At 39.2% G+C, this 250,217-nt stretch overlaps 2 protein-coding genes and 2 pseudogenes across 8 annotated transcripts; 2 read left to right on the forward strand and 2 right to left on the reverse strand.

Annotated features, from left to right (window-relative positions):
• Positions 1 to 5,224: 5,224 nt before the first annotated feature.
• MEF2A (myocyte enhancer factor 2A) lies at positions 5,225 to 177,589 on the forward strand. Of its 6 annotated transcripts, XM_088024963.1 has the most exons (13): positions 5,227 to 5,707; positions 37,147 to 37,232; positions 80,945 to 81,135; positions 111,150 to 111,353; positions 140,411 to 140,542; positions 140,608 to 140,745; positions 142,886 to 143,105; positions 143,863 to 143,922; positions 155,126 to 155,313; positions 168,215 to 168,341; positions 172,032 to 172,158; positions 173,484 to 173,901; positions 176,561 to 177,589. In XM_088024963.1, exons 3-12 carry the CDS (start codon positions 81,082 to 81,084, stop codon positions 173,836 to 173,838), a joined length of 1,605 nt encoding a protein of 534 aa, XP_087881089.1. In that variant the 5' UTR covers positions 5,227 to 5,707; positions 37,147 to 37,232; positions 80,945 to 81,081; the 3' UTR covers positions 173,839 to 173,901; positions 176,561 to 177,589. The 6 variants fall into 6 exon arrangements, with proteins under 6 accessions (XP_087881088.1, XP_087881089.1, XP_027978585.1 ...); XM_088024962.1 differs by lacking the exon at positions 140,411 to 140,542 and having other exon boundaries at positions 5,225 to 5,707; positions 140,608 to 140,757; positions 155,228 to 155,313; XM_028122784.2 differs by lacking the exon at positions 140,608 to 140,745 and having other exon boundaries at positions 155,228 to 155,313.
• On the reverse strand, positions 67,508 to 68,096 carry LOC114223789 (large ribosomal subunit protein uL22 pseudogene; annotated as a pseudogene).
• Positions 124,473 to 125,792, forward strand: LOC114223790 (small ribosomal subunit protein eS19-like; annotated as a pseudogene).
• A 15,814-nt stretch (positions 177,590 to 193,403) lies between the features above and the next one.
• Positions 193,404 to 199,924, reverse strand: LYSMD4 (LysM domain containing 4). 2 transcript variants are annotated; one of them, XM_028122838.2, is made up of 3 exons: positions 199,875 to 199,924; positions 198,357 to 198,646; positions 193,404 to 195,868 (listed from the first exon to the last, which is right to left on the reverse strand). In XM_028122838.2, exons 2-3 carry the CDS (start codon positions 198,636 to 198,638, stop codon positions 195,257 to 195,259), a joined length of 894 nt encoding a protein of 297 aa, XP_027978639.2. In that variant the 5' UTR covers positions 198,639 to 198,646; positions 199,875 to 199,924; the 3' UTR covers positions 193,404 to 195,256. The 2 variants fall into 2 exon arrangements, with proteins under 2 accessions (XP_027978639.2, XP_087881090.1); XM_088024964.1 differs by lacking the exon at positions 199,875 to 199,924 and adding an exon at positions 199,154 to 199,330 and having other exon boundaries at positions 198,357 to 198,654.
• Positions 199,925 to 250,217: the final 50,293 nt, after the last annotated feature.

The following is a 250,217-nucleotide window of genomic DNA, read 5'->3' on the forward strand; positions in this document are numbered from 1 at the left end:
GGGAGAAGCAGACTTCCCGCTGAGCAGGGAGCCTGACACGGCACGCGATCCCAGGACCCCGAGATCATGACTTGAGCCGAAGGCAGACGCTTAACCAACTGAGCCACCCAGGCGCCCCTGGAAAATGGCATTTAGATCTGAATGTTTATCATGGAACTTGCAATAGAAAAAGAATGCGCGAGAGGCCTCTCTCTTTGCACATATACATTAATGGCTTTAACTCTAAAGAAGCTGTGATGTACAGTACAAAGTAGATTATATCTTTTTCTTTAGGTTTAATTTAAACGGTGGAATTTGGATTTTCTCAAATATTTACAAGCCATTAAATCCTATGTCAGATTTATAAGTAAAATATACAAGTAAAGCAAGTCACTTTACAAGTAAGATGTAGTTTTTATATGTGATATTTCTAAAAAAAGACATAAAGTTGAATTTGGAGAATTCACTAATTTGGGGTAACACATTTAAAACCTTCAACTTTGTTTTACATCTCTTTAAAAATTCAAGTATAGTTGACACAGAATATTACATTTCTTTCAGGTATACCCATAGTGATTCAATATCTCTATACATCTGTCACCATACAACACTATTACAATATCATTGACTATATTCCCAATGCTGTACCTTTCATCTTCAGGACTTACTCATTCCATAACTGGAAGCCTGTACCTCCTACTCCTCCTCACCCATTTTGCCCATCCCCTCACTTGCCTCCCCCCCTGGCAACCATCAGTTTGTTCTCTATGTTCCCTGCTTCTTAGTTTATTCATTTGTTTTGTTTTTTGGGTTCTGCACATAAGTGAAATCATATGGTATATGTCTTTCTCTGACTTATTTCCCTTGGCATATTACCCTCTAGGTCCATCCCTGTTGTTGCAAATGACAAGATGTCATTCTTTTTATGGCTGAGTAATATTCCATTGTATATAGATCCCACATCTTCTTTATCTATTCATCTATCTACAGACACTTGGGTTGCTTCCATATACTGGCTATCGTAAATAATGCTGCAATAAATACAGGGGTACATATATATCTTTTCACACTAGTGTTTTCATTTTCTTTGGGTAAATACCCAGCAGTGGAATTACTGTTATATGGTATTTTAATTTTTAATTAATTTCCAGCTAATTCTATTTTTTGGTTTTAATTTTTAATTTTTAATTTTAGAGGGAATTCCATACTCTTTCTCATAGTGGGTGTGCCAATCTGCATTCCCACCAGCAGTGCACAAGGATTCCTTTTTCTCCATGTCTTCACCAACACTTGTTAGTTCTTGTCTTTTTGATTCTAGCCATCCAAACAGATGTAAGGTGATATCTCTTTGGGGTTTTGATTTGCATTTCCACGATGATGAGTGATGTTGCGCATCTTTTCATGTGTCTTTGCCATCTGAAAACCTTCCATTTTTAATTTTGCTCATGTGAGACTGAGACTTCATGAAAAATATTTGAGACACTTTGCCTGGTTCACACCATATTTAATAAATATTAACTTTGTGTAAGTGTCAGGGACACAAGATTGAACATGGCATGGTTCCTATCTTTTAGCAGCTCACAAATTAAAAACTCTTTGAGGTTTCCCTCGTTGAGATAAACTTACTTTTTTCTATTAATCCATTCTTTTTACTGTCCATCCGTCTCATCATTCTTCCACTCCATAAGCTATTTCTCTTTTCCTCCAGCTCATATACTTCAACTTCAAAATTCTGCTTAAATTTCTCCTCCTCCAGAAAGCCCTCCCTACATTGTCCAGTCTCATCTAATTGTATCTTTCTCCAACCCCACAAGGCTAAGGACACTTTTGTCCCACAGGCATCTCAATTTCAACATGAACGGAATGGAACTCATCATCCCCATCTTGTCCAGCCCCCTCCAGTAGTGTTCCCCGCTTAAATGATGCTGCTATTATCCACCGGGGAACCCAAACCAGAAACCTTGGGGCAAACAGAGACTCCTCTACTTTCCCTAACCCCACATTCAGTGAAAGCAAGCAGGTCAATTCTACCTTCCAGCTATCCCTTGGTTTTGCTCCTGCTTTCTCCTTACTGTCAGGCAACTATCTTCATTTAGGTCCTCTTTCTTTGTTACTTCAGTTACCATCTGTCTTAAGGGAGTCTCCTGAAAAGCAGACCCAAAACAAGGATTTGGGTATGGGTTGTTTATTTGGAAGGTGATCCTGGCAAGGGCTCTGAGGGAAGGGGGATGTGAGATGCGGAAGATGAAGAGAGACAAGAAAAAGTGGTTGAGTGGGTCACCACAGAGGACAACTGGGGCCCAATCCACTGTGACCTCCCCCCAACCCTTGAGAGACTTGGGGGAACATGCTTCGGAATTGTCTTCCCGAGGCATGAGGAAGCTAGGGTATTTGTCTACTGACCCAAGCCCTCTCCTAGGGCCAAAGTGTGTGCCCTCAAGAGAGACACAGGAAAGCATCAGCATGTGTGGGGACAGGCTGTGGAGATCTCAGAGGATGGGAAGTGTGTGTGTGGGGGGGGATGCTCTAACAGGAGTGGCCGTGCCTGCTAACTGGTCATCCTGCTTCCTGTCTTGCTCTCCTTCACCTGCTCCCAACTACTGCCCTAAGTGATCCTTCAGAAATGTCAAATAGGTCAAAGTATCCCACCTTTTGAAATTTGTCAGTATTTCCCATTGCTTTCAGAAAGAAATCCAAATGGCCTAGCTGGATTTGCTAAGGCTCTGCACCATCTCAGTCTTCCGGCCTTATCTCCTACCACTCCTGAGCACTTAATCCAGACTCCAGGCTTCAGGCACAATATACTAGCCATGGTTTCTCTCTTGAGCCACACTCATTGCATGCAGTAGTCCTTCTGCCTAAAGGCCTGCTCATAAATATTTAAGGAACTTTTACTTCCTTGTCTATTATAGGCCAGGCACTGTGCTAGGCATTTTGGATCAACAAAGAATGAATCACAGTTCTTGTCTTCAAGGAGCTCATTCTCCAAAAGGGAGAAGGCAGACATACGTAAAGAAGCACTTCAACTAGGCACTATATTACGGAAACGCTCTTAGAGAAAATGATGCCTAAGTGGAGACTTAATGGTTATAAAGGGGGTTTACCGTGCTCACAGGAAGAAACAGCCTGGTGTGTGGAGAGAAATTTCTTAGATTTCTGAACGGCAGGAAGACATGAGGGTGACGCTGGCCAGGGGGTCAGGGATTACTGCCTCCAAGAGAGCTTGGGCTTTATTCTTCCGATCAAGACATAATGAGGGGGCCCCTTTTTCATCCTTCCAGACACTTTGTACTTTCACTATGGGACTGCCTCCTCCAAGGAGCCCTCTGTAACTGTCTTCCCTTCTTAGATACTCATCTTCTGTGCTTTTCTGGTGTCCTCAAAAACCTCTCTCTTGGTGATTAGCAGACTGGCTTGTGTTTTAAGGTGTATCTCACCCGTGGCCTGCTTGCCCCTTTGAAGGAAAGGTGGCTCTTGGTCACTTCCATATCACAGTGCCTACTACAATGCTGAGTCCTTTCAATTCAGACATAACCTGCATACCTGAATGTGTTAAGGAGGCCAGAAAGAGTTGGAGGACTGAAAGATGATGCTTCTCAGAAGTCCCCTCCAAGCCAGTGACACACACAAGTGTTCTGCACATGGTCTATGCCAAGCTGAGTGCTGGAAGTTGCTGAAGACATTGAACTTCAGACACATGCTTTTGAGACCTGAATAGAAGCTGCAATGATTTCCTAAAATTGGTTATTTTGATTGCAAATAATAGTGATTATGCTTTGCTAATGTATTTCCACGTGACTCGCTGATTTACACCAAGTTTTAATGTGTTTTCAAAACTTGCCTATAGTTCTTGCTGCTGGCTCTTCTGAAAACTGATACTATGGGGCTCTGAGCAGAACTCCAGGTTTATTTTCCAGTGTCTGTGTGCTGCTTTTGTGTTGGGTTCTCCTCGGTACCTTGCCCCGTCCTTAAGAGAGGAAACCCGCGAGCCTCCAGCTTCCTTTGTAACTTCCCAGTTCGTCTGCCCAGCGTCTGAGCATCGGCTCACCCACCCCAATCACTGTTTCAAAGTGCTGTGGTACTGAGTTTCTCGTCTTCCAACGAAAATAACCATTTGGCTTTCTGTTCTTTGCATAGGCAACTCTGGGTGCAGATGTAGGCAGTGTGGCTGTAGAAACTCTTCAGAGATCAGGCTTCGGGATGCAAGGACCAACAATGGCTCACCTCCTGATGACCTTCGTCACCAAAACCAATAACCCCACAAAACAGAAGGGCAGTCCCAAGCACGTCTCCTTTGCACCTCTCTCAGAAAACAGTATGCAGAGTGGTTGGGAGTTCAAATCCTCAGTGCTCTCTTCTCTTAAACTGTGACCTCAAAGGGTCGCTTTAGCGCTCGGCTTCCCTTTCCTTTTCTGTAAAATGGGAACAGAAATTGAATCTACTTCATGGGGGTTGTTGTAAGGAATACATGAGCTAACACGTGCAAAATGTTCCGTACATAGTTTGGCGCTCAAAGCACACTATAGCTATGCCTATTAGTAATTCGCTATTATGAATACTGGAGAGGAGGTTGTGTCTCCCCCGGGACGTAGGGCGCTCGGCTCACCAGGCTGAAAAGGGATTGCCCACTCCAGGCCCCTGCACGTCCTGCTCTCTCCGGGCCCGGGTCCGAGCCGCCGGGGCGCGCCAGGGACCGGAATCCCATTGTGCTTGCTCAGTGAGGGTGACCGGGCTGCGGCCCAGACGCGAGCACAGGTGCGGCCCTGACCACAATGAGGGCGTGGGCGCGTGTGTGGCGAGCAGAGGTCTGCGGGGGAGGGGGGGTGCCTGGCGTTGTCTGAGGGCGGGGGTGGGGGGAGGAGGCTGGCCGCGGCCCCAGGAGCTCGGTAGGAGGTGTCTGGGCCGGGCCGAAGGACTCCGCCTGGCACCGGACTCGGGGCGTCTGTCGAACTCGCGCCCCGGAGCCCCGACCCCGCCCCCGGGGCTCCGCCCCTCCGTGCCCCCGGTTGGCTGGAGCCGGCGGCCACGCGCGGCGATTTGCCACGCGCCGCGTCACTAAAGCCGCTCCCGGTCCCGGCCCCAGTGGGCTGGTCAGGGAGGCGGCGGCAGGGGGAGGCTGGGGCTGCAGGGCGCGACGCCGCCGGGCCGCCCCGCCCCGCCCTGTGAGGCGCCTAGGCCCTCATCAAGTGACCAGTATCCCTTCCAGGAGAACACGGTCCTTCAGAGGGAAGCGAGCTCCAGCCTGTAGCCCCGGCGCCAAACCGCCGTCATCTCCTTCCTGTGCCGGGTGATCCGTCTCCTCACCCACCCGGAAAAACATAGTCCGCCCCTCGCGTCCTTGTGGAGTAGCGTTTGTTTCCACTGTGACTCTCTTTGCCCGCACCTTCGTCTTTCCCATCCCAAGTACTCTAGGACCCACCGAGAGGATAAGTCAGCTCTGAACAGAAACCTCAAACGAAAAGAGAGAGAAGGAACCGAGTGCAAGGGAGGGAAAGGCGAGGCTGGCGGAGGGACACCGAGGACCGGACCGTAGTGCGCACGCGCGGCGGCAGGAACGAGTTCCGGTCTGGCCGGGGCCTGTCTCCTAAAAATAGCCCCGGTGTGGGGATCCGTGCGCGGATGTCCCGGCGAGTCCCGGGCTGAAGGAGGCGGCTCCGGGCGGCGCGGAGCGCTGGTGGCTGGCCCGGGCTGCAGCGTGTGTGCGCTCGCCAGCTGCGCCGGAGACACGGTGAGGGCCGCGTCGGCGGGGCTCGGTCCGCGGGGTCGGCGGTGCCAGAAGGGGCGGTGTCTCGGCGAGGGGGCCGGGTAGAAGCTGGGGGGTGCTGGGGCGGGGGGCGGCGCGGCCGAGGGGCGCTCGCGGGGCTCCGGGGACGGCAGGGCAGGGCGGCGTCCGGGTGGCAGGGGGCGGGGGTCCCGGGCGCGCGGCGACGGGGCGGGTGGGGTGCGGGGAGGCGGCGCGGGGTGGTCGCACGGGGTTGGCGCTGAGGGGTGAGGCGCCCGCGGTGGTGGGGGCGGGGTGCCCCGAGGGCGGGCCCGGGGTCTGACCGGTGTCGCGGGCTGGCGGAGGGAGGCTCGCCGTGCGGGCTCCGCGCGAGGAGCCTCCCTGGGCGCGCGCCGCGTTTGGGGCTGGGGGGCGGTGGTGGACGACGCCTCCTTGAAAGTTGAGGGAGTTCCCTGGGGGCCCGGAGCCTCTCCGGGGCGGAGCGCCCGAAGGCCCTTTCCTGCCTCCTGCTCTCCGCGCCCGGGTCTCCCTAAAGGATTGACCCCTCGTGCCGGGGGCGCTCTGCGCGGTGGTTGGACTTGAAGAAGTTCCCCCACTTCTGCTTTGGGAGAAGGTTGGTCGAAGCGGGCGGAACATTCAGGGCCGAACTCTCGGCGCGTGTGTGGAAATGTCAGTGGCCGGGTCGGTATTTGGGGCGGGCGGGGAGATGGCCCGGCTGGGGGCACCTGCGGGGTGCGGACGCCCTCCGGTGCAGGGAGACGTCGCGGGGAAGGAGGGGCTGCAGAGGGAACAGCTAGCTGCCCTGACATCCCGGTGGATCCCGGCTCTCAGGGAAGGTTTTATGTGGTACAAACTTTGCCATTTAGTTCGATAGCCTCTGTCTTCGAACCGCGAGGATTAAATTGGTAGGTGAGAGAGTGCAAACAAGTTTCGAGGAGGTGAGCATCCCTGAATTAGAAAAACAATCCCCCCCCCGCCCCCGCCGTGAAAGTGTAACTATAAAAATGTTCTTCAGACCTGAAGTATGATTTCTGGGCTACGAAGCCAGCCCCCTGTCATGGTCCAGTAGGGAACCCGTGTGTAGATTAAAGAAGTGCAGCATAGTGTTGACCTGCATTTTAGTTTACAAGATTGGTATTGCAATTAGTGTGCTATTAGGCCTGCTGTGATGTGTTAACAATGGTATAAGTATTTTTAAACAAATGTCTAAAATTTTTCAAGTTTTTTTTTTTTTTTAGTACAGCATGCTTCCCCTGTGTCTTGTATCATCTTTTACTATATGAAGAGAAGGTTCTCCAAAGCCGTAATGAGGTGTACATTACACAAGAGTACTTTCCCTTTAAGAATCCAGCTGTGTTGTTTTGGCAACTGCCAAGTACTCCAGTTGTCAGTTTTAAAATCTGTTACCTTGGCAGTACTTGAACAGTCTGTGGAAAAGGTAAACAAAATAGCTTAAAAAAAATTTAAACACAAAAATGGCACTTACTTTAATATGAATTTATAAGATGAGGATAAAATACATATGTTGTGCTATCATGGGTTTTGTATGTACATTTTTTTTTTCTGGTATATTTTTGGAGGGTTCAATCTTTACTCTTATTTTTCCTGCGAATGGCAACTTTTGTTTTAGGAGAAAAGTTAAAAGTGTTTTCATTAAAGTGGATGCCAGTTTTAGTTAGACTTTATAACAAACATAAGGAACACATGTGTCCTCCAGAATAGTAAGATTACTTCTATATGATGATGCACTAATTGATTCTGGAATCACTTTTAATTCTCAGTGAGCATTGTAAAAAGTTGTGGTAATAGTGTTATAATGAAACACTGTGAAGAGCTAAAGCTAGTGATTTACTTTGCAGACCCAGTCTTTAACAATTCTGTTGGAAGAGTGCTTCCAATAGAAACTTTCTTGTTAAAACAGTCAGCCATGGTGAAGTAATAATGACTTCTCTAAACATAATTATTTGCATATCTGTTTCATTTAATTCACATTATTGTTATATATAAAACCATGGTTATTCATATTGGAACAAAGGTGATAAAATTATGTTTAACTCCTTAAATTACTTCCCAGCAAAAGTTTAAAATGTTGAGGGAATGAGATGTAGGGGGTGTTCAGTGGAAGGAAAGTAGCTCCTAGGGGCACAGAAATAATAATTGTAATGTTACTGTGTTGAATTATGGTTTGAGAATAATTTCCTTCTAAATTCTTAGAGTTTCTATGTTTCTTTAATCAGTATGTGTGTCAGAGATTGTTTTTGGTAAATGCAACCAGAAATAATTTTGAAATATATATCGAGTTGTTTCAAGTGGTGATGTTTTGTTTTTCAAAGCAGTTGCATTATAGCTTTTTATTTTTCTTTTAGAATGCAATACAGGTTAATATTAATTTTATTAATATTCAAGCAATAGCAATGTCACTCATTAACTGGTTATCAAGAGAGAAACATCAGTGTATTTTGAGGGTGGTTAAGTAATTATGGAAGTGTTTTTTTTATTAGAACATGATTTTGAAGTTTGAAATATTTCAGTTAAATCTTTCAGGAGATTTGTGCTCTGATTTAGGAGGAGGAAACTGTAAGCCAATTTGTTTTCTTCTGGAAGTAACATGCTTGTCAATCAAGTTTTGGAAAACTACCTTTTTTTTTTTTCCTTTGCTGCTTATAAGTATGGCAGAGGAAATTTAGCCTAACATACAATGATGGTCTTGAATTTTCTGTGCATATTTCCAATTTCATATATTTTGCCTTTGAATCACACCATATTCCTATTTTTTTTTTATGGAGACATGCTTGTGGTACATATGAATGCTGCAAAGTCTAGCTGAAGTTGTTTTTTGTTAGTGATAGAGCAATGAAAATACTGCTTTGTGGGTTGAAGATGATCAGTATTGCTTTTTTCCAGATTAGAAAGAAAATCTGTGAACATTCTTCGTAAATTGAGAAGTGAGTGCCTTCTAATGTTTAATAAGAGAGGTGTAAATATGGAAAATCTAATCAATCTTCCAGTTAGATAACCTCCTGCAAAAGAACACTTTGACAGGTCCTGCTGTGTTTGTAAGACTTTGTCATCACATCTTGGTTCAGATGCCAGCTCTGCCACTTATGATGTTATCAGACATCTTCTACAAAATGGGAAGGAATTATACTACCTGCCCCATGGAATTGTTAGCGTTAAATGAAATAATGGGTGTGAGAGTTCCTAGCACAGGCTAATGTACAACAATGCATATTGCCTGATCTCCCTTTATCCCTTCCTCTGTATATCCATTCCTCTAAACATTCCCTTATTTCCTATGAAGACTATATATGTACTCTGCCAGTACCTGAATGTTTAGTGTCTGTGACCAAAAGGACTTCTTATAATGTATAAATACAGGAGAATGCTCATATATTTTTTTGGGCATAAAAATCCCAGCACTTTAAATTCATTGTCACAATATATATACATAAAATGTTTATTTAGCTGTCCTATATGAGGTTTTTGATTTGCAATCATTGATTGTAGCCTCCAACAGTCTCTCCAAATATTAAAAAAAAAAAAAAATCAGAGTTAAATGTAAGTATTTTCCCTACTCCTCAGTGAAATATGTCTTTTAGGAATTATCTGTGGGAGTTGTCTTCAACATACAGTATTTAAAATTTGAAGTTAGAAAAATATTTTTATTGCCTGGAATAGGTATATTTTAAAAATAGCTTTTCTTTAGTGGGTACTCTTTAAGCTTTTATATGTCATTTTACTGCTGTATGGAACTAAATGATTTTGTCTGTGTATGCTTTATTTGTCTAATCTATAATGGACCCTGTGTCCAGTTTATTATAATAAAGAGTATAAACCCATTTTTTAGTCTCATGCATAGCGTATATGTTGACACTTGTTTTAATAAAAACTATATTTTTATACAGATATTTGTTATTTACTGATTTTAATAATTGTATTTACTGAACTTAATTGATATTTACTAAACTTAATATTTAATATTGAATTGTCTTAGTAATCGATGAAATCACAAGCTTATGAGTTAAGAAAAAATTAGCTGGTTTGTGAGGTGGATAGAATACCAAATATTTGAACATTGGTGTATGACAGCAGGTAATTTACTTCATCAGTTTAATAAGTGATGATGCTGAAAGCCAGAGGAATTGTTAGCCTGGGTGAAAAACAGACAGTTGATCAGACTTCTAATAAATATCAATGAAGGCACATCTTTTTATGGTTGTCTTGCATCAGTACTAATTTTATTTTCTTCCTTATACAAAAATATAAACTTTATGAATTTAAAAAAGAATTCAACCATCAATAACATTCTATGTTTTGAGAAATGTTTTGGTAGTGGGTGGTAAATTTATGCTGCATAAGCTGGACCTTTTTACTAGGTTATTTTTGTTACAAGCAGCATGCTATACGTGTTGACTTGGATTAGTTTGAGGTATGATTTGTGACTGTTGGAACAAAGGGAAACTCTTCATTTAACCTGGTAAAATAACTTGTAACTGTTGGCTTAGTGAAACAAGGTGCTCTTGCCTTGACTAATACCATGCTTGCTGTCTCACCTCTTATCCCCTAGCAATTCACCTTTTACATGGAGACTGGAATTATATTTCTAAAATTCACATGTAAATGTCATTCTTTTAAGGAAATATTTGAAGACATAAAATCAGTAGAGAGGCAGTAATTTAAGGGATAAGAGATTAGCCTCTAAAATCAAGATTGCCTAAGCTAGAATACCCACTCTGGCAGTTGGTGTTCTTTGGCAATTTCTCAATCTTCATGAGTTTGGTGTATAAAATAGTGATTATAATATTACCTTTTTCATAGAGTTGTTGAGAGGATTAAATGAGATGTGTGTTATAAAGCCTTTAGCACAGTGCTTGGTACCTAAAATACAGTAATTTTTACCCCTACTATTACTATCACTGTTGCTTCTGCTATTGCCGTTATTAGTCATGGTTCACTTTATATGATTCTATCTGATCTTTTCAGGCTCATTGTCAGCCATTACCCTTCAGTTTCTATGACCCAGTTAAGGCCAGCTGTTTGCTCTTCCCTGAAAATGCCATGTATTTTCAGGCTGATGACTCCCACTTTTATTTTTTTAGCCCAGAATTTTTCGTGAGCTTGATATCCACTTGGAAATCTAGTTGGAATCTCAAACATAATATTAGCCACATGACTGAAGTATAGCTATTTATTCCTATCCCACAACCTTCTTCTTCTCTCCTACCCCCAAACTCTGCTGTCCTCACTGGCCCTTCCCCATCTCAATGAATGACAGTACTCATGCCAAAAACTTAAAAGATACCACTGTGGATTCTTTTTCTTTTCTCTCAAATCCATTCCATCCAAACATTCTCTTGTCCTTCAGAATTTATCTTCACCCAACCTACCACTCTTAGTCTTCACTGCCACTTCTTTATTTCAAGGCATTGTCTCTCATATGAATTGCTGCAGTAGCTTCCTAACTCGGCTTGTTCTTTTCTTGCTCCTCAGAAGTTCACAGAGCAGCCCTAGGGATCATTTTAAGATCCTAAATCATGTTATTTCTCTGCCTAAAATCTTCCAGTGACTTCCCATTCCTCTTGAAATAAAGTCTGTACTACTTTCCATGGCCTGAATGGCCCTGAATAATCTTTCTACTTCTCATTGTTCTTCTCATTTATTGTATGCCAGCCACACAGCCCTCTATTGTTCTTTAAACTTTCTGCGTGCTTTCCTATTTTAGGGTCTTTTGCACTTTTTGCACTGCCTGGTTGAGATGCTCTTCATAAGGCTGGTTGACCTAATCTTTTGGAACTTGACCCAAATCTCACTTTGTCACTCAGGCCATCCTTTTTAATGTTAGTCCTCATTAGTTACTCTCTTGTGCATCTTCTCTCCTTCAAGACACTATAATTTGTACACATGTTATTTGTTTAGTTATAGCTTATTTATTGTCTTTTCCCATTACCTGAATGTAAACTCCATGAAGGCAGAGGCCTTGTCTATCTTGTTGATAACTGTCTCCCCAGGTATTAACCCTGACAGTGGGAAGACAGAAATACTTGAATTAGTGTTTCTGTATCTTTGTTCGTGTTTTTGCCAGAGATTGGAATGCTCTTACCTTTAAGTTGTAGCTCAGGTGTCATGTATGATACCAATTTTAGTCTCTAGACAAAATTTGTCTCCCTTGCTCTTGATACAGACACTTTGAAGAGTAATTCCCTTTTAAGAATATTTAAAGGATTGTAGTTGATGTCATTTTCTTCAGCTATTCAGAGTTCCGGTGTCAAAGACTATTGTGTTCTTCTTTTTTTTAAGATTTTATTTATTTATTTGACAGAGACACAGTGAAAGAAGGAACACAAGCAGGGGGAGTGGGAGAGGGACAAACAGGCTTCCCGCGGAGCAGGGAGCCCAATGCGGGGCTCGATCCCAGGACTCTAGGATCATGACCTGAGCCGAAGGCAGGCGCTTAATGACTGAGCCACCCAGGCATCCAGATTATTATATTCTTTGTGTATGCTTAGTACCTACCAATCTATCATGGTGCATAGTGAATGCTCAGTAAATGTTGAATGGAAGATGTCCTAGTCAACTAAAATACCCAAACCAAATCAGACTTTAAAAATTATAAAGGTATTTTCAGACTATAAAATATTGCCTTAGGCATTTTCTATACATATTAACATGTTGTCATCAGCATTCTGGGTCAGGGCAGGAATGTCAGAGCTGTTTAGCCCAAGTGGCATTTCCTGAGATTCCATTTTGCCTTCTTTCTGGGGAGTGAGTGGCCATCTTGTCTGAAGGCTATCTTTCCAGTTTGAAATTCATAGCCTGGTAAAAATACTGTTAGAAATTATATATAGTTAGTTACTGGTTGTTCCTTACTAACCAACATTCCCTCTCTTCAGCTTATCTACTGATTTCATGTTATTTCAGAAAGGCTTGGAGGGTGTGCAATTTAACACAGTATATGTGAAATACAATAGTAATTCAACTGTATTGCTAATGAAGATTTATCAAAGAGCTTTTGTGGCCAACATTAGGAACTTAACCACTATTTGTAATAGTGAAAATCGTTCAACATTCTGCGCAGCTGACTTGCAAATGGGGCTTTTTAAAGATTTGGGGACTACTTCAGCAAAATGCTTATCTTAATGCTGAAAATCTTTTTCGTAATGGTGTTAAACTTAATTTGACATGGATTATGAAGGGAAAAGGAGAAAAGAATCTGGGAGTTAAGATTTTGTTTTTCACAAATGGCTGTGTTCCCCAAAGTAACATTTCAGCATTGACAGGTTTTTTTGTTTTGTTTTTAAACATTTTGTTTTTGTAAAAAACTTACAGAAAAGGTATAAGAAAGTACGATGAACTCTCATATACTGGTCACCTAGATACACTAATTGTTAATGTTTTAGCACAATTGCTTTATCTTTTTTTGTATTTGCAGAGTGGCCCCAAAGTCTGAAAATAGATATTACTATTTTGTTTTATTTATAGTTTGAAGCTCCTTGATTACATCTTCTGGAGTATGCCAAAGATGCAAGTTTATTCAGTTAAAATCAGAGGCAAATCGTTTGAGGCAAAACATTCCAGATGCGTACAAGGGATAGATGGAAATGCTGCATTAATGCACTGTGTACTTTGCTTACAATGAAACCACATATTAAGCATATTATATAATGTTATTGAACTTAATAACATTTCTTGTAATAGCAGAATTCACTCTATTGGTCTCTTTTTCCTTCTTCCTCCTTTTCTCCCCCTCTTTTCCCTTTTCTTCCTCTTCCTGTGATTACTTTTATTATTGAACCATTTGAGAGTATATTGCACACATCATGATCCTTAACCCTTCAATGCTTCAGTTGATATCGCCTAAGAGCAAAGACATGTTCTTACATAACCACAGTATGATGGATTCAAGACAGTGAATATTGATACTGTGATATAGTGTATAGTTTACGTTGAAATTTCTTCAGTTGTGCCAATACTATCCTTTAGTAGCATTTTTTCTAATACAATATTATCTATTACATTTTAGTTTTCCTACCTTCTGTCTCCTTTATCTGAAATAGTCCTTCAACTTTTTCTCTTTTTCCTGACATTAATAGTACAGGCCCTTTGTTTTGTAGGATGTCCATCAGTTTTGGTTTGTCATATTGCTTCATTGTTGTTAGATTCAGGTTATGCATTTCTGGCAGGACAGCCAAATACGTGATGACATATCCCTCAATGCATCACATCAGTTGGCAATATGATGTCAGTTTGACCCTTTGTTGGTGATGTTTACTTGGATCACTTAGTTAAGGTTTGCCTGCCAGTTTTCTCCATATAAAAGTTATCATTGTCCTCATTGTTATTACTGAATAATCTGTGGGGAGGCACTTTCAGACTGTGTAAATACTTTGTCCTCCCAAAAATGTTCACATAATCGTTTTAGCATTCATTGCCGATTCTTGCCTGAGTCCATTATTACACAGTATTTCCAAAATGGTGTTTGTCTGGCTATTCTTTTGCATTTAATATTTGGTAATACATTGTAAAGAAGAGCTTTTACTTCTCATTTGCTTACTTAATATCAATATAAATTCATAGATTATTTTTTATTAAGCAGATTATACTTGATTACTATCAGTATTCATTTTGACGTTCCAAGTTAACTCCAATTTGGTCAGTGAGAAATCCTTCAACTATTGATTGTTTTGACATGTTTCTATCATGTTTGGAGCACTTCCTTACTTTTGGGACAAGATATTCCAGGCTCATCATCTGCTTTTTCTGCTGCTGTCCTAGAATCAGCCATTTCTACAAGGAGTCCTGGTTTCTCTTATTGGGTAAGACTATTTAGAAACCAAGAACTGGGCAGTTTGGTATGCTCCTTGATAGTGGACTCCCATTGTTTTAGAGCCCTGTCAGCTGACCAACCTAAGAAATTTTGAGTTTATGCTGATTTCTCAGGCAATAGATTTCTCTTTACGTTCCTGAAACTCCTTTTCCTTTGAAAGTGTTAATAATTTGTGATTCCTTTTACCTAATTTTTCTATTTAATTCTATAATGCTTGGTTCTTGTTTTCCTAAACATATTATACGCTTCTTGGGAGTTAGGAATCCTGTTTTATATCTCTTTGTATATTCGGTGAATGTGTTCCACAGTGCCTTGAACACAGTTGATACCCATGTGTTGCTTATAATATATAATTATAATAATAACTCAGTATTATCTTTATTACTCTTACACCATAATTAAATATTTTTATGTTTGTTAGAACATTCTAGGTAATTTTGTGGAAACTTAAGTGAATTGGTGATTCATTTGTTCTGTTTTTAATAATATTGCTATCCTAGAAGAAATGAAAAACTTTAAAGTTTTTCAATTTTAAAATTTTAAAAACTTTAATTCCTTGAGATTAAAGTATGTAATTAAAGAACATCAAAATACCTAATGTTGGCATTGCTCTTTAATAGTGTTTTGTTCTTCAGCAGGTAATAACCTTTCTGGGCATCTCTTTAATTATAAAATGAGATGATATCTAGATCCTTTTAAACTCTGTGTTACGTGCCTTATACCTAATTAACATTGAATTGTTTATGAACATAAAATTAAGTGCCACAAAGTATAGTGGAAAGAATATTGCACACCTGGGCCAAGAGTTATCTTTGTAAGTGTTGTGTTACTTTGGCAATTTATTTCACAGTTTGGTCTTTATTACCTTATTAATTCAGACTGTTGGCCTCAGTAGTGAGGAATACAGTGAACAGGCTTGGCTTTCATAGTCAAATGGAAGTATGGACATATATGTGTTTATCATCCACTTAGCTACATGCTTGATGTGTACCATGCGGAGTGCTCTAGGAGCATTTGGAAGGGGTGATTAACCCAGTTTCAGGGAGGCCAGGAAAATTTATCCCAGAGAGGTGATACTTTTAGTTTAGGTTGAAGCCTCAAGAGGACTTAGCCTTGTGAAGAGGGTGGGTAGTTTACCAGACCTGTGTTAAGGACAGGAGATCTACTTAGAGAGTTTGGATTGCTTGGAGAAACTGAGTACAGTATGGATGGATCAGGCAGTGTAAGAGAGGGCAGGTACCATAGGAGTAGTGAAAGGTGAGGCTGAAGACATAAATCAGAGCCAGATTATGAAGAGCCCTTATAAGCTGTGTTAAGGAATTTGAACTTCATCCTAGGGAAAATCGAAGTATCTAAGCTTGGGAGGAAATTAATTAAAAAGATAATACTGATTGCACTGTGGAGAATTCTTTGGAGAGAGTTAAAAGTGGTAGGCAGGAAGAATAATTAGGAGGGTGTTACAACAAATTAGTTAAAAGAGGTATGGTGGCTTGGACTGCGGTGTAGGATGAGGATGGCAGAAATAGGTGGATTTGAGTGATATGTAGGAGGTAGAATGAAAGGATTCAGTGATGGAGGGCATATGGAAGGTGAAAGAGAAAGGTAAGAGTGATGACTAGGTTTATGGCTTGGACAACTGAGGGAGTGAATGGGTAGTTTACTGAAATGAGAAGCACAGGAGGAAGAGCAGGCTTGAGGGGACTAGGGTGAGCGTACTGGTGAGAGAGTGCCTGGAAGGATAAAGAGGTATAGCCAGAAGTGGGAGACTTCCTGGTAATGACAAGGCCTTGGGTTTGGCCTTGGAAATGAAGGTATGAAGGGATCGCGAAACAGAGAGGATTTGTATATATATCTATAAAAAAAAGCCAAAGGATATGTCTGCCCGAAGGCAGAGGACCCTATTTTAAGATGATCTTAAAGTTTTCATTGTTTGGTTTGGAAAATAGAAATGAAAAATTTCAAATACTGTCTTCTTAGTAAGATTGTCTTATTAAACAAAACAAACCCCACAACAATGAAAACATTTTTTTTTTTTTTTTATACAAAGCAGAAGACTGTTGCCCCAGATAGCTAAAAATGTCAGTGCTTCTCAGTAGTGGCTAAAAATTATGAAATATAACTGGCATACAAAAACTAGAGTGAATAATGTAATGAATACTAGCAGGATGAATATAATGGATCTTTCTCAATCCTGTTGCCCTTTTGGGACGCCTAGGTGGCTCAGTCGTTAAGCGTCTGCCTTTAGCTCAGGTCATGATCCCAGAGTCCTGGGATCGAGCCCCCCACGTCCGGTTCCTGGCTCAGCAGGGCTCCTGGCTCAGCAGGGAGCCTGCTTCTCCATCTGCCTCTCCCCCTGCTCGTGCGCGCGCGCTCTCTCTCTCTCTGTCTATCTCTGTGTCTCAAATGAATAAAATCTTAAAAAAAAAAATCCTGTTGCCCTTTTTTCTGCAGAGGTAATCATTATCTTAAATAAGGATTTACCTTTCCCATTCATTCATTTTTTTTAAGGCCATATATCCATATATGTTGTAAACAACATATAGTGTTTTTCAGGTTTTAAAGCTCTATAAAATGATATCAAATTTGCATATTCTTCTGCAGTTTACGTCTCAAGAAATAATCACATTGCAGCATTTATCTGTTCTTTCAGTATAATGAGTTGGTTATTAATGTCGGAACAAAATGACGTGATGTCATTGATGAATTTTGAATTGCCATGGGAATTACCATAACTTAGTAAATTTTTGTAAAAAGTAGATTAATCATTTTGTGGGTTTTTTTTTATACTTCACTAAAAAAAATGGGATTGCGGAATAATGTTAGACAAAAGTTGCAAAAATAGTATAGATTGTTCCCCAGTGTTGGACCACTGTGGTATAATAATCAAAACCAGGAAATTAATATTAACATACTATAAACTGAATATCTTATTTGCGCTTCATCAGTTTTTTTCCTAATGACCTTTTTTTTGGTTCTAGGATCCAGCCCCAGATCCCACATTGCATTTATTATTGTATAGTGTTCTCACATCTGTGATATTAATTCATTCTTTTCTTGTTCTTTTGACCTGGATGCTTTTGAGGAGTACTGGTCATTATTTTGTAGAATATCTTCCAATTTGGATTTCTTTGATGCTTTTTTACGATTAAGTTGTAATTTTACATTTTTGGCAATAACACTTACACTGAAGTAATGGTAGCATATCAAGAGATACATTTTATATCAAGGGTACATGATGTCAGTATCTTATTACTGGTGATGTTAATCTTGAGTATTTAATAAAGGCGGTCTCTGCTGGTTTCTCCATTGTAAAGTCACAGTTTTTCTCTTTCAAAATGATAAATATTTTGGAGGTACTTTGAGAGTATGTTAATTTCCTGTTTCTTCTCAAACTTTCACTTGTTTTTAGCATTCATGGGTGGAACTTAACCTGCAGCAATTCCAGATTTCCCCCAGTAACCGATAGTAGCTGAACTGTTCCTGTAAAACGTTCCAAAAGCTGAACTGGTGGTGTAAAGAAGCCATCACCATTTATATGGAAAATTTTTGAGGTTTTTGACGAAAAAAATAACCTCTTTAGGCTTTTCTGATACCTTAGGACACATCACGTTAATCGATGCACACACTAAATTGAGATAAAGTACAGATGCTCACAAACAAAATTCCAAAGCTGTGTCAGTTTACACTGAGGCGCTGAGTGTAGTTCTCAGGGAAGGAGCTTGGTGGTGCTGCTTAGGGTGTGTGTCACCTCTGTAATGGCTCATTGCAAAATAAAAGCTGAATGTTATTTGTGCCCCTTCCCTTCCCCCTCCCTCTTTTTGCCTTTTTTTCTTAAAAGCAAAAATCCTTTCCATATTTCTTTCAGTTAGAAAACAGGTACTATTGTGGGTCTTTCATAAGATTGAAGTTGCTTAATGTGAACTTTCAAAAAGTGGGGGATACCTGTATTACTGTAATAGTTACCTAATAGCAATTTTGTAGTTTTTTTGTTCCTTTCTCATTTACCAATTGAAATTCCTCTGTTTTGAAGAGATGTCACTTCTCTCTCATTTATTTATTCAGTTATTTATGTCAGTATGGATTCAAAGGTATTTTGTAGGTTATAATTTCATGCTATCGTTATTTATTTTATTGCTCAGATTATCCAGCTTTAGCCATTGAAAGACCCTCTTGTTTGACTCTTGTGTCTTTTTGACATATCTTCGTCCTTTTTTCAAGAACTTCCCTCCCTACTTCTGGTACTACAGGAAACTCTAGGCTCGTTTATATTTTACCTGTCCCAGCTCTGGAATTACCCTCTTTTCCAAAGAGCCCTGACTCCTTTTATTGGAAGATGACATATAGAATCTGAGATCTGGGTGCTAGGTGTGCTCATTGCTATTGGGATGTCATTGTCTGCCTTTTTCAGCAGAGCTAAGAAATATATGCATGAATAGTAATCCACACATGCACTTCTACAGTCAGTTCTGCTGTGACACAGTACACATCTTCCTAAAAATCTAATGCTATGCAAAGTCCTGCAATAAAAAGCATGGGGTTCATGGGAGTTAGGGGAATAATACTCAAAAGCTTTGTCAGTGACACATTAAAAAGAGGGACCTATATTTAAAGTAACAGCATAGTTTTAGACATGTTGAATGTTTAATACATAGTAAATATGGCACTTTACTATGAAAAAGGTAAGAAGTTTCCTTATGTGAGTGTTGGAAGGGTTGTGGTTTGTGAGTGATTATGAAGTGGTGGATAGACAGTTATCTGAAATCAGATGAAAAAAATAACACCAAATGTGGATGGATGTGGCTCATAACTCTTGTGGTAGACTCTGGTAGCTTATTTTCATTTGAGTCAGTTCTCTCTTGGATGCCTTGTAATTTATTCTGCATTTCTGTAATGATTTTTTATTTTTTCCATTTCTTTTTTGGATTCATTCACCTTTTACAATTTCTCTTTGTATTTTGTCCATTTTTGTTTTTAGTTTTTGAATTTCTGATTCAAAGTGGTTTGCATATCCTTAAATGCTTGTCTGAATATCTTTAATTCTATTTGGATTATTGACTTACCTTTTTTTCTGCTTTGTTGTTGAGGTTGTTGGAGGTTGTTTTGGGCAGGGGTTTTTCCTCAGTTGGTATGTGTCAAATTCAGGTTCCTGATTTTCTGGATTTCACTTTTCATCTGTGTGGTATTGGGGTGTCTTATGGTATTCCTGGTTTGCTGGTGCCTCTTCTGTCAGTATAGAACAGTCCTGGTGTGTGGTTTTGGTTTTAGTGGCTGGAGAAGGGTTGTGAGACTTCCAAGTTGATAATTCCTTTTGGTCTTGCAAGACCCTAAATTTTACCCATTTTCTTTTTCCCTTTACTATTCAGTTGTGAAAGTATGCTCTTCCCTTCCTTTTGCCCGTTTTCTCCCCCAGAAGCTCTGGGTTTCAAAGTTGTGCCCCTTTATGTGGCAGCTAGTGCCTTAAATGGCACCTGTTCCTTTAAATCACCAGAACTTTGAACTTTCTTACCTAGCGTCAGTGTTCTGATCTGCTCTGACACTTTTCCAGTATATTCAGGTTTTGGGTGGGTTTCCTAGTTTTCATTGTCCTTGCAAATGACCCTGGTGCTCCTTTGCTAGCCTCCTTGCCACCAAGCCTGTGTTCAAGTAGGGATGGAGTGACAGCCTGAGAGATCAAGTGCTAGGATTTGGTGATTTTTCTGTTTTCACTCACAGTTGTTTTGCAGTATCAGCATTCTTTGTCTTCAAGGCTATGCTGAAAGCATGGGTTTGTGTAGAATTTCCTTTTCCTTTCTTGTTTTTTCGTATGGTTTGGGGGAATATTTTTAGAGTTACTTAAATATACCATCACCATTGTCCTCACTGAAGTCTCTACTTTTGGGGGAAGGGAGCAGGAATCCAGAATTATGCTCTCAGTGCTATAAAGCATTTAGTTAGGAAGAGACCTAGGCAGTCAGCTTTCATGGGTGAGCTTGGAGACTCCAGAAAATACCTTGTAGGAGAAATTAATTTAATTTAAATACTCTTACTTCATTCTTTTAGCATGCAAATGCAGTTTTTGAGTTATTGCAAGAAGTCTTAAGTGCTTTTTTTTGTAAAGCAAAGTTATTAATTCAAAGTTTTTTTTTCTAGAATGTATATTGGAAATGCCTTGGTTTTATTATAACATGAATGAGTTATAGAACTATATTTAGCCAAGGGCTTCTTGGTACTTGTTTATTCCAATGGCAATGTAGTATGTGAACTTTTTGGAAAAGGTAACTTTTAAACTTGGGAATAGATCTGATAGATGTTAATTTCTTTGAAAATTGAACTACATATACCTCTTTTCATTCTTTTTCTACTCTCTTTTGGTTTTCTCCGTTTTATTTTATGATCTTGACAATTCTCTTTTGATTACAATAAATAGTAGGTGTGGCGTTATTCCTTGGCTACACGCTCATTATTATGTTTAGTAAGATGGCACTAAATCTGTTTACTGTAGCTAACGTTAATTGGTTGTCTTTTATGCTTTTTATCTGTCTTGTTAACATGAGAAATTGATTTAACATGAAGTTGGAATTATGTGTGGAAGTTCTTTATGCTTGGTTCTAGAATTTAGTCGTTTAAAATACTTAGTGCCTTAAACGTTTCCTTCCCTAGAATTAACAATTTTTTGGTCAGTGTTTCAGGTTGACTTGTTTAAACTAGTCACTGTACATTTTTAAAAATAAAAATACCGACCAGGATTGAAAGGTACATTGACATTAAACATCAGAAATCTTTCATAATATAAATTAAAATTTTTTGCTATCAATGATATATCTTTGGAATTCTCTACCTCTTTCTAATGGTGTTTAAAAGTTAATCAGTACCTGTGCCTAGCTGTCTTTGGATCCTCATCTGTAAGCTTTCATTTCTGTTTTCATAGTTTCCAATAGTCTTAAATAATAACTTAACAGGCTGTTTATACACTTTCTTTTTATTGCCTTCCCATTTTTCTTTTGACTGGTAAATATGGTGGCCCCAAAGCAATGTCCATGGCTCTGCTCCCTCACTCCCTCTTTTGAGCTATCCCTTACCTATTCTCAGTGCTTTAACTATTGTTTCTATATTATTGGTTCTGAAATAAAAACACCTATGAGATACAACTCTGCTTCTAGGAGGTAATGGCTTAGGGAGGGTAAAATTCTGGTTATTTTTTGTGTTATACTAATTACCAAGTGATGTGTAAATCTTAGACATAATGAATGGATTAGGGGAGCTCGGGGAAGGAGAATTCAGAAGTGATAAGGGAGCTGCTTCATGAAAGAATTGGTATTTGAGTTGAATGTCAAGTTTTATTGTCAGAGATGCAGAAGGTATTTCATATAGAGAATACAGTTGGAGCATAGGAACTAAGACAGGAATGTGAGAGCTTTGTAATCCACACAGTTTGGCTGGATTGGAGGGCTTTTCAGAGTGAAGTGGGAAAGAGAGCTTGAGGCCAGATTGTAGAGCACCTTGAATGTTGAGCAGTTTGGATTTTGTTCCTCAGGTAAGGAAGAGCTGTTGAAAGTTTTTAAGCTTGGACGTGACCAGTGCCTTCCTTAATATGCCCATACAGGATAATGAAGATGGTGTGTATGTCCTTTCTTATTAATAAAACTTAGTTCCTTAAAGGATACTCCTTAGAACCACTTTTTAAAAAGCACAGTGCTAGGCTCATTCTTTAATTTGATTATTTGAAGGGAATTGTGGGGGAGTACATACTTTGTAAGTGGAAGGCATGAGTAGATAGATTCTCCTTTTTTCATTCTCTGTGTCCCACGTCGTAGTCTCCCTTCCCAGGCCAGACCAAATGCTTTGCTCTCCATAAAAAATGGATTCTTTTCAATTAGAAGTTTTTTCTTTTGAAATCCAGTAGTACACTACTAAGTAGTGTCTGTCTTTTCGTAGTTACTCTGTTTGACCTTATACTAAAGGCAGTAGACCCATGCACACTGCATCGAATGCTTGTGTGTTAGTTCTTCTTGGTAAATATAAATGAATCTTTAAATTGCTGTCTCTCAATGACTGTAAAGTGCAAAAATCTAGGATCTGGACTGAGCTAATAAGGTTTTGAAAATGACTTTAAGACATCTCTACCCCTGCTGATCTAGCTCAATATTTCTTAACCTTTTTTCTGCTGTGAGATGAAATTTTGACACATGTGCAACCATGGATCTACTTAGCAAAGAAGTATTATAGTAATTTATAATTGCCACAACTGTCCTAGGATATGTTGTAGATATAACAGATATTAGATAAGTTCTTAGGGCAGTAATTGTAAGTTTTCCCAGTTCTCTTTCACTTAGGAAAGGTATCAGATTCAGGCACTTTGTGAATTTTTTTATTATTATGTTAATCACCATACATTACATCATTAGTTTTTGATGTAGTGTTCCAGGATTCATTGTTTGTGTATAACACCCAGTGCTCATGCAGTATGTGCCCCCTTTAATACCCATCACCAGGCTAACCCATCCCCCCACCCCCTCCCCTCTAGAACCCTCAGTGTCCATCGTCTCTCATGGTTCGTCTCCCCCTCCGATTTCCACCCCTTCATTCTTCCCTTAGATTCAGGCACTTTAGAAATATCAGATAACTTGCAAGGGAAATCATGTTATGGTATCCATCTTTTGAGATAACTTTAAGACCTTTTGGATTCTTTCCTTCCTTCCTCCCTCACTCCCTCCCTCCCTTCCTGCCTCCCTCACTGGAAACTTTATTTGAAGTATAATTCACATACGGTGTTAGTGTCCAATGTACAATATAATGGTTCAGCAATTCCATACATTACTCAGTGTTCACTGTGATAAATGTAGTCCCGATCTGTCACCAAACGGTGTTATTACCATCTTCTTGCTATCTTACTCCCTTGCTGTACTTTTCATCTCTGTGACTTTTTCATTTTGTAACTGGAAGTTTGTATCTCATAATCCACTTTATATATTTCACCCTTTTCTTCTGGATTTCTTCTTTTCCATTTGTTCAGGTGTTTTTGTCATTGTTTTAAATAGGTAGAACCCTATTTTAGTGGATTAGATTGGTAGTCCGGATTTTACTCCTGGATTCCATTTCATTTCTATAAGCTTTAGAATTTGTGTCCCTAAAAAGTCCTTTCTAAGGCTTCTTCCAGTTCAAAACTGTAGGAAGTTGCAGAATATCATGAAGACAGTGCCCAAGCTTTTCTAGATTCTGGCCAACATCCTTATTAATATGGACGTTTGTTTGACACAGTTTGCCAGTTTACCAGACTGTTTAACCAAAGTGATATATGTTTGGCCATTATGTTAGGTGCCTAGTGTCACTTTTTATTTTTTATTTTATTTTTTAGTGTCACATTTAAAGTGTGCCCACTTTAAACTTTTTTTGTTCTTGTTTTGGTGTGTACAAAATGTGCTTCTTGTTATTGGAGTTTGGGTAGTTGAGGCTTTTGGTTCCAGTAACTATATGCCTGAGAAGGAATACTGGGAGTATTAGCCCTTAAGGTCAGGTTGAGGCGGAGAATAAATGGAGCTTCAGCGTTTCAGAGGTCACATCCTCCACTTGAAGAATGACAGCATCATCAGAACTTGTAATAAATATTAAATACTGTGAAAACTGTCAGTAATCTTGCTGATTATAGATTGAGGAGATTGGTAAATTATTTGGGAGAATAAAATAGGTCCTACTAATTTACTTAAAATGCCTAATTTATACCTGTGGCATAACAACGGATATGTGTATCATTGTGGGGACGTGTTGTATACAGTGAAGAAATGAGATTATAGAAAAGAAAATCTGAAGACACGAATTTTTTTTATTGTAAGAGCAGAAGCAGAAATGGACACATACGTCCACTCAGAAACTTGTATACCAGTGTTCATAGTATCATAATAGGTAAAAAGTGGAAATAACCCAAATGTCCACCAACTGATGAATGAATAAATAAAATGTGGTATTTCCATACAATAGAATATTATTTGGCAATAAAAAGGAATGACATATGGATACGTGGGACAAAGGTGGAAGGATATTGAAAATATTATTGTGTGAAATAAGTCAGCCAACAAAAAACCATACATTGTATGGCTTAATATATGTGAAAGGTACAAAATAGGTAAATCTATAGAGACAAAAAGTAGATGCTCCAGGTATGGGTGGAGATAAGGAAGGGGGAGTAACTACTAATGAGTACTGGGTTTCTTTTAGGGTGATGAAAATGTTCTGGAATTAGATAGTGGTAGTGGTTGCAAATTCCTTTGAATATAAAACATTCAACTGTATACTTTAAATGGGTGAATTGTATGGTGTATTATTTCTCAAGCTATTTTCTTTTTTACTTTTTAAAAACAGAAGCTGCATGAAGAGGTATTTTGGTTCTTATGGGTAGTTTGGGGGATCTAAATGAGGGTGGAAGGGCATGGGGGAAAATGGGCATTTCTTGGCATTAGTATGCTATTATGACACAATGCTATCTTCTTAGTCCACTAGCTAAGAATGTAATAGGTTGTGTTTTAGTGGGGATTGCATATGAACCCAGCTTTTTAACGATTCCTAGCACTGTGACTAGAATTGTGCATTATCCAGTTGAGAGGATAAGCTTGCTTTTCTCTTATCTTTGCATTTTTTGTCTTATTAAATTCAAATGCTTGCGTATTTTCAAGGTAGTGCGTAATTGTGTTCTGCCCATCTGTCCATCCAACACTCTGCTTTGCTCTTTTTGTTCACACCTACTCAAGTTTGTGTCATCTTTCTTTCTTAGCTCCTCTAATTGGAACAGTCCCCTAGTTTCATGTGTACTTAAAATCCCTTTCTTCCTTAAATGCTTGCTTCTGTGAAGTTATACTGACTTAAAGATATTGTTTCTTGCGTCTTAGTATCTATTTATGTCTTTAAAAATCTATTTTTTAAGGTCTTAGTATTTTTTTTCAATTCTAGTGTTAGATATTAAGTGATACTGAGTGTCTGGCTTTTTGTTTTTTACCCCCTCACCAAAGTGTTTTCGCAATTCATCCGTGTTTGTATCTATTAAGTGGTTTGTTTTTAGCATTGCCTAATTTTTAGTGTTGCCTGGTGTTCCATTATATGTCTAGACCACTTTCTCCATTCATCTTGCGTGGACATTTTGGTTGTTTTCAGTTTGGAGCTATTATGAATAAAGCTACTCTGTGCATTTGAGTACAAGCCTTTGTGTGGACCTGTATTTCCATTTTTCTTGGGTAAATACCAAGGAATGAGATTTCTTATGTTTTACCTTAAGAGAAACTATGAAATATGATTTCAGAGTAATATGATTTTACAATCCCACCAACAGTGAAAGTTGCAGTTTCTCCATATTTTCAACACTTTGCGTTGTTATTAGCCTTTTCAAGTTTAGCCATTCTAGTGGATATATACTGGCATTTTATTAAAGTTTTATTTTGCATTTCCCTGATGAGTAATGGTTTTAAACATTTTTCATTTGCTTAGTTGGTATTCATTTGTCTTTTTTGGTGAAATGTTTGTTCAAATCTTTTGCCCATTTTTAATTGGGTTGTTTGCCTTACTGCTGAACTGTTAAGAGATTTCTGTTGTTGTTTTTAAAGATTTATCTGTCAGAGAGAGTGAGAGAGAGAGGGAGTGGGTGCACACAAGCAGGGGGAGCGGCAGGCAGAGAGAGAAGCAGGCTCCCCGCTGAGCAGGGAGCTGGATGCGGGACTTGATCCCAGGACCCTGCATCATGACCTGAGCTGAAGGCAGACCCTTAACCGACTGAGCCACCGTCCCCTGAACTGTAAGAGATTTTTCTGTGTTCTAGATAGAAGTCTTTTTTCATTTTCATTATTGTATTTTGAATATATATATTTTTAAAGATCTTGATAGACACAGCAAGAGAGGGAACACAAGCAGGGGGAGTGGGAGAGGGAGAAGCAGGCTTCCCTTGGAGCAGGGAGCCCGATGTGGGGCTCGATCCCAGGACCCTGAAATCATGACCTGAGCGGAAGGCAGACACTTAATGACTGAGCCTCCCAGGCGCCCCATGTACTTTGAATATTTTCTACCAGTATGTGGCTTGATTTTTATCTCCTTAATGTTGTCTTTCATAGAGCAGAAGATTTTAATTTTGATAAAGTACTGCTTGTCAGCCTTCTAAAATTGGCGGTTTTGCCTTCTTTTTGTGGCCTCTCTGATAATCTTTGCCTTACATGGGGCCGTGAAAATTTTTTTGTCCTGTGTTTACTTTTGGGGGTTTTATAGTTTAGCTTTTACCCTTTTTCATAGGGTTGTGATCATTTTGAATTAATTTTAGTGATATGAGGTAATAATCAAGATTCATTTATTCTGGTGCCATTTGTTGATAAGGCTGCTTCCCATTTAATTATCTTAGTGCCTTTGTTGACTATCATGACCATGTGTGTGTGTGGATTTATTTCTGCATTCTCTATTCTGTTCCCTTTATTTAGGGGTGTGTGTGTGTTTTAACGTGCTGTATCTTCCAACTTTTGTTTTTTTTTTCAAAATTGTTTTAGCTATATTATAAATTTTTAAATATTTTTGTGATTTTCTACAAGAACACTTGCTAGGATTTTGATTGGGATTGTATTGGATCTGTAGATCAGTTTGGGGAGAATCAGTATCACAATAATATTGAGTGTACGGATCTGTGAACATGATATATATCTCCCATTTTTTTTAGGTCTTCCTTAATTTCTCTCAGTGTTTTCTAGTATTCAGAATAATAGTCTTGCACATATATTGTTAAATTTGTCTTTAAATATTCCATGTTATGGTGAATGGTATTTTTAAAAAGATTAACTTTGCATTTGTCATTATTGGTATATAGAAATTTGACTTTAAAAAACTGATCTAGGGCTGGCTCAGTCGGTAGAGCATGCAGCTCTTAATCTCAGGGTTGTGGGTTCAAGCCCCATGTTGGGCATGGACTTTACTTGAAAATTAAAAAAATATATTAAGATCTTTATAAAAAATACTGATCTTGTATCCTATACCCTTGCAAAACCCATTTTTTAGTTCCAGACCCTTTATTGTATATTTTTGGTGATTTGCTATGTATATTGTCATGTCATGTGTGAGTAGAAGCTGCTTTATTTTTTCCTTTCCAATCTGGATATCTTTTTTCTCCCCCTTTGCTGCGTTATTGCGATTGTTAGGACTTCTAGTAGAATGGTGAATAGAAATAATGAAAGTGTGCATCCTTGCTTTATTTCCAGTTGTACAGGAAAAAAAATCAGTCCTTTATCATTAGCTGTAGGTTTTTGTAGTTGCCTTAGGTTGAGGAAGTTTCCTTCAAACCTAGTTTGTTGAGAGGTGTCCCCCTCCACTCTCCCACAAATGGGTATTTTATCATGCATAGATGCTTTTTTACATCTATTGAAATTAATCATTTTTTTAGTACGTTAATGTAGTGAGTTATATTGATTTTTAGAATACTAAACCAACCTTGCATTCCTGAGACAAACCCCATTTGTACTGCTGTTTAACTTTTTATATATTGCTGGATTTGGCCTGCTTCTATTTTATAAATGATACTTGCATCTATATAAACAAATGATATTAGTACACATTTTCTTTTTCTTGTGCTCTCCTTGCCTTGCTTTGGTGTTGGGATTATTCTGGCCTTATTAAATATGTTAGAAAGTATTTCGTCTTCCTCTTTTTTCCTAAAAGAGTTTGTGTAAGACTGATACTGTATCTTTTTTAGATGTTTGAAGATTCACCAGGGAAGCCATCTGGGTCTGGAGTTTTCTTTGTGGGAAGCCTTTTGGTTTTGAATTAAAATTTCTGAATTATAGGCGCCTGGGTGGTTCAGTTGGTTAAGCATCCAAACTCTTGATTTTGGCTCAGGTCATCATCTCAGGGTTGCAGGATTGAACCCCGTGTCAGGCACCCTGCTCAGTGGGGAGGGTGCATGAGATTCTCTCTCTCAGTCTCCCTCAGCTCCTTCTCCTGCACATGCTCTCTCACTCAAATAAGTAAAGTCTTGAAAAAGTTTTCTGAATTAGGGGGTTATTCAGCCTTTGTGTTGATGAATTTTCTGTTGATAATCTGCATGTTTCAAGGAATTTTGTCTGTTTCATTTAAGTTGTCAAATTTATCGGCATAGAATTGCACTATTACCTTAATATGCATTTAATGTTTGAAATATCTGTAGTAATGTCCTCTCTTCCAATTCTAATGTTGGCAGTTTGTGTCTTTCTTCTTTTTTTGACCAGTCTAGCTAGGGGTTCTTTTCAAAGAACCAGCTTTTGTTTTCATTGGTTTTATCTTTTTTTTTTTTTTTTGGTCTCTCATCTATTTCACCAATTTCTACTTTTATTATTTCCTTACCTCTACTTTTATTTCTCCCCCCTAGCTTCTTAAGGTGGAAGCTAATTTAGAACACGATCGTTAAATCTTTATTCTTTTCTAACATAAGCACTTAAAAGATATAAATTTCTAAGCATCCTTAGCTCCACCCTACATAATTAGTTAATGTATTTTTATTATCATTCAGTTCCATGTGTTTTTAAATTTTCCTCATGAGTTCTTTAACCTGTGAATAATTTAGAAATCTGTTAATTTACAAATATTTGGAAAATTTTCCAATATATTTTTGTTACTGGTCTTTCATTCTTTTGTGGTCAGAAAACACTTTCCGGGGAGTGCCTCTCTACTTGGTAGATGGGGTGTTGCCTGATTCATGAAGTCAATAAAGTCAATTAGATCTTCAAAAAGAAAACCTTTCTGTATGGTTTCACTCTTTTTAAAAAATATTTTATTTATTTGAGAGAGAGAGCGAGAGAAAGCAGGAGCAGGGGGCGGGGTGGGGGGAGGGAGGGAGAAGCAGGCTCCTCATTGAGTAGGGAGCAGGACAGTGGGGCTCCCTCCCAGGACCCTGGAATCATGACCTGAGCTAAAGGCAGGCGCTTAACAGACTCAGCCACCCAGGTGCCCCTGATTTTACTCATTTAAATTTATATGTGCCTTGTTTTATGGTCCAGCATATGTTCTCTCTTGTTGACTATACCAAGAGACATGAACAACTTTGCTGCTTCATAGTGTTGTTCAGGTTTTATATATCTTTACTGATTTTTTTAAGATTATTTATTTATTTATTCATGAGAGACAGAGAGAGAGAGGCAGAGGGAGAAGGAGACTCCCCAGGGAGCAGGGAGCCTGATGTGGGACTCGATCCCAGGACCCCGGGATCATGACGTGAGCCGAAGGCAGATGCTTAACCATCTGAGCCACCCAGGCGCCCCTATCTTTACTGATTTTATATCTGCTTGTTTTATTGATTATTGTGAGAGACTGTAGAATTCTCTAGCTATAATTGTAAACTTATCTATTTCTCCTTTTAGTTTTGTCATTATTTGTATGTTTTGAAACTCTGTTATTGGCTGCGTGAACATTTAGGATTATTTTGTATTTCTGATAAAGTGACACTAAGCATTATGATTTATGTTCCTTTATACCTTGTAATATTCCTTCTCTTGTGATGTACTTTGACATTAATATAGGCATTCCAGCTTGCTTATGATTAATGCTTGTATGGTATATCCTTTTCTGTTTCATATTTTAATCTATCTATATCACTGTATTTAAAGTGGGGTACATAACTTTATCCAGTCTGACAATATCTGCTTCTAGTCTAGTCTGATAGTCTCTACCTTTAATTGGGACCTTTAGACCATATATATTTAACATAATAATTCATTTAATTGGATTTAAGTCTGCCATTTTTTAGGTATTTTTTTAATTCTACCTGTTTAGTGTTTCCTTTTTCTTTTTTGGAGCCTGCTTATTTTTTTAGCATTCCCTCTTACCTCTTTTCTTGGCTTATTCGTTTTATTGATTTCTTTTTTTAGTAGTTGCTCTAGGGTTTTACAGCATGCAATCTTGAACTTATCACAGTCTACTTTCATCACTTACTAATAATGATCCTTAATAGAGTGTATTTTCAGTTTTTTCCCTTTCCTTCTTTTTGCTATTTTTGTCATTTTATTCTACAGGTTATTATATGTTATTGCCACTTTTGCTTTACACAATCAGATTATCTTTTTAAAAATTAAAGGTAAGAAAATAGGTGGTAAATTCACATATTCACCATTGTTGTTCTTCCTTTGTGTAGAAGTTTCTACCTGCTATTTCTTAATTGATAGACTTATTTCTTAGAACAGCTTTAGGTTTACAGAAAAATTGAGGAGAAAGTACATACTTCCCATGTATTCTCTTCTTTCCCTTCCCCTGTTCTCCCTCTCACTTTGCCACCCCCCGTGTCCCCTACTATTTTAACAATTTTAATTGTTAATTGTGTGATATACATGTTACAATTGGTGAACCAATATTGGTACATTTTTATTAACTAAGTTTATAGTTTACATGAGGGTTCACTCTGTTATACAATCCTACTGTCATTTTTCTTCCTGAAGAACTTCTTTCAGTGTTTTTTGTAGTGCAGACCTGCTGGTGACAGTTTCTCAGCTTTTATTTGTTTGATAATGTCTTTATTTCCCCTTCATCTGTGAAGGATTTTACTGCTTTTTGTAGATTTTGATTTGCAGGTTTTTCTCTTTGTAGCACTTTAAAGGTTTTGCTCCTTTGTTTTAAATTTGTTTGTATTGTTTTTGACAAGGAGCCTGGTAATTCTTATCTTTGTTCTTCTATTGTGTAATGTGTCCGTGTTGTACCCCCCCCCCACCCCGCTGCTTTTAAGACTTTCTCTCTGTGACTTGGTGTGATTTCTTTGTGCTTAACCTGTTTTTTGTTCATTGAGTCTCTTGAATATATGGGTTTACTTTTTGTCAAATCTGGAAATTCTTTGGTCCTTATTTCTTCAGATATTTTTTGTGTCTCCCCATCTTTCCAGGACTCCAGTTATACCATTTTAGACTGCCCTTGATATTCTCACAAGTCCTTGATGCTTTGTTCTTTGTTTTTTGTTTTTTTTCCTTTCTGTTTTTATATTTTCAAGTTAGGGATTTTTTTTCCTGCGCTGCTTTAATCTTTTGCTAAATCTAGCCAGTTGATTCTTTATTTGAGATACTATATTTCTTATATTTAAAAATCCATTGATTATTTTTTTTTTAAAGATTTTTATTTATTTGAAAGGGAGAGTGAGCACATAGGCATGCACAAATGGGGGAGGGGCAGTGGAAGAAGGAGAAGCAGACTCCCTGCTGAGCAGGGAGCCCAACATGGGGCTCCATCCCAGGACCCTGGGATCATGACCTGAGCTGAAGGCAGACACTTAACTGACTGAGCCACCCAGGCACTCCCATTGATTCTTTTCAAAATAATTGTCTTTTGTTTTTGTTTTTCTTTAAATCCTTTAACATATTTGTAATATTTTAAAGTTTATGTCTTTAAATATATCATCTCTCTTGGTTCTAGGATTCTTTCTTTTGTCAGATTTTCCCCCTGTTATGGGTCATACATTTCTCCACTTTCTCATGTTTGGTAAGTTTTGACTGACTCTTGGACGTTCCTCACACTGTTGTCTGGATTTTGTTGATTTACTCTGGAGAGATTTTATTTTTGTTTTGGCAGGGTGTTACATTTCTTGTGGATCTGTTTGAACCTTTTGAGGCTTGTTTTTAAGCTTTGTTTGGCAAGTCAAATGTAGCCTTTACTCTAGAACTAGTTTAGCACAGCTACTAAGTATATAAGTGATGATTCTGATTCAGTTTCTACTGATTTCCCCAGGTTTCAATGAGGTCTTCCTCGTTTTTGGTTGGAACTTGCACATCCCCCGGTCTTGTGTAATCTCGGAACTTTTGAGCCTTGCCTGATCATTATTCCTTGCCTGACCTTGTAGAGTTTCACTTTACTCATACACAGCTTTATATTCAAGAAACTGCATTATCAAGTATATGGTAGCATTTAGCCACGTTGTGGCTATTGAGAGCTTGAATTGTGGTTAGTTTGAATTTAAATATGCTGTAAGTATAAAACACACTGAATGTCAGGAACTTATTTTGGAAAAAAAGAATGTAAATATCTGTTTGTTATATCAATTATATCCTGAAATGGTAATATTTTGAGCATATTGGGTTAAATGAATTATGTTAAAATTAATTTTACCTGCTTCATTTTCCTTTAAAATGTGGTTAGAAAATTTAAAATTACATTTTAGGTTCATGTTGTTTCTTTTGGGCAGATTTGCTCTAGAAACCTCTCTATAGATTTCAGGAATGCTTTCTCTTCTTGAGCTCCATCTTCACTGCTCTACAATTTCCCATTATCTCAGCCTCCCCAAATTTCAGTGTCTGTCTCTTTTACTCACTGAGTCCATCATATTCTGCTTGGCTTCCCATTCCTGCACTACCCTCTGGACTCTGCATACAGAGTATGTAGGGGACACTTTTCGTTTTTCTCAGGTATTACAGTGCTCAGCTGCTTGGTGTCGAGCATTTTAAAATTATAGCTTTATATATCTGATCAGTTTTCTAGTTGAGTTCATTAGGAGAGCGTGTCTGGTACTTAGTTACTACATCATGGTTTGTACCAATAATCTTTTTAAGGCATGAGTAGTTTGACGCCCATGTGTGAGAGCTGACACTCCTTTGAATTAAAAACACCATTGCTGGTAAACTTAAGTTTTGGTTACAAAATGAAATTAATATTTGAGCAAATATGCACCATTAATTGTGTTTATAGACTGTTTTTTTTGGGTTTTGTTTTTTGTTTTTTTGGCTGTTTAATTTTTCCCTTAATCTGGATTGATTTTAAAAGCTGTTTTCATATAGAAACCTCTTTTCTTTGATGCTGCATTATGCTCAGGGCAGAGGTATCCAGTGAAATTTGATAAGTTCAAACATAAAGCAGAAATTTTCTTCATGATTGTATTGTTTTTTTTTTTTTTTATCAAGACTTGAGATGCTTAGGATTTTAGGCCCTTAAGACTTGAAACGAGGAATGTTAGTATCATGTCAGGAGCACTTTGTTTCATTTTGCTTTCTAATTTATTGGCATTCACTGGTTAAGCACATAATTAACAAGCTAACATAGCAAGAGAGGGCATTACGGAGCAAATTATCTTGGGTCATTCAGGTTTTCAGATATCACCAGCAGTTGTATTAGGTGTTATCTATTTGCTTTGTAAAATATAGTTGAGATATTTGAAGAGTTTGAATCATAGTCATTTCATTTAACCCTTCTTGTTAATATGGAAAATTAGAAGTTGATAGTAACTTGTGCCACAACATAAATAGTGATATTTGACATTTAACTGTTATTGAAATGATAGTCTTCAATGTTTTCATTTGTTTCAGAGTACTTCTTTAAAAGTTTTTTTTTTTTTAAATGACCTATCCATGTGATTTTTGTGATATTGCCTTGTGTAATTTTTAGTTCTGGTAATTATCGTATAGAAACTTAAAACATTTTAAAAATTGTTGAGAAATTGTGTTTATCATTTTTGTTCACAGCAGATACTCATCTGTTATTTACCAGGGTATCTGTCAAGCTGCTCAAATGTATCAGTCCTCTGAGACTGAGATTTGCTTTTCTGTCTTTTGAATCCATTGCTTTAGTATGCATTCAGTTTTTCACATATTTAATTCATTTAACAAAATCATGAACTGGGGGCACCTGAGTGGCTTGGTTGGTTGAGCGTCTGCTCAGGACTCAGGTCACGTTCTCAGAGTCCTGGGATTGAGCCCCATATTGGACTCCCTGCTCAGCTGGGAATCTGCTTCTTCCTCTCCTTCTCCCTCTCCCTCTGCCTCTCTCTCTCTCAAATAAATAAATATATAAAATCTTTAAAAAAAGAAAAAACATGAACTGAACTGTGGTTGTGCATAGCTGTTAAAAGCGTGCCTGGGTTTGAATCCTGGCTTCACCACTTTACTAATTTAGCTATGTGACCTTGGCAGGAACCTTCTTAGTATTTCAGTTTCCTTTTGAGGGTAATAGTGAGATTATTGTTGGCTTTACCTTTGTTGATGCATGTAAAGCATTAGGATAGTTAGGATACTGGTTAGCATATGGTAAATACTGCTGTTATAGTTGCTCTTATTATTATCATCTCATTAGATCTTTCTCAAATCTTAATCCCCTATGATAGTACTTACTTCCTTGCTCTATTTTTTGTTTATTAAGGACTTGTATAACTGCTGTATATATTACACATTCCTTATTCATTGTGTGATGTAGATTCCCCCACTAGAATGTAAGCTCCATGAGGTCAGTCATAGATATAGGGACTGATCCCTAGCACCTAGAAAAGTGTCTGGAATATATTGGATACTCAGTAAATATTTTCTGAATGGACTATATTGAATTCTGTTCCAGATCTTAACTAGATATTGGGGATATAAAAATGAAGTTCTTTCTCTAAAAAAAGCATAAAGTATAGAAGAGACTCATACTTACAAAACCAAGTATAATTTTATCCCCCCCCCCACCTCCTGGAAGTGATTGTGATGGTAAGAGTATTCTTGAGGTTGCTGTCACAGAAGGTGCCATTAAACTGGGAAAGCTTGTTTAAGAGATGGGGGAACATTGTTTCCAGCAGAGGTAAAAACTTGAACAGAATTACAGAGCTTGACAGTTTGGGCAATGGCTTGTAGTCCAGGTTAACAATGATGTAGATTGATTAGAAGTAGAGGGACAGGGTGACTCGGTTGGGTGTGTTAACTCTTGATTTTGGCTCAGGTCATGATCTCAGGGTCCTGGAATTGATCCATGTTGGGTTCTATGCTGGGTGTGGAGCCTGCTTAGGATTCTCTGTCTCCCTTACCCTCTGCTACCCCCCCACCCACTTGCTCATATGTGTGCATGCTCTTTCTCTTAAAAAAAAAAAAGCAGAGGGAGCTAGCTAGGTGGTTGGTTGGGATCAGATTTGGGAGTAATAGCAATTGGAGGTACAGGTTGTCTAGCTCTTGCCTGGACAGAAGCAATGAGATTTGGAGCTTTAATATGTGAAATTTAATAATAACTGGATGTAGCACTACAGTTTTATTTTGAAGGTGAGAGTATGGTTCATTATAGATTATTATAAAATAATTTGATTTTTAGAATATTTCTGCTTAGAAATTGAGAACTGTGTACCTGTGTACAAAACACAAGTTGTCAGTAACAGTTCCTTTATAGAACTGAGAATGAAATTTTGATGTAAGAAAATATACCAGGATGTATCACATTTATGTTTATTTATTTTTAAGATTTTATTTGGAGAGAGAGAGAGAGAGTGCTCATGAGCGCAGGAGTGCACAAGCAGGGGAAGTAGCAGGCTGAGGGAGAGGGAGGCTCCCTGCTGAGCAAGGAGCCCATGCTGGACTTGATCCCAAGACCCTGGGATCATGACTCTAGCCCAAGGCAGATGCTTAACCGACTGAGCCACCCAGGCGCTCCTCAAATTTGTGTTTAATTAGTTATTTACTGTGGGTCAAGTTGCTAAACTTTAATTCCTTCTGTGACTCACAAAGTTGTTATTAAAATACATTTTGAGTTTTGTTTAGATCAAGAACCCATGAAAAACAGTTTCACTTTGAATTACTGGATTTTAGAAGTTGGTAGTGAAACTGGAGCTTTTTTTCTTTTCTACATTTCAGTTTAATTAGATTAAAAGCTGAAATTGGCTTTTTAAAAGCAAGCTCTTTTTAACCTTGCAAAAACTTATTTTTGTATGTCTTAAAGTTCAGGCTTTTAATACTTAATTCATTAATACGAAAAGAATATTTGGCAATTTGTGTTTTTCCCCCCTCTAGAGAAGGTGTTGATTTGAAATAGAAATAAAATTACAGTATCACAATAATTAATATTGCTGAATCAGATTCAAAAGACTGTTATTTCCGTGGAGAAATTACCATTTTTATTTGATGTGGCAGATTTACTTGGGAGTTGGTAGAATTATCCAGTCATGCAATTCTAAATTATTGGATTAACATCATAATTGGTCCTGGCCAGTGTGGGTGAGGAAGGTGGGGGGTGAGGGGGGACTTTTACCATCTTTGCTTTTTACCTAAATGCCTTACTACTACTCCAAGCAAACTGGATTTTTCATTATGCACTGATCCATTGGTTAGTATTTACAAATGTTCCTTTTTTTAATATGAATTATTGGCATCAGTTTTATGTTCATTTTGGGGATCTTATGTTCATTGTTTTCATTTCATTGTTACCTTTAAAAGATAGTGAAAGCTACAAGCATACATATTGTATTTGAATACAAACATATTTTATGGCAATGCAAATCACTGACCCTCTGACAATTTTCTTTTCTAAATGTGAACATAATACAGTGAATACTTTAAATTATTTTAGCAAAGTGTACGTTCAGTAGGCTGTGTGTACCAGGTAAATATAAAGCATATCATGTGATATAGAGGGGAAGGAAGATGGGGATCTAGGAAGCCAATTTGTGAATCTAGGAGTATATAGAATGTTACTGAGCATTTAAGTAATACATCCTGAAAAAACAGATTAGTGACATTAGAAATTCTCCGTTGGCTAACATTATGTTTTTATTAGGCAAATACCACAAATGACTTTTAAAAATTTATTTTCCTATTTAGCAAATATTTGTGGACCTATAGTGTTGAGAGTTGGAATTTATAGTGTGTTGAGAGTTGGAATTTATAAAGACAAAATATATATTTAATTCTGTTTTAAAGTTAAGAACACTTGCTAACTCATCTCATATTTTTTGTTTTAGGAATTGCATTTTGTGAAAAAGGAACAAAGAAGAATTTTCTGCAAGGATCATATTAAGTGCACTTTTTTGCTGATACATCATTTCTAGTAAGACATTTTTCATTTTTCTATGTTATAAAGTAAATAAACACAATGGAAATTTTTTCCTTTTTTAAAAATCAGACTCTCTTGTTAGCTTGAATAGTAGTCTTTTTGGAGTTTATTTTGGGGTTTAATGTAGATTAATTGAGAAAATTTGTAAAGTCCACATGAAGTGCATTCTATTGTATACTGACAGTTTCTCATATATTTTGTCTGATATTGCTAAGTTAATTCTTACTTTTTCATCTTTCTCACTTCATCTTCTATATCATTTACCCTTATTTAAAAAAAGGGGGGCGCCTGGGTGGCTCAGTTGGTTAAGCGTCTGCCTTCAGCTCAGGTCATGATCCTAGGGTCTTGGGATCAAGCCCTGCATCAGGCTCCCTGCTCAGTGGGAAGCCTGCCTCTCCCTCTCCCACTGCTTGTGTTCCTTCTCTCCCTGTGTCTCTCTTTGTTAAATAAATAAAATCTTAAAAAAAAAAAATATCTAAAGTAAGTAGTCCATGTTTACTGTGACAATAGATAGGAGAAAGTGCAGATTTGAGGACATGAGTTAGATATAAGCTGAGAAAGATTTTCAAATGAAAGATGAAGTGGACAAATATTTCTTGAAATACCTTAGGAAGGGTCAAAGAAAAAAATTAAGCAGAGTTAGGAGATTTTTTTAAAAATGTAGACTTACGTTTGTAACTTGAATTTGCCACCTTAAATCATAGGTGCATATTTGCAAAGCCCCTGAGTAGGCTATTTGACTTAAAAACTTAAAATGGTCTAGGTTAATGGTTCCAATTTGTAAGATGTATAGTCCTCTTCAAAAGTTGATGTGTTTTAGGTTAACATTAACATTTTAAATATTAGACATTGATTGTGCCTGATGATTGTATCAGTAGAAAACGGGAGTGGTACTTGACATTTATTTTTTTACTTGTTTTAAGAATAGTTCTATTTAACATAAAGTGTACATTTTTTTGAGTATTAAGTAGTATTAAAAAATGAACTTACAAAATGGGTTCTTTGTTAAAGTACTTTGTTCTGATACCAGTTTATTTTTGAAAATTTTTTATTTTTAAATTTTTATTTTATTTTTTTGAGAGGGAGGGGGAGAGAGGGAGTAGGGCAGAGAGAGAGAGGACGGAAGGAAAGGATTGGGGAGGGGCAGAGGGAGAGGGAGAGAGAGGGAGAATCTTTTTTTTAAAATTGTTAGGTTAATCACCATACATTACATCATTAGTTTTTGATGTAGTGTTTGTTCCATGATTCACTGTTTGTGCATAACATCCCATGCTCCACGCGGAACGTGCCCTCCCTAATACCCATCACCGGGCTAACCCATCCCCCCACCCCTTCCCCTCAAGAACCCTCAGTTTGTTCCTCAGAGTCCATAGTCTCTCATGGTTCGTCTCCCCCTCCAATTTACCCCCCTACATTCTTGCCCTCCTGCTATCTTCTTTTTTTTTTTCTTAAGATATATTGTATTATTTGTTTGAGAGGTACAGATCTGTGATTCAACAGTCTTGCAAAATTCACAGCACTCACCATAGCCCATACCCTCCCCAATGTCTGTCACCCAGCCACCCCATCCATCCCACCCCACCCCCACTCCAGCACCCCTCAGTTTGTTTCCTAAGATTAAGAATTCCTCATATCAGTGAGGTCATATGATACATGTCTTTCTCTGATTGACTTATTTCGCTCAGCATAACACCCTCCAGTTCCATCCATGTCGTTGCAAATGGCAAGATCTCATTCCTTTCCATTGTGTATATATACCACATCTTCTTTATCCATTCATCTGTCGATGGACATCTTGGCTCTTTCCACAGTTTGGCTATTGTGGACATTGCTGCTGTAAACATCAGGGTGCACATACCCCTTCGGATCTCTACATTTGTATGTGGGGGGTGAATACCCAGTAGTGCAATTGCTGGATTGTATGGTAGCTCTATTCTCAACTGTTTGAGGAACCTCCATACTGTTTTCCAGAGTGGTTGCACCAGCTTGCATTCCCACCAACAGCGTAGGAGGGTTCGCCTTTCTCCACATCCCTGCCAACATCTGTCGTTTCCTGACTTTTTAATTTTAGGCATTCTGACTGGTGTGAGGTGGTATCTCATTGAGGTTTAGATTTGGATTTCCCTGATGCCGAGCGATGTTGAGCACTTTTTCATGTGTCTGTTGGCCATTTGGATGTCTTCCTTGGAAAAATGTCTGTTCATGTCTTCTGCCCATTTCTTGATTGGATTATTTGTTCTTTGGGTGTTGAGTTGGATAAGTTCTTTATAGATTTTGGATACTAGCCCTTTATCTGATATGTCATTTGCAAATATATTTTCCCATTTTGTCGGTTGTCTTTTGGTTTTATTGACTGTTTCTTTTGCTGTGCAAAAGCTTTTTATCTTGATGAAATCCCAAGAGTTCATTTTTGCCCTTGCTTCCCTTGCCTTTGGCGATGTTTCTAGGAAGAAATTGCTGCAGCTGAGGTCGAAGAGGTCGCTGCCTGTGTTCTCCTTTAGGATTTTGATGGACTCCTGTCTCACATTTAGGTCTTTCAACCATTTGGAGTCTGTTTTTGTGTGTGGTGTAAGGAAATGGTCCAGTTTCATTCTTCTGCATGTGGCTGTCCAATTTCCCCAACACCATTTGTTGAAGAGACTGTCTTTTTTCCACTGGACATTCTTTCCTGCTTTGTCAAAGATGAGTTGACCATAGAGTTGAGGGTCCATTTCTGGGCTCTCGATTCTGTTCCATTGATGTATGTGTCTGTTTTTCTGCCAGTAGCCTTGTAATAGAGCTGGAAGTCCGGAATTGTGATGCCGCCAGCTTTGCTTTTCTTTTTCAACATTCCTCTGGCTATTCAGGGTCTTTCCTGGTTCCATACAAATTTTAGGATGATTTGTTCCATTTCTTTGAGAAAAGTGGATGGTATTTTGATGGGGATTGCGCTGAATGTGTAGATTGCTCTAGGTAGCATTGACATCTTCACAATATTTGTTCTTCCAATCCCTGAGCATGGAACGTTTTTCCATTTCTTTGTGTCTTCCTCAGTTTCTTTCATGAGTATTTTATAGTTTTCTGAGTACAGATCTTTTGCCTCTTTGGTTAGATTTATTCCTGGGTATCTTATGGTTTTGGGTGCAATTGTGAATGGGATTGACTCCTTAATTTCTGTCTCTTCTGTCTTGTGGTTGGTGTATAGGAATGCCACTGATTTCTGGGCATTGATTTTATATCCTGTCACTTTACTGAATTCCTGTATGAGTTCTAGCAGTTTTGGGGTGGAGTCTTTTGGGTTTTCCACACAAAGTATCATATCATCTGCAAACAGTGAGAGTTTGACTTCCTCTTTGCCGATTCGGATGCCTTTGATTTCTTTTTGTTGTCTGATTGCTGTGGCGAGGACTTCTAATACTATGTTGAATAGCAGTGGTGAGAGTGGACATCCCTGCCACGTTCCTGACCTCTCAGTTTTTCCCCATTGAGAATGATGTTCGCTGTAGGTTTTTCGAAGACGGCTTTTATGATATTGAGGTATGTATCCTCTATCCCTATACTTTGAAGAGTTTTGATCAAGAAAGGATGCTGTACTTTGTCAAATGCTTTTTCTGCATCTGTTGAGAGGATCATACGATTCTTTTGTTAATGTATTGTATCACGTTGATTGATTTGCAGATGTTGAACCAACCTTGCAGCCCAGGGATAAATACCACTTGGTCGTGGTAGATAATCGTTTTAATGTACTGTTGGATCCTTCTGGCTGGTATTTTGGTGAGAATTTTTGCATCCATGTTCATCAAGGATATTGGTCTGTAATTCTCCTTTTTGATGGGGTCTTTGGTTTGGGGATCAGGGTAATGGTGGCCTCATAAAACGAGTTTGGAAGTTTTCCTTCCATTTCTATTTCTATTTCTATTCCATTTCTATTTCCTTCAATTTTCTATTTCTGCTTCAATTTCCTTAGTGGTTATAGGTCTGTTCAGATTTTCTGTTTCTTCCTGGTTCAGTTTTGGTAGCTGATACATCTCTAGGAATGCATCCATTTTTTCCAGGCTATCTAATTTGCTGGCATAGAGTTGCTCATAATATGTTCTTATAATTATTTGTACCTCTTTGGTGTTGGTTGTGATCTCTCCTCTTTCATTCATGATTTTGTTGATTTGGGTCATTTCTCTTTTCTTTTTGATAAGTCTGGCCAGGGGTTTATCCATCTTGTTAATTCTTTCAAAGAACCACCTCCTAGTTTCGTTGATCTGTTCTACTGTTCTTTTGGTTTCTATTTCATTGATTTCTGCTCTGATCTTTATTATTTCCCTTCTCCTGCTGGGTTTCGGCTTTATTTGCTGTTCTTTCTCCAGCTCCTTTAGGTGTAGGGTTAGGTTGTGTATTGGAGACCTTTCTTGTTTCTTGAGAAAGACTTGCATTGCTATACACTTTCCTCTTAGGACTGCCTTTGCTGCATCCCAAAGATTTTGAACAGTTGTGTTTTCATTTTCATTTGTTTCCATGAATCTTTTTAATTCTTCTTTAATTTCCTGGTTGACCCATTCATTCTTTAGTAGGATGCTCTTTAGCCTCCATGTATGTGAATTCTTTCTGACTTTCCTCTTGTGATTGAGTTCTAGTTTCAAAGCATTATGATCTGAAAATATGTAGGGAAGAATGCCAATCTTTTGGTACCAGTTGAGACCTGAGAACCTAACCTAGGATGTGTTCAATTCTGGAGAATGTTCTATGGGCACTAGAGAAGAATGTGTATTCCGTTGCTTTGGGATGAAATGTTCTGAATATGTCTGTGAAGTCCATTTGGTCAAGTGTGATTAAAGTCTTTATTTCCTTGTTGATCTTTTGCTTAGATGATCTGTCCATTTCAGTGAGGGGGATGTTAAAGTCCCCCACTATTATTGTATTGTTATCAATGTGTTTCTTTGCTTTTGTTATTAATACCTTATATAATTGGCTGCTCCCATGTTAGGGGCATAGATATTTACAGTTGTTAGGTCTTCTTGTTGGATAGACCCTTTAAGTAGGATACAGTGTCCTTCCTCATCTCTTATTACAGTGTTTGGTTTAAAATCTAATTTGTCTGATATAAGGATTGCCACCCCAGCTTTCTTTTGGTGTCCATTAGCATGGTAAATGGTTTTCCACCCCCTCACTTTCAATGTGGGGGGTGTCTTCGGGTCTAAAATAAGTCTCTTGCAGACAGCATATCGATGGGTCTTGTTTTTTTAATCCAATGTGATAGCCTGTGTCTTTTGATTGGAGCATTTAGCCCATTTACATTCAGGGTAACTATTGAAAGATACGAATTTAGTGCCATTGTATTGCCTGTAAGGTGACTGTTACTATATATTGTCTGTGTTCCTTTCTGGTGTATGCTGCTTTTAGGCTCTCTCTTTGCTTAGAAGACCCCTTTCAAGATTTCTTGTAGGGCAGATTTCATGTTTGCAAATTCCTGTAGTTTTTGTTTGTCCTGGAAGCTTTTTATCTCTCCTATTTTCAATGACAGCCTAGCTGGATATAGTATTCTTGGCTGCATATTTTTCTCGTTTAGTGCTCTGAAGATATCATGCCAGTCCTTTTTTGGTCTGTCAGGTCTCTGTGGATAGGTCTGTTGCCACTCGAATGTTTCTACCATTGTAGGTTACATATCTCTTCTCCCGAGCTGCTTTCTGGATTTTCTCTTTATCTGTGAGAGTCATAAGTTTTACTATTAGATGTCGGGGTGTTGATCTATTTTTAATGATTTTGAGAGGGGTTCTCTGTGCCTCCTGGATTTTGATGCCTGTTTCCTTCCCCACATTACGGAAGTTCTCTGTTATAATTTGCTCCAATACACATTCTGCCCCCTCTCTCGCTTTCTTCTTCTTCTGGGATCCCAATTATTCTAATGTTGTTTCGTCTTACGGTATCGCTCATCTCTCGAATTCTGCCCTGGTGATTCAGTAGTTGTTTATCTCTCTTTTTCTCAGCTTCTTTATTGTCCATCATTTGGGCTTCTATATCTCTGATTCTGTCTTCTGCCCCTCATTTATCCTAGCAGTTAGTGCCCCCATTGTTGATTGCACCTCATTAATAGCCTTTTTGATTTTGACTTGGTTAGATTTTAGTTCTTTTATTTCTCCAGAAAGGGTTTCTCTAATAACTTCCATGCTTCTTTCAAGCCCAGCTAGTATCTTTAAAGTCATGATTCTGAACCCTAAGTCCGACATCGTACTAATGTCCGTATTGAGTAGGTCCCTGGCAGACGGTACGACCTCTTGTTCTTTTTATTGAGGTGATTTTTTCTGTTTTGTCATTTTGTCCAGAGGATAATAGATGAATGAGGGAACAAAATGCTAACAGGTAACAACATCCCCTGAAAATATACTCTAAACAAATCAGAAAATACCTGAAACCAGGGGAAAAGAAAGGGAAAGAAAGAAGAAAGAAAAAAAAAGATAAAAACAGAACAAAACAAAAAAAAAACCAGAATATGATCAGATATGATCAGGCTGGTGCATAGATCAGTGCCACACACTAGATTTTGGGTGTATTTTGGTCTGTTAGAAGAAAGTTCCTCCCAAAATTTTAAGGAAAGAAAGACTTATATATGTACAAAATAAGAGTTGATATGATGAAGGGATGGAATATGTCCGTAATGAAAATTATAAAAAAAATTTATAAAAGGAATTGATAAGTTGTTTGAAAAAAGAAAGAGGATAAAAAAAAAGGGGAGAGAATGTGATCAGGCAGGATAGTAGAACAAAGCCATACACTTGAGATTTAGGGTATATTTTGATCTGTTCGAACAAACTATCTCAAAATTTTAAAGAGAGAACAACGTATATATATATATGTGTATGCCAAAAATAGTGGTAACTACTATGAAGGGATAGAAGATGACTTTAAAAATGAAAAATAAAAATATTTTTTTAAAAAAGGGATTGATAAGATGGTTGAAAAAGGGAAAAAGAAAAGTTAAAGTTAAAAAAATTAACTTTAAAAGACTAAAGAATCATGGTAAAAAAGCCATTAATTCTATATGCAGTATTCCCCTAGCGCTGTAGTTTTGCCATTCTCCTTGATCGGTAAACTTGGTCTTGGCTGGCTGTTCTTGCTGATCTTTTGGGGGAGGGGCCTGTTGCCCTGGTTCCTACATGTCTTTGCGGGAGGCGGAATTGCCCCGCCCTTGTCTGTCCCAGCTAAGTAATCTCGGTTTTGCTCTCCGGAGCCTTTGTTCCCTTGCAAGCTTTCGGTACAGCTTTGGAGGAGGAGAGTGAAAATGGCGGCCTCCCAGTCTCCGCCCGGAGGAGCCAAGAACTCGGGGCCCCGCTCCTCAGTGCTCCCCCAGAGAAAAGCAGCCAATCATTCCCGTCTCCGGTCTCTGGCCGCACTCCGTGCTCACCCGGCCTGCAACCGAGTGTTTCTATCTCTGGCACACAACCCCGTGTGGAGTCTCCAAACCCAGCAGATCCCTGCGGTGCGCTCCTGCGCCGCTCCTCCTGGGGGAGGAAGGTGAGTCTCCCCGGCTCTGCCGCTTGTTGGGTCCCTGCTGGAGGAGCAGTGGCCTGATTGTGCCACAGATCACAGTTTATGGCAACCCCAAGCTGAGAGCCTGTGCCTTCACTCTGTCTCTGCAGCCGGCTTCCCTGCTCTGATACCTGGGAGCTCTGCTGCACTCAGGCACCCCCGGTCTTTCTGTGACCCTGAGGGTCCTGAGACCATGCTGTCCCATGAGGGTTCCACACAGCCCCCCCCCCCTCCCGCCACTGGAGTGATGTCCGTCAGCAGAACTGACTTCTAAAAATTCCGATTTTGTGCTCCGGGGCTCTATCACTTGCCAGAAGCGGCCGACGGAGGCCCCCTCCCCCGCCGTCTATCCTCCCGAATATCGCCTTGGATTCACTTCTCTGCACCTCCTACCTTCCAGAAAGTGGTCGCTTTTCTGTTCAAAGAGTTGTTGCTATTCTTTTCTTCGATTTCCTGTTGAGTTCATAGGTGTTCAGAATGGTTTGATCCCTATCCAGCTGAATTCCTGAGACCAGAGAAATCCAGGTCTCCTACTCCTCTGCCATCTTGCTCCCTCCCAGAGATGTATTTGTTTGACAGAGAGAGAGAGAGCACAAGCAGGGGGAGTGGCAGGCAGAGGCAGAGGGAGAAGCAGGCTTCCGGCGGAGCAGGGAGCCTGATGTGGGACTTGATCCCAGGACCCTGGGACCATGACCATGACCGAAGGCAGACGCTTAACCATCTGAGCCACCCAGGTGCCCCTCTAGTAACATTTTAAAAAAAGATTTATTTATTTTCGAGAGAGAGCGAGACAGAGGCACGAGTGGGAGGTGCAGAGGGAGGGGGGAGAGACCGTACTAAGACGTGGGGCTCCATATCATGACCCTAAGATCATGACCTGAGCCGAAACCAAGAATCAGATGCTTAACTAACTGCACCACCCAGGCCCCCCATTCTAGTGACAGTTTTTAGAGTTCTTCATATGTTCTGTGTAGACCATCATCTTGTCTGTGAATAAAGACTCCCTTAAATTTTTTGTCCTTTAATTTTTTTGCTTGCTTTATTGCACTGTCTAGTAGTCCTAGTGCAATGTTGAATAGAAGTGGTGAGCTAACATTTTTGCCTTACTCCTGATTTTATGTCAAAAACATTCACTTTTTCACTACTAAGTATTATGTTAACTATAGATTTTTAACAGATACCCTTTCTGAGATTAAGTTCAATTCATAGTTTGCTGAGAATTTTTTTCTAATCATGAATGGGTATTGAATTTTTATCAGTTTTTCTGCATCTCTTGAGATGATCACGTTTTTTTTTTCTTTCTCTCTTATCTATTAATGTAGTTAGTTATGTTGATTTTTTTTTTGAATACTAAACTAAGGAATCTTGCATTTCTGAGATAATCTCTGCTTAGTCATGACTTGTTATACTTTATATATTGCTGGATTAATTTGCTAAAATTTAGTTAACTTTTTTTTTCATCCGTGCTCATAGTAGGTATTGGTTTGTAGTTTTTTTACAATGTTTTGTCTGGCTTTTGTATCTGGATGAGAGTGAGTTGGAAAGGTTTCCTCTTCTGGAAAAGTTTCCATGCATGTGGTATTGCTTCTTTAATTGTTTGGTAGAATTCACTAATGAAGACCTCTGGGTTTGGAGTTCCTTTGTGGGAAGGTTTTATTTTTTCTTTTTTTAAGATTTTATTTATTTGACAGAGAGGGAGAAAGAACGAGCAGGGGGAGTGGCAGGCAGAGAGGGAAGCAGGCTTCCGGCTGAGCAAGGAGCCTGATGCAGGACTCAATCCCAGGACCCTGGGATCATGACTGAGCTGAAGGCAGACACTTAACCGACTGAGCCATCCAGGCGTCCCTGTGGGAAGGTTTTAAACTATGAACTCAATTTCTTTGATTTGGGCTATTCAGATTTATAGTAATTCTTCTTAAATAAGCTTCAGTTGTTTGTGTCTTTCAAATAAATTTGTCCATTTCAGGTAAATTGTCTTATTTATTGGCATAAAGGTGCATATTATAATCTCTACTGTTTTTAATGTTTGAAGGATTTATAGTGATGTCCCCTCCTTTGTTCTGGTATTAGAGATTTTCCTTCTTTTTCTAAAGGAGCAATTATTAGTTAAAATTTTTGTTTTTCTGCATTTTATAAAGTTTTGTGTTCATTTACATAGAGTTTAAAGAATTCTTAAATTCCTTTGTGATTTTTTTGATCTATTTAATTGTCAAATATTTGGCTAATTTTTTAGTTATGCTTCTCTATTTTTTTTTTAAGATTTTATTTATTTGACAGAGAGAGAGAGAGAGAGAACTCACACAAGCAGGGGGAGAGGGTGAAGTAGGCTCCCCACTGAGCAGAGAGCCCGACGGAGGTGGGCCTTGATCCCAGGACCCTGGGTTCATGATCTGAGCCAAAGGCAGATGCTTGACCCACTGAACCACCCAGGCGTCCTGTTTCTCTTTGTTTTTAATTTAATTATGTTGTGGTCCAAGAACATATTTTTTATATTTATTATAAAGTGAAGAATGTTATCTGTGTTAGTGAATGTTTTGTGTGCGCTAAAGAAGAACGTGTATTGTGCTGTTGTAGAGTAGAACTTTCTAAAAATGTTAACTAGGTCAAATTGGTTCATAGTGTCTTTCAAAATTTATCCCTCTGATTTTCTGTTTGTTTCAGTAATTGCTGAGAGAGGAGTGTGGAATCTTCAGCTTTAATTGTGGACTTTATCCTTTCACTTCTTGGTTCATGTATTTTGGAAGCTCTAATATTAGTTGCATGCATATTTAATCTTCTTCTATATTCTTGATGAATTGGGTTCTGTATCTTGAGATGTCCCTCTTTGTCTTTGGTAATATGTTGTGACATCCTTTCTGCAATAGCTTACATAGTTTCTGATACAAAGTCTGCTGTTTTTCTTATTCCACACCACCCCACCCTTAACCCTGATGTAATTTTTCTATTTTCTTTGACTGGTCTAAGACTTTTTCAAAGATTGTGTTTTAGTCATTTGATTATGATGTGCCTTAGTATGGTTTTCTTTGACAAAATCCTTCTTAGGTTTCCTTGAGGGTTTTTTTTTTTCCTTAACCAGATTTGGAAAAATACTGGCATTGTTTCTTCAAATATCTGACCCCAGGGTTGGGCTTTTGTTTGTTTTTTTGTTTGTTTTTTGAGGTGGAGGAGAGAATTTTATACATTTGATATTGTCTCTTTCAGCATTTGTACTTTGTTTTTTTTCTCTTTTTTCTTCTTGGATGGTTAATGTTGTCATATTTCTAGGTTCACTGATCTTTTCTTCTGCAACATATTATCTTTTCTTACTCTCATCCAGTGTGTTTTTTATTTCTGATAATTATTTTTTATCTCTAGAAATTTTATTTCTTCCATTTCTCTTATCATCATGTTACTGTTTTCCTTTACCTGTTTTAACATTTAGAGCTTACTTATAATCATTGTTTTAATGCCCTCATCCGTTAATTCCATTAACTGTATCATTCCTGAATTTCTTTATATTGATAGACTTTTCTTCTTAGTATGGGGCACATTTCCTGTTTCTTTTCATTCCTTATAATTTTTGTTTGGATGCTGGACATTGTGGTGTGAGATTGTTGAGTGAAGAAGTTTTTTGTATTATTTTACATAGTGGTGAGCTTTGTGTTTGTATTCATGTAAGTTACTTGGTATTGGCTGAATCCTTCTGAGGTGTTCTTGTTTTTAAAGGTTTGTCAGCATTGGTCTAGAACATTCTTTATGTAGGGTTAATTTAGTTGCCCATTAAGGTTTTATTTTTCTGAATGTTATAATCTGTGCGCATTTGAGGCTTATTCTCTGTGTAATCCTAACCAATATTATAAAATTTTCATTAGTTTTCATTTTGTGTTTTGAAGGAAATTTTTTGCCCAAGAATAGCTTAGGTAGTCTTGCAAAAGCAGAAGGATTTTCTTTACTCAAAACTTATAAATCTACAATAATTACTTTCATGAAATAATGCCAGAAGGATAGACAAAAGAAATAAAGAGCCTGGAAGAGGACCAGTGTGTATGTACATGGATACATGCTTTATGACAAAACTGGCACTGTAGAGTAGTAGGGAAAGAATTATTTAAAAGATGATACTAGAACAATTGGTGATCCATACAGAAAAATAATGACTCATCTTCCATACCACAGGCAAAAATCAAGTTAAGATTGATTTGTATATCTCAGTATGTAAGGCTAAACTATGAAACTTCAGAGGCTAGTATATAAGGAGAATATGTTCATGATCTTCTGACAAGCAAAGATTTCTTTAAAATAAATAAAATCCACTAATATAAATAAAACAATTGATACATTTTATGGCCTTAAAATTAAGAAATTTTATTCTTGTCAAGTTACTAATAGGAGCGCAGTGAGGCAAGCCAGAGTGGAAGAACATATTTGCAATATGTGTAACAGACAAAATGCATGTATCAGAATATTCAAAGCACTTTTACAAATCAGTATGACAGAGACAATAGAAAAATGATGAGACATGAAAAGACACTTCATAAAAGAAATCCAGATATGCACGAAACATAAGAAAAATGTATTTAACCTCATTAGTAACGTGAGAAATATAAATTAAAACTGAAGAGGCTTCATCATAAACCACTGGAGTGGCTAAAATTAAAAAAGAGATGGACAGTACAAGTTTTGGAGAGGATGTTAAGTTATGAGAACTCATTAAACACTGCTGGTGGGAACGTATATTATTACAACCACTTTAGGAAACACTTTAATATTTGCATACCCTCTGACCCAGTAATTTCTTTCCATGGGTATATCCCTGAGAGTAATGCATGAACATGTGCACTAAGAGATGTGTTAATAACATTGGTAGCAGCGGTATTTGTAATAGCTTCAAACTCATTACATTGTTCATCAACAGTTGACTGAATAAATAAAATTGTGATCTAGTCATACAACGCAGTACTTTTCAACCATAAAAGTGGATGAAGTACAGCTCCATGCTGCACAGGTGAAATTTGCAAACACGTTTCTCAAAAGAAGCCGGGAACAAAGAATTCATAATTTGTGATTCCATTTATGTAAAATAAGATCAAAACACGCAAAAATATAGCAGGTAAATGTATACATTTTATGTTTATGAACAATTATATGTTAGCACCCAAAATGCCAATTCCTAAATTCCATTGCATGCATGTCCACATTTCTGAATTCTCTTCCACATTCATTAAGAAATTTTCTGATTCTGAGTATAATGGTATATTCCAAATCATATTCATCTTTATAAATAAAGATACAACAGCATTTATGTACAGGTTTGATTCAGGGGATATAAGGTTAAAAGTTTTCAATACGTGTAGTATTTGAATCATAAAATAGAGAATTGATAATGGTTTCTAGTAATGATAATTCATGTTTATACAGGATATAATTATTGGCAAAGCAGTTTTTCCAGAAATCATTATGACGGACTGAAAAGTTTTTGGAATATCTGCATTTTACAAATGAAGGGAATGTTAATATGGAGAGTAAGTTGGTGGTGACTGAAAGACTAGAACCTCATTTTCATTTCCACACCTTGCTTTAACTGTGTTTTTTATTTCTCTTCCATGTCCCATGTGAAGACAGGACATTGCTCTTATGTAGGTGTAATTAATCTGGGAATGAATGGTTATGTGTGGATGGGCTTTAATTTTAATAAGGGCAGTTTACAAAGTCTCTTTTCTAATAATTTTAATAATATTGTGCCTACCTGTAAGGAGCCAAGGATGCTCTCTGGTTTTATTCTCATAATTTTCTGTAGGAGTTTGAGCTATATTTTTGCTCCACTTTGTAGAATTGAGTGAGGTAGTGAGGAAGTGAGTCACTGAAAATCACGTGACGATTCATTGGTATATCTAGAAATAAAATAAATTTTATAGACTGGTCTTTCTGATAAAATTTTTTGAAGTTATAGTATCTTTTTAGTTAGTATTTGGAGTATTTGACATGATTAATAATTTGTATCATTTTAAAATAATAGTATTTCTTGCTTTAAGGAAGCATAGTTTCATAATTTAGAAAATCTTTTCCAGTTGCCATCAAACTTAATTTCTGTAGTGAATTTAAAATGCTTAAGTGACCAGTATTTGTAATCAATACACTGTTTTTAGCACTTTATTACATATTATGTAAAACAAGGTCTGCTATTTCTCTAATAGGAATAGAGCCTAATAGGAATAGGCTCTGAACATTTTATTCCTAAGCTTCTCAAATTTTTTAGCATTTTGCTTTAAAATGTCTCTCATCCAAAAGTATAGGGTCAAAGCATATAAACATATAACCTGTTATAATCAAAGAAATCCAAATTAAGATAAATGCCATATTTAAATCACTCTTTAGATTTTTACATGACTTCTCTCCTCCCCCAACCTATTTATGATTTATTCTATTGATGATTTTAGCTAAAACATTCTAAATAAACACATAGTTAGAAGTGATATTGTGGTATTACGATTTTAAGTAGGGGCACCAATATTCTGTATTTCAGTTGTCTTAACTTTCTAACAAGTAGTTAGTTATTTGGAGGTGTCATAGCCAGGCCACAGCTAGTTTTTACAAAGCTAGAAAAAGGCTCATCTCCTGGGCGCCTGGGTGGCTCAGTTGGTTAAGCGACTGCCTTCGGCTCAGGTCATGATCCTGGAGTCCTGGGATCTAGTCCCGCATCGGGCTCCCTGCTCAGCAGGGAGTCTGCTTCTCCCTCTGACCCTCCCCCCTCTCATGCTCTCTCTCTCTATCTCAGTCTCTCTCTCAAATAAATAAATAAAATCTTTAAAAAAAAAAAGGGCTTGTCTCCCAGTTTTTGGTGGATGCTGCCCTCTGTGAGCATTCAGTGCTTAGAAAGTAGAGAACAAATTGGATTTCAGCCCCCATTTGCACTCTCTTGGCCACTCACTCATGTGCAAGGTACAACCTCTGCATTGTTCATAGTGGCCTTGAATCATAATGATTTCTTGCCTTTCTTTTGAAAGGTTTATAGCATTAGAATTTTGCAGGTCAGAATATGTCATAATACCCACAGAATTCTTGTAGCAATCCCTTTTCTAGTTGGTCAGGGATTATTTTCTCAATGTGGTCTGTACTTTTGTTGATCTTATTTCTTTAATGAGATGTTAGTATTTTTGAATTTTACCTAAAATTTATAACAATTTAAAATAAGTCAACTTTATAAAATTAGGTGTGAATGTTTGTAGGGTACATTCTGCCTTTATGAACATTACATACAATGATACAGCTGCATTTTCAAGCAGTGACCATGAATGTATAAGCTCTATATTTGAACTAAAGTTTGTTTTCCTTGTTGAATCATTTCTTTAAATAGTGACTAATGGCCGTTATTGTGTTCATACAACATATCATTGTATTTTTAAAATGTGTAATTAGATACAACATGTACAATTCTGGCTGAAATGGAATGCTTTAGTCATTTTCCATAAAACAGTAGTTTAATGATAGTCTTAAATTAATTTAGAATTTGAATTTTTGCCTGGATTTGATTGTTTGTAAGCAGTAATGAAAGCATCCTATTTTAGAGGGAACAAAGGAGAATGTTCTTATATTAAAAGTAACTGAAAGATAATTCCATAAGGTCAAAAATCTCTGATTGCATTAAAAAAACAGTAAGAGAGTTTCCCCCAAGGTTGTCTGGCAAACTTATTGTACAGTATGAGTGATTTTTTTGTTTGTATATTTTGTAAGGGAATATATATAGGGCATTGTGTGTGTGTGTGTGTGTAATGTAGTTGCATTGGCCAATAATGGCATTAGGATTAAAATTATTTGACATTGTTTGATTCTGATTTTTCAAAAAGCTCTTTTAGCAAAGTGGGTAGCCGGTAGGGTTTCTTGATTGTTTAGATCAATTTTTTTTCCTGTTTTAGTAGATAGTAATTAAAAGATCCATGGTATTTATACTTAAATACAGTTAACTTTTTTAATTATTTTTTTAAATATCATTGAAAGTTCTTGATATCAAGAATGATGTAGAATGTTAGCAGTGAAATCTGTAAATGAAATTAAACAGTTCTATTTATAATAGTATCAAAAGAATAAAATACTTAGGAGTAAATTTAACAAAAGAAGTGTAACTCCTGTGCACAAAACTACAAAACATCATTGAAAGAAATTAAAGAAGACCTAAATAAATGTGAAGACAGATTACTGTATTTATGGATTGGAAGACTTAATATTATTAAGATTGCAGTACTCCCCAAACAGATTCAATGACATAGAGTTACCATATGACCCATCAGTTCTGCTCCTAGCTATATATTCAAGAGAACTGAAAACATGTCCACATACACATACATACATGTTCATAGCAGCATTATTCATAATAGAGTGGAAACAACCCAAATTTCCATCAGCTGTTGAATGGATAAATGAAATGTGGTTTTTCATAAAATACAGTATTATTCAGCCAAAAAAGGAGCGAGGTACTGATAATACTTAACACAGATGAATTTTGAAAACATGCTGAGTAAAAGAAGACACAAAAGGCTTCATATTGTAGGATTCCATTTATTTGAAATATCTCAAATAGGCAAATCCATAGAGACAGAAAGTAATTGCCAGGAGTTGTGGAGAGGGAGGAGTGAGGAATGATTGGTTTTTGGTTTTTTTTTTTTTGGTTTCAAATTCTTCTTCTTTTTTTTTTTTTTAATTTCCCCAGTAGATTTTCTTTGTGTGTGTGTTGTGGTTTTTTTTTTTTTATTAATGGACATTGAGTTTCTTTTGGGGATGACAGAAATATTCTAGAATTAGACAGTGGGGATGGTTGTACAACTTTGTGAATGTAGTAAGACAAACTCTGATTTGTATACTTTAAAAAGGTGAGTTTTATGACATGTGAATTATATTCAATTTAAAAAAAATCACATAGAAATGAAAAGAGTGGCCTACTTCTGATCTAATATATTATCAAACCAGGATGTTTTTGAGAGTGAGGGGTATCACTTAGTAATTACTCCTGCACAATACACGTAAAGCTGGCTGTCCCAGTTAAACCAGTATGTATGTTCTCCCTGCTTTTTGGCGTGTGTAAACTATTTTTCCCCCTCATTGAACAAATAAGAATATAAAAATTTTCTAGTATCCTTCTTTATCAAATGTGGGAAGAAAGAAAAAGATTAAGAAAGCCATGTAATTCAAAGAAATGGGAGAGAAGGTATTTCTTAATGAAAATGAGTATTAATATATGTGTTAAGTGCAGTGTGTAAATCTAATATATTTAGGAGTTGACTCATTTATGTAATTTTGGCACTTCACTCTCACACATAGCCAATCATTGTTTGAATAAGGAGTTTTGTGTTGTAATATAATAAAACAGCTTCTCACATCCAAATGGCCAACAGACACATGAAAAAGTGCTCAACATCGCTCGACATCAGGGAAATCCAAATCACAACCTCAGTGAGATACCACCTCACACCAGTCAGAATGGCTAAAATTAACAAGTCAGGAAACGACAGATGTTGGCAGGGATGCGGAGAAAGGGGAACCCTCTTACACTGTTGGTGGGAATGCAAGCTGGTGCAGCCACTCTGGAAAACAGTATGGAAGTTCCTCAAGAAGTTGAAAATAGAGCTACCCTACGACCCAGCAATTGCACTACTGGGTATTTACCCCAAAGATACAAATGTAGGGATCCGAAGGGGTACGTGCACCCCAATGTTTATAGCAGCAATGTCCACAATAGCCAAACTGTGGAAAGAGCCAAGATGTCCATCGACAGATGAATGGATAAAGAAGGGGTGGTATATATACACAATGGAATATTATGCAGCCATCAAAAGGAATGAGATCTTGCCATTTGCAACGACGTGGATGGAACTGGAGGGTATTATGCTGAGTGAAATAAGTCAATCAGAGAAAGACATGTATCATATGACCTCACTGATATGAGGAATTCTTAATCTCAGGAAACAAAGTGAGGGTTGCTGGAGTGGTGGGGGTGTGGGAGGGATGGGGTGGCTGGGTGATAGACATTGGGGAGGGTATATGCTATGGTGAGTGCTGTGAATTGTGCAAGACTGTTGAATCACAGATCTGTACCTCTGAAACAAATAATGCAATATATGTTAAGAAAAAAAAAGCAGGAGGGGAAGAATGAAGGGGGGTAAATCGGAGGGGAAGATGAACCATGAGAGACGATGGACTCTGAAAAACAAACAGGGTTCTAGAGGGGAGGGGTGTGGGGGCATGGGTTAGCCTGGTGATGGGTATTAAAGAGGGCACGTTCTGCGTGGAGCACTGGGTGTTATGCACAAGCCATGAATCATGGAACACTACATCAAAAACTAACGATGTATGGTGATTAACATAACAAAAAATTTAAAGAAAAAAATAAAACAGCTTCTCTGAACTAGAGATGTATATCATCATAATCTGTGGAGCTTTTAAAAATTATTCTTGCTTGGACATTAGTCTCAATTATGATTTTGATAGTTTTATTGTGGGGTTAGGGTAAGTTCATGCATGCAGAATATGTTTTAGCTCTTTCAGTTGTATTTAGTGTTCATTTAAATTGAGAACTGCTACATTAAATCAATGAGTTTTATTGATCCATTTATTGAAATATATAATAATTATTGTTCTGTGCATAAAGAGTAAGCAGCAGTAGCAGCTGAGAGAATCTCATTCTAACTACACTCATCTACCATCTCCTCTCCTCCTGGGCCAGCCCTGTGTGTTGGTAATCCAGAAATTGTGATTCTTTTAATTCTCTCAAGCATTGAGATGGGAGGAATCTTATTATTTATTTAGGTCACCTTGAAGCAGGAGGAGTAGTGGGAAGTAGACAGAAGCTGCAGTTCCTTTGCAAATGTTGAAAATCTGTCTTTGGTAGGCAGGGAAGGGTATCATCATTACTGTATAGAATAGGAGGGCTTGAGAGAGAGAGATTTTAGGGGGTCCCAACTCTCTAAGTTGGCTGAGAACTGCCCATGGCCTTTGTATTTTGACAGCCCATTGTAATGGCAAGTAAATTGCTCTCTGTTGTTGGAACTGGGGGAGGACACAGTGCAACCTGTGATTCTTTCACATCCCTAGTTTCTCTTGTGCAACCATCCACAGTTCAGCAGAAATTCACCTAATGCTGCTACTGAAAAGTAGCATAGACTCGACATTGGAGTTTCATGGCTCCTTGAAAGTTTTGTAATTCAGCTTATTTAATGAGGGATCATGACCATCCAAAGGTGTCCCTATGACATTTTTACTGAGAACCTTTCTTTTTTTTTTTTTTTAAAGATTTTATTTACTTATTTGAGAGAAAGAATGAGAGAGAGAGCACATGAGAGGGGGGAGGGTCAGAGGGAGAAGCAGACTCCCTGCCGAGCAGGGAGCCCGATGCGGGACTTGATCCTGGGACTCCAGGATCATGACCTGAGCCGAAGGCAGTCGCTTAACCAACTGAGCCACCCAGGCGCCCACTGAGAGCCTTTCTTTAGCCACTGCCTAAATAGTTACCATGGTGATGCCATATTGTTATACTATAGATGACATTTCCAGAATTTCAACTCTCTCCTGTGACGTCGGAAGAGTACTTGCCATTTTGGTACCCAGTTGCTTCATCTAGGAAGTGGAGCAAATGATAGCTGCCCCACAGGATTATGGTGGCTACTAAATGAATATAGCATACATTGATGTCTAACATAGCTATGGGTACATGTAGCTATTAGGCAAGTGGGTAAGTTACCTTTCCTTTTGCAATTCAATGAACAGCTGACTAACTTCAAACGATTGGCTCTTAGAGAGTTTTCATAATCTGGGGCCCGGATTTTTGCTATATGTTGATTTATTGCATTCATTCATTACCTGTGCATCTGTTTATTGAGCATCTGTTTTGGGCTAGGCACTTTGATAGCTGCTGGAGTTATTGGGACAAATACAACATACTTGATCTTCTCCCTCATTGAGCTTACAATTTGGAGAAAAAAAATGAAATATTGTAAAGTAATTAACTACAGTTGTAAATGTCATAAAAGAGAAGTATAATGTGCTCTGAAAGTATATTAGAAGGAGTCCTAACACAGTTCAGGTGTTAGGGAACATTTTGGACGAAATAATGCTAATACTGAGACATAATGGATCTGTGGAATTTGTAGTAAGGGGAAGTGCTTGGGATGAGACTTAGCAAGAGATAGCAAGCTGGTAGGTAGTGTGTGTGAAGGCCCTGCAGCAGAAAGGATTTAGGAACTTTTTAAGTACAGAAAAGCCTATGCCTGGAAGCTTACTGGGTAACAGGAAGAGTGGCAAGGAATGAGGATGGTGAGTAGAGGCAGGGGCAAGGTTAGACAGGGTCTCTAGGCCATGTTAATAGGGTTTGGACTTTAAGAACAGTGGTAAGTGACATTTGCATTTTAAAATCCCTCTAGTGAAAATGGGGAAATTGGATTGGAGAGGAGTAAGAGTGCCTGCTGAGACCAGTTAGCAGGCTGTTGCAGAGCCTAGGCTAGAGACGGCAGTAGCTGTTTCTGGAAGTAGAATACTGTGCTATGACTGGAGATGTGAGTTGGAACAAGATCTTGTAATGGCTTTGATCTTGTAGGGCCCTGTAATCAGTGGAGATTTTGTAAATGGGAATGAGTTCAGGACTTTTACCTTGCCAGTACTTGTTAGTGCCTACCTAAAATTCGTGAAAGACAGGCTTAGTATTAACAGTCTAGCTCCTTCAGAATCTGGCTTTGGAATAAGTACTCTTTTTTTCAGGAAGCCCTTTGCAGAAGGACTTAGTGTGAGAGGCACGTTCTAAAAACAAAAACAACCAAAAATCACCTATCAGCTACCTTTATTTTTGTGCTATCAGTTGATGTGGAATGCCTTTTGCGTATTGAATGCCTATAAAGTAATGCTGTATTCAAGTTTCTTTTGGTCACTGGATACACTATTGAGAGCTGTGGCCGTAAGGTTTATTACACTGAAGAAAATAAATTGTCTCACTATGCCAGTAGAACCGTTCTGAAACATAATTGAAGTTTGATTAATTTGGTTGGATGTGAGAGAACTTTGAAGCAGTCTTATAAGGTACTTTTGAATTTTAGGAAGCAGTGAGTAGCTAAATCGTCAAGCTTACTGTTCCACTATCTCCTGCTTCATCTTTGTTACAGTCATTTGTTAATTTGCCTTTTATTTTGCATATGATTATGATCTGTATATTACAAGAATTGATTGCTCATTTTTAATGCTGACTTCTATGATCTAACACTGTTGTTGTTTAGCAGTTTTTAATTGAGGGCTCAGTTCACACATAATCATTTATAAAGTCTATGGTATCCAGGGTGCCTTTAGGATATCAGAAATAGCTTTCATTAGAACTGCATAGGAAGCTTTCATTTTTAAGGTTATATATGTATTTTGTCTATATTTATTTACAAAGCATTTTTGTTTCCTATTTCTAGCCGCCTCTGTATCATCTGATATTTTGACTTAGAAGATTTTGGTCTTACAAACATTTGTCTTTTTTAATGTCTAGAATAAAAATTATAAAATGAAGTGATAAATCAAGGAAAGAATATTTATGATCCGTTATGAAAATAACCTACCTGAAACATTAAAAAATGATCTATAATTTGTTCTTTGGGAACAGATTATAATTAACTCTTAAGCCATGTGCACGTATGTATCAGGTAGGTTGCTTTCTTTGCAAGTATCACAGCGGCTAACCGAAACAGTAAGAGTTTTACCATCCTGTCTAACAAGAAATTCAAAGTTAGGTTGGTTCCATGGTTGCTTAACTTGGGTCGCTCTTCTGTCTTTTCTCTGTCATTTTTGTATTTTACTGTTTTATTCTAAATTTATTTATTTAGTTGTCCTTTCCAGTAGCATAGTCCCTTAGCAATATGTGATTGACCTACACTGTGGGTTGAAAAAGGCAATAATCAGTCATAGACTTCTCCTAGCTCATTTTGTTTCATCTTTTATTTTCATTGTTGAAACTGAAGGAATATGAGTTGTCTCCTAAGTATCTAACAATGTTTATTTTTAAGTTAAACATACACATCAAGGAAAATGAACATTAAGAAAAGCATAGATAGCTTTCATTAAGGCAGTAGCAGTCAGATGTGAGAGTCAGGGGTAAATGCGAGATGTATTTCAAATGAAGAAATGGTATGATCTGATGATACACGGATGACAAACTGGATATTTAATAAAGATAGGAGTTAAGAAAAAAAAAGCATAGAGAGTAATGAGTGTTTCTCTCTGTAGTCAGAAGTAATAAATAATCCTATCAATAAATCCAGTCCCTTGATTGTGATGTCTGTGGTATAAAATGAAAACGTGTTAAAAAGAGTAAATACTCTTGATGAAAATCCAATATATTTAAATAATGAACTTTCAGGGGAAATTAAGAGATGATTCTTCGTTTCATAAAAGAAAACCACAGGTTCCTCCTGAATAGCTAGTTCTTCCTCTCATTATAAATGCAAATTTCTTAGAGGTTTATAATATCTGATGAATTTCTCTAAATATCTTATTAAATTAGCAGAATTTGAAATTGATCTTTTGTGTGCTTCTCAAACCATTTTTGGCTCCTTTGCCTTTTAGATGTTCCATAGCTGGCAGCCAAGCCTGTGTTGCTGTCATTAATTTTATGACAAAATAGGTACTTGGAGTTGGAATCAGTTGAGTAATAAGTATAATTTTTGAAGCACTTGATATGTGCCAAGTGCTGAACAGTTACTTTATTTTGACCAATTCTCATAGAGCCCTATGTAAAGTGTATTATTTACATTTTATAGATTTGAAAACTAAGGGTAAGAGAATTTTACTTGATTGTAGCCCGCAGTCCTGTATCTAGTAAACGACTCTGATGTCTGAAAAGTGGAGAACATTTTGTGTTTGTGTGTCACCAAGAGGGCCTCTCTCATATCTTTTGTATTATTCCTCCAGTCTTTCTTGTGAGCATGTAGAACAGGTACATGGAAAAGAACACATTCCCCTCGGCGTTTTCCAGAGATTCTGAACTAACTCACTCACTCAGCCTTTACAAATACTTTAAAATATGAGCTAGTTTCTTAGCAGCTTTTGTGGTAATACCCTGTTTGTCCCATGTTCTGGCAGAGGTGAATCCGTTCATGGGGACTGTCGGCTGAGACTTTTGTCATCCTTTGGAATTCCATTCATGTGGTTGCCCTGCAACCTCAGGGTTTTGATACCCTTAAGAAAAGTTATGCGGGTGCCTGGGTGGTGGCTCAGCCGTTAAGCGTCTGCCTTCGGCTCAGGTCATGATCCCAGGGTCCTGGAATCGAGCCCCGTGTCGGGCTCCCTGCTCAGTGAGGAGCCTGCTTCTCCTTCTCCCTCTACTGCTCCCCCTGCTTGTGCTCTCTCTCTCTCTCTCTCTGACAAATTAAAAAAAAAAAATTAAAAAAAGAAAAGTTATGCTTGTGTAGGCTACATGAGTCTTTTTGTTAGGATAGGAGCAATATTATCTTTTTCTTAAGAGAGAAGTGCATGTGTGTGCACATGAGTGGGGGGGGGGTTGCAGCAGAGGGAGAGAGAGAGAATCTTAAGCAGGCTCTGTGCTAAGCGTGCTAAGCGTGGAGCTGATGGCAGAGATCATGACCTGAGCCGAAATCAAGAGTCAAATGTTTAACTGACTGAGCCACCCAGGCGCCCCAGGAGCAATGTTATGTTGAGGCATTTTAAGATTCTTAGCTGAAGTTGTATGAAGTGAATTTTTTTTTAGTAGCTAGACTTTAAAATCCTCTCTTGTATAAAATTGAGAATTTCAAAAAAACATATTGATTAGGTGACTTGCTCTCATTGGTAATTAATGTTAAGTGCACATTTTCTTAAGTACATAATACTGTTTTAGGTAGGGTTTGGGTTTAAACTTTAATTTTCTGGAGGTATGCAGTCAAATTAGTTGAAATTCAAAGAATCACATCTTTTAGTGATAGAAATATAATGGAAATATAACAAAATTTCTTGGAATGCATTTGTTCTTAATTATATAAAATAATATTTCTACCCTGTAAAGAATAAATTGTTGTCTTGACTTCATTTAGTAATGAAAGGCTGGACTCAGAGGAGTCTTCCTTCTGTTTATAATGGCCAAAGACTTGTTAATAAAACGATGCAGGGTAAAGTTTTTTGTTCTCTGATTGTTTTGCATTCTGTGTCTATAGAAAACAATGATTCATAACTTGGGATGCTATATAGAGCTAGAATATTCTTTATGGGAATGTATATGTGTCTACTATTGTCTCTGTGCTTTGGTATGTTTACTATATTGTTTTCCAACATATAACTAAATATCGTAACCCTTGAAGTTTTATTCCTTAACCCTTGGCTGTTCTGAAAATACATTTCTCTCTAATGGTAGTCCATATAATTACCTTATCAGATATACAGAGCAGATTTCACTGAATTTGAAGAATTATTTTCTTTATGATCTGTGTTTTTCTGTCTGGAAGTCTAATTGTCTTGAAAATACGCAAAGCTTTTACCTTTTGGGGATTGTCCTTCTGTCTGAGAATATTGTTGAAAATGAGATCCTTGCTTACATAAATGTCATTTAAAATATTTTGCATTATGCCTTTATCGGTCCCACTTCTGTTCCTGACCAGCTTTGGGATTTTGGGTGTGCTTCCTGTTGTCTCTGGCTGCAGTTTACTTATGTGTAACCAAAAGAGATTGGGATCGATGTCTGTTTCTAACTATTGGACATAAAGCATTATAAAGTAAAATGAGGGTTTAGGAAAAAAATGTTTAATGCAGATGAATATTAACATAACTCTTACGGGTGATTTTTCTGTTAATGCAGTCAAAGATGGGAGAATTTCCCCCATATTCCTGGTTAGATGTCACTGGAAAGTAGTAATGCTTGTTTTCTTGGCTCTAAATGTTGACGATTGTCACTTTTTTTTTGTTGCACTTTATACCTGCAATATATATTTATAATTAATTTTTTTTAACCAACATAGACTTTTGGAATGGCAAAGAAATGGCAACTATGAAATTGTTATTGTATTCTTACTATGTGGAGAGAACAGATTCTTCCCTTGAGTTGCAAAACACTTAATACTGTGAGAACGCCATCAGAGAGGTACATTATAGAGCTATCACACTTGATTTGAGAGGATTTGGAAAAGTTGATGTAGGATTTTTTTAACCCTTTGCAGCATTTTGTTGTTTCCCTAAAAGTGTGAAAGAAATTTCGTGCAGAAGAAAATACTATCTTATTTGTCTGTTGAAGTCAAGTTGGTGAAGCATAATATTTTTTTTCCAAATAACTATATCTTTAATAACTCTTTGAATGTCCTTCAACTTTCTTCACTATCATTTTAGTGATGATTTATGTTGTCTACATAGTATTCCCAAAGATACAATCAGTCTTTGTTCAGCAGAGATTATATTCTTCAGATGATACTGTAGATTCCATTTTTAGAAGTGTTTTATAAATATTAATAAGAATTGTGGAATGTTAGAGCTGAAATACTGGCTAGCAGTATTTATATGTGCTTGGTACTCTAATAAGGATTTTATGGATATTACTGCATTTATTCTTATGAACACACTTATGATACATATGTTATTATCCTTGGTTTATTTAGTTTGGCATAGAGAAGTCAAATGACATTTCCAAGGTCACACAATAGCAAAAGCAGAATAAAACTATTGATGTCTTCCCATCACATTTAAAATAAAGTCCATATATCTCCTGCTTGCTTCACCAGTATCATCTTTTCTCATTTTCCTACAAATGCCTTCCTTGTGCCCTAGCCCAGGCATTCTAACTCCTTAGGGTTTTTTATGTTGTTGTTTTTTTAATTCCATATCCTTTTCTTTGATACCATGTGCCCTCTATCCCAGTAAACATATTAACAAACCTGAAATCAAACAAGCCAATAAAACAAACACTTAACTGCTCCCTCCTTTACTGTTTGTAAGTGATGTACGTTTGACCCTTGAACATTACAGGTTTGAAATGTGTGGGTCCACTTAATACATGGATTTTTTTTTTATAAATACAGTGTAGTTCCATAAATGTATTTTCTTTTCCTTATGTTTTCCTTAATAACCTTTTCTTTTCTCTAGCTTACTTTATTGTAAGAATACAGTATATAATACATGTAATGTACAAAATGTGTGTTAACTTTATATTGTCAGTAAGGCTACAGGTCAGCAGTAGGCTATTAGTAAGGTTTTGGGGAAACAAACGTTCTACATGTATATTTTCGACTGTGTGGTGGAGGGAGGGGATAGGCTTCCCTAACCCTTATGTTGTTCAGGGGTCAACTTAAGTCTGGCACTGAATGTAACACTGTATTGATGTTTATTTACATGGCTCTCTTGAAGGTGGAAAGATTTTTTAAAAAATTCATCTTTGTTTCCTTAGTATTTAGCATAGTGTCTAGTACTTATTTGTTAGTTATGTGGTATATTGGGCTGAACTTTGTGGCTTTGAGACTGTTACTTCTAAACCGTAGTTTCTTTTGTCTGTAAAAAAATAATTTGGACTAGAATGTCTGCTCTTCTTTTCCTTTTTAAAATTCAAAACTTGAGGAGCCTGGGTCGTGTGTTTGGTTGAGTGTCTGACTCTTGGTTTCAGCTCAGGTCGTGATCTCAGGGTCATGAGATTGAGCCCTGCGTCCGGCTCCGCTCAGTGTGGGGGCTGCTTGAGTTTCTCTCTCCCTCTCCCTCTGTCCCACCCCACTGCACGTATGCTCTCTCTCTCTCAAATAAATCTTTTTAAAAAGTAAACACTTACGAGCTTTTTATATTGAGTTTATAAAATTAAAAATTTCAAGCTTTTGGTTTTAAGTCTTTCATAGTGTTTAGACTTTATAGTGAAATTCAGTGGAAAAAATGAAGATGATCTCTATGAACTGTTAAATGAAAAACAATATATGTGAGAAAAGCAAAGTTGCAAAAGAGTAAATATAGTATGTTACTTTTGTGTAAGAGAAGACATACATGTATCTTCTTTTTGTAGAAAAGAAACAGGAAAGAAAAGCAAATGTTGAAATTGGTTCTCTGTAAGAGGGAGAACAGGGGAGAGAGGTAGGGAAAAGTGGACATTCTCTGATTCTAGGTTTTAGTATGGTTTGGAATTGTAGAAAACATGTCCATGTTCTATATATTAAAAAAATAAGAACAAAAGGTTTTATTAAAATTAAAAAGGATGAGGAAAATAGTCCTAAAATTGAATGCAAATGGAAATGAACCCAACGGTATAGTAAGTTAAGAGCAACCACCACTCTGAAGAGGGGAAAAAAAGGCAACTGGTCCAGATAACTTTTGAATATAGTACTTGACTTTATCTGCTTATTCTATGGGGAAAAAAACCCTGTAAAACAAATACAGAGCTCTTTTTTAGTGTTTTGTTTTGTTTTCTTATTTTTTTTTGGTAATAGTATAAGGCAATTCTGAAACTATTTTGTGTGTATTGTGCTTCTCTCCCTGGGGGCTTTTGGCCTGTTGGGGACATTTGTAATTTCTGGAGATATTTTTGATTCTCATGACTAGAGGGGGATGCTGCTGGCATCTAGTGGATAGAAGTCAGGTTGTGCTACAAAACGTGCAATAATACACAGGATTCCCATCCTCTCCCCACAACAAAGAATTTTTATTCTAAATTGTCAATAGTGCTGTAGTTGAGAAACTTTGGATTAAGCAAATGAATAAATGTATTGATGTTGCAAGCCAAGGCTCTTTTTTTTTTTTAAGATTTTATTTACTTATTTGACGGAGAGAGACACAGCGAGAGAGAGGAACACAAGCAGGGGGAGTGGGAGAGGGAGAAGCAGGCTTCCCGCGGAGCAGGGAGCCCGATGCGAGGCTCGATCCCAGGATGCTGGGATCATGACATGAGCCGAAGGCAGACGCTTAACCGACTGAGCCACCCAGGCGCCTGCAATTCAAGGTTCTTACCATAGAGGAGGGGAAGAATAAATAGTGACTAGAGAAGGCAGAGAAGAACCTTGTGGGATTTGGAGGTATCAATATGAACATATGTTCATATTATATTTTCCTAGAAATGGCTTAAAACAGTGGCACTACGGTAGCAATGAACACACCTAGCACCACTCAGATCTTGACTTCTAAATACTCTTCCCCTGTGAAAGGAACCAGAATCACTTGGATAAATGGATTATTCTAGGGATGGTTCAGGAAAGTACCAGATGAGTCTAGAACATCTTGTTGGGCCAGAAGTAAGGAAGTGCTTAAGCAGTGATGAGTACATATTAGAAAGACATAGGACCCAGTTTTGGGGGTGAGGGGTCCCACTGGCTAAATCGGGGATAATTTGAGCATCATAATTAGTGAGGAGGTTAATGGATTATAACTCATTGAATAAAAGAGGAATATACTTATCCGTACTGGGAACTAACAGATAAATGTATAAGTAATACAGAGCAGTGGAGAGGGCTTTTCCTCACACTAAGTGTGGAGGGAATAGGAAAGGAATTGGAAGACCATCATTTTATAATTGTTGTGGTATAGATTGGTTTAGGTAAGAATCACGAAGGCATTCTAAGTCCAGGGGGAAAATTTGAGGAGTAGAGTATTTATATTGTTTTAACATGTTTTCCCACAGATAGCTTGTTATTTGCAAGAGGGAAATAGGTATATACAGCAGAGAAACTGGATGACATTTTGCTCAGATGATAAAAATCACACATGCACTCTCACACCATGAGGAATGAGGGAAAGAGTGAATGCTGTCCTTGCAACTTTCAGTAAGTTTGGAATTATTTTAAAATAAAAAGTTTAAAAGTTAAAAGTTAAAAAATAAACATTTTTATAAGTGGTTGTAACATTAATATATGTGCTGAAGACTTTTAAAATATTTTCTTCTGAGGCATATGTGAATTTTAAATTGTGCAAGAATGGTATAGTAGGTGAAGGAAGATCTGTGTCCCAAAGTGTGGGCAAAGTAGGAGGAGGAGGCAGCTGTGGTGCCCCTGCCATGGCCATTAAGGATGGGAGGGAGAAGGAAGGAGGGAAGGAACCAGGCTATGGAATTGGTGGCAGGGTTTCTTTATCCTGCTAGGGTTGGTAGTCTTTGGCTTCTCCCTTCTTCCCCATCATGCTTTTTGCCAACAGTGAAATGAAGGGTTTTTGTGGCCAGACTTTGGATCTGGGGTAGCCCTGGACTCGGGGTCCACTGGTCAAGTCTGGTGTTTGGCACTGGACACTCGCTGCTCTGGGAAAACTGATGAAGGGCTTTTAGATTCTTGATCCTCTTACTAAGGCAGCATAGCCTAATCATGAGCACTCTCCAGGGGTTACATAGACCTGGATTGAGTCTTGGCTCTGCTGTTTAGTAGGTGTAACCTTGGGGAAAAGATACTTATGGCCTTGGTTTCCATTTTCTCAGATTTAAAGTGAGAATAACATCATATCTCATAAAGAAGTTGTAAGAATTTAAGAAGATAAATGTGTGTTAAGGTGCTTTGCTGTTATTATGTACCAGAGCCCTTGACGAACTTCCATTTCTCCATTGAACCAACTAATACATAGAAAACTTACTCATTGTCTGAATCCTATGGTTATGAACTTACCTAATGAACTGACTGTGAACATAATTTGAATATTATGAGAAGATACTGGAAAGGCCTGATAGAAGATTTTTTTAAAAAAAGTATTTTCCCCAAACTGGATGGCAAAAGGAATGGAATAGTACTTATTTCTCATAACTGTTTGAAATTTCACGTTCAGGAAGAAGGCTCTAGAATTTCTTTTGAGTCAAAAATTTGTTGAAAAAAGTGACTCTTTTAATTAATTATCAATATTCAGCCCTTCCAGAGAAGGTTGCCCAAATCTTTTCCTTTTTTTTTTTTTTTTAAAGATTTTTAATTTATTTATTTGACAGAGAGAGAGACACAATGAGAGGGGGAACACAAGAAGGGGGAGTGGGAGAGGGAGAAGCAGGCTCCTGGCTGAGCAGGGAGCCCAGACACGGGGCTCGATCCCAGGACCCTGGGATCATGACCTGAGCCGAAGGCAGACGCTTAACAACTGAGCCACCCAGGCGCCCTCTTTTCCTTTTTTGATGAAGTACACATGTGAGATGGGATTCTTTGATCCGATTTACATTAAAGCTAAAAATTGGAGTTGTCTTCCTAAATGAAATGGAGCTGAATCCTTCCTTAATACTAATTTTTTTACAGTCTCATTTTTCTTACTGAAGACACTGTTTTCAGGTGTGCGTTTTTACAAATTAGGTAATTTGTTGTTATTTATACTTACCATGATTTTGTACATATTATGTATTACATATTATATATTACATGTTTGTATATAGTTACCATATAATGGTGCTTAAAGTTACCACTATTATATATATTATGTATCATTTATATATACATTTACCATATAATCATGGAAACTATAATACCATGATACACACATACACATATATACATACCAACATTATATGTAATTGCTTCCATTTTACTTGATTTTTAATTATGTTTTCATTATTTTTAAGGCTATCTTCCATTTGTGGCAAGGTCTAATATTTTCTGTTATATCAATAATAAAGTTTTATATTCAAATACATTTATTAAAGTGAAAATGGGAATTGATGTAAAGAAAAAAGAGGTAAATAGTAGTGTTGAGAGTGTCTGGGAGAAAGATTGAGAAGTTAGTGTATGAATGACTATAGTTACGGAACGACTGCCGTGTTATATAGTAGAAAAAGTCCTGGCTGTTTGAACTGAGACTTTGGATGTTTCACTTTTCTTCTTGGGTTTCAGCTTCTCTGCAGAAGGGGTAGGGATTATGATATCAGATGATTTCTTTAAATGTTTTTATTTGTATTTGCATTTATTTATTTTGTGCAGAATCCCCCCCCCCCCCCCCAGGGCCGTAAGTTTTTGTTTCTTCAGTTTCTTCTGGGATACCTTGTTCTTCTGTGCAGCCTCCTCTTCTGATTTAGGAACAATCTGCTCTTTTTCAGTCAGGGTCATCTCAATGTGCCAGGGAGAGCTCATATCTGGGTTAATCTGACCATGAACCCTGTAAGTTCTGTGCCACATCTTGGGGACTTTGTTCACCTGGATGTGTTCAGCAACTGGAGAATTTACATCTAAACCCTTAAGTTGAGCATTACTCTGCATTTTTAAGCATGTGCAGTAAAATTCACACTTTCGGCCACTGGCCCTATGTGCAACTCCACTGTTAGGGCACACCTACCGACCCCACTGTTGTAGTGACAGGTGGCACACATTGGGTCTGCAAAGTGCCATCTTTCAGATACTTGGTGGCTTTTCGGGGATATGCATACTCTTGGATGGGCTGGGCAGTTTCACGTGTGTTCTTAAAGTGAACATGAAGATTTGAACCTCTTGATTAACATGATTTTGTAGGGTTTTCTGGGTCAGGTGAAAAGTGAACCATTTTCAGAGATCACCTCAGGCCTCTTAGGGGAAGAGGAAGAGCAATACAAGATGGTTTCTAAGATAATTTGAAAATTACAGGATTCTATTCTTTTTCAAGCACCTCGTTTGAAGTTTGGTAAAGAAAAAGGTGTAAAGTGGGTCCTGCAACAGTATTGACTCCACACTTCCCCTTCTTTTCATTGATAAACTATTTATAGAAAAAGGAAGAAATCAGAGTATCTACTAAGCTTAAGGAAAAGAATGTTAACTATATAGAAACTATATATATATGTATAATATACTTATCTGTTTCATGTTTTAGTTTGCTTTTTTTATATGGTATAACCCTAGATACCAATTTGACTAATTTTTTTCTCTTGATTTCTATTGTATGTACAAATAAAGGTATTATCTTTCAAGGGAAGTAAATATGTGAAATAGCATGAACATAGTAAATACTAATTTTTTCTGATCGTAAATATTAATATCAAGCTTGGAAATATATTTGTTAGTAGTAATAATGATTTACTTTCCCTCAAATATTTACAATTGTGTAGTATTTTGTTCTAGCCCCATGTGGTACATATAATATGTATAATTTCAATTTTCCTCTTATAAAAAGTTAGTTTTAGAAATTGTCAGGTACCAAAGGTTATGCAGCTAATTTAGTGAAATGTTTGTGGCTAGGATCCAGGCTTCTCGCTCAAATACTAATGGACCTTCTCAGTCAGATAGTGCTTTGAAATTCCAAGCAAGTTGTGAAGAAAGAGTAATTGGAAATGGCACAAAATGCTAAAGCAGAAGGAAGATTTCAGTGATGTTTAAAGTTCCTGGTTTCTGGTTTTCAGGATTTTTTTTCTTCTTAAATTTAAAAGCAGCCATTGTGGTGTTTTTAGGAACTTTTTTCCTTATCACAACAATATTTATTTTAGAGAAAAGGAAAATGAATAAATTCTTGAGTAGAATGCATTTTTCAAGGGAAGCTGAAAGATTTCTTTTTGAGAAAAATTAAAAAAAATTTTCTTTAGGGGTTCCTGGGTGGCTCAGTTGGTTAAGTGTCTGCCTTCAACTCAGATCATGATCCCAGAGTCCCTGAATCGAGCCCCGCATCGGGCTCCCTGCTCAGTGGGGAGTCTGCTTCTCCCTCTCTCCCTCACCCTGCTTGCTCTTTCGCTCTCTCTCAAATAAGTAAATAAAATCTTTAACAAATTTTTTTTTCTTTAATGTCGACCACATTGTTTAAAAACCTTATGTCTAGAGGATAGTTTTGGGGTATTCATTTGCAACAATAATAAATATTTTGTTCCTCGGGACTTTGGTACTGTTTTCAGTTTATATTTTGTCCCTAGGTGAGCACATTGTTTCCCACAACAATATCTATATGCCCAAGATTCCCAAAGGCATATTTTTAGCTCTAATGTCTGAGTCTTATATCTAGCTTCCTGTTTGACATTTTCAATTGTATGATCCATGACCATCTTGTTTAATATGTCCCAAATTAAATTAAGTCCCCCCCTTTTTTTTAAATTTATTTGAGAGAGAAAGCACATGCATGCACAAGCTGGGAGAGGGACAGGGGGAGAGGGAGAAAGAATCCTCAAGTGGACTCCCTCCTGAGCACAGAGCTCAACAGAGGGCTTGATCTTGGGACCCTGAGATCATGAGCTAAGCTGAAATCAAGAGCCAGTGCTTAACTGACTGAGCCACCCAGGTGTCCCTTAAGTTCCCTTCTTTTAAAGCAGTAATGAATCATTAAAGATTTTCTCTTGTTAAATACTTGTTTATTTGTTTAAAAAGCTCAGTTGTTGATTGTACATAGTTACTTTTATTACAAAGGGTTTTTTTAGTATTTTTTGAAAAAAAAATAATTTACCAGAATCATCAAAATTAGATGTTCTGATGAACTCAGAGATTGGTGTTTATTTAATAAGAGCAAACCTTAAAAAGTAAAGTTCACCTTCTGTTTAAAGTCCATGCTCTTACAATATTTAGTTAACTTAAGCAACAAGTTTCTTTAAAACAGTAAACAAAATTGATTTGAAAAGACTGAACATCTGTGATCAGTATTAGTATGAATTTGAGTGTTAGATTCTATGATATTTCTTTCTTTCTTTTTTTTTTTAAATTAAGTAAACCTATACCCCCAACATTGGGTTTGAACTCATAACCTGAGATCAAGAGTCACATCCTCTACTGACTGAACCACAGTTGCCCCTGGTATTTCTTAAATTAAGACAGTGGAACCCATATTGGGAGTCTTTTTTTAAATCTAGTTTCTGATTTTATAAAAATGACCTACTTAAAAAGAATTTCAGTTAACTGAGAGTTCAGTGTAAACTAATTTTTTACTTTAATGTTGCCTGAACACAGATCTAGACCTTGGGATTTAGTGAGATTCCTTCCCTCCCCCACCAAGGATAAGATACATTACTTTGTAGGAAAAAATGTCCATCTGTGTTTGCTAAAGATAAGTGTTAGTTCCAAAGGTTGGTTTTAAATGTTTCCATTTCTTTATAGAAAAATTAGTACTCAGTTGACCTAATGGGTTAGTGGTTAGCTTAAATTAATAAAATCATAATCCTGCGATTGTTTTAAAAGTGTGTACATACTTTTTTTAGTTTTTGTGTTTTTTGAAATTGTGGTAAAATGTACATAACATAGTATTTATTTTAACTATTTCTCAATGTATAGTACCGTGGTATTAAGTAAACTCATACTGCTGTGCAGCAATCACCAACATCTATCTCCAGAACTTTTTCATCATCCCATATTAAAACTCTGTACCCATTAAGCAGTAACTCCCGATTTGTCCCTCCCTCTCATCCCTGGCAATTATCGTTTTACTTTCTCTGAATTTTGACTACTCTGTGTACCTCCTATAAATGGAATTGTCTAATATTTGTCTTTTTGTGACCTATTTTTCTTACCATATATTTTTAAGGTTTATTCATGTTGTAACAAGTGGTAGGATTTTTTTTTTATAACAGTTTCACCAGTGAAGATCTTTTTTTTTTTAAGGTTTTATTTATTTATTGAGAGAGAACGTGTATGTGTGTACACACCCATGAGTGGGGGGAAAGGGGCAGAGGGAGAGGGAGAAGCAGGGTCTCCATTGAGCAGGAAGCCTGATGTGGGGCTTGATCCCAGGACACTGGGATCATGACCTGAACTGAAGGCAGACACTTAACTGACTGAGTCACCTAGGCACCCCAAGTTGATAGGATTTTTGGTAAAGCTGAAAAATACTCCATTGTATATAGATATCACATTTTGTTTTTCTGTTCATCTGCCAGTGACATTGGGATTGTTTCCACCTTCTAAGTGTGAATAATGCTCCTATGAACATAGATGTACAAATATAATACTCAAGTCCCTGCTTGCAGTTCTCTTGTGTATAGACCTATAAGTGGAATTATTGGCTCAAGTGATTATTCTCTATTTAACTTTTTGAGTAACCACCATACTGTTTTTCACAGCAACTGTGCCATTTTACATTCCCAAAAACAAAGCACAAGGTTTCACATTTATCCACATTCACATTAAGACTTGTTTGTTGTTTTTTGTTTGTCTTGATGATAGTTATCCGAATGGTGTAAAGTGGTATGTCATTATGGCTTTGATTTGCATTTGCCTAATGATTAGTGATGTTGAGTATCATTTCATGTGCTTATTAGCCATTTGTGTATCTTCTTTGGAGAAATGTCTGTCCAAGTCCTTTGCCTGTTTTTGTTGAGTTTTAGGGGTTCTTTATATATTCTGGATATTAACCTCAGAAAATGTGATACAGAATTATTTTCTTCCATTTGGGGGGTTGCTGTTTTACTCTGTTGATAGTATCCATGGACACTTTTTGACATTTGGCCATGTATTCATGGATTTGTCTGGGTTCTTTATTCTCTTCCATTGATCTATATGTCTTTTTAATGCCAGTGCCATACTGTATTGATTACTATAGTTTTATAGAAAATTTCAACATTAGGGAGTGTGCATCCTCCAACTTTGTTCTTTTTCAAGATTGTTTTGGCTATTTGGAGACCCTTTAGATTCCATATGAATTTAGGGTGGCTTTTCATATTTTTGCAAAAAACATCATTGGGATTTTCATAGGGATTGCGTTGAATTTGTAGTTCACTTTGGGCAATATTACATGTTAACAACGTTAAGTCTTTTGGTCTGAACATAGGGTGTCTTTTTATTGTGTCTTCTTTAATTTCTTTTATCAGTGTTGTTTAGTTTTCAGTGTACAAGTTTTTCACGTTGACTATAAGTTCCTGAGTATTTAAAAAATTTTGATGCTTTCGTAGGGGTGCCTGGGTGGCTTGAGTCACTTAAGCATCTGTCTCTTGATTTTGGCTCAGGTTATGATTTCAGGGTCCTGAGATCGAGCCCCACATTGGGCTCTGCGCTCTGTAGGGAGCATGCTTGAGGATTCTCTTCCTCTCCCTCTGCCCCTTCCCCTCTTACATGTGCATGCTCTCTCTAAAACATTAAAAAAATTTTTTTGATGCTATTTTAAATGGAATTCTTTCAGATTGTTCATTGTTAGTGTAGAAATGCAACTGATTTTTTAATGTGTTCATTTGTATCCTACTACTTTGATGAATTTGTTTAGTTCAACAGGTTTTTGTGGAATCTTTAGGGGATTTACATATAAGATCATATCATCTGCAAACAGATACTTACACTTTTTCCTTTCCAGTTTGGATACCTTTTATTCCTTTTTCTTGCTTAATTGCTTTGGCTAGATCTTCCACTGTTGAATCTGTAAGGGGTGAAATCAGTCCTTCTTGTCTTATTCCTGATCTTAGAGGAAAAGCTTTCAGTCTTTTACCATTTGAACATGCTGTAAGCTGTGGGATTTTCCTATGTGATTTTTATTATGTTGAGGTAGTTTCCTTCTATTTCTGGTTGATTGTTTTTATCATAAAAGAGTATTATTGTATTTTGTCAAATGCTTCTTTTGTACCAATTTAGAGGGTCATATGGTTTTTTCCTTCATTCTCTTAATATGGGGTATCATAGTGATTAATTTTAGTATGTTGAATCATCCTTGCATTCCAGGAATAAATCCCACTTTGTCATGGTGTATAATCCTTTTAACATGCTGTTGGATTTTGTTTGCTAGTATTTTGTTCAGTATTTTTGCATCAGTTTTCATAAGGGCTATTAATCTATAGTTTTCTTTTAGTGTCATTGTCTGACTTTGATACAAAGTGTAATGCTGACCTTGTAGAATAAGTTAGGATGTGTTCCTTTCCCTTCAGTTTTTGGGAAGAGTTTGAGAAAGACTGGTGGTAGCTCTTTAAATGTTTGATAGAACTCCCAGTGAAGCCATCAGTTTGAGGATTTTTCTTTGTCAAGAGGTTTTTGATAACTAATTCAGTCTCCTTACTAGGATCTATTTAGCTTTTCTGTTCCTTTTTGATTCAGTGTTGGTAGGTTTTGTGTTTCTAGGAATTTGTCCATTTTATCTAAATTATCCATTTTGTTGGTATTACTATTATTTCATCATACTCTTACAATCATGTTTATTTCTGGAATTGGTAGTAATAATCCCACTTTCATTTTTGATTTTAATTATTTGAGTCTTGCTTTCTCTTTGTCTAGCTAAAAGTCATTTTTTTTTAACGTTTTGGAAAATCTGTTTTTGGTTTTGTTATTTTTTTTTTCTTGTTTTTCTATTCTCTATTTATCTTTGTTCTAATCTTTATTATTTCCTTCCTTCTGTTAGATTTGAGTTTGCCCTTGGGGCAAAATCACACCATCTCAATAGTATCGCTTTATAATAAGTCTCTTAAATGACTGTGAGTCTTTTAGCTTTATCCTTCAAGGTAGTTTTGACTGTTCTTTATATTTGCAAATGAATTTTAAAAATAATCTTGTTAGGTTTTGCATATAATAAAAGGAAACCTGCTGGCATTTTGATTAGGATTGCATTGAATCTTTAGATTAATTTGGGGAGAATGGACACCTTTATGAAATTGAAACTTCTCAGAATCTGCAAAGATGGATTTTTCTATTAGTATATTTTAAATTTCTGGATCAAGACATTTTTTGTTTTCTGTGTTTTGTTTTAGGTAACTGAAATAATAGCGTCTTTTATTTTATTTAATTTTTTGCCAGTGGGAGTGCTTCAGTATAGAAGAAAATTTTGACTTTGAAGGAAAGAAAGGAAGAATTGCTGTAGCCAAGACCTAAATAGGAAAGAAGGCATGTGTAATGGGACAGATGCTGATGGGTTGATAGTTGTGATGGCAGGAAATTAAGGAGCAAAGTCATCAGCTGAAAGTGAGGATGAGTGATGAGTGTTGGAGATGTGAAGAGAGAGAATATGGCATAAAATAATCAAGCAGATAGCTGAGAGATGGAAAATTGCTAAACTTAAAGACAGATTAATTAGCCTGGTTGGCATGGTTGTTTATTCTCAGCCATATTCAGCTACATGGGAGCAAGCAGGTAGTCAAGAGTGGGTTTTTTTCCCAGGAAATGAGTAGAGGGCAGAGGGAGAGCAAGAGGCAAGGGAGTGAGGGCATATGAAAATTTCACTGGATAAAGAGAGACATAAACTGGGTGAGGGACAGTGAAAAGGTGGTAGGTGTAATTAAATTGTAGGACCTAATGGGATCTAAAGAGTGTTATAATTATGTTATTAGAGCATTTGAGCTGGAAATATGGAGGTAGTAGTTAAAGAGTTATACCTGCCAGTTTAGTTTGATACAATTTACTTTCAGATTTTTGTTGGTTATTTGTATTAATCTTCATGTGATAAATACAGGACATGTTATAAAAAACAAGTTCATATTTTTAAATCTAAGATTTTTGGGGCCAGATTATGTTTTTGATTTCTTTTTTCCCCCTCTATTACTTTTTCCAGGGACTTGCCAGTTTTATTATTCCCTCCAAAAAACTAACTTTTAGTTTTGTTGATCTCTGTTGTATGTTTTCTATTTCATTACTTTATGCTCTTTTATTTCTTCATTTGTACTGTCTTGGGTTTAATTTGTTCTCTTTAAAACCCTTTCAGATGGTTGCTTAGAACATTGGTTTTTGGCTTTTCCTCCATATATGTATCTTAAAGCTATAAATTTTCCTCTTGAGCATGGTGTTAGCTGCATCCCATAACTGTTGATATGTAATTTTCATAGCGTTCCATTCAAAGTCTTTTCTGATTTTGACTGTGGTTTCTTCTTTGACCCATGGGTTAATTAGAAGTTTATTGCTTAATTTCACAATATAAGCATTTTCTAATTATATTGTTATTCATAGCTTAGTTCATTGGAGGTCAGAGAAACATGTTTGTCCTTTGAAATTTGTTAGTTTATTTTATATCCAGCATGTGGTCATTTTTGGCAAACATTTTTATGCACTTACGAAGAATGTATTTTCTGCTCTTGTTAGGTGTAGTGTTCTATATGTCAGACTGTTAATTGTAAAGTTCAAATCTGTTTCTGTTTCTTCTGGTCTATTCCTTGTTTTGGTGTGCTTGTTTCATTACTTACTGAGAAAACTGTGTTAAAATCAACTTGCTAGAATTGTGGTCTTCACTCAGTTCCTTTGGTATTGGCTGAAGTTTATTTGGAAAAAGTATGTGTTTGGGGTGCCTAGGTGGCTCAGTTGGTTAAGTGTCCATCTCTTGATTTCTGCTCAGGTCATGATCTCAGGGTTGTGAGATTGAGCCTCACATTGGGCTCTATGCTCAGCAGGGTCTTCCTGAGATTCTCTCTGCCTCTGCCTTCTCCCCACCCTGCTCTCTCTCTCAAATAAATAAATAAATGTTTGGGGGAAACGTATGTTTTTACATCTGCAGAATTCACTACAGTATTTTAAACTGATGTGTGGGAAAAGTCACAAATTAAATTTCAAACCAATTTGTGGAACATTAGAGTCACATGTAGACATTTTTGAAGCATGTGCTGTCAGCAGAGGGAATGTGTGTCTCTGTTGCTTCTGGCAGTAAGAAAGAGGTTACCATATTATAAGGCTTTGAGCTGTTATCTGCCATATGTGTTTGTCTTGAGTAAGTTTCTAATTGCCTTTTGTATTTGGCCCTTAATTTTGCTTAGATTTGTAGAAAGCACAAAAAGTTATTTTTAACATGGAAAGTGTTAAATCATGGAGAAGGAAACAAAGCCAGTGAGAACGCTATTGCGTATGAAGTCATGTACTATTTTACATCCTAACCATGATAATTTCCTATTATAAGTGGACATTTTCTGTATTTCAGTTCAGTTTTAAAAGAGAAATGATTGGGGATTATGAGTTTATATGTAACATAATTTTTCCTATTTAAAATAATGGAAAATAAAGTCCTAGTTAGGATTTTGCACAGAATATCTGATTTTAAGGAACAGATTCCTGACTTTAAGTGTTATTAGGTATATTCCGATTTAGAATTGCTAGTTCTTTCTGGTGAATTGAATTTTTACTGTAATGAAGTGTCCTGCTGTATCTCTATCCATATATTTATTTCATGCATTAAAATGTACTGTAATAAAGTATACTTACACAACTTCATTTTGATTTGTGTTCTACACGGTATGTTCTCCAGGCTTTTACTTTCATTCTTTCTATATACTCACATTTAAGACGTACTTCTGTAATCATCAAATTGGTTTTTTTAAAATACAATTTGGGTTATTAATTCATTTTCCCCCCTCCATTAGCTTGTTAGCTGTACGTACTTTTACTGTTCTTACATGCATTTTTGAATTGAAGTGCAAAAAGTAAAAATGTACCTTTTCTATTTCCCATTAAATGAACGGGTTTTAGAACACTTTAACTTCATTTACTACAGTATTGTACTGTTGTGCATTGTAATATTTTAAACTCCGCAACGTATTATTATATTTAGTCAGTATTCACTTGGAGTTACATATTTACCCTGTTCCTTATTCTTACTTATTTATTTGCTTACTTACTTTTTGGTGCAATATCCAAGCTGTGTCTGGGATCCTTTTTTCTTTCTACTTGAAGAAATCCCTTCAGTGTTTTTGTTGTTAAATTCTTTGTTTCTATTTGACTACAAATGTTTGTATTTTGCCTTTTTTTTTTTTTCCCTGAAGAGTATTATTTGCCAGATATAGAATTCTAGTTTGGTATTTCTCCCACTCTTGGCACTTTGAGGGTATCATTTCATTGTCTTCTGACTTCCATTATTTATGTGAAAAAGTCAACTATAAATCTTACTATTTTTAAGGTTAATGTTTCTTTTTTTGGCTACTTTTAAGATCTCTCTGTGGCTGTCTCTGTCACTTTGTCTCTCTCTCTCTTTCCCTCCATTCACCCCCTTTACTCTGATATGCTTTAGGTTGTGGTTTTCTTTGTATTTGTTTTGCTTGGGAGTTTGTAGATCTTGGTTCTGTGGCTTGATGTCTTTTTTTTTTTTTTTTTCCTCCTCATCCCCCCCCCCCACTGGTAAGTTTTTAAAAAGTTTTTAACTATATCTCTTTAAATATTTCTCTTCTTTTTGGGGACTCCAGTTACATGTATTTTGGATCCATGTGTCATAATTTTTTCACACTCTTTTCTGTATTTCCCAATTTGTGTCTTTTTGGGCGTCAGTGTAAGTATTTTCCTCTTTCCTGTCTTCTGGATCTTCTTTAGCTGTATTCTAACCTATTAAACTCATCATCAATTTTTTATTTTCTGTTTTCAAAATTGTATTTTTCAATTCTTTGTTTTCGATACTTTTAACATTGTCTGCTAATAGTCTTTTTTATTAATTCTTTAAACACATTGACTTATTTGAAAATTCTTTTCTGATAACACCATTACCTGGATCTACTATGGGTCTGATTGTATTGCCATTTTAAAATCTTAGTTTTCAGTCAGGTCTTGACTGGTTATTTTTTATTTTTAGGCATTTTGTATAAAAAATGATAAGATCATTTGAATTTCTAGATGATGTTATCTTTTGCTGGTAAGATTTACTTTTGCTAAAATCTTTTCAGAAGTTTTTACTGGCATGCAGCTAGGCTAATGACACTAGGTAGCCCAGATTACTTTAACCTAATCAGGGATTGAGATGATCTGAAGCTACACTTTCCTCCTTGTTGGCCTGGTCTATTTCTAGTTTACCTTTATACCTAGGGTATAGTCCTTTGGATTCCCTCCAGATTCCTGGTGTGTTTACTGGGGCTATTCTTTGGCAGGCCCGAATCTATTTTTGTGTCCCACCCATAGATCTGTTGAAAGCTCTGTTTAGCTTCTCAGCCTCTCAGCCAATGCTTTTTGAGTTTGTTTTTTTTTTAATATATATATATTTTTTAAAATCTTATTTATTTGAGAGACAGAATGAGAGAGAAAGCACAGTGGGTAGAAGGGCAGATGGAGAGGAAGAGGGAGAAGTGGACTCCCCGCTGAGCAGGGAACCTGACGTGGGGCTCAACCAATATTTTCAGAATCTACTAATAACTAGGGGGAAAATTAGTCTGAAGTGTGATCTCACTTCTTTCTTCCAGATCTCAGCCCTTCAATTCTGTGTTGAAAGTTCTCCAGTGGTTTTGAACAGATTACTTTTCTTGTTGTTTTGTCATTATTAGAAGAAGGTTGGTTTGGGGCTCCTGGGTGACTCAGTCAGTTAAGCATTTGACTCTTGTTTTTGGCTCAGGTTGTGATCTCATTTGTTGTGGGATTGTGCGCCCTGTCAGGCTCTTTGCTCAATTTGGAGTCTGCTTGAAGATTCTCTCCCTCTGTCCCTACCCCCACTTGTGCTCTCTCACCCTCTCACCCTCTGTCTAAAATAAATAAATAAATCTTAAAAAAAAAAAGAGAGAGAGAAGGTTGAAGTAACCTGCTCAATCGTTGTCAAAAGCAAAATGCTCAGATATAATCTAACATTCAGAATTTTCAGATTATAAAAGAAAATATGGTACATACACCTTATAGGCATTAGTGTTGAAAGGTATGACTATCTTGCCTACTACAGTGCAAGTTTTATAATGTGAATTGAATGCAATATGATCTATTAGGGAACATGATTTGAATAAGCTGACTTCTATTGGTTTATATTGCAGTCTTGTGAGAAAACAAAAACATTATACAGCACAGCTGTTTGATTGGTTCCCACCAGTTGACTAGCCGTCCTTCAGTTTTTCTAATGTTTCCTGCTTCCATGCACATGCTATTCTCTCTGCCTAGCATGTACACCCTCATACTCAGGTTTCGGTATGAGGCACATTCCTAAGGGCTTTGAAGCCTTCCCTAACTTATGAATTTAGGTCAGATACATGAAGTTCCTAATTTTAATTTGTACAGACTCATTTATGTGATAGTTTGATTAATGTCTGTTTTCCCCTACTCAACTATGAACTCTGTGAGATCAGAAATCATGCTTTTTTTTTTTTTTTAACATTTTACCCTGTGTGCCTAGTTCAGTGTTTGGAAGTACATTTTTTGCAAGTAGGTGATCAATTAATAGGTTATCAGTTAATAGATGTTCAGTTAATGTTTGTATGAATGAAGAAATAAAAGAATACAAGGGAAGATATGTAAGAAATGCATGCTTATAGTAATGATGGTAGTGATAAGAATTTAAAAACTCACTGCTTTTGAGCAAAAGTCAGATTTAATCAAACATGGATTTGCACAGTACTTTTTTTATTTTTTTAAAGATTTTATTTATTTATTTGATGAGAGAGAGACAGTGAGAGAGGTAACACAAGCAGGGGGAGTGGGAGAGGGAGAAGCAGGCTTCCTGCTGAGCAGGGAGCTGGACATGGGGCTTGATCCCAGGACGTTGGATCATGACCCGAGCCGAAGGCAGATGCTTAACAACTGAGCCACCCAGGCGCCCCTGCATAGTACTTTTAAAGTTTACGGCTATATATGCACAATATTAAAAATACTTGAGTAAAATTCCCCTGAGAATTTATTATTGTGAGTGTTTTAGTATTTGTCTTCCATTCCCTTGTAAATATTTATTATGTAGGTTTTAAAAAACACTAGGTCTTTCACACAACTGTTATTCAGAACATGACAAATTGTATCATTGCCAGTCATTGAATTACAGAGATAAATGGAATAAAAATATCCTGTTCTTGAAGAACTCACAGTCTCAGAGGAAAACGGACTTAGAATTTATTATACACATAGCCACAAAGTGTAAGGTGCTATGGTTTACTCTGTCAGGGGAAACTGAATCTTGATTGATTAGGAGGATTTTATTAAATGGCTAAAAGGAACAGTATTTCATTTAAGTGGACGTTATTATGAAATCATATGGTGCCTTTGGATTGACAGTAATTTTGGTGGTGGCTAGGGCAGTTTGCAAGAATAGTTTGTAAAGGCAGTTTGGGCTACCTAGATTATTAGTTCATTCTTTGACATGAAGGGCATCAGAAGCTTTCAAGGATATTCTATAATATTAAAGAGGAGAAATTCTGGAACCAGAGTCCCTGAGTTCATATTCCAAGCTCTGCCCTTTACTGTGTGTGTTACCTTGGACAGAGTTAGGATCTCTCTGCCTCATTGTCCTTATTTATAAAATGGGGATGATAATTATACCCAAAATGATTGCAGTTTGGATTGAATGAGTTAATATATATCAGGTACGTAGAGAAGTGCTTGGCACATAGAAAAATCCCAGTGAGCATTGGCTCTTGTTGCTATTATTATATGCATTGAGAAAAACTCAAAGGTTATAATTGCACTCTTTCAGCCAGAACTAGAGGCCACAAAAAGATTCAAGAGATATTGTAGGGGTAAAGTTAACAAAGCTTCACCTTAACTACCAATTTTATATAACCAGGAATTTCAACTAATAAGGCTGCCGATGTGCAGCATAGAAGCAGGTTTGAAATTTGTATAACATTTTCATGATTTGCAAACTTATAGAACTTAAATTTTCTAATTTGTGTTTTCTTTTAGATCTTATAGAAAATTTCAGCTGTAGCCCTTGGACTAGAAGCTGAAATAATAGAAGCTGTGTACGATGCATTAGGGTATTGAAGAAAATTAATTTTGAATTAAATATTTGGAATATAAGGAAGGAAAGGTGACTGAAAATGGGGCGGAAGAAAATTCAAATCACACGCATAATGGATGAAAGGAACCGACAGGTAAATGAAAATTTTAACTTATTTATTTTTGATGTAAATATATTTTTTTAAAGAGGAGCATAGGATAGAATGAATTTTTCTTTAATTTCAAGTCTAAATATTTTTATTCTCAAACTAAATAAAAATTTTAACACTTTTAGCTTGTCATTGTGTGCTTTAAAGAAACTTTTTTTATTACAGAAATCATAGATGTTAATTATAGAAACCATAGGGAAAAAGAAGAAAAGATCACTGTAGTCCCACCACTGTCCATTGTGTAGATTTATCATAGTATACTTAGTCTTCTGTTCATTTGTTAGTTTTTAATATATTATTATTGTAAATTATCACCTCTATTTTCATAATTAGGTAATACCTAAGTTAACTACAGTTATCAGTAAATGTGTTTTAGCCACTTAAATTTTCTGGTTAACCAACAAATAATGAGAATTTTTTTTTATAACTCATATTATCACAAATATTCCTAGAACAATTATATATTGATCTCAGTTTTAATTGATAAAATATATTGAACTTAATTTTCAGCACCAATGTCAGTAAACCCTTACAAATTCAAGGTAATTATAATACTGATATATGAAGACCAGAAGTTGTAAGAGTAGAGCAGGGATTGGCAAACTTTGGTCCATGGGCAGGCTGGCTATTTTTATAAATAAATCATTGTTAGAACATTGCTGTGTGCATTTGTTTACATGTTGTCTGTGGCTGATTTCACATTATAACAGCATAATTGAGTAGTTGCCCCAGACATTGTATGGCCCATAAGCCTAAAATCTTTACTCTCTGGCCCTGTAAGAGAAAGTTTGCCAAGCCCTTGGTTTAAAGGAAAGAAGGAAAAATAGTTCCATAGAATATCGTAAATAAACTAGTAGTCACAGCATATGCAGGAAGGGGAGATGCTGTCTCTGGAAAGTTTGTCTCTCAGGAGAAATTTCCAGAAAAGCTGGTTTCTGGAAGCTTACCAGGAACAGAACAGTACTAAAGATATATTCTCCAGAGTCTGAGTAGTAATTCACCTGGTAACATGGATATAATCGGAGACAAAACTCAGCTGAGTAGCTGGTAGAGAAGTTAGTGGAAGTGATTAGAGTTGTCATTGGACCTAAATGAAGAGAGCTCTTGTTTCATCTCATGAAAATTCTTTATAGCTAAAGTGTAAGGCTTACACAGTGTGATTCTTTATGAAGGTTGATAAAATAGGGGGGAAGAGTGATAAAATAACCATTCCATCATTCCAAAGGAATGATTCTAAGCAAGGTTGCAAGTAAATGTCCCTTTATAAATCTGAGGACTGTGACAGGTAGAGGAGGCATGGGAGAACTGCTTCATGAACACTTGCAATATAAATGTAAAATAGGGCTTATTAAGGGAATAACATAAAAGCAGAGAACTGGGAAAGCACATAACATTCCCTGAACTCTCATTATCCCATAGAGAGTCATGTTTAAATTCACCATAGATACACTGGATCTACCAGTGGAAAAGGCCCCACATGTTCAGAGAGAAAAAGGAGCTGGGAATATGTAAGTGACTGTGTAATGGAACTTTTTAAGTTAAGGAAATGATCTTATTAAAAGATGGGGCCTACCACTATAACTCAGCAAGTAGAATTAGCCTGTTAATAAGTTGAATTTACCTAGTCATCTTCTTACCAAGCTGCCAGTTGGGGCAAGGGTGTCTGAATTTCTTCTCAGATGATTTTGGCAAAGAATACAGAAAAGATACAGAAGAGGTAGTTGGGCAATTTATTTTTCAGGTTTGATTAGGCACAGACTTAATTTGTCATTTTGGGTTTGTGGATTCTTAGTTAAAATTTTGTTATTCTTGCATTAAAATGGGAAAAAAAGTTTCTGTGCAAAAGAGAATTTATGTCATTTATTCATCCAAATTTGAATATTTACTGTATCACAGAGAGACTGTGTTAAGCACTGGAAACTCATTAAAAATATATAGCCTACAGAAGAGATTTAACTATATGGCAGGTAGAGGGTAAGCTTAGGTGATGGGAGAGTTTATGGAAGGAACTATCAACCTCTGGTTGGGGTAGTTTAGGGAGCAATACTGAAGGAGGTAATAGCAAATAGAGTTTTTAATGATTGGATTTTTTGAGCTACTACGATAAAATCACACTTCAAGTCATTAGAACAGTGAATGAAAAATCTTGGGGGTGACACTATCATGCACTTAAGAGCTGCTTCACCTCACTTCACTTCTACTTGGAAGCTTTCACTTGACTTCCATTTAGGAGTTTCTGGTGAAACCTTGTGTTTGTCCTGGCATTATGCATTTCTATTTAAAAAGTAAATTTTGCATTAAAGTATAACATAAAGAAAAGTGCACAAATCCTAAGTGTGGCCAAGTGAGTTATTGGAAAAAGTACATGGCCATGTAGCCAGCATATCCCAGTGCACCACCCCGGAAACTCTCTGTCCTGTCTCCCAGGCATTATCTCCCTGCCCCAGGGAAGGAAGGTCATTAACTGAACTTCTAACACATGGATTAATTACCCCTGTTGTTGAATTTATGTGAACAGCATGTGTTCCTTTGGGCAGCATTATGTTTATGAAATTAATGTTACTGTTGCATGTGGGTATATATGTAGATGGATTTTGTACATGTTCATTGATGTATAATATTCCACTGTGTGGATAGAACACAATGCATATACTTATTATTTCTATTGTACATAGACTTTTGGATTGTTTTCTACTTTGAGACTAATATAAAGAGTGCTCTTTTGAATACTCTCGTGTGTGTCTTTGGTACATATGAACCCTTGGGTATATACCGAAGTATACAGTTGCTAAGTCAAAGAGTATATCTGTGATCAGTTTTAATAGCAGTAGAGTTTTCTAAAGTGGTTGTACTGAGTTATAATTTACACTCTGCTAACTGTGTGAAAGTTCCAGCTGCTCTAAATACTCACCGATACTAGTTCTTATCCCTTTTATTTTAGCTGTTCTGGTGGGTGAGCAAAAGTAACATTTTAATTTTAAGTTTCTGTGATGTTTGATGAAGTTGATTACCTTTTCATATTTTTATTGGCCATTTAGATACCTTCTTTTATGACTTACCTGTCTACTTCTTTTTCGGTTTATGTTTTCCTAGTGGGCTGCCTGACTGCCTTTTTCTTATTAATTATTAGTATATATTCTATATATAATAAATTGTGAGTGTTTTGTTCATTATGTACATTTCAAATAACTTCTCTCATATCATGGCTTGCCTTTTCACTTTTTCAATCTTTTTTTTTTTTAATATTGTCCAGTTTACCTTTTTTTTTTTCCTTTATGGCTCATGCTCTTTGTGTTGTGTTGAAGAAATATTTACCTATCATAAATCCATGAAGATTATTTTTATGCTTTCTTCTGTTTTTTACCTTTCAGGTTTTAGATCTGTTATCCATTTGGAATTTATTTTTGTGTATGGTTTGAGGTGATGGGGTCAAGATTTGTTTTCCTGATAAATATTCAGTTCACCCAGTACAATTTGTTTTAAGAACCATCTTTCCTCCATTGCTTGGCAAGGGTTGCCTTTGCTGTGAATCAAGTAATCATACACACGTGGGGCTGTTTCTGAACTCTGTTTTGTTCTTTTCTATCTTTGCTCAGTTCTGCACTACTTTATTTACTGTAGTTTAATATTAGGTAGTAGAAATTCTCTACCATGTATTTTCTATCTTTGCTCAGTTCTGCACTACTTTATTTACTATAGTTTAATATTAGGTAGTAGAAATTCTCTACCATGATATTCTGCATGACTGAGTAGTTGTTCTTGCCGTTTTTCTTTCCTGTGTCAATATTCACCAAGAAAACAAAAAAAACTTACTGGAATTTAGGTTTGTTTTTTTTTTTTTTCCCCATTAGATGTATGGATTGATTTAGGGAGAACTGAAATCTTTACAGTATTAAATCTTGTAATTAATAAATAAATATGGTTATCTTACACTTGGTTTTCATTAATTCTTTCCATAATATTTGATGGTTTTCAATGTACAGATCTTACACATTTCTTATTTTATTTTTCGGTATTGGATTTTTTTTAGTGTCATTATGTTTTTTCCCAGATTTTGTTTTCTGTACGGTTGTTGCTAAGTATATAAAAATATAGTTTACTTTTTTAATGTTGACTTTGTGTCTAGCAGTCTTGCAAAATTCACTTTCAGAATTCACTTATTTGTAATTTATATGTGCATTATTTTGGATTTCCTATGTTGTCTGTGAACAGTGACTTTTCTTTTTGAAATCCTTTAACTTTTATTATATCATCTTGTTTCATTGTATTAGTTAGGACCTCCAGTATAATGTTGGATAAAAGTGGAGGTAGAGGGCATCCTTTGTCTCATTCTCAACTTTAGGAAAAAACATTTGATATTTGATCATTAATTATATTTACTGAGTTTTTTTTTTAATTTTATTTGTTTATTGACAGAGAGAGACATAGTGAGAGAGGGAACACAAGCAGAGGGAGTGGGAGAGGGAGAAGCAGGCTTCCCGCTGATCAGGGAGCCGGAATGGGGCTTGATCCCAGGACGTGGGATCATGACCCGAGCGGAAGGCAGAAAGGCAGACACTTAATGACTGAGCCACCCAGGCACCCCTACCGAGAGTTTTTTTAAAAAGATCCTCTTTTATCAGAATAGAAAAGTTTTCTGCTATTTCTACTGCCATTATTTCTTATCCTGAATCAGTACTGAGTTTTATCAAATGCTTTTTCTGAGTTTATGTAGATGATTCTATGGTATTTTTCTCCCCTTTTTTCTTTAATGTAGTATCCTATGTTGGTTTTCAAATGTTAAAGCACCATTCTTGAAATACACCTTATTTGTGATTTGTTAACCTTTTTATATACATCATTTGATTTGATTTGCTCATATTCCATTTTTGATTTTTGCAAGTATGTGTATGTGAGAGTAGTCTGTAATTTTTTTTTTCTTGTAATATCATTGTTAGGTTATGACAAGTTATGCTGGCCTTTTGAAATGAGTTGGGAAGTATTGTTTCTTGTTCTCTGGAGAAGTTTGTGTAATAGTAGTATATTTCTTCTTTAGATACTTGGAAAATTTACTAGTAAATCTGTACTTGGAGTTTACTGTGTGAGAGTTTGTTTTTTTTTTTAAAGGTTTTTTATTTATTTATTTGACAGAGAAAGAGAGAGTGCACAAGTAGGCAGAGAGGCAGGCAGGGAGGCAGGCAGAGGGAGAGGGAGAAGCAGGCTCTCTACTGAGCAGGGAACCTGACATGGGGCTCGATCTCAGGACTCTGGGATCATGACCCGAGCCGAAGGCAGCCGCTTAACTGACTGAGCCACCCAGGCTCCCCCTGTGTGAGAGTAAAGTAAATATTTAATTTCTATAATAGAGAAAGAGTGATTCATATTTTTCTACTTTTTCTGTCAATTGGGTAAATTGGGTTTTTCAAGGAATTGTCTTTTATTTAAATTGTTAATATTATTGAAGTTCAGTGTTCATATGCTCTTTTCTTCCTATTCCTCATGCTCTTTTTTATATTCTCTCTTCCATTCCTTATATTGTTACTTTGTGTCTTTTTTTCTTGAGCAGTCTTGCTGAGAGTATGTCAGTTTTATCAACCCTTTCTAAGAATGAACTTTTTAGCTTGCTAAAGTATTTTTATCATACAATTATTTTATCATACATCATTTCTATCTTTTCCTCTCTTGGACAGTGGTTTTTTTTTTACATTCGTCATTGACTTTTCAGCCTTTCTCTTTTTCCTAACAAATCCTAGAGAATTATGTTTTCCCCTGAAAGCACTGATTGAACTGTGTCTCACAAATTGTAATAATGAAGATTTTTCATCTTCATTATTCTGCCAAAAATATTTTCAAATTTATACTGGGATTTCTTTCTTAATACATGAATTATTTGGAAATATGTTGCAAAATCTCTAAGAAATTAAGAGTTTTTTTTTAAGATTTTATTTATTTGAGAGAGAAAGAATCAGAGACAGCAAGAGAGGGAGGAGGAGGGTCAGAGGGAGAAGCAGACTCCCTGCTGAGCAGGGAGCCCCTTGTGGGACTCGATCCCGGGGCTCCAGGATCATGACCTGAGCCGAAGGCAGCTGCTTAACCAACTGAGCCACCCAGGTACTCCAGAAATTAGAGATTTTTAAGCTATCTTTTTGTTGCTGATATTTAGCTTGATTCCAGTATGTTCAGAGAATGTGTTCCAGATGATTGAGGTTGTTTGAAATGTGTTAAGGCTTGCTTTAGAACTCAGACTTTTTTGGTCACTTTTGGTAAGTGTTTTATTTGCACTTGAAAGACTATGTTATTTTTGGTTACTGTGATATGCATATGTGAGGAGCAGGGAAGAGAAAATTAGATTAGATATCTTAATTGTGTTTTTCAGGCCTACAGAAGGACTGTACCTTTCTGATTATTTGGCTGCTTGTTCTGTCAACTACTGATAGATATTCTTGGGCTGTGTTACAGTCTTTGGCTAAGATTGTGGACATGTCTATTTCTCTTTTAGTTTCAGGTTTTACTTTATGCATTTTGGAGCTATGAGTTGAATATAGATTTAAGCTCGTGATATCTTGATGGATTGACACCTTTAGCATTAGGAAATGTCCTTTTTTTATTATAACTACTACTGTTTGCCTTCAAGCTGTTTGTTCTAGCTTAGTATTCTTTATATTAGCTTTCTTTTGCCTAGTATTTGCTTGTTATATCTTGTATCCTCTTCAGTCTTTCATTATCCTTATATTTTGGGCAAATCTCTTCTAAGACTTTAACTCTTTATCCCATCATATAATCATAGTCTTTTTAAGAAGAGTATCTTGGGGCACCCGGGTGGCTCAGTCAGTTAAGCGACTGACTCTTGGTTTTGGTTCAGGTCATTATCTCAGGGTCCTGGGATTCCTGGGATTGAGCCCCCATGTCTGGCTTCTCGCTTAGCAGGGAGTCTGCTAAAGGATTCTCTCCCCTCCCCCCCCCCCGCTCTGTCTCTCTCAAGTATATAAATAAATCTTTTAAAAAAAGAGTATCTTAAAAAAGGTATCTTAAATATAATTGCAGATATATATATATATGTGTGTGTATATATATATATATATATTAGGTTCCTTTTTCTTTCTCATTTGTCATCTTTTTGATTTTCATTTTTAAAATTATCTTTTTCTCTTCTAGTAATTTCTTCATTGCATATTGTTTTGCCTCTCTTTTAATGGCTTGCCCTGGAAATTATAGCATATATTCTTGACTTATTACGAAATAACTGGTATAACACACATTACTTCTTTTACCTCTTCCCTGATTTTAGAACCATACAGCATACTTGACTCTATTTATGTTTCCTGCTTACTGCATTTTTGTTACTATGGATTTTAATGTGATAAATTAAAACTCAAAGTTTTATACAGTCAGTATTCATATACATACACACACAAACACAAACATAAATATAAATACACACTGATCTTTTGCTCTTTCTACCTTTATGTTTCTATATGGGATTAGTTTCTTTCTTCCTAAAGAACTCCCTTTGTTATTTCTTTTAGTGCAAGTCTTCTATTATTTTTATCTGAATGTGTCTTCATTTCATCCCAGTTTTAAAAACTGCTTTATTGAGATTAAAATTCATATATCCTAAAATTCACCCATTTGAAATGAAAATGTACAGTTCAGTGGGTTTTTTTTTTGTGTGTGTGTGTATTCACAGAGTTGTGCAACCATCACCATTAATTTCTTCCAGAACATTTTTTTGAAGATTTTATTTATTTATTTGAGAGAGAGAAAGAGAATGAGAGAGCATAAGGGAGGAGCAGAGAAGGAGGGAGAGGGAGAAAGAATTTGAAGCAGATTCCACGCTGAGTGCAAGGCTCAATCCCAGGACCTGTGAGATCATGACCTGAGCAGAAATCAAGAGCCAGATGCTTAACCAACTGAGCCAACCAGGCGCCCCCTTCCGGAACATTTTTATCACCCCTAAAACCCCATACTCATTAGCAGTCACTCTCCATTCTCCCCCCACCGCCCCATATACACCTAGCTGTAGGAAACCACTAACCTATTTTCTGTTTCTGTAAATTTGCTTATTCTGGATATTTCATTTAAGTCAAATCGTATACTATGTGATCTTTTGTGACTGTCTTTTTTTGCTTAACATAGTGTTTTTGTGGTTCATTCATGTTTAGAGTGTGCTAGTACTTCATTCTTAATTGTGACTGAGTAATATTCCATTGTATGAATATACTACATTTTGTTTATTCATCAGTTGATGAACATTTGGTTGTTTCCACTTGCTGGCTATTATGAATAATGCTATGTGCATTCATGTACACATTTTTGTGTAAACATGTATTTTCATTTTTCTTGGATATACCTAGGTGTGGAATTGCTGGGTCATGTGGTAACTCGGAAGTTTTAACATTTTGAGGAACTGCCAGACTGTCAAAGTTGTCTGTATCACTTTGCTTTCCATCAGTAGTATATGAGGGTTCCAGTTTTCCCACATTTTTGCCAACATTTGTTATTGTTTGCCTTTTTGATTATAGTCATCCCAGTGGGTGTGAACTGGTATCTCATGGTTTTGATTTGCAGGTCTCTGATGACTATGCTGAATACATTTTCATGTGTTTATTAGACATTTGTATTCTTCTTTGGAGAAATGTCTGTTCAAATCCTTTGCCCAATTTTGTTTTTCATGAGGTTGTATCATCTTCATTGTAGAGGCTGTTTTTTTTTTTTTTTTTTTTTTTTTTTGAGAGAGAGCATGCATGAGTGGAGGTAGGGAGAGGGCGAGAAGCAGACTCCCTGCTGAGCACAGAGCCTGACTTGGGGCGCCATCCCAGGACCCCGAGATCATGACCTGAGCTGAAGTCAGATGCTTAACTGACTGAGCCACCCAGGCACCCCTGAAAGCTATTTCCTTCCTCCCTCCTGCCCTCCCTCCCTCCCCTTCTCTCTCTCTCCCTTTCTTTCTAAGATTCTATTTATTTATTTGATTTCTTGGGGCGCCTGTGTGACTCAGTCAGTTAAATGTCTGCCTTCGGCTCAGGTCATCATCATGGGGTCCTGTGATCGAGTCCTGCATTGGGCTCCCTGCTCAGCAGGGAGCCTGCTTCTCCCTCTCCCTCTGCCTTTCCCCTCTGCTTGTGCTCACTCACTCTCTCAAATAAGTGAATAAAATCTTAAAAAAAAGAAAGATTTATTTATTTGAGTGAGCAAGCGAGCATGGAAGGGGTAGGGACAGAGGGAGAGGGAGAAGAAGACTTCTCGCTGAGCAGGAAGCCCGAGATGGGGCTCAATCCCAGGACTCTGGGATCATGACCTGAGCTGAAGGCAGATGCTTAACCAACTGAGCCATCCAGGGGCCCTGAAAACTATTTTTATTGGTTGTAGAATTCTAGGTTGACAGTTAATAGTCTCTTAATACTTTGGAACCATTGTCTTCCAACATCTATCACTTTAATCATTTCTTTGGAGAGACCAGCTTTCAGTATTTCTATTCCTTTTTTTTGAAGATAATGTGTGTGTCCCCCTCCCCAGTTACTTTTAAGATTTTTAGTTTTTCATTTGTAGTTAATTTTTTGATTATGATGTTTTCAAATATTGCTTATATTCATGCTTTTCTCCTCTGGGATTCCAATTACATGTAACTTAGTGCTCTTGAGTATGTCTCATATATTTCTTATGCAATTTAGATTTTTTTTCTCTGTCTTTCCATTTGAATGTTTTATAGTGAGTGACCTGTTTTTTAGTAATGTTTTCTGTGTTCTAGTAATCCTCTTCTTGGTTTTTAAAAATAAGCTGTTAAAACACCTAGTAACTTATTATTAATTTCTGGTAGTGTATTTTCAACTATAGAATTTCTTTTTAATTTTTCCTTTTATAGATTTCAATTCTCTGGTGAAATTACCCATCTTTTCATGTATTCTTTCCACTGTTTTTTGGAAAATATTAATGATAGAATTTTGTCTGCTAACTCCTATATTGGCTTACCTGTAGATTTCGTATCTGATCCCTTTTTTCTCTTTGTTTTCAATTATATGCTCATTTTTTTAATTATGTTAATCACCATACATTACATCATTAGTTTTTGATGTAGTGCTCCATGATTTATTGTTTGCGTATAACACCCAGTGCTCCATGTAGTGCGTGCCCTCTTCAATGAACATGGATGCAAAAAGTCTCACCAAAATACTAGCCAGTAGGATCCAGCAGTACATTAAAAGGATTATTCACCACGACCAAGTGGGATTTATCCCTGGGCTGCAAGGTTGGTTCAACGTCCGCAAATCAATCAATGTGATACAATACATTAATAAAAGAAAGAACAAGAACTATATGATCCTCTCAGTAGATGCAGAAAGAGCATTTGACAAAGTAAAGCATCCTTTCTTGATCAAAACTCTTCAGAGTATAGGGATAGAGGGTACATACCTCAATATCATAAAAGCCATCTATGAAAAACCTACAGCAAATATCATTCTCAATGGGGAAAAACGGAGAGCTTTCCCCCTAAGGTCAGGAACACGGCAGGGATGTCAACTATCACCACTGCTAGTCAACATAGTATTAGAAGTCCTAAGCCACAGCAATCAGACAACAAAAAAATCAAAGGCATCCGAATCGGCAAAGAAGACGTCAAACTCTCACTCTTTGCAGATGATATGATACTTTATGTGGAAAACTCAAAAGACTCCACCCCAAAACTGCTAGAACTCATATACAGGAATTTTCTTTTCTTTTTAGCCTCCTACCTCATTCAGCTCAGAGTGACCACCTCAGTTTCTACTCCTCCCTTCTCACTAGTTTATTGACCCCTGGAGTTTCAGTTTTCTGTTTCCAACTCCCAGGACAAAAGCTCTTTATCAGCAGCAACCCACTGTCCAAACAAAGGCTAGATTCTTAATCTCCCTGTACCCAGAATCTGTAAAGGGCTGCAGGGGAAGAACAGCTGCAGAACACCATTTCACATCTATCAGGTTCTCACCCCTCTAGAGTCTTGGCAACTTAAGTCTTTCTTCCTTCAGGAGCTTTCCAGTGTCTTTTGTTGTATTTTATCCTGTTTTTCTAGTTGATCTCAGTGGGTTGTTTGGTCTTCCAGTTACTTCATCTTACCTAGAAGCAGCTTTGTCAATTTCTTTCTACATTTTATTAGTTTAATACGTGCTGTTTTATATATTTTGGGACTACATTCCATTAGGAATATTTAGAATTATTTTACCTTCTTGGTGATTTTTCAGTATATATTGATCTCTATTCTCAGTGAGACATGCTTATTTTAAATCTACTTCATCTTGCATTAACATAGCTATACCTTTCTTACAGCTAGTGTTTTCTCAGTAGGACTAGTTCTTTACATTTACTTTCAACCTCACTGTGTCCTTATGCTTTAAGTATATGTTTTGTAAATAGTATGTGGCTGGATTTCTTTTTTTTATTTAGTCTGATAATATCTCTTGATTTGCCCCTTTACTTGGATTTTATTCTTTGTTATTGTTTGTATATTTGCACTATTTTATACCATCTTATTGATTTCAATTTGTTTGAGGGCCTCAGGCATCAAAAATGTCATAGTCATATCACTCCTTCTATCCTTAAAGAACTCCTTGGATTGCAGCTTTACACAGAGTCCCCCAAGGAAAAGAGCATTGGAAGAAGATACTTTAGATGGAAATCTACCAACCTTGGAGGTGTGTGTGTGTGTGTGTGTGTGTGTGTTTTCTTTAGTTAGAAAAGCATGAGTTGGGGGAGGGGCAGAGGGAGAGAATCTTTCAAGCCAACTCCCCTCTGAGTGAGGAGCTCAATGCAGGGCTCGATCCCACAACCCCTGAGATCAGGACCTGAGCCAAAACCAAGAGTCAGATGCTCAACCAACTGAGCTACCCAGGTGCCCCACCACTGGTTTAATTCTAAGGGAGGTAGATCCTGTGTCAACATCTTGTCAGAAATCTCAATTTGCTGTTTTTTAATACTGTTAAAATTAGTAGTTGTATTCTATTCTGTAATCCTAATTTTCAGTTATTTAATCATAGTTCTAAACTGAAAGGGTTCATTGATTATCAGTGGTTCTTTACTGTGGCTTTTACATCCTTTTGTTGTTTTAATCTGTTTCCTGGTTTATGGATTAATTTAGAGAATTTTTTAGTACCACTCAGTTCCATGTGGCATTTTAGAAGCTGAGTATGCAGTATTGAACAAAACTGAAAAAAATCTGTCTTTCTCAATTTATATTTCACTTAGATGACTAGATTTTTTTCAGCAAGTTTTATTTTGTTTTGTTTTTCTTCCAAGAAGGGATCGTGGGTGCTGTATTTCCTTAGTATTTTTATGTTTGAAAATGTTTGTTGCTTTGTACTTGAAGTATAACTTGGCTAGGTATAACATTCTAGGACCCCATTCCTTTTCCCTAGAACATTGCAGAGATTATTTTAAGGCATTCTGGCTTTCAGTTTTGCCAGCATCATACTGAGTATATTTTTCTTTTCTCGTAACAAGTGACTTGACATTCAGTAACTTAACCAGAATATGCTGTGCGTTTGATTACTTAACATTTGTGTGTGTGTGTTTGTGTGTGTGTGTAAAGTATGTGGCTTTTTAATATTGTTTTGTCTTTTTAATTTTCTTTCATTTGGTATGGCTATACTTTTTTTTTTTTAATTTTAATTCCAGTGCAGTTAACATGTTATGCTAGTTTCAGGTGTACAATACAGTGATTCAAAGTCCCATATATTACTCAGTGCTCATCAAAATGAGTGTGCTCTTAATCCCCTTCACCTATTTCACCCATCCCCCTACCCCACCTCCCCTCTAGTAACTATCTGTTCTCTAAGTTGAGAATCTGTTTTTTGGTTTGTCTCTCTTTTTTTCTGTATTCGTTTAGTTTCTTAAATTCCACATATGAGTGAAATCATATAGTATTTGTCTTTGCCTGACTGGCTTACATTGTTTAGCAGTATACTCTCTAGATCCATCCATGTTGTTGCAAATGACAAGATTTCTTTCTTTTTTATGGCTGAATAATGTTCTATTGTTTATATATACCACATCTTCTTTACCTATTCTTCAATCTATAGACACTTGGACTGCTTCCATATTTTGTAAATAATGCTACAGGGGTAAACATAGGGGTGCATATATCCCTTTGAATTATAGTTTTTGTATTCTTTGGGTAAATACCCAGTACTGTGATTACTGGATCATAGGGTAGTTCTACTTTTAGTTTTTTGAGGACCTTCCTTACTGTCTTCCACAGTGGCTGCACCAGTTTGATTCCCACCAAGAGTGCACAAGGGTTCTTTTTTTCTCCACATCTTTGCCAATGCTTGTTGTTTCTTGAGTTTTTTATTTTAGCCATTCTGATAGGTGTGAGGTGATTATCTTATTGCAGTTTTGATTTGCATTTCCGTGATGATGAGTGTTTTCATGTGTCTTTTGGCCGTCTGAAAGTGTTCTTTGGAGAAATGTCTGTTCATTATCTTCTGCCTATTTTTTAATTGGGTTTTTTTTTGGGGGGGTGTTGAGTTGTATAAGTTCTTTATATATTTTGGATATTAACCCTCGATTGGGTATGTCATTTGCAAATATCTTCTCCCATTCCCTAGGTTGGTTTTAGTTTTGTCAGTTGTTTCCTTTGCTGTGCAGAAGCTTTTTATTTCAATGTAGTCACAAGAGTTTAGTTTTGCTTTTATTTCTCTTGCCTGCAGAAGGGATATCTACAAGGATATTGCTATGACCAATGTCAGAAAAGGCTACGTGCGAAAGAATGAAACTGGACCACTTTCTTAGACCATACACAAAAATAAACTCAAAATGGTTTAAGGACCTAAATGTGAGACCTGAAACCATAAAATCCCAGAAAAGAGCACAGGCAGAAATTCTCTGACATTGTTTTATTTTTAAACAAATATTTTTTCTTTTCCAATTGTTCTGTGCTTTTTTAGTATACTTCCCGTTGACCATACCCAATGTCTTTATTCATATTAATTTTTTATTTTTGTTTTGATTCTTTGAATTTCCTTATTGTGGCTTTAATCTCTATTACAATTTCCTTTTTCCCTGGTTCTTTTCTGAGTGATAATAGCTCACTTTTTAGGTCATTATGTTATATCTTTGGCAATATTAGGTACAAGTTAACAAAAGAGACTTTTTTTTTTTCTAAAGACTTTATTTATTTGAGAGAGACAGAGCAAGAGCCAGAGGGAGGGGCAGAGGGACAAGGAGACTCTCCACTGAGCATGGAGCCTGACAGACAATCCCAGGACCCTGAGATCATGACCTGAGCTGAAGTCAGACGCTTAACTGACTGAGCCACCTAAGTGCCCCAAGAGGCTTTTCTTCAAAATTCCTTTTTTTTTTTTTTTTTTTTGGTTTTACATCCCTTAATATTCTCCATTTAAAACAGGGCCTCTATGGGTTTTTCTCCACCACTTTTTTCATGGCCTTCCCACACTTTTGAATCCTACAGCACTAATTAAAGGATCTTTGTCTAGATCTTCACAGGGCTGTGACATTGCCACTTTTGTAAAGAATCTCATTTGTATTTTAATTTCTCCAGTTTGACAAATGAAAATTTATGTTTTAGAGGCCTTATTTTTCTGAGAAGAAAACCCATGGTCATTCATTCATTCATTCATTCACGTTTTTAGTGACTTTCAAAAGGAGTAAACATGGTTTCATTCTTCCATTTTGAATTGAAAATAAATGTGATTTCTTTGAACCTAAAATAACAAAGCTATGTCATTTTAATATAATTTAGAACTTCAACTTAAAAGTAGTAATTGTCTTGAAATAGTAAACTGAATACTGAATTGTAATTAATGTAGTCAGTATTCTCTAGGCTAATTTTAGGTTATTTATCTGCTTCACGTGAAATTTATGAGCTGAAATATAAAGCTCTATTGCAACATTACTAATTAACAGTATACCAGTTAGGAGACTGATACCCACTTTTAGATGTCTTAGAAAACTGATGTCTAAAAGGAAAATCTCTGTATGACAACCAAAAAGTTCTAATTGCAACCTCTAAAGTAGAGGCAAATAGAGACTCGAAAGGCTTATTTTCTTCCTTTGTATCTTGTTATTTTGTTACAATGTAATATCCTGGGCAGAATGGTTTTACCTTCTTTTTTTTTTATGGTTTTACCTTAAACTGTAATCAGTATCTTTTCATTCTTTCTTTTGTTGTCCCCCCCCGAATTCCATTTCCTTTTTGTTTGCTTCCAAAATCTATTTGTAAAAACAAATATTTCAACAAATGTTGAGATTTTTTTTATGTAACTTGTAATTTGTGTTTCATATTGAGAATTAGAATATCAAACATAGGGCAGTGTTCAAAAATACTTCATAAAAAGTATTTTGGATGTGTGGCCAACTTTCTTATAAATAAGTACCATAAGTAGGCTGGATTGCTTTGGCTAATTAAATTTTCTAGTCAAATGAAAGTTTAAATAAAAGAAACTCTCTCAACCATATTTTCAGTCAGTTCACTAGCATAACAGGATATTTGTGTGGTCCTATAATATGTGGCACTTTGTACTTTGTGTACTGAGAAATATAAAGGAAATATAAGGCTTTAAGAATATAAAATCTCTATAAAATTAGGAGAATAAAGTCCTAAGACACCTAGATATTAAATGCATCTGATGTTACCAAAAGGAAGAAAACAGACATCTTGCCTAAACTTAGTGAAAACTATTAAATTATGCTACATTTTAATTTTATCATGCTACATAGGAAATGAAATTTATTGAAAAATAAGGAACATCTTTCATTTGTATAGTGAAATGCATTTTCATTATTGCTTCTCTTTTACATGTATAGATTATCTCTGTAATGTAATAGTATAGTCAATTTTATGGCTGTGGAAAAAAACCTTTGTAGTGGAAACAATTATTTTTAATCATATTAGAGATCCTCAGCTTTTTCAATAACTACTGTAATGATTGATTTAAGTCTAGATCAGTGATGAGACAAAGTTCATGAAAGGAAAAGCATATCATAGCTGTTGGTGAGGAGAGAAAAATGCCACAATTAACATTGTTTCACAGTTCCAAAGACTATTTAAAGGTACACTTATGGACTTTTTTTTTATTTACCCATTTTAAAAAGTAGACTTTATTTTTAGAGCAGTTTTAAATTCATAGCAAAATCAAGTAGAAAGTTTGCATATACTCTGTGCTCCCACAGATGCACAGTTCCCCCACTACCCGTATCCCACATGAGTGTGGTACAGTTTTTTAAACTGTTAAAGCTACATTGACACATCATCATTGCCCAAGGTCCATGGTTTATTTTAGGGTTCACCCTTGGTGTTGTACAGTCTGTGAAGTTTTGACGAATGTATAATGACATGTATTCACCATTATAATACCATGCAGAATAGTTTCACTGCCCTAAAAATCCTCCCTCCTGCTAACCCCTGAAAACCACTCATCTCTTTATTGACCATAGTTTTGCCTTTTCCAGAATTTCATATAGTTTAAATCATATGGTATGTAGCCTTTTCAAATTATCTTCTTCCATTAGTAATAATAAATTTAAGGTTCCCGCATGTCATTTCACGGCCTGATAGCTTATTTCTTCTTAGAGTTGAATAATATTCCATTGTCTGGATATACCACAGTTTGTTTATCCATTCACCTACTGAAGGAAATCTTCGTTGCTTCTACCTTTTGGCATTTATGAATATAGTTGCTGTAAACATCCGTGTGCAGGTTTTCATATGGGCAAAAGTTTTCAACTCATTTGGGTAAATACCAGAGTGGGATTGCTGGGTATATGGTAAGAGTATGTTTAGTTTTGTAAGAAACTGACAATATGTTTTCCAAAGTGGCTGTACCATTTTGTAGTCACACCATCAGTGAATGAATGTTCTTGGTTTTCCACATCTTTGCCAGAATTTAGTGTTGTTGGTGTTTTTGATTTTTGCCATTTTAGTAAGGCATGTTGTACTTATCTCATTGTCAAATTTGCAATTCCTTAATGCCATGTATGTTGGGCATCTTTTCATATGCTTTTATACCATCTGTATAATCCTTTTCATTGAGGGATCTATTCACATCTTTTGCCTATTTTATTTTATTTTTAGAGAACGAGGGGGGATGGGGGAGGGTAGAGGGAGAGAGAGAATCTTAAGCGGCCCCATGCCCAGCCTGCAGCCAGACATGGGGCTTGATCTCACAACCCTGAGATTATGACCTGAGCTGAAATCAAGAGTCGGATGCTTAACCGACTGAGCTGCCCAGGTGCCCCCCTTTTGCCCATTTTTAAATTGGATTGTTTTTAAATGTTGAACCAGCCATGGATACCTTGGTTGTGGTGTGTATGTGTGTGTGTATATGCACACACACATATATATATTTTGTTGGCTTCTGTTAATATTATTAATATTATGTTGAGTATTTTTACGTCTATGTTCATAAGAAATACTGGCCTATAGTTTTATTTTCTTGTAATGTCTGTCTGGTTTTGGTATTTAAGGTAGTCTTGGACTCATTGAATAAGTTAGGAGGTATTTCCTCTGCTTCTGTCTTCTAGAAGAGATTGTAAAGTGTTGATATAATTCCTTATATGTTTAATAGAATTCACCAGTGAATCCACCTGGGCCTGGTGCTTTCTATTTTCAAAGGTTGTTTACTGTTGATTCAGTAAAGATCTGAATAGGCTTGTATTGATTTCTCCTTGTGTGAGTTTTGGCAGATTGTGTCTTTCGAGGAATTGGTCTATTTCATCTAGCTCATCAAATTTGTAGGCATAGAGTTGTTCATATTATTCCTCTATTACCTTTTTAAGGTCAGTGGGATCTACAGTTGAGTTGTGATGTCACTTAACTTTCATTTCTAATATTAGTAATTTGTGTCTTTTCTCTTTTTCTTAGTTAACCTGGCTAGAGGTTTATTAATTCTTTTTATTTTTTCCCCAGAGAATCAGTATTTGGTCTTGTTGATTTTTCCCTATTGATTTCTTATTTTCAATTTAATTGATTTCTGCTCTAATTCTTATTTCTTCTTCCTTTGGATTTAATTTGCTCTTCTTTTTCTAATTTCCTAAGGGTAGCTTAGATTATTGATTTTAGATCTTTCTTCTTTCACAATTTATGCATCTAATACTAATTTCTCTCTAAGCATTGCTTGCACTGCATCTCGAAACATGAGTTGTATTTTTATTTTCATTTAGTTTAAAATAGTTTTTAATTTCTCTTGAGATTTCTTCTTTGACCTATGTGTCATTAGAAGTATGCTGCTGGGTGTTATACACAACTAATGAGCCATTGAACACTACATCAAAAACTAATGATGTACTATATGTTGGCTAATTGAATTTAAATTAAAAATAAGTAAAAAAATAAAACCACACAAAAAACCAGAAGTATGCTGTTTAAATATTTTGGGATTTTCCAGCCAATTTTCTGTTATGATTTATTTAATGTCATTGTCATCTGGGAACCTATACTATGTGATTTCTATTCTTATAACTTTGTTAAGGTTTTTATGGCCCAGAATGTGGTCTTAGTGAATATTCCATGTGAACCTGACAGTAATGTGTATTCTTCTGTTGTTGGATGAAGTTGATGTCAATTACATTCAATTGCTTGATGATGCTGTTGAGTTCAGTTACGCCCTTACTGATTTTCTGCCTGTTGGAACCAGTATCCAGCATTTCTGATAGAAATGTAGTAAATAAAATGTAGTATAATTTAATAGTTTTCACTAAATTTAGGCAAGATGTCTGTTTTCTTCCTTTTGGTAACATCAAATGCATTTAATAGCTACACATCTTAATGTTGAAGTCTCCTCCTATAATAGTAAATTTCTCTGTATTTCCTTGGAGTTTTAACAGTTTGCCTCATATATTATGATGCTTTGTTGTTAGGTTCATATGCTTTAAGGATTGTTATGTCTTCTTGAGGACTGACTCCTTTATCATTGTGTAGTGCCCTTCTTTATTTGTGATAATTTTCCTTACTCTGAAGTTTGCTCTGCTGGAAATTAATGTAGCTATATTAGTTTTGATTGGTGCTAGCAAAGTATATCTTTCTCTGCTTTTAATCTTTTATGTGTCTTTTATTGAAAGTGGGTTTTTTTGTAGACAGCGTATAATTGAGTATTGTTTTTGATACATTGACAATCTGTTTTATAATTGGTGTATTTAGACCATTGACTTTTACAGTGATTGGTGATATAGTTAGATTGATAACTACCATATTTGTATTCTGTTAGTTGCCCTAATTCTTTATTCCTCTTTTTGTTTATAGTCTTTTTCTGCTTCCTGTGGTTTCAGTTGAGCATTTTATATGCTTCCATTTTCTCTTCTTTCTTAGCAAATCAGTTGTCAGCATTTTAAAAAAAGTGTTTTAGAATTTCCATCTTTCTAGTTACGTTACCCACATATTCTTGCATGTTGTCTGCTTTTTCCATTAGACCCCCTTAGCTTGTTAATTAGAGTTATTTTGTATTGCTGGTAGAAGGAAGGAAAGGAAGGAAGGAAATAATCTAGTGCAGGAAGAAATGAAATAGAGACTAAAAAAAGACAATAGGAAAGATTAATGAAACCAGGAGCTGGTTCTTTGAAAAGATCAACAAAATTGATAACCATTTAGCCAGACTCCTCAAGAAAAAAAGACTCAGATAAATGAAATCAGAAATGAAGGAAGAGAAATAACAACTGACACCTCAAAAATACAAAAGATTTATGAAAGATGATATGCCAACAAGTTCAACAACCTAGAAGAAATGATTAAATTTCTAGAAACATATAAACATATAACCTACCAAGCTGGAACAGGAAAAAAAAAAAAATTGAACAGAACGATTACTAGCAATAAAATTAAATCAAAAACTGCCAACAAATAAAAATACAGGATCAGATGGCTTCACAGGTGAATTCTACGAAACATTTAAAGAAGAGTTAATACTTAACTGTTTTCAGAGTATTTTAAAAAATAGAAGAGGAAGGAAGGCTTCCAAATTCATGCTATGAAGCCGACATTACCCTGATAACCAAAACCAAATAAAGACACTACAAAAAAAGAAAAATAACGGGCTAATATCTCTGAATAAACACAGATGCAGAAATCCTCAACAGGATACTAGCAGACGGAATCCAGCAATACATTAAAAAATAAAATCTTTTACCATGATCAAGTGGGATTTATTCCAGGGATGCAAGAGTGGTTTGGATGGGTCATTATTCAGAAATCAATTAATGTGATATATCACGTTAACAAGAGAAGGGTAAAAACTATATGATTATTTCAATAGATGCAGAAAAAGCATTTGACAAAGTACAACATCCATTCATGATAAAAACTCTCATCAGACTAGGTTTAGGGGGATCATACCTCAACATAATAAAAGCAGTATGTGAAAAACTCATACCTAACCTCATACTCAATGGTGAAAAACTGACAATTTTTTTCTTCTAAGACCAGAAATAAGATAGGGATGTCCATTCTCACTTTTATTCAAAAAGGTATCTAAATTGGTAAGGAAGAAGTAAAGTTGTCACTATTTGCAGATGACATGGTATATTATATGTAGAAAACCCTAAAGACTCCACTAAAAAACTACCAGAACTGATAAAAAAATTCAGTCAAGTCATAGGGTACAAGATTAATATACAGAAATCTGTTGTATTTGTATACACAAAAATGAAGTAGCAGAAAGATAAATTAAGAATACAGCCCCACTTAAAATTACACCAAAAATAATAAAATACCTAGAAATAAACTCAACCAAGGAGGTGAAAGACTTACACTTTGAAAACCATAAAACACTGATGAAAGAAATTAAAAATGACCCAAACAAATGTAAAGATATTTCATGTTCATGGATTGGAAGAACAAAAATTGTTCAAATGTCCATACTACCAAAAGCAGTCTGGAGATTTAATGCAATCCCCTTCAAAATACCAACAACATTTTTCACAGACCAGAACAAATAATCTTGTAATTTCTATGGACCCACAGAAGACTCCAGATAGCCAAAGCAATCTTGAGAAAGAACAACAAAGCTGGAGATATCCCAGTCCCAGATTTCAAGATACACTGCAAAGCTGTAGTAATAAAAAACAGTGTGCTGTTGGCACTAAAATAGACATATAGATCAATGGAATAGAATAGAGTGCCCAGAAAGAAACCCATGCCTATATGATCAATCTGTAATAAAAGAGGCAAGAATATACAATGGAGAGAAGACAGTCTCTTAACAGATGGTGCTGGGAAAACTGGAGAGCTACATGCAAAAGGATGAAACTGGGCCATTGTCTGAAAGCATACACAAAATTAAACTCAAAATGGATTAAAGATCTAAATGTGAGACTCAAAACCATAAAATTCGTAAAAGAAAACATAGGCAATAATTTCTTTGAAATCAATTATAGAAACAATTTTCTAGATGTCTCCTAAGGCAAGGGAAACAAAAGTAAAAATAAGCTATTGGGACTGCGTCAAAATAAAAAGCTTTTGCATAGCAAAGGAAACTCCCATCAACAAAACAACAAGGCAATCCACTGAATGGGAGAAGATATTTGCAAATGATATATCCAACAGGGGGTTCATATCCAAAATATATAAAGAACTTACACAAATCAGTACTAAAAAAACAAGCAATCTGATTAAAAAATGAGTCAGAGGACCTGAATAGACATTTTTCCAAAGAAGACTTACAGATGGCCAATGGACACATGAACAACATCACTAGTCATCAGGATAATGCAAATCAAAACCAGAATGAGAGATCACCACCTTAATAACCTGTCAGAATGGTTAGAATCAAAAAGACAAGAAATAAAAAGTGTTAGGATGTGGAGAAAAAGGAACCTCGTGCACTGTTGGTGGGAATGCAGATTGATGCAGCCACTATGGAAAACAGTGTGGAGGCTTCTCAAAAAATTAAAAATGAACTACCTTATGATCCAGGAATCACACTACTGGGTATTTACCCAAGGAAAACAAAATCACTAATTCACAAAAGTTTATATATCCCTATGTTTATTGCAGCATTATTTTATAATAATCAAGATAAGGGAACAACTCAAGTGTCCATTGACTGATGAGTGGATAAAGAAGATATTGTGTATATATATGCAATAGGATATTACTCAGCCAAAAAAAGAATGTGATCGTTCCATTTTACAACAGCATGGATGGACCTAGAGGGTAAAATGCTAAGTGAAATAAGGCAGACAGAGAAACAAAAACCATACGATTTCACTCATATGCGGAATTTAAGAAACAAAATAAATGAAAAAAGAGGCAGACAAAAAAAGGCTTAAATACAGAGAACAAACTGATGGTTGCCAGAAGGAAGGTGGAGGTGGGTGGGAGGATATGTGAAATAGATAAAGGGGATTAAGAGTATACTTATGTTGATGAACATTGAGTGATGTTTAGAATTGTTGAATTCAAGAAAATTCAACAATAAAGATATGCCCAAATATATATCATACGAAAATCTTTGCAGGCACTTGGGATCTTAAATATAGATGGTCTTTTAGAGATGGTACAATCCAACCTTGTTAAATTCAGAGAATTATATGAGTCCCAGATATGATAACAAAATCCAAAAAACTATTAGGATAAAACAGATATTTCTCAATTTATAGAGGTAATGAGTTTTTTTAGGTTAGGCTTTTAGTCCTGTTTTTTTTTTTTTTTTTCATAGTGATTGTAGAACGGGGGTAAAATGACAATTTAAAATTTGCCTAAATTATTTTTCCTAAAACTGAAATAGTTGTACTTTAAGGATTATTTAAATTTGACAAGTTAAAATTAAATATCTAATGTGTTTCATGTAATTTATAAACCCATTTCATGATATATTCAAAGTGCTGAATGGAAAGAGTCTACAGCCAAGAATACTCTATCCAGCAAGACTATCATTCAGGATATCATTTTAACTTTAGGTGGGAAGAGTTTCCCAGACAAAAACAAAAGGAGTTCATGACCACAAAACCAGCCCTGCAGGAAATATTAAAGGGGTTTCTAAGGCAAAAGAGAGACCAAAAGGGACAAAGACAAGAAAGGATCAGAGAAAATCTCCAGAAATGACATAACATGTATTCAAAACAAAGATTCAAATTTATGGGAAGAGTTCTTAGTAATCAAGGTAATGGGAGCTGCATAAATCCTGATTCCCTCAACATAATTTCCAAAAAATCAATACAGAAAAGCATGAAGAACAAATAAAATTATATGAAACCTACAAGCTTGGCACAACTAGAAGGCAAACATGTCCAAATTCATTTTAACTTTAGGAAAATATTACCAAGTTACAGTGTGCTATTTTCTTAAACTTCTGCAAGTCTTTGACATGAGCAAGCATACTTCAGGAAAAACTATGTGGAAGGGAGAAAAGACTTTGTGACTGTCTAAAGTTGATTTGAAATCATTACTAAAAAAGGGAAGTCTACCCTAATAAGTACAAAAATTCTGAAAAATACTACTTGTAGATCAAACAGACCAAAGGTAAAGGACTTAAAATTTATGTGATATTCAGGGAAGTAGTCTTGGGAAGGTAACTGTTTGGAGGAAAGGAGGATATAAAGGAAGGCAGAGGTAATCTTTGGAAAGTGCTTATTGAATGGAAAAGAAAGGAAGAGATACAGAAATCCTTCAAGATAAAAAAAAATACAAAAAAATATATTCAGTGATACAAAACTCCTCTCCCTACTGCTGATACCTTAAAAAAAGACTTCCATTAAAGAGACCATACTGAACTCCACCCTCCCACTGCCAGTTCTTCCCATTGTAATTCAGTGAGGCCAGTAATCTTCACCTATGCAAAGTACTATAAAGAAGAAAACAAAATGATAATTAATAGCTGTTCAGGAGATGAAGTTGTTGCCCCCAAACAATGAAAAAATGGAAAAAACCTGATAAATGATAACTCCAAGCTGAAACAGTTCTCCATAAATAAGTGTTTAGAAATGTGACAGATTAAAAAAAATCATCATTCAGAATTTGGAAGTACTAAGAATAGAATTGGCTTTTTTCAAAGGTATAACGATGAAACAAAGTGATTAAACTCCAGAAAGAAAAAAAAAAGATAACATATCAAAACAAAGACTAAATTACACAGTGACCACAGAAGACTAGATTCAAATGAAACCTTAAGATTACTGAAGGAAAGCAGGAAAACAACTAAGTGGAAATGAGATGTTTGTTCAGGGGGTTATAGAGAAGGTGTTTGAAAAGGGAGGTAGGTTAGAGAGGTCCAGCTTACATATAATTGCAGTTCCCTGGAACATCTCACTGTGCCTGAAGTTCAGAGAATGTTGGGAACATGTCAGATGGACACAGGAGCCAACATAGTGGGTCTCTCACTGGTAAAATCAAAGACAATTTAAACATCAAAAGAAATAGAGATATTAATTGATTATAATGATAGAATAAGATAACCTATGAGTTGATACTGACATGAATGAGTAAATGCATACATGGAGGAAAAGCAAACTGTCTTACAATAAAATGCAAATAAGAGTAAATGTAGATATTATGTATTATGAAATTAGAAAACCCCCATTTGACAACCACCTAGTAATTTTTTAGTCAAGAATCAAGAATGGATGTTACAATCAGTTTGTTAAAGTTTGAAATAGGATATTTACATAGAAATTTTCACAAGATACTTATTAATTACAAGAGGGAAAATAGTAACTTTGCAGGGGAAAAAAATTTGACAGACACTACCTTAACCAAGTTAACAATACCAGTTACAGGACAAATAGATGTCATGTGGATTTTCATGTGATATATTGTGGACAGAACATCACTTCTAAGTTGTTCCTGCCAAAAATGTAGTCAAAACCTAATCAGAAAGAAACATTAGACAAAGTCAAATTGAGAGACATATGACAATATAAATGGCCTGTATTCTGCACAAGTACCAAGGTCCTGAAAAACAAAAACTGAGGAAATGGTTCAGATTAAAGAGGATGCCTTTGGCGATGTTTCTAGGAAGAAGTTGCTGTGGCTGAAGTCGAAGAGTTTGCTGCCTGTGTTCTCCTCTAGGATTTTGATGGACTCCTGTCTCACCTTTAGGTCTTTCAACCATTTTGAGTCTATTTTTGTGTGTGGTGTAAGGAAATGGTCCAGTTTCATTCTTCTGCATGTGGCTGTCCAATTTTCCCAACACCATTTGTTGAAGAGAGTGTCTTTTTTCCATTGGACATTCTTTCCTGCTTTGTCAAAGATTAGTTGACTGTAGAATTGAGGGTCCATTTCTGGGTTCTCTATTCTGTTCCATTGAACTATTTGTTTTTGTGCCAGTACCATACTGTCTTGATGATGACAGCTTTGTAATAGAGCTTGAAGTCCGGAATTGGGATGCCACCAGCTTTGCTTTTCTTTTTCAACATTCCTCTGGCTATTCAGGGTCTTATCTGGTTCCATACAAATTTTAGGATTATTTGTTCCATTTCTTTGAAAAAAGTTGATGGTATTTTGATAGGTATTGCATTAAATGTGTAGCATTGACATCTTCACAATATTTGTTCTTCCAATCCATGAGCATGGAACATTTTTCCATTTCTTTGTGTCTTCCTCAATTTCGTTCATGAGTATTTTATAGTTTTCTGAGTACAGATTCTTTGCCTCTTTGGTTAGATTTATTCCTAGGTATCTTATGGTTTTGGGTGCGATTGTAAATGGGACCGACTCCTTAATTTCTCTTCACCACTCCAGCAACCCTCAGTTTGTTTCCTGAGATTAAGAATTCCTCATATCCGTGAGATCATATATATGTCTTTCTCTGATTGACTTATTTCGCTTAGCATAATACCCTCTAGTTCCATCCACATCGTTGCAAATGGCAAGATTTCGGGGTTTTTTTTTATGGCTGCGTAATATTCCATTGTATATATACACCACATCTTCTTTATCCATTCATCTGTTGATGGACGTCTTGGCTCTTTCCATAGTTTGCCTATTGTGGACATTGCTGCTATAAACATTGGGGTGCATGTGCCCCTTCGGATCACTACATTTGTATCTTTGGGGTAAATACCCAGTAGTGCAATTGCTGGGTTTGTAGGGTAGCTCTATTTTCAAGTTTTTGAGGAACCTGCATACTGTTTTCCAGAGTGGCTGCACCAGCTTGCATTCCCACCAACAGTGTAGGAGGGTTCCCCTTTCTCCGCATCCCCACCAACATCTGTCGTTTCCTGACTTGTTAATTTTAGCCATTCTGACTGGTGTGAGGTGGTATCTCATTGAGGTTTTGATTTGGATTTCCCTGATGCCGAGTGATGTTGAGCACTTTTTCATGTGTCTGTTGGCCATTTGGATGTCTTCTTTGGAAAAATGTCTGTTCATGTCTTCTGCCCATTTCTTGATTGGATTATTTGTTCTTTGGGTGTTGAGTTTGGTAAGTTTTTTGTAGAGTTTGGATACTAGCCCTTTATCTGATATGTCATTTGCAAATATCTTCTCCCATTCTTTCGGTTTTCTTTTGGTTTTGTTGACTGTTTCCTTTGCTATGCAAAAGCTTTTTATCCTAATGAAGTCCCAATAGTTCATTTTTGCCCTTGCTTCCCTCGCCATATGCAAACAATGAATCATGGAACACTACATCAAAAACTAATGATGTATGGTGATTAACATAACATAATAAAATAAAATTAAAAGAGGATGCAGTTTTCAGAAAGTAACATCTAATTCTGGATTGGATCCTGTACTAGGGGGAAAAAAAGGAAATTAGTGGGATAATTGAGAAATTTGAATAATGTTTGTAGATTAGATGATAGTACTGTATACTTGTGTTCTGATTTTGATAATTTTGTTTGTTCTTGTTTTTAAGAAAATATTTAGGGGCAAAGGGACCTTGTAACCTCTTCCTTAGTCCAAAGGATTCAGAAAAAAAAATTGTGTGTGTGTTTTATTTAGGGAAGACAAACATGGTAAAATGTTAACAGGTGGGGAGTTTGGTTGAAGATATATCAAAAATGTGTTTTTTGAAAATTTTCTGTAAATTTGAAGTTATTGCAAAATACGGGGATGACAAAACAGTTTATAAGAATATAAAGTTAATTTTATATTATTAATCTCCTATAAGTTGCTAGCAGTAAACCAGAGTGTTTAAAAATAGACTAAGTGCTATAGATAAAATGAGAAAGATTTCATTTATGAAAGTTGAAAGTGAAATATTAATATTCTAGTTTTCAATGTAATCTCTTTGGTGTCATCATTGAAATATAAGTGTGTTCTTGTACACATTTTTCTAGTTACTGAAAAAGCTCTTTTAGACCTATGGTAAATTGGAGGAATAGAGAGGGTGTTTTTATAAATTGAGTCCCTTCCTCCAATAACTCCTTCCTTCATCTTGAATGCCTTCTTATTGATAACTTAGAAGAAATATTTTTGAATAAGTATTTTTGGAAAGGACAGCAGGGACTGGCATACTCTTTTTACTGATAGTGAACTATCTTTTTTTTTTAAGATTTTATTTATTTGAGGGGGGGGAGAGAGAGAGAGCATGAGCAGGGGGAAGGGGGAAAGGGAGAGGCAGACTCCTGGCTGAGCAGGGAGCCTGATGTGGGGCTCAATCCCGTGACCCTGGGATCATGACCTAAGCCAAAGGCTGATGCTTAACTGAGTGAGACATCCAGGCATCCCTAGTTTTTGTTTTAAAGAATTTTCTCCAGTCATGCTTAATGGATATTCTGAAGCAGCATTACTTGTCTCAATTTTAATACTGTCTTGTTCATAGCTCACTTAATTTAAAAGCCTTTGAGTAGAGTAAGAATTATTCTCAGAAGAAATGCTTTGTTGATTGTCATTTTCTTCCTCTTCTTAGTACTAGAAGTAATGGAAAAACATTTCTGACTTAACCTTTGCTAAATTCAGAATTTTAAGTGCAGAAAGTACATCTAAGTGCATCTCAAGACATAAATGATTTCAAAAATTTCATACATTTATCAATAGTAATAATAAAACTATTATTAAATAGTTTTAATAATGGCATTCTTATATTCATTATATTCTTAAAATGGCATGATACAATGCCAGGATTCTGAGAAACAGTATTGTAATCAGTAATAGAAGTTTAAAACTTTTTAATGACAAATATTATGTAAACAAAGTTAACATGTAAGTGGGGAATTTGAGAAAGTATTTGTAAAACATAGTTAACATATCTGTCTAAGGAGCTTTTACTTAGATAAGTAAAAAAATCACAGAACATGAAAATGGTCAAAAGATGGGAAGTTATAGAGAAACCAAATCCCAAATGACAACAAATATAAGAAAAAGATATCTAACCACTACTAGTTAGGAGGTATATATTTAAGAAATGAGATTTTTATTTTACATCTATCATACTAGCAAAACAGTTGTAACATTTGTATGAAAAAGTACCTTAGTATACCATTTGACTTAGAGGCATATCCACAAGGTGTGGGTGAATGAGTAAAATAAAATAAAGAGTATTGATAGAGTCCCTATTTTGTCAAATGCTGCCAAATCCATTATGTATGTATACATGTATATGTGAATATGGTTATATGATCTTGCGCAAAAGTGTGGGAATGAAAAATACTAAGTTGAAAACACTGGTAAAGGGGTTTATGTTGGTGCAGGTAGGGAGGCATCCATAAAACACTATTTCCATATATATGCATTTATATAAAATTATCTATTTGTGTATTTATATTGTGAGGATATTTTAAAAGATTAAATAATGATAAGAGATTTATTTTCACAAGGTGAGGAAAGGAACCAGTAGGCACATGTAGTGTGAAGAGTGTTCCACAAGGAGGGAAAATAGCAAAGTTCCTAAAGAAGAAAGTAGCTGGTGGTTAAGGAAGACACACACATGCACATATAAGTACACACACAAACACAGCAGTGAGGCTTAATGGATGTAAAGGAGAGTGAAGGGAAATAACTTCAGACAGAGAGTTTGAGGCCATATAATTTATTTTGTTTACTTAATGAGTTAGTTGGGATATTACTTTCAGTGCAGTAAAAAGCTCTAAACTTCTACTTAAACAATTTGATTTATGTTTCAAAAATATCACTTGGTTATCCAAAGGATACAAGCATAGTCATTTGAAGGGGCACATGCACTTCAATGAGTGAAGAAAGGACATGAGAATAGACAGTAACGAAGTGGTGAGGTAAATGGATTGGAGGACTGGATAAAGGTTAAAAAATTTCTGGAGAGATAATACAAAATAGGAGAGCTGGATAGGCAAAATGGAATACATGAAATTGAGATTTTGGAGGTGATGTGATTATTGGTGATGGCAGAGTTAAAGGTGTGACAGTAGGAGTAGGTGTTTGACATGTGGTGGAAGTGGATCATTTGGAGGTTGGGGGAGGTTTTTGCAATGATTTTTTTTTTTTTAACTCAGATACTGAAGTCACCAGAGATAAGAGTAAGGATAGAAAGAGAAGTACCAGCTGAGAGTTATCAGTACATGAGGGGGTCACTTGGTGCCCATCACAAGGAGAATTATTGGGTGGTATAAATTTCATGGTGTGACCTTCAAAATACCTGGGGCTTTTGAAGGGGAAGGAAGGAAAAATAACTTGTAAGACAGAAGAGAGAGCAAAAAGGACTTACTTATCTTCCAGGTTCTTGACCATAGTGGATGTAATATTTTAAAACAAACCAACAAAAATTGGTCTCTATTTGAAAGGACTTCAGGTGACAGGTTTCAGTTGGAAGCGAAGAAATATTCAAAGAAGAATTTGAGGACATTGGGGAATTTGTTGACCCTACACTGAATTTTAAACTGGATGATAAGGGGCCAGTGGTCAACTGTGTCCTCTGGTTCTTTGCCTTCTGCAGCAGATTGGCAGCCAGGGATAAAGGAAAACCTCCTCAGGGGAGTGCTTTATCAGGAGTTATAAGTTAAATGTAGGACTGTAGTCTTGTGGCAGATGGGGGGAGTAAGAGGCTCATGTGGAACATGAGGCTAGGAACCTTTTTCAACTTTGGAATCTGACACAGAATTAAAAGAGGACTCATCTTTAGATAGCTTATATTCAAGTACTACTAGTGCTTTTACTAAAAATACACCCTTTTTTTTCTTTGATTGTCTAGGTTACTTTTACAAAGAGAAAGTTTGGATTAATGAAGAAAGCCTATGAACTTAGTGTGCTCTGTGACTGTGAAATAGCACTCATCATTTTCAACAGCTCTAACAAACTGTTTCAGTATGCCAGCACTGACATGGACAAAGTTCTTCTCAAGTATACAGAGTATAATGAACCTCATGAAAGCAGAACCAACTCGGATATTGTTGAGGTAACACATATATTCTAGTAATGTCTGAATTGAAGATATAATTAAATTTTCCATTTAATAACTTTTAAAAGTGTCAGATTGCTTCACATCCAAATTATAAATCAGTTATATATAGTTATAAAATACACAAAAATATATTTTTATATACATATGTAAAATTTATTTTTTTTTCTCCGAATCATTTCTTGGGATGATCTGATTATTGCTATAATAATATATACATATATATTTTTTTCTCTGAATCATTTGTTAGAAGGATCTGATTATTGCTATGTAATGACCCACTTATGCTATAAACATACCCTGTTTGAGACAAAAACAACTAGACTGTTGTACTGTGTACAGCAGTATAATACATTTTACCTATGATTATTTTGTATGAGTTTTAAAGTTAACATAAGAAGCTATATCACTTGGAATAGTATGAAGTTACAGTTTTAATATGTCTTAATCATTTCATTATGTCAGTGACTACCCACAATTTTAAACACTAGTGGAAGAAAATGACATAAATAATATTTCTGTTTTGTGACTAGTACTTTAGTTGTTGGCGGGGGGAGAGATTCTCCATTTTTTTTTTTCCCTTATCTGCTGTCCTACAGTATTTCTAATAATTCTGCCAACCTAATTAAAGTGAAAATAAAAAGAATTTTTTGGAATTATTTCCATGTTACTCAGAAATAGTGTTTTAAAACAAAACCTTCAAAAAGGAGAATCTGTATGCTTTCCCCTTTCTCTTCTGTAAAATATTTTTATAAAAGATAATTTTCCATTCATATTTCTAAAGGCATTTTAAATTAGTTTAATACTTTTGTCTTTTTGTTTACATTTAGAGATTTTGTATCATTTTTATTCAAAAGAGGGAACTTTTCCCCCACTACTTCAAAAGTTATATACTTTGGTTTAGTTTTTGTAATATTAGAAAACTATTTCAGTAAATTAGGGATTTCCTTGGTGAAAATACTAAAACCATGTGGAACGATGCAGAACTAACTACAAAGGAAGAAATGAAGTCCTAATGTATTTGAGTAATTCGAGTAATTAAAATTAAGATAAAGATTCTTTAACTATTTTATTGTGTAGGAATCTAATTTACCTGCCTCCACTGATTAAATGCATTTAAAATTTCCCCTATACCTATTACTCTACTGCAACCATTCCTTTTTGGACAGTAATTGATTTAGTTTGTTACTGCAAAAAAAAAAAAAATCTACATATAATTAAAAAAACACTTGTTACTTTTTAGCAGTTAATCAGTTGTTTGCAGTGAGAAGTAAAAGCATCTTATAATTACAGCTATAACTCATCTCTGTTGCTTGTTCCCCACAGTTTTATTTAAATGGTTCATTGCTATGAATAGCCCCTGAAATGTGTATGAAGCTTTTGATTTTGCTTTTGTTGATCACTTCAGTTAAACAACATGGTTACATCTTAGCCAAACCCCTTAATGCAGTTATGATTATATCAGTTTTAAGTTACTTTATATTATTTAGCATTTGTGGCATATCTTATCACTTATGTGCAATACAAATTAGACTCTTTCCTTATTTTACCATAATGCATTTTGAATCGTGATTTTATAAATTATGGGATCATTATTTGGGTAGTCTTTATCAGAGCCTTCATAACTGGATTCCCTTGTAATGGAGAAGGATCCCTGGTGGGTTTAATTCAAAATGACATCTTATTTTAAAAATCTCTGTATCTTATCAAACGCTCCACTGCCTAAGTCAAAGAAATAGAGTTGACTTTAATAATGCCAACAAATAGATATTCAAGCTAGTTTCGTTGTAGAAGGCAGCCACCTCCTTAACCCTAACTACTCTGCTCTTTCATTGCAGCAGTTGTTGTTCTTGGCCCCTGGAAGTTGAGGGTGCTTCGCACAGCCTAAAGCTTACTTCCTTAGAGAATATGAAGAATATAGTCTGATTTAATCCTCACAGAATTTCCAAACTACCTCAGTCTTCATCTCTGTTGTGGTCAGCAATCAAAGTGTAAGAGAGTAAATCCCAAACATGTTTTAGCAGTCTCCTATATTACAGTTTACTTCAGTGTGAAGGAAAACTTTTGCAGGTCAATTATCAATTGGGATTTTGATGTTTTCTTTTTAATTGAATTTCTTAGATACAAGTGAACATGAATATTATCAATAGTTCTTTATGGAGTTCTGAATTATATAAATACAATTTATAGAAGACACATTGGCTTGTAAGGGATCAGTTTGTTGGTAGGATAAATTATAAGGCTGAATTTACCTTGTATGTTAAGCTTCCTGAATTAATCTTCATTATAAAACAATAGTGGTTATCCTAGATATTCTTTCTTCCACATATGAAAGTAATGCAATTGCAGCCTCACTAGTGGTGTGCACATATCCGAGTTCCTTTTATCAGTGGTGGTCATGGCTTATATGGTGCAGCTACAAAGATTGTTGTGAACCAAAGTAAGATTCTAGGACAAGAGTAATGACAAATACATATAGACCTTCCTATGGGCCAGGCGCTTCCAAGTGTTTTTACAAATACCTCATTTAAAGAATGAGAATACCATTATAAGTATTTTTTCATATAGTTTCCTTTCAAATAGTTGTAGTAATCGGAAGCATACTTTTTGTCCATTTGTTTATTTAACAGAAATATTTGAGGGGCTCCTGTGTACTATGGACTCTGCAAAGTGATGTTATTTAGCGATTTTCTAATTCAGGCCCCAAGACTCTTCTTTCTACTCATAGTTTCGTAAACCAGTGAGATACACTTGTATTAACTGAAGATTTTATATCTGTGAACTTTTAATAAGTTGGCATAACATTCTGGATGGGCTGAAAAAGCCATCTCCTGGGACTGAGTTCATCAGCAGTAAATGGAAGCATAAACAACTATAAGTGACCCATGTTAGAGTGTTTCCTAATATAATATGGTCCACAGTGAGACTAACTGAAAACTTTGAGAACAACCTTCATAAGGCCTCTAACCCGAATTCACCTATTTCCTATTGCAAGTTAGTCTTTAAGATCAGTAGGATTTTACTTTCCCCCATGTTACTGAAAAGCCACACCTGCAAGGATGTGCATGTGTTAGGCCTATGGAATTAGATCTAGTATGTTTTCTGGGAACACAGTGGAATAAGTATATTAAAAGTAGTTGGTATTTGAATTTTATGATGATAAGCTCACATTTTATCTGTCTTTTGATTTTAACCTCGAGTATTAGAAACCCATCTACAGAATGGTGTTCTGTCTTTGCTGTCCCTTGTTTCACATTACTTATATTTTAAAACTAGTTTCTTAAAATTTTAATTTTAACAATTATAGTTGATAAAAAATTACTTCTATATGGCTTTTTAAAAAATCAACAGCATTCACATATTTTAAATTGCATTTAGATATTTTGAAGTCTGTAGTGTCCTGTGGGACATGTATATCTCCTATATTGAGAAAGCTAAATAAATGAAAATGGAAACTTACACATTAGTAAATTAGGAGAGTGTCATTAAGATAAACTTTATAAGAGACTTCATAACTGGATTTCTTTATAATGGAGAGTATTGCTGCTGTGTTAATGGCATCTTATTTGAAAATGCTTATACACTGCTTTTTAGGAGTTTATTCCTTACAAAAGATGAATTTTACTACTTTATTTCCTATATTTCATTAGGAGACATTCTATAAAGAATGTCATCAGAGATATACATTATATCTTTCCATGTTATTAAGCATTAATGCAAAAATATGTGGCTAACTTTTTGTGTGGTAATTTAATTGAAATGTACAAAGACAATGTTATAACCCCCATATCTCTTTTCAGTAAATTAAGATTGAAAAGCTTGTGAACTGTAGTATGCAATTTTATAAGAACACTGGATTTATCTTAGAGTATTAGAAACTAGTAATGAAACTCACCAGTTGGTCACCATTATTCATATACGTGTGTGTATATATACTTTGTGTTTATGATAAACAAAAGCCTAGGACCAATAGAAGGGTTCTGCATCAAAATAAAAATTATGCTAAAGCCATGAAGTGAGGATTTTAGCAGCTGTTACTCAACAAATCCCCGAGATTACTTTTGTATCCACTTTTCTCTTTCTTTCACTTTGCAGGAATATTTGAAATATTATATATTCCTGTGTATAATATTTTAAAAATAGTTATGACTTGGTGATATTGGAGAATATTCAGCAAATAGCTTATGTGGTGATTCATATCACTGTGCTGTTATTTAAGAATGTAAGAGACCGTGGCCATTTATTTCTTTAGTTGATATCTTATAAACTGTTCCCAGATAGAAGTATCTTCCTCATGACAGGAATACTATAGTACTTAAAAAAAAAATTCGTCTTGCATTATCTCGTTTGAGCTTCATATCCAAGGTAAGCTTTTTCAGAAGTGGAGATTGAGACTCCATTAAATTACTTGCCCAGAGTCATGTAGCAATTTAGTGGCAGAAGTAGGATTAGAACCTGGCTCTTTGACATTATAACTTCCCATTGCTCCCCAGTTTATTGAATCCATTGGAGCTCCAGAACATTTCACTAGAAATGGATAAGGATTTTGTATATAAGTCAGTGATATATAACATGTAGCAAACTTGAATGAGTTTTCCTCAATAATTAACGGAAAATGAGTGGGGATAATTGCAATAAGAATAATAGATGACATTTATCTAGTTGCTAACATAACCTGGTACTGTTCCAAGGGCTTTTATTTATTTTATCTGATTGAACCCTCTTATTGTCCCCATTTCACAGATGAGGAATTTGAGACACAGTGATAAATGAAGTAAGATGACAATCATTTGGATTCTAAAGGAAGAGAAAATCTGCTTTTTTTGAGTCTTAATTATTCCTGCCTACTTTCAGATTACAAAGGAATTTAGAAATGATCAATATCTTAAAAGAGAGGAAGATGGGATCAGTATATGATGCATCTACCAATTAATAAATAAAAACAGCTCACAGTGAAAGTTGACCCTGGCAGGAGTACATTATTTTAAAATCCATGGCTCTCAGAGTGTGGTACCCTGACCCTGGACCAGCAGCAGCAGTGTCACCAGAGAACTTGTTAGAAATCTAAGCTCGTGGGCCCCACATCAGACCTACTGAAGCAAAAACTCCTGAGGGGAGGTCTGAGCAATATTGTATGAACTCGAATTAACTTGTCCTAAGTGCAGTGAGACTCAAAACTTTGAGTTAACATGCAGTCTCTGGGCAGTGGTCACCCAGCTTCTTAAATATTTTTATTCCCAAGAACATTCTCTGAAATAATTTTAAGCAGTGAGTAAGCACAAAGTGTAACTTTTAAGACCTTCTAAGAAGCAATCCAAAATAGCATGCCGATTTTGGTGTGAACTCCAAACTAGGTGACATGTTACTGATGGGTTACCTTTCAATTCACTACTACATGGTTATAAGTGCTCCTTTGGATGTATTTATGGGGTCTGGTGGGGATGTGTGGGCAATGGATTACAGTTCCTCAGTTGAGCAAAACAGAAAGATAAGTGACTTTTGTCTCCTGAGATCATCTAGTACTGACCTTGTACAATCGGAGGCATGATTATGCTTCAGTTTTCTGACAGTATTACAATGTTCTCAGAGAGCCTTTTTGAGCCAATCAGTTTTTTTTTTTTTTCTTCTCCCCATGTTACAGATGAGGAATGGAACAGACAGGGAGTATTTAAGAGGCTTGCCTAATGTTTTACAGGGCTGCAGTGGAGCGGCAGGGAAAGGGGAAAAATAATGAGACATCTGAAGACAAGACAAAGCTTCCCTCCACCTCCAGCCCCCTGCCCTGCTCTTTTATTCCTAACAGAGCCTGGCGCAGCAGGATGGTGATTCACAGGGTGAGGCACACAATCCTCATGGCCCTCCTCCTCTTCTCACTTGTCCTGCACCATCACCTCACACGGCAATCACCGTAGCTCTTGCGATTTCAGTTTGACTCTTTTTGTTTTTACTATGTATTTAAATATTATTATTTATCATACAATTGTTGGTTTTCATGTATGTGCTTTTTAAGGAACTGTGCATCTCTGCGTGTGATTTTTATTTTCTTGAGGTCAGATTTTTCTCCCATCAGAGATTGATGTTTTTGATATATAAATGGGAGTTCATGCAGAAAGGGATGAGATCTATCACTTTATAATATGGCTTACATTTCTCTAATGCATTTCTCGTGTTCATCAGTGAATACCTATATATCCTTTTTATGTCCCTTTGTGTTAGGGATTGAGTGTTTTAGTAGTTACAGTCAGATAAGTTGTTCTTTTTCCTCTGGAAGTTCTTTGCTACATTAGCCAAATTTTTGGCCAGTGAGAAAAGGGGTACAGAGGATTGGGGGAGTGGTCAGAGAAAACTTCCTTTTGAGGTGACACCATCATCTTAGTCCTTTAAAGGACAGGGTTGGAGAGGGAAAGGGGTAGAAGAAAGGTGTTCTAGTTCAAAGGGGCAGCTTATGTGGAAATTAGGAAATGAGACATAATACAATTATTTTATGGAGTTAACTTCAGACAAGTATAGCTGTAGTAGTATAGTGTGAAGAGTGGAAATAGCCAAGACCTGGGAAGTAAACCAGATCCCAGAGAGGTGTCTAAGGCCCTTGACTTTCTCCTGAAGGCTTGGGTAGCTATTGAAAGAGCTGTGTCTAGGTTTTACTGACTCTCTTGCACTTCCCAAGCAATACATTGTGTTCAAATCACACTGTAATTTTTATTTTTGAAAGGGGTTTAAAAGAAGGGAGGAGGAAAAGGGTGAAAATGTTGAATATAATACATTATTTTTACATTTTTAATTGTACTGATAGTTATCATACCATGTACAGGGCATTGTGCTAGACACTGGGAATAACTGGCCTTATTTCTGCTGTTTTCCTAAAAAGATGATGTGTTGGCTGTTTTATTATCTTACTACAGAAGTTCCTTTGTTGGATACATTTCAGTATAGATTCAAGACACCTAGAATCACAAGATTTTGATGTTTCCCATCAAATAGTAATCATTCAGCATATACATACTATATTACTATTAGAGCTACAAGCTTGAAGTTATTTTTGTAGCTTGGTTTTGAGAGAAACTCAAGGGATCTAGAGTCTAAAGAAAGAGAGGTGTCTTCTTAGCGTAGATTGGTCATAACCCTACTTTTAAATTTAAAATACACAATCAGTGCTTGACCTGTAAACCATTCCAAATGGTAGTATGAACTTTTTATATTTTGGAAAATAATTTATAATTTTGTAGGTTTTGTTTGGTGGGTTGATTTGTGAATCAAATCAGTTTTTGATATGTGCTTTGATACTTGTGTATACTAAGGATATTCTATGAAAAATCATGTGTAGGCACACATGTGTGATTATATTTCTTTACTCAAAGAATATTTTCTATAAGTTCTCATTTTAATTGGCAGTAAAAGATCAGAAGGTATACTTTTAAGATTGTTTTTTAAATTGTTAGTGATTCTTGAAACTTGGTAAATAAGCTACAAGTTTGAGTCTTAGAGAATAAACCAAAGCTTGAATTCATATTAGAATTTACCTTTTATAATTCAACAGGGAATATTATTCTCTCATGCTTTGTTTTTATAGGAATTTTCTTTTCATATAACTGCTTTGTTATTTTGTGGTAATTTCTGGGCTTGAGTTGTTATTTCCAAAGTCTCTTGAAAACCTCAAAAATGTTTATAATTCTGCAAAAAAGCTTAGAAATAGTAACTAGTATTGTACGGGAATTAAAAAAAATCAGCTTGCTTTTTCATGCTACCAGTGTTCATATAGGATTGTTTCATTGTATGATATAATTAAGATATTTTTAGTGCTATTTTCCATATTTGTTATAGTTGAATTAAGTTTTTAAAAATTGTTGTTACTTTGGGGTATAAAAAATTCTATCAGTTATGTTCTGTAGGACAGCAGAAAGTAAGGGTTTTAGGTGAGGATTTAGGCATTTTGTGAAAGGTGTTAATTCTCAAATTCTATTATTTGATACTTCACTTATTGTGATCCAAAGTAAATTTCTATATTTAGTATTTATAATTAGCATTTCTTTGCTATACTAATCCATTATTTATTGAATATTTATGGTACCTGTTTAATAGGAAAAGAGAGCAGTATTAAAGTTCTAAATCTTGTGGGTTTTAAGGATCAATTAAAATAATGTATGCATAAGCATTTTTTAAAAGGATTTTTTATTTTTAAGTTATCTCTGTACCCAGTATGGGGCTCAAACTCACAAGCTGGAGATCAAGAGTTGCATGCTTTACCGACCAACTCAGCCAGCCAGGCACCCTGTGAAAGCATTTTGAAAACTATTTTATATTAGGTTGTTTCTAATTCCAAGTAACAAAGACCTGACTGAAACTCGCCTTTAAAATAGGGGTAGGTGTTATATCACATAACAAAAAAACACAGCAGTGTGGTAGAGATTAGGCTCTGCTCTGTTGAATTGGGCTCCAGGTTTCTGCCTTTTCTCAGGCATCAGCTTTGTCCTGATGCTGGCTACTGCATGTTGACAGTGGCAGCTCCCGACCTTACATCTGCACATGGCGTCATCTGTAGCAGCACTATCCAGTAGAACTCTTCATGGTAATGGAAGTGTTCTCTGTTTGTGCTGTTCAGTATGGTAGCCATTAGTCATATGTAGCTGTTGAGCACTTGAAATATAAATAGTACAATTGAGAAACTGTATTTTTAACTTTAAGTAAACACATGTGGCTAGTGGCTACCATATTGTTAAGCACCAATGTAAAGCATCAGAGATTAGTTGTGTCCTAGAGTTTTCACCAAATATTCGAAAATTAACTCTGTTATGCTGGCTTAGATAACATGCTTCCACACTCCTCCCTGCAGTGCGCTAATCATGATGGTGAGGAGAAGATGGAAAGTGCTGATTGGCTTATTCTAGCTGGATACTCTACCTCTGAGATGTACTATAAAGCTACCTTAATCCAGAAAGTTTGTATTTGCATAGGTGGGGATAGACCTGTAGCTCAGTGGAACAGGACACAGAGCTCAGAAATAGACCCATACATTCATGGTTAATTGATGTTTGACAAAAGGGCTAAGGTAAGTCAGTGAGAAAAGGAAAGTCTTTTCAATAAATGGTGCTAGAAACACTGGATATACATATCATACAGAAAAAATAAATCTTATTACTACACATCATACACATTTCTGTGGAATAAAGAGTTTGTATAGGTGAATAATTAAGGTAAGGAACAGACAGATTGGGTGTAGTTGATAGAGTGCCTTGAATATCAGTCTGTGGTGTTTGACATTTGTCTTAACGGGCATTGGGCAGCCTTTAGAGGTGTTTAAAGTTTAGGTAGTCAAATAATTGTTACAAGAATACTAATCTGACAGCAGATTATCAGCGTTTTAAAAGAAGATTGTAACTTTTAAAAATAGACTAAAGATCTCATCTTTTAATTACGACAGGTCTTTAGTAATACTGAGATTTTATGAAGAAGAATGCTATTCCACTTAGTTTGAATGGGGAAGGGTGATTAAAGTGGAGGTTTAGACTGCGTTCTAAAGATTATGATATATTGACATGTCATGCTTTTTCTTAATCTATAAAAAATTTAAGAGAGCATCATTTGTAGAAAAGGAAATGTTTAGAATTCAACCATGATGTGAATGTGATCAAGTATTATTTTATAAATAATCTTTATAATATCTCCTTTAACGTAACAATTTGAAGTATTTTTACTTAAAATCATTATTATTTATCATGAAAAAGTGACCAAAATTATTGTTAAAAGGAGTTTATGTATTATAAGAAGGTTTGGAAAACCCTGATCCAGTTCTTACTTCATTTAAATGGTAAGAAAGCAGGAGCCCAAACAAAGCAAAGGACTGGTCCAGTATCTTAGGAGTACACAATGACAAACCAAGACTTAAATAATGTTTTCTTGAAGACCCTGGGTCTATCTCAGAAAGACTGTGGAACTTTTGAGGCAAAGTCTTTGCTAAAGAACATCGATATTCTTCCCAGTGGATTCCCAAAGATCAGCACACAGCTTAATGACCTATAAAATTGAACTAAAAGCAGTGTTGCTTACTTCAGTTAATTTGTACTCTTAAAACTTCATCAGGGGCACCTGGGTGGCTCAGTCGGTTGGGCGTCCATCTTGATTTTGAGTCAGGTCATGGTCTCAGGGTCACAGGATCGAGCCCTGTGTCGGATGCTGTGCTCAGTGTGGAGTCTTGCTTGAGATTCTTTCACCCTTTCCCTCTGCCCTCCCCCCAGCTCACGCACACACTCTCTCTGTGTCTCAAATAAATCTTAAAAACAAAACCAAAAACCAAAAAACAAAACAGCTTCATCAAATGTTACCCAAAGCTATTAAGGACAAAAGCATAGAGTGTGTTTAAATGGAAATAAAACTCAAGAATGAAGGAATGAAGGGATGTGATTCTCTATACTCTATAACCCTGGAAATACTGCCTTTATTGCTGTATTGCCCCATCTTCCACATTGACTCCCAGTATATATTACTTCCAACCTTTAGAGAAGTAAACAGACTTAAAAAGAAAAACGTACAGGTGCTTCTGCTGTAATGCAGTTTATGCATTCCTGAAAAATCTCATAAACTCCAAAACCTGTGCAACTTTGTGTTCTGAGAAACACAAACTAAAAATTAATTAGTAATTAAAAAGAGCTTGCACTGCTCAGTGAGGCAACTTAGTGTGTGTAGTTAGTGGCTACCACAGTGGGTATTATAAATGCACAGAATTAATTACCTGAGTAGAAATGTTGACAACATTTAATTAGAATGGAGATAGTGGGTCTTAGGACAGTGCAGATGGCAGTGTAGCAATAAGCAATAGAAGCTGGGAGAGGTTGCCATTAAAGTGAGCATGGGAAACATTACAACCTTCGACAAGGCTGGGAATACTTCTCTGAAGCACTCGTTTTCAGTTTTCTTTTTTCTTTCCTCTTTTTAAATGCTCCTGCTGTTAGGAGGTCTTTCTCCTCTCCTGCTAAAGGTTCTAATTCTGTTTCCACTTTTCTGGCTCCCCTTGCCTAGGAGAAATCCCCAGTGAACCAGAGTGACTTCTTGATTATACTGACACCATTCCCTATTTACCAGTTTCATAGCACCTAATTTACATTCCAAAACACAGTATAGTAGAGCAGACTGTATTGTTTAATCATAGAAAGTGTTTTTTTTTTAAAGCACATTCATCAGCTTATGTTAATCTGAATAAGTGGCTGCTATATAAAAGAAGATTATTCAGTGGGGGGAGGTTGTATTATTTTGCTGGTTTCTTTTAAGGTATAAAAGCTGTTTTCATAGATTCTGTTGGCTTTTGTTTCATATAGTTCTGTTCACTGGTAATCTTAATATACCTGGATATAGGACTCAATAGGTACGAATTCCAGTGTGATTATTCATAATCATGGTAAAGATTTCCAGCGTTTTCTGCAACCTGCATGAAGTGCTTTCACACTACCTGGTATCTTTATAAATCATTGCCCCCAGTATCTTTCACTATCATGTGAAATGGAAGGATTGAATGTTCAGTGAGGCAACATAGTGTAGCTGGTGGCTACCACAAGGGGTATTATAGACATACTTGAGATTAACTTTTAATTCACCATTTAAAATTATACAATTTTTAATATATTCAAAAGTTTGTACAACTATGAACACTAATTCCAGAACATTTTCATCAACCATTAACAGTCATTTCCCCCTTACCTCCTCATCCTGGCAAACACTAACCTTTTTTCTGTGTCTATGGATTTGCCTGTTCTGGATATTTCATATAAATATTCTCTTTTGTGTCTGGCTTCTTCCATTTAGCATAATACTTTCAAGGTTCATCCATATTGTAGCATGTATCAGTATATTATTCCATGGCAAAATGATATGCCATTGTATGGATACACCACATTTTGTTTATCCATTCATCAGTTGATGGACATTGGGTTATTTCGACTTTTTGATTGTTACAAAAATGTGGCTATGAAATTTGTGTACAAGTTTTTGTATGGACATGTTTTCATTTCTCTTAGTTATCTACCTAAGGGTGGAGTTTGCCAGGTTGTATGATAGCTCTGTGTTGAACTTTTTGAAGAACTTGACAGTGGAATTCTGTGGAAAATGTGAGATTCTTTTCCACATTTAGCTTAAAGAAAAAGCAAATACAACATCAGAAAACTTTGTGGATGTCATTAGAAAATATTTGATTAATTTTTTCCTAACAACATTTTTTTTTTTTAATTTCTGTAATGTTGGGTCAGGTTATCTGGACCAACTCTTCAGCTGAAGACAACTAAAAATACTATCTAAATTGTACAGAAACTTCCTTATAGCATTAAAGAGCTGTTAAGGAACATGCCAGACCAAAATCTAAGAAAAGGTAAGAACCTAAGAGGTAAAGAAGTATTTAAAGTTCTGGCTACCCTGAGTCATTTGCTCACTGGGATAAAACAGTTGAAAATTGAGCTTCAGGTTTTGATGAATCCAGAGGCAAAGAGCAACTCATTACTTGTAGGTTTCTGAGTCTAATGGATTGCTTCCCATATCAAATTGGGACCTTGGGAAGAGGAAAAAATCTTTTCCCTACTTGCAAAAGATTGCAAGGAGAGATCTATTATACTGAACAGATGGGGGAAAGAGAAAAATAAGAAAAGTAGGAAAGAGAACCTGTCTTTGAGAGGTTGTAAAACAAGTACCAGCATTGTGTGGAATCACTCATTGTCCAAAGTCATTTAACACAGGAAGTACAGGAAAACTTTTGCCTCAGGTACCTGGAAGAGGCAAATTGATACACTTTTTGAAGAAAGGCACCTTATTTCAAGGCATCAAAAAATCTCTTTCAAATAATCTTTTAAAACCAGAGAGCGTCCATCATACAAAGATGACCAACCATAAAAGAAAACAAGGCACCATAAGCAAAATGCAGAAGAAATAGAAACCGACTTCTAAATGCTTCAGATACTCATTATTATACATAGATTATAAACAGTTTCACTCTCTTTTAATAAACAAGCTTGAAAGTATCTGCAAGAAACAGGAAATTAGAAGTGATACAGCGGAATTGAATGAAATACTTAGAGCAATGAAAAAAAAACACAATAACCAAAATAAAGAACTTAGTAAACATGTTGGAAGTATATTTGACATAGCTGAAGAATTTGTGAACTGAAGTTATCTGGAGGCTCAGCACAAAGAGATGAAAAGGTGTAAAATACAAGAGATTGAGGAAAGGGAAGATTGGTTGAAAATTCTAGCCTAAATTTTTCTTGGCATTCTAGAAGGAGGGGAAGAGAGGATGAATATGAATGGGGGCAGATGCAGAATTTGAAGAGATAATGACAATTTTCCAGGATTGATTTAAGACACAGTGAAACTACAGAAAACAAAAGACAGAAAAATTTAAACAGAGGAGATAATCTTCAAAGGAGTACTGACTCTAAATAGCAGCAAATGAAAATCTGTAGTCAATGAAATGATATCCTAAATGGGTTGAGAAGATAGAAGTTGGAATCCAACTTAGAATTCTGTACCCAGAGAAAATATATTCAAGAATGAAGACAGGATGCCTGACTTAGGTGCCTGGGAAACCCCATTGCTCCCTTTCTCCTGGCTGGCAGTGTGGAGGCCACATTATGGCTGGAGTCACTGTAAAAGACATGAACTAGCAGGAGTTCATCAGAGCTCTGGCAGTCTTCCTGAAAAAGTCTGAGGAGCTGAAAGTCCCTAAATGGGTGGACACTATAGCATAAAGAGCTTGCTTGCTCCTTGTGATGAGAACTGTTTTTTTTTTTTTTTTTAAGATTTTATTTGTCAGAGAGAGAGCACAAGCAGGGGGAGTGTCAGTCAGAGGGAGAAGCAGACTCCCCGCTGAGCAAGGAGCCCGATGTGGGACTTGATCCCAGGACCCCGGGATCATGACCCGAGCCGAAGGCAGATGCTTAACTGACTGAGCCACCCAGGCATTCCTGATGAGAACTGGTTCTGCACACGGGCTGCTTCCACAGCACAGCACCTGTACCTACAGGGCATTGCTGGGGTCAGCTCCATAACCAAGATCTATGGGGGATGTCAGAGAAATGGGGTCATGCCCAGCCACTTAAACAGAGGCTCCAGGAGTGTGACCCACAGATCTTCCAAGGCTCAGGGGCTGAGAACAATGGAAAAGGACCAAGATAGGGGCTGCAAACTGACACCAGAGACAGAAAAATCTGGAATCACCAGACAGGTGTCAGCTTCCACCCAGAAGCATTAGAACAGATGCTGGGTTAATAAATTGGCTCGTTCATTTAAAAACAACAACAACAACAACAACCGTGTATCAGTTTTGTTTTTGTTTTTTTATTATTATTATGCTAATCACCATACATCATTAGCTTTTGATGTAGTGTTCCATGATTCATTGTTTGCGTAAAACACCCAGTGCTCCATGGAGAACGTGCCTTCTTTAATACCCATCACCAAGCTAACCCATCCTCCCACCCCCTCTCCTCTAGAACCCTCAGTTTGTTTTTCAGAGTGCATCCGTCTCTCATTGTTCATCTCCCCCTCCGATTTCCCCCCCTTCATTCTTCCCCTCCTGCTATCTTTTTTTTTAACATATAATGTATTATTTGTTTCAGAGGTGCAGATCTGTGATTGAACAGTCTTCCACAATTCACAGCTCTCACCATAGCACATACCCTCCCCAGTGTCTTATCACCCAGCCACCCCACCCCTCCCACCCCCACTGGAGCAACCCTCAGTTTGTTTCCTGAGATTAAGAATTCCTCATATCAGTGAGGTCATATGATACATGTCTTTCTCTGATTGACTTATTTCACTCAGCGTAACACCCTCCAGTTCCATCCACGTCATTGCAAATGGGAAGATCTCATTCCTTTTGATGGCTGCATAATATTCCATGGTATATATATATATATATATATATATATATATATATATATACCACATCTTCTTTATCCATTCATCTGTCGATGGACATCTTGGCTCTTTCCACAGTTTGGCTATTGTGGACATTGCTGCTATAAACATCGGGGTGCACATGCCCCTTCAGATCCCTACATTTGTATCTTTGTGGTAAATACCCAGTAGTGCAATTGCTGGATCGTATGGTAGCTCTATTCTCAACTTTTTGAGGAACCTCCATATTGTTTTCCAGAGTGGCTGCACCAGCTTGCATTCCCACCAACAGTGTAGGAGGGTTCCCCTTTCTCCACATCCCCGCCAACATCTGTCGTTTCCTGACTTGTTAGTTTTAGCCATTCTGACTGGTGTGAGGTGGTATCTCATGGAGGTTTAGATTTGGATTTCCCTGATGCCGAGCGATGTGGAGCACTTTTTCATGTGTCTGTTGGCCATTTGGATGTCTTCTTTGAAAAGATGTCTGTTCCTGTCTTCTGCCCATTTCTTGATTGCATTATTTGTTCTTTGGGTGTGGACTTTAAGAAGTTCATTATAGATTTTGGATATTAGCCTTTATCTGATATGTCATTTGCAAATATCTTCTCCCATTCTGTCGGTTGTCTTTTGGTTTTGTTGACTGTTTCCTTTGCTATGCAAAAGCTTTTTATTTTGATGAAATCCCAATAGTTCACTTTTGCCCTTGCTTCCCTTGCCTTTGGCGATGTTTCTAGGAAGAAGTTGCTGCGGCTGAAGTCGAAGAGGTTGCTGCCTGTGTTCTCCTTTAGGATTCTGATGGACTCCTGTCTCACATTTAGGTCTTTCAACCATTTGGAGTCTGTTTTTGTGTGTAGTGTAAGGAAATGGTCCAGTTTCATTCTTCTGCATGTGGCCGTCCAATTTTCCCAACACCATTTGTTGAAGAGACTGTCTTTTTTCCACTGGACATTCTTTCCTGCTTTGTCGAAGATGAGTTGACCATAGAGTTGAGGGTCCATTTCTGGGCTCTCTATTCTGTTCCACTGATCTGTGTGTCTGTTTTTGTGCCAGTACCATACTGTCTTGATGATGACAGCTTTGTAATAGAGCTGGAAGTCTGGAATTGTGATGCCGCCAGCTTTGCTTTTCTTTTTCAACATTCCTCTGGCTATTCAGGGTCTTTCCTAGTTCCATACAAATTTTAGGATTATTTGTTCCAGTTCTTGAAAAAAGTGGATGGTATTTTGATGGGGATTGTATTGAATGTGTAGATTGCTCTAGGTAGCATTGACATCTTCACAATATTTGTTCTTCCAGTCCATGAGCATGGAACATTTTTCCATTTCTTTGTGTCTTCCTCAATTTCTTCCATGAGTATTTTATAGTTTTCTGAGTACAGATCCTTTGCCTCTTTGGTTAGATTTATTCCTAGGTAGCTTATGGTTTTGGGTGCAATTGTAAATGGGATCGACTCCTTACTTTATCTCTCTTCTGTCTTGTTGTTGGTGTATAGGAATGCCACTGATTTCTGGGCATTGATTATATATCCTGCCACTTTACTGAATTCCTGTATGAGTTCTAGCAGTTTTGGGGTGGAGTCTTTTGGGTTTTCCACATACAGTATCATATCATCTGCAAAGAGTGAGAGTTTGACTTCTTTGCCGATTCAGACGCCTTTGATTTCTTTTTGTTGTCTGATTGCTGTGGCTAGGACTTCTAATACTGTGTTCACTAGCAGTGGTGATAGTGGACATCCCTGCCAAGTTCCTGACCTCTCAGTTTTTCCTCATTGAGAATGATGTTCGCTGTGGGTTTTTCATTGATGGCTTTTATGATATTGAGGTATGTACCCTCTATCCCTGTACTCTGAAGAGTTTTGATCAAGAAAGGATGCTGTACTTTGTCAAATGGTTTTTCTGCATCTACTGAGAGGATCATATGGTTCTTGTTCTTTCTTTTATTAATGTATCACATTGATTTATTTGTGGATGTTGAACCAGCCTTGCAGTCCAGGGATAAATCCCACTTGGTCATGGTGAATAATCCTTTTAATGTACTGTTGGATCCTACTGGGTAGTATTTTGGTGAGAATTTCTGCATCCATGTTCATCAAGGATATTGGTCTGTAATTCTCCTTTTTGATGGGGTCTTTGGTTTGGGGATCAAGGTAATGGTGGCCTCATAAAACGAGTTTGGAAGTTTTCCTTTCATTTCTATTTTTTGGAACAGTTTCAAAAGGATAGGTATTAATTCTTCTTTAAATGTTTGGTAGAATTTCCCTGGGAAGCCATCTGGCCCTAGCCTTTTGTTTGTTGGGAGATTTCTGATGACTGCTTCAATTTCCTTAGTGGTTATAGGTCTGTTCAGGTTTTCTGTTTCATACTGGTTCAGTTTTGGTAGCTGATACATCTCTAGGAATGCATCCATTGCTTCCAGGTTATCTAATTTGCTGGCATATAGTTGCTCATAATATATTCTTATAATTGTTTGTATTTCTTTGGTGTTGGTTGTGATCTCTCCTCTTTCTTTCATGATTTTGTTGATTTGGGTCATTTCTCTTTTCTTTTTGATAAGTCTGGCCAGGGGTTTATCAATCTTGTTAATTCTTTCAAAGAACCAGCTCCTAGTTTCGTTGATCTGTTCTGCTGTTCTTTTGGTTTCTATTTCATTGATTTCTGCTCTGATCTTTATTATTTCCCTTCTCCTGCTGGGTTTCGGCTGTATTTGCTGTTCTTTCTCTAGCTCCTTTAGGTGTAGGGTTAGGTTGTGTATTGGAGACCTTTCTTGTTTCTTGAGAAAGACTTGTATTGCTATATACTTTCCTCTTAGGACTGCCATTGCTGTATCCCAAAGATTTTGAACAGTTGTGTTTTCATTTTCATTTGTTTCCATAAATTTTTTAAATTCCTGTTTACCTTCCTGGTTGACCCATTCATTCTTTAGTAGGATGCTCTTTAGCCTCCATGTATTTGAGTTCCTTCCGACTTTCCTCTTGTGATTGAGTTCTGGTTTCAAAGCATTGTGGTCTGAAAATATGCAGGGAATGATCCCAGTCTTTTGGTACTGGTTGAGACCTGATTTATGACCTAGGATGTGATCAATTCTGGAGAATGTTCCATGGGCACTAGAGAAGAATGTGTATTCTGTTGCTTTGGGATGGAATGTTCTGAATATATCTTTGAAGTCCATTTGGTCCAGTGTGTCATTTAAAGTCTTTATTTCCTTGTTGATCTTTTGCTTAGATGATCTGTCCATTTCAGTCAGTGGGCTGTTAAGTCCCCCACTATTATTGTATTGTTGTCAGTGTGTTTCTTTGCTTTTGTTATTAATTGCCTTATATAATTGGCTGCTCCCATTTTAGGGGCATAGATATTTACAGTTGTTAGATCTTCTTGTTGGAGAGATGCTTTAAGTAGGATATAGTGTCCTTCCTCATCTCTTATTACAGTGTTTGGTTTAAAATCTAATTTTTCTGATATAAGGATTGCCACCCCAGCTTTCTTTTGGTGTCCATTAGCATGGTAAATGGTTTTCCACCCCCTCACTTTCAATCTGGGGGTGTCTTTGGGTCTAAAATGAGTCTCTTGCAGACAGCATATCGATGGGTCTTGTTTTTTTAATCCAATGTGATAGCCTGTGTCTTGATTGGAGCATTTAGCCCATTTACATTCAGGATAACTATTGAAAGGTATGAATTTAGTGACATTGTATTGCCTGTAAGGTGACTGTTACTGTGTATTGTCTGTGTTCCTTTCTGGTGTATGCTGCTTTTAGGCTCTCTCTTTGCTTAGAGGACCCCTTTCAAGATTTCTTGTAGGGCTGGTTTTGTGTTTGCAAATTCCTTTAGTTTTTGTTTGTCCTGGAAGCTTTTTCTCTCTCCTTCTATTTTCAATGACAGCCTAGCTGGTATTCTTGCTGCATATTTTTCTTGTTTAGTGCTCTGAAGATATCATGCCAGGCCTTTCTGGCCTGCCAGGTCTCTGTGGATAGGTCTGTTGCCAATCGAATGTTTCTACCATTGTAGGTTACATATCTCTTCTCCCAAGCTGCTTTCAGGATTTTCTCTTTGTCTCTGAGATTCGTAAGTTTTATTATTAGATGTCGGGGTGTTGACTTATTTTATTGATTTTGAGAGGGGTTCTCTGTGCCTCCTGGATTTTGATGCCTGTTTCCTTCCCCAAATTAGGGAAGTTCTCTGCTCTAATTTGCTCCAGTATACCTTCTGCCCCTCTCTTTCTTCTTCTGGGATCCCAATTATTCTAATGTTGTTTCGTCTAATGGTATCATTTATCTCTCGAATTCTGCCCACGTGATCCAGTAGTTGTTTATCTCTTTTTCTCAGCTTCTTTATTTTCCATCATTTGGTCTTCTGTATCACTAACTCTTTCTTCTGCCTCATTTATCCTAGCAGTTAGCGCCCCCATTTTTTATTGCACCTCATTAATAGCCTTTTTGATTTCAGCTTGATTAGATTTTAGTTCTTTTATTTCTCCAGAAAGGGTTTCTCTCATAACTTCCATGCTTTTTTCAAGTCCAGCTAGTATCTTTAAAATCTTCACTGTGACTTCTAGTTCCAACATCTTACTAATGTCTGTATTGATTAGGTCCCTGGTAGTCGGTACTGCCTCTTGTTCTTTTTGTTGAGGTGATTTTTTCTGTCTTTTCATTTTGTCCAGAGGAGAATAGGTGAATGAGAGAACAAAATGCTAACAGGGTAACAATGTCCCCAGAAGATATACACTAAACAAATCAGAAAAGACCTGAAACCAGGGGAAAAGAAAGAGAAAGAAAGAAGAATAAAAAAAGGAAAGAAAGATAAAAACAAAACAGAATTGATCAAGTATGATTGGCTGGTGCATAGATCAGTGCCACACACTAGATTTGGGGCATATTTTGGTCTGTTAGAAGAAAGTGCCTCCCAAAGTTTTAAAGAAAGAAAAACTTATATTTGTACAAAAATAAGGGTTAATACGATGAAGGGATGGAACATGACTGTAAAGATGAAAATTATAAAAGATTTTATAAAAGGAATTGATAAGTTGGTTGAAAAAAGAAAGAAGAGGATTAAAAAAAAGAAAAGGAGAGAATGTGATCAGGCACTAGACTAGAACAAAGCCGTACACTAGAGTTTTAGGGTATATTTTGATCTGTTAGAAGAAACTTGTATCCCAAAATTTTAAAGAGAGAACAACTTATATATACCAAAAATATGGGTAACTACTATGAAGGCATAGAACATGACTCTAAAAGTGAAAAAGAAAGATTTTTTTAAAAGGATTGATAAGATGTTGGTTGAAAAGGGGAAAAAGAAAAAAAGTTAAAAAAATTAACTTTGAAAGACTAAAGAATCATGGGTCAAAAGCCATGAATTCTCCGTGCAGTATTCCCCTAGTCCTGGAGTTCTGCCGTTCTCATTGATCCGTAAACTTGGTCTTGGCTGGCTATTCTTGCTGATCTGTGGGAGAGGCCTGTTGCTGTGGTTCCCAAATGTGTTTGCCGGAGGCAGAATTGCCCCGCCCTTACCTCTCTGGGCTAAGTAGTCCGCTTGGGTTTGCTCTCGGGAGCTTTTGTTCCTTGCAAGCTTTCCGTACAGCTTTGGAGGACGAGAGTGAAAATGGCGGCCTCCCAGTCTCCGCCCCGGAGGAGCCGAGAAGTCGGGGCACCGCTCCTCAGTGCGCCCCCAGAGAAAAGCAGTCAGTCACTCCCGTCTCCCTGGTCTCTGGCCACACTCCATGCTCACCCGCCTGTGACTGAGCATTTTTATCTCTGGCACCCAACCCCGTGTGGAGTCTTCAAACCCAGCAGATCCCTCCGGTGCGCTCCTGTGCCACTCCTCCCTGGGGAGGAAGGGGAGTTTCCCCAGATCTGCCGCTTGTTGGGTCCCTGCTGGAAGAGTAGTAGCCCGACTGTGCTGCTGATCACGGTTTATGGCAACCCTGAGCTGAGACTGTGCTCCTCGGCTCTTCGTCTGCCGCTGGCTTCCTCGCTCCGATACCTGGGAGCTCTGCCTCACTCGGGCACCCCCGGTGTTTCTGTGACCCCGAGGGTTCTGAGACCACACTGTCCCAGTGAGGGTTCCACCCCCCGCTTAGCCACTGGAGCGATGTCCCTCAGCCGAGCAGACTTCTTAAAGTTCCGATTTTGTGCTCTGCTGCTCTATCACGTGCGAGGAGTGGCCGAGGGAGGCTCCTTCCCCCGCCCTCTCTCCTCCCAAATATCCCCTTCGATTCACTTCTCTACACGTCCTGCCTTCCGGAAGGCGGTCGCTTTTCTATTCGGGGTTGTTGCTGTTCTTTTCTTCCATCTCCTGTTGAGTTCGTAGGTGTTCAGAATGGTTTGATCCCTATCCAGCTGAATTCCTGAGACCAGACGAAATCCAAGTCTTCTACTCCTCCGCCATCTTGCTCCTCCCCACTTCAACCTGTATATCAGTTTTGCAACTAAGCCACCTCAGACTTTTGAAGAAGGGGTCCAAAACCCAAGTCAGACTTTCATCGTAAGAAAGCAGTCTTCATGGGAAGATAAAATGACCTTCACAAGCTTCATGTGGATAGTGACCCATGTCTATTTCATCAGTGAACATCAGAACCTAGTAGGAGCTCTCAGTAAGTTTTGTTGGAAAAAAGGAAGGCAAAAATTCAGTCATTTGTACAATTAAAACACACAGTAAGAAAGGATGATGAAAACCAAGAGCCAAGACTTTTGAAGATACACTTTCCTGACTTCACAGTGCACCGAGAATCAAGTTCATCAAAAATACTTAGGTGTGAAGATTTACAAAAGAATTACATTATCCCTCTTGGTAAGCTGAGGCTACTCGGTTGCCCAATATCTAGTTTCTGTGAGTTAAGGGCCCCCTAAAACTGTTGGTTTTGCTCCGGGTTGAGGGCAGAAGTATCATTGCCATTTGCTAGGATCTTTGCAATCAAACCTAGGAGTAATATAGAATTGGATAACGCCTTAAAATTCAAAGAAGCCATAGCTTGAACACCACACACTTCTTACTGAGGAAGATAGGAATAAGATTATGGAGGATCTGGAGAAGGAGCCTGAAGGCAATGCCTACAACTACCTGCAAAAGAAATGTGTGGTTTTCCCAAGGTTGAAATGGTTCCTGATCACAAGCCTCTCTGCATTCTTCCTTCCATTTGTTGACTGATTAATGCAGTCCGTTGAACCAGCTGAAGTAGAACAGTGTAGTGAAAAGGGCACTAAACTGGATATCAGAAGGTCTGTGTGATGTGGTAGGGATGAAGGGATAGTACTTGGGTCTCTCCTAGGCTTCATATTCTCCTCTGTAAAGGTAGGAGGTGAACTAGGTTACAAAGATACCATTTAATTTTTTTTTTCATCAGCTATCTTAATATACTTTTTTGTACACATAAAATCTCAGGATCCTGTTGTGCCTCAAAAGTTTTGACTCAGTGGACAAATTTTCCGAAAAATACAATTTAATAAAATGGAATCATGAAACTATAGAGAATAGTCTTATGTCAAGTCTACCACAGAGAACTCCAAATCCAGATGGCTTCATAAGCAAGAACTAATAGATTTTTAAGGAAGAAATAATGCCAATATTTCTAAACTCTTTCAGAGAATAGAAAAAGAAGGAACACTCTTTTCTACCATTATATGAGGTAGCCTAACCTTGATAGCAAAACCAGCAAGGAGAGTTCTAAGAAGGATCAGAAGTCAGCCTCACTGAACATAAATGCAAAACTCCTAAACAAAATACTAGTTCACTTCTTTGAGTTCACATCTTTTTTAGTGGAGACACTTATTTTCACTTTGATCCATTTTCTGTACTGCTTGGGCACGCATATAGATTCTGTCAGCCTCCCTTTGGGAGTGGCCCTTGAGACTAAATTGGCCAATGGAATTTGAGTAGAAGTGACACATGCTGCTTCCAGACCTGATCTGTGAAATACTTCCCACATGATCCTCGTACTCTCTCTTCCCTGTTTGCTAGCCAGGTACAGAGAATCCAGATGGGAACTCTTGAGGTCTTGTGTGTGGAAGCACAAGATAAGTTAATCTGGGCTCTGAATAATCTCATGCAAGTCTCTCTGAGATAACAAACATCCTCATGTGGCTTTGTAGGAGTAAGAAACTTCATTGGGTTAAACCCCTGCAATTTTTGTTTGTTAAAGCATCTCATGTTATTTATGCTAACTAATACAGAAATTAAATTCAGCAGTATATAAAAGGGACAGTACATCATGACTAAGTTGGATTGCTCTCAGGAATGCAGGGTTGATTTAACAGAATTATCCCATCGTGGAATGGAACGCCTAATATTTATACATCTGTGCTACAAAAAAATAATCTTTATAGAGGCAATTGCCAGTCAAAATCCCAAGGATTTTTTTGTCTTTTTTAAGAATTCAACAACTGATTCTGAATAAAAGGAAATTGAGGGGGAAAAGAAGACACCCTGAAGAGTAATAGTGTGAGAGGGTTTGCTTTACAATATATTGCAACTAATTTTAAAGCTGTAGTAATGAAGATACTATGACAATGGCACAAATACCAATTGCCAAACATAGCAGTGGAGTAATAGCTCAGAAACAGAACCATGTGCATAAATGGGAAGAAGAGACTCTTTAATTGTCCTGGGACAATTGGATATATAAGAAAACCATTAAGGGAACCTACCTCATATATTGCATAAAATCTATCTCCAGGAAGATTATAGACTTAAATGCAAAAGGCAAAATTGAAAGCTTTTTAGATGATATAGGAGACTATCTTCATGATTTTGAGGTAGGGAAGGATTTCTTAAAGAAGACATAAAAACTATAAAGGAAAAAAATGGTAAATTTGACTTTGTTAAAATTAAGAACCTGTTTTTATGAAGGCAAGTGTTCTTTTTTTAAAGCCACAGAATGAAAAAATATTTTTATAATGCATAAAATTAACAAAGGACTTATGTTGATTTCAAATTTAAAAAATGACAATAAAGCAATAAGAAAGTTGAACAAGTCAATAGAAAACTTGGACAGGCACTTAGAAGAAAATTCAGACAGACAGTAGGTATGAAATGTGCTTCATTTCCTTAATCAGAGGAATGCAAATCAACTCCTCATTGCAGGTAGAAATGTACTTCAGTGCAATTATAGTTGACCCTTGAACAACTCCACAGTTGGGAAAACAGCACCCTGTGCAGTTGAAAATCCATGTTTGACTTTTGACTCCCTCGAAACTTAGCTGCTGACCAGAAGCTTTACCAATAATATAAACAACACACATTTTATATGTTATATGTATTATATACTGTATCCTGACATTAAAGTCAACTGAAGAAGAGAAAATGTTATTAAGAAAATCATAAGGAAGAAAAAATACATTTATAGTATAATACTATATTTATTGAAAAAAAATCTGGGTAGGTCTGCACAGTTTAAACCTGTGTTGTTCAAAGGTCAACTGTACTTTAAAAAAAATGGTTTGACATTATCTCATATAAGACAGATAAGATCCACATGTTTTTTGAACTTAGCAATTCTATTCCCAAAAATATACCTTAGAGAAGCATGTGCAGATACGGAGTAGTCTGTGTCTGCAAAAATGTGGATAGCACCATTTTCATTTTAATAATGGCCAAAAAATTGAAGCAATGTCTATCTGCAGTACAATAAATAAAGTTTTTTCCCCTATACAATGTAGTACAATATTAAGTGAAAATGAACAAATGAACTGTATGCAACCCTAAGGATGAATCTTATATAATGTATAAAAGAGATAAGACAAAATAACACATTGTGTATATTCCATTCACATAATATTTAAAAGTAAACCAAATAATATATTTAGAGATATGTATATATGTATTAAACCTATAAAGAAAATCCAGAAAGTTTTGTCATCACAGAGGTAGGATAGTATTTCCTGGAGAGGGGAGAAGAGAGAGTTGTGTGATTGAGGGAGATCTATAGGTTCTGGTTCTAGTCTGTTTTGACTTGGTTAGAATTACTAGTATTCATTTCATAATTGTTGAGTTTAATAAATTTTGACGCCCTTTTCTCTGAATTTTTCAGTTTAAAAAAATTAAGTGTTTTTATGCATTTTCAAAGTGTCTAGGAAGAATACGAAGTATCTTTCAAAATTAGCAATGATTATTAAAAATGAGGAAAAGGAGAACTTTCCTTATATAAAAAAATTCTATTTAGTTTAAGTTCCTTGGAACTTAAAACATGTTATTCCTTTATTTTACAAGTAGTCCTGTCTTGTGCTAGATCTGATTATCCATTCATGCAGTATTTATGGAGCATTTACTGCTCATTGCTTGACAGAAATGAGATTTAAGGTGGGTGATGATATTATAGATTGATTAATTAGCTTCTTGTGCATTTAAAAAAACATGCATATATACCTTTTGAGTACTTTTAATTCCATAGTTTTGCTTCTAAGTATTGTGATTCTATTTGTTTGGAATGGAATTTGACAGTTATAAGATTGAGCATACATTAAAGAACATTTCAGTTCTTCGTAGGCAGTAAAAACACAATCTTGTCAGGTGTGGACAGTATAGACTTCTGAGTTTAAAACTTTGTAGCATATCTCAAAATTCCAGAAAATGCCACCCCCTGGGATTTTTATCAGTTCTTATTTCAGACTTTGTGTAGTTTAAATATTTAAACGTATTTACAGTGAAAAATATGAATACTAGATTTCTTTATTAAAAAACAAGGTTATGGTAACATATGTGTGATTATATATATATGTATTTGTTTATATATATTTGTATATATGTGTGTATATATAATTTCCATGGAGAATAAGCATATCTAAAAGTTTAAATACATTATTTTTTGCTGATAAGAGCATGTAAGCTAAACTATTTAAAATTGGCCACCTTTAGGCTGGGTAATGGACATTGGGGAGGGTATGTGCTATGGTGAGTGCTATGAATTGTGTAAGACTGATGAATCACAGACCTGTACCCCTGAAACAAATAATACATTATATGGTAATTAAAATACATATTAAAAAAATAAAATTGGCCACCTTTAATTCACAATCCATTTTGAAATATGTTTGCTTTTTAAGTTTATTGTATAAAAGACTTGGATATTCTTAGGGAAAAAAGACTAAAACCTCTATTTTATACCGTAGATTAAGGTATGCAGAAAGTACCTGACCGAATTGGCCCCAAATATAAAAAGAAGAGCCATTAAAATCATAATACAGTTTAACTTTATTGTGAGAAGTAGAAATGTTTCTTTTTTAAGGGTGCTTAGGTGACCCTCCAAAAATAAAATTTCTGTCTTTTATAGAAATGCACTGATGAGAATTGTGGCTGCATTCATTTTAGGATTTCATTTAACTAATCTTTGAAGTTGGAATCATTAAACGTGTTTGGAACACTGGTACAAAAGAACATAGAACAGACTGTATCAAGTTAGCTTAAATTAATAACTTAATTATTTAAGAAAAGCAACTTCAATCAACTTACATGATACATACCCCTGAAACTGAAAGTGTTTTGGCACAATTGAATTTTCCCCTTAAGTTTACCATAATGTCACTGAAAACTGTCAATTGCATGTACAAGAGTAAAGTACTTTTGAAGTACCGTTTACTTCAGAATGGAACATTATAATCATGGGTAATAGCCATAGACTGTGCACCGTGCTAGTACCCTTAATGAATGCACTTAAAAGCAGATTCCTCAAAATGGTAGCCTTTCAGATTGTGTTTTCTTCATTGAGCAAGTGTTTTTATTGTGGGTAACTTGAAGCATGTGAAAAAAACTGAAGCTAGCCTGTTTCTTATATGCCTCACCTAGCCTTGTTAATAGATTACAGCATTCCATTTGTTAGTACCTGTGACACAGGAGAAACTTTTACTATTAAGCTATGTGGTAATGATAAAGATGACAGAAAAAGTCTTTTTATGGTAGTTGGTCCTCACAACAACTCTTCGTGTTCTGGTGATAAGACACAAGTTGGATATCCAGTAGAGGTACATGAGCCTTTTATCTCCAGAGCTGATAGAGCCTCTTAAATTCCCTCACAATGACAGGAACCCCATCTGAAGTGAAGGCTTGCAGAGCTGGAGATACCAGAGCATTATTCTTCCTCATGAGTACAAGTAGGGTTAACCCTATTGTTGTAGAATAAAAATTTTGTGTAATTACTTAAAAAGGCCATATTCTTTTTCTTCAGTAATTTAAAAGGACTTCAAAGAGGCACATACTTGGTGGTTGCTGTTAGTGAAGAGCACAACTGTGAATTTCCTAGTCTTAAGATACATGAATATGATGGGAAAATATCTAGAGACTTCAGGCTAGAATAAGTCAAGTTCATGATGAAATCTTTGTGTAGGCACGTAACTATATTTGTTTTGTTTCTAGGGCTGTTTAGGTTATAAGAGTTCATTGTGTTCCAATATTCTGAGTGTTAACATCTTCATTGCTGATAGCAACTTTCAGAGCTTTGGCAAGCAGAACTTGCTACTGTGAACGGGGGAGAATACATGTCTCCATCCCTTAGTTCTAAATAACAGGACCTTTTATGGCTAAGTACACATAAAAGTTCATGGGATTAGTTAGATCCATAGAACGTAGGGCCATGGGGCCAATGTTGGGGAGGTACATGTAGTGTTTGCTCTATGCTTATGTTTAGTGATTGTGCTATGGTGGAGGTTTCAGGTATTGTATGTGGGATCCTAGTGTGTGCTAAGTAATTTGAGAAGTTAACATATCTGCACTTAGGATTTCTTAAGATTCTGTAAGCACGAAAAAATCAAATTGACTAAAGTGATTTTAAAATAATTTGACTTCAGAGAAACTAAAAAAATTCTCAAATCTTAACCTATTGTGTGTTTATATTCTTTCAAGGAATAAAAGGTATAAAATAAGCATTCATAATTATTGTAAATCATATTTTAAAGGATACCAGGATTATTATCAATTACTTAAAAGTATATCTTAAATCTAAATTAAATAACCATTTATTAACAAACTTATGTAATACTAATCTATTGATCAAACTTTGTTTCCCAATTAAACTTTGTCAGTTTACTGGGAAGATTTTAACTTCCTAGAACTTCTCAGTGGTTGGCTGGAAAATCAACAAGTCTCAAAGCTATTTAAACTGTTGAACTCTATAATTCTACTTTACAAAAAGACTCATCAGGGTTTTTAAAAATTTAGACATTCTGGAAATAATATTCCACAGAATTGTCAAGCCCCTGGTTTTAAAGTTACTCTTTTAAATATTGGACAAGTCATTTCATGGTGATTTTAATGAAAAAATTAAAAATCAGCCAACTGTTCATTATATTTTTACCTCAAAGTAAGAAGAAAAAAAAGGTGAAGAGACGGTCTAGGAGATACTTTGATGACACTCAAGAAAGTTTTCCAGAAAGTCAGTTCAGTGGATTAGATCAACCCATGAAGGAGCTCTATAGAAAGAGCTAGCAAAGGGGGAAAAGATACATGCTGAATACCATTTTATTACAAATTTTAAAAATAAAAATAAGTAGAAGGAAAAATTTCATTAGTTTTTTTTTTTGGTTTATAGAACTTCAGAATAATTTGTTGCAATCTTATAATACATGTTCAGTGTCACTAATAAAGTCACTAATAATATGTATATTCTACATAGGAAAGAGTCATTACTGTCCTATGTAAATAAGTATTTTGAGTTTTTATGCTTCAGAGTTATGTAGGAAAATGATAGTATTTAAGAACAAATTAGGAATGCAGTTATTGAGATACGATGCTAATTCTTTCTGGTGGCTAGGATAAACTCAGGCAGAAAGCAGTTTCAGTAGATGAAGTTGCTGAAATGTTCATTTTGTAAATGTACTATGATAGCTTCTCAAAGCCTCATTTTGATACATTTCTATGTCAGTTCGCACACTCATTGGCCCTATCAGATATGTTGATCGGGATGTTATCAGATTCAGGTTGTAACTGTCAGAGCCGTGAGTAATTTAGTATTCTCTAGGAAGTTTGGGAAGAAAGAATCCAAACAAGTAAACATTCCTTTTTTTCTTAATGTACAATGGGAGCATTAATTTTGCTTATATCTAAGGTTTACCTCATTTGGAAGATTAGAGTACATTTGTGATCATTTAAAACCATTTCAGTGGCTCTTGTAATAATTCATTCAGTCTGTGCTCTCTTAAGAAATTTTACAAAAAAACTCATGGCAAGTTAGTATCATTTGTGTGTGAATTTTCCAATTGTATTTCAGACTTTAAGAAAGAAAGGCCTTAATGGTTGTGAGAGCCCTGATGCTGACGATTACTTTGAGCACAGTCCACTCTCGGAGGACAGATTCAGCAAACTAAATGAAGATAGTGATTTTATTTTCAAACGAGGCCCTGTAAGTACTTTTACTTTACCTCTACTTTTTATTTGTTGATCCTTTTTGTTAACTTCATTATATAGGCTCTGAACAAGAAGGAACACAGAGGGTGCGACAGCCCAGACCCTGATACTTCCTATGTGCTAACTCCACATACAGAAGAAAAATATAAAAAAATTAATGAGGAATTTGATAATATGATGCGGAATCATAAAATCGCAGTGAGTACTAAAGTATGGTTTGTGCTTTTATCTTGTGCATGAAGAGATTGGCTACACTTGTTTATTTTCACAGTGGGTGATGATACCAATAAGTAGAAGGGGAAAAAATTTCATTAGTTTTTTTGTTGTTGTTGTTGTTTTATAGAACTTCAAAATAAATTTGTTGCAGTCTTATAATAATACATGTTCAGTGTCTTTAACGTGGAAGTGAAGAGAAAACATCCTAATCTAAGATCTCCTGTACCTTTGGATAGGGCGCATAAACCCCTCCTGGATTCCAATTTTTTCATCTGTAAAGTGAATGAGTTGGCTTACATAATTTTTAAGGTCCCTTCTAGCTCTAAATTTCCATGATTGTAAATATATAGGGTGCATATAAGATTTCCCTTTCCCTCTCATGACTTTTAAAAAATTTACATGTACGTAAACAGATCGTGAGACTATAAAATATAAAATGGTTAGATTTATTAGAAAATTTGGTATTTCAGAATTATTTTTAATTATTTTGTATAGTTGCTGTAATAGTAGTAGCTTACTCTTTGTTCTTTGTAAATGTCCCAAAACTATTTGGCAAAATACCTCCAAACTCCTTTTCTTTTCTTTTACTGTAGGTATTGAGGAAGAGAGCCTTGGCTTGATACTAATTTAAGGACGCAGTGTTCTTAAACTGGTTGTAAAACAAATAGTTGGTTTAAAATTTTCTTATGCTCATACATCTAACCGTCATGAAAACCAGTACTTTTTTGAGTTCATGCTTCTTTGATAGTTCTTCAAAGAGTTCTCACGGGAAGCTCATTGGCAAGAGCTGCTTAAAACAGCTATTCTGGATCTGATTTTCTAATAGCTGTATCTGTATTGTAGGCTTCATGGAACAAATTGGTTCCACTGCTGATATTTATCTCATTGTCGGAGTTAATTCTCTTAAAAACTATGCCTTGAAGTATGCTTCATGGATTATCTCTCCAAAGGAGTACTTTACTATAAGAAGCTCATGAAAAATATAGATTTAAGGAAGTATTTCTGTGCTAATACCTTTACAATTCTTTAAAAAACACAATAGCAAACAAAATAAAATCCCTTCTGACCTCACATGGATGTTGGTGACTTTGTAGTAAATGTTAAGCTGCAAAATATTGTGTAAATAAAATTGCTTTACCTTTGAAAAAAATTTTATATATCCATTGTTTTATATCAGCTAATGAATAATTTTCTTTCTGAAATAAACTATTGAATAGAGTACATAAACTATATTCTTCCAACTTTGAATTAGCAGTGTTACTGCTCTTTGCAATCACTGTTTTAAAATATGGGGAGAGGAAAGCTTTTTTCTTTCTCTATAATGGAGCTGTTATAAAGAGAACTGTTATTTTCATGGTTAATTAAATATATGTGGTCTATGGAGGAAATACAAGAAGAAATAGCAAATATTATTTTAAGGGGGTATAGAATATTTAGGAGGGAAGTAAGATAGCATTTATAATTGTAATTTAATCTTCATACAATTTAAAAATAGGTTGTCAGTGGTTAATTTTATTGTTTAGATGGTTTCTTTGCATTGTGTTGTGTATATATGACTTGATTTTTTTTTTTTAAGTTTTGTCCATTAAGAATGTCAGTCAATTAAATCAAACTAGGGCTTACTTATATTGTCCCACATTTGGTGTATTATATTTATAATATGTGTACATATTTTTCCCCTTTTGTTATATTTGTAATCTCTCAATAGAAATGTAATGTTACTAAACTGGTTTGGATTATTAAGAGTGCTAATTTTATGCTTACTTGGTAACAATGGTATATTTTGTAATGTCTAAATCTGACAACACTAATAATCAGGTTCTGACATCTAATTTTCATCTCCAAGAATATTTGAAATATATATATATTTATACATTATAGTAGTATATATGTATTCATATATAAAAATGGAAATTGAAAAGGTTATGTCAACATAATCATGTTCAAATATAATTGTAAAGAAAGCAACTTAAATCTGCCAATTGATTTAGTAAGAAACTATCCCCATCCTCTACTTCTAATAACTGGAGTTACCTTATCAAATTAAAGTTCATAAGTTATTACATTTAATATAGATGAAAATGAAACTAACAGTTTTCTCTCTCTTGTTCTTTATTTACAGCCTGGTTTGCCACCTCAAAACTTCTCAATGTCTGTCACAGTTCCTGTGACCAGCCCTAATGCTTTGTCCTACAGTAACCCAGGGAGTTCACTTGTGTCCCCATCTTTGGCTGCCAGCTCGACATTAGCAGATTCAAGCATGCTGTCTCCGCCTCAAGCCACATTACACAGAAATGTATCCCCTGGAGTCCCTCAGAGACCACCAAGTACTGGCAGTGCAGGTACGTAGTGGCCTCTCTTCTGGTTCTTTAAGGAAAAGAATTGTTAACATAAGCAGTTTCTTATTTTGCTACCCTTTAATGTTCTGTCTTTGATGAGCAAGAGTCACTGCTACATAATTGGCTCCATTTTAAAGAATATTTTTGAGGATTTACTGTGGCGTTCTAATATCCTCTCGGGCACAGTGGAATGATATACAGAATCTGCTGTCTATAACTTTCCTTATCATGGGAGAGCCATACTTTGATAGGCAGAAGATTTAATTAGAATATCATGAGCAAAGATTTAAAAGTTCGAGTGTGAGTTACTCATGTCAGAAATAACAGAGAATAGATGTACCTGATTTAAAAGTTTGAGTATGAGTTACTCATGTCAGAAATACAGAGAATAGATGTACCTGCTTGGAGTTAGAGTTCATGAATTCAGAAATGTGCAGTGCATTTACGGCTTTACTCTTTGTAATGCAGTGTCTCCTCTCCTTTAAGTCCTAGATTTAATAGTACTCCATTAGCACTGTCCCCATTCTTATTAATATGTACTATTTGATATTGATACAGAAAGGCATTTGCATCCAGAGCTTGATAGGTGAGCTTTTATATACACATTTAACTACATCATATTACACAGTAATGCCAAATTCAGTCTAGGCTAGTTTTTATTTTTGTTTTTTAGGAAAGGAGTGCAGGTTACTTCATTCAGATAAGAGAACCAATTCATGTTCATTTTTTGCCCTCTCTTTTCTCTCTCTCAAATTTTTAGGTGGGATGTTGAGCACTTCAGACCTCACAGTGCCAAATGGAGCCGGGAGCAGCCCTGTGGGTGCGTGAATTACTCCTGTTTTACTTCGTAGGCATCTATACTATCTGAGATAAAAGGAATATTGTCCCTCAAATAAGGCCTTTTACCAAATGAAGAGAAAAAAATGGGTATATGACCAGAGTAGACATGTCCCCTTGTAGTCTTAATTTTCTTCTGAGGGGTACTTTTACTAGTACTTAACATTTTTTAATAACAGCCCTGCTCTGTTCTTTATGCCTTGGCCTTGAGTGCCTCCTTTATAGCAGATATTGTTCTTTGCTAAAGATGAAATTGCCTTCATACAGTTTTTACATCAAGTCAGTTTCTTAAGGGGAAGCTTTCTGTATCATCTATTCTCACCAAAGTTAGATTGTTAGCAGACTGATACATCTTATAATAGTATGAAATGTTTTTAGAGAGGTTGCAATACAAAGAAATGGTGGGCCTACTTCTAGAGCTACAAAGATTTTGTTGAGAAGTTTGTCTTCAGAGGATCTGTTTTGGTGGCCACATGTAAAACATTCCCATTTTGTCACAGTTATAGCCAAATTGGTTTTGTTTTTGTTTTGTTTTTTACTTTGGGGTCCTTTCCAAAGATGACTAGCAAGTTTAAACACATGTTGTAAATATGTCTGCCCAACCTTGAAGTGCTGGCAAAGATACATTATGAACTGAACATTACAAAAATATGGCATGTATGTCAAAGAGTTATAAGAATAACTGTATTCCTTTGGATTATCATCACATTAAGTGGTCTTGGTCTCTTAATCTGTGATAAATACAGTTGTCATCATTGTATCTGAAAACAAGGGCAGGAATTTCCTCCCTGATTTTAGATATTGTGTGTTCCTGGAGACTTTGGAACACAGATCACTTCTAGGAAAAATTCACAATTGCATGTATTCAGCCCATTCATTCTATAAAAATGTGAGGAGCTTCTGCCTCAAGAAAATTGTAAAGATGATTGAATAACTTAATTTAAGATGATGAGAAAGAAACAGATATTGCTGAGACAAGTTTTAAAATATAGTGACCTAAAGTAGGATAAATGCCTAATTATGTCTGCCACGTATTAATTGCTCTTTGAATGGAATTAATTTTATGAGATCCATTGTAGGATCCTTTTTAACATAATTAATTGTGGAAAATTCGTAACTGTCTTAACAGTTATACAGTAGGCTGCTATACTTGTATGTGTATTTCCAAATATTTATAGTTTATTTCAACTCCATTTTAGTTATCTGCATGCCCATATACATACTCTTTTTGTGTTAAATTTTCCCATATGTTTTTACTCCCCCAGTACTGTCCATCTTACTTGGCCTTCTGCTTCCTAGCCTAGTTAAGACTAGAAGCAAAAATTTCTATTTCATTTTATGTTAATTGTAACTAACTCTTGGTTTGTTTCCAAAATTAGTTTTATTTCATGGAGTTTAACTCTTTGAAGATTTCTAATGTATTTTCCCCTTGCCTTTACTTTTTTTCCTCCTTCTGGCATGTCGTGAACATGGTTCTTCCTCCTGTCAAACAAGTGTTTCAATTCTCATTTTTTTTTTCTTGTACTTTCCATACCTTACTGTTTTTTTCTTATCTGCCATGCAACTGTAAATCTAGACTTTGTCTCTGCTGCTTGGTTTTTCTGTGTTCCCTTTGGTAATTTGAAACTCAGACTTTGTCATCATTCTAATTTGACCTTCTGCATATAACCCTGTTCCTTTTTTTTTCATTCTTTTTTTTTTTTTTTTTTATAAGCCTCCTCTCCCTATCGTGACCCTCATGTTTAGAGGGCTGCATAATCACACTCCCCAGATCATGGCACATCATCATCATCATTGGTTTATATAAAGCATCTCAGTATGCTGTGCATTAATCCTTTTTATACCTTGCTCTTCCATTCCCATGCCCTTCCTCAACCCCCCATCATAGGCAACTACTTTAATGTGTTTAGTGTTAATAGTGTTAATAATCATGATTAGTGAACATCAGTTTCTATTAAAACTTAAAATTCAAGTAAGTATTAAAATATTTTAAGTGCTTAAAGATTTTATTTATTGAGAGAGAGAGCATGAGTCGGGGGGAGGGAGAGAGAGAAGGAGCCTCCCCGCTGACCTGCTTAGTGGGGAGCCGGACATGGGGCTCGATCCCAGGACCCTGAGATCACAACCTGACCCAGAGGCAGACGCTTAACCGACTGAGCCACTCAGGTACCCCTTGAGTGAGTTGTTTAAAAGTCTGTTTCCATTATTATGTATACACAGAGATAAATCCTGCTTCTTAGGGTACACACCTCAACATCTCATAACACATCAAGATTGGATGTCCTGATTCTTCATTGGTTCATACTCATACATGCATATTTACCTATACTACGTGTAATTCTACTTAACTTTACTTGTTTGGATTGTATTCTAAATGGCGTGTGTATTATAACTGCTTTTTAACAGAATTTAGACTTAACTGAATAGACCTTTTATGTCACTTAATTCAGATACCCCACTGGAAGCAGTTATTTCTCTGAAATACTTAGAGCATACATGGGTTTAACGTGTTTCTTAGTATAAATTTTCCCTAAAATGATCTGTCATGGGTATTTTAGAAATGCTATTTTTGTGAGGAAGAGTCAGATAATATATGTTAGCTCATTTTCAACAATGGTGCCATTTTGGTTTAGTAGTTTGGAAAAATAGTTTAAACTCATTATTATACCCAGATATACTCTATGAATGAAAAGATTAAACAGTCTAAATTCCCAGAGAAATTTAGAGGAAAAAATATTAAAACGTTATGAGAATGATTTCTAATCTATACTTTTCAAGATATGTTTCTTGGAACTGTATGAAAAGAAGGATTTATCTATGTTTGGTAAGGCTTGCGTTAAATTAAACAGGTTTCTTCACTGTAGGACTTACTGGAGCCTTTAAAATGCTAATCTATTTTGTGAATCATTAAACTTAGTATATAACATATGGTTACACAAAGTTATTGCATAATAGAACCCTTCATTTTTTTTCTCATGAAAAAGCATCTTTCATAATTAGTATCATATAAAACATTTTGGAAAATCTTGCTTCTGATCTTAAGGTGATACATAGAGTTTTTGAATAATGAAACCTTCCATAAATGAAATTAAAATTGAGGCTTAAAAAAAGCAAGACAATTAGTCTTGTGCTGTGATAATAGCAGACGTGGTCATTGGGACCAACCCTTCTGCTGAAGACACCTACAAATGCTAGGCAAAATATTTTTAAAATCTGCTTGAAAGCATTTGAGAACTAACAAGATAATGAAGAATACCTGGCTCAAGATCCAGGGAATGATGGAGAACAGAGCCTTGAAGAGGGTGAGCCCAGCATTTATGACTGCTTTTCCTCAGGTGGTATTTGCCACTTCCTCAGTGGAATAGGACAGCCTCAGAGACCTAAGGGGACAGAGAGGTCAGAGTTCAGGGCCCACAAAGAATTGGGAGGATCCAGTGTGCTCCTGTCACTTTGTTTTGGGTCCCCAAAAGGCAGGACCATAGAAGTAGAGTGAATCAGAGGGTAACAGTCCCTTGCGGTAGCTATAGCTAACGTCTGCATCATCCCCCTTCTTGACGTAAGAGTGTGGTCATCTACACTTAAAGTACAGAGTAAATATTCTTTCCAGTATCTGTGTTCTTTTTTTTTTTTTAAGATTTTATTTATTTATTTGTCAGAGCATGAGCGGGGAGGAGAGGCAGAGGGAGAAGCAGGCTCCCCTATGAGCAGGGAACCCGATGCTACATGTAAATGTAACATATTGTGCTACGTTAGTAAGAGTTTTTAAATAAATACATTTGATTTTTTTTAAAGATTTTATTTATTTATTTGAGAGAGAGAGAGAATGAGAGATAGAGAGCACGAGAGGGAAGAGGGTCAGAGGGAGAAGCAGACTCCCTGCTGAGCAGAGAGCCTGATGTGGGACTCGATCCCGGGACTCCAGGATCATGACCTGAGCCGAAGGCAGTCGCTTAACCAGCTGAGCCACCCAGGTGCCCTAAATACATTTGATTTTAAAAAGGAATTATAAACCCCAAATGTGGGGGCGCTTTTAAAATTGTAAGAGGATGTAATGTACATTGTATAGGAGTTATACTATTAATTCCGAAATCTAGAGAGAAAAAAATTCGCACACACAGGACCCTGGGATCATGACCTGAGCCGAAGGCAATCACTTAACTGACTGAGCCACTGAGGCGTCCCATATGTTCTTTGTATTAAAAAAAAAAAAAAAAATGTTCTTTGTGTCCATAAAACTAAAAATTGATCACATGCTGGGCCACAAAAAAAGTATCAACAAATTTCAGAGAATTTAATCACATGGAGATAAGCTCTCTGGTGACAAAGTATTTCAGCCAGCAACCAATATCCAAAGACCCTTGTTTAAAACAAATTTTTTATACATAATCTGTATAATAACTTTTATTTTGTCAGTCCAGGTTTAGAGACTTGTCATGAGCCACTTCCAGATAGTTTCGCTTAACCTTTAAACTGTAACATATTTACGGATACTGTAATTTTCAAATGCATAATATTTTTATAGATGAGCCCTCCATTAGTCTTATTTTAATTTTTGTTGAGTCTTCTGCTTCCCAAAAGATAGGATATTTCAGGCCCAAGTAATAGGGAAAGCAGAAGCATCCTTGAGGTTTTTAAGCATTGAACAAACTCAGAATAGGGAAAGACATGTTAAATAGGAAACGAGAGGAAGCCTAACCACAGAAGAAAGATTGATTTGCTTGTGTAAAATTAGGAATCTTTGTTCATCAAAAACACCATGAAGAGAATGAAAAGGCAAGACAGAGTGGGAAAATGTAGATCATATACATATAGTGAACAGGGGGCTTTTTATGAAGAATACTTACAGATCATCATGAAAAAATTGATTTTTTAAAAAGATTTTATTTATTTATTTGACAGAAACATAGCGAGAGAGGGAACACAAGCAGGGGGAGTGGGGGAGAGAGAAGCAGGCTTCCTGCCGAGCAGGGAGCCTGATGTGGGGCTCAATCCCAGGATTCTGGGACCGTGACCTGAGCCGAAGGCAGACGCTTAATGACTGAGCCATCCAGGCACCCCAAAGAAAATTGATTTTTGAAAATGTGCAGGAGAACACAGACATTTCACAAAAGAAGTTATTAGGTATCCAATAAACATGTGACAAGATGCTCAATCTTAGTAACCAAGGAAATGCAAAATTAACACCACAGAAAGCATCATACACCAACCAGAATGGCTAAAGCAGAATAGGCAGATAATACCAACGGTTGACAAGCCTATGAGAAATTCCAAGCTCTCATTCCCTGATGATAGCAGGACAAATCGGTGCAGCCATTTTGACATTATCTACTCAAGTTGTAGATATATGTATTTTACAACCCACCATTTTTATTCATCTTTATATACTGTAGAGAAATGCATGGTGTACCATGAGCATCAACAAATATGTAAAGGAATGGGCATGGCATTATTTGTTACAGCCAACATCTAGAGATAATCCAAGCTTCTGTTAACAGTAGAATAAATAAATAAGTGACAGTACATTTATATGAAGGAGTACTATACTGCAACGTAAAGGAAGAAACTACAGCAGGAATTAACAGGGTGGCTGAATTTCACCACACCATGATGAATGAAAGACAGTGGATGCAAATACGAAATGATTCTATCTAAATAAAGTTTGAAAAATAGCCAAGCAATATTATAGTGCTAAGGATGCATGTGTAGATAAGATAAGTGATAAAACTATAAAGAAAAGAAGTCACTGTAATTGTTACAATACTGGTTATTTTGGGTAGGTAGAACAACAGGAATGTTTTGGGGGGCCCAATTTTAGAGACTTTCAGGGTTTTGGCAGTTTTTTTTTTCCTGATGTAATGGTAACGATGTTTACTTTATGCTAAATCCTTGATTTGTAAGTTTTTGTTTTGTGCACCATTTTGTATTATGTGCTACATTAATATGAGTTTTTAAATACATTTGATTTTAAAAAGGAATTATAAACCCCAAATGTGGAGGCACTTTTAAAATTATAAGAGAATGCAATGTACATTGTATAGGTGTTATACTATTAATTCTGAAATCTAGAGAGAAAAAAATTCACACACACGTTCATACTCATAGAAAGACTTAGCAGTCTGGGCAAAGACTCGATTCATTGGGCATTATTGTCTGCATGTGGCAGCCAGATGTACAGCCCCATCTTGAGATCAGGAAACAAAACGGTATCAGAGGGACAGGCCAGCAAAAGCCTAGGATGGCAGAGCTGAAAGCTGGAAAGCTCCAGGTCCTGCACACTGAGCTGCTAAAGCCACTGAGCTTGCAACCTCTTTTCTCCAGTCGTCTTATGTGAGATAGAAGATTTTCTCATTCTTCAGAGAAAAAGTAAGATAAAATACAAGCCACAGATAGGGGAATATTTAATAAGTAGGTGGGCTTTTAATGTACCTAAATGTACAATTCAAAAAGGAAAGCCAACTAGTATTTTAAAAAATTGAAAGGATGTATCAGGAGATTTAAATAAAAATGGCAAAGAAAACCACAACTCACTAATTGCCAACTATTACCACTTCTGTTGTGGCATGGAGAGCCAATGAAGGTGTGAGGAAACTGATGGTCTTCTGTGTGCTTATGGCATTGTAAATTAGTAATGATCTTTCTGAAAAGATTTTGGCAAGATGTTTCAGTAGTCATAAAAATGTTTATGCCTCTGAGCCTATGAATCCCATTCCTGGGATTCTCTCCTAAAGAAATAAACTAGAATATTCAAAGATTAACTGCAATTTTATTTATAGTAGTGAATAATAGGAAGAAACCAGCATATTCAACAGTATGAAAATTATGCAAATGAAATTTTCAACTGCATTCCTTTTTAGTTGTGATTTAAAACTATGCAAAAAATATGCATGTGGAAAACGAAAAGGAGGGGAAATCTAAACTGATTATCACAATTATGTTGGGATGGTGGAAGTAGGAGTTTTCTCTCTCTCCTTCTAGTTTTTAAACTTTCTATATTGATATGGTTGGTACCTCCACAGTCATAACATTTTTATTATAGTAAATTAGAGCATTCATTTGTTTTTCCTTGAAACATCATTTTTTGTTTGCAGTCTGTCATTGTCCAAGCAAAACTTGCCAGTTTTGAACATGCTGAAATTGTGTACATCTTCCGTAGTGGCCATCTGATTTGGCATACTAAGTATATTTCTCTACTGAAAGTTGACATTTAATACTTAGATAATACTGTAGTTCAGATGACTTCAGGAACTCCTTTTAACTTCGGGCCTGTGTTTAAACATCAGGCATAAAATAAAGTCTGTGATATCCAGCAATTTCACTTTTTTAAAACATGTTGAGAAAGAAAAAAATACACTGGACTAAGAAAGGCTCAAGAAGCTCTTGGAATTGTTTAGGGGTGAGCGAAGGTAATAGTAAGGGCTTGCAGTGTGGCAGGGGCAGTGGCAGCTAAAGAGAGATGGATGAAAAGGGAAACATTATAAAGAGTAACAAAGCTGGAGCTCTGTGAAAGTTGGATGGGAGTGACAGCGGGCGGCGGTAGTACAGGGGTTTATAACCGGTGGCGTTTGAGATGACAGCAGCATATCTGTGGGATATGGTTGCATGTGGACTAGAAATTAGGAGATATAAAGAGCAGAAACAGATTTAAGAGTCATACTGAGGCAATGGTTAAAGCCAGGGGGATGCATGAAGTCTCTGAAGGAGGAGAAGCCTCTTTGGGGCTGCCCACATGGGAGAGATTGAGAGGATGAATACAGCACTCAGGAAGAGACACACAGGATTTCATGAGCATTGTCTGTTGTGGATTATAAACTTCTAATGGACAGAACCCATGTTGTCTGTCATGTAGGAATTTCCACTGAATCAAGTAAATGTGTCAACCATGATTTTAAAAACCATGGTATTTTTTAATTTTAGAAACCTCATTCAGTTCTTTATACAAAAGATAATTGTATAGATTTTTTAAATGTTTTTTTATTTATTGAATAATCAGCTGAAAGTTTGTCAGATTTTATGAAAATTGGTCAAATATAAAATCAATTCTTGAGCCTTGCTTTGGACAAATTTTTCAGAATTCTTTGAGATTTTCAAAATCCTGTGCATGTTAGTTCAAGTTCTGAATTAGATTCATAGTAGTAAAACATTAATGACATCATTGTCTATAATTTAGCCCTAAAAGAGTGATATTAAGAACATGGAGTGCTTTCTAGACACTTGAATACATTATTCCAGCTGACAGGATATTCTGAAATATGAGCCAGACTGATACAATTGAATGATCTGCCTTAGAGCTGTAGGGACCATAAGTGAGATTAGCTTTCTTAAATTTCTGGAGGCATCGGTATGCAGTTTGCTCAAGAGCATTTTTATCATGTGTGTGTCAGGGCATAATTTACCTTAAAACCTGAGAACACCTTTTGATAATAATCACATTGGTTTAATTCATTTAGAGTTGGTACTTTAATTCTTAAATTTGTAGGGCGTGGAAAGATGAGTTATATACTGAAATATCTACATTTTTGTCATAAAAAATGGGAATTAAGACGTATATTCGATAGTATATCACTACACTCCACAATATAACAAATAGTGCATATAAGGTTATCCTGTTTCAGCCTGACAAGTCACCAGACACTGACATCATCCTGTGATAATTATCTGCTGCAGACTCCCAACTTCACACTAAGAAATACCATGCTTTTAGAGTCCCTTCACTCTGGGTTACTGTGGTATTATATGTAGCTGAAAAGCATCCTAGACTCCACATGGGTAAAGAGTATTAGAGCTTCTTGATAATGCATTCTTCTACATTAGCTTCACATCACCTTGTAATGTATTTGAGAAGAAATATTGCTTTATCCTTCAGATTTGAGTACAAATCAAGTAAATAAGAATCTTCTAAATGCTATCAAAGAGATTATAAACATTTGTGCCTATTAAGAGAAATGTTAATCTGTACTTATTAATGTTAATCCAACATTCTTTTAGTTTCTATTAAGCCTATTTTTGAAAAATTACTTGATAAGCATTTTGTATTCAGATGACTTGCCTTAGCAGTTACCTCTGCCCAATGCATGGATGAGCTCTGCTCCACAGGGGTTGGCCTGGTGAAGAGATTGTTTAACAGCACTGCTTTCTGAAGCTTAATAGAATGCAGGAATTGCTCTCTGGGGTGTGGAAAGGAGATTCATCCAGATTTAATACATACTGTTTCAAGATAATGGAAGTAGAATGCAGGAAATAGCCTCATCAGGTTAACTGAAATACCAGTCCTCACAGCAAAAATTAAGTCACGTAAATGAATTAAAACCGGTAGGTCACTTGGTAAAAGTTTTGAAGAAAGCAGGAGGAGTTGGGTGAGACTGAGGGGGGTGGTGGCAGAGAGGAAAATCGGTCATCTGGAATCCTGACAGTTTGAATGACAGCGGCTGGAGAGATGCGGGCCGGTTCCCCAGGGCCACGCCTCACCACTCAGTTTTCTTTGTTCTTTGAAAATGATACTGGTTAGGATCCAGTAACGTTATTAGATCACATTGTCAAACGTCAATTTTTAGTTATTCATATAAATAATACTGCCAAATAACATGTTTTTCAAACTCTATAAGCAGATATATTGAAGCATCCATTTTCTTCAGCTGATTATCTTCAAGTACTTAATCCCTCTCTAGTTACATTTTTTAAATTTTAGAATTCTCCTATTGATCAGTTGCTTCTATTCATTATAATACTATACCTGAAAATGTTTTATTTTTTTTAAAAGATTTTATTTATTTATTAGAGCGTGCACACAGGCAGGGGGAGCAGCAGAGAGAGAGGGAGAAGCAGACCTCCCTGCTGAGCAGGGAAGCCCAATGCGGGGCTCAATCCCAGAACCCTGGTATCATGACCTGAGCTGAAGGCAGACGCTTCACTGACTGAGCCACCCAGGCGCCCCCTGAAAATGTTTTATAAACCACCAAACACTATATGGATTGTAAATGGTTTTAAATAATATTTCTGTTCCATTCAAGAAACTTTCAAAGATTTAAAATGTTCTGATAACCCAATATAAATGCTCTTTTTTTATTATGTTAATCACCATACATTACATAATTGTTTTTTGTCATTAACTCATTGCAGTTCTTTGAGATGCATCATTTCACTTCTTGGCCTGCAGTCTTCCCGGGGTGCAGTTCTCCTTTCCCTGTCAGCTTTTTCCTCATTCTGGCTTTCTTCTGAATCTCAAAATGGCTCGAGAATCAAATGCTTCTTCCTCTGTCGTATTTGGAGGAATGCAGGAGTCTCCCTCACCATCATGTAGCAGCTGCTTTACTTAGGATCCAACTGGACGTTCCCAGATCCCATCACAGTGGTGAGGGAGAATGCCTGCACACAGTGGCTCGGACTGTCCCCAAGCAGGGATTGAAGTGGAGTTGGCTCACCCAGACCACATGGCTGCTACCCCTGCGGAGGACTAGAAGGACTGCAGCCTCCATGAAAATAGGGATGATCTCTTACCTTGATCTCCTAACTCAACTGATGCCCAGAAGTACTGCATATATAGAACATCACCACCATGTACACACGTCCTTACTTCCTCTAAGAGAGAGAGACTGCTCTCTTAGAGAAAGTGGAAGACCAGGAATAAGATGATTAAAGTCAGACAAACCACAAATATTGAATGAAGACCTTACTGGCAGCCAAAGAAACAGCGTGGCTAGAGGTGGAGCAGTAAGGAGGAAGTACCTGGTGAAGATGAAGCATTAGAGTGCTAAAGAAGCTGCAGTAGCGAAGTTGGCCTGGTCGCGGTAGCGGGTTCAGGTTCGGACTAGTAGGGGTGCCTCTGCTGCCCTCTACTGCCCAAATGAGTGACTAGGCCGGTCTCAGGCGGCTTCTTCGAACATCTCCATTATCTCAGTCCCCAGTAGGAAATGCCCTGTTAGACACGAATCTTGTGTTTTGAGTACCTCTCAGCAGGTCCACGCAGTAAGACTGGAAACAGATGGCATAAGTCCTAAGTTTTATGTGTATTTCAGACTTGGGTTGACATTTTTGCTTATTTTTAAAATATTCAGATACGTGGTCAACTACTAATGAGTTTTGTTACAAAATTTATTTGAAACTAGGACTAGGAAACACTTGTTTCATATTTCTACCAAAGTGTTTTAACGACTCTTCTCACATTAATGAATGATATTTCCTTTTTCCAGGGAACGGATTCGTAAACTCAAGAGCTTCTCCAAATTTGATTGGAACTACTGGTGCAAATAGTTTAGGCAAAGTTATGCCTACAAAGTCTCCCCCTCCTCCAGGTGGTGGCAATCTTGGAATGAATAGTCGAAAACCAGATCTTCGAGTTGTCATCCCTCCTTCAAGCAAGGGCATGATGCCTCCACTGGTACGTTAAATTTTTCTTCAGCCTCATTCTTTAAAAATACAGCCAGTCTATATTTTTCTTCAGAATTTTCTGTACTTCCATAGAATTTAGACCCTTTCTTAAAGAATATTTCTATTTGAAGTTGGCATTTGAAGATATCGGTCTATTTTAAATACACAGAAATCAGATTATAGAAAAACAGGATGTAAATATGCTTAGTGGTTATTTAAAATTAAAGCTAAATGAGGAGAGGTTGTTAGGCTTAATTTTAATTTTACCAGACTGGTCTCTTAGCTCAGAGATTCCATCACCAAATTCATAAATTAAACCTGACTTAAATATTTCTTCTATCTTGACTTTGCATACTTTCAGTAATCGATTACACATGCTTTTCTGCAGGAGAAACACTATATTAGTTGTTAGTGTTTCTACATACTAGAGAGAACCACTGTAGAATAGGGAATAATGCATCAAAACTTGAATGAGTTATCCTCCAAATAATCTTTGTTTATTCCTTCTCAAATAACCTTCCCTTTTAATTCTATAAAGAATACAGGTCTCTCCCCCCCAGCCCTTGGCAATGTCTTCATAGTTCCAACGTCATATGATTTTGAATCCTGTGTTTATGAAGAAAAGGAGAGTGTGTTTATCTCCCTTAGCTTCTTATTGAAAAAAAATCAATATGTATGCAATTTTTAAACCATTCCTAGTATAGCATGGCTTGACTAACATGCAGTGTGATATGCCAGGTGTTCTCTCTGTAATGCAGCACTATTTGATTTTTTGCTAAATGAAAGTTGATGCCATTAGGCTTTAGATAATCTACATATGTATAATGCTTTATAGGTTCCCAAACATCTTCATATGCATCATCGCATTTGATTGTCAGTTATGCTATAATCTTGACTGGGTAGAGATGAAGAAACTGAAGGAGAAGTTAGTACTTGTCCAAGGTAATATAAAAGAGAGCCAGGACCAAAACCTCTTAAGTCAAGAAACAAACAAGTAATTTTTCATTTGGAGATAGAAAGCTGGAAACTGTTGCTCCCAGCCTTATAAGGAAAACGAGTTGGGAGTAGATTGTAGTGCTGAGATTTCATGGCACCCAAGTGGCCCAGACTCTAGGGAGAGACAGATATTGCAGGGAGAGGACATTGGAGCCCTGGTTTGTGTAGGTAGGACACAGGTAATGAGAGTTCAGCTCAGATGCTTGGTGAGTTGCTGGAGGCCAGGTGTTCCTGGCAGGCCCATGTAAAGCCCTAGTGTTGGGACATAGGGGAAGTCCGAGTTCTTTTGGAGGCTTTTTCTCCATGAACCCCAGTGGGTGCTCACAGAAGAGATTGGGAACGTCCTGAAAAAGCCTCCACTGTGGTGTGTGGCTGGGAAGGGGCAAGAGCAGCCCCTGTGATAGGGACAAAATGTGCTGCCTAGACCCTTCTCCCCTTTCTGTCCTGTGGACCAGAAGTCTTAATCTGTGAGGAGATGAACAAAAAGTGTCACCCTTTGGGCATTGGTGACCTCCCATTGTATCTCGAGAAATGGAAAAGGAAAGCCATCTGAAGCTGTGGCGGAGGAGCAGGAACAATGCCGGGAGCATGGCAGGGCACCTGAGAAGAGGAAAAGGCTTTGACTGAGAGTGGAGCAGCCTCTGGGGAAAACACACACACAACCCCTGGCAAACCAACGCTCACTTCCTCCCGGAGGGATGTGAGGCCCGTGCTGGATGCACTGAGGGTGACCATTGCACCGGTGAAGCTCAAACCCGGCCCGATTCCTAATTAAATTAACTCAAACTGTGCACTAAAGACTAGCAAGAGGAAAGACCTCTTGGTCTGTAGGTCGGTAGAGTTACCCAAACTACAATACAAAGAGAAAGAAGAGTGAAAATAAAACAAAAAGCAAAACAAAGCCTCCAAGAGCTGTGGACTTTTATCAGGTGGTTTAACATTTTTGTCATTGGAATTCCAAAAAGAGGAGAGAGACAACAGAGCAGAAGAAATATTTGAAAAAATAATAACACCAAGTAGGACAAATACACACACATTCAGATTGCTAAAAGCAAAGGACAACAAGGAAAAAATCTTAAAGGCAGCCAGAGAAAAGAGAAGAACAAAGATAAGAATTTATACCATACTTCCCTTCAGAAACTCTGCAAGCTACAAAACAGTGGAGTAACCTGAAGTGCTGGAATTCAAAACAAAAAACCCTCAACGTAGAATTCTGTATCCAGCAAAAATGTCGAAAGAGAAGGAGCGCCTGTGTGGCTCAGTTGATTAAGCATCTGCCTTCGGCTCAGGTCATGATCCCAGGGTCCTGGGTTTGAGGCCCGCATCTCACTCCTTGCTCAGCAGAGAGCCTGCTTCTCCCTCTGCCTCTGCCTGCCTGCCTGCTCCCCCTGCTTGTGCTCTATCTCTCTCTGTGTGTCAAATAAATAAATAAAATCTTGAAAAAAAAAATGAAAGAAATTTTCTCAAACAAAAAAATCTGGAGAATTTATTGCTGGGAGATCTGTTCTAAAGAAACACCAAAGGAAGAGGGACTATGATACCAGCAAAAACTTGGATCTACACAAAGAAATATAGAACAATGGAAATGAAATAAATGAAGATAAAATAAAACACAATTCATTTTCCCCTACATTTTATAAACCTTGTATTTTAGATTACAAAGATAGTACAGAAAGTTCTAATGCTTCACACGAGTTTCTCCTATTATTAACATCTTGCATTAGTATAGTACATTAGTTAGAACTAATGGGTCAGTATTGATACATTATTATTCACCAAAGTTCCATACTTTATTCATTTTTCCTTAGTTTTTAACCGCATGTCTTGTTGCATTCCGGGACCCCATCCAGGACACCACATTACATTTAGCGGCCATGTCTCCTCAGACTCCTTTTGGCTGTGATAGTCGCTAAGACTTTCCTTGTTTTAATGACCTTAACAGTTTTGAGAAGTACTGGTAAGGTATTCTGTAGAATGTTCCTCCATTGGGATTTTTTTCTCGTGTTTTTCTCATGATTAGACTGGGGTTCTGGGTTTCGGGGAGGAAGGCCACAGAACTAAAGTGCCATTTTTATCTCCCATACAAAGGGTACATAGTATTATAATGAGTCATTACTATTGATGTTAACCTTGGCCATCTTGCTGATGTAGTGTTGCATGGGTTTCTATGCTTCTTCCTTTCCGTACTGTCCTCTTTGGAAAGAAGTCCCTATGCAAGGTCCATACTTAAGGAGTGGGGAGTTAGGCTGTACCTCCTTGAGGGCGGAATATCTACATAAATTATTTGGAGTTTTTCTGAACAGGTGACTTAACTGTTTACTTTCATTTATTTAATGATTTATATTAATACAGACTTAATGACATTATATTTTGGGTAATAATACTCCTAAATTCTGTTTATATATAGTTCTACCAATACTGTTTTATTCTGTTGCTCATATTCCAGCTTTAGCTATTGAGGACTGTTCAGTTGGTTCCCGTGCCTCTGAAAACACACCTTCATCCTTGTGGGGTTTTTTTGGGGGGGGGGTAATGGAGGAGGTTGCTTTTAAATTTTTCCGTTACTGTGAAATGCTCTAGGCTCATCTTGTGTATTTCCTGCCCTAGTCCTAGAATCAGTCATTTCTCCAAGGACCCTTGGTTCCTTTTTATTGGAGAAACCAGAATCCGAGCATCTTTCTCTTTTTAATTGCTCTAAAAGATCACTACTTTCTAAAGCAAAAATAGGGGGAATGAATTTTGTGCTTATAACACATGTAAAAATATAGGACAACAAAAGAGAAGCAATTGTAAATACACTGTTGTAAGCATCTAATGTATCTATTTGAAGGTGAACTCTAACTAAAGATGTATGTTACAAAACCTAGTGCAACTATAGAAAACAATTTTAAAAGAGGTATAAAAAGTCAATAGAGGAGATAAAAATGGAATTATAAAAAAAAATGCTCGAATAGCCCAAGATATGGGAGAAAAAAGAACAGGTGGGACAAATAAATACAGATAGCAAGATTGTAGATTTTAATCCAACCATACAGGTAATCACCGAATGTGGTTGTAAACATCAGTTAAAAGACAAAATGTCAGATTGTTTAAGAAAAGGAAGATCATACTATACACTCTCTACAGAAACCCTACTTTAAATTTAAAGGCATAGATTAGCAGATAGAGAAAACATACTGAGCAAACATTAACCACAAGGCTAGTGTAGCCATATTATTTCAGACAATGTGGATTTCACAATAAGGAATATTACCAAGGATAAGGAAGGACTTCACACAGTCTGTTTTCCAAGAAATAAGTATCTTTATTGTATACGCACCTAACAGCTCACGTTCAAAATTCATAAACCAAAAACTGATGGAACTAAAAGGTGAAATAGAAAAATCCACAACTGTAGTTGGAAACTTAAACACTCTTCTCTCAGTAATTGACAGAACAAGTAGGCAGAAAAATCTGTAATGATCTAGGTAACCTGAGCAATACTCAACGAACCTGACCTAAGAGACATTTACAGAACACAACAGCAGAACATAACATTTTTCTTAAGGGCCCTTAGAACATTCACTAAGACCATTTCCTGTGCCATAAAGTAAACTTCAACAAATCTCAAAGAATCGAAATCATACAGATTATATTCTCTGATCATAATGAAATCCAAACAGAAAGGAAAAATCTTTATATATTGAGAAAAAAAACACACTTTTAAATAACCCACGAGTCAAAGAGGAAATCTCAGGAGAAATTATAAAATATATATATGGGTGTGTGTGTGTGTGTGTGTGTGTGTGTGTGTGTGTGTGAGAAACTCAAGGCATTAGATGTTTATATTAGAAAAGAGAAAGGTACCATATCAGTAAGCTTTTACTTAAACTCAAGAAATAAGAGCATACTTAACCCAAAGCAACCAGAAGAAAAGAAAAAGAGCAGAAATTAATGAAATTTGAAACAGAAAAACATTAGAGAAAAGCAATCAAACCAAAACCTAGTTTTTTGATTGCTAAACTTCTAGCCGAACTGACCAAATTAAAAGAGAAGGCATGGGTTATCAATATCAGGAATGAAAGAGGTACTGGCAAAAAGGTGGGCACATAGATCAATGGACAAAACAGAGAGCCCAGAAAATAGACCTACACAAATATATTTAGTTGTTTTTTGACAAAGGCAGTGAAGCAGTTCAATGGAGAAAGGATAGATGGTACAACTAACTCTGTTGGAACAATTCAGCATCCATATGCAAAAATGAAACCTTAAGATATAACTCATACCTTATACAAAAATTAAAATGTAGCATAGACTCAAGCATAAAATACAAAACTCTGAAACTTTTAGAAGAAAACATTGGAAAAAAACAATACACCAAAAACATGATCCATAAAGAAAATTTTGATATATTGATGCTATCAAAATAGTTTCACTATCAAAAAAGTTTTACTCTGTAAAAGATCCTGTCCAGAGAATAAAAAGACAACCTACAGATTAGGAGAAACTGTTTGCAAATCACATATCTGATAAAGGACTTGCCTCCAGGATGATACAACTATACATCTGTTAGAATGGCTGAGATTTAAAAAATAAAAAAATCAGTGATAACTGTGATAGCATTATATGGTAACAGATGGTAGCTACACTTGTGAGCACAGCGTAACATACAGAGTTGTTGAATTGCTGTGTTGTACACCTGAAAATAATGTAACATCATGTGTCAGCTATACTCAAACAGGTGTCTGGGGGGCTCAGTCGGTTAAGTGTCCAGCTCTTGATCTCACCTCAGGTCTTGATCTCAGAATCACTAGTTCAAGCCCCACTGAGGCCTACTTAAAAACAAACCAAAAACCCAAAATACTAAAATGTCAAGTTCTGACAAGGATGCAGAGCAACAAGAACTCTCATATATTCATGCTTGGAATGCAAAATCATACACCAATTTTGGAAAACAGATCAGCAGCTTCTTACAAAGTTAAATATATACTTGTCATACAACCCAACAATCCTCTCCTAAAGAATTTACCCAAATGAATTGAAAACTGTGCTTACAGGAATCTGTATTTTTCATAGTTGCCAAAAACTGAGAACAACCTAGATGTCCTTCCAACAGATGAATGGATGGATATACCCACTGTGGTACATCCAGACAAAGGAATACTGCTCAGCAATAAAAAGGGATGAGCCATTTATTCACAGCAGTATAGATGAATCTTAAATGAATTTTGCTAAGTGAAAGAAGCTGGATCCAAAAGACTACATAGCATGTGATTCCATTTATATTTTGTTCTGGAAAATGCAAAACATATCAGCGGTTGCCAGGGACGGAGAGAGGAGTTGACTACAAAGGGAATTTGAGGTAAATTTTTGAGGCGATGGAACTATTCTGTGATCCTGTGTTGTTGGATGTACATATGAGTCTGTGCTTTTGTTAAAACCCATAAAACTGTACAGAGAGTGGTTTTTATGATGTGCAGTTAAAATCAACCAGGATTCCAGGGGAACTGAAGATAGACTATAGACCGTGACACGTGAATGTTAAGTGTAGTGCAAGTCTGTGACAGGGTGATACAGAAGGGGATGGGGAAGGAGTGCTCAGTAACTTTGGAAACTGTTTTAACTCTAGATAGAGAAAACCAGAAAATTGTAGGAAAGCATTATGCGCTTAAGATGGTACATTTGTTACACACACTCAAACAGTGATTATGTTGTAAAGAAAGCTGGGTTTCTCATTGTTGGTGGAAGAAAAAGTTATAAATAAGCAAGGTGGGTGGGGGTTGGGGAAGGCTACAGTGAACCCTTGTTTCTGGGTTGTTGTTGGAGGTTTCAGTATGAACTTAACTTTCTTAACATATATAGATAGAGAAATATAAATGTGTATACACATAAATAGTATACATCATATATTTCCTAGCTCATCTGACAGGCCCTTTCAGACAATGACACCTAGTAACCAAGCACACCTAGTACTCAGATCTTAGTTTCTAAAACATTCCCCAATAAAAGGAATCAGGACTCCTTGGAGAAATGATTGATTATAGAGCTGGGGCAATGAAAATACAGGATGAATTGGAGGGGCCAGAGGATAAGGAAGTGCCGGTGAAAAGGTTACAGGAACCAGCCTTTCAGCAGAGCTCCAGTGGCCCAAACTAGAACAATTTAAGCAACAAAGTAAGTAACAATAGTATTGGATTAGTACCCAAGGAATAAAAAATACCAAGTCTGTTATTGATAAAAATAAATGATCGAATACATAAATGGAGAAGGGACAGCTCTCCTTTAGAGAAGAATTCTAATTATTACATGTAGAAAGAATGAGAGAAATAGCAAATCAACATTGTAATTACAGTACAGAGATCCTGGCCATGCAGGGTCAATGGATGCTAAAATGAGTGAGTGAAAGTTTAAGGAGAAATGGTATTTGCGTAGCCTCAAAGTGTCTCTCCCCAAATAATTGATTACAAAGGGAAAGTAGTAATTTTGCAGTGGGGAATCCTGGAAGACACGATTTTAACCAGGCAATCGAGCTTAACATCACCGATAATGGAATGACATACCTTCTGATACGATGTGCTAAGAGGGTCACATCACCTCTTTGGTACTCTTCCAAAAATCCATGCTATCTGAGAAAATCTAAGCCCCAAATTATGGGACATTCAACAAGATATCCACCCAGTACTCTTCAAAAGTTGTTAAGGTCATGAAAAATGAGGAAAGATGGAGGGAACAGTCACAGACCAGAGGAGACTAAGGGTAGGTGACAGGGAAGGGCATGTGGGACGCAGGATCCGGTCCTGGAGCAGAAAAGGGACATTGGTGAAATCCAAGTGAAGTCCTATAGCTTCAGCAGTAACTCAGGACTGCAAAACTCTGTTAGTTTTGACAGTTGTCTCATGTTTGGGATGTAGACCTGGGTGGGAGTGATGCTGGGGTGTGGTATGTGATAGTATGCTTTCTTTGTAACTGCTCTCTAAGGGTATGATCATTGCAGGATACAAAGTTAAAAATATATACATGTATAACAAATGACCCCAAAAAGAAAAACATTTGGGCATTCAGGATGCTTATTTGGCTCACCTTTCAGGAATGGGATGTGAAATACCTGCCACTCTTTCAGAAATACAAACTACAGAAAGTTTCATTTAAGGCTCAGAAATATATTGATAAGAATTATTAGTAAACTGCAGAATGTAAGGACAAAACTGCATTTAGGCATTTAGCAGCTGGTCAGGGTTCTCTCTGCCTGGTCTTTGTTTCAGAGATCACGAAGCATCGCTGCAGAATACTCAGAATTTGCCATATAAACTATTTTACACCCTTGTCCCTGCAGGTTCAAGTGAAAACCATCCAGCACTTACCCGCAGTATTTCCATGCGTATCTTGTAGTTGGAGGAATGTGAAGATCTGTATAACTCAACAGCTGAAGAGCATTTTACCCACATTTGAAATAGCAATTGTAGGCCAGGTGATTGTTTTTCAGAGTAGATAACCAGCCTGCCTATTTTACAGTTTGTTTGCAGGTAAACTGGCTTTCAGATTGGGGTTTCCTCTATCAATGATGTTTATAAAGACACCTTCCATAGATTGACAGAAAAGCTTGACTTCTTCAAGTAAAATAAGAAAGCACTAGTTAGTCGATTATTTCTAGCCTATTAGTATTTTCTAAATGCTTAGAGAAAAGGAACAAATAAATATGTGTCCTTCATTTCTTTTCTGGACATGATTTATCAGTTTATTTTTCTTCCAGTCTCATTTGCTTCATACATGTTGTTTTTCTGCAGTGAAATTATACATATGAAAGCTGTATTTGCATCTCAGTCTTTGTTATTCAAAACTGTTATTAACCAATGTTTGAGTTCTTGTTGTTTCATAACACTGTGCTAGCTGCGGTGGGAAATAAGAAAACAAAATAATTCCTGCCAACCAAAGAGCACACATCTAGAAGATATTTAATAATGGACATGTGTGACCAGGTAGGCTAGGGATGGGAGGATGAAGTGTTCTCAAAGTTTCAGGTATAAATTGGGATTATGATGAGGAACTCCTTTTAAAAATGGTTGCAATTGCCTGGCCGTGTGCGGGTGAGGCCGACGCAGGAGCAGACTAAGCCGGGGAGCAGGGACAGCTTTAAAGTCTGGCCTGACTAAAACAATCTTTCTTCTGAAATCCGTTCCCAGTGGAGAGACAATAAATAATTTATATCTGTATTCATTGCATATATTTAATCATTTCTTTAGGGGTCCAGGCAACTACTAGTGTCCAAATAACATGTTTTTCTAAAGAAATATTTTATTTTTGAGTATCAACAGTCTTAGTAACTCTCGTATCCCTCTCATGTGCTGAGTGCAGTCGGAGGAAGAGGAATTGGAGTTGGTGAGTGTGCGTTTCTGCTTGAAGGGAGTTGCAAAAGATCTAGAAAGTACTAATTCTCTTAAATGTTTTTATCTAACCAGTGTTCCCTTTGTTACAGTTTTTCTTGTTGTTCTTAAACACTATCTGAGCACCTTTAATTCCTGAACCAAGCTACTGGTACTACAGAGTCCATCTTGTTTTTCTATTTTATAATTATATATCTTGACCCATTTTGTTTGTTGGAGGGAACATTGGAACAGAGCCTTTAAAAACAATAGCTGTCAATGATCACAAGACACTTGTTACAGATTTTTTTTTAAGAAAAGATACAAAATACCTTATATAGTTCCCCAGATTATTAACATATTTTTAGAAAATGACTTCACCCTCAAAGTTCCTCAGATTGTAACACATGGTCTTGTGTTATTTCTCTTTCTTTCAAAAAGATTACATCATTTTTGGTGAGGTCACCTTTTTCAGAGTTGGAATTATTTCATACTGCATGAGACGATCTGAACCATAAGGGGGGGTTCCCTGTTTGCTAAAAGGAATATCTGTAATTTAATATATACAAATTTATTTTTTTCTATCAGGACATACTCTGTTAAAAGTAGCTATTACCTTTTTTCTTAAAACAAATGATTCCTATTGGCTTTTCTTCTAGAAAATAAATTTAACTAAAAATAACTCTCTCTTCTTTGGGAACTAAAACCCAAAATTCACAGAAATGATCATATAAATTCAAAGTCAGTTGCTAATTAGTGGCTTTAAAGGGAAAAAACTTGAAAACGTTTAGTTTGTAGCACGGACAAGGGTTCAGATTGCATGAGAGCATGGGGGGAGAGGCATCTGTTGGTTTTACTTATGTTTTACTATTACACATATATGCATGCTGGTGTGTTCTGCACAGTTTGTGTCTTTTTAGATAAGGTTGTCTGTGCTCTGTCCTTAAAATAAGAGATCATTCTTTAACCTTGTGATCACTCACAGTTTTAGATGTGGTTTTGTATTTAGTAAACTAAAATGTACTAGTCTGCCATCAGTTGTGGTATTGGATTATATCATGTGCAGATTTAGACTTTCTTCTGGGGAGATACTTAGTGATACGGTAATAATTAGAAAATGGAAGTTTATAATTCAAGATAAAATAATTTGTCTTTGACTGTTTACCCTTAGAAAGTTGTCACAAATGCTTCCTTTCAATTCTGTAGCAGTATGTTGCCCTCTAGTGGTCCCACAAGTCTCCTTCTCAGAAAGATCAGTGCCATTGAGATTAGGAGCTTTGACGCATGGAACCGATGTATTGGCATTCACTATTACACACATGAGGCCGTGCCAGGAGATTGCCATGGAAATGAAGTCCTGGCATGGATAGAGCCAGGCCAAACTGGGTCATGCTGTGTTCTTTTGCCTACTATCTGACTCTTGAGTTTTCAGTGATCAAATCTTAGATTAAGTCCAAAGTATATCTCTACCTGAAAAATTCATTAAGATTATTAACGATGCTGAGATGAAAGTGTATTCCCACTTACCATGCACTGACTTCCACCCACTTAAAGTTCACCCCCCAGTTAGAGAGTCTCAAAGATAAATTTCTCTAAATCTTTGAAAACTACAAAATGAAATAAAAAATATTTGTAATTAAGAAACAAAGACATAACCAAAAACTGTAAACAGTTCATAGTCTTTAAAACTTAAGCTGATTCAGACTGTAAAACTCAATCAGTTTTAAAGGCAGAGCTTTGTGGTCAGAACCAAAATATAATCCCAGTCTGTTAGCATTTAGGAAGTTGTTCAGATTGGTTTGAAATCCTGGATGGCTCTGACCCGAAGTGAGGAAAAACAGGTGCCTTGGAGCCTCCACTAAAGACTCTTCTGGTGAGAGGCAGGCTGCTGACATTCCTTAAGAAGCCTTGCTGTTCTAAAGCAACTGTACCCCATGGTTGCTCCAGGGGTCATACCTGTGGCTCCGAAGTTATATAGAAATTTGTCCCACCAGTTATGTAGAAATCTTGGGCCAGAGGGTTTCTTGGGAAGATTGTTTAAGGATACTATCTTATATTCGTGTAGTACTTGAGTTACCAAAGCACTTCCCAACTCTTGGCTCACTAGAGCTTCACAGTAGTGCGCAAGGCCGGCAGCACAAAGATCACTGTCTTCCCTGCTGTACAAACAGGTTCAGAAAGGTGAAATGATCCCCCTGCTTAGGAAGTAGTGAATTTGGGACAAAAACTCAGGTGCATGACCACATCCTGAATGGTCTTTCTTAATTAGAATAGAAACTTAAGACTGGGTGGAAAATACAAACTAATGAAATAAACTGAGATGATTAACATTCAAGTATCTAAATCTAGCCAAAGGCCCTCATCTGATTACCCTTTGGAAGTGGTGAGAGGGAAAACTGGTGAGAGGGAATCACACTCTGTCTCTTTATAACCTCAAGGGCACCGAATGGTACTTTCACTGATACGGCTTAGACCCCCAAATGTCATTATCAGGCTGTAACTTCTTCATTAAATATACACACACACATACATACGTACATATATATATATATATATATATATATATAAATAACCCTGGAGTAGTTGTGCTTTGGCCTTCTTGGGTGCTGACCCCATGGATCATGGAGTCTGTTCTCTTCGTCTGAACTTGGTTTTGGAGCGTTCCCTGAAACCCCTCCAGTGAGAAGGTGCTGTCATCCCCCGACACGTAGGGGAGTGGCCATCTCAAGCTGACTTGATTATTCAGTAGTTGGTTTTTTTAAATTCATTCCCAGTGTGGATAGGATACTGTGTAGATGGAGTCAGTCAGCAAGCATTTAATATTGCTCCATTCGCAGTCCTACGAAAAGTACGTTAGTCACAAGCTCTCTACGCAAAGCCTCTCTTTCGGAAGAGTCGGGAGCCTGTGCAGGGAAGCATATCTGAACCTGCTGCCAAGAAATAGGTCACCGGGTGGGTGGTGGTGACCGTGGGGGAGGCTGAGCATGTTTGGGGGCGGGGCACTCGGAGTGTGTATGTGTGTGTAGCAACTGCAGGATCGCAGGGCAGGAAAACTGAAAGCAAGGGGTACTTCAGGATGCCAAGACTTAACACCACGTTAACATGTGAGTGCTGCAAATACAAGTAGTTTTGATCCCTAAACTCATGGACTTAACACTCTCAGTATACAAATGACTTTTGGCTCTCCTCAAGTGTCGAAAACCTAGATGTTTGATTTTGGGCAGCCTGGTGTGGTGTTTGTAGAGCCAGCAAGTCCTCCTTTATGGTAACACATCAAAGCATTCTCGCCCATAATGCAAGTTTCTGTTTTAAGGATATATCCTTGCCATCAGTAAACACTATGAAAGACGAGGGAAAATGAATAATTAATGTACAACTATGTCCCTTGAAATTAAATATTTAGTTGTTCCCATTAGTATCTTTAAGGTTTTTTTCACATCATCACTACTTTAAGAAGTAATGACATTCACATCATAAAACTGTGAAAAATGTCACTTTTAAATTGAATGTTATTTTTAAAATACTAAGCCTGAATATAAATACTCAAATAATGACACTTTTTTCTATCTCTCACAGAATACCCAGAGGATAAGCAGTTCTCAAGCCACTCAGCCTCTAGCTACCCCAGTCGTGTCTGTGACCACCCCGAGCTTGCCTCCGCAGGGACTCGTGTACTCAGCCATGCCGACCGCCTACAACACTGGTGAGCCTGCTCTCTTGCCTTGTGTGGATTTTAGGTCTTTGTTTTGTGATCAACGTGTGCTTCTGTGATTTTTTTAAAAGTATATTGATTAAAATAAATTATTTGCAGTTCTTTCAGTTCACATTTGAGTTTATTAAAAAACAAAGGTTAGTTTTGAAAAATGTACAAAAACACTGTAGAATGATTTTCCAATGTCATCTTTTACTTACCCTTGACAAAGAAACAGGTAGCTGTTCCCAGAATTATGGCCTGTATGTTAAGCCAGGGAGGATGAGAGACTGCTGCTTGGCATTTTCTCTGTCATGCCTCATCACACAGTATCCCACTCCTCCAGGCTGGTGAAGGGAGACAGTTTTCTCATGCTGTGTTAACCCACTGGGGGAAAGACGGAATCCCCTGGAACTCAGGGCTCCAGAATGTGGCAGATGTGTAGCTGCGCCAGGCAGGTTGCGTTTTCCTCTATGTAACTACCTGGTTTTGTTTCTGTCCTTTGTGCCTTATTTGCCAAACCAGGACCTTTCTTGTTTCTCCTCAGAGCCACTCACTCCTCCCTTGTGAGAGGAGCTTCTCACTCATTTATGTTTATTTAGACATTTCATTTTAAAATACCCTGTTTCGGGGGTTTGGTAGGCAAAGTTAGCACTGCTGAGTGATCGGAGGGGTGCTCTTAGCCATGCAGGCTGTCTGCAGAGGCCCAACGTGCAGCAGGTTTCTTCCAGATTAGCCATTCTGAGGAGAAGGCCGAAGGCCGGCATGTGTGGTTTCGCTTTCTCACCCGCTGAGCCAAACACCTGATGCTTCAAAGAAAGAAGGAAAGAAGGAAATAGTTAAATGATACCTTGTCAGTTATTCAGACTGCAGTGCAGGGCATTCATCCTTTCATGATTCTTCTAAGTAGACTATAATAAAAATCATCTAATTTTAGACTTCAGAGTAAATGCTTTAGCATGGTGCTTTCAAACTGCTGTCTGAAGCTCCCTGAGGCCATTGATACATTTGATTGTCACTTTAATTCCATGTAGTTCATTTAAAACAGAATTTTAAAAGGTTTTGTTGAAAAAAGAAAGCCTCTTAGGAAAATGTCCACTACCTTCTCTAACAATCAATATGAAAAAATGTCCAAATCTAAGTGCAAATGTAGAGTAAAGCAAGAGATAACACATCCATAGAAATTCTGTGTCCTTGCAGTGATCATTAGCTGTATGAGTGACAGTATGCCAGGGACGGAGCTTCTGTCCCAGATTCATGCCAGCTAGGGAGACAGGATGTACCTGAGGTGGCAGCTCTGGAGGTGAAGTCCGGAGTGGCTGAGCTTAGCAGCTTGCACTCTTGAGAACGTGAGGAAGGAGGGACACGTACGAGCTGAAAGGTTCAGAGGAGCACCGGCGGCAAAGATGGGGCTTGAACTGGTTCGAAGCGAGAGCAGTTTCCTGAGCACTTCATGACAGGTTTTCCCGTATACGCAGACGTTGCACTGTGCATGCTTTTAGACATGCTATTGGATTAGCAAGAACTTGTTTTTTAAAAGTCCAGAGGGAATTACCATAACATAAAAACAGAGTCCCATTCTCTCAAAACTATCAGTCCCTTGGCCTCAGTCTCATTCCTTCTTTTAACTGACTTGGTCTCTGTGCTCTTTTTTGGAGCATGTATTTGGCTTAATTTTAAACTATTATTTTTACTGTATTTAGTTGCCCTTTTTAAACACATGTCCGTTTTCATCTTTCTGTAGAATGTCATCTGCCTTTCTGGACATAGAGTCAAACTCAGGCCAAATGGTCAGGAAAGGGATGAAGATATGAGCGACATTTCAGGAAGCACAACAGTTTTTATGTGGAGGAATCCCAGATACTTCCTAATGCCCATCAGTTAGGTCACACCCAGCTTCACAGACGGGCTCGCGCATCCATTCAACACATACTTGTTGAGTACTTGCTATGTGGCAGGTACTGGGCCAGGCACACAAGAGTGTATGGTTGCCAGTGGAGAAAGACACGGGACTGATAGCTCTAAGAATCATTTATTATAGTCGTGTGAAGAGCTACCTGAAGCTTCACTAAAGGGGCACACGTGATTCAGCTGGGCAGAGCAGGAAGAATGTTCCAGGGAGAGGGAGCACTGTGTACAAAGGCTAGCAGACCGGAGCATGGCTGGAGGGATGGGGGTAGGTAGCAGGGTGTGTAGAGTTGAAACTATAGAGGTAAGTAACAATTTATAGGCCATGTTGAAGATTTTGGATACTGGGAGCACTGGGAAGCCAGAAAGTTTGAGGCAGAGAGGTACCTGGAGCATATTTGTTACTTTAAGATCACTTTGGCTAGTGTTCATGGGGCAAAACTGCATGCCAGGAGACCACTCGGGAGGCCGGCATGGTGCCTGAAGTAGTGGATCCTGATGGCTTAGACGAGCGCGGTGGCAGGAGAGCTGGCAAAACGGGCAGGTTTGAGAGACAACACGGAGAACAGACCGGCCTTGGTGGGTGGTGGTGGGTAGGAGAGAAGTATCAAGAACACTCACAGGTTTCTGGCACGGGCAACCAGGTGCGTATCGGTGCTGTTTATGAAGATAAGGAGCAGGTTTGGAGGGGATGAGGGGGCCAGTTCGGGTGTCAGATTTGAGGTGTTCGGAGAGACACCCAAATGGGCATACCAAGTAGGTAGTTGGGAGGACCTAGAGGTAGAGAGAGAGTTGGGGGCTGCAGGGGGCACTGTGGAAGGCACCAGTGTGCGGGACCCCCTGTGCCGCCGCCTCGGGGAGTGGATGAGGCAGTCGGAGATCATGGCATGAGCGGAGTGTAGAGGCTGGCAGAGTCCTAAGCACCAGCTATGTTCTTGCCACTCGGTCCCTTTTTTATTAGTGTTAATTCACTAGGAAGACCAGCTTCTTTAAATACCTCTCTTGAGACATGAGAAAGCAGTAAAAAGTAGAAGAGTTTTTGCCACCTCTCTTCAAAACTAAATGGGAAAAGAGAAGTGTTAATGAAGAACTGAAATAGCTTGATGTGTGAATGATACCTAATGTCCTGAGTCTTGGCCAAAGTGATTATGACTGAGGCATTCAGAGAAAATGAGCTATATTCTCTACTATACTCTTGTCACACGTAAGTTTTTTCATGAACTTGAAGTTGCGTTGCACGCAGTCCGGGATCTTTGACAGCCCTGTACTGTGAACGACCGCCATTCATCAGTCATTGCTAACATTTGCTCCAGGCCCCCGAGCTTGGCCCCGCACGAGAAGGGGTGCTGTGTCCTTCCTGCTCCCCGGTAGTTCAAGAAGAGAAGAGCTGCTGATCGAGGCTCTGTCCCATCTGTTGCTCCTTTTTCGGGGGGCCAGGGAGCGATGGGCATGTGTAAGATGACAGCTGCATACGCATGTCCCTTAGCGATGGCCCTGTCATTATTTCTCTGTACAAGTGTGGAAAAAGGATCTCAACTTTTGTGAGCTAGGAAACTGTAAACATGTAGTACAGAGTTGAGACTGACTTTATTGAGATAATCCCAGACAAGCAAATGCAGCTAGGACCTGTAAACCTCCCCAAAGAAAAACTATTGTGGGTTCAGACCTGTGTGTTTTATGTTAGGAAGTACCTGGCTTCTTTGAACCGGGGAACTTTTGGAGCTACTCTGTGAAAAACGGATTTGCGTGGGCCTTCTCGCCCACACATGAGTAATACTTCTTCCCTTGTCCTAGATTACTCGCTGACTAGTGCGGACCTGTCGGCCCTGCAGGGCTTCAACCCCCCGGGCATGCTGTCTCTGGGACAGGTGTCGGCCTGGCAGCAGCACCATTTAGGACAAGCAGCCCTCAGCTCTCTGGTGTGAGTACCTAGAAATTGTCTCTGACTCTCTCCTCCCAGCCCGTGCACTTTATTTTTCTATCGGTTACAGTCTTTTGTGCTGTTTACTGTCATGTGACTGTCCTAGAATTTCTTTTTTACGTGGTACAGTGTTTGGAGAAAATATTTCCTTTATGTGATTCTAGATAATAACTTGGACACTGATCAAACTAGGCATTCCCTGAAGAGATCTGGGGAGCAAGGCTTCTCTTCTGGGGAGGTAGAGAGACTCAAAATAGTAACCAAAGGGTCCTGAGGCACAGACGTCTCCCACCTGCACCTCCCTTCTACCTACCAGCCAACCATTAAGCCACCCAGTCCCACCCCTCCTTCCCCACCTCTACATCTGATTCCAGTGTTGGAAGAAAGGCAGCTAAAGGTATTCAGGCCCACGCCCCCCACACACACACTTTTTTTTTTTTTGCTTTGGTGGTGTCCGTGCACAAAGGGAATAGGAAAATAAACAGCCAACCCTCATGGAAGCCAACTGGGTCTGCTGTTGTGCCCCCCCCCCTTCTGAGAGGCTCTCCTCTGCCTATGCCGTCATCCTGGTTCTCCCTCCTGCTAGCACTCTCGGATACCCCCTGGGCACCACTGTAACCTCATCTCCCTGGTGTGCCCTCACCCTGTCCATAAGGAATGTTCTCTTTGTTGAACTCTTCTTGGTGAGGTTCAGTGTGTGCAGCGGGTTGGGATCAACCACATGAACCCCAGTAGCTGGATTCACACACACGATACCCCACCCCTGCTGTTCCTCTCCTCCAGTCTGCGGAGAAAGCCAAGGAGCGTTTCCTTCTTTGATTTTCTTTGCCCGTTGGCTCTCAGGGGGGTCTGTTCGTCCTAAATGAACACATGGCAAGCGGCAACGGTTTGGCCTCCAGGAGAAGCCTGTACACACACTGCTGCTCTGAGCAAGTTAGCCTTCCGAGGCGGTTTCCTCCCCTGGAAAATAGGGTCAGGTGACGGCCTTCGCGTTGCTGTGCGCACAGATGAGCTGCGCCTGTCCCAGGGCCAGAGCAGAGAGGAAGCCGTGTGCAGGGCCGGTGTCCTTCCCTCCCCTTCTGCTCCCCGCGCAGCCGCAGATGCACAGTTTCGGCTCCTTCCCCTGCAGAAGGACCCAGGCCGTGGCCAGGGGAACTAGCCCCCAAAGCTCTCCACCGTCCTGGGCATTTTTTTCCTTCCACAGAGAGGGCATTAAAGGCAGTCCTTGGGAATTCTGACGGGCTTCCAGTCGGGCGGTGGCTGCAGTACCATTCCGGTGATGCAGATGCACTCACCCACCATCTAACATCTTTTCTTTCCTTCAGTGCTGGAGGGCAGTTATCTCAGGGTTCGAATTTATCCATTAATACCAACCAGAACATCAACATTAAGTCAGAACCAATTTCACCTCCCCGGGATCGAATGACCCCGTCAGGCTTCCAGCCGCAGCCGCCGCAGCCGCCGCCCCCCCAGCCCCCGCAGCCCCCGCAGCCCCGGCAGGAAATGGGGCGCTCCCCTGTGGACAGTCTGAGCAGCTCGAGCAGCTCCTATGATGGTAGTGACCGGGAGGACCCACGGGGCGACTTCCATTCTCCAATCGTGCTTGGCCGGCCCCCCACCACGGAGGACAGAGAAAGCCCTTCTGTCAAGCGAATGAGGATGGACGCGTGGGTGACCTAAGGCTCCCGGGCTGGTGTTAGTACTTCATGATCCTGCAGCGAACTGCCCTACATATCTACATCGGTAAATAAGGACATGAGTTAACTATATTTATATGTACATACATACATATATATCCCTTTATATATATATGTATGTGGGCGTGAGTGTGTGTGTGTGTGTGTGTGTGTGTGTGTGTGTGTGTGTGTGTTGCATACAGAATCGGGCACTTACCTGCCTCGTAGATCTGCAGATGTGCGTCCCATGGCAAACAAAGCGCCCTGTAGGCAGAATCTAGTCTGGCACTTCTTTGGACTACTTGTTTCATAAGATAACCAGTTTTTGCAGAGAAACGTGTACCCATATATAATTCTCCCACACTAGCTTGCAGAAACCTAGAGGGCCCCTACTTGTTTTATTTAACTGTGCAGTGACTGTAGTTACTTAAGAAAAATGCTTTGTAGAACAGAGCAGTAGAAAAGCAGGAACCAAGAAAGCAATACTGTACATAAAATGTCATTTATATTAATTACCCAGCCTGGCATGGGTCTCTGTTGCAGAGGGGTGCATGGGAAGGGCTGTTGATATTTAAAAAAAAAACAAAAAAAAAACAAAAAAGCCCCACACATAACTGTTTTGCACGTGCAAAAATGTATTGGGTCAAAGAAGTGATCTTTAGCTAATAAAAAAGAGAGAGAGTAGAAAACACGCATGAGATATTCAGAAAATACTAGCCTAGAAATATAGAGCATTAACAAAATAAATTAATATATTAAGTTATAATTGGACTATGTCAGAAGTTTCTTTTTACATTCATATCTTAAACTGATTTTAGCTCATGTATATTTTATATGAAAGAAAACACCCTTATGAATTGATGACTATATATAAAATTATATTCACTACTTTTGAACACATTCTGCTATGAATTATTTATATAAGCCAAAGCTGTATGTTGTAACTTTTTTTTTAAGAGAATAGCTTTATCTTGTTTTAACTTTTTAGTTTTATTTTAAGAGGGGAAAAAAAAAAAACAAAAATATCTTGCAAGCAGAACCTTGGAAAAAAAAAGCCATGAACACTTATTCTATATGTAAATTAAAAGTTGAGCCAAACTCTTTTGTGTATATAGCATCTTAAATATATTATCACCTTTGATGTAAGTACCTATGTATTGTATGGTCACCAGATTAAAAAGTATATTTTTGTGGATTGCCGCCAATTTGGGGGGAAAAGGCGAGATCCTTATTAAGTAGAGTATTCACTGTTTAATATTTACTATTTTGTTAAATATACTGTACTTTGGATTTTAATTATTAGCCCAGTCTTTTCAGAGGATTGTATAAAGGGGTTTCTCCCCTCACTGGTGGTGAATGTGTGATGTTACATTGTAATCTTTGTGCTGTATGGGTTGAGCATCATTATATATTTTATATGTGTACATAAATAGCAAAGTGGCAAAAAAAAACTGGTGTTAAGTTCATCTTGCATAAATATAAAATGTGTTGTAACAGATTTTATAAGGCATTACTTAAAACTTGCCTTTTGTGAGGAAAAAAAATATAGTAGAAAAAGCTGGCCTAATTTAATATTAGAGAACATGGCAAAATAGTAGATGAGCACAAAGGTTTTATAAGTGGTAAATGATTAGGAAAAATATTTGTGGGGGAAGGGATCTTTTTTTCCTGGCCCCTCTGAAATAGAACGATGCAGCTGGTCACAAGACACTACCCTTCGCAACTCTCTGTGCATGGAAATGGCACTTTGGTGGGGGGAGAAGCTCTCTCCTGGGCCCATCGCTAGCCGGCACGGCTCGCCATCCTCATGAAACCTGGGCCGCACTCAGCTTAGCCTTTGAACGAGGCCTTCCTCCTCCGGGAAGACAGCGAAGCCGTGATGGCAGGTTTGTCCGTTTCCTGGGCTTGTGCCACAAACAAAATTCAAAGTCCTGTATATCTTTCATCATAGATTTTTAAATACTCCCTTTCCTGAGAAACTGAAAGTAAGGGTTTAAACATTGCTGCTATTTTGTATTTTAAACTTAATGTTGAGCAGCTACCTACAATTTATTTTTTACTTACATTTTGCTTTTCCCCCTAAATTGCCTTCCTTCTGACATTTTCCTCATATGCTATTTGTGACAAATCATCAGCCAGATTTCCTGACTGACACATGGGTATTAGGTACAGGGGAAACCTGTGGTGTTCACAGCTACAAAATGGAATTCGGTTTTAGGAACAGTTTGGGTAGTAAATTTCGATAGAGGCCAAAAAAAGGGAGGGTGACGTGCTGTCTCCTCCCATCAGGATGGCCATTGGGCTGTTATTCAGAAAGGATTAGTGTCTCTTTAAAATGTACTTTACTGAACTGCATACAGGCACGTTTCTTCATAAGGTCACACCTGATGGAAACAAGACAGTCTCCCAACACTGAATTTCCAAGATAATCCTTACCACTTTGTAAACCATTTATAGCTTTGAAAGTGTTAAGTGATTCTTTCGTTACTATTCATGCACGTTCATGAACTTCTGCTGTACATTGGAATAGGAGTTACCACATTCGCATTTACTGTCTATTTTCTTGTGTGCCTTATGAGATGGCTTTTCTGACTGTATCTCAATAGTCTTTCTTTCTATGCAGGTTTATAATCAGTACAACTACTGTTTTCTAAAATACTATTACACGAGGCTCGGAGTTTGTATTTCAATTACACTGACCAAGTAACAATGTATTCCGTTTTCAGGAAGTGAATATTTGACTGTTAACCCTTTTCCTGTCTGCCCAGTGTGACCTGGAGCGTATGGACTTGACAGACACCCCTCACCCAGACTCCATGTACAAACACATACACATGCACATCTCCTGGTGGAAACCAACTCAGAGTGGGGAAGACACGAATGGTGTTTCTTTAGAACTGACTTTTCTTACCGTTTTAGACTCGTGTGTTTTGTATGACACCATCACAAGAAAATTTTATCCTTCAGATGAAGTATTTTATTACTAAAAGACAAAAACAAAAAAAGCTTAGAGGACACCGCACTGGTTCGAGTACGGTTTCCAACAGCTGTCCTTCCCTCAGTGCGCTGACCGGTCCTACATTGAGAGTGAGAGTCACCATTGTATGTCTGCAGATGGTCCCGATCGAAACTCCATCTTTTGAGCCCTAATTATGTCCATTGTGTTAGAGACTAAATCAGGGGTTTGTTCTGAAAGAACAATATATGTTTTACCATTTCCTTTAACTAACTGTAAGGACAACTAACAAAGCATTAACCTATTTTCTGTATTAACCATCATGCGCACAAGAAATACATAGTAAATAAGGAACCAGAAAACTCCTGGCATTGGATCATAAGAAGCTAGATGATTAGAATGTGAAAAAGATTTTACAAATGTAAAACTTTTATTTCTCTGTAGAAACTTTCTTCACTTTGCTGTGCAAGAAGACACTGCTTTGCTATATTTAAAATGGCTTTTTTAAAAAGAGATTTATGTATTTGGTAAATGTTTGTAGTCAACAGTTCACACAAGAAGCTGTACACGGTTTGATCATGTAAAACCGTTTGGCGGCACAAGCTGGACTTTGTTGCCATCCTTGAGATGAACCTTTTAAGAAAAATAAGTTAATCTCAATTTTTCCCTGAATGTGTTTTTTCTTCATTATACAATAAATATTATAGTGAACTTTTTATCAAATGGTTAAGAAAATGCTAGAGGTTGTTGTAAACTATTTGTATCCTGCACTCACTACAGTAAAGACGGACTGGCTTTTCCTGTGTACTCCGGACTCTGTCATGTTTGCCGCCAGTCGCCCCCTTGCCCCCCGCCCCCCACGACGATGCCTCTCCTGTCCTTTCCCCTCACAAAGACCTTTTCCACCTGCAGATCCCCTTTACTTACTTTGAGGCTTAGTCAAGGAAACGGCGGCGGCGTCTCGCCAGCCTCGCCCATAGCTGCTCCTGAGAACTCCCCTCCTGGGCCGCCCGGGGCCCTGCAGGAAGCAGCAGGCCCTCCAGGGCCTAGCATCGGCCAGCGGGGCTGTTCTGCAGTCGGTGTGGATCGGATCGGATCCGATCGGGTAAGCCGCTTCAGGCTCTACTGACGACTGCTTGCAGGATATACTTGCGGGGGTTGGGAGGGGTTCCTGTTAAACAGAATCTAATGAACGCAAGTTCTGTCTACCCAAAATGCACACACAATACTGAGCGGCAGCAGACAGATTTACTAAATGATTTTCAAAAGTGACAGGTGTGAAAACTTCTCTTAAACTTGGCAGTGGAAAGTGTTCTCTTCACTGGATTTGCCTTTTAAGCCAGCTCTTAACTGAGCAGATTCTTGCTGTCAGTTAAGTTAAAAGCTAAATTTTTGTGCTGGTTTTACTCGCTGGCTACAGTGAGGCTCTTATTAGCAGGTTTTGAAAGCTGGTTGAGTCCTATGGCTAAAAATAGCCTAATCCCAGCTGCAGCTACTTAAAATCAATTCATTGCGATTTCCTGGTTCACTCCCTCGGGTGCCTTCCTCTAGGCTTTAACCTGCTTTTAAGCTGATTCTGTGTCTGACTGGCACCAGCCATGGAGAGGAGTTTTCAGTTGGAGCCCTCCGCCAGCTGGAGCCTCCAGGCTGCCCTCTGCCTGGCCAGTCGCTCGGCAGGGGCCAGAGCACCACCTGGTCGTAGAACTGCGGAAACCGGCGTGTCTCCCCATCCTCCACAAAAAGTGAGGGGGGGTCCAGAGAGGGACCCGGAGCCGGTGGGCTAGTGCCATCACGCCGCAGACCGTGCTGAGCTCAGCATGTGAGAGGCGAGCCCCGGTCCCCAGCTGTCCTGTCTCACAGGGTGTGAGCTGAGGACAAGCTCTTCTCACCCCCTCCCCGCCAGTGGCTGCACACAGCTGGGGGTACGCCCCTTTCCTCCTGCAAGACATCTTTTGCGCTCCCAACTCCATCTGCATCTGCAGATGACCCAAACTGACACGCAGCTCACCCAGCTTTAGAGAACGTGTCCTAGACTTCACTTTCTGACCTCATCTGCCATCATCGCTCTGGACCAAGGCAGCTGGGGAAGAAAATCAAGATCACAGTTGTACTAAGTGGTGTCACTGTATACTCCCCCCGCCCCAAACTCCCCTTTTTAAGCTTTTTTAAAACTTTGAACACTATTAGGAAACTGACCCAGTTACAGGACGACTAAGGCCCCCCCCCTCCGTCGTGGCCGGCATCACCACACCCACCTGTAACTAGCTCCGCCGGTGTGCGTGCCCCCGGTACAGCCACGGGGCAGCCCTGCCTCGTGTTACTGGCCGGCACCACCGGGCCCACCTGCAGCTAGAGCTAGTCCCCCTGACCGAGGACCTGCATGCCCTCCACCACCTTTTCTGCAACCTGACCCCTGTCACTGACCTCCACTGCAGTATGCTTGCCCAGGGGCAGCATGCTGACACTCGGGTCCTCTGCCACTGCCAGGGAGCCCATAGTTGGCCCTAGTCCTTGCTACCTTCCCTGACACCCATTGCTATAACTTTGTCTGCAAAGGGACCTACAGCCGGCCCCTCACAGCCAAGTGTATGCACACCCTTGGCCCCAGCCACCAATGCTGCCTGCCCTAGTCCCTAGCTACTTACTGGTTCTAGAGGCATGCATGAGAAGCCCAGGAGCCCTTACAGGCACTGCAGACCCCTGCAGTGTTGACCAAGGAATATGCTGTTACCAAGAGCGTGGACCCTGGTGGCTTGAGCCAAAGAGCCATCCTGCCCCAACTGGACCTACTGCTACCAGGCATCCCTGCATTTGTTGCCCTGCACCACAAGACCTGGGCCACAACATGATCCACTGCACCCCTATCTGGAAGTGAAAGGCTTCTCTAACCAAAATCAGTCCATAATGTCTGGAAGTCTGGAAGAGGTGAGGGAACTGTCTCTACCAAAGGAAGAGTCCACTAGCTGGACCCAAAGAAATAGAGATGTAAATACTGCCCAACAAAGAATTCAAAATAATTGTAATACAGATGCTCAAAGCTACAAGAGAACACAAAAATGATTCAACAGTACGAGGAAAACAATACAAGAACAAAATGAGAAGCTCAACAAAGAGAAAAGAACCAAATTTTGAAGGTGAAGAGTACAATGAACTGAAGAATTCAATAGTTTTAACAGCATAGTTACAGAGGCAGTGAGTGAGAAGGCAGATCAGTTGAATTTAAACAATTAGAAGAGCAATTAGAAAAATAATGAAAAGGAACATGCCTACAGGAGTTATGGGACACAAAAGAAACAATGTACATATTACTGGAGTCTCAGAAGAAGAGAGGGAGAAAGGAATGAAAAGCTTAAAGAAATAATGGCAGAATTTCTCAGACATGGGAAGAGAACTGGATATCCAAGTTTATTCATAAAGGTTGGTCACCACAAAATTTCACCCCAAAATGTTCTCCAAGATACATAATAATGAAAGTCTAAAACCAAAGGCAGAATTTTAAAAGCTGGAAGAGAAAAAAAGTTCTCTCAACCAAGGGAACCCCCATAAGGCTCTGAGTGGATTTCTCACCAGATATCTTACAGCAAAGAGAGATTGGAATGATAAATTCAAAGTGCTGAAGGAAACTGCCAACCAAAATACTTCACCCAGCAAAGCTGTCCGTCAGAAATGAAGGTGAAATAATAAAATCTTCCCCTAATGAACAAAAGCTGCTAAACTTTTGCCACAGAACTACACAAGAAATGCTAAAAGGGTGGGCGCCTGTGTGGCTCGGTTAAGTGTCTGAGTCTTGACCTCAGCTTAGGTCTTGATCTCAGGGTTGTGAGTTCAAACCCTGTGTTGGGCTCCTTGCCCAACTCAAATAATATATCATAAAATATTTTAATGAGCCCACATTAAATAAATAAATTTTGGGGGGCACCAGGGTGGCTCAGTCGTTAAGTGTCTGCCTTCAGCTCAGGTCATGATCCCAGGGTCCTTGGATCAAGCCCCTTATTGGGCTCCCTGCTCCGCGGGAAGCCTGCTTCTCCTCCCTCTCTCACTCCCCCTGCTTGTGTTCCCTCTCTCGCTGTCTCTCTGTCAAATAAATAAATAAAATCTTAAAAAAAATTTTTTTTTTAAATTAAAAAAAAGAAATGCTAAAAGGAGTTCCTCAACCTGAAACAAAAGGATACTAACTAGTACCTTGAAAACATATGGGAATATAGGACACACTGGTAAAGAGAAGTATAGAGTCAGGCTTAGAGTACCTTAACACTGTTAATATGGTGATGTGCTAGATAAAGATTCACCTCAAGAAATGGTTAAAAGACAGAGATGGTCACTGCATAGTGATAAGGAGATCAATTCATCAAGAAGATACAAAAATCATCAATATATATGCACCCAATTACAGAACACCTGAATTATATTAAGCAAATTCTAACAGATTTGAAGAAAAAAAAATAGATAACAATAATAGAAGGGGACTTCAATATCCTATCAACAATAGGTCATCCAGATAGAAAAATAAGTGAGAAAGCACTACACCTGAACTATACCTTAGACCAAATACACCTAACAGACATACAAACATGCCAACCAACAGCAGCAGAATACACATTGTTCTCGGTGCACACAGAACATTCTCCAGAATACATCACATGTAGGTCATAAAAAAAAAAAAGTCTTAGTAAATTTAAAAATTGAAAAAAATACCAAGTATTCATACTATAGTGGTATGAAACCAGAAATTAATAACAGGAGAAAAGCCAGAAAAATAAATATATGGAGACTAAAAAACATGCTCCTGAATATATAGGCTAAAGAAGAAATGAAAAGAAAAATCAGGAAGTATCTTGAAACAAATGAAAATGGAAGCACAACATATCAATAACTATGGGATGCTGCAAAAGTAGTTCTAAGAGGGAAGTTAATAAAAACAAAAATCTACAACAGATACACATAAGATTTCTCGAGAAGGGAATCAAAGGGTACCACTATAGAAAACCAGTTATTTATAAATGCCTACATTAAGACACAAGAAAGAACATATATAAACAACCTCACTTGAAAAAGAACTAAGCCCAAATTTAGTAAAAGGAAGAAAATAAAAAGACCAAAGCAGAAATAAATACACACACACACAGGAATACTATGCAGCCATCAAAGGGAATGAGATCTTGCCATTGGCAACGACGTGGATGGAACTGGAGGGTGTTATGCTGAGTGGAATAAGTCACTCAGAGAAAGACATGTATCATATGATCTCACTGATATGAGGAATTCTTAATCTCAGGAAACAAACTGAGGGTTGCTGGAGTGGTGGGGGGTGGGAGGGATGGGGTGGCTGGGTGACAGACATTGGGGAGGGTATGTGCTATGGTGAGCGCTGTGAATTGTGCAAGACTGTTGAATCACAGATCTGTACCTCTGAAACAAATGATGCAAGATATGTTAAGAAAAAAAAAAAGGAGGGGAAGAATGAAGGGGGGGAAATTGGAGGGGGAGATGAACCATGAGAGACGATGGACTCTGAAAAACAAACTGAGGGTCCTAGAGGGGAGGGGGGTGGGGGGATGGGTTAGCCTGGTGACGGGTATTAAAGAGGGCACGTTCTGCGTGGAGCACTGGGTGTTATAGCAAACAATGAATCATGGAACACTACATCAAAAACTAATGATGTGATGTATGGTGATTAACATAACATAAAAAAATAGAGACAAGAAAAATAATTAAAAAGATCACTGAAACGAAGAGCTGTTTAAAAAAAAAAGATTGAGGGCGCCTGGGTGGCTCAGTTGGTTGGACGACTGCCTTCGGCTCAGGTCATGGTCCTGGAGTCCCGGGATCGAGTCCCGCATCGGGCTCCCTGCTCAGCGGGGAGTCTGCTTCTACCTCTGACCCTCCCCCCTCTCATTCTCTATCTCGTTCTCTCTCTCAAATAAATAAATAAATAAAATAAAAAAGATTTATTTATTAAAAAAAAAGATCGAAAAAAAATTTAGCTAGAGTGACTCAGAAACAGAGGACTCAAAATCAGGAATGAAAGAGGAGAAATTACAACTAATACTACAGGAATACAAAGGACCATGAGAGACTATAAATAATTATATGGCAACAAAATGGATAATCCATAGGCTATGGATAAATTCCTAGAAATGTACAACCTTCCAAGACTGAAACATGAAGAATTTGAAAATCTGAGTAGACAAGTATAAAGGAGATTGAATTGTAATCAAAAACCTCCCAACACACACACACACACAAAAACCTCCCAACACAGAAAAGTACAAGACCAGATGGTTTTACTGGTGAATTCTACCAAATATTTAAAGAAGAGTCAATGACAATCTTTCTCAAACTATTCCAAAAAAATGAAGAGAAGGAAACACTCCCAAACTAATTTTACATGGCCAGCATTACCTGATACCAAAGCCAGAGAAGGAGCCTACAAGACAAAATTATGAACAAATATACCTGATTAATATAGATGCAAAAATCCTCAGCAAAATATTAGCAAACCAAATTCATTAGCACATTAAAAGAATCATTCACCATCAAGTGGGATTTATCCCTGGAATGCAAGGTGGTTCAACACACACAAATCAATGGATGGATGTGAGACACAGTAGTAGAATGAGATAAAAATCATATGATCATCTCAACAGATGCAGAAAAGGCACTTGACAAATACAACGACTTTTCATAATAAAAATGCTCAACAAATTAAGTATGGGAGGAAGACACATCAACACAACAAAGGCCATATATGACAAACCCACAGCCAACATCATAATGGTAAAAGGTTGAAAGCTTTTCCTCTAAGATCAGGAATAAGAGAAAGATACCTACCGTCACCACTCCTAGCCAGAGCAATCAGTTAAGAAAAAGATAATAAAAGGCATCCAAATAAAAGAAGTGAAACTGGCTTTGCTTATCAATGGTATGATCTTATATATAGAAAATCCTAAAGACACAACCAAAAAAATGCCAGAACTAATTGACAAATTCAGTAAAGTTGCAGGATACAAAATAAACATATGCAAAACAGTTGTGCTTCTACACATTAACAAAATATCTGAAAAAGAAATAAAATAATCCCATTTACACTAGCATCTAAAACAATAAAATACTTAGGAATAAATCTAACCAAGAAGGTGAAAGTTTTGTATGGTGAAAACTTTAAGACTTTGATGCAAGAAATGGAGGAACACACAAAGAAATGTAACAGTGACCTGCATTCACGGATGGGAAGGATATTGTTGAAATGTCCATACTGCCCAAAGCCATCTAGAGATTCCGTGTAAACTGTATCAAAATCCCCATGGCATTTTCACAGAAATAGAAAAAACAATCCTAAAGTCTATATGGAGCCACAAAAGACCTTGAACAGTCAAAGCAATACTGAGAAAGAAGAACAAACCTGGAGGCATCACATTTCCTGATTTCAACCTATACCACAAAGCCATAGTAATCAAAACAGGCACACAGGCCAATGGAACAGAACTGAGAGCCCAGGAAAACAAACAAACAAACCTGCATATAGAGTCAAATAATATTGACAAGGGAGCCAGGAATACGTACTGGGGAAAAGATAGTCTCTTTAATAAATGGTATGGGGAGAACTGGATGACCACATGCAGAAGAATGACATTGTACCTCTATCTTATACCAGTCATAAAAATTAACTCAAAATGGATTAAAGACTTAAACATAAGACCTGAAACCATAAAACTTCTATAAAAAGATAGGAAAAAAGTTCTTTAAAATTGGTCTTGGCAATGAGTTTTTGGATATGACACCAAAAGCACAAACATCAAAAGCAAAAATCAGCAAGTGGGACTATATTAAACTAAAAAGCAAAAGAAACAACAAAATGAAAAGGCACTCTACGAATGGGAGAAGATATTGCAAACCACATATCTGATAAGGGGTTATCCAAAATACATAAAAACTCATACAATTCAACAGTATAAAAACAAACCATCTGATTTAAAAATGGGCAGAAGATCTATAGACATTTTCCCAAAGAAGACGTAAGGATGACAAACAGGTACATGAAAAGATGCTCAACATCACTACTCATCAGGAAAATGCAAATCAAAACCAAAATGAGGTATCACCCACCTTCATCAAAAAGAGGTAACTAGTGTTAGTAGGGGTGTGGAGAAAAGAAAACCCTTATGCTCTGTTGGTGAGAGCATAAATTGCTTCAGTCACTATGGAAAACAGCATGGAGTTTCCTCAATAAATTAAAAATAAGCAATCCCACTTCATCAGAAAGAAATGACAGGGTATCAAAAAGATATCTCCCCCCCGGCCCTGTCAGGTGTCAACTAAGGAAATGCCACCTTCTCTAGAAAACCTGTCTTGTTTTATCAACCGTGTATCATCTTATCCATTTCCTTCTCATGGGGCCCAGCACGTTCTACCACATCACCACCCTTATATAAATTTTACCTTTCCCACTAGATTATAAGCACCTTGAGGGCAGGGGCCATGTCTTGTTTTCCCATAGCCTCTTGGTATATAATTGGTGCTCTGAAAGTGTGTGAATGAATGAATGGTAGCACATGTTCCTTACTTGGGGTGGTGAATGGGATTTAAAATAACAATAGTATTTTCTAAAGATCTGGGCAGGTTTCCATGTGATCAGACCCCCTCCCCAGAGCACTGCTGTAGCGGTCCCTCGGGATTCCCGCACGACAGAGGGATGGAAGAGGGCACAGGTCACAGGTTGGATCTGCACGTCACCACCGTGCCAGTCCTTCCCGGGGCTGGGGGGCCTGACTGTGTGGGACAGCAGGGAGGGTGGCCCCCTCTCTCCTCAGCAGCTCCGCTGTACCCAGGTGGCTCCTGGAAAACAGGCAAAATAGATCCTCTCCCCTCTCCCACACCCCGTGCCCCGGCTTGGCCTGATGAAACCAGCAGGCCCTTCTTGCTGGAAATAAGCGTGGAGGAACCTGTCCCAAGGTGTTAAGTACCTCAGGGAAATGGCTAAGGAAGGCTCCTTTACTGACACAAATGAGGCTTATGTTTTCATAGTCAAGAAGCCTAGCTCACTGGCACCACCCAGAAACTAGGCAGGTAAATACTGAGTCTACAGTTCTTCGGGTGAAGGCAGCGGATCTGACTTCTTACCACACATGGCCAGTAACCCATTGCGGATCAGATGATATTTTCTCAGTTCTTCTCTTCCTTCTCTTCTCTCAATTCTGCCTCCTCCTAAAACCCTGTCTTGAGAGGCACAGAGCAGCAAAGCCCCAAGCAAAGGGGCTAAAGAGCACAGGGTCCCAAGCCAGTCAACCTGGGTGGGACTCCCAGCATCCCCATTTACAAGTTACAGCATCTTGGCTTTGTTTTTCCATTAATAAAATAGGAATAGTAAGTGCCACCCTCCCGAGGATAACCGTAAGCGTGAAATGAGTTGGTGTATGAAGCTCTTAGAGCATTATCTGGCATCTGATGAGTGCCATGGATTAAATGAGGATTGTTTTTATTCTGTACTTCATCCCAGTCTTTTCCCAAAGAAATCTTCACATCTGTTTGGGTCCTTCCTATAGCCAAGCTCAGACTCCCGCCTTGCCAATCCAAGCGGCCAGTCTCAAGTCAATGACTTTAGACGTGTCTCCTCCCACTTCTCCCCTCCACACTCCATCCTACTGCAGCCAAGGCCTTACTGGAGCTGTGACCATCTCCCAGGCAAACCTTCCTCACCTCTGAGGGCCATCCCAGCCACCACCTGGCAGACACAGGGCTCCAAATATACTGCTTGAATAAATGGATACATTAGCCCACCAGGAGGTCATCCCATTGCCTTCTCAGACACTCCCTCCAGGACACCAGGTAGAAGGGCGTGGTGGGCCTGCCAAAACACAGGGACAGATACCCTGATCTCCCAGGGAAAGCAAACATTTTTAAACCCCATCTTACATACAAATGGTTGTATACAAACATTTCCACAAAGAGCTCCTGGCTTATGTCAGGAAGAAGCTTTCCAAGGAATGGTAGAAAACAGGTCAGGAGAGGGAAGCTTCTTTGCTCCTTTAAAAAGCAACTGGAGGGGCGCCTGTGTGGCTGTCAGTTAAGCAGCTCACTTGGCTCAGGTCATGATCTCAGGGTCCTGGGACTGAGCCCCCCTCAGGCTCTGTGCTCAGGGGGGACTCTGCTTCTCCCTCTGCAGCGCCCCCACCATGCTCTCTCTCAAGTAAATAAAATCTTTGAAAACTAAATAACCAAAAAGGAAATAAAAAGCAACATGAAAGCAATGGTTGTAGCTGGAGAAAATCCCACAGGGAACAGGCAGGCATGGCCCCCCCGCATAGTAGCTACAAGTGAGTAGCAAACCCTTCTAAGAAAAGCTTCCTGGGGCACCTGAGTGGCTCAGTCCATTGAGCATCTAACTCTTGATTTCAGCTCAGGTCATGATCTCAGAGTCCTGGGATCCAACCCTGCGTCAGGCTCCATGCCCAACAGGGAGTCTGCTTAAGGATTCTCTCTTGCTCTTGCTCTCTCTCTCTCTCTCTCTCTCTCCCCTTTTTTGCCCCTCCCCCCACTCGCACTCTCATTGTCTCTAAAATAAATAAACCTTTTAAAAAAAACTTACTACTAACATTCTTTAACCAAAAAACAAAGTAAAACAAAACAAAAGAGGGGCACCTGAGTGGCTCAGTTGGTTAAGCATCTGCCTTTGGCTCAGGTCACGATCCCAGGGTCCTGGGATCGAGCCCAGCATCGGGATCTCTGCTCAGCAGGAAGCCTGCTTCTCCCTCTGCCTGCTCCTCCCCTTGCTTGTGCTCTCTCTCACCCTCTCATAAATAAAATATTTTAAAAAAAGAAAGAAAGAAAGCATCCTGTAATCAAAGCTGCAATCACTGTACTACTCTGCAGCAGCATTTCAACACCAGCCAACTGACTGGGAAACTGAAATTCCAACATCACCTTATACAGAAATCTGCCCCTTTGTCTGCTCTCTTACAAATGGCTTCCAAGTGATTACTGTTCTCTGGATCAGGTGATGCCCAGGCTTCCAAACCACCTCAGTTCAGCTTGCACAGTCGCTTGTGCTCAGAACTCTAGACAATGCCCTTCGGTGCCAGGCAGTGTTTTAAGCAGTAACACTGAGACTTTCTTCCTTTTTCCTCTTTCCTCAAGTAGTTACGAACAATGTACATCTGACTGGCTTTCAGACATAGCTTTTTGTCTATTGAAAATTGAAATTCATTCTTTTTCCCCAAAGGCTTCAGAGTGCAACTGAAAGGGAATGGGGACTATTTGTGAGCTCTTTCAGGATTCTGCACATGGATGCAATTCAAATATCACCTCCTCAGAACTCCAAAGTACACTCCCCCTCCTACATGTATACTCCCCCCATACATGTATACTCTACCAAAATTCCCTGATGCCATCTTCATAGTACTTTTTATATCTGAAATGATTGTGTTTTATGGTCTATTGTTTACTGTCTATTGGGAAGATAAACTCTACCATATCTGTATCCCCTACAGGGCCAGGCATATAGTCAACATAGAGTCTACTGAATGAATGAATGAATGAACAAATGAATCAGTGAGTGAATTTACTTTAATAAAAAGGGAGAGAGGAAAAAGGTAACAATTGTTGGCAAATACATTTTTTTCTACCAAAATAATCAAATGTGAGATTTCTGGCTCTCTAATCAAGGGCAGAAGAGAACACTGAAAATCTATTTAAATCCATCCCTTGAAAACTATGTTAATGGAAGCAATCTGAGTGTCCATCAATGGCTAAATGGATAAACAAAATGTGGTATATACATATAATGGAATTATTCCACCTTAAGAATGCAATTCTGACACATGGAACAACATGGATGAACTGTGAAGACAATATGCTAAGTGAAAAAGCTAGACACAAAAAAAAGACAAATATGAGTGTATGATTCCACTTATACGGAACTACTAGAGTAGACAAATTCATAGAGACAGAAAGTCTATCCAGGGCTGGGGGAAGGGCAGAAACAGTCTTTAATAAATAAAGAGTTTCTGTCTGGGAAGATGAAAGTTCTGGAAATGAACAGTGGTGATGGTTGCACAAGACTGAATGTACTTAGTAACATGGAATTGTACACTTAAAAACGGTATATTTATGTTATGTATATTTTACAATAAAAATTTTTAAAAACTATGTTAGACAACCCAAAAATAAACTAAGTAGTTAGACTTGATGAAAAATATTAGAGGAATGACATCACCAAGATGACAACATAAATCATTCCTGACTTTACTACCCATCGCCCCCAAGAACAATAACAATTATTCATGGACAAGGCACCACTGGAAGAATCCTAGAATATGGAGGTGAGGCTGAAGCACCACAGAGACCAAGACAGATCGCATTAGAAAGGTAATTAGCAAGAGGCATGGCTACATACTGACTTCACTGCCCCTCACTCAGGCCGGCGCAGCAGCACACCAAGAGCCTACTGTTCCTCTAGTGGGGAAAAAAGAGCCCAGGGTGGACGTCCAACTCCCCCAGCATTGTGGGCCCCTTTCTGAAAGCCTCCACCCTTGCCCCATGGTGACTGCAGGGGAGACTGCAGGGCTTAACCCCCTGTAAAGTCTAGAACCTGTAAAGTCTGGAAGAGGAGAATACTTTTCAGATGTGCATATACCAATGTCAGGAATCAAGGATCACAAAAAATCAGATACAGGTGACACTGCCAAAGGAAACTAATAACAGCTCCAATAACTGACCCTAAAGAAATGAAAATCTATGAACTGCCAAAGAATTCAGAATAATCCCCTTAAATTCCTCTTAAAGAAGTTTAGTGAACTACAAGAATACACAGAAAACTAAATGAAATTAGGAAAACAGTGCATGAGCAAAACAAGAAGTTCAACAAAAAGAAACCATAAAAAAAAAAAGAAATCCTAAAGCTGAAAAATACAATGAAGAATTTAATAGAGAGCCTCAAAACAGACTTGACAAGGCAAAAGAATCAATGTTCTAGAAGATAGGCTATTTGAAATTATCCAGAGAAAAGAAAAAAAAGAACAATGAGGAAGAGTGAAGAAAGCTTACAAGACTTAAGGAACACAAACAATATCAGCATTATGGGAATTGCCAAAGGAGAAGAGAAAGAGAAAAGGACAGAAAGTATACTTAAAACAATAATGGCTGAAAACTTCCCAAACCTGGAGAGAGAAATTGATATCCAGATCCATGAGGCCAAAAGGACTCTAAATAGGTTGAACCTGAATAGGGCTATACTACGACACATCATAATTACAATGTCAAAAGTCAAAGACAAAGAATTTTGAAAGTGGCAACAAAAAAGAGAGAAGTTACATACAAGGGAATTCCCATAAGACTACCAGCAGATTTCTCAACAGACACATTTCAGGCCAGGGATGATATATTCACAATATTGAAAGAAAAAACAAAACAAAACAAAACTGTCAGCCAAGATTTCTATACCCAGCAAGTTGTCCTGCAGAAATGAAGGAGAGCTATACTTTCCTAAACAAACAAAAGCTGAGGGAGTTCATCACCACTAAACTTGCCTTCCAAGAAATGTTAAAGGGAGTTCTTTAGTGGAATTAAAAGGATGCTGATTAATTTCATAAAAGCATAAGAAAGTAACATAAAACTATCTGGTGTATGTAGTGAAAATTAGATTAGATTCTGTAAAACAGTAACTGTGATGCATAATTCACTTACAGCTCTGCTTTAAAAGACAAAAAATAGTAGTAAAAATAACCATAATTACAATGTTATTGGTTTCACAATATAAAAAATATGTAAACTTTAACATCAATAACCTAAAATGTAAGGGAGAGTAGAAGTAAAAGTTATCAGTTTAAAATAAGGTGTCATCACCCCAATGTTCATAGCAGCAATGTCCACAATAGCCAAACTGTGGAAAGAGCCGAGATGCCCTTCAACAGATGAATGGATGAAGAAGATGTGGTCCATATATACAATGGAATATCACTCAGCCATGTGTAAAAAAAATGAAAGCAGACCCCTATCAGGCACTGCCTGATACCAAAGCCAGAAAAAGACACTATAAGCCAATATCCCTATGAATATCGTTGCAAAAATTCTCAATAAAATACCAGCAAACCAAATTCAGCAGCACATTACAGAGATCATTCACCATGATCAAGTGGGATTTATTTCAGGGATAGAAGGTGGTTCAACATATGCAATCAATGTGATACACCTTATTAACAAAATGAAGGACAAAATCATGATCCTCTCAATAGATGGAGAAAAAACATTTGACAAAATTCAACATCTGTTCATGATAAAAACTCTTTAACAACAAATTAGGTGTAGAAGGAATGTACCTCAACATAATAAAGGCCATATATGACAAGTCCACAGGTAACTTTATGCCTAATGATGAAGGGGTGAAAGCTTTTTCTCTAAGATCAGGAACAAAACAAGGATGCTCACTCTCACCACTCTTTTCAACATAGTACTGGAAGCCCTAGCCAGAGTGATCAGGCAAGAAAAAAATAAAAAGCAGGAAATTGAAAAAAAAATAAGTAAAATTATCTCTATTTGTAGATGACATGATTTTATATATGTAAAATCCTAAAGACTCCATAAAAAAAAAACTGTTAGATCTTATCAATGAATTCAGTACAGTTCCAGGATACAAAATTAACATAAACATAAAATTATTAATATAACATTAACATAAAAATTGGTAGTGTCTATACACTAACAATGAGTTATCTGAAAAGAAATAAAGTGATCCCATTTATACTAACATCAAAAACAATGAAATATTTAAGAATAAATTTAACCAAGGAGGTTGAAAGAACTCTACACTGAACACTACAAAACACTGATGAAATTCTGATAAATTTAAATGATAAAAATAAATGGAAAGGTATCCTGTGTTCATGGGCTAGAAAACTGAATATTGTTCACATTTCCATATTACTCAAAGCCATCTATAGATTCAATGCTATCCCTATCAAGATTCCAATAGCAAATTTTACAGAAGTAGAAAAAAAATCCTAAAATTTATATGGAAGCACAAAACACTCTGAATAGCCAAAGGAATCCTGAGAAAGAAGTACAAAGCAGAGGCATCACACTTCCTGATTTCAAGTTATATTATAAAAGCCATAGTAATTAAAACAGTATGGTAATGGCATTAAAACAAATACAAACCGACAGAAGTGAGAACCCAGAAATACATTGGTGCATATACAGTCGTATTGAGAAGGGAGCCAAGAATACTCAATGGAGAAAAAGATAGTCTCCTCAATAAATGGTGCTGAGAAAATGGATATTCATGTGTAAAAAAAATGAAAGCAGACCCCTATCTTTATCCACTCACAAAAATTAACTCAAAATGGATTAAAGACTTGAATATAAGCTCCTTGGCAGTAAACTCGATAGTGGTCTTAGCAACGATTTTCTGGAAATAATACCAAAAACATAAGCAACAGAAGCAAAAATAAGTGAGACTATATCAAACTAAAAAGCTTCTGCATAGCAAAAGAAAAAACAAAATGAAGACAACCTACAGAGTGGGAAAAAATATTTGCAAACCATATATCCAATAAAGAGTTAATAGCCCAAATACATAAGGAACTCACACAACTCAGCAGCAAAATATATATACATATATATAACAATTAAAAAATGGGCAAAGCACCTGAATAGACATTTTCCCAAATAAATTATACAAATGGCCAACAGGTACATGAAAAGGTGCTCAACATCACTAATCATTAGGGAAATGCAAATCAAAACCACAGTGAGATATCCCATCCTGTTAGAATGGCTATCATCAAAGTGACAAGAGTTCACAAATGTTGGTGCGGATGTAGAGAAATAAGAATCTTTATCATTCTTCCTCAACCCTGGGAGGACTTCACTATTAACAGAGGCAGTTTATTTTTTTTAAAGATATTATTTATTTATTTATTTGACAGAGAGAGAGACAGCCAGAGAGGGAACACAAGCAGGGGGAGAGGGAGAAGCAGGCTTCCCGTGGAGCAGGGAGCCTGATGCGGGGCTTGATCCCAGGACCTTGGGATCATGACCTGAGCCGAAGGCAGACGCTCAATGACTGAGCCACCCAGGCGCCCCAACAGAGGCAGTTTAAAGAACTACCTTCCCAAGGAAGGACTGCGGCATGGCCTTGGCTGAGCAGTCCTGCTCTGGGTGACCCTGAGACTTCTGCTTAGTCTCTGCAGCCTTGTCACCCTAGGGTAAAATGGGAGCATCGTTTGCCTGACGACATAAGATTCCCTAGGTGTCCACAATGTTGGGCACTATAGTTCAATCAAAAGGACCAAACACTACCTATCAAATCTAATTACTTCTTTAAAACATTAACTCCCAAGACACTAAAAATGTAGTAAAATGTATAGGAAATGAGCTTCATGATATCTCTCATGTATATTTAATAAAACCACTTTAAAGCACGTTGTACAGACCAATCAGTGAGACTGTGCTGGTTTACCACTTCTGTTCTTCACCTGTTCCGGTGACCTTGGGCACAAACCCTGGGCAGGCCTCACCCCCTGGACATGGACACCTCCATGTTCTCCAACATTGTCGCACATCTTTTAATTCTGAATCACCACCCCTCCCCAATTAAAAAAAAAAAAAAGAAGAATCAATTTTCCTTCACAGAAGAAATTATTTTATTCCATTTTTAAAAAGTAAAGGATACAGATATTTATTCTTTGCCTGGCAAAAGCCATTTTCCCATGGGACTCCGGGCTCTGCCTCGTTAAGTTAATGGTGATATGTTAGAGACACCTGTGGCCTCCAGGGGCACAGTGAGCACAAAAATTTGGCTGGAAAAGCATTCACATGATCAAAACATTTCCTGTAGCAAAAATTCACAAGTTCATTTTATCCTGAAGACCATTTTGATTTTGAAGAAAAGATTTACTTTTGAAGATACTTTAAATTTACTAATTGAACCCAGCACAAATCGTTCTCCACGTAGGTGAGAGGAGAAAAATGAGAAGCCAATTTCAAGTACTCCTCTGCCACACTCGCCTCCTCTTACGTGATGAAATCTTCTCATCTCTAGGCCTGATGTGTCCAATGACATAAACCACGCTCAAAGCTCAGCATTTGTGCAGTCTGTTTTCCTCCCTGGTGGCGGGCTTCTCTGAGCCACGTAAGCCCATTTCCATTCTTCCGTGGGACTGAGATGGGCTCCAGCCAAACAGGTTTTCACCCTCACCTCACGTACCCCTGCTCCACCTGCAAGGCCTCAGAGGCTGACCCATGCCTCCCTCGAGCCTCCGGCATGACTGCTGCGGTGTAGATGGGAAAACCTCAGGCTGATGGGAGCCTGACTCCTCTTTTTATGGCCTTCACAGCAACGGTCACCTCTAGGCCGTACATTAAGAGGTTTGGTTTTTAACATCATGAGCTACACTATATAAAGTGTATTTACCCAAAGAAAAACACTGAGCCCCATTCTGGCGCAATGGCTCTAGACTTCCCAAGATTAGAGTAGGGGAAGCAGCAGGAAGCACACCTATTCTCCCTGCACCTGTTTTCTACGTACACCCAGGGGCTGCCGCTCTCAGCAATGCTGGTCTGTTCGGTCTTAGAAGTGTCACATGTTGGGACCTCGGTGATAGGCACTCATCTTTTTCTCTCCACCTACTCAGCTCCAGTCACTGGCCAGCAAGAATTCTTTCCAAGAATGCTAACTTGGGTAATCTGGTCAGCCACTGCAGTGGGGATGCACCTCAGGGGAAACTGAGCAAAAGCCTCCAAATCTTTTGGCCAGGAAGTGCTGGCCACACCATGCAGCACCTTCAAGCTGGCCTGGGTATTACTAAGTAGTTCTAGAAGTACAAGGAACAGAACTGCCATTTACTTGATATTAGAGCAATTGAGATTCAGGGCTTTTTCAATTCTAGAAGTGACAGTGCCTCAAAAAAGGCTAACTGGTGGGGCAAAGATCAAATAGGGCTTCTTATAATTATAATCTATCCTATTCCAAAACAGGGTGATGTTCACCACTACTGGAGAGCACCTTTGCCAGGGGGACAAAGAACACCATGTGTCACAGCCAGTTATCTCTTCCCTGCAGGCAGGGGACACTGCAAACAGGCACGTGACCAAAGCTGATCCCAGAGGCTCCCACACTGAACGTTTAACGCCGCTCCTCAACTTCCGAACACGTCCAACATGGGGGCCCACGCAGTGTCAGTCCACGCTATACCTTCAAGAAACGGCATGTATCATGTGCAAATGTCTCCCTTGCGGTACCTTCTGGATGCAGGGGGCTGAGGGTGCTGGTGTTTTGACTCCCACAGCCTTGGATTAGGTGAGCCTATTCCCCAGGGTGAGTGTTCTGGAGAACACAACATTGGCTTCTGAGACATGTCCATATGTCATAGAAAAGGAAATATAGCACCCTAAGATATGGCCAATGTCAAGTGATGCACATTAGAGGAGGCCGAATGCTAACACTGGCCTGATTCTTTAGAAACAAAAAGAGCTAGTTCCCTGCTCGGGTGGTTGGACTGAACTGGCTGTCTGAAGAGGGGACTGTTGGCACTGGAACTGCTAATCTGGGGACGTGCCCTGGAACTGCACTCATGGTCAGTGAGCCATTGGGGACAGCAGTTGTGTTCAAGCTACTGGGGATCTCGCCAGTAGCCTGGATTTTAAAATAGACCAAATAAAACACTGGTAAAACAATCCCAATTAGAAGCATGATAAAAACGGCATTCCACCACTGAATTCCACAGTCTGCACCATTTGTCGGGGTCTTCGGAGAAGCCGGGAGGAGCGGCTGATTGGAGGTCTCTAGACAGTAACTTTCATTTAAAAAGATTTCTGACTGCACTGCGCGCTCAATATTCTGGTCAATGCCCTTAAAGAAATCCGTCAGTGGGCTGGACAGGGCACCGGTGACTACAGCTGCTCTATCTGGGTCTGGCTGCTCCTCAAAGGTCACTCTGGTCTCTGAGGATGGGCTCAGGAGGGGTCTGAGTTCTTTGTGGGTCTCTGTTAGGATCCCATGATTTTTCACTGGAATCTTAATAGATTTCAAAGCATATAAGTCTTGTTCTCTGATGAAGTTGTTGACTTTCTTGATATCTGCAACCTAGGAAAGCCATGAAGACAAACATCACGAAATATGTAAACTCCTTAGAACGAATATCCAAAAAGTAGCTCTCTATGAAAGAGGATCCAAGCCCACCCCGCTTAAGAATCTGATGAATATTGGAAAACTGCATCTATGTACAAAATTAGTTTAGGCTGAGTAAATTTTTTGGCTTAAACTCAGCCTGAATGGGTAGCTTAATCATCACATTTCCATACAGATTTACAAGTTTGAATAACATAAGATCAATTTTGGAAAAGAGTCTCTTGTTTGTTTAAAGTGTGACCGCAACAAAATGTTTTTAGGTGAAACCCAACCATGGCAACTTAAAAAGCTATAGCCATGTCTACTTTTAACTTTTGAGGCAACAGTGCCCCCGTCTGGCTGACTTCCTTCCCACATTAAGAACCCAATTCAGTAGCTGATTACATTAGCGATCCCCAAACACAAAGCCTCAGCCAACTCAACAGACACTCAGAACCTATTTTAACTGTAATAACGTTTTAAGAGGTATGTCCTCATGATTCTACCATGTTTGCTTGCCCAGAAGTATTGTATGGCATATAAACTTATTTTTTAAATAGAAGAGATCTAGGGGTAATACACTTTGAGGATTTCACAACACTTAATGATAATTAGAAACATATAGGGAATCATGAATCAAGTTGGAAAGTATGCACTGAAGTCTTCTGTTTCAATTTTAGGACCGGAGGAGAAAGGAACTGCACTATGAGTTTTACAAAGTAACAAAGTTCATGACAAACTCCTTCCACAATCAAATCTTAAGGGAGGGGTGGTGCAGAATGTAAGTCAAAGAGAAACCCTCCCTCAAGCTAATGTTTGGAACTTACTGAAAGCATTAGAGATGGACTAAGATATTAACTCATAAGCCCACTTTAAACTAGAGTGTAAATACAGCCAACAGACCTTTAGACAGCACCTTGTTCAAATCAATCATCTCCATTATTTTTCACTTATTGAGCAATTGTTTTTATCATCTAATTGAACTGGGGTGGCAGACATTTTTAATTTATCATGTCTTGAAACTAAAGCATAAGGTGCTTGAGACCTAATGGTCTCTGCCTTTAATAAATTAACACCAAATTTATATTTACTTTAAACTGGAAAACTGATTACTTATCGGAGGCATTATATATATAGTCTTCACAGACTTATTAAACATCAGTATTCCAAGAAGCCCACTGCCTCCACTCAGTGTAGGGTCAGATTCATTTTCAGCCCATGTCTATAAACCACACAGTATGCCTACAGAAGCTATTTAGAGAGTCAAATATAAATCTCAGTACAATTGAGAGACCACTCTGTGTCCCTAGAGACCAGCCTATTTATTTCCCCTGGGAAATACCACAACATCCTATACAATGTGTTTAACCCTTTGAACCTTGTTAGATAAATGATAAGAAACTAAGGAGGAAAAGATTTCTCAAATAAATTGGTTAGACAGCCTCAGGGGAGGCCACAGAAAGTTGTAACAGTGTTATTAGCAAAATGAAATAAATAGTTTCAATCTAGGAGAAAAATGCAGCAATTCTATAAATACTTTCCTACTTACTTTGCCATGTTAATCACTCTGAATGCTAAAAACATAATTAAAGAGAGAAACAGGGTTATATAGATACACAGCATACAAAGTCTAGATCATGCAGTTCTAAAAGAGAGAATGTAAAACTTGACCAAATAAGCTACAACCAGCAAGAAAGGGTCAGAAAAAGAGTAGTCAAAAAAGCAAGCCTACCAAACAAACCTTGGATAAATTCTGCCTGGCATCTTTGGCCATAGTAGGTCTTAAATAAAATGTGTTTGAAAGAAGAAAAAAAAAGGTGGGGGGTGGGGGGGTGTCTGGGTGGCTCAGTCAGCTGAGCATCTGACTTTTTATAATTTTATTTATTTGAGAAAGAAAGCACAAGCCGGGGGAGGGGCAGAGGGAGAGGGAGAAGCAGACTCCCTGCAGAGCAGGGAGCCCAATGTGGAGCTCAAGCCCAGGACCCCGGGATCATGACCTGAGCTGAAGGCAGAGGCCTAACCGACTGAGCCACGCAGGTGCCCCTGAGCATCTGACTCTTGATCTCAGCCCAGGTCTTAATCTCAGGATTGCAAGTTCAAGCCCCATGTGGTCTCCACATTGGGCATGAAGCCTACTTTATAAAAGGGGGGGTTCTGAAATTCAGTTTGGAGGGACAGGGAGAGAAGTACTCTGCAGAGAGGGAATTGCCCCAACACGTGAGATTCCTAACCCTCACTTTTCATGATCCCACGGTTCAGAATTTAAAGTATTTCCACCTGCCTTCCATCTCTCGCTAGATGGGGGGGGGGGGCGTCCTTTAAGGCTACAAGAGGCCTCTCCAAACCACCTTTGGGTGGTCAGGAAGGGGCAGCAAGGGCCCCCACCCTTCAGTGAGTTGCTCTGTTCCTCTAAACACACAGGAGCTGAGGGACAGCTGACACCGTCACCTGTGGGGTTTCTTACTTTGCAGCCATATTGAAGAGCGAGCTTGTTGAGGCTGTCCTCCTGGGCCAGTTCCCGCTGCAGCAGCACCACGTCCCCTGCTCCTGGCTGGTGAGGGTGATGGGCACCCTTCTTCTGGCACTCCTTGCCCCGGGGCCGCAGAGCCACGCGGTGGGACTCTTCCTCAGAGGAGTCCCCCGAGTCCCCACCACCGTTCTCAAACATGTAAACGTGGCTGGTCGGAGTCCTACAGACAATGGCCGGGCCTTGGAAGGTCTTGGTTAACACTTCCTTCTGCCTCATTTTCTTAACTGAAAACCAAACCCCATGGTTAATTCCACAGAAGGCACATTCAATGCTCTGCAGCTACACTAAAGAGAAGTGTCTTGTTAGAGATTACTCCTTTCCCTGATCACTGTAAATACTCAACAGACACCATCAGTACAAAAAAAAAAAAAAAATGTGTTCTATGCTAGCTGAGATGCATATAAAAATAGCATTTTCCCCTAATTGCATCCCCCCTATTCCTCATCCATAGCTGGTGTCTCTCCAAAACCCACACAGATAAACGACTTCTCTTTTTAGTCTCAGAGGGGTAAAGAAGCTGCTGGGATCCTTGCAATGAGAGGCAAGGGCTGTTCCCAGCTTCCTTGCTCTGAGAATCTTAACTTAGAACTTTTGTACAAAACAATTCTTGTTCAATACTTTACACATTCCAAAGCATCCTCGCCAAGGTCAAAACTAAGGGCATTTGCTTATGAGAACTAGGAGAATAAAATACTCTGATTTCCAATACCCAAGGCTTGCATTACGTAGTATGTGGGCCAAGATGGGCAGAAAATTCTTGTCGAGCTAAGAAATTCGTCCAGTTTCTCACAGGTCGCTTTGCCTTCATTACATCCCACGCCTGGTTTTCATTTTCACCTCCAGCCAAGTGCACAAGCCACACTACCCGCTTTCCCCTCTTGGAACCGTCCGAGTGACGTTCCAGAAACGAAATCTCAAACACGGGGAATGACAGCCTCAGCAGCGCTGGCGTGGGGCCCTTCGGAGCCCAGGGGAGCGGCGCCTTCGGGGACAGCCAGCGGCCCCCCGCGCGACCGTGCCGCCCTCCCCCTCCTGCCCGCACCCTCCAGACCCGCCGGCCGGGAGGAGGGAGGCGGCGGCCGTCCTCGGGGACCCGAGGGCCGCCGGCCTCCCGTCAGAGCACAGGGCCTGCGAGGGGCCCTGGCGGCTCCCAGGCCTCAGTTTCCCTCAGAGCCCTTTCCGTGCAAGGAGGCCGGTCCCCACACAGGCGCTGACAAAAACAAAACGGGGCGCGGCCCACTCCTAGGCTTAGACGGGCGGGACCCCAACATTCCACAAAGGCACGACCTCCGACCTCTGCCCTCAACCCCAACAATCTCCAGCCAGCCCCGGACGGTGGCGGTCGCCGCCCCTCCGGAGGCAGGAGGGTGGCCCAACCTCTCAGCCGCGGCGCCGCTGAGGGCCCGCACGGCCCCCTCCCAGGACCGCGGCCCCTCCGGCCAGCCCCGGTACCTCAGCGCCGGGCATCCGCCGAGACCACCACCAACCACCACCACCGCCGCCGCCGCCGCCGCCGCCGCCGCGCCTGCTGATTGGCTACAAAAATCAGCAGGTCTCCAGGGGGCGGGGACGGCGAGGCAGCCAATGAAATCAGCGATGCGCGGGCTCTGGAATGAGCCGGGCTGTGCTGAGAGGTCAGTACAGGAAAGGCGGCGAGGGGGCGGGGCGGGGCGGGGCGGGGCGGGGCTCCAGCTCTCCGACCGGACCCTAGCCCTACCCGCCTGCCCGCCACCCGGGCACCAGCTCGGCCCAGCTGCAGTTTTTGCTTCTGCTGTAGGCTTACCTCCCCCTCCCAGGTTTCTGCTGAGCCTCAGCTTTCTCACCTGTAGAAGAGGACCTTGGCCCCGCCCTCTGTGTCAATTGTGTAACGAGGGGGCGGATTCCCAGCAGAGTGGGTGCCACCTGCTGCGGCCTCCCGCTGGGAAGGGCGTCCCCTCCCCGCTCTGGCTCGGTCCGGGTGGGCCAGGGGTCTCCACATCTTGAAGCGCTTACCTCCACAGGAGGAGTTTGGTCCTCCGCGCACACGAAAATAGAAAAGTCCACCAATGTAAACCACTGAGCCACGACAATACGGACCACAAACAACACAATTTACCCAAGGTCGATGGCGGGGGACGACTCCTTAAGCTTAATAGTGATGGGTGAACCCTCTCATACACTAAAGCACAAAGGTTTAAAATTTCAACCCAAAAAAAGGAAAGCAAAATTAAAAAGCAAACCGTAACCAGGGGGAAATATATGCAACAAACACCACAAAAGATTAAAATCCTTAATTGAGACAAACCTCATCAAATGAATGAGAAAGTCACTTAACAGCCCGGTAGATAAATGGGTGGGGAGCATGAGAAGACAATTCGCCAAAGTATACAAATGGTTAATAGGGAAGAAAAATGAAATCTCAGTAATAATCCAATTAAACCACAAAGCAAAAGGATTAAAACAATAAGATCTCTCTCCCTTTTATGGCTTTCCATCCTACTTAAAATAAAAGTCGAATTCTTTATCTTGGCAGACAAAGGCCCGGACCGTTAGAGGGCTCCAGTGCATTCTCTGCCATTTACTCATTTCTTTTAGCCGCTCTCCCCTTTTTTTCTGGTTTTTAAACACCCAGATCTCCCACCCCTGGCCCTTCACAGGAATAGCCTTCTCTCAGCTGCTGGTATGGCTGGACCTTCTGGCCCCCAGGCCTCAGATAGGCCATTTTCTCAGCAGAGCCTTCCCTGTCTACCCCATATACCTGGGTGCTCCCTCCATGCTCTGTCAGGACATTCTGTTTCTTCATCTCACGTCTCAGTTGATTTACTTGTTTTATTGCCCAAATCCTCCTGTCCCTAATTATCGTCTGTTTTGCTCACCACCTGTGTCCAATTCAAAGCCTACACTTAGTAAATAGTGGCTCAACAGGTGAGACATTAAGTGACCTGACCCGAGGTACAGAGGAGAGGAGTGCCAGCACCAAAATCCAAATCCTAATGTGTAAAGCCCCGGTATCAGCCACAGCTGTACTCCTGGCCCAAAGTGCTTGGTCATGGGCTGGTGGATTTGGCAAGTCTAGGCATCAGAATGTAAGAATGTGATTAAAAGGGAGAGGAGTCAGATCAGAATCTGCAAAGCTGAATTAATATAGCCACTCTCTGATCTGTTACACTTGTTTCTTTCATTCAGCATGTCCAATAAAAAACAAATCCAGATTTAGGAGAGATTTTATTCGAAAAGATTATTGCAAAGGGAGAAAAAGATTTGCAATAGGGAGAACCCTCTGACTATAAGGTCTGCAAGCATCTCAAGAGTTAGAAAGGGCTTTTCTTTTATAGAGAGGAGTAAGCAAGGCTAAAAAGAACCAGGTGTGTGGAAGTGGGACAAAAGGGTGGCAGAACTGGACAGGTAGATACAAGAACGTTCTACCTGAGGCCAGTCTACTCTCAAAGAGGGACTGTATAGTGGCTCAAGCTGAGGGTAGGCTAAAGTCCGTTCAGGCGCCTGGATGAAGGAGCGAGGTTTCATGGAATTTTGCTTAAAACAAGCATTTTGTTCTGATTGATCAGTGGGGACAAGGGGCTCAGCTAACCATGTATGAGGCAAAGAAAGAATTTAGGGGTTTGTGTCTGGCCTTGTCATAGGTAAACAAGGACGGCATCCATGAGTCTTATTTAAGTCATACGGGGAAGGAAGGGTGGTTCTTTGCAATAAGTTATTTTCCAGAACACAATGGGTGGATTGGGATGAGGAAGTCTTAACCTTTACTGTTTTCCAGGAGCACAGGGTGTCGGGAAAGCTCAACATTGTCAAGTTTCTGTCTGTGGATCTACTTCCACATGGCAAGCTTTGGAGCACAGTGGCAAGTGCTCATGGGGTTTACACTTCTAAGATGAGCAAAGACAAAGACATACACAGAAACGGCATTACAGATTATGCTAGATCTTGGAAAAATAAAAACTAGGTCATATCTGTTACAAAAATTATCCAAACTTCAAAAAGGTGAAAGGATGGTAGTATGTTCTTTCAGTGTCATGCTGGAGCTTGGTTAGCAAGCCCCTCCAAGAATAATCTGATTCTCTAAGCAGCAGTTCTCAAAATGTAATCTGGGAGTCCTGGGGACCCCTGAGACCTTTTCTTTTTTTAAAAAGGTTTTTATTTATTTATTTGAGAGAGAGAGAGCACAGAGGGAGAGTGAGAGGAAGAAGCAGACTCCCCGCTGAGTGGAGATGCTGATGCGGGGCTTGATCCCAGGACCCCCAGATCATGACCTGAGCTGAAGACACATGCTTAACTGACTGAGCCACCCAGCCCCCCCCCTCCACCCGGACACCTTTTCATTGGGTCTATGAGGTCAAAACTATCTTCATAGTAATGCCAATATTATTTTCCTTTTTTACTTCATTCACTCTTGATAGACAGTAATTCAGCTAACATATATTGAGTCTCTACTGAGTACAAGGCAACACAACACTCCTGTGAGGTGGGTATCATTACCATCCCCAAACTGCAGGCAGAAAAAAACTGAGTGTTAACAGAAATTGCAAGATGCCTACCCGATATCCATTTGAATCTTTCACTTCAGAAAAGAACCCCAATATTATTTGGGGCAGCAACATGCCATGCTGAGACTACACTTCCCAGTCTTCCTTGCCACAGGGTGTGCCCCTGTGAATAAGTTTCAGACAACGTAAGAGGAAAATGTTGATGGGACTTCTGAAACGTTTAAAAGGCAGACGTCTGGAAAAGCTCTGTAAAATATGTGTGTCCTGCTTACCCTCTCTCCCACTGCCTGGAATGAAGATGTAATGGCTAGAGCACCTGCAACTCATCTTGGACACGAGGCAGCCTTGGAGGTGGGATCCACGTGCTAAGGATGGCAAAGCAGAAAGATGGAAAGTGTGCAGGAAAGAACTCAATGTCCCCCTTGTTTAAGAGATTAAGATTCCTGTTACTAGGGTGTCTGGATGGCTCAGTCGGTTAAGCGACTGCCTTTGGCTCAGGTCATGATCCCACGGTCCTGGGATTGAGCCCCACATCGGGTTCCCTGATCAGCGGAGAGCCTGCTTCTCCCTCTGCCTCTGCCTGCTGCTCTGCCTACTTGTGCTCTATCTCTGTCAGATAAATGAATAAAATCTTAAAAAAAAAAAAAGATTCCTGTTAGTATCAGCTATTGCAATTCCTAACTTAGATCTTTGGGCACAGAGATTACATTATTTGTCCTAGACATCATAACTAGTCAGTAAAATAGGCAGAATCCAACCTCAGACAGACTACAAAAGCTCACAGTCTTATAAAAGCTTCTGAGCAAAACTCAACTTTGCTTTCTCCACTGGCCCAGCTCAGCCAGGATGCCTGCTTAAAATGTGTGAACACTTCCTGCAGAAACATACCCTAGTTTTCTCTCCAGGCCCTTGGCTAGGCTGGCTGAGATGCAGTTCCTCAGGCCCAGGTGAGGTCAGAGAGGAGGTGTTGGAGCAACATGGCTCATCCTCTGAAGTATGTCAGGGTCACATCTGCCAAGGACAGTCCCACTGCTCCGGCACTGAGAAAGCTGCAGTCAATCCTCCACAAGCTGACAGGCCTACTCAGATGTTCCTCCAATTCCTGCCAAACCTAGAGCATCCTCTCCCCTGCTATGGACTGAACTGTGTCCCTGCTAAATTCATATGTTGAAATACTAACACCTAATTTGACAGAAGGCCTGTAAGGACAGAGGGCCTATAAGGAGGTAGTTAAGGTTAAGTGAGGTCATAAGAGTGGGGCCTTGGTCCAATAGAATTAGTATCCTTGTAAGAAGAGACAGCAGAGAGCTTGCTGTCATTCTCTCTTTTTCCCCGCTCACACACACTCAAGAGGAAAGACCATGTGGAGATGCAGTGAGAAGGTGGCCATCTGCAAGCCAGGAAGAGAGCCCTCACCAGAATCTGAACCCTGATGGACCTTGGTCTAAGACTTCCAGATTCCAGACCTGTGAGACATAAAGTCCTGTTATTGAAGCCATCCAGTCTATGGTATTTTGTGATGGCAGCCCAAGCTAAGACATTGACCTTCTCCCGGGAAGGGCAGAAGATGGAAAGGAACAGATGCTGAGTGACTGGCTTTCACTAGATGTTTCAAAACTCCAGTGGGTAGAGACCAGAGATTTGCACTGGCCAAGTCATTAGAATTTCTTAAGCCACAGCTCTGAATTTTATAGAGAGGAATTTAAGACCCAGAGACACAGGGGACTTGCCTGAGGGGGCACAGTGGGTTAGCTGTAGGCTTGAAGCATGGTGAAAGATGATTGAGTCCAAAGCTAGGTCTGCACTTAACCACTTGTGTGACCTTGATGGAAGCCCATAAGTCTTCTGGGCCTTGGTCCCCTCCTCTATGCTGTTGTGGGATGGCCATATATCCCTTCTGCTGGGAACATTTTCAGTTTATGTCTGTTGTCTTAGCACAATTTCATAGTTTGGACCTTCCCTTTTCATGGTTGGGACACAACCTCTACCTCTCTTTGTGGTGGTCTGCAAGGCAAATGCTCCCTGCCCACGCCTTGGCAAGTGTTGCTAGTTCATCACAGAGGCCAAGACAGTTGTCAGACCTCTGTGTGGAGTTACCCAAGGCAGCTTTAGTTGTTCAGGGGAGAGTGGTAGGAAAAAAAAAAGGTTTAAAAAATATATTGCATTTAGCACAGAAAAAAAATCATTAAAAAGTTAAAGAGCATATAACAAATTGGGGAAAAATATTAGCTATCTTTGATATGTTAATATCCTTAATATATAAAAGGCATTCAGATCTCAATAAGAAAAAAGGAAAAAAAACCCCAAACACTCCATGGAAAAATTGGCCAAATGATGCAAACAATTCACTGAAGAAATTCATACAGAAAAAAGGTGTTAACTTGACAGATGGTCAAATCAATGGAAATTCAAATAGCTGTAAGAAGCTGGAAAAAGTCAAATCTGTAAGGATTATATGGCACATGGTTGCACAGGTGGGGAAAGGTACTCTCAGGCCCTGTTGGTGGGAGTTTCAATTGGGACATTTGTAGCATTATGTAGCAATAACTTTTACATTGTGCATATGCTTTGATCTTTTTTTTTTAAGATTTTATTTATTTATTTGAGAGAGAGAATGAGATAGAGCATGAGAGGGGGTAGGGTCAGAGGGAGAAGCAGACTCCCTGCTGAGCAGGGAGCCCGATGCGGGACTCGATCCCAGGAGCCTGGGATCATGACCTGAGCCAAAGGTAGTCGCTTAACCAAATGAGCCACCCAGGCGCCCATATGCTTTGATCTTATCTCTCACATTTAGGAATTTGCCAAAGAAATAAGTAGGACATGTAACAAGATTTGTTACAAGGCTATTCTTAACTGTGAGAGATGGAAAAAACCCACAAGGGTTGGGAAAAAACCCAACAGGAGGGGGGTTTGGTTGAATTCATGTAGCTCATTTATGAAATAAAATAAAGCCCAAATAAAATAAAGCCCACTCTTGTAAAATACACATCACATGGAAGGATGTTAATGAATAACAAGCACTGTTGTAAAAATCTCTAGAAAAAGAGAAAAGGACATACATCACCCCACACACATCTGAGGTTGTAAGGCAGAATGCTCATAGTGGTCACTCCTGGGTGACTTAATAATTGCCTTATTTATGTGTACTTCCCTTTTTATTTTTAAAAATATTTTATTTGTTTATCTGTCAGAGAGAGTGAGAGAGAGAACATAAGCAGGGGGAGTGGCAGGCAGAGGGAGAAGCAGGCTCCCCATTGAGCAGGGAGCCTGATGCAGGGCTCCATTCCAGAACCCTGGGATCATGACCTGAGCCAAAGGCATCCGCTTAACCAACTGAGCCACCCAGGCGCCCCTGTGCTTCCTTTTTTAAACTTGTCTCTGCCACACATGTTTACTCCGGTTATACGGAGGTGACGTACCGAACAGTGGTTAGTGCCCCAGGTGCTGGAGTCAGACGTCTAACTTGGTTGCAGCCACACACTCTACCCCTGAACTAGACCCCCTCAGATGTCCAGCTCTGAATCTAGCCCTTAGAACCTGTAGGAAAATTCCATGACCTCTGCAAGCCTCAGTTTTCTCGTCTACGAGACAAGATCTAAGATTGGTCCAGCTATTCACAAGGTGCTTGGCATACAGTGAACATTCGGAGAACATGGGTTCTCATGATTATGACGGGGGAAACCATAAAGGCATAAAAGTCCATTTTCCTTTAAATAATGCTCCCCCCTCCCCCCCCCCCCCCCGGCAACTTAGGTAGCTGGAGATGGCTCATGAGGCTCAGATCTGCTCTGATTTAGGGACAGGTTTCTCAGGTGAGTTTTAAGCTCCTGGGTCGGCAGCTTTATTTGTGTCAGAGTCAATTTTCCCCTGGGCCAAAGTATGAGGAGTTGCCCGAGACTGGGAGCCTGATGAACACCTGATGCCAAGGTGTCCTAGGCAGTGCCAGCAGGGAGCACCACCCTTCAGACCTGCTGAGCGCCTGGTCCGAGCTCCCGAGTGATCCCCGTGGTGCTCACCAGGTCATCCCCGGCTGACTTCTGTCTGCCCTCCCCTTCTCACTTGGAGGCTGGGGCCACACTGTCATTGCCACCTTGGTGAGGAACCCAGTTTGGGGTTCCCTGAAGAGCTACACCCACAAAACCTTGGTGTATATAGCAGAGTGTTGAAAGTCTTCATAGACACATCTTACCTCCATGTCGTCCCTCTCAGGAGCAAAACCTCAACCACCCCTCTCCACCCAGCCCCTCCGGCCAATTTTCTAATACCCTTGCTTACTCCGTGCCAACCTTTAAACTCAGCTCTGGCTTCCCTGGGTGTACCTGGGAGTTATGCCCGGGTTGAGAGTCTGATGCAACAGCTCCATGGTCCCCATCTCCTCCCAGTGCCCTGGTATTGTGCAGGGGACAGATCTTTTATCATTTTTATAAGAACTGCCTGCTCACCTGCACCCCAATGTCCACAGCAGCAATGTCCACAGTAGCCAAACTATGGAAAGAGCCGAGATGTCCTTCAACAGATGAATGGATGAAGAAGATGTGGTTTATATATACAATGGACTATTACTCAGCCATCAGAAAGGATGACTACCCACCATTTACATCGACATGGATAGAACTGGAGGGTATTATGCTAAGGGAAATAAGTCCATCAGAGAAAGACAATTATCATATGGTTTCACTCATATGTGGAACATAAGAAACAGCACAGAGGACCACAGGGGAAGGGAAGGAAAACTGAATGGGAAGGAATCAGAGAGGGAGACGAACCATGAGAGACTCTGGACTCTGGGGAACAAACTGAGGGTTGCTGGAGGGGAGGGGGGTGGGGAGGATGGGGTAACTGGGTGGTGGGCATTAAGGAGGGCACGTGATGTGATGAGCAGTGGGTGTTACACGCAACTGATGGATCCCTGAACTCTACCTCTGAAACTAATGATGTGCTATATGTTGGCTAAGTGAATTTAAATTAAAAAAGAGAATTGCCTGCTAAAACAATACTATTTTAGATATATTAGGTTACAGAAAATATTATTAAAATCAATTTCGTCTTTTCTTTCAGCTATTTTTTAATGTGGCCGCAAGAAGTTTTAAAATTGCATCTGGCTCACTTATGTTCTTATTGGACGGCGAGGCCCAAGGGTCTCACTGCCTGTGATGCCTGAGAGCCAGTGTGGAGCCTGCCTTGATCTGCAGGCTGCCTTTTTGTTCTCTAAAGGGCCCTGGTAAGCTGCAAATATCCTGACCATTTACATCAAGTCCTGGCTTGGCCAGGAGGATGACAGCTGGGGAGGGGATGAAGAGAGGCAGGGATACCGCCAAAGAGACCCCTTTTGCCTCCCTACCCTCTGCCTTCGCAGACACTCCAGCTAGGACCCTCGGACCTGAAGTTTCTCCACAGGTGATGGTCGGCCAGGAGCAGCAGGGCCCGCTGAGCAGGAGGGAAGTCTCTCACTGAAGACGGGGTCACTGTCCCAGGGGAGGGTCCAGGAGGAAGCTGCACCCAGTGATATTTCGGGGAGCACAGGGTGAATGCTGCACCCAAACAGAAGGGCCAGGAGCAGTAGTTGGAAGCAGGAAGCAGGACCCGGGGCCAGGGTCTGGGGAGTGAGTGAGGCTAGAGGCCACGGGCAGCAAAGGTGGGTGAAGGAGGGACCCTGGGCTCCTCAGCTGAGCCTCCCTCAAAGAAGACTCTTCACCATGCCCCGGTGGGACTCTCAGGGTTTGCTGTCTGGAAGGATGTTTTGGTTGAAGTTCTGTGTCATTGCAGCTCAGGGTACAGATCTGTGAAATTGCAGGTACCTCCAGTAATGGACCCTCAAGCTACAGAAGATTTGATTACATACAGGAGCATGTCTGGGTCCCTCAGCAGGACTGTTCTAGACTTAAAACAGACTTCAAGCTGATGCATCTCATATGTACATAGTAGGTGTTCAATACCGGGTTGTAAACATCTTGTTAAGCCCATGCTTAGAACCCAGAAGGGGCTCAACAAAACATTTATTTACCTGATTTGAATATGTCTGTTACGTCTCTAACCCTTTCAGCATTATTTCCAGCCTCAAATCCTTTCAGGAAAAAGTACTTCTGTATCAGTCAGGATTTAGCCAAGAAACCGCTCAGAATACTCACGTTGGAGGGACCTGCATGCCAGGATTGGGGTCACAGATGATGGATAAGCAAATGGGGGGCATTAGGACAGCCCAGAGATTAGCCACGATGGGGGGGGGTGTTGTTCACCATCCCTCTAGGCTGGGGCCAGAGGGAGGGGGTGGTGTCATGGGAGTCCAGGGAACCATAGGCGCCTGCTCAGTGGGAGCTGGAACCTTAGAAGAGACAGAATTGCTGCGTGTGGGGCTACCTTGTGAGGCAGGAGGAAGGGAAGGGACACGCTCAGGCCTCTCACCTCCTCGGGCTCTCCAAACTCTGTCACCACCTCCCATCGGTTGAGCCAGCAGGAAGCCAGCTAGCCTGTGAGCCTGGAAGCACAGCCCAGGAACAGACCTGTTGCTGCTGCCTTACAAAGCAAAATGAGAGAAGGCTAGGAATGGCAGACCAGTACCGCCTCCAATTGTCCTGACACCTTTGAAAGGGCACTATTATTGGAAGAATTGAGCAGCCTGCCTGTTATGGGCTGAATTTTGTCTCCCATTAAATTCAGATGTTGAAGTCCCAAACCCTAGTACCTCAGAATGTGACCATCTTTGGAGATAAGGTCTTTCAAAAGGTGATTCAGTTCAAAGGAGGCCATTAGGGTAGATCCTAAGCCAATCTGACATGTGTCCTTATAAGAAGAGGAAATTTGGACACACAGAGAAAGATGTGTACACAAAGGAAAGATCATATGAGGTCACAAAAAGAAAAAAAAAAAAAAGTCAGCCATCTACAAGCCAAAGAGAAAACTCAGGAGAAACCAGCCCTGCTGACAACTTGATCTCAGAGTTTCAGCTTCCAGAACTATGAGGAGATAAATCTGCTGTTCAAGCCATTCTGTGTGTGGTGTTTGTCACGTCAGCCTGAGCAGACTAAAATTGCCCAAGATTCCGTGTTGCCAGAGGAGTCAGAATTCAGCGCATATCCATCCCCATAGTGCAGAGAACCTACTTCTTCACTGACAGCAGTACAAAAATGCCACCCAGATGTCCAAAGGCACCCCTCCTGTCTCCCCCAGACTCATCCTTGCTGGGAGGAATGACAGACTGGTATGTGTGTGTGTGTGTGGGGGGGGGGGTTACTGGTATCTATGGATGCAGCTAAACATCCTACATTGCACAAGAATGCTCCCCCACCCCCTCCAAAGAAAAAGAATTATCCAGCTCAAAATGTTAATAGTGCCAGGCCCAGAAAACTGCCCTACTGTAAAGCTCCATGTCTATAAGTCGACCATGGCTTGAGAAATCCAAGCAGGTTTTTGGTCTTTTATACTTTAACATGAACATGGATAATCATCAATTAGCAGACATCTGAAGAAAGTCTCTGACATGAATGACAGTGATCAGAACATACAGAGAAAAAGCAACTTGGGTAAAACATTATACAGGGAGAAGGAAGGAAAGAAATAAAAGATACCAGACCCAGGAAACAAGAACAGGATACTATTTAAAAAAAGGATATTCCTTGGGGTACCAGTGGCTCACAATGTTTAAGCATCTCCCTTTGGCTCAGGTCATGATCTCCAGGTCCTGGGATCAAGCCCCATGTCAGGCTCCCAGCTCAGTGGGGAGTCTGCTTCTACCTCTCCCTCTGCCTCTCCCTCTGCTTGTGCTCTCTCTCTCTCTCAAATGAATAAATAAAATTTTTTTAAAAAATTAAAAAAGGATATTCCAGAAACAAACCAGAACTTTTGAAAGTTGAAAATATGATAGCAGAAATAAACACTAAATAGTTTAGAATATAAGGTTGAGAAATTCTTCCAGAAAGTAAAGCAAAAAATCAGAGATGGAAAATAAGGGAAAAATGTAAGAAAACTCGTCAAATATCAAAATCATGGCAGTTTCATAAAGACAGGACAGGGAAAATGGAGGGGAAGAAATCATCAAAAATATATTTCAAGAAAATCCTCCAGATAAAGAACAGGAGTATTCAGTTTGAAAGGACGAAATAGAGTCACATCTAAGGCACTTCCTTAGACATTTTCAAATACTGGTGGCAAAGTGTGATACTTTGATTGATAATAAGAAATATATATTTGGTCTTCAACCCCATTCCTTGTTCATAGCTTCCAAAACCCCTCGAATTTCTTAAGCGTTGAGAGTGATAAAGGTGTCTTTTGTTATGTTAATGAGGTGGGTTTTTGTTGTTCTTGTCTTTTTTTTTTTTTTTTTTAAGCCCCTAAGGATGGAGCCTGATTGCCAGGAGAACCAACCATGTGACTAGAAGGTCAGAACTTTCAGCCCCATTCTCCGGACCTCTGGGAAAAGGAGAGGGGCTGGAGATTGAATCAATAGTCCATGACCAATGATTTAATCCATCATGCCTATGTAATGAAGCCTCCATAAAAACCCAAAAGAAGAGGGTTCAGAGAGCTTCCAGGTTGGTGAACATGGGGAAATTTGGGGACAGTGGTGGGCAGAGAGAGGGAATGAAAGCTCTGTGCCCATTCCCTACACCTTGCCCTATGCACATCTCTTCCATCTGGCTTTTCCTGAGTTATATCCTTTTATAGTAAACTGGTAATCTAGTAAGTAAAAAATTTCTCAGAGTTCTGTGAGCCACTCCAACAAATTAATCTAACCTGAGGAGGGAGTCTTCAGAACCTCCAAGCTATAGCCAGTCAGACAGACAGGTAACAACTTGGACTTGCAACTGGCACCTGAAGTTCAAGGAGGAAGTCGTGGGAACATCCAATCTGTAGCTGGTCAGTTAGAAGTACAGGTAACCACCTGGATGACAACTGATGCCTCAAGTGGGGGGACCAGTCGTGTAGGACCGAACCCTTACCTGTGGGATCTGATGCTATCTCTGGGTAGATAGTGTCAGAGTTGAACTCAATTGTACGGCACCCACTGGTATCCTGAGAATGCTTCTTGGTGTAAGGACTGCCTCCTCTCTGCTCCCCACCCCCTGTCCCCCATCCTCATACATTGAAATTGCATCCAGGAACCTAATTTACAAAGAGACTATCTTACAAACATCAAAAGGCAATGACAAAATAAAAGAATGGGGAGTAAGAATGACTTCAGACTTCTCATGATCACACTGTAAGGAAGAAGACAATTATGCTACGTCTTCAAAACTATGAAGAGAAATGGTTTTCAGTCCAGAATTTTTAGATCCAAACCAGCAGTAAGTGAGAAGATGGAATAAAAGCATTTTGGACATGTGGGATCCTCTAGAATTTACCTCCCATATACCTTTTCTTAGGATGCTACTGAAGTATGTGCTCCCATAGAACAAGGGAGTAAAACAAAAGCAGTGAAAGGGCATCCAGGAAACACAGACTCCATCACAGGAGAAAGGGTGGTGGTGAAGCATGTGTATTAGGCATGGGAGGCAAGCCAGATGTGTCTGAATGTATTAAGAAAGACTGGCAGTGAGTTTTGGATTAGATTGTTAATAAAAACATAGGCAACTAAGCAAAAATGTAAAAACCCAACAATTATGACACCAGGATAAACAAAAACTAGCATAGAATCTAAAATTTAGAATGTTCTACAATATGACTCACTTGTGAAGACCATGCTGATCTAGCCTAGTCATAACTCTATAGGGGGGTGTCTCTATGAGACAGCGGGGCATGGGGGACCCCCATATTACCCAACCTTACCTGCCATTTGTGGCAGCCAGTGGACATGTTATGTTCTGGGTTGAACTGTGTCCCCCCCCCCCCCACTCCAAATATATACTTTTTGGATTTCTAACTCCCAGAATTTCAGAATGTGACCTTATTTGGAAATAAGGTCTTTATAGGGATAACCAAGTTAAAAATGAGGTCATCAGGGTGGACCCTAATCCAATATGACTGGTGTCCTTACAAAAAAGGGGAGATGTGGACATAGAAGGAAGACAATGTGAAGAGACACAGGGAGAAAATAGCTATTTACAAGGCAAGGACAGAGGCCTGGAACAGATCCTTCCCTCACGGCCCTCGGAAAGAATCAACCCTACTAACATCTTGATCTTGGACTTCCAGCCTCCAGAGCTGTGAGATGTTAAATTTCTGTTGTTTAAGCACCCCTGTCTGTGGTGCTTTGTTCCAACAGCCCGAGAAAATGAATACACAGTATGAGTAAAAATAATCCTTATCTTTGGAACCAGGAAGTTGCTTATAGACTGATTGTGTCCCCCCCAAATTTATATGTTGAAACCTAATCCCCAATAAGAGGGTATTTAGAGGTTGGGCCTTTGGCAGGTGATTAGGTCATGAGGGGGAAGCCCTCATGAATGGGATTAATGCCCTTGTAAGAAGAGAGAGGAGTCCCTCTCTTCACCAGGTGAGGACACAGAAAGAAGGCATCTGTCTGTAACCCAAGAAGAGGGCTCCCGCCAGGAACCAAATTGGTCAAGCACCTTGATCTTAGACTTCGCAGCCCCCAGAATTGTGAGAAAGACATGTCTGTATTTTTAAGCCTCCTAGTTGATGGTATTTTTGTTATGGCAGCCTGAGCTAATACCCCACCCCGGTTCCCCACCCATGACATTGACATTGTAGCATGGCAGCATGCCAGAGGCTACTCGTGCCCCACCTCCCACCACTGCTGGTCAGCAGGTGATCCAGCTCCAAAATCTCAGAAAAAGAGACCCACTGGAATCTTGAAGGAGCTGTTCCCAGATGAAGTGGATTTGCCACATGAATCAAGTGGACCCAAGTGGGTCAAGGGGTGGACGGTGGTGGATGCTCTGGTAAAACGTACCCTCCTAGCTGCCAGGATTGTTGGTCATTGATGGGTCAGAGCTGAGTCTCTCTCTGGGGATTGCTATCAGCCGGAGGTTAAGTTCCATCCTGGGGAGGCATCCCAGTGACAGATTAACGCAGAGGTGCAAAGGCTTATCCCTTGAGCTCAATTCTGGACAACTCTGAACAGCCTGTCAGGCTCCAGTTCTCCAAGGGTTGGCAGAGGCCTCCTTATAAGGTAAAGCCCAAGAGCACTTCCTAATAACCCTCCTGTTTGCCAATCTCAGCCTTAGCGTTCATCTCTCAGAGAAGCAGACCTCAGACGACATTGTTCAAGGTGTGAACGAAACATAATTCATCCAACCTGTCAATGGCATTCACTTTGTTTCCTCTTTTTCAAATATAAACTCTGCTACAGATAACATCCATGCAAATACAGCCTTACATAGATACGGGTTCTTTCATTACTCTGAGTTAGAGTCCCAGGAATGGGATTGCTGGATTGAAGAGCATAGGTAGATTTAATTTTATTAGGTGTTGCCAGGTTGCTTTCCAAAAAGGACCACAACGATTCACATTTCAGCAACAATCTTCAGAGAACCCCTTTCCCTGCATCTTTGCCCACAATGCATATTAACACTTATATTGGTTTTAATCAGTCTGATGGGTATAAAGTGATCTGTTGCTTTCTTTCATGTAAATTTTTCTAGCTAGTCATAAAAAGGTGGGAACACCTTCTTATGTTGATCATGTAAATGTATTCCTCTGTGAATTGCTGTGTTAATTGGGTTAGGTTCAGCTGCATGTAGCAGAAAACCCCCAAATCACAGAGGTTTAAATTGGATAGAAGTTTGTGTGTCTCCCATGAAAGGATTCTGGAGGTAGGAACTGCAAGGTTGGTTGGTATTGTGGCTTTGCAAACTTGTTCAGTGACTCAGACGTCTTCCAGGTCTTCATTTTGTTCTCTCTCTGGAACAGCTCCCAGAGCACCAGGCATCACATCCCAATTCCAAGCAGCAAGAGAGAGGCAGGCACAAAGGTGGGGGGCACTCCCCCCCCCACTCTTAAGGAGATGTTTTGGACTTAACACACAATACTCCTGCTTGCATATACTGAGTGAGAGCTTAGGCACATTGCTACACCTAGCTGCAGGGGAGGCTAAGAAATGCCATTTCTGACTTACCGCTCTGAGTAGAAACAGGATTTTGTTTATGAGAAAAAATTTAAAAATTTTATATAGTCAGATGTCCCTTTTCTTCATAGCTTCTGGGTTGCCCGTTCTGGCAGAGAAATTTTCACATACACGTAATCTACATATATATTTTTTGGTAAGATTTGAATTGCATTACTTTTTGATTTAATTTTTCTTATAAAGATTTTATTTATTTTTTGACAGAGAGAGACAGCAAGAGAGGGAACAGAAGCAGGGGGAGTGGGAGAGGGAGAAGCAGGCTTCTGCTGTGCAGGGAGCCTGATGCGGGGCTGGATCCCAGGACCCTGGGATCATGACCTGAGCTGAAGGCAGACACTTAACGACTGAGCCACCCAGGTGGAAGGTGGAAGAGCAGAGCGAGAGAGAGAATCTCAAGCAGACTCCCTGCCAAGTGTGGAGCCTGACACGGGGCTTGATCTCACGACCCTGAGATCATGACCTGAGCCGAAACCAAGAGTAGAACACTCAACTGACTGAGCCACCTAGGTACCCCTGAATTGCATTACTTAAAAAAAAAAAATTAAATCTTTCACTGTTCTGGAATTTATTTTTGCATACAGTATAAAATAGGGTCCAGCTTGATAGTCTTCCAGTTGGATGGCCAACTGTGCCATATCCATTTGTGAAACAGCTCATCCATTTCCTACTGAGCTGAAATTCCATCTTTGGGTGAGCATTAAAGTCATACACACAATGGGATCTATTTGGGGACTTTTTTTGGTAATATGAACTTTTAAACTTCATGACTTAACTTGAAACACATGAGTTTCCCACCCTCTCTCTCTGCCTCTTGAAAGTGTGGCTAGTGTGTAACTGGTGACAGTCTGGAGAAGGTCAGATGGGAGGCCTGTGGCTGTCTTCCTGAGTCACTCATGCTTTCCTTTTTGTATAGCCTGATACAAGTCCCTGGCCTGTGTCATGGATCATAGATGGTTTTGAGGCAGGCCCAACATCAGTTTGGGCAATGAATGGCCCACTGATGAATGGGCCATTCACACGTTCAAGTGAATCATGCTCTAGCTTCCTTGCAATACCCCCAGATGGCCACCTCTGGGCTCCAGTGCTAGAGGGTAGATGGTGGCTCTTGCCCACCCCACCCACACCCAGAGTGGAATTCACCAGAGTTCACCCAGCTGCAATGGTAGTAAGCACCAAATTCTTCTACCCTCATAACTGCCCCCTGAGACTGCTGTTACGAGGTGCTCTTACTGTGATCTCCATGTTATAAGATGAGGCAACTGAGATTAGAAAGATGGAGTCCCTTGCCTGGCACACCCAGAGGCAGAGCTGGACATCTAACTGCAGACCCCCGGCAGTTAAACCCATGCTGGGTCTGTTCATTCACTAGAGTGTGAAGATAGACGAACAACACAGGCATGTTTGCCCCGTGTACTCCAAGAAGACTCAGGCCCAATCTGAGCTTGGGTCAGGCTGCCATGTGGCAAAAGAAGGGGCACAAGGGTCATAGGACTCTGAAGAAGCCCCTGTACTGGCCTCTTGTGTCTGCAGGGGGAGTCAAAACAGTGGGGGGTCAAAACAAAGAGGGTGACCAGCCAGCCCCACAGCCAAGCTCAGCTCAGGCCTGCATCATGTGAGGTAGGAGACAGTGGCCCCAAACTCCTGGCTCTGAAGTGGCCAATTGCAACTAAAAGTAAGGGGCGCCTGGGTGGCTCAGTCGGTTAAGCGTCTGCCTTCGGCTCAGGTCATGATCCCAGGGTCCGGGGATCGAGCCCCACATTGGGCTCCCTGCTCCCTGCTTCTCCCTCTCCTTCATGCTCATGCTCTCTCTTGATATCTCACTCTCTCTCAAACAAATAAATTTTAAAAAATCTAAATAAAAGTAAATGTTAAACCTTGTTTACTGCTACAGAGAGCCTCTCCCTCCATGCCCCCAGTCCCTCCTGTCCTCTCTACCCTGACCTCAGCCCCTTTTAGGGAAAAGGTGAATGTTCTAGGAAACTTCAGGGAGGGGAGAAATTTTTATGGTTCTGTTAGATAAAAGTGCCCAGTTGACCATCATACCTTGTCCTGTGGGTGAAGGAGATGATATATTCACCTAAGGGGGTTTGGAGTCTTCCTCATTAAGGAAAATGCCCTGCCCTGGTATGGGTCTCCCAAGCATCTTAAATTTAACTGATGCTGGATATGCCATCCTTTGCCAGACTGCTCTGCCCATGATCAGATGGCTGTTCCTCTTCACCCTTGTCCACTGTCAAGAGCAGGTGATTGCCCAGCTATGGCACGTCTGTGTAGTAAATGGTTAACTCATCAGACCTGGCTTGTCCAAACTTGACATATCCAAAAGGTCTTCAGAAATGGCCTTTGAGCAGGTCCTGGGGGATAGCCTGTGAGTCTTTGAATGTCCTGCCTGAACAATGTCATTGATTACCTGGTGCCTTGAGCCACACCACATATTTGATGCTAACAATGTGATTTATGGTTGGGGGGGGGGGGACTTGGGTCATGCTCTATCAGTTTGACCTTTGAGGCTGAAGACTGAGTAACTAAGGTCGGTCACATGGACATCCCATGCCTACATAACTGGCCCCCGATTAAACCCCTGGACATCATGGTCAAGGTGAGCTTCCCTTTGCATGTGTTTTTTGTTTTTGTTTTTGTTTTATTTTTAAGTAATCTCTGCATGCAACATGGGGCTCAAACTCACAACAACAAGATCAAGAATCCTGTGCTCTACAGACTGAGCCAGCCAGGTGCCCCCCTTTGCACATGTTGTCACATGCAATTGCTAGAAGAATTCAGCACTGTGCACGTGACACCACTGCGTGAGGACAACAGGAAGCTCGCACCTGGTTTCTCCTGTACTCTGCCTTAATGTGTCTTTTCATTTGCTGATACTAATCTATATCCTTTTGCTGTAAAATCCTGTAACCATGAGTATAATAACTTCTCTGAGTTCTGTGGGTCATTCTAGCAAATTTTCATTGCCACTGAGGATACCCTGCCACAATCCCCCACACTAACCACCTGTTAACCCCTCTGGATGTCTTCCTTAGACATTCAGTCATTCTATGGGCTGGACAAACGGACACATAAGACAAGTGGCCTAAGGCCAGTAATTCTTGCAAAAATAAGGGCTAGACTGCATTATTCAAACTTAGCTGGGAACTGGTGGGCCATGTTGGAAGCTCTGTCAACCTGTGTCGAGACAGATGGAGGTTTCACTTGGATTGATGATAACAATTGTAAACAAATTTTCTTTTCAGGAATACCATGCCTTGGAATCCTCCTTCTTGTGTGGAAGCCAGGTATTACCTTCTCCCCCTTCCCAAAATACTAGATCCTTGCACCCTAGAGGTGTTCATAAGACACCTCAAATACTTAAGGCAACATTACCAGTAGACCATGTAGCGCTCCAATGACTTCAGAGATCTTTCCAAAGTAAGATGACCCTTGGTTACTCGGGGCAGTTTCTGAGAGGGATAACTAACTCCCTATTTAGGGACAGCCTGCAGGCAGTTTTCCCTAGAACGGGAATCATCCAATAGAAAGGGGGATACAAAATTTGTCCCTGACTTTAGCTGAAGCAATCAGTGATGCCACCTTAGTCCTAAAAGTGTTCAGTTTCAACATTCATGTGCCTGGCATGGCTCTAAGTGATGGGCACCTTCTCCCTGAACTTGCATTAAGGTCCTCATGTCCATACCTCCAACTGAGATCCATTTTATTTTATTTTAAATTTATTTATTTATTCATTTATTTAGAGAGCACCTGTGTGCAAGCTGGGGGCAGAAGGGGCAGAGGAAGAGGGAGAAAGAGAATACCAAGCAGACTCCCCACCCAGCACAAAGCCCAGTGCACACACAGCTCCATCTCACAACCCTGGGATCATGACCTGAGCCAAAACCAAGAGTTAGACACTGAAGCGACTGAGCCACCCAAGTGCCCCAACTGAGATCCGTTTTTAAAGAAACCATCCTTCCACAACATGTGATAGTGCTCTTTGCTTTCTTCTATCCTGTCCTTCTGCATTTTGTAAGATGCTAGCTGTGACCCGCTCAGCTGATTTCATGACCCAGACCTGGACATGTCTGCAATCACATGGAAAAGATTGCATTTGGCTAAGAGCCCTTTGAGAACCAGGTCCCCTGGGATTAGCTCTGGGCCTGGCACACAGTAGGCGCTCACCAAAGGTTTGAGGACCTAGCAGTGAGGAGGAAGTAGACCAGGGCAGGAATCCGGGAAGTGTTACAAAACTTAGAAAGTGCCTCTTGCCCTGGCTGCCAGGAGGTTCAGAGAAAAATTGAAAGCTTAATCCAAGAGAACAGTTTGATCCTCTTAGTTTTTTTTTTTTTAACTTATTACATGTCAGTTTCGTGAGGTGCATTATGTTCTTTTGAAAGAACTGGATATTTATAAACACACATACCCCAATAAGCAAACGGATATGTTGCTTGTTTGGATGCACTTTCTTGGATTTCCATTTGGACCTATTTCTCAGTCCGACAAAGGTCGGGTCCCCAGGCCTCTTGCCTAAAAGAGCATCTCTATCCAAGGCCCTTTTAATGCCATCTATATTAGAAAAGGTAGGGCTGATTTCCATCAAATTGGACGCTAAATGTTCAGACCCCAACCTGGGCTGCTACTTTGACAATAAAATGCAGAAGGCTTCCTCCAGCACAGAAGTGGGTGACTGGCTATGTATAGCCCCTGCCACCCTCCCTGCCCCAGCTCACCTGCCCTAGTATGGCCCAGAGCTGGTCCACAAAACTATTTAATGAGCTCCAAGTCTGACCCACACACCCCTTGCCTGGTGTTCCCTCCTCGCTAGATTAGCTCAGATGGGGTAAACCTGACAAGGTTAGAAGCAGGTCAGTGTCACTGGCCCATAATGTGCGTACTTGAGTGGGAGACAGTTGTGGACGTGCTCCAAAGGGTGACATTTCAGGACCTAGTGACCAGCTAATAGCACAGCTCCACACTCTGCAAATTAACTCACGGAGGTGGCTACCTTCTCAATGTAAAGTCATCTCTAACTGAAAATAAGTAAGAGGTTAACTGTGTTCACAGGAATACAGACATCTGGTATACCAAATGGGCATATCCAGATGATGATGATGTCTAATATTATGGCAAACTTCCATTTCTTGAGAGTTGCACCCAGAATCAAACACTACTTTTACGGAGGGAAAGCTATCACTGGCCAGCCCAGGAGCCCCGGGGTCCCCTCCCCACTTTATTCTCCCTCGACCACACCTGGGCCTGCCTGTGACTTCTCCCCTGCCAGGTCCTGCTTGTCTTGCTTCAGCCTCTCCCAGGTACCTGCCAGACCTTCTCACATCTTCTTACAGCTCCCTTTTGCATTTTCTATGTAGTCATTTCATTGCATTCAGCTCTTCTCTGCTCCCCAGATGGCTGGGGTCAAGAAGCCAGTGTGATGAGCCCTATCTCCCCACTCTCTGAATCTGGCATCATGGCAGGGAACCCTTGAGGACCAGTCATGGTTTCTGCCCACCCAGTGGCCACGCCCTCCTGAAGACAACACTCTAATGTTCTCCGGGGGAACCGCCCGCCCATCACCCCCACCACCAAGCCATGGGGTTAAGGCAGCTCAGCATGGCCCAGCGCAAGCCACTGAGAGTCCTTCCAGGCCTTTTCTGGAATTACTGGGAAGGATAAGCTCTTTTTTTGCCCCAGAGCTTATTCTTCCCATGATGCAATGCCTGTGCTCTGGAGGGTTGGATCATAAGATGGTGCACAGGGGCTCAGCTGGGGCCTTGTTCAAATGCAGAAGGGCAGGATTGGGGGTCAAGACAGGAAGTTCCAAATAACGCCATTGTTGGTGGGGTGGAAGGGGCACTGTGTTCACTTTTGAACAAAGTTCTTAGTCTCTCTAAGTAGAGCTAATAATATCTGTTGGCCTGCAAGGGGGACCTGAGGGCCCACCTTCTCAGCTTCCACTGCAGGAAATTCCTTTATAGTCTGACATCTGGCTTCTCTTCACTGTCCCCCCATCCTCCCCCATCTCCACCAGGGGCTCAGCTCACTGATGAGTGGGAGAAGAAATCAGGCATGCTCAGTGCTGCCCCCTCCTTTGTTGGCAAATGGCCTACTCTGTCTCTCTGGACTCTAAACCTTACATGGCTTAGGGATATCTGACTCACTCTGGGATGTGGTACGAGGACCACCTGTTGGCAGATGTAAGCCACTTTTTACCATTACGGTGGTATTTTTATTTTATTTCCAGTTGGCTGACTCTGGTCCAGCTTTCAGGAGGTTCTAGGATGAGAGTTTCCCCTCTACCCCAGCTCCTTGTGGGCTGTGGAAAGGAGCAAGTCCAGCACATAGTAGCTGCTCAGCAAATATTATCCTGTTGTATGTGGTTCTCCCCATTCCACCAGGAATAAAAACTCTCCTTTCCTCTTCAGGGTCCCAGGTGACTTCCTGGTATGGTGTCTTCCAGCTGGGGAGAAGGCCAAGGAGAGGTCCCTGCCTGTCCCCTCACATTGGCCCAAGAAAGCACTTGCGATGGGGGGGCCCTGGGTATGGGGTCTCCAGGGTCAGCAGGGCAGAGGGACCTGAGGGAACCATGCGCCCCTCTCTAGCCAGCTGGGGTGAGCAGAGGGACCCTGAGTGATGGCTGTAGGAGGGAAGGAAAGCAAACCAAGGTAGTCGCAGTCACCTGGCCCTATGTAGACAGGCCCCACACAGTGTGTGCAGGGTGAGAATCCCCTTAGAGCACCTGTTAAGGGCAGCAGAGTGGGGCTACCATCCTCCCCAATGAGATCATGAGCACCTTCATTTTGCAGGTGAGGCCAGCATTATTCTCCCCAGTTTACAGATGAAGAAATGGGTTCAGTGGCTTGTTCCAGTCCAACTCCTTCGTTGCTGTGCCTTTGGCCACAGATGAAGGCCTTGGAGAAAGAAATGAGTGTCTGTGGGTCAGGGCTCTTGTTGCGTAATACGTGGAGACTGTCCCACAAAATGCTTTGTAAACATCCTCATTTGTTCCCAGAACTGGGGGTTTCCCAGAGAAAAGCCACTTGATGTCGATCCCCAGGTTTTATAACACCTTTTCTAATTCTGCTTAGGACAGGGGGTGTGGACTATATGTCCAAAAAACCATCTGTCTGGGATCCAGGTTCTCCGGGTAGCGCGACCGCCCAGACCCTTCCACCGCCATGATGGATTGAATGGTGCCCCTTAACAATTCATGTGTTGAAATCCTAACCCCCAGTACCTCAAAATGTGGCCCTATTTGGAAATAGGGTCATTGAAGATGTAATTAGTCCAGTGGAGTCATACCAGAATAGGGTGGTCCCCTAATTCAATATGACTGGTGTCGCTTATAAAAAGGGAATTTGGACACAGAGACAGATATGCACAGAGGGAGAATACTATGTGAACATAAAGGCAGAGGTCGGGGTGACGCTCCTACAAGCTAAGGAAGGCCAAAGACCGCAAGCTACCAGAAGGTAGGCGAGAGGCCTCCTTCACAGCCCCCAGAAGGAACCAGCCTTTCCAACACCACGGTCCCAGACGTCCAGCGTCCAGAACAGTGCTAGAGGACATTTCTCTTGGTTAAGCCCCCCAGTCTGTGGTACTTTGTGACAGCAATCCTGAGAAATGACTAAGCATCTCACCACACACTCAGTGTTCTCAGTTGGTTAAGCGTGTCCCACCAGGATCTGCACAGGGGGTGTCTCTGCTGTGGGCACCGGGAAATGCCCTGTTGCTGCTTGAGGAGATGCTGACAAGGCCTCACAGGCTGCCATTAGCCTCCTGTTTGCTCTGGCTGACCTTCCCCCTTTCTCTTTTCCCAAAACAAACTTGGCCCTGGCTGAGGCTCATTAATTTCTGTTTACAGAGAAGCTCAGCATATAAATGCTCTCTTAACTGTTAAAAGTGTTGCCTCTTTGACCTCAGGGTCTTGGAGTCAAGTTAATGATCCTGAGGAAATTTCCAGGCCCTCCCTTTCCAAATGACTGTGGGGCAGCATCAGTGAACAGCCTGCCCTCCCCGAGGCCCCAACAATGAGAGGGGCTGGACCTCCTCCTTGCTAACAGACAGAAGCTTGGAGAAGGTGGTATGTTTCAGCAGGCAGCTTTAATAAATGTCACTACCGTGAAGAGTGCAAAACAGTGGACAGTGTAGGCTACGTTTGTGTAAGAAAGAGGAGGTTTCAAGTAAGAATTTGTATTTCCTTCTGTTTGCACACAGAAATAGGGAAAGGCCACGCCAAAAATTCATAGAAGGGGCTGTGAAGGGTAATTTTACATCTACTTGGCTATCCCATGGTACCGTCATACTCAGTTGTTGGTTCAAATGCCAGTCTACATATTGCCATGAAGTCCTTTTTTTAGATGAGATTAATAATTACATCAGTAGACTCTGAGTAAAGCAGATCACCATCCACAGTATGGGTGGGCCTCACCCAATCAGCTGAAGGCGCTGAGAACAAAGGAGAGAGGATTCTGTGTCTGGACTGCCTTTTGACTTGAGCTGCAACATCACCTCTTCCTGGGGTCTCTAGGCTGCTGGTCCACCTTGCACAATTTGGACTTGCCACCCCCACAGCTGCATGAGCCAACTCCTTAAAATCATTCTCTCTCTCTGTCTCCTCTCCATCCATTGGTTCATGTTTCTCTGGAGAACCCTGCCTAATACAAGGGTTGCCCAGGGCAAACTACTGAGATCTGGAAAAAAGTAGATCAAGGACAGGACATTTGTTTTGTTTTGTTTTGTTTTAGTTTTTTTTTTTTTTTAAGATGTACTTATTTTAGAGAGAGAGAGCATGCAAGAGCAGGGAGGGGCAGAGTGGGAGGGAGAGAGAGTGTCTCCAGCAGACGACCCTCTGAGCATGAAGCCTGATGTGGAACTCGATCTCATGACCCTGAGATCATGACCTGAACCGAAATCAAGAGCGGGACGCTTAACCAACTGAGCCACGCAGGGGTCCCTACGTCATTACTTTTGAAGCATGTGAAAGTATTTTCTATTAAAATTTAATTATAAAAGAACTTAATAGATGGATAAAAAGAATATACACACACACAGGGGAATATTATTCAGCCATAAAAAGAAGGAAATCCTGCCATACAGAGGCAACTTGAGGGCATTGTGTTAAGTGAAATAAGTCAGACAGAGAAATCCAATACTGTATGATCTCACCGATATGTGGAATCTAAAAGAGCCAAACTCATAGATACAGCAAAAACCGACTGGTGGTTGTCAGGGGTGGGGGTTGAGGGGTAGGGGTGGGTAGAATGGGTGAAGGTGGTCAAAAGGTACAAACTTCCAGTTACCAGATGAGTGAGTCCCGGGGGTATCATGTGCAGCATGGTGACTAGAGTTAACAACACTGTATTGCACATCTGAAAGTTGCTAAGATAACAAAATTAAAAGTTCTCATCACGAGAAAAAAACTGTAATTATGCATGGTGATGGATGTTAACTAAATGTATCGGGGTGATCATGTCACAAATTATATAAGATCATTGCACGGCACACCTGAAACAAATACAGTATTAATATGGCAATTATATCTCAAATTTTTAAAGTAGGCTGCATGCCCAGCACGGAGCCCAATGCGGGGCTTGAACCCACAACACTGAGATCAAGGCCTGATGAGACCAAGAGCTGGATGCTTAACCAACCGAGCCACCCAGGGTGCCCCTACCTCAATTTTCCAAAAAAGCAAATAAAAAGAACTTAAGAAGGATAGGCACGTGGCTGGTTAAGAGAAAGTGGTTCTGGAACATGGGAGGATGTGAGGCAGCTTTCCTTGTTTTATAGCGATCTGGGATTCGACTTTCAATTCTGTTTATCAGAAGAGGCGCCACCTGCATGAACTTGGTGGAAGGTGGAGAACCCCCGCTGTGTGGCCCACCTTACCTGGGGCATCACACAGGCTCTGTCACGTGACATCCATTTAGAGAAGGCCAGACATGCCACCAAACACACACCTGTCTTGAGTGTCTGCAGAGCTATACCAGACAGACTTCAATTTCAAAATTTCCAAACACGACAGAAGGCAGGTTGCCATGACCGTGGGTAAGAGGGAGCTCTTTTATATAAGGGAGGTGAGGGGCAGCTTACCTGGGCAGATGGCATGAGAGAAGGAGAAGCCGGCTCGGTGAGGAGTCTAAAGTAGGAGTGACCCCATGCTGGGTGCAGAGGAGATTTGAGCACAGCTCACCTGTTTTCTTCCTGCCTTCCACGTGCCTGGGGCGCCGAGGAGGAAACCAAGGCCAGGAGGGAGAAGTGAGCTGTTCAAGGCTTGCACATCCAGCTGTGCATGCTTCTAATCTCGGCCGGGGAGCGGTTCTCTGCTCACGTCTGGTTGCAGCTTCTGGAAGCCGTCAGAAGCCGCAGCTGTGCACACTGGAGTGGCGAGGCGTGGGCTCTGCCGTCAGAGCTGCCGGGGTTCAAACCCTGGCTCTGCTTCTTCCTAGCTGTGTGGCCTTGAGTCAACTGTGGAACTTCTCTGGGCCTCAGTTTCCCTTCTTAAGGATTAGATATATTTTGATAAGTGGTATGTAATGGGTCCTCTCTGTGTGACAGGTCATATATGCTTTGTTCATGTCATTTATGTAGAAAATAAAATGAAACAGGAGAGGGAGTACATGTGGGGGGAGGGCACAGGAGAGGTTTCATAGGCAGAATTTAAAAAAATTTTTATTGATTTGAGAGAGAGAGAACGAGAGAGAGCATGAGCTGGGGGAGGGGCAGAGGAAGAGGGAGAGGGAGAAGCAGACTCCCCACTGAGCGGGAAGCCTGTTGAAGGGCTCAATCCCAGGCCCCTGAGATCATGACCTGAGCTGAAGTCAGACGCTTCACTGAGCCACCTAGGCAACCCCCTAGGCAGAATTGTGAGATTTCAACTGGTCCTTTTGAGCCTCTGGAATGGGGGTTCTACTCCATGGACAGTCCCTGGGCCAGCATCCCTTGCATCCCCAGAGAGTTAGAAATGCAAAACCTCAGGCCCCACCTTGGAGCACTGGACCGGAATCTGCATTTTGACACTCAGGGGTTGGTGTGCACCTTAATTACAGCCAAGAAGCACTGCTCTACTTACTTCTAGGGCCACCACCCCTGCCCTTCAGCCTCCACCACACTGGCTCCTGTTCCCTCCTTCCTCCAAGCCAGCATCCCCAGCTTCCCTCTGAGGAGCCCTCCTGTGCTTTGCTTTGGTGTCACCTCATGCAGGCCCTACTTCATCAGACACCTTTCTCTCCAAGCAATATGAGTTGGAGAATAGGCAAAGAAGGAGGGACCCCAGCCATTGGGAACCATGGTGAGTATGAGGAGACCCATTTCTTCCTCTCCTGGTGACAGGAGAGTGGGGGGAGATGTGTCCCCTGCATGGGCCTAGGGACAAGGAGACTCAGGCCCTGCTTGGTCTAGAGGTTCCTGTAAGGAGGTCCCTAGGTGGCTCATGCCCTTAGGGCTCAAGAAATGGGCCATGCATGGCATGTCTGGGAAGGAAATGGGGGACCCCCACTCCAGCCCTCTGAAGCCCCCAGCAGGCACAGAAGAGATCCTCATGAAGGAATTGGGTGGGGGGGACAGAAGCCCTAGGGCCACTGAAGCAATGGGCACCTGCCTACAGTGTTGCGTTGAGTTCCATACCTTGGCCAGGCTGAAGGGGCACTTGGGAGGGGTGGTCCTTAGCATTGTAAGGGCTGTAATAACACTACACTCTGCCCACAGGAAAGCCCAATCTCCTCCAAGGGAGATGTCAGCAGAAGCCCCCAGAATTGCTTAGAGGCAGCTCCCTGTGGACTTCTTGTCTCCCAGTGCCCTTATCCTGGACTCTGGAGGAGTGAGCATTCAGAAGAGGGGAAAGAGTACCTCAGACAAATCTCAGCCTCCTCCCCAGCTTCAGGCAGCTGTGTCCTGGCCCCGACTGGCACTGGGACGAGGCAGAGGATTTTTTTATGGAGTTTGAGAGTAAAGATTTGACAAAGGAACAGGACAATGTAATTCCTAGAATGAGTAAAGAAAAGAAGCCAGTTATCGTGTTTTAACAATGTCTTGAGCTGCTATCAACTGGGAAAAGGGGTTCTGCAGTGGGGGGCAGATGCTGGAGGATATAAAACCATTTTATGTATGAACTTCAGGGAGCAGGGACTCCTCAACACCTGGCCTTGTTGACTTGGGGTGAGCATGAAATGATGGATGGAGATTGAGGGCCCTGTAACTAAATCAGTAAATAGCCCTGCCCCCTCAGAGCAGTGTTCCCTCCTCTGGGCCCCTTCTTCTTCTTGCTCAGTCTTCCACCTGTTCACATAGTCCTTTATTTCAGCCTGAAGAAAGGCCTTATCTTTCAACTGTTCACACACACACACACACACACACACACACACACACACATACATTATAAGGAACTGACTCACATGTTTATGGAGGCTGACATTCCAAGTTCTGCAGTCAGCAAGTGGAGACCCAGGAGAGCTGATGGTGTAGTTCCAGTTCAAAGGCCAGTGGATTTGAGACCTAGGAAGAACCAATGTTTCACTTCAAGTCTGAAGGTAGGAGAAAACTCCCGATGTCTTAGCTCAAAGGTAGTCAGGCAGGAGGAATTCCCTCTTACTCATGGAAGGGTCAGCCTTTTTGTTCTACTCAGACCTTCAACTGATTGGATGAGGCCCACCCACAGTGGCAAGAGCAGTCTGCTTTACCCAGTCTACTGATTTAAATGTTAAACTCATCCAAAAACATCCTCACAGACACATGCAGAAAAATGTTTGACCAAATGTCTGAGTGCTCTGTGGCCCAGCCAAGTTGACACATAAAATTGATCATCACATCCCCAAAACAAGCAAGCAAAAGCAAAAGCAAAAACCAAAAGAAAAAAACCTTTCCCTAATCATGGCTTCCTGCCAGCCAATTTCCCTTTCTCCTTCTAGTCCCCATCAAACTTTTGGAAAGGTTTTCTGCCCTTGCTCCTTCACTTCTTTATCTCCCTCAGTTTCTCAGCCCAGAGAAGATTCAGATTACAGAATCAGGAATGAAAGAGGTGGTATGGCTACCAGCCTTACAAAAATAAAACAGATCAGATGGAAAGAGCATGAATAATCGTATAACAACAAATTATGTAACTAGAGGAAACAGACAAATTCCTAGAAAGACACAAAGTATTGAAACTGATGGAAGAAGAAATAGAAAATTGAAAAGTCCTATCACAAGTTAAGTGACAGTCAGTAATAAAAAAAACTTCCAAAAACAACAACCCAAGGCCAAGTGGCTTTACTGGTGAATTCTATCAAATGTCTAAAGGATAAATAACACAGTTCTCTTACAGGTTCTACCAGAAAATAGAAGAGGAAACCATTTGTAACTCATTCTATGAGGTCAGTATTACCCTGATACCAAACCAGACAAAGCCATCATAAAAAGACTACAAACCAACGACACTTAAAAATATAGATGCAAAAATCCTCAACAAACTATTAGCAAATGGAATCCAGCAGCTTATAAAAAGGATTATAGAACATGATACAGTGAGATTTGTCCCAGGAATCAACATATAAAAGATTGGTTCAACATATGAAAATCAATCAATGTAATACACCATATTAATTAATACACACGATCATTTCAATAGACACAAAAAAGGCATCTAACAAAATCCAACATCCCTTCACAACAAACTAGTTCAACAAACTAGAAATAGAAGGGAAATTTCTCAACCTCAAAAATAGCATCTATGGAGACTCCATATCTAACATCATACTTAATGATGAAAGGCTGACAGCTTACCCCTTAAGATCAGAAACAAGACACGAATATGTGCTCTTGCCACTTCTATCCAACATTATAGTGGAGGCTCTGGCTAGGGCAACTAGTCAAGAAAATTAAGTAAAAGGTATTCAGATTGAAAATAAAGAGTAAAACTACCTCTATTTGCAGATGATATGACCTTATATACAGAAAATTTCCTCTCAAAATCCATGCAGAAACTATTAGAGGTAATAGGTAAGTTAAGCAATGCTGCATAATACAAGATCAATATATAAAAGTCAGTTGTATTTAAGACACACTAGCAATGAACATTCCAAAAATGAAATTAAGAAGTAATCACACAATAACAACAAAAAGAATAAAACACTTAGGAAGAAATTTAACAAAAGAAGTGTAAGACTTGTACACTGAACATTATAGAATTTAAAGATCTAAATAAATGAAAAGATATCTCATGTTCATAGAGATGAAGATTTAATAATTTTTAAGATGGCAGTTCTCCCCATATTGATCTCTGGATTCAATGCAATTCCTCTAAAAATTCCAACAGTTTTCTCATTGCAAGTATGGATCACCTGATCTTAGAATTCATACAGAAATTCAAGGGATCCAGAATAGCCAAAACAATACTGAAAAACAAGGACAAGATTGGAGCATTCAACAATTCCTGATTTCAAAACCTTCTACAAAGCTACAATAATCAAAATTGACATAAGGATAGACATGCAGGTTGATGGAATAGAATTTACAGTCCAGAAAAATTCTTACATTAAAAGCCAATTGATTTTTGAGAAGGGTGTCAAGACCATCCAATGGACAAAAGAATAGTCCTTTCTCTAAATGGTGCTGGGACAACTGCATACCCACATTAAAAAAATATGAATTTGCGTATCCACTGCACACCATATACTCAAAATGGATCAGAAATCTAAATCTAAGAGCTAAAACTATAAAAGTGTTAAAAGAAAACATAGGTTTAAAAATTTGTGACCTTGGGTTAGGCAAAGTTTTCTTGGATATAACACTAAAAGCATAAGTAATCAAGGGAAAAATAGGCAAATTGGATTTCATCAAAACTAAAAACACTGTACCTTACATAACACTATCAAGAAAGTGAAAAGAGGGCGCCTGGGTGGCTCAGTTGGTTAAGCGACTGCCTTCGGCTCAGGTCATGATCCGGGAGTCCCGGGATCGAGTCTCGCATCGGGCTCCCTGCTCGGCAGGGAGTCTGCTTCTCCCTCTGACCCTCCCCCCTCTCATGTGCTCTCTCTCTCTCTCATTCTTTCTCTCAAATAAATAAAATCTTTAAAAAAAAAAAAAGAAAAAGAAAGTGAAAAGACAGCCCACACACTAGAAGAAAATGTTTGTAAATCATATATCTAAGTGTCTAATACCCAGAATGTATAAAGAATTCATACAACTCAACAATAAAAAGACAAATGACTCACTCAAAAATAGACAAAGGATTTGAACAGGCATTTCTCCAAAGAATATATGCAAATTACCAATAAGCACATGAAAAGATGTCCAATATCACTAACTCATTAGAGAAATGCAAATAAAACCACAATAAGATGCCACTTCACACCCACTTGGATGACTATAAAAAAACAAATGCTGATAAGTATGTGGAGCAATTGGACCTCTCAGACATTGCTGGTGGGAGTGTAAAATGGTGCAGCAGTTCTGAAAAAGTTTGACAGTTCCTAAAATGTCAGACATATAGTCTTCATATGATCCAGCAATTCCACTTCTAGGAATATATCCAAGAGAATTTAAAACATATGTTTATGTGTATATGTACATATGTACAAAAATATGTATATGAATGCTCATAGAAGCATTATTCATAACAGCCAAAACAAAGAAACAATCCAAATGTCTATCAACTGATGAATGTATAAACAAAATGTGGTAAACCCATAGAATAGAATATTATTCAGCCACAAAAAGATATGAAGTACCAACACATGCTACAACCTGGATGAATCTTGGAAACATTAACGAAATGTTAGCGAGACAAAAAGCCATGCATTGTATGATTCCCTTTATATGAAATGTCAAGAATAGGCAAATCTATAGAGGCATACAGTAGATTAGTGGTTGGCAGAGGCTAGGAGGAGCATGGAACAGGAATTGACTTCTAATGGGTACAGGGTTTTAGGGGGGTGGGGATAAAAATTTCTGGAGTTAGACAATGGTGACAGTTGTATAACTTGGTGGATACACTAAAAACCACTGGACTTTATCCTTTAAAATGGTGGCTTTTATGCTATCTAGATTATGCACACACAAAAAATCTGGAATTCAACCTAGGATCACACACTGCCTTCACTTGTCATGTCTCTTTAATCTTCTTTAATTTAAAACTGCTCTCTCTCTACTTTATTCTCATTTTTTTTCTCCATAACATTACAGTTTTGAAGACATTATCTCGTAGAATGTCTAGGTTTGGCTTGTTTCCTTATGATTATGTTTCCTTATGACTGCTTTCAGTTTAAACATTTTTGGGGGGTAAGACAATTCTTATTGTCTTAATATTTGTTACTGGTAATACAGAAATATAATTGATTTTTATAGTGATCCTGTAGCCAGTGACCTTGATGAATTCTTTCATTAATTTTAATGTCTTACCTGTTTTTGTGAAATTTTATTCTTCTTGGGAATTACAGTGCTGTTTTAATCTGTGGCTTGATACTTTTTATCAGTTTTTGCAAATTCTCTGCTTTTATTTTTTCAAATAGTATTTCTGCCATATCCTAGATACATCTTATATTCCTTTCTCTATTTTCCAACCTTTTGTCTTCCCATGCCTTTGTGTGGACATTTTCCTCTGATCCATCTTCCAGTTCACTAATTCTTTCTTCAGTTGAATTCAAGCCTTTGTTGAATACCTCCATTGAGTTCATACTTTTGGTTATTTTTTTAGTTTTAGAATTTCTATTTTGAACCCTTTTTATGCTTTCTCATTTTCTGCTGGAATTGTGCTGTATTTTACTTTCTTGAGCCAATTAATCATAGCTATAATGAGGTTTGTTTTGGTAACTTCAAATTCTGGATGCTCCATGGGTCTGTTTCTACTGTTCATTGATTGTTTTGAGTTTTGCTAATATTTTATCCTCTGTTATTCCTGGCTATTTCTGATTGAATGCTGGACATTATAGGTAAAAAACTTAAGAGGTAATTTGAGGCTCTGGATTATTGCATCTACAGTTTAAGAGGATTACTTTTTTTGCAGGCAGCTAAACTATAGTTACTGGTGATTCCAAGTCATCTTAATCTAATCAAGGATTGATATGATTTTGAAGCTAGGCTTCAATTCCTTTGAGGGGTCGTCTCTTTTTAATATTCTGTGGTCAAAATGACCTCAAATTATGGGCTAACTTCTCTGGGATTTCCTTCTTTCTCCCATTTTCTCACTGGCTTGTTAGCTCTCCAACAATGTCAAGCTTTCCATATTCTTAACAGGAAGAAAGTGGTCTGATTGACCGAGTCATTACTGGGCACAGAACCTACCTCACAGCAGCTTGTTTCTTTGCATGTTCTGTGACTTTTGATTATAAAGTCAGGTCCTTATAACTATCTCTGAGAATTCTTTAAGGCTTAAGTCTTTCCCAGAGAATTTATATTTGATTTTGGTAGGTGCCAGAAGGCACTACCAACTTCAAATCACTTTAAACTAAAATTTCCATTTGGAATTCCTTCAGTTTTCAAAGGGGGTATGAATCCTTATTATTTATCTTATTGACTATGTACAAGTGGTTAAAGATTTTTCAGGGAGAATGCATTATTCCTTTTTTTTTTTTTTTCTGTGTTCATCCACTGACGGTGTTGATCTTCAAGAGTCCTTGCTTTATGCAGGGGACTCTGATCAGAATTTTCCCCCCAAACAACCAGCCCCTTCTTTTGTGTCTTGTGCCTGGCATAACTCAGGGTAACTGGGGCTCTAGGCTGTGTGGGGCAGTGGGCACTCAGCATAGTATTTAGAGTCAACAGACCTAGGTTTGTCTCTCAGCACCACCATGAATAGTCTAATTGCTCCATGAAGGCACGTGCAGTTTTATAATCTGTAAGACGGATAGTATAATTCACTAACTACAGGAAACCTTGAAGAATAAATCAGATTACCAAACTGTGAAGTCCTTGAGTCAATAAATATTAATTGAGTACCTACTATGTGTAAGGAACTTTTCCAAGTGCTAGGAATACAACAAAAATCTGTGTGCATATGCATGCATATAAGTATAGCAACATAATAAAATAAGAAAAATTGAGTAAAATATATGGTATTTTAGATGGTGATAAGTGCTCTGTCAAAAAATAATTCAGATGAAGTAAAGGAGATAGGAATATGTGCGTGTGTGGTGGGGGAGTCCTCGGTGGTTCTATATCCCAAACAGCAGCACGTGACTTGGCATAGAGTAGAAGCTCAGTAAACTTTTGACATGAATTAACAGCTTAGGAGACACCTATTACCATGTATGGCAAACAACAGTAGCTTTTGTTTTTAGAATGGATGTGGTTGCTACTGGACTCTCCTCTTTATGCCCAGTTGATGGCAGGTCCCGGGGTCCTCTGAGGCTCACAAAGCTGTGCTTGGCCTCAGGAGTTATCCAGATGAAAACTGGGATAAGAAATCCACTCCCTTCCTCCTGTGCACAATATCTGCAAGTCTATTGCAGAGTCCCAGACATCTTTCCTCCCCAGGGGTACTGTCCTGGTCAATGGGGCTGACACCTTGCTGTCTGGGTTCTCCTTGTCCTCTAAGGAGAGACAGAGAGCCTCAAACCCAGGGTGAGTGCTGCTAAAACCATGTTGGATGCTCAGGTGTGGGTCCAGGTGCCTGCCCAGGTATGTGCCCGGGTGTGCAGAAGGGGGTGAGAGATTGGCAATGCAGCCTGTCCATGTGAAGAGTGAGGGTGTCTGGCCAGCAGGGGGCACCTTGGGTCCAGTTTGGCAGAGCGTTCCTTCCCATGGGCTTTTGTCCAAGATGGCAGAGCTTGGTTTTAAACTTGCACCTCTTTGACGCCGATGGTTACGATTTTCTCACTGTCCACGGCTCCGTTTCCTCAAATGAGGGCGGAAGCTTCTTACTCAGAGAGCCGAGAAGGCCTGGAGTTCTGGCACAGGCCTGCCTTGTGACAAAGAGTATAAAAGCTGACAGAAGCAGCTCCACTAGGTTCTCCGGAGTTTCTATGCTCTTCCCCTTGAGTTTCAGCATTAACCTGGGAACTTTAAAGAGATGTATGCCTCTGATTTCTTGGATGTCCCCAAGGCCCATGCTGGTCAGAAGCTCATGGGGCAGCATAGCCAGGTGGCAGTGCTGGAAGGCTCCAGGTTGAAGGTGGAACCATGGAGGGTTTTAAGGACAGCAGCTCCAAATATCTGGCATCCCCCACTGTGGCCCTCCCCAAGCCAAGAGCCTGGACTTAAATATGAAATCTCCATTGTGGATCAGATGAGTCAGCCCTGAGCCAGTGAGGCTTGTGATGATGCTGTGATGCTCCTATGAGGAGAAGCAGGGGACTGGGGGACATAATGGAAGCTTTGCTAGGGGGCTCATCACAGACTCAGCCCAAAGATCCACTTCTAAGTGCCCTGGGGCCAGCCATGTGAATGCCCTTGTTTATCTGCAATTTTTGGCCTGGCTCTATCTCTTTCTCTCCCCCTGCTTTCTCTTTCCCTCTCCCTTTCTGGGGAGCAAGCTGCCCCCCCCCCACCACTGCCCTAAGCCCTTGGGTCCTGAATGTTGGAGAGGCTAGAGGAGATTCAAATTAGCCACTCTCCCTAGGCATATCACCTCACTTGGAATGGAGGTTCTTTGTCTTTTCATACCCTGTCTGTTATCCAGGCTGCTGTCAGCATCAGATAAAGACTTGGGGGAAGATGGAGGATTTGAATGCTTCTCCTGATGGTTCATCCAGGGCTAGAGCTTGTCTCTCTTCTAGCCCAAATTGCCTAAGTCACCATCTCTGCCCACCCACCCTTGCTTAGGTGCCAAGTTCGTGACAGGGAGGCAGTGTAGGGGGATGGAAAAGTTTGAGGATGGGAATTCTGTCCACCAGGAAAGACCCTGGGCTAGAAGAAGATGGGACCGGATGTCCATTCAGAAAGGGAAATGCTACCTTTCAGGAGATGAATGGTGAGAACAGATATTCTTGTTTTGTTCCTGACCTTTGGGAGAAAGCATTCAATCTTTCACCATTAAGTATGATGCTACTTGTGTGTTTTCCTTAGGTGCTCTTTGTCAGGTTTAAGAACTTCCCTTCTGTTCCTAGTTTGTTGCATGTTTTATCATGAAAGGGTGTTATATTTTGTCAAATGCTTATTTTGAATCTATTGAGATGATTTTATTTTTTTATTCTATTAATATTTAAATCTATCAATTTGACTAATATCAATAATATTCTATTACTATATTATTAATATGTGGTATGCTAAATAATGACACCTCAAAAGTATCCAAGTCCTAATCTCTAGAACTTATGAATAGGTGACAGGACTACCAACCCGACAGAAATAAAAAGGATTATAAGGAATATTATAAATAATTGAATGGCAAAAAGTTAGATAAACTGATGAAATGGAGTAGATGAAATGGGCACATTTTGAGAATGTGTCTACCAAAACTAATTCAAGAAGAAGTAGAAAACCTGAATACATCTACAGCAACTAAAGAGATGGAGCTAGTCATCAAAAAGTTTCACAAAGGAAAGGCCAGAACCAGAGGGCTCCACTGGTTAATTCTACCAAATGTTTAAGAAGAGTTAACACTAATCCTTCACAAAGTCTTCCAAAAAATAGGAAAGGATGGAAACATTTCCTAACTCAGTCCATGAGGCCAGTATAACCTAGACACCAGAACCAGACAAAGACATCACAAGAAAAGAAAAACTACAGATCAATATTCCTTGTGAACATAGTCCTCAACAAAACACTAACAAACAGATTCCAGCAGTATATTAAAAGGATTGTACACCATAGCCAAGTGGGATTTATCTCAGGAGTAAAAAGTTGATTCAACATACAAAAATCAGTCAATGTAATTGTATTAGTTCCTATTGCTGCTATAACAAATTACCACAAACTTAATGGCTTAAAAACAGTACAAATTGATTAGCATCTTCAAATATCTGTCTCTGTTCCATCATCCCACCACCTTCTCTGACTCTAATCCTCTTACCCTCCTTCTATAAGGACCCTTGAGATTACATTGTTTCCAACAAGAGAATCCTGGAAAATCTCATCTGAAGATCCTTAACCTAATCACATCTATAAACTCCCTTTTGACCATGTAGGCGGGGAGTTCTGCCACTCCCCCTGCTTGTGCTCTCTTGCTCTTTCTCTCTCTCAAATAAATAAATAAAATCTTTTTTTAAAGATTTATCTATACTTTCTTTTTTAAAAGATTTATTTATTTGAGAGAGGGAGAAAGAGAGAGAGAAAGAACAAGAGCAGGGGGAGAGACAGAGGGAAAGGGAGAAGCAGACTCCCCACCAAGCAGGGAGCCCGACATGGGGGCTCAATCCCAGGACCCTGGGATCATGACCTGAGCTGAAGGCAGATGCTTAACCAGGTGCCCCTGCATGGTATATCTTTTGCTGTCATTTTACTTTCATCTTATTTGTGTCTTTGAATCTAAAGTGAGTCTGTCTCTTGTAGATAGTACACAGTGGGATCATTTTTTAAAAAATTCCTTTCATTAAAAAGCAATCTATGCTTTTTTTAATTGGAGAGTTTAATCCATTTATATTTAATGTAATTGTTAATAGGGTAGGATTTATGTCTTCCATTTTGCTGTTTGTTTTCTACATGTCTTAGTTCTTTTTATTTCTCTGTTTCTCCATTACTGCCCCTTTTGTGTTAAAATATACTTTCTAGTGTAGTGTATTCCCTTGTTTATTTTATTATTATTATTATTTTTAGTTATTTTCTCAGTGGTTGCCCTGCAATAGAAGTTGAAATAATACTAACTTAATTTTAATGATATACAAAAGCTTTGTTTCTATATAGCTGTTCCCTCTTCCCTTCTTTAAGCTCATACTATCGCAAATTATAACTCTATATATTGTGCACCCATCAACAGACTTATTATTGTTTTATGCAGTTGCCTTTTAAATCATCTTATTAAATGTCTCTTTCATCAATCTTCTAGAAGAAAGGAGTTACAAACAAAAATATCAAATTATACTGTTATTTTACTCAGTTTAGGCTGGTGTAACAAAATACCATAGAGTGAATGGCTTAAACAACATTTAATTCTTACAGTTCTGGAGGTTGAGAAGAATAAGATCAAGATGCCAGGAAGGTTGCGTTTTGTGGGGACCCTCTTTCTGGCTGCAGACAGCCACCTTCTTGCTGTATCCTTACATGATGGAGAAAGAGATCTCCTGTCTCTTCTTCTTAAAAATAAGTGCATTAATCCTATCATGAGGATCCCAACCTCATGACCTAATCTGACTCTAATTACCTCCAAAAGCCCCACCTCCAAATTCCATCACGTTGGGGATTAGGGCTTTGATATATGAATTCTGGAAGGACACAAACACTCATTCCATAGTAACTGTCTTTTTAATTTACCTATGTAGTTACCTTTACCAGTACTCTTCGTTTCTCATGTGGATTCACATTTCTTTGCCATCTATCTCTTCTGCCGTCCTGTTCATTCCTCTTCATTTTCTAACTTATTTCCTTTCCCCTACAGCTTCAGGCATCCTTTTATTTCATTCTGTGGGCCTGCAAGGGTTTAACTTCCTATCTGTGCAACCACTGACTTCTGCCACTTTCCAATGTCATGGTTCCCAGGATGCCTTCTCCCTCTGCCTTCATCCTAAGTACAGTGTGAGGGCACCTATTTTCCAAGCTATACGAACATAATCCACTTGAGGAAAAACTGACTGACTTTCAAAAAATATCATATTTTCTATCTTGTCTCTAGAGGCTGGAGCAGTAACCTCCACGTTGTCTATTCTACTCTAGCCGGTTGCACATAATTAGCAATCATTAAATAAAGCAGTTGTCCCCTTGAGTAGATATGGGTCTCCAGTAGAGATGTTGTAAAACACAGGGTAGACTTAGTAATGGATATCTGGTAGGAGCAGACCACCAGGGCTGGCCATTAACACCACATTATTCAGGGCCATTGTTAAAGGACTAATCAATTGTGAATTAGAGTTTGAGCCACATATAACTTAATTGTGGTACGGTGTCACCATTAATCATGTGCTGGAATGCTGAGAAAAGACTGAAGTGAGCTAAAAGTCGAAGGTTTAAGGTTTCTTGAAACAAAGCTCATTTAATGATATTCATGAGTGAATGACGTATTGTGGTAACCAGTCCTTGGTATTAGTCCAATTCCATTGGTGATTCCAGGGGCTAGATAGCTGCCCAGATGCTGAGCTTTCTGGAAAACAGTGATTAGTATTCAGCATGTGTCTGGGGAGAAACCATATACAGCACATCTTGTATTTTCAAAGATCCAAATGGAGACAAAATGAGAAGGAGAGGTTTAAGATTTCCACATAAAATTCAAGAGTTGTATTAGGCTGGAGAGAGGGGCCAGTTCCTTGCAGTTGGGGACTTCCTCAGAGCCCAGAGCCCCATAGGATTGGAAACTGACCTAAACATGAAAGCCAACTTTGGAGGGACAGGAAACAAAGCAAGCTTGGGGTTGGGAAAACTGCTAAGATGCTTTTTAATGCTATTGATCCAGCTATTTTTATTATTACCATGAACAACAATGACACTGGTGACCATCTCTTTGGACCTACGCTGTACCAGGCTCTGTCCTAGGTGTTTTGTTGACACTGCAATATATAGTTTAACTTTCAGGACAATCTTTCATGGTAGGTTGTATTATCTTTATTTTAAGATGTGAAAACCATGAACCACATGTACCCATGGCATTGAGCACACAAAAATTCTGGAGTTGGGGTGGTCATGAATCATCTTACTGCTGCCTCTTCACTGTTCCTATAAATCCATATCGTGGGGCTGGTTCTTCCCCCTGGCCCTGGATGAAAACTTTGGCCCATGAATTTTCCGGTCTCTCCTAGGTAATAAAAATAGTTCTATGGTCATATTCTCAAGTCAAGTAAATCTGCAAAATATTGTCTCAATTCAGTAATAAAAATATCTAGTTCCGTTTAATAGTCCAAATTCTGAACTTAAAGTGGATATTACTCTTTCTCTTACATGGACTGGAAACCTTCTTGGAAGAGGGGTCCATGATAAGCCTCCTGAGTTTTTCTCAGGGCATTCTTCTGTGAACTTGGGGACGGTGGAGAGAAAAGGGGAGGAGGAAAGATCCCACTTGTCAGGTACTCATGTGGCTACTGAGTATAAGCATTCTTTGGGCCTCATGGGTACCAAAGGCTGACTTTCCTCCTAGAACACTTTGATAGGTTGCTTGGAGATATACACCCACCATCCCATCATCTGCTGGGATCTCCCTTCTATAGGGCTGTGTGGGAGACATCTTTCCTCCATTTGTGGCTGATTTGTGGCTCCTTCCTCAGCTCCTGGATGTGGGCAGGTTAGAGTTGGATTCTTGCAGTCCCCTCACTACACAGTCTTCTTGGACAGGACCCAAGCCCCCCTACACTGGTTCTCTCTTACATGGAGCCCACATACTCCACACACTCTAGAAAGGCAGGCCAATCCTGGTGCAGCCACCTCTCTTGGGTTTTGCCATCAAAGCAGCTAGGCAGCCTGCTATGAACTGAATTGTGTCCCTCCACCCCCCATTTATATGTTGAAGTCCTAAGCCCCAGTGTGACAGTATTTGGAAACAGGGCCTATAACAAGGTAATTAAGATTAAATGAGGTCATAAGGGTGGGGCCCTGATCCAATAAGATTAGTGTCATTATAAGACAAGATACCAGAGGGTTATTCTCTCCCTACCTCCCTTTCTCTCTCCTTCCCTCTCTCCCTCCCTCTCTCCCTGTCTCCCTCCCCACTCCACACTAAAGTACATTCAGAGGAGGACCATGTGAGAACAAAGATGCTGTCTGCAAGCCAGGAAGTGGGCTCTCACCAGAAACCAAACCCTGCTGGACCTTAACATGGGGCTTCCAGCTTCCAGAACGGTGAGAAAGACATCTTGCTTGTTTAAGTCACTCAGTCAGCGATATTTTGTTATGGCAGCCCAGGTGGACTGATAGAGTCCTCTCTCATATTTTTTATTTCTCTGGTGTGAGCTGGGCACCAGTCCACTGTGCCACTCAAGCTTCTGGGTATGTGTTAAATCCCGGAGAAGTCCCCATGTACCCCCTTTTCCTAGGCGTAAGGGAAGTAGGAGGCACCATCTCCCTCTCCCCATTGGCAGGGCCAGAGTGAAGCTCACAGCGCACCACCAGTGCTCCCCAAAGAAATCTTTGAATCATCAATATTTTTGGATCCATGAAGTGGGTGTGGGGTTTAAGAGATGTGTGGTTGGTTTTTCTACACAGTTTGACAATTTGGGTCAGGCACTGTCTTAGGCACACAGTATCTACAGCCTTGATATCAATCCAAACTTTCACCTCAATGCCATTTAGTACACAGATGGGAAGAAGGTAGACCTATAGTCTTGAATCCAGGCCTCTTGAAGATCTGTGGTCTTTCCACAAAAATATTGCACCAACCTTCTGAAATGGAAGGATTTCAGGCCATAGGCTCCTGAGGGCAGGGCTCTGTCATATTTACTACTGTATCCTTTGACTTCTGACATGCTTAGCACAGAGCCTACATTATTAGCAGGGGACAACTGCCATATGGACATCAGCTAGTACAGTGCCAGGCACATCACAAGGGCTCAATAAATAACTGTTAAAATTGTTGAATGGAACTCTCTAGCACCAGAAGGAGGGGTTGGGAATCAGGTAAAAATTCTGGGGTCTTCTGAGGGGTCCAAGGAAGCCTGTTCAGTGAAGGGGGACATAACCACCTGAACATTTCCCATGGGGCTAGACCAGGCCCATTTCCATTTGGGTCCACCTTCTACCTTTCCCTGCTTCCTTCCAGGGATACATGAGCCATCTCCTCTCTGCCCAGGGGCTACTGTTCCACCGGGGCCCCAAAGGAGGAGACGCTTATCGGAGGACAGAACCACAATGGGTGGGCAGGCTGCAGCAGGTCGGAAGAAACTAGTCAGCCACCCTGGAGGAGAGAAGTCCCTGCCTGGGTCCAGCCCTCAGATAAGGCTTCAGTCCATGGTTTGGTGGATCGTCTTTAGCCCTTGGTCAAAGCAAGTGGAAAAAAGAGAGAGAAAGAGAGAGAGAGAGAGAGAGAGAGAGAGAAGCCCAGTTTAGGACAGGGGTCAAGGCTCATTGCTGCTTTCCGTTTCATCCCCTAAAGTGCTGTGTGACCTTGGCAAAAATCATTATTCTCTAAACAGGCCGGGTACGGGGGGAGTGTGTTGGCTAATGTGTTGCCCGTGTATGTTGCAAGGAATAATGAAATAGGCTCCACGAAGCCTGTTTTGTCCTTGAGGGACAAACAGTACAAGCTATTTATTTTAGGAGCATGGCTTCACCAGCTCTTCCAACTCAGCTCAGAAACACCCCTGGCCATCCTGGCATAGTCTCTCAGAAGGAGCAAAGTCTAATTAGGTGTCCTTTTCTGTCTGGAGCCTAGCTGGCCTGATCTGAGCAGAAGGCAAACATGCTGTTAGGCAGCAAGGTCCTCCGTATCTGACCATGGCTGCCTCTTGTCTCTTTAGAGTCTGCCTCAGACTCTTTATTGAGCCCTTCATCTGCAACAGGCCCAGGGGGTGCAAACATACTAGTCTTTGAAGCCCCAGTTTCAACTCCCATCACCCCCATGATGCTGCGCCCCATGTTCCAGCAACTTTTCATCTACCCCTGTCCCTCCTACCCGGAATGCCCTTTTCTCGTCTCTGCCTGCCAAATCCTTAACTTTTCTGTCAAGTACCTTCTCTGTGAGCTTTTCATGGACTCCATTAAGCAGAGCAAGTCACTCTGTGTTCTTGTCACTTTCAGGGGAAAAGACAAGAGCACCTCCCTGGCTTCAGCCTTCCTGGTGCTGAATGTGGCCACGCCTACTCTGTCCGTGCTGATGGATGGCCCCGGATTACTCTGAATTACTCAGAGCCAAATAGGACCTCATTTGAGGTGGTTTCACCCATAAATCTGCCTCAGGACCTAGAACCCGCAGCCAGTATTCCTTCAGGCCCCCCAGGGACAGTTTTTAGTTCTGATCAGGCTGGGGTCCGCGATGGGTAGACCAAAGGTTCAAGAGGTGCCTATCATCCAGGAAGCTTGCATGATAATGAGATAAGGATATAAATATTTTGGTGTTTGATTTATTAGTGTTTTCTCTTTCCAAAGAGAGCCAGGAAGAGTCAGGCCCATTTCCTGACTTAAGAAGGAAGAACAAGTTATGGGTCAGCTGAAGGTGTGCAGGTTGAGCATGGCAGGGAGGTACACGGTTGACCACCTGCTTAAACACAACCTATTGACCCATCTGCTCCCCTCCCGTGAAACCCACTCAGCCACGTAAATGGGTCCCAGGGTGTGCACCTGTGGGTCCTACCTGAATCCTCCTGATATAATGTATTAATAGCATATTTAAGGCAGAGCACGGCCAGCAGATTAGGAGAAGATTGCCAATGAAAAGAGAGTTTGTTGTGATTCACAGTTCCCAAAAGGGGGGTGCAGGGCCCCATGAGGAAGCACGAGGATCAGTCGGGAGGCAGATGAAGCGGACGTAGACAAAAGCCTTTCCTGTGGTTTCTGTGGGAAGGAATGGGCAAGGCAGGGTGAGCAAGCTTAGGATTGCCTTGTTTGAATAATACCAGTGGGCTCTGGAGTATAGGGGTTGTCCCTCATTGCTTGAAAGCTGGTCCTGAGGTGATTGGGGCAGGAGAAGAGTGGCCCAGAGTATTAGAGTGAGAGCCTCACAAAGAAGGTGGCTGTGGGTGTGCTATGGTGGTTGGGGATTGGCTGGTTTGCATGTGAAAAGCACATTTTTGGACAGTCTATCCTGGGGTATCCAGATGAGCAAGTGTCTAGGGATTGGTTAGCCCTGGGTGGGGAGCTCTGTCCCACTATTCAGCTCTGTATTTGTAGTGCACAAGCAGCCATAGACAACATATATACAGACTGGCATGCTTGTTCCAATAAAACTTTATTTATAAATAAAAGCAAATAGGCAGTGGGAAGGAATTGGCTGGTGGGCCATAGTTTGCAGACTCCTAGCTCAGAGAGTTTGGTGTCCACGGGCAAGCATGCATAGCGTATGGGGCGGGGAGATGGAGAGACAGGGCTGGAGGGGCAGCATGTTGCTTTGAGAGTGAGCCGGGTGTTGGGCTTCAAGTAGGGAAGCAGTCAAGGGAGCCCTTATTAGACTTCAGAGAGTTGCTTTGGTATTAGTATGGTGGCCGGAGTGGGCAAGACTAGCCAGGAGGCAACTGCAATGAGGCTGAGCCAGAACAGTGTCCACTGGGGGTGGTGAAGAAGGACAGACTGAAGGGAATTTAAAGGACAGAAAGTGACAGGACTTGCGAATATCCTATCTATGGGCTGGTTCTCAGGTTTCTGGCTTTTAGAAGAATGGGTGGATGGTGGGGCCGCTCATTGTGATGTGCAGGCCTGGGGAGGGGCCGTGAACATGAGAATTGACCCCTGCTCATTGTGGGAGACTCTGGAGAAGGGCGAAGATGAGCTTCCCGCTGTACGTTCCACGGGACGCTAATAGGTGAACTAAGCAGAAGGAGGTACGGTTGCTCTCGGCCCTTGAGGATATTATTCCATTTCCTTCTCGTACATGCTGTCAGTTAGCTGTTATTCCTCTGGGGTTAGGTGTCTTTCCTCTTTGGTTGCTTCTAATTTCCTATTCATCCTTGATTTCTGCAGTTTCACTACGATGTGTGAGGTATAGATTTATTTCTATTTATTCTGTTCAGCATTTGCAGCAACTTTTGATATAAAAACTCATGACTTAATTTTTTTTTAATTAAAAAACTCAGGACTCTCGTCAATTCTTGGCCATCCTATCTCTCCAAATATGGCTTCTCTGCCATTTCTTCTATTCTCTTCTTGGGAGCTCCTATCAGACAAAAGTTGATACCTTTCAAACAGTTCTCACTCTTTCTTAAGGACACTTTCACTAAAACCAACCAACCAAACACAGAAAAACTTCATTTCTCAATACTGCCTTTTAGGTAAAATTCTTCAATCCTACCTTCCAATCATGAATACTCTGATTCCTTCAGCGTTAGAGTTTATCCGGTGTTTTGAGGTTTTCATTGTAATGACTTTGCTTGTTAATTACAAGTTTTCTTGCTGGCTCTTTTTCCTATCCTCTTGATTTTGTTTCATGATTTCCTGTTCCTTTGAAAATGTATGCTACTCCTTGATTTATCTCTTTGGGCATCCTAAAATAGCCATGTCAGAGTCTGGCTTATATCTGCAACTGGCTGTGTGCAGAGAGGTATGTCCATCCACCATGGCTAGGTGGCATGGTCTAGACAGCAAACCGCACAGGACTATCCAGTGTAGTTTGACCCATCGATAGCTTGGAAAGCACAAGTAATGTCATTATGAAGTGACATTGGTGATCAGTGCAATGCTGGAGGCAGAGAAGTCATTTCATGGTGCTTACAAGGGAGGCACTCAAACTTTGAGAACTTGGCTTTGCTGAATTACAGCCATCTGAAAGACAGCAAATCTGATTACTCCTTGGGCAGAGGTTTGTTTATCCAAATGCTAGGCCAATGGCCCTATTAGTTTTGAACTGAGTTACATATTTTTCCACATTTGGGCAGAGCCACTATTTGCCAAGAGAAGGGTACATACAACAACATATTGTTATGTTTCTTCAAGGACAGGGGACTGTGCATCATCACTCATCCTTCCCTCCACCTTACAGTCACCACACTGCCCCATCAAAGTGTATTGACTTACCCTGTAAAACGGTCATTTAGTATAGATGTCATGATATAAACAAATTTGATACTCCATCATTTTTACATTGAGATGGGTGTTGCATTTGCCTTGGGAGCCTCTGTCCTAATTGAGCCATGCAGTCACTGCTCCAGAGGACACAGGGATCCTGCTGAAATTGCTCTAGGGCCATTATATAAGGCACACCAGAATGTCCCAAGCTAACCAACCCTGCGGTCACACTTCACATGTAGGCATTGTGTATATGCATGTATGTCCATTAGACATATGCAGAATACAAATGAAATATATTATAATGTAATATATAGGGATATAATTATTTTATAAAAAACAATATTGGCAAAAATCATTACCACATCAAACCAACATTGCTGAACATTTGCAACACTCTCTCTTCCCTTGACTGAATTCCAATTTAATAAAAAGACACCTGGCTTCCACTGCAGTTTCAAAAATTTTCTGTATTTGATAGGTCAACAATTACAATGGTATGTTGACCTTGTGATATACTATTTTAATAATGTGTTAATACATAGCAATCTTTGGATGGAACCTCCAGAATTACTGTTTTATAACCATCAACTGGCATATTAAAACTAACCTCAGTGGCAAGAAGCCAATTGCTGATGTGTAGCATTAGCCGAAGGAATGTTGCGCGTGTGATGGGCACACACAGAATTAAGCTGGAAGTGAGCATCGGGAGACTTCTAAAACTTCTAAAGAACAGTTAGTTTGCAAGGAGTCTGGGTGAGTGGTATGAGAGTGAATTTGTAAAGGGTACTCAGTCATCTAAAGACTCAGGGGAAACTCAGTCCCTAGAGGAACTCACTCTTCCCTGGGGACCCATGAGTGGGCCCTCAGTGAAAGTTTCTACATCAACAACAGGCCCAAAGTCAGAAGTGCACAATCATCCGAAATTGGAAGGAGTGGTAAAATGTAGACAGTGACCAGGAAAAAACGAGTGAAGGAGGGATGGGTAGAGGAAGGAAGAGAGAGAATAAATAAACGTAACCCAAGAAGGAGACAGAAAGTAAGATAAAAAGATGGCAAGCATGGAGAAGAGACAATGTTGAACACAGAGAACGGAGGGGAGAGAGAGACTATGGGAGGCGCAGGGAGGAGCCTATTGAGACCGCAGGGACACTCCTTTTCCCTGAGCCTCATTTAGGCCAACCTGCACGTCTCTGTGTTGGACTGTAGGTAAGTGGCAGTCACGGGCTGGGGCCCGAGGCAGCCCTGCTATGTGCTGATCTGCATCCTCATCACTCTCCTGGAAAGGAGTTTTGTTTTAGCTTGACTGGGCTCTGTCTACTAAGGGACCCTTTGGTTCACCTTCCTATAGAAGGATGGAGTCCCCCAGACCTGAGTAGACCTCGTCTTTTCCAAGGGAAATCCCAGCATTCTCCTAAGGAATTCTAAGAGGAAAACCTAATTTCTTTGTCATTTTTGAAAGTTATCCCCTGAAATGCTGAAGCTGCTTGGGTTTTTTTTTTTTTTTTTTTTTTAAGATTTATTTATTTCAGGGAGAGAGCGAGAGCGAGAGCGAGTGAGCAGTGGGGAGGGGCAGAGGAAGAGGGAGAGAGAAACCCAAGCAGACTCCACACTGAGCGCAGAGCCAGGCATGGGGCTTGATCTCACAACCCTGAGATCAGACCTGAGATCAGACCTGTGCAGAAATCAAGAGTTGGATGCCCAACCGATTGGGCTACCAGGTGCCCCAAAGCTGCTTGGGCCCTAGAAGGGGTTGTTTTTCTGAGAAGGGCTTCAGAGTCAAGGGGATGACAATTTCATAGTGCATGGGGGAGTAACGAGTGTCCGTCGTACAGGAAACCCCACAGTGAGCACCCACGTTGCATTGCATCCCAGCCTGTAGGCACATGAGCCTATCCTGACAGCTCCTGGAGCCTCACAGTTAAACTTTTATTCCAGAAGCACCAGATGGTGGCGCCCCATCAAGCTTTACAAGGATCCTCACCAAACCTCAGACTCTCTGCCTCCTGAATCTGTCACTCTCCTGTTCCAAAGATGAAATGAAAAGGAGAGAAAACAGCTTCTAGATCACCATGGCAACCCTCCGGAAACACCTGTCTCTGTTGGCAAGGGGTGGCTGAAAAGGGGGAGAATTTGAAAACCTGCAAACATCTTGTTTTCATTGATTTACAGCTAGTTGTCCAAATACTTGTATCACTCAAGGTATATGCAAAAAAAAAAAAAAAAAAAAATCATTGAATTTAGAGTGCACTTCTTTTATCCAGTACAAACATCTTCTGGTACAATCCTGAACTTATCTGAAAATAATCTAAGTAATATAAGTTGTAACTAGCAAAGGGGAAGTGCGTTCACTTAGCGCGTGCACATTCTGGGCACTGGGGATGTGGAGATACACAGGGAGGCATGTGTTTTCTGCCCTGGTGGCACTTACCTTCTAGAATGGCAGACAGACAACATGCTAGTTAAACAGGTTAACAGACTAGTGATAGGTTATGGTAAGCACTGAGGAGGGAATAAAGATGGCCGCCGTGACTGGGAAGTCACTTCAGAGTTCAAGGGAAGCCTGTCTGAGGAATAACATTTCAGCTGAGGCATGAGGGATGTAGATAATCAGCCATGGGAAGAACTGGGGTTGGGGAGAGGGTGCGGACAACACAAGTAGTAGGACCTGCAGAGGCCCCAAAGTGGGGAAGGGGGTGGAGGATTGTCCGACAGAAGGAGGCCGTGTGGCTGACGTGGGTGTGCGTACGACCATGTGGCAGGTGAGGACAGCAGGGGCAAGATCACACAGGACCTTGAGATGAGCAAACTCCAGGGGTGAGAAGTTACTGAAGGGTTTTAAATGGGGGAATGCTGGATTTATGTTCAGGAGATACTGCTCTGACTGGCATGTGGAGAAAGTATTGGAAGGAGCCAGAAACGAGGGAGGGAGATGGTCAGGAAGCTTTTGCAGGGTCCTGGTGGGAATCTGTGACTTGGTGCCTAGTGTCGGCGGAGACAGATGGAGAAGCAGACAGACTAGAGGCACAATTTCGAGGTAGAACCAGTGTAAATACCACTGGCTACTTTGGACTAGGGAGAGAAAGGGAATAGATAATAAATGGAGCCTTGGTCCAGATTTGGCTCCTAGTGGGCCCAGTGGTTTTTTACGGTCACCCAGTGATCACTCCTCCTGTCCCTGGATGTGCACTTGGAATGGATTAACTTGGCCTGTGGAACAAGGCACTGCTGTCGCGGGGAAGGCCAAGTGGAAGCCTGAGTAACGGCCTCCCTCTCTCCAGGGAAGAAAGTAAGTCGACAGTGATATTGCAACCCAGTGAGCGTGGCATATGTGAGCGTCGTGCTGAAGGACCTAAAGAATGCAGGGGGGGTTAGCCCATCATATCCCCATTAAAGTCATCAGTCGGGCCCTTACAAATTTAGATTTGGTCCCGTCACATAACAGTGGACTACCACAGCTTTAATCACTGTCATAGAATTAGCCACAAATGGACGGCTGTGCCAGATGTGGTATTTTTTTCTAGAGCTGATTGACAAGGTTCAAGATACAAGGTATAGGACTATGAAGCTAGGAAACGCATTCTTTTCCATCTGTCGGGGAGAAAGACCAGAGTAATTCACGCTCACATGTGACAGGCAGCAGTAGCCATGATGTAGAGCCTCCTCCAAGGGCTTTGTTAACACTCTGTTATAATATAGCCCCAGAAGGCCTGGACTGCCCAGACCCTCCGCAGAATCCACACTGATCCACTGCATCCATGATATCCTGTTAATCAGAGCAGATAAGCAAGAAGAGACACGTAATGAGAGTGAATTTGTAGAGGGTACTCAGTCATCTAAAGACTCAGGGGAAACTCAGTCCCTAGAGGAACTCACTCTTCCCTGGGGACCCATGAGTGGGCCCTCAGTGAAAGTTTCTACATCAACAACAGGCCCAAAGTCAGAAGTGCTCCGACACGTAAATTGGGGGCCTTAGTAAGATACCTGTGCTCTAGCAGGTGCGAGATAATTACTGTGAATGTTCAAAGACACATGTTGTCGGTGAAATGTTTAGGAGTCCAGAGGTCTAGAGCACGCCAGGACATCCCTTCCGAAGGGAAGAGCACTTGATTGCATTTTGCTTCCCCTACCATTAAGAATGTTGGAGGTTGGGAGAAGACAATGTCTCTTTTGAGTTCCCTGGTCTTTACACTGAGAGAAATAGTGTTCAAGAAGCTCTCCCTGAGGGAGCTGCGCACAGGAGGAAGGCAACCTGCACCTGCACTTGACTTAGATGATGAGATCCAGGGCTTTGACCCTGACCATGATGTTGAAATGGGATGCAACTCTAGGGAAAGGGTGAGTGTATTCTGCATCTGGGGGTATGCGAATCTTCCTCCAAATGGCTAAATATCTCTCATCTCACCTGCTCTTCCAGAACCTTGCCACTCTCCCCAGCAAGAGATGGACTCTTTGTCCCCTCCCCCTGAACTTGTGAGCCTTTGTGACTACCTTAACTATTAGAGGATGGTGGACGTGACGCTGTGTAACTTTTGAGTTGTCGCATGAAGTGACCCAGCTGTCATGAGAGTCGTGCTCACTCTCAGAGTGTTGAGCACCGCAACCCTGCCATTGTGCTTCAGGGTTGCCACGCAGCCCCTCGGAGAGGTCACGTGTAGGTGTTCTGGCTGAAAGTCAGCTGAGGTTCTCAGGACCAGCATTGTTTGCCAGATAGGCAAGCATGGGAGCCTTCTGATAATCCCAGCCTCTACTTGGGCTTTGAACGGCCCCAGCTAATGTCACATGGAGCAGAGGTGAGCCTTCCCCACCAAGTCTCAGATTTGGGATAACTCTGAAGGGCCATTCCAGTCCCAGAGCTTCCCGCAGGATTGCCTGTGCACATGGAGAGGTCATGTATGAACACGGAGGTCAAGAGAGAGGTCAGGGCCAAAGATGTTAATTGGGGAGATACCAGAACGTGCTTAGTTTTCAAAGTCTCAGGTCTGGGTGACATGACCTATGGAGAAAGTATTTAGAGAGATGGGGGTTAGGGCTGAACCCTGGGGCATTCCTTCGCCTAGAGCTGGCCGAGAAAGGAGAGCTAGGAAGGAGCTGAAGGAGGAGACAAGTCAGGAGACAGTGGTCCAGAAGCTTCGAGAAGAGGATGTCCCAAAGGAGAGGGGCTGCTGAGGACAAGATGCAATGGAGCATGTGAAGGTCTGGTGACGCAAGAATACTGTGTTAATGCAGGACAGGGGCACGAGCCAGGGGAGCGGTCTGGAGAGTTCGTGGAAGTTCCAACCCCCACCCTTCTTTCCTGTGTCCAGAGGCCAATCAACAAACCCACAAAGGAGGTCCTGACCTTTCCCTTCTTGGAGTTCCTGCAGCTCTCGCTCATTCTCTATCGTCCAGGGCTCCAGGCTTGTCTGCTCAGTGGGGCTTTGGGCTCCTGACCCGGTCTTCTGTTGTGTTCTCATCAGTTCCAGGGAATGCTTGGTTCCTACTAGAAACCCACTCAACACTCGCTGAGCGAGAGCTTGTCAATTTCACCCACCACCAAACTGAAGTTGCTGAGGGCCACCCAGGAATCGCCGCCGCTCCTGGAGAAACGACATACCATCGGGGCTATTGGAAGTTCCAGAGAGATCAGAGCTCTCAGGGAAAGGAGAAGATACCAACAGATCTCGGAGG

The sequence above is a fragment of the Eumetopias jubatus genome, unplaced genomic scaffold (assembly GCF_037043125.1).
Source record: "Eumetopias jubatus isolate StellerSeaLion01/CBP00866 unplaced genomic scaffold, mEumJub1_p1.0 scaffold_7, whole genome shotgun sequence".
NCBI classification, from domain to species: Eukaryota; Metazoa; Chordata; class Mammalia; order Carnivora; family Otariidae; genus Eumetopias; species Eumetopias jubatus.

What these genes read in the sequence shown, in the direction of transcription:
- MEF2A (XM_088024963.1), top strand. Translation starts at nt 81,082, where the DNA reads ATGGGGCGGAAGAAAATTCAAATCACACGCATAATGGATGAAAGGAAC. An exon ending in TGGATGAAAGGAACCGACAG is followed by an intron (nt 81,136 to 111,149) that starts GTAAATGAAAAT and finishes TTGATTGTCTAG; the next exon opens with GTTACTTTTACAAAGAGAAA. An exon ending in AGGGCATGATGCCTCCACTG is followed by an intron (nt 155,314 to 168,214) that starts GTACGTTAAATT and finishes TATCTCTCACAG; the next exon opens with AATACCCAGAGGATAAGCAG.
- LYSMD4 (XM_088024964.1), bottom strand. Translation starts at nt 199,230, where the DNA reads ATGAAGGCAAAGCGACCTGTGAGAAACTGGACGAATTTCTTAGCTCGA. An exon ending in TCTGCCCATCTTGGCCCACA is followed by an intron (nt 198,655 to 199,153) that starts TACTACGTAATG and finishes CCATGGGGTTTG; the next exon opens with GTTTTCAGTTAAGAAAATGA. An exon ending in CTCTTCAATATGGCTGCAAA is followed by an intron (nt 195,869 to 198,356) that starts GTAAGAAACCCC and finishes TGGCTTTCCTAG; the next exon opens with GTTGCAGATATCAAGAAAGT.